This window comes from Pristiophorus japonicus, chromosome 18 (assembly GCF_044704955.1).
Source record: "Pristiophorus japonicus isolate sPriJap1 chromosome 18, sPriJap1.hap1, whole genome shotgun sequence".
In the NCBI taxonomy this organism is placed as follows: domain Eukaryota; kingdom Metazoa; phylum Chordata; class Chondrichthyes; family Pristiophoridae; genus Pristiophorus; species Pristiophorus japonicus.
The window spans coordinates 88,087,629-88,375,986 of NC_091994.1; the positions used below are offsets into that span (position 1 = coordinate 88,087,629).

A 288,358-nucleotide genomic window follows, 5' to 3' on the forward strand; every position below is an offset into this window, starting at 1 on the left:
CTCGGTCCCCTAGTATTTCCGGAAGGTTATTTGCGTCTTCCTTCGTGAAGACAGAATCAAAGTATTTGTTCAACTGGTCTGCCATTTCTTTGTTCCCCATTATAAATTCACCTGATTCGGACTGCAAAGGACTTACGTTGATCTTCACTAATCTCTTTCTCTTCACATATCTATAGAAGCTTTTGCAGTTAGTTTTTATGTTCCCAGCAAGCTTCCTCTCATACTCTATTTTCCCCCTCCTAATTAAACCCTTTGTCCTCCTCTGTTGAATTCTAAATTTCTCCCAGAGCTCAGGTTTGCTGCTTTTTCTGGCCAATTTATACGCCTCTTCCTTGGATTTAACACTATCCTTAATTTCCCTTGTTAGCCACGGTTGAGCCACCTTCCCAGTTTTATTTTTACTCCAACCAGGGAAGTTCATCCATGTGATCTTTAAATGTTTGCCATTGCCTATTCACCGTCAACCCTTTAAGTATCATTTGCCGGGGAAGGTGGAGCTGAAGTAGACCTGAGATTGGTGGCATATGTAGCGGGGTAGAGATGAAAAGCAAAACTACAAATGTTGGATATTTGACACAGCAGGTCAATCAGCATCTTGGAGAAACACAGATTAAAGATTCAGGTGGGGTCCAATCATCAGAACTGCCAGAAGGATGGATGTCATCAATCCCATCATGTGGAAGACACATAGATTTAATCTCATTACTGCACTGCACTGCACTGATCACTCTCCCCTGGTGGGAAGTACTGGAGATTTTACCTGGTGGGGAAAGGTGGCATTTCTGGCCACAGATATTCTGATGACTTATCTTAACAGTGTAACTACTTGGACTGTACTTTTTTTGACGGACATGTGTCTGTCAAGCCCCGCCCCCTCTCGGCCCCAAATCATTCCCTCCACGTGGTGCTGAGAAGCAGGACCTGAGGCCCGAGACTCTGCTCAGGCCCTTTCCTCTCGCTCCCGGACTATCTTTCTCTCCCCTTGGACTCTCTTTTCCCACCCCCTCCCCCTCCCCCCAGACTCTTTCCCCGGACACTCGACTCTTTCTCTCTCTCTCTCCCCCCCCCCCCCCCCCCCCACTCCTGGGGCCGAGCGGAAAAGCGGCGGGGCGGGGAAGAGAGAGGGAGACTAGAATTGATAAATCAGTATTCACTGATAACAGCAGCAGACATTAAATCTGCCTCTACCTTGTGTGTTTTTCCAGAATCAGACAAACTAATCTCCGATGCCCTAAAGAGCACCCAATGTCAGTATTTTTTTAAAAAATTGGCCACTGCTATCTCTTACTCCCAGGATGCGCTAACATGCATGAACTGTATAAGATCTCTGCTTGCCTATGTTTCAGTCTAGTACGCACCCTGGTCACCACTGAACCCCCCACTCATTATCCTACCAGTCTGTTCAACAATGCAGTGTGCGGGATCACAAGCCAAACCACAGCCCCACTGCTCAGGAGAGCATTGTGTTAAGAAACCAAACCAGTGCAGCTCCCACAACTATCTACACTTGGTAGGGATCAGGATAATGGGCACAATGGTTACTGCCTATTTACTATTATAATGCAGAGCTTTTAAAGATTAGAGCAAAACTGATTTGATTTAATCAGAGTTTAGAGCAGGACCTGGATCCAACCAAATTAATCTGGACCCAAATTAATCTGATGGTTGGTGCTGTAGGTTTGTTTGAGCTAATAGGAACACACCCAACTCACCAAATTGTTCATTATAGTAATAGTTTTGTTTGGTTCTTTATGAATCATCTTGTAATTTTCAAAAAGTTATTTCCTCTAACACTTCCCACCCCATGACTCTGGGTAAAAGTGTGTTGTGATACGCAGTTTTGCAGATCAGGAAGGTCAGTAGTTCACTGTAAAGCTCAATGCTGTTAGCTGTTCCTTAAGGTAACATGAGAAGTGGTAAAATTGGTCTCTGTACCTCCAGACCAGGATTCCTGTTCCTGATCACTATCAAGTGAACTATAAGCGTGAGGGGTCATGAAGGCAGCATATGGTTTGATTGAAATGGTGTCTGTTGAATTGCAGTATTCACGCTCAGTACACATGAAGACTGGCCAGTTAGATAAGGTTACAAAGGACTACTGCCACACATGGAGCAATGTGCTAGCATATTTCTGCCTTTAGAAAACAAGCAGGTAAGGGGAGGAATTAAGTGGATTGGAGGAGCTGAAAATGCCCTTTTTGCCTATTTTAAATCCTGGTCTCTGTGCCTGTGGGCTCTGGATCATTACCGTGGACAGTCACTAGATCAACAGAAAATGCTGCAAATACTCAGCAGATCAGGCAGCATCTGTGGAGAGAAACAGTTAATGTTTCAGGTCAATGATTGTCAGAACTGGAAAAAAGTTCATGATGTAACAGATTTTTAGGTAAGTGTAGGGGCAGGGAAAGGGGGAGTCTGTGACAGGGTGGAAGGCAGAAGAGATTAATAGACAAAAGAGATTATGGTGCAAGGCAAAAAGAGATGGTAATGGGGCAAGATAAGAAACAAAAGATGTGTCTAGATGAGGTGTAAATGGAATGGCAGAATCATCAACAGCTGCCTGGGGGAAAAAAATAGGGGCAGAGGTTATGGTCTGAAATTGTTGAACTCGCTGTTGAGTCCAGAAGGCTGTAAAATGCCTAATCGAAAAATGAGGTGTTGTTCCTTGAGCTTATGTTGAACTTCGTTGGAACAGTGCAAGAGGCCGAGATCAGTGTGGAAGTGGAGCAGAGAATTAAAGTGACAGGTGACCAGAAGCTTGGGGTCACGCTTACAGATTGAACGGGGGTGTTCCGCAAAGCGATCACCCAATCTGCATTCGGTCTCCCCAATGCAATTGCTGCCCTTTGACCTCCTCCCTCCCCACTGTCCAGGGCCCCAAATACTCATTCCAGGTGAAACAGCGATTTACTTTTACTTCTTTCAATTTAGTATACTATATTTGTAGTATGCGGTCTCCTCTACATCCCAAGCTTCCGGTCACCTAACACTTTAATTCTCTGAGGCACTCCCCCTCTGATCTCTCCATCCTTGGCCTCTTACACTGTTCCAACGAAGCTCGCGGATCAGCACCTCATCTTTCGGTTAAGCAGTTTATTGCCTTCCGGACTCAACATCGAGTTCAACAATTTCAGATCAGAATGTCTGGCTCTATTTTTTTTCCCCATGGCAGCTGTTGATGATTCTGCCATTTCCATTTAAACCTCATCTAGACACATCTTTTGTTTCTTGCCCCATTACCACCACCTTTTACAAAAGCAAAATACTACGGCTGCTGGAATCTGAAATATAAATAGAAAATGCTGGAAATACTCAGTAGGTCAGGCAGCATCTGTGGAGAGAGAAACCGAGTTAACGCTTAAGTAGATGACACTTCGTCAGAACTGGAAAAAGTTACAGCTGTAACAGGTTTTTAAGCAAGTGTCCTCCAATTTGGTCTCCCCAATGCAGAGGAGCACATCGTGATCATCTCCTTTTGCCTCGCACTATGTCTTAATCTCTTCTGCCTTCCACTCTATCACAGACCTCCCTTTCTGTACTTCACCCCCCTCCCCTGCACTTGCTTAATCATAGAATCATAATCACAGAAGGAGGCCATTTTGATCCATCGTGTCCGTGCCGGCCAACAAGAGGCTATCCAGCCTAATCCCACTTTCCAGCTCTAGATCCGTAACCCTGAAGGTTATGGCACTTCAAGTGCACATCCAAGTACTTTTTAAATGTGATGAGGGTTTCTGCCTCTACCACTCTTTCAGGAAGTGAGTTCCAGACCCCCACAACCCACTGCGTGAAGAAATTTCCCCTCAAATCCCCTCTAAATCTTCTACCAATTACTTTAAATTTATGCTCCTGGTTGTTGACCCCTCTGCTAAGAGAAATAGACCCTTTCTATCCACTATATCTAGGTCCCTCATAATTTTATACACCTCAATGAGGTCTCCCCTCAACCTCCTCTGTTCCAAGGAAAACAAATCTATTACTGTGGTCAAAATCACTTTTTTCCAGTTCTTTCAAAGGGTCATCGACCTGAAACATTAACTCTGTTTCTCCACGGATGCTGCCTGACCTTCTGAGTATTTCATAGAAAATAGGTGCAGGAGTAGGCCATTCAGCCCTTCGAGCCTTCACCACCATTCAATAAGATCATGGCTGATTATTCACCTCAGTACCCCTTTCCTGCTTTCTCGCCATACCCCTTGATCCCTTTAGCCGCAAGGGCCATATCTAACTCCTTTTGAATATATCTAATGAACTGGCATCAACAACTCTCAGCGGTAGGGAATTCCTCAGGTTAACAACGCTTTGAGTGAAGAAGTTTCTCATTTTCTGTTTTTATTTCAGATTTCCAGCATCCGCAGTATTTCGCTTTTGTGTTTGAGGCACTAGATCAAATACATTTGGACCTAGAGATAAAGTTCTTCCTATCCTGCCCAAGCTGGAGTGATTTGCCACTGTGAATGGTAGAACATTTACCAGGTCAGCTGAAGCTATCATTTAATATAAAGCATAGACCTGACTAGCCTGCTCCTTTTATAGACTATGCACAATTTACCCCAGCAGGGAATCGATCGTACAATTATTTTCCTGAAGGAAAGTTCTGCAAAAGTAATCACAAAAATATATCCAGATTTTTTTTGGGTTGGGGGGGTGGTGGTTGGGGGTGAGGGAGGTACAATCTAGCTCATTCTTCCATTAAAGTCTGAGACCATTCTATAGATTGGTTATTCTTTGTATGAAGTACTAACATCAATCCTGAACTTGCTCTTTAGCAGTGTGTACCTTTATCCTCCTGTCCTAGTTTTACTTGAAATATTGCCATGGCCAATATTTATTTCTCAATCAACATAACAAAAAACAGTTTATCTGGTCATTACCACATTGCTGTTTGTGGGAGCTTGCTGTGTGCAAGTTGGCTGCCACCTTTCCCACATTACAACAGTGACTACACTTCAAAAAGTACTTCAGTGGCTGTAAAACGCTTTGAGAAGTCTGGTGGTTGTGAAAGGCACGATATGAATGCGAATCTTTCTTTCTTTGATATAATGCCCAAGATTAACTTGTTCTATTCCACTTATCATACACATCTGCAAGGGGCCCTCTCATTCAAGGGTGACGAGGTCAAGCCTCACAGTCCTTTGACATAAAGGATCAGCTTGTGGCCTTTCTCTGCACTGCTGCCAGGGCTCAGATGTTTACCTGAACCAAACTCCATCTCGTCTACATAATCATGGTCCTGTGTTTGTCAGAGGGTGCTTTAGCACAAAACCCCATGCACTGTGCTATTTGATTATGATGCTGATATTTATCCCTATAACTTTAATCCCATTCTTCAACAGATATTTAGCCAGTTCTAGTCTGAAGTTCATTGACATGGTATTAAGTACTTTTGCCCACAGTCTGTTTCACAGACACTGTTCATTTGAGGTTCATTAATTTTATACTTAACATAGAAACATAGAAAATAGGTGCCGGAGTAGACCATTCGGCCCTTCGAGCCTGCACCATCATTCAATATGATCATGGCTGATCATTCACCTCAGTACCCCTTTCCTGCTTTCTCTCCATACCCCTTGATCCCTTTAGCCATAAGGGCCATATCTAACTCCCTCTTGAATATATCCAATGAACTGGCATTAACAACTCTCAGTGGTAGGGAATTCCACAGGTTAACAACTCTCTGAGTGAAGAAGTTTCTCATCTCAGTCCTAAATGGTTACTCCTTATTCTTAGACTGTGTCCTCTGGTTCTGAACTTCCCCAACATCGGGAACATTCTTCCTGCATCTAACCTGTTCAATCCCGTCAGAATTTTATATGTTTCTATGAGATCCCCTCTCATCCTTCTAAACTCCAGTAAATACAGGCCCAGTCGATCCAGTCTCTCCTCATATGTCAGTCCTGCCATCCCGGGAATCAGTATGGTGAACCTTCGCTGCACTCCCTCAATAGCAAGAACATCCTTCCTCAGATTAAGAGACCAAAACTGAACACAATGCTCATGTTCACTCATCTCGCATAGCTGAGTTAAATAACCTACTTGTATTCACATTATCCGTTCCTTTCAGCATTTAAACACCTAAATTATGTTGCCCTCATTTCTGTTGTCCAGTAAAAATAAAACCAGATTTGCCAGTGTCTCCTCTCCTAGAGGCTCACTCCCAGTTAAGGAACTGCAATGCACCAAGCTTTTGAAGGTCATATGACCAAAACTGCCCACATAGGGTCCAATATAAAATGACCTCAATTCATGTTTCTAATTACAGAATTATAGCTGCAACTTCCTCATGCAGTGAAATGTTGATCCTGGCTGCAGCATCAAGAGGAGCTGCCACACAAAGAGGTCACCTTCCCAAGGATTGGAGAGGGGGATCCGGGAAGAGAAGGGATTTTTTTTAATGTTATAAAATCACTGCTCTACTCTTCTGAAGCAATGGGACGAACTGTTTCAATGGGCTCCTCATGGTATCATGGGCGCCACTGTGGTGTTTTAGTTTCTCGTCTGGCCAGGCACATAGTTAAAATCACAATTTAGTCGTTAAGGTCAGGAAAATAAGCTTAGTGAGCATTCTTGTTTAGAGATAAGAATTGTGTTTTTGTTGCTACCTTTCTCCTCATGGTGCTGACTCTTGCTCCTAATTCTTATGTTCTTAAAACTTTATGTTGATGAGCACCTCACCCAAGCGACCATTCTTCATACCCAAGCCTTGATAATGGTGGCGGCAGGTTATGTAAGTGTAGAAGCATCACAGACGAGCCTGATCCTGACGTCCATAATCATGAACTTTCTAGAAGGCGTCATTGGATAGTGATCAAGAGGAGGAACACTATCTATTTCTTTCCTTCCCCGCTTCCCAAGCCCAAGGACACAGAGGTCAACTGGAGCACCTCAGTTGAAAGCAGGTACCAGCATAAGAATGGATCAAAACTTAGTCTTTCCTGGTCCGTATGGCTCAGTACACACTAGTCCGTGTCTTTACCTAATGACCTGGTAAGGGAGCTCTTAAAACAAGATCATATCTGTGTATCATGATGGTGATATGCAGATATCACCCATCACCCCAGTGTTTGCTGACCTACATTGGCCCCAAGTCCACCAAAGCCTTGATTTTAAAATTGCCATCCTCATGTTCAAATCCCTTCATGGCCTCACCTCTCCCTAACTCTGTAACCTCCTCCAATCTTACAACCCTCCAAAAACTCTGCATTCCTCCAACTCTGGCCTCTTGTGCATCCAATGTCGTATGCCCTACCATTGGTGGTCATGCCTTCATCCATCTAGACCCTATGCTCTGAAATTACCTCCCTACCCTCCTTTAAAACCTAACTCTGTCACATGTCCTAATGTCTCCTTCTTTGACAGTGTCAATTTTTGGCTGATTACACTCCTATGAAGCACCTTGGCATATTTTAATACATTAAAGGCACTATATAAATGCAAGTTGTTGTAGTTGATAATGTGATAGTTGAGAAAGGGAACCTGGATTTCCACAAGTAGCAAAGGAACGTTACAGTGTATATTCAAACCCTTTGTGCATCCTAAAAAAACCTAAACAATTCTTTCACAGGAAAATTTAGGAAATATTTTGCTCTGTTGGCCTTGTTGACAGACACACTCAGCGAATGCCTGAGCCTCTGAAATGCAGAACCCTCTGTAGTTCAGAGTTCCAGCTCCTAGGCTGTTTGTGCAACGTCTGAGTGACTGAAAGCACAGTGTGCGCATTGTCTTCAGTCCACTCACGGGCATTCTGCCAAGAACCCTAGCTACACAGCATTCTTTGTACCAAAATGATTCCAGAGTGGATCCAGCTGTGGCATACAGTTCAACTGCCTTAAAGAGTCATTGTCATCCCGTGAGGGAGGGTGAGGGAACAGGAAAACATGGTAACAGCTCAGAAAGCAAATCAGCACAAGCCAAACAAGATGGTAGAAATAGCAGCAATTCTGCTGGGACCTTCTCAATGAAACACCTTGAAGTCCTGTTACAAATTAAAGGACTGCACTGTTCAGAAAATTCCACATATTGTGCAATTGATAGACCCAGTTGGACACTATACCAACTGCCATATTGAACAGCAGGAAGCTGACTAGAAATTCCTGAATTTAAACAATAAAACAATCCCCTATAACAATAATGCTCCCATTATCCAGCTATTCCTGCATAAAACTTCATACTGTTCCAGACAGATGGTAATATAGCCTGAAACCATTGGCCCACCTAGAATAGCACGGTTGCATTGAGGAATAAAGCGTTTTAAAATGAGCCCATTGAGTTCCTTGGAACCAGATCTATTGTATAGTAAGTCAGGTGCTAATTGATGACAAGATTCAACACCGCCTCCAATGTGCTAGTGCAGCCTTTGGCCGCCTGAGGAAGTGTGTTCGAAGACCAGGCCCTCAAATCTACCACCAAGCTCATGGTCTACAGGGCTGGAGTAATACCCACCTTCCTGTATGGCTGAGACACAGACTGGATACAGATTCAACAGTAGCCTTCAAAAGGGTATTGGATAAATATTTGAAGGAGAAAAAATTGCAGGGATATGGGGAAAGGGTGGAGAAGTGGGACTAACTGGATTGCTCTTCAAAAGAGCTGGTGCAGACTTAATGGGACAAATTACCTCCTTCTGTGATGTACTATTCTATGATTAAGTACTCATTGGTTGGTGGTTTGTAATTGTCGAGCTGATACACCAGTAGAGGACGTTCTATTAATTTCATCATTATCTGAATGCGTAATTGATGTTCATGCCCAGGCAGGCCTTCCTACCCAGCACAGGTTGTATTGTTGTGTTATTGATGAGCTTATAGTCCAGCTTCGTTGGTGGTATTTCTCCAGCGACTTGAGGTGTCTACTCAAGTCGCTGGAGAAATACCACCAACGATGTCTCCGCAAGATCCTACAAATCCCCTGGGAGGACAGACGCACCAACATTAGCGTCCTCGACCAGGGCAACATCTCCAGCATTGAAGCTCTGACCACACTTGATCAGCTCCGCTGGGCAGGCTACATAGTCCACATGCCAGACACGAGATTCCCAAAGCAAGCACTCTACTCGGAACTCCTTCACGGCAAACGAGCCAAAGGTGGGCAGAGGAAACGTTACAAGGACACCCTCAAAGCCTCCCTGATAAAGTGCAACATCCCCACTGACACCCGGGATTCCCTGGCCAAAGACCGCCCTAGGTGGAGGAAGTGCATCCGGGAGGGCGCTGAGCACCTCGAGTCTCATCGCCAACAGCATGCAGAAATCAAGCACAGGCAGCGGAAAGAGCATGCAGCAAATCTGTCCCACCCTCCCTTACCCTCAACGACTATCTGTCCCACCTGTGACAGGGACTGTTGCTCTCGTATTGGACTGTTCAGCCACCTAAGGACTCATTTTAAGAATGGAAGCAAGTCTTCCTCGATTCCGAGGGATTGCCTATGATGATTGGTGAACTAACCCAGGTCATACCATCTGTTTCATAACCTTTTGCAAAGCTTAATGTAAATTTTCCTTACAAAGGGTCCAAGCACTCAAATAAAAATACATTAATGAGATTGATAATGCATTTCATTTATGGTGATTCTAATCCAATCTCCACGCTGGTCAACATTAAAGCCGAAAACCAACAATTCTATTTTTCATCCCGAGGGTGCTGACTCCTTGTGGGGTACAAATCCACAGGCATTCGAGACTTCTGATACCTCATTTAAATGGCCAATCTTTACACTGGGTGTTGCTGAGCTATTTGGCATTGCGGAGTGGGTATCAGTACTAAGTCCAAACCTGATCTCACATGACATCTACACACACACTTTCCAGATATTTCTATTTTTCAATGTTACTGCACACATTCTAACCTCTGCCTGCTCAATCTGCAATAGTTACCGTTCATTTCCACATGTTAAATGATGAAACAAATTACGAACCATAACAGACAGGAAAAGACCTTTTGGTCCAGCCAGCCATACAATATATACACGCGCCCCAGCCCACCCAAAACCACGTAATCTCCTGAAAGAGGCAAAAAAAACAGATAAAACCCCAGGCCAATTTGGAGGGGGGGGAGAAATCTGTGAAATTTCTCTCTAAGTCCCTTATGCGATTGAAAAAGAGTCCAGAAGATCACGGTGGTCCTTATAATTCTATACAGTACCTACCTTTTGTTAAGATTGATCTCCGCCCAGCCAGAAATGGGTCCATCTTGAAGAAATTCAGCAAATCGGCATCCACTGCACAAGCTGGCCTGTTCTAGAGGTTCCCTATTTTCTGGAAAAGAACCACTTCTTGACAGCGAACCTAGATTTGTCCTTATACAACTTAAAATTGTGACCCCTGGTCCTCCCTATCCTATTGGAACAAACTGTCGATTCAAACACAATCTATTCCCTTTTTCTTCTTATAAACCTTGATTATATCATCCCTAAGTCTACACTTCTCAAGTTTAGAGTCCCTGCTCTTTTAGCCTGCCTTGGTAACTCAGCTGCTTCAAACTGGGAATTTATCTGGTGGCCCTCCTCTGCACCTTTCCAAAGTCTCACTATCACCATCATGTGAGGAGACCAAAACTGACACAGTATTCTAACTGAGGCCTGACCAAGGTCTTTTACAAGGACAAAATAGTGTGATTTACCTTGTAGTCAATTGTCCTATAAGTGCACCCCAACACCTTATTTGCTCCAGCTATTGCTTCACGGCATTGCTCATGAACCTTTCGAGATCTATGCACGAGAACATAAGATCTTTCTTTCTCTACCTGCTTTACTGCTTTTCCCTGATTTCCCTGAAGGATGTATGCATATTCAGCATTCGCCCTACCCACATGCATAACACTGCAATTTTTCAAGTTACACATCATTTGCCAGTCACGAGCCTAATCCACAAATGCATCAAGATCCACCTGACGCTGTAGAGCATCATCTACAGTCCCGACATTCACAGATGTTAGCATCATCTGTAAACTTGCAGATCGTGCCCCAACACCTACATATAGATCATTCATAAAAATTGTAAAAAGCAACGGTCCCAGCACCGATCCTTGTGGGCAACACAGATGAACTCCAAACAGATCCAAATCCATCTACAACTACTTTCTGCTTATGTCCTTCCAGCCAGTTCTCAATCCAGATCACTATATTACCACTAATACCAGAGACTTGGACCTTGTGGAGAAACATCTTGCATGCTATCTTGTCAAAGACTTCCCTCATCACCATCTTGGTAACATCTTCAAAAATTATCAAATTTGTAAAACATTACTTTTTTGAGCCATGTTGGGTGTCCAATAGGTCTCTCTAAGTAATCATATACTGTATCCCTAATGACTCCCTCAAGCATCTTTCCTATTACTGATGTCAAACTAATGGGCCTATAGTTACCTGTGTCCATCTTGTCTCCCTTTTTAAAAAAAAGAGGTGGGGACATTAGCCACCTTCCAGTCTAAGGGAATCATCCCAGAGTGCAGTGAGCTATTAAAAATACAGGCAGGGGGCTTGCACAGCACATGTCTCAGCTCCCCGAGGACTCTCAGGTGGATATCATCTGTCCCAGCTGCCCTATCTATTTGCAGGTTCTTAATTCTATCTAAAACAATATGTTGATTTATGTTAATATTATCGGTTTTATTAACATTAACAGTCGAGCATTGTCTCCAAGTGTGAAGTCCAAGACTGGCAGTAACAGTAGCTACACTGTAGGACAGAGTATAAATCAAGAAATAATGAGGGCTTGTAAGAGAGGCACTGCAATAATCGTGGGCGACTTTAATCTTCATATAGATTGGACAAATCAAATTAGCAAAGGTAGCCTTGAGGACGAGTTCATAGAGTGTATTTGGGACAGTTTCTTAGAACACTACGTTGTGGAACCAAGCACAGAACAGGCTATTTTAGATCTGATAATGTGTAAGTGTAATGAGACAGGATTAATGAATAATCATTTGGTAAAGGATCCTCTAGGGAAGAGTGATCATAACATTCTGAGTGTGAGAAACTTGGGTCTGAAACTAATGTCTTAAACCTAAATAAAGGCAATTACAAAGATATGAAGACCGAGTTGACTAAAGTGGACTGGGAAAATAGATTAAAAAGATGGTAGATAAGCAGTGGCAGATATTTAGAGGTATCTCATAATTCTCAACAAAGATATATTCTATTGAGAAAGAAAGACTCTACAAGAAGGATGAACCATGCGTGGCTAACGAAGGAAGTTATGGATGGCATCAAATTGAAAGAAAAGGCATACAATGTTGCAAAGATTAGTGGTAGGCCAGAAGATTGGGAACATTTTAGAAACCAGCAAAGGATGACTAAAAAGTAATAAAGAGGGAGAAAATAGATGGAGAGTAAACTTGCAAGAAATATAAAAATAGACAGTAAGAGCTTCTATAAGTATTTAAAAAGGAAGAGTAGCTAAAATAAATGTTGGTCCCTTAGAGAATGAGACTGGGGAATTAATAACGTGAAACAAGGAAATGGCAGAGAATTTGAACAAATATTCTGTATCTGTCTTCACTATAGCATCCCAATAATAGTAGAAAATCAGGGGGCAAAAGGGAAGGAGGAAATTAAAACAATCACTACCAGAGAAAAGCACTAGGCAAACTAATGGGACTAAAGGCTGACAAGTCCCTTGGACCCGATGGCCTGCGTACTAGAGTCTTAAAAGTGGCTGCAGAGATAGTGGATGCATTGGTTGCAATCCAGCAAAATTCCCTAGATTCTGAAAAGGTCCTAGCAGATTGGAAAACCACAAAAGTAACGCTGCTTTTAAGGAGGGAGACAGAAAGCAGGAAACTATAGGCCAGTTAGCCTAACATCTGTCATTCGAAAAATGCTGGAATCCATTAAGTAGTAGCAGGACATTTAGAAAATCATTATAATCAAGCAAAGTCAACATGGTTTTATGAAAGGGAAATTATGTTTGACAAATTTATTAGAGTTCTTTGAGGATATAACGAACAGGGTGGATAAAGAGGAACCAGTAGATGTAGTGTATTTGGATTTCCAAGACATTCGATAGAGTGCCACATAAAAGGTTACTACACAAGAGCTCATGGAGTTGGGGGTAATATATTAACATGGATAGAGGATTGGCTAACTAACAGAAATCAGAGAGTCGGGATAAATGGGTCATTTTCAGGTTGGCAAACTAACTAGTGGTGTGCCACAGGGATCATTGCTGGGGCCTCAACTATTTACAATCTCTATTAATGATTTAGATGAACTGTATTGTAGCCAAATTTGCTGATGATACAAAGATAGGTGAGAAAGCAAGTTGTGAGGAGGACACAAAGAATCTGCAGAGGGATATAGATAGGTTAAGTGGGCAAAAATTTGGCAGATGGAATATGTGGTAAAATGTGAGGTTATCCACTTTGATAGGAAGAATAGAAAAGCAAAATATTATTTAACTGGAGACTACAGAATGCTATGGTACGGAGGGATCTGGGTGTTCTCGTACATGAAACACAAAATGTCTTCATGCAGGTACAGTAAGTAATTAGGAAGACAAATGGAATGTTGGCTGTTATTGCAAGGGGGATGGAGTATAAAAGTAAGCAAGTCTTACTACAACTGTACAGGGCATTGGTGAGACTACATCTATAGTACTGCGTACAGTTTTGGTCTCCTTATTTAAGGAGGGATATACTTGCATTGGAGACAATTCAGAGAAGGTTGATGAGGTTAATTCCTGAGATGAAGGGGTTGTCATATGAAGAAATGTTGAGCAGGTTGGACCTATACTCATTGGAGTTTAGAAGACAGAGGTGATTTTATTAAAACATATAAAATTCTGAGGGGGCTTGATAGGGTGGAGGCTGAGAGGATGTTTCCCATCGTGGAGGAATCTAGAACTAGGGGACGTAGTTTCAGAATAAGGGGGCGCCCATTTAAGATGGAGATGAGGAAGAATTTCTTCTCTCAGCGGGTCACGAATCTTTGGAATTCTCTACCCCAGAGAGCTGTGGAAGCTAAGTCATTAAATATATTCAAGGCTGAGATAGACAGATTCTTGAACTATAGGAGAGTCAAGGGTTATGGGGAGGCCAGGCAGGAAAGTGGAGTTGAGGCCAAGATCAGATCAGCCATGATCTTATTGAATGGCGGAGCAGGCTCGAGGGACAGTATGGCCTACTCCTGCTCCTATTTCTTATGTTCTTTTCTTTAGCTGTTCCTTGTACCCAATTGTTTAGTTGAGTATTAGAAGCCTTTTGTTTGTGGAAACATTTTTGTTTACATCTTATTTGTCTCTCTAGATGACCAGTCAGCCACCTTGGACTTTACCACACTCCCTTCTTTTGACTTCGGGCACATTATTTGTCCTGCACATTTTTAATCTTGTTCTTAAAAACTTTCCATTTATATTCTACATCGGTCTCAACACCACCCAGAAGATTAGTGCTGGGGAGTGCTGGAGTATTTTTTGTGCGGAAGTCTTGTATGGACTGAAGTCTTGTATGTGCTATCCAATCTTCCAAATATACTCAATCATGTATAGCAGTCTTAGGTAATAAAGTTTCTTGTTTCTCAGGAACAAGTCCAGATACCCAAGGTCCAAGATGTGACAGAAGCCAATTGTACATTTGGGGAACAAAATCCTGCGATTTCCTAACCAAAGGAGCAAGTGTGTTGCGCCTCAGGAGTGCAGAAAAGTGACCACTTGTGAAAGATACCTGTAGTCCAACCAATAGCAGAAAACAATCTACTTGAAGGAACCATCTCCTTTTCAAAAAAGGGGAAAGGGATACACATTTGGTAATTACAGGCCCATCGGTCGAACATCAGTGGTGGGAAAACTACTACAGACCAACATTCCCTCTAAGCTGTGCGGCTGCATGGCTCTCAGCTGGTACCATGCAGCCCGTACTGGCTTTTCTAATGTTATATTTTGCACATGTGCGAAACTGTGAACTCAAAAAATAAATAGATGGAACATTGCAAGAGACCACTGTCAAGGACAAACTTAAGTCTCACCTGGAGAAGCATGAGTTAATATGGGATTTGTTAAAGGCAAATCATGTCTGATGGACAATAAATCACATTTCTTTAAAAAATCAGGTCTAAATGTAAAGATATCGCAGATACAGGAAGCAGTTGGAATTCATGGGAGATTTGGATACAGAAATAGAGACAACATCCTGATAAAATACATAGCAGTATAGGCGACAACAATACGTATTTATATAGTGCCTTTAACATAGTAAAACATCCCAAGGTGCTTCACAGGAGTGTTTTAAGAGAAAACAAATAAATTTGACACCGAGCCAGATAAGATGAAATTACGGCAGATGGCCAAAGGTCAAAGGTAGGTTTTGAGGAGCGTCTTAAAGGAGAGTGGTAGAGAGGTTTAGGGAGGGAGTTCCAGAGCTTGGGGCCAAGGCAGCTGACAGCACGGCCACCAATGGTTGAGCAGTTATAACCAGGAGGGCAGAATTTGAGGAGTGCAGACATCTTAGAGGGGGGGGGGGGAGTTTGTGAGGCTGAAGAAGATTACAAAGATAGGGAGGAGTGTGGCCATGGAGGGATTTGTAAACCAGGATGAGTTTTGAAATCGAGACATTGCTTAACCAGGCTTAACCAGTAACCAATGATTAGCACCTCTTTAAATGCATCTATTTTTATGTTTCCCTCTCACTCAGTATTAATCCTCCAAATTTTCTCCCTTCCTCATGTTGGGATTAAGTTCCAGAGATACTGGCACCCCTCCAGCACCTTGCTCCAGTGGCCATTCTTCACGTGAGCCTAATGAGTGTTGAGAGGCTATTCAAGAGTGGTGGACATCAGTTCAGCTGCAATCAGTTAACTCAGCACACAACAGGAATCTCCCCGATTTGTATTTCTCAGTGCCACACTGAGCAGTGCCTTTATCCATCAGAGAGCCTGAATGCTCATTACTTTCCGCAGTTAGACCCATGTTCTTTGGCTTTTGACTGTCACCACGCACACCTTATACTGTAACGCTGCTCAGCAGTCACCCATTATTTTTCTTCAATTTTCTATTCCTCTCCTGAAAATATGCGCCCTCCACTACATTGTCGAAGATGTATGAGCCTTGATATTGCGTGTCCACAGGCTATTTGGGGGCTGTCACAGCTGAGCCTCACCCAAAATCTGCATACATACACACTTCCAGCAGGAGTGGCTGAATAACAATCAGCAGCAGGAACTCTGGGAGCTTTTCCTCCTCCCCAACACAAAAATATTGAAGTCAATTGTATAGCCTCTACCACCGTCCCACTTGAGGTCAACTCAGCACAGATGAGAGCTTGAACCTGGGGGCATTCCTGCATTGTGCAACTCGGCTAATCACTGAAATACATCCACTGAGCTATCAGGGAAGCATGTCTCCAACTTGTGCTTTGTTTTTAAAGTCTCTTGCCTGGTCCAAGGTAGGTTTCATTTGCTAGCTGAGACCCTGATTTATGATATCTGTTAAGGATTTAAAACAGACTTTAACAGACTGCTAAGGATTACAGCCTCGAATCATGGTTTTGTCTCACTGTCGGAACTGCATGATCTGATCTTGATATCCATTTATAAATTTGAATCTCTCTTGTTTATGGCTGCTCCTAGTAACTGCCTGGTAAACAAAGATATATACAGTACAAAAGGTCTTAGTGTTACAGGAGTGTAATGTGCACAGGATCTGCTGTACCAGATCTGAAAAGATAAGATCTATCTCCAAACAGCAACTGTGTAAATTGTACAAGCACAACAGGTCTATAAACATCACATTTTTGTTGTTGTCTGAACAAAGATAACTAAGTGTTTCTAAAGCAGCTGTGATGACTCAGCCCAGTAATAAGATTACCAGAAATACCCGATTCTTTCAGTTAGAAAGATAAAGAGGCTTGACCTTCTCAGAACTGAAACCCTTTCAAGCTTTAACAATGATTTTATGACAATTGTAAAGATTATAACAAAGTAGAATTAGAAAAACACATAGAAAATACCTTAATTCAGAGAATTATTTAAATTAAATGCTAACATTCTGATCATGCTCCATTTTAGATTTTGGTGCTTCTACAGAGTTCAAAAATTCAAATCAACCATTTTAGTTAAAAAAAAATCTAGGAAACCTGAATTCTTGGTTTAGGAATATTACAGTAAACATATAGACTAACAGACTTCAATTACACACCAGATCAAACACCAAGAATGTCTGGAATTAATAAAATAGTTTAAAGGAATAGTGCTCTCTCAGGATATGCACAATATAAATTACTCCTCAAACTTTTCAAAATTTGACCAAAGCTCCAGTGCATTTTTTTTACTTCTGTTACAACATGTATTTATATAGTGTCTTTAATGTCGTAAAACGGCCCAAGGCACTTCACAGGAGCATTATAAAAAAAATCTGACACAGAGCCACAGAAGGAGATATTAGGGTAAATGTCCAAAAGCTTGGTCAAAGAGGTAGGTTTTAAGGCGTGTCTTAAAAGGAAGAAAGAGAGGGAGAGAGGTGGAGAGATTTAGGGAGGGAATACCAGACCTTAGGGCCTAGGCAGCTAAAGGCAGAGCCACCGATGGTAGAGCGATTAAAAAAGATTTTCCCTGTTAAATAGCATTTAAATTGTGGAATTATGTTAGACATGTACTAGGGCAGTTGCTGATAACTTGACATAATAAAGATAGCAGTCTACCAGGGAAGCACCAATTTGAGATGGCCCGGCTCCATCACCATATGTAAAAGGGAAGATATTCTTACCATCTGTTGCCTTGCCTATATGCCCAATCAGATAAACAGGGAAAGAGTTAAAATTAAAAAAAGGAACACACATTTCTTAGATTGAGCAAATTAGCTCTGCTTTCTCTAGTTGCTCTTAGTGCGTTAACAGTATCATTATATAACCACATCATACCTTATAGCCACGGTGTCTGAATTAACACATTCATTACTAGAGCTACTGCTTGAAATCACGTTAGTGGAGTCTATGGTCACAGGATGATTCCAGAAGGTGCAGTTGCCACAGTTGTGTAGAGTAGTGCAGGCTGAAACAAGCGATGTTGACGAATCATTCTGTGAGACATCTTAACGATTATCTACTCATCAAAAAGATGCAGCTATATCTTTGCAGACCACCTGAAAACGTTGGTTGTCACAGGACTAAATGATGCCAGCTGGCAGGCTATTTACATGATCAGTACAGAGAGAATGCTGCCATATCTTCTATAATGTGCTAAGATTTTTATTCTGTGTATCAAAATTATAAGTGCCTTCAACATTACCATGAAAGAATCGTTTTGAGTTTTACAAATATTTACAGCACTGTGTAACACGGTTCAAGTCTGGGGGGTGGGGGTTTCCTTTCTTTTTACACAAGTTAATCAGATCAGACCAAAGCACAGAATTCCAAAAGTACTATGTACAAACGCCATTAAAAAGTACAAGGAGACTGCTTGCTGTCGGTAGGTAGTTACAGCGTTCGTGGCTGGCTCAGACAGCGCAGCCCCTGTTTTCTTGGGAGTACCAGTCCCCTTGCGTCCCCTCTCCTATATCGATTAGGAGTAGGGGGCTTGTTTACTCAGTACCAGTTTTTGCTGCGTATTGGAGACCACTTTTCACCACATTGGCTTAAATCAGACTCGGATTGCTCCAAACAACAAAAGGATTAAAAAAAAACAAAGAAAGGACTGTGGAAAGAATTTATAAATTAATGAGACCGAACAGATGTCCTGACAAGCATAAAATACTCTCACATCTTGAAGGGCAGCGTTAAGGAGCAGTGAAGCGCACTTAAGAATGAATGAAAGTACAAAGTCCGCATATGAAAATAAGATTTCTCTGAAAATGCATTTTGGCACAGGTAAAATTGTATGTTTTTTTTCATCTCAGTAAAGTTTGAATTCATGGTTCCAAGGATTCAGCATTTCCCACCAGCTTTATTTCCCTTTTCGGCTTAAACTGTTCATCCCTCTTCTCTCAGCAATCAGCCCATTTGATTCCTTCTCGAAGAAAGGACATTTACAAAAGGAAAAAGTTGATCATTACAACTGATGGGGGGTTGAAAAGCATCCCAACTCTGGCCCTGCTGAAACAGGTAGGGATTCTGAGGTCCTGCCTTCAAGTCCATCAGATGGGGTCCAGGATGCTACCATGATAAGATCCATAGCAATCTACTGCCATACAGTCACCAAGTCACTAATATAGTGCAACGGTAATCCCAATTCACATAAACAGGAATCGCCGAGAGTGCAGGATTACATAGAGGGGTTCCCACTCTGCCACTGGAGCCCACCAGTTCGTCCAGGGCTGGAAACTTGTAAACACGTAGCTGCCCATTGTCCGAGTCGGGCCCTGCTTGGAAGAAGATTGGCAGTTGGCAGTGTAACGGAGTCCAAGATTAAAAAGGAGAGCAAACCAAATGCTCACACTGAAGCAATGACGATCATCAAATGAGGGGAGATGTTAGAGATGCTGGCAAGCAAATCTGGGGCTAGACGGGACAAGTGACTTTCAGAGAATTCACAGGGTGGGAATATCTGAAGAACATAAGCAGGCTGCAAAGAGAAAAAGCACAAGATCAGTGGGTGCAGCGTCCAAAACACCAGTTTTCTGTAGAATAACTATCACAAAAAGATTAACTTTCAACATGGCAAAATAATTCCCATGAATCTCAAACTATTTCATTTTGATACGTATAAAACAGGCTCACTTACAAGATTTCATTTTAATTAGTTGTGGTGCTGCAAAAATCAGCCTCATTCAAGCACTCCTGTTGGGAAGCTCAAAAATAAACCCCCTTTCCTTTGAATCTATCAATATCTACTGTTTTTAAACTGACTAGATTCTTCTTCTGAAATTCAGTCAACTGGGAATATAGGACGATGGGGAAGAGAGACCTGGACATCAAACTGATCAAGAGAAGATGGTAGACATTAACAGAAAAAGCATAGAAATGTCAATTTTGATGAAGAGGGGAGGTGGGGCCGGGGGAAGAGGAAACTAGAGTCAGGAAGGAAAGAGTCACCTGCCTTTCTGCTTTGGAATGTCTCTGCCTGAAGCACATGTTACTGTTTACAACATCCACAGCAAAATGGAAATAGCCTGTTTCTGCAGCCCACTGAAAAAGGTTTAAATTCCTATGATGCTGCTTGGCTGCATTCCAGAGTTCTCTTGGGCTGTTGGTGGCAGCAGGGTATTTCCAGTTGCTACAGTAAAGCTAATTCAAAATGACAGCATTGATACAGCACATCGTCAGAGAGCAACAATCGGTCACTCCTGGGAAGATGATGCTATCTGCACCCCACCCTGCATCCATCTTCTGTTCTGCTCCCCTGGTGAACAAAAGAACTTGCAACTGATTTCTGTTTGATCATATACCTGATTCGAGCCAGGATTTGGAACATTGATGATTCCAGCAGCTTGTTTGAGCTGTAAATAGCTGATAAAACCAGCCTTTAGTGACTCCGTCTGACTGACTACATCCTCCTGATCACGGCCACATGGTAATGCCAACAATAAGCAGTAATCAGTTTCCACCTAGACAACAAAAAAAAATTATCAGGTGATCTTCACTCCAACAGATATTTACTCCGCACCTGCCCAAATAACACGAGGTTTAAAGACACAGTTTTAAAAAGTTAAAACATTCGCTGCTTCAATAGCATTTGAGCATTTATATCCACAAACGTTATAACAAATATTGTGAATGCCCTTCCTAAGCCTTTTAAAGTCACTTACCGTCATTCTGCGTGCCACACCTTCCAGCTGTGTTGCCTCCAGCCGCATGCGCTGAGCAATTCTGAGAGGAGGCCCACCCTCAGGTGCTGGAAGTGACCGATGGGCCAGCACGTTGTTGCCAGACACAAAATGTAGTTGCACTGCGGCTGTGTCATTCTTCAGAGCTAGCAGACCCTGCCACACAATTGGGTATTTCTAAAGGGACAAACATTTTAAAATATAAATCACATTTGATGACCCTTTAAACGTGCAGCATTTCAGCACTATACTTGCAGGCTGTTTATGCAATGTCTTCCCTGAATTGATGTGAAAGCTCATGAATATGATGGCTTGGTACACTGTTGTATACAGTCAGCATGAGTGAGAGGAGCTATTGGTTAAGGGGATTTCTTTCAGCTAAAAATGGAAGATTACTCATCCTAGTTAGAATCTTCCTCAATGCTTCAAGGAAGTTTTCAATTAATAGCAGTTTATTCCTCTAATTCGGCCTTGAATTAGAGGAATAAAAGGATTTTTTAAAACATATTAAATTAAAAAAATGACTAGATGAAAGTATGAAACAAAGTAGAGCAGATAAGAAGCGAAAGGGTCATAAAAAATAAAGCCTAGTGATAGAGGTGGATAAGGGATCAGTTATGACCATGAAGAAACAGACCGACACCAACACAAACTTAACCAATTTCCGTATTCAAACTCAACATTTTACAAATGATTTGAAAACCTTGGGGTTATATAATTTAAAACTCACTTTTATGTTGGTTGATAAATCCAAGCTAGCCTTTTTAAACTGATGCAATATAATTGATGCTTACTGTGAGAAGCTGCACCATGTCCATAGGTCTCTGTGAGCCTGAGGGTGGTTGTGGTTCCTGCTTTCCAATGGTCTGAAGGTCCGGCCTAGACATCACAGGTGGTGGGGCTGCTCCTGGTGTTGAGGCTTGTGTTGAGATAAAAGATGGTTGTTTTGGGGTTAGGGGTTGGTGTGGTGAAGACAGTTCATGTTTGATTGGCATAGACACTCCAGTTGGAGAAGGATAGGATGTCGGATTTGCTTCTGGCTGTACCCTCTCTCTCTGTAGATGTTGCAGGTGAGGTGAGTGCAGTTCCACCTGCCCTGGTAGTCTGGTGATAGATACATGATGAGGATGCTCAGGAGCCGCAGATCCCTTGGAATCCTGGGATATTTGTGGAGTTTTACTTCTCTGGCCAGGGTGTACGTGTTCCCCTTCCGAAATACCCTATATTCAAGAATAGACGGTTTAACAAACATTGCACTGAAAATATTCCTGTATTCATTCCGCCACATCACTGGTTTTATTTACGCATTTAAGGCTGTCTGACTCCGTGACTAGGATCTCCAAATCAATGTTTCTATTCTCTACCACAGAAAGTTGTTGAGGCCAATTCACTAAATATATTCAAAAAGGAGTTAGATGAAGTCCTTACTACTAGGGGGATCAAGGGGTATGGCGAGAAAGCAGGAATGGGGTACTGAAGTTGCATGCTCAGCCATGAACTCATTGAATGGCGGTGCAGGCTAGAAGGGCCGAATGGCCTACTCCTGCACCTATTTTCTATGTTTCTAATCTGAAAGATGGTGTCAACAAAACTGCACGAGAATTTCCCTAATTCCATTGCCTCAACGACGTTGCCCAGACTGTCACCTGGAATTTGTCTTTTTACACTTACTTGTTTTGATTGTGTTATGTTGAGAATTAGCTACCATCCCACAGATTTTTTGGAACATTTGAGTTAAAGCCTTTGCTAGGAACAAAGTAATGGTTTAACACATTATGTGGAGAAACTAAAATCAGATCATTAATTGATAATTCCTCAAACAGATAATTCCTTGCAGTAACCCAGTTTGAGCTGATGCCATTCAGTTATGGAGGAAAACATTTCTACTAGCTCCCAATGCATCATTTCAAGTGGTGAAATAGTTGGGTGGGTGGGGGGGAGATTTGGAGAGAGAAATTTAGTTGATGGAGCCATCTAAGCTTAGAAAGGCTATTTATGTCGTTATGGGATCCATGCTGCACAACAATTCTTGCGTATCTATCTATAGCTGGAATATAAAAGCTCAAAGCTAAGAGAAAGTGTTGTGACCACCTGACTCAAGACAATATAAAACTCTGATGGAAATATTGTCTCTGCTCTTCCCTCCCCATCCTGGTTGAAATGACAGCCCTATCACCTTGGGCAAATGGAGAGTCAATCAATGAAGAAGATGCTCTATTTAGGCATTTAATTGGAGAACAATATTATACCATAATCTCCCCATTTAGGGACAATGACAGAGTATGACAATTTCTAACTTTATTGTGTATGTGTGTTCAGGGACAGAATTTAAAAACAGGATCTTCACCGTATCAGCCAAAAAACGCCCGGGAGTTGCAGATATTTTAAAGAATGCATAATAGGGTAAAAATATAAATTGAAACTATTTAGTCATCAAATCCATTTTCAAATAAATAATTTAAATCATCAAAACTCCTCTGATGGTGAATTATGTGGAACTATGAAAAGCTCGATCTCCTTACAATGTGACATTACTTAACAGAGATTTACAGTGTTGCCAGCACTTAGGCACCAGCTTTGGCTTAGTGGTAGCACTTGACTCGGAGTCAGAAGGTCGTGGGTTCAAGACCCACTCTAGAGACTTGAGCACGTAATCCAGGCTGACACTTAAGTGCAGAACTGAGTGCTGCACTGTCAAAGGTGCAGTCTTTTTGATGATTTGTTAAACCGAGGTCCCGTCTTCTCTCTCATGTGGACGTAAAAGATCCTATGGCACTATTTCGAAGAAGAGCAGGGGAGTTATCCCTCAATCAACATCATAAACAGATTATCTGGTCATTATCTCATTGATGTTTATGGGACCTTGCCGTGCGCAAATTGGTGGCCGCGTTTCCTACATTACAACAGTAACTACACTTCAATAGTATTGGGCAACTGGAGAGTCAATCAATGAAGATGCTTTATTTAGACATTTAATTGCAGAACAATACTATATCATAATCTCCCCACTTAGGGACAATGACAGAGTATGGCAATTTCTAACTTTATTGTGTATATATGTTCAGGGACAGAATTCAAAAACAGATGATACTAAAATCGGCTGTGTGAATGATAATGCAGAAGAAAGCTATAGACTGCAGGAAGATATCAAACAACTGGTCAGGTGGGCAGAATAGTGGCAAATGGAATTTAATCCGGAGAAGTAATGCATTTGGGGAGGGCTAACAAGGAAAGGGAATACACATTAAATGGTAGGACACCGAGAAGATTTGAGGAACAAAGGAGTGCATGTCCACAGATCTCTGAAAGTAGCAGGCCAGGTAGATAAGGTGGTTAAGAAGGCATACGGAATGCTTGCCTTTATTAGCTGAGGCATTGAATACAAGAGCAGGGGGAGGGGTTATGCTTGAACTGTATAAAACACTGGTTAGGCCACAGCTGGAGTACTGCGTGCACTTCTGGTCACCGCATTACAGGAAGGATGTGATTGCACTGGAGAGGGTACAGAGGTGATTTACAAGGATGTTGCCGGGAGTGGAGAATCTTAGCTACGAGGACAGATTGGATAGGCTGGGGTTGTTTTCCTTGGAACAGAAGAGGCTGAGGGGAGACCGCATTGAAGTGTATAAAATTATGAGAGGCCTAGACTTAGTGGCTAGAAAGGACCTATTTCCCTTAGTAGAGGGGTCAACAACTAGGGGACATAAATTTAAAGTAATTGGTAGAAGATTTAGAGGGGATTTGAGGGGAAATTTCTTCACCTAGAGGGTTGTGGGGATCTCAAACTCATAGCCTGAAAATATGGTAGAGGCAGAAACCCTCACATTTAAAAAGTACTTGGATGTGCACTTTAAGTGCTGTAACCTGCAAGGCTATGGACCAAGAACTGGAAAGTTTGTAATCTGCAAGGCTCCGGATCTAGAGCTGGAAAGTGGGATTAAGTTGGATAGCTTCTTGTTGGCCGGCACGGACACGATGGGCCGAAATGGCCTCCTTCCGTGCTGTAAATTTCTATGATTCTATGAATTGGCTATAAAGTGTCTTGTGACATCCTGAGGTTGTGAAAGGCACTATAGTTTGTTCTTTCTTTCATGCTTGGAAAAATGTGTGTACTCAGTATTTATGCACTAGAAAATTCTGAATTACAAGTGTGCAGCCAAATGGAGGCCAAATATTTCTCTAAAGGAAGGGAAACCTGAGAGTGTACGTACAAAATCTTTGAAGGTGACAGGACAGGTTGAGAAGGCTGTTAAAAAAGCATAAGGGATCATTGGTTTATAAACAACAACCTGCATTTATATAGCACCTTTAACGTAGTAAAATGTCCCAAGACGATTCACAGGAGCAATTAACAAAATTTGATTCGGAGCCACATAGAGATATTAGGACAGGTAACCAAAAGTTTGGCTAAAGAAATAGGTTTTAAGGAACGCCTTAAAGGAGGAGAGAAAGGTAAAGAGATAGAGGTTTAGGGAAGGAATTCCAGAGCTTAGGCTGCTAAAGGCATGGCCACTAATGGTGGAGCGATTAAAATCGGAGAAACACGAGGCCAGAATTGGAGGAGCGCAGCAATCTCAAGAGGGTTGTCGGGCTGGAGGTTGCAGTGATAAGGAGAGGCAAGGCCATGGAGGGATTGGAAAACAAGGATGAGAATTTTAAAATCGAGGCATTGCTGGACCGGGAACCAAGGTAGGTCAGCGAGCATAGGGGTGATGGGTGAACGGGACTTAAGGTGAGTTAGGATACGGGCAGCAGAGTTTCGGATGAGCAAAAGTTTATTTAGAGTGGAGGATGGGAGGCCAGCCAGGAGAACATTGGAATAGTTGAGTCTAGAGGTAATAAAAGCATAGATGAGCGGCAAATGAGCTAAGGCAGATGCGGAGACGGATTATGTTACAGAGGTGGAAGTAGACAGTCTTGGTGATGGAAGATATGGGCTACGAAGCTCAGTTCAGGGTCAACTGGGACGCCACAGTTGCTAACAGTCTGATTCAATGGCTAGGGAAATGGATGGAGTCAGTGGTGAGGCCCGAAGACAATGGTTTCAGTCTTCCCAATATTTAGTTGGAGGAAATTTCTGCTCATCGAATACTGGATGTCGGACAAGTAGCGTGACAAATCAGAGGCTGTAAAGGGGTCGAGAGAGGTGGTGTTGAGGTAGAGCTGCGTGTCGTCAGTGTACAAGTGGAACCAGACGTTGTGTGTTTGAATGATGTCGCAGAGAGGCAGCATGTTGAGAAAAGGATGGGGGGGGGGGGGCCAAGGATAGATCCTTGGGGACTCCAGAGATAAAGGTGCAGGAGTGGGAAGAGAGGCATAAAGTACAAAAACAAGGAAATTATGCTAAACCACTATAATCACTGGTTAGGTCCCAGCTGCAATAGTGTCCAATTCTGGGCATCGCACTTTAGGAAGGATGTCAAGGCCTTCGAGAGGTGAGAGCAGACTTACTAAAATGGTACCAGGGATGAGGGACTTCAGTTACGGGGAGAGACTAGAGAAGTGAGATTTTACTCCTTAGAGAAGAGAAAGCTATGAGAAGATTTAATAAAGGCATTGAAAATCAAAAGGCATTGAAAATCATGAAGGGGTATGAGAGAGTAAATAAGAAGAAACGGTTTCCACTGGCAGAAAAGTCGGTAACCAGAGGTCACAGGTTTAAGGTAATTGGCAAAAGAGCCAGAGGTGAGATGAAGAGAATTTCTTTTACATTGCGAGTTATGGATGACCTGGAATGCACTGCCTGAAAGGGTGGTGGAAGCAGATTCAATAGAGAATTGGATAAGAACTTGAAGCGAAGAAAATTTCAGGACTATGGGGAAAGAGCAGGGGAGTGGGACTAACTGGATCACTCTTTCAAGGAGCCGGCACAGGCACAATGGGCTGAATGGCTTCCTTCTGTGTTTTATGATTCCATAATTTAATGAATTCTTCGACAGTATCAGCTGTGGCTCAGTGGGTAGCACACTCGCTGAAGTCAGAAGGTTGTGGGTTCAAGTCCCACTACAGAGACTTGAGCACATAAATCTAGGCTGACATTTCAGTGCAATACTGAGGGAGTGCTGCACTGTCAGAGGTGCTTTATTTTGGATGAGACATTAAACCAAGGCCCCATTTACTCTCTCAGGTGGACGTAAAAGGTCCCATGGCACTATTTCCCTGGTGTCCTAGCCGATATTTATCCCTCAATCAATGTAACAAAAACAGAGTTATCTGGTCATTATCACCTTGCTGTTTGTGCGAGCTTGCTGTGCACAAATTGGCTGCCACGTTTCCCACATTACAACAGTGACTACACTCCAAAAGTACTTTATTGGCTATCCGGTGGTCATGAAAGGTGCTATATAAATACAAGTCTTTTTTAATGTAAATTAGGCACTGTAACTAATGCAGCTTCTAAAAACTGACAAAAAATGGCAGCAAGAATCCCAAAAGTTGGCTCACTTCATGACTTGCTAACAGGGAATAGTGAGCACCCAGAGAACTGCTGAATGTAGACATTTTCAGCACAGTTGTTATTGTTTATTTCAGAAGTTGCATTGCACTCCGTCATTCATTTCACTCACCGGCAAACGTACCGTAGATAAGAATAACTGTAAAACAAAAAAGGTTTCATGGAAGAAAGGTGTGAAAATTAGGGGAAAAAAATGCTGGAATTACCTGAGGAGTCATGCTGCGTGATGGCAAGTTTATTCCAGCAAATTGTGGATGACTGAGGTGAGAAGGATGGAAATTCCGCAGTTCTTGATACACACGTGGATAGTCATGGAAGGAACTAGGGACTTGATGCATGAGCTGAACGCCGTGGGAGACCATTACAGACTGAGACATGGGTAATCCAGGGGGGACATTGATCAATCGGGCTTCACTGTGAGGTGACTTTGCCATTTTCACTTCAGATGTTTTAGGGGCCTCTTTTGCTGGCTGGGGGGTTTTACTAGCAGGAGGAGTTTTAACGGGTCCTTCAGGCGTCCTGGCTTGTCTGGCCTCACTGTGGACATCGCCTACAGCCGTCATAGGTGGGTACATCATCCGAACATCACGCAGGAGCATCTCCTGGGGCACATTGTATTGGTCCAATCGCAAACCTCCAGGATGGATTCTGTAGTCTGGCTGCATTACAAGGACATCAGGCTGTAAAGGACCTGACCCTCTTCTAAGTGGATGATAATGTAGTAATTCTTCATCAGTTTGATGTTGATTGGATATCTGAGGCATACACAAGTCCCTGATAACTGTTGACTGCGGCGTGTTTGATCGTGGCGAACGTAGTTCCATCTGAGGTTGCAGGACAGCCCTAGGGGAGGGATGGTGAGTCTCGGGCCGTATGCCATAGGGAATACCTGGTACTGAAGGAGCATTCATTCTTGCATCACCCTGAGAAAGATGTCCTAAGGAGACCACCTGAGTCTGCGTCACACTGTGAGGAGGCATAATGACCGACTGCTCTGGCAAATGGACACCAGGAACAAACTGTGTCATAGTGAGACCAGCATTCAGAACCATGTTAGCATTCATTGACTGGGAAGCAGATGAGGTGCTACTAGGCTGGCATACTTTAGGAAATGGAGAGGGGGAATGAACTGACGTACGTGGGGAATGGGGTTCCTGTTTAATGGAAACAGGCAGGGGCAGAGCTCGTTCTGTTGGGGTGCCACGCCCAGAACTGATGTGGTTAGTGTCTGATTGCATTTTACTTGGCATAGCAGCATGGTGAGGGCTGATTCCTGGGCTCAGGTTTGACTGCTGTGTTACTTTCACGCCTTCAATTTTGGGAATGACTGGTTCGCCACCTTTTTTATTAGTAGATACGATGTTCGGCAGAAGATTGTAGACAATCTTAACTGTTCCTGGTTGAGAGGCCGTTAGTGTACCAGAATGGATAGTAGATTCAGATTTTTCTGGGATCTGATGCTCCTGTTTAACACTTGAAATCACAGGCGATGTGTTATAAGGCTGAGAGCCACCATGTCCTGCAAGTATGCTTGAGGAATGAGTGCCAATCACATTGCTGTAGCCTGTTGGATTTTGTGACCCCTTTGTCAAAGGCTGAGATTGTGAAACTGGCTCCTGTTTGGCTTGTGACTTGGATACAGATTGCTGAAATTCTATATCTACTGCACTAGCAGGTGGAATCTGACTGATTGGAGCACTTATTCGTTGAGGACCTTCTGTCTTCTGGCCTGAGTAACTCAGTACCACAACCCCTTCCGAGGTATTTACTCTCAGACCTGGACTTGAGCCCTGGTTTAATGGGATATTATCCACTGGCCTAGATTCATCCCCAATAAATGCCACTGTCCCAAGCTTGTACCTGCTATTTTCAGTCAAGTTCGATCTATATTTCTGTTTGGTCAGTGACACAGTTGGGAGACTCGGTGACTGAGATGGAAGGTTGGCTGGGCCTCGGCTGTTTACTGTCACTTTTGCCATTTCCTCTTGGTCTAAACTTGGCGGCATTCTGCTTATCACAGAAGTAACTTTGGGTGAGATCAAAGAACTTGCAAATTTTTCTTTTTCATTAAACGTTGGCACCTCTGCCAATTGTTGCCCTCCAATACTGCTTGGTGGAATTGCAGGCTTCTCATCCAAGACCAGCTTGTTAACTTCACTTGCAGTGAAAGTGTCTTCTGTCCGAACTGAAGTCAGTGGCTCATTTATAGCTGTAGTAACAAATGTGGTAGATGCATCTTTAGCCGACACATATTTCGGCTCCATGAGAATTTTCCTCAATGTACTGGAGTTGGTGTCAAGGTCAGAAGCTTTGGTGTCTGGGGGAGGAGCAGCAGGAGGGGGCGTGGAACAAGCACGGGATGCCTCATGCCTTGACATCCACTCTGGCACAGCCCCAGAACTAGCATGTGTAGTTCCTAAGACAGGTGCTGGAGTTACTGAAATCTTTGCAGTAGTCGTGGTAGGGAGAGCATTAATAGCTACTCTTGACATGCTTTGTTTTGGTTGAGCTTCAGGTGTATAGTCAGTGAGTTGCTTTAGTTTAAAATATGGAGGACTTTTGTTATCTTCATTACATGCTGAAGAATGCAGTGGATCCTGAGGTGAAATAGCTTCAGTTGCTGACTCCTTATCTGATTCAGAGACTTTCATACATTCAGGTTTACTCTCTTCTAATCTAGTCAGGTTGTCTATATCACTCTTGGGAACACAAAGTGGTTCCACCACTGTTTTTGTTGTACATTTTTCAAAAATGGTTTCTGCTGTAACACTGTTTTGCTTTATGTCTGTAGAAACAGGCACTGGTTCAGGTTCAGAGCTATTACCATCCGCTAGTTCCCCCTTCCTGCTAGTGCTTCCTCGCCTAATACGTCTCGACATTCTTGGTTTTGAACGTCCTCTACGACTTGGAGTCCGTGGGACTTCAGCAGGTTCTGGCAATGGAACGTTCTCAGTTTTCTGAGACATAGTTCCAGATGGCTGGAGACACACGTCAGCATCTTTTGCCTCGGCCACTGTAGTCAATAAAGCAGATCTGGAAACTGAACCAATTGAAACTGCAGATTGACTGTCCACAGCTTGACTTTTAGAAGACAAACTGTCTGAGGACAGAGCTGGGGAAACAACACTGTCTGTTGAGATGGGAGTTTTAGAAACCACACACTCTGCTGAGATGGGAGCTTTAGAAATCACACTCTCCACTGAGACAGGGGCTTTAGATATCACACTTTCCACGGAGATGGGAGCTTTAGATATCACATTCTCCACGGAGATGGGAGCTTTAGATATTACACTCTCCACGGAGGTGGGAGCTTTAGATATCACACTCTCCACGGAGATGGGAGCTTTAGAAAGCTTGCTCTCCAATGAGACAGGAGCTTTAGATATCACACTCTCCACTGAGACAGGAACTTTAGAAAGCTTGCTCTCCACTGAGACAGGAACTTTAGAAAGCTTGCTCTCCACTGAGACAGGAACTTTAGAAACCTTGCTCTCCACTGAGACTGGAGCTTTAGAAATCACACTGTCTGTTGAGGCGGTGTCTACTGGAGCAGTAGCTTTAGAAACTGCACTGTTTGCTGAGGTAGGAGCTTTAGAAATCATGCTGTCTGTTGAGGTGGGAACTTCAGAAACTAGGCTTTCGACTGAAGAGGAAACTTCTGGAGCTGTACTCTCGGCTGAAGCAGGAGATTTAGAAACGGAGCGGCTTGAGGCAGGGACTTTAGATACCATACGGCCCGAAGCTGGGATCTTTGATACCAAGCGGTTTGAGGACGGAGCCTTTGCCAACAAACGGCCTGAGGCACCAGCTTCTGTATTGGACTCCAATATGTTCACAATTGCCTGATCAGTTTCGGGTTGCAACGTGTCTGGGGGTGTAGGGAGCACTATTTGATCTTCAGAGACACCTGCCACAGTTTGTTCAGCAGGGTATCTTGGAGCAGATGGGAAGCTATCTGGTTCTGCTGATTCGTCTGCAATAATGGAGTCAATGGCTGCTGCAAGCTCAGTTTCACTAGCCTGATGAGCAGGCTTTTCCACTTCTTCCTCTGGTCTAACATCTGGCTCATCTGTACTTTCTTTGTAAGGATGTACGGTTGGGATTTCTGTTAATTTTGCAATGTTCTCCACAGCTCTTTCAAGTTCTATCTGCTTAGCACGTTGCACAGCTTCTGGCGAACACTCAAGTTTTGGGATTTCTTTTTCTGGTGATTTGGGTGGTTCTGAAAATGGATTACCTGTTTCTTCTTTAATGAGCTCAGGCGACTGATTATCATTTTTTAATTGGTCTTTCTTTGTTGTCCCAGTCACCTCGCCATCACTTGGCTCAAGAACACCTTTTACTTCTTCAGTGCTAAGTCTTATTTCCAAATTTCGTAGACACATTTTATCTTCACTGATCTTTGCATTCCTCCCTCTCCCAGACTTTGATTTTGATCCTTTTTCTAAAGATCTTTTTTCTACCAGCTCACCTGGACTGTTATCTGAAGGACACTTCTCTAATGCACCATCATTTTTGTCAGATTTTTGGTCACTTACTATTTCATTTCCCTCAAGCGAGGTTTTGATAATATTCTCACTTGTTGAACTTTGCTCAACTAAGGACTCTGCAACATCATCTGTATGTTCAACAGAAACATCAGCTGTTCTTGGTTCTGTTTTTACTCCTTTCTTTCCTATGTGGCTGCTAGGAACAGCTGAAGCTGGTGAAGAATGACTCTGTTGAACTTTCTGTGATCGAGGTGACTTCCACCCTTCGACAGGTTTTGCACTTTCAGTACTGTCTTTAGTTTCTGTTTCCTCAACTTCTTGTTTCACCTGCTCAGCTTTAAAACATGGCATCTCTTCACCTGGTCTACGGCGGGATTTGGGAGGTCTTCCCCGGCGTGCTGGAGTTTGTACATTTGATGATTCTTGAACTTCTTTTTCGCCCCTTTTCCTGGTTGACCGGGATGTATCTGTTGAGTCTTTTATTAGAGATGGACCATCATCAACCGTGGCATAAACTGACCGCACATTTCTGCGTCTTGTTCTACCTAAAGGTAGACTTGGCTCAGAAGTTTCTGACTCAGGGGCAGAACTTGGAGACTTTGCTGTGTTTTTGGAGACCTTTTCTATGTCCAATTTCTGTTCCTGAAGTTTCTGAGCATCACCACGAGGCGAGGACGACCGCTTAAGCTTTTCACGATCTATCCTCTCACTTTTTCTTGTGACAGGCTTTTCTGTAATGGTTGTAGTGATTGCTTGAAGTGGCGTCTTTGTTCTTTTACTTTTGGAAGTCTTTTTCTTATCTACTTCATTGTCAGAAATCTGTGGACGGACCTCCGAATGCTCTTCTTTCTGGCTGATATGCAGCTCAACAGTGATAGGAGGACTCTTGTCATCTTTGTGCTCATTTGGTACAACCTCTCTTTGGATAGGTTTGGAGGAGTCTGCATTGAACTCTAGCACTTCAGGTTCTGTATTTGTGCAGATTTCTTGTAGATCAGCTCCCCCTGGAGTTGGTGGTTTGGTATCCAAATAAGAGGGATGTTCTCTAACCGCTGATTCCTGCTCAGTAGCCACTAGATCTGAAGTAACATTTGCATCTAATTGCTTGTTTACAACAGGTTCCATTTCTTCACAGGGGCTTACACTAACAATGACAGGTTTCGCTGCATCAGCTGCAGGGGCAGGTTCTGTACGATTCTCCACTGAGCTGGAAACTATGTTTTCCGCCACCAATGCTTCATTCGCTGCTTTATTCTGAACTGTTTCTTGCTTTTCAGGAGGTACAGCCTGGGAATTTGTGGTAGGAGGTGGTGGTGGTATTATTAAAGACCTCAAAGGAGGCATTGTATTCTTTAAATCTGATTCTTTCAATTCAGACACAGGCTCCGGTGTTTTAGGCTGAACTTCTTTCTCAATTTCTCGTCGCTCAAGTTCCTTTGGTTTCTGATCCTTTTCCTTTTCTTTCTGTTGCATACGTGTCAATTCAATGAATCGACTGTGAAACAAGACTACAGGTTCCTGTATCAATTCTAGAGTGTTATTGGAGCCATCTACAGATCCCTGCCTTCCAAACAATCTACCAGAAATTACATCCAGATCATCTTCCTTCCTTTCAAGGTGTTGTAAGCGTTTTGAATCCTGCTCAAAAATTGAGCTATGCAGGAAACGGGAAGCAAATAGTTCCTGTCTCTCCTGTTCATCTTCTTTATGGTCTTCTTTCTTTTCATCTATTTTGCCTTCAGAATCTGTTCTAATTTTTTTCTTTTTCATGTACCAAGAGGGAATTGGCCTTGGTGCTGATTCAACCTTTTCCTTATCTTTGTCTTTCCTAAAGCTGGCAAACCTAGAATCTCGATCCAGGAACGACCAATTTTCTTCTCTGGATGAAGAGAGAGATTTTGCCCTTTCAAGTAAAGCCTTGGTGTCAGGAGTAATTGTCTTGTCAAGTGCAAATGAGTAGAATTTATTCCTTTCTAGAGAGCTAGACAGCTTTATGTCTGATAGCCTATCCTCCTTATTCCGCAGAAATAAAGGTAATCTAGAACTTTCAAAAGATGTTGAAGCTTTAGGTGAATGAGATTTATGTTCATTATCCTCATCAGAATCAGATGGTACCTCACCTGGTTCCAGCTCACGCACAGAACGTTTTCGAATACCGTCTCGCTTTATAATGCTACTCGGAAAGCTAACGTCAGGTCTACTTGCATCTGGTTTTAGACGCATTTCCCAACGAGGTGTCTCTTCTTCTGAGCTCTGAGACATTATTTTATTTCTAGCCAAGTCTAGAATTTGTTCTCGCTTATTTGGCTCATAAGCATTGCATTTTAAAGGCTCCTCTCTAACAGGAACTTGAATGGTGGAGTCCAGTTTTGGAGAATCTTTAGATTCTTTTGGTAGCAATGTCTGATGTGAGGAGTCAGAGTTATCATCCTCATCTTGATAAGACAGAATATGACGAAATCCAGGGGAAAGGACAGTTTTTTCGGAATCTTCACTTAGCTGACGAGAACTCCTGTAATTTCTTTCTCGTTTCATGCTAATTTCAAAGTCAAACTGATCAGTTTTTCTCCGTTTAACTGGAGGAGAGTCATCTGTGACATCCTGAGGTGGCTTCCCCACTTCATGAACCAAACTTCTTCTCTCAAATTCATCTGCATTTTCTTTCCTGGGGCTGTTGTATTTTTCAGATTTTGCCATCTCCATTTCCTGTTGCTGTTTAAGCCTGCGGTTCTGCTCCATCTGTTTCCTATAACTTTGAGTGTAATCAATATCAATCCCAAGTTTCTCTTCTGCATCGGCGGTCTGTAATTTCTCATGGGTGGACTTGTGATCATTTGTGTCCTCAGAGTTACCACTGTACTTTCTCTTCCGTTCCTCTCTTTTAATCTCCCCTTCCCCTGGCATCTCATCAAGATGTGGAGGCAATGGCTGAAGAATTCCCTTATTCAGAGGCTTTGCTGTGTTCAGTTTCTTCAATCCAATTTCTTGAATTTCCACTGGTTCTTCAGATGCCTCGCTTAATCTGGATTGTGCTTCTATGCTGGGCCGCAAGCCAATCCCTATAGAAACACTGGCAGACTCCTGGCCTTCTCTGGGGCTGAATACTGGAATTAGTTTTTCTTGTTTGACTTTTCTGTGCTCCCTTTTGAGTAATTCTTTCCGCACAGGCCTTCGGTCCAAATCTCCTTCTTTACCCACTGTAGGCACTTCTCTCCAGGCTGCCAGATCAGGTTGCTTTTTTAGGCCTAGTCGCAGTTCCTCTTCCTCTTGACTGCCTCGCTTAACCTCTAACTTCTGCCTGTCTGTTCTTAAAGTTGGATCTGCAAAACGCCTCTTCCTAGCCTCCAGTTTGTCGATATCCATTGCATTAGGTGCTTCAGGACACGGTTCTGGTTTGAGGTTCTTTTTATGCTTGATTTTCACTTCCTTATCCACAACCTCTATTTGGCTGGCAAGCAGTTTCTCTTTTGGCATTTTTGGCCTGGTAGGTTCCAATTTTGACAGCTCTGTTTTTGTCTGATCGAGTCGAGTTAACTGTACTTTATTCTGTTCTGCAGACGGAGATTTGACAGCGTCATTCTCTGGCTTGCCTCTTGGTTTCTCTACAACAGAGGGCTCAATCAATTTTGCCTCTCTCTCCTTTACACGAGTTAACACTACACAAGGAATTAAATCCAAACGATTTTTTGAAGCTCCGTCTTTCTCTGCTTTTTCTTTCCCTTGTTTTATTTTACCCCTCTGTCCATCAGGATTTAGATCCCTATCTATTTCTTGGTCTGTTTCAGAAGACGGGGAACTTGGAGATGGAGGTTTCACCTTCCGTATTTTGAGCTTCTCGACTTTCTCTTTCTTATCCAGTTTCTCCACTTCAGATTTTTCAATTTTTTTTGTTCTTTCCAGTTTCTCGGTCTTTTCTTTCCTTTGGGTCCGTTTGTCAGCTCTTTCAGGTTCAAACGGACGATCTTTTTCCTTTTCATTTTTGTCATAACGGTCTAGTCGGATTTTGTCTGGTTTATCAGCTTTATCGTATCGAGGGGGTGACAGTGAGCTGCAGCTACCACTACGGTCTGAGGATCGACTGTATATTCTGCGTTCAGAGTCCATGCTGTCACTCTGATGCCTCTCAGACTGCGCTGGTGATGCACTGCAACTCTGGGCTCTTCTTGAGTGTGTTGGACTTTGGCTTCGTTCACAAGTTCGCCTTTCATGATCTCGTTCTCTATCAGATTCGTAACGTTCTCTCTCTCGTTCCCTTTCTCGCTGTCTGTAACTGTACTCCCTTATGTCCTGTTCGTATGGATCTCTATAGTCTCTATATTCCCGTGGATCTTCATAATAGCGAGGATCATAATAATCACCCTGGTAAGGATCCCATTCAGCATAAAAATCTCTACTTCTTGCACGATAGTCCCTACGAGGGTCTTCAGGAAATACAGCAGCTGGTCCCCTAACCGCATCAAAGTAAGCACGATCTGCAGGATACTCGTGGTATGATCCCCTCCGATCCTCCCTACTAATGAAAGAAATATACATTAATTCAAATGTCATTTAAAAAAAAAAATCAATGGCTGTATAAAATTAATGTGTCTGTAAGAGAAAGCGAGAAATGAATGTGGGAAGAGGATTCTTTCAACTTCTATGATGGCTTAGTGGGGAACTGTACTGCCTTAGCTAGTACCGAAACTAAAGGTCCCAGATTTGATCCCTGGTCTGTTGGCTAATCTCAACTGAAGCATTGCTTGATGCTGCACGATTGAATCTCTTCAGTAGGTTGTGGGGAGGGGGGGGGGCGGGGGCAGTGGATCTGTCAGTTTTCCTACCCTTGGATCCCAATTGTAAAGTGCCTACGTGTGGATGATGGTTGAAGGGAGACTTAGGCTCAAATGTGATGTCCCACTTTCTACCAGGTTGATTAATCTGACAGCACTCACTATTTGAGCTCACACATGAATTGCCACTTGGGGTGCATACAGGAGAGGAGTAAATTGTGGAGACATGGGGTTTGGCAGGGGGGCGGGGGGGGGGGAAGAGAGAGAATTGAAATAATTTGTTTTTCTACATAAATACAATTCTGTTACGCAGCTTTCTTCCACAGGACTAGAGGGAAACATTTAAAATGGGACTAGAACTTGTAAAATAATTTTGAGGCTTTGTTAATTTGTAAATTTCTGTTCCTTTCTGTAAGTATTAGATGTACTTTAGGTCCCACACATGGAAAACAAACCAATTCTACTAAAAATGGATCAACTCCCTGATAAGGTTTCCTTCATTCTTTGAATGGTATATATTCTCCACCCACCATAGGAGTCAAATGTAGCTGGACACCTTTCTGGGTGTTATCAAGATGTACTGCTAAATAGACTGGTCCCCCTTGGAGGGATCATATTTATTTTGATTTTGCCTAAATACACAACTCAGCACTAAGTCAGATGCTTTGCATAGGTGAGTCATGGAGACAGCCAACGGCAAGCAGTCACGTATATTGAGATGGACGACTCCAGACTGGTTGTAAACGGTCTTTCTTTTGCTTTTGCTGTTTCTCAATTTTGTCTTGAATAATGTGAGATATACTGTTTAGTTGCTCTTTACGGGGTTTAGTTTGAGAACTCAAGACAAACGTGACGGGCAGTGGTGATATGTTTCACAACAAACATTTTATGCTTCAGGAATGCTCATCAACAATGGTAAATGGGCTAACACATTTTACATTTATTTAAAACTCTTGGCAGAAGTTGGTGTTGATATACTCTCCCAACCTTGTTTTTTTATGATGTAGGCAATACATTTCATGGGTTACTGCTGATAGACGTACCAAATGATAGCTCAGCTTGAAGAAGACTTCTGCTGAGAGTTAGAATTCCAATTTTCTACCTCAAGCCAATTAAGTTTGTTTTGCTTGTGCTCATTTGTTTTGCCTGGTCTTATAGCTCTCTATATGGCTACCTAGAGAGCTAACAGCTGTTACCATATAATTTGGAAAGACTACTGCTTGCAGCTAAACATGTAAACCTGTTAACTGTGTCAAGTTTTATTTGCTTTTTTCTATAGTTTGAAAGGGCAGCATTGCTTTGGTGATATTTGCTCTTGAGAATTGGTAAATTCAGAATTCCAGGGAAATAAAATCTGAAATGGATGAAAACAGACTTCTGGCTCTGGAAACAGAATACACTTGCAAACTGTGTAAAAACTATAAGGACTATCCCTAATGTAACCTATGTAGCCCAAGGAACAAAGAACACAACCTCTTTAGCTGGGGAAAAGTGACTTGGCTCAATGCTGAAGCTCTGGGTCCTTATATGACATGGGAGACAGAGACTGCATGGAGCACTACCCATCTACATCATATTTCACGTGAGTGATAAGCACAAGGTTTCCCCAGAACCAATAAAGATAGCCATAACTCCTCAAATGACAAACTCTCATCATTTTATGTTCGTGTTAATAAAACACGGTTTACAGCCTAATCCAAAATCACTGGGGGTTAATTTTCTAATTGTTTGTGCATAACTGGCCCACCCATTACCATTCTAGTCTCAACAGTGCAAACTCATGAATAAACCAATCCCGAGGTAGTCCGCGTCCTGCTGACCATCCCGTGAGCAGCCAAGCAAGCAAAGTAATCACCTAATGATCCACAGAACTTGCACTGTTGTGAGAAGTCTCAATCAGTCCTTGCTGACTGAGGAAAGGGTCTAGGAATAATTAATCTACAAATCAAACTGGTCACTTTGAAGTTGTGTAATCATTTAACAACTTTTAATACATGCAATTTCTAAATAACTGTTGAGAAATTACATTTATTTTACACAGCTGTGGTTTAAGATTCGAGTCCCATAACTGGGCAATTTAAAGTTTCTGTCCTGACAATCGAAGACTCTCAGATTGATGGATACTGGAGTGATTGTTTTGTTTTTAAAAACTCATTTGGTCTTAACTGCATTATCCCAAGTATACTTATGAATGGAGTTTAAAATGTTAGTAGTGTATGAGTAGGGCCAGTTAGACACCCAGCTGAAAAAGGCTCGAGTTTTTAGTTTTAAATAATGCTATTAGACAAAAGCAACAATTATATTATGCAGAAAGCCATTTCCTTTCCTCAAGACGGTATGTCTTCATTAATTTACAAGTCACGATTGTTCATATGTTTGTCTGCCAAAGTTAACTGAAATTCCTGGATTAAATAGCTGTAACAAATGAATCAAAAATTTCAAACATCGTCCATGCATTTAGTAATTCTACAGTGAAAGACCAACACTTTGACACGACAGTTCTTCTTATCAGTCAAAAAAACTTAAAAAAAAACATTTTCACTTGCCTTCTCTCAGCAAAAATTTCATATAAATCTCTGATATCCTGTCCTGAGACTTCCATAGAACGATAAAATGCCAACTGACTCTCACGGTTTGCAAAATCCACCTACAAGGAAGAAGTCTCATTGTTAGACATTAAAAGCTGATGCAACACTTACTAAACAAGGAAAAAAAACATACAATAACAACTGGATATTTGATTGCAAAGTTGAACTGGCAGCAAATGGTGTTGTTTTACATGCTTCTGGTCCTTGCAAGGCATTAAACTGTTTTTCCAGTTTGCTTGCCAACTACAATACCACTTTGAACTGCAGGATGCCAATAGTGTGTGCTTTTTAACATTGCAAAATGCCAATTTGAACTTGCTGTTTTTTTTCTTCAGATTTTAACCTTACAATCCCCTTCGATACTTGCTAGTACTTCATGCTCTGGTTTTGCACAGAATGCATCTTGCCCTTTGTCTCATGCAATGCCATGGAATGGGGGAGGGGTGGGAAGGGATGTGTGTGCATGTGTCTGTGAAAAGATAGGGAACACTGCTGTATACATGTACCTTTGCAGAGAGAGAGAGAAAGAGAGGATATATAAGAGTGAAGAGAACAAGAAGTGCACTGTTAGTATCCCCATGAACTCTCTCATACTAACCTTTATTCTATTTCCTCCAATCTTCCTGCCCTTGGTCTCCTGCACCGCTGTTTGTGCACATTCAATTTCATCGTACAACACCAGAGCCATTCCTTTCTGACGATCCAACACAATCTGTCCCAGGAGGTAAAGAAAGAAGTCAGCTAGTTCCCTGAACAGGAATGGCAAGTAACTGATTGATATACAGCAGAACCCCTTTAGAACACTGTCTTGGAGATCCACACAAATGTGTATCAGGAGAAGGGGCAAGTTATAGAGATGGTGTTTGACATAATTTGCCTGCAAGTAAGAGCGCCATAAATAGAGTGGGCTATCAGAGGTCTTACCAATGGAGATTAAAGTGAAAGATGTACTTTAAAAAGCAGGTTTTATATAGCTTGTCCATAATGAGGAACCTGTAACAAAATCTGTTATTAGAGAGGAAGTGTATCAGAGAGTGATGTAACGAATGGCAGATTGATAGATGGGTCATAGATATAGAGTATGCTATATTGAGGAGATAGTGTACCATGTTAGTGCTTTCACTTATCTTTTCAAACCTTTAAAAGACCAGCTGAAGTGAAGAATAGAATTTCTGAATAAGACGCAAACATACTAGTTGTTTGATTCAATGTCCTTTTTATAAAACTATTTAGAACCATTTGGTGATTATTATTGTTCCAACAGTCAGTTTTAAAACTTACAATGCTGATAGCCAAGACCATGGCTCTCTGACATCACCCAAGATAGATTATAGCACAAACAGTGGCTCTTTATTGCCAATATTGACGTTCAGCTCCACGTACCCACTTCAAACTATGAAATGGATCGATGGCTAGCAGCCTAATGCTGCACAGGAGGACCTGGATTACTTTTTGGCACAAAACAAAATTGTTGGAAAGAAGGCCAATCTGCTTTCAGCATTCTAATGTTTAAACTGACCAAGGAAGCAAATATAATCTGATAATGGAACAAAACTGTTTAAAAACAGGAATTGCAATCTCAAACAAAAAGATCATATTTAAGTCTTATGATTAAAATGTTATTTTTCACTGTTGGTTCTTTAAAGGCAGTATATAACATTGAAAGCTAACTAGATCACTATGCCCTCAGCTATGCACTGAATGTCATTTGCACTTATCAGAACATGAAATGTATAGAAGGAATATTTTGAAGGGGAAAATTGAAAATCAAAAATTTGCTCAATATCCTCTTGCTGCCAGCTGTTAACAAGTTGCTAAATGTAAATGAATGGCTGCAACAAGGCACTTACTTTGAGCACAGGTCCATAACGACAGAAATGTCTGGACAAGTATTGTTCAGTAATGTTTGAAGACAGACCATCCAGCCATACACAGTTAGTTGGCATGCTCTTTCCAAATCCCAGCTGGAGAAAGAGAGAAAGAGAGAACAGATGTATTTTAACTGTAACAAAACTCATTGACCTGAATGCAATAAAACTAAGCTATATTACAGATTTTCACATATGTTAACATAATCTACTTAACTGGCTCACCCCAAAATTTACAACTACTACTACTAGTCATCATTGTAACACAGAATACACTACATGAAAATCTTCACTGGAGATAATTGGTATAGAAACATGAGGCAAATCTATACATAATTTATATTGTTCTGCGAACATTTTATTCATCTCACTTTCTTTCAAGTACCTTTGGATCATTCATTATTTAACAGCTGAAACAGAGCCTCAGCATTTCAATGTTCTTCTGAAACTGGCCTTTAGGAAGTGCATGAGTAGATTGGGGTGACGATCCAAATTTCCCTCATTCCATTTGGGGATGTGCTATTCCTTTTCAACAGAGTTGAAATAATTGCTCAAAGTATTGACACAAATCTATGCCTATAACGCCAGGACATAATGTCCTGAAGCATTAACATGGTGCTTACAATATGTTCTGAAGAACATGCAACAGTGTAATCTGAAAACATTTTTACATTTGTACAGAAAATCAATGCAGGTCTAATAGGATAAATGGCGGTCATTTATGTAAATACAGTGACACTAAGGGGGTCACTCAAAATGTTTATGTAGTTGCAGTCAATTCTACTTCAGGAAATACTTGATTCCCCTTTCTATTAAGTGAATAACAATTGAAACATCAATTAAATATTTTTGGTCTATGCCTATTGTATTCATTTGGACTAACTGGATTTTAAGTGAACATTCTTATTAAGTAATTTCTCGATCCAGATTCCACATTGGCATAATTATAGGCCAACTTGCAGTTACCTTCTGTGTAATACATTGCAATGACTAGATAGTCTTACAAATCTACCCAGGTTCACCAGTTAAAGTATTGCAAAATGCGCATCACATTGATGAGCCTTTGCTTTCAATTGCAATTACAAAATGCAAGAAAGAGCACTGCGCCATGTTATAGGACATGAATTCTTCCTCTATGATTCTACACATAGTGAGCTCCCAGTCTCAGCCAAACCACCAGTCAGGAAAAGAAAAGCAATTTTCCAAATGGAAGTGGGAGAAATTGACCGGGATCACTCTAGTACATTATGAATTGGATGCTTCAACTGGAGAGGTCTGGGAGAAATTCATCTACCAGTTCACTTAGTCAAGGATGGCGCATGAGCTGCAGGGTGACATATGGGAGAAAAATAATTTGCAGGGGAAGGGAAAATAGAGCAGACAAATCCTACAACCTAGATCAATGGATTCTCAATCAGGAGAGGCCAGTCTCAGGTGACATTTGCACTTGGGCTTTCCCAGAGCTCAGCTCAACTTTGCTTGTCTCAACCCCGTCTGAGAGAGGAACAGTGATGTTTGCCTTCACACACTGCTCAATCACAGCCCAGGTAGGTCGACCAAAGGCGGTACCAATTACATCCACAGAAGCATCTGCAGGTTGGACACTCTACCTAACATGCCAAGGAGAACAATGTAAAACTTGGAGGGAGGAAAGAGAAAAGTAACTCAAGAAAACAGAGGGGAATATTACAAAAGTAAAGTTACAACAAAAAACAGTATACAAGAAATTGTTCAACAGAAAATTCTTACTAATATTTCACTGTGAATTCCTGATAAGTGAATATTCCTGATAAGCAAATGACTGTATTTCTCCTTCCTGACCTTGAGCCGATTATTTCCTAAGTACTCTCCGTCCATTTTCTTGATGGCTTTGCAGACACTTGCAATGTCACAGTACTGTAGGAAGGCGTATTGAGGAACCCCATTTACCTTCTTGATGTCAATATCCTGTCATTTTAAATAAAAAAAGACAATAGCATGGACTTTGAATTCTGTGTGACGATGTCATCACAAAAAAACATATTCTTGCCAATTTTTAAAGATTTCTATTTTAATTATTTTCTTTTTTGCTTTTACCATTAAAAACAAATAGGGCAGTGAAAGTATTTTTTCACTTTAGTTTAAACATTTTATATTTTACTTTATGTGAAAAATAGTGTACCACATTGTCCCATTGTCATTTGCGTTAGGGTCTGAGGGAGCAGAGAGGGGAAATTAGAAGGTTATTTGAGGAAATATGGTGCTCTACTTTATGGTAAGGAGGAAATCATATCCAAAAATATCGAGACACCTGCTTGGACAACATATTCACTATGTCATTCCAAGTTGGTTGTTGTTCTGTTCATTTGTGCAAGGTTCGGTCTCATTCTTCCTCATGGATGGTGGTGCTTGAACTTATGTCAAAGATTTGATACCAGTTAGGACTCAAACTCCAATTCTTTGACCCATGAACCATTTATACTACTATCTTTTGGAAACAGAGCATTTCACATTTCTGGTGCAATTCAGGTTGCAAACGATGCCCTAATTTTAATGAAGCAAACTGTACCAGGTCAATGGCCATTAGTATTTTGTAGAATTCATTTGGTGTGAAACAAGGATGAACTAGGAATCAACACAGGCTTTTCAAAATCTCTGCTGCCCATATCCTATCCCACACCAAGTTCCACTCACCCATTACTCCATCTCTCCCTCACCTAGATTAGCTCCCGGAACCCAAACGCCTCCAATTTAAAATTCTCAACCTCATGTTTAAATCCCTTCATTGCCTTACCCATCCTTTTCTACTCTTCTAGGTCCTATTAAATAATCTGGCTGCTTGGTCAATCCTCAACAGTACCCTGGAATACTACAGACCTGACCAGGTCAGGTATCTGAAGTCTGCCAGAGAGTTGACTCCGTTTCAATCTTCCATCATCAGGCACGTCGTCTTGGAATCAACTCGACCGTGCTTACCACTTTTGCCCACCCCCAGAGAGGAGTCACTAGGTGGTCATTAGATAATCGGAATGAAGACAAATACAAAACAAACAACAAATGTAGGTTATTCACCATGAAAAAACAGATGAAATACAAATCACAAAAGTTGTGCAATGAGGTAATGCCTTGCAAAAATTCTGAAAGATAATCAAGATGATGGATAATCAGAATGTGGATAATGGAAGTCTTAAAAAAAAAGTTTAAATCATTCACACTTCCAAGTTGAGGGGTTCCTAGAAAGGATGAAATCCTGTCATCTCACAATTGACTAACCCAAGCAGCATACATACCACAATCTCCCCAAAACGTTCAAAGATGTTTCGAAGATCTCCATAGGTTGTGGTTTTCTCCAGGTTCCCGATAAATAATGTTCTTGTGGCCTTGGGATGAAACTCATCTATTCGGTCATCCAGTGGTCGAAATTCATTCTCACTTTCCGTTTCTGCAAGGGGACCCAAACAAAAAAAAATTCGAAAACATATTATGTCACCAGCACCAGAACATTCTTCAAATTATCTTCAATTTGACAATGCAATATACATTACTTTGGTGTGGTCATGCAGTCTCTGCTAACTCGTTCTCCAATCCTCACATTCACTTCAGCAACAAATGTATAATTGGCTAGACAACTACTCTGTGCCATGCATTTATCAAATAGACGAACCTGGCCCTAGCTTTACAGTAGTTTTCAGGACGTTGAGATAAAGCTAACATTCACAGATGTCATCTAAATCACTGGTACTTGTAATATATCTCATGGACCATTTGTAGCCCTTTCCTCTTCATCTGTGGCCCATGGCAGACTTTTTGCTGTTGTACGTGTATCTGGAGCTCCATTAGCATCCTCCCCTGCCATGAAATTGCTGGAGCAAAGACTCAGCGCTGTTCCCTATACCTTTTTCTGTCCAGTATGAGAAAGCAAGGAAATGCTATCAAAAGCATACTTATCGCAGCATCCATAAGGCAAGTGAAAATCTTTCAGAACTATAGATTCTACAGTTTAATAGAACTATTAATCCTACATTTCTTCCACCCAGCCAGTCCAATTAATAATTTTCTTATAAAGCCAGAATTGAAACCGGGAGCACAATATATGGAGAAATCACACACACAAATCCACATCCCATCTCATCATGTAGCAGCATTTCTGAGAATGGTCCTTGAGCAAGATACTCCTTGGGACTGTAGCAGCCAATGGAAGTCATTGAGTAACATTAATCTAAGCCCATGCACCACTAGTCTTTTCAGCAAGATAACAGACAATGTACGACAGTTGCTATGTAAATCAAAAAGTAGTTTGAAGATATAATTATTTAAAACATGATATTCCTTATTTTCCTAATGCCTTTGCCATGATGTGCATTGTACCACCACACCCTTATTCTCTCAAACCTTGCCGCTGCTCAGTAAACACCTACCTGGGCCTGTCCAAGTAGTAACTTCAATCTGCATGCCAAAAAATAACTTCCCCTTTGACGCATTCATAGCCTTCTCCTGGTCTTCCTGTTGTCGAAAGAACACAAGGCCATAGCGCTCTTCAGATGCACCATGGATCTGCACAGATGTTACCTTCCCATACTTCTTAAATTCATGGAAAAGACCGTCTTTAAGGCTTGTGTCTAAATGCAAAAATGAAAGTTTTCAGTGCAGTATTGCTTATGTGATGCATGGTATTTTTTCTCCAATTTAGTTAGTAATCAACAAGTGAGTTCCAATTTCATAGCTGCTTACATCTAGAATACTCTGTTGATTTGGGATGGGAGACACTCCGGGCTTTCAGTGATTTTCAGCTAAGGTTGAGCATTAGACATTGCTGCAAGCAGCAGACAGACATTACAACCCCTGTAAAACCAATTGAAGGGGAAACTGGACTGAGCTCTCCAAGAGAGGATGTGACCAATAATTATAGCCATTGGGCTTTCCTTAATTTCAAGGCAGATCTCTACTATTCTCTTCAATAAGTGCTATTTACTGAAGTTGGAAACACATTCTAAGAAATACAAAGAGTTAAACTGCAGTGAGGATCCAGATCTCCAAATAGAGGAAAGCCTAAATCTATATTTGCAACATATACAAGTATCATTTAATTATGGCATACTGTGAGATTGTAAAAGATGCCATCCCTGGATTAAACAAAGTAGACAACTCCCATTAAATGCTCCTGTTGCAAAGAAGCTTTATACATGGCCGTGACCCAAATATTCACAATTTACAATTTCAATTTATTCAGGAAATATTTATCTCAACAATGAATGCACGACTTAAGCGTCTCACAGCCTAAAGTTTTTCCTAAAAAAAGTGAACCTGTAAGAAACCAATTAATTTTGGACTGGGAAATTAAAACACAGTATTCAGCTAAATAGTAACAGGGCTTTTAGCATTCACAGAAAAATCAAGTCTGATCGTTATATAATCTCAAATTCCCAAATTTTGGGTTTTAAATGTCCTTGTTCCACACCTGCTTTCAGTTTTGTAAAATCAGCTATAGTTAGTTCCACTGAAATGAAAGGAGACAGGAAACAGAAAGTAAACAAAGTGCAATTTTTCTAAAATGTGCTATGCCTAAAGTATATGTACTATTTTTTTAAGACTTTTCCTGCCAATTTTCTCTCCTCCACACCTGCAGGCATTCATTCCTCGGTGGGGTACAATTCTATGGGTGGCCTTCAGTACTTATGCAAATAGCCATTTTTCATGTGTACCTCAGACACAAAGTGCTTGCAGGTTATTCAATGATCGTGGGGTCACCACCTGATCCTGCCCTCACCCAATGTTCACACATGCATTTCCAACAGGGGTACTGGACAACGATCAGGAAAAGAAAATATGGCCCATTTTCCCTTCCCGAACCATGTGATTCTGGGACCAACTGTAGACCCCTACTGCCACTCTGAGATCAGCTAACTAAGCATAGAAGGGAATTAAATTTGGAACCTTTGTGGCTTGTATCATTCATCTACTCATTGCCTTAACTGGCTCTGCCATCAATGTGTTTCCTGCCTGAAGTATTCATCAGTACACGTTCGAATGTTCTGTTCTGGTATGAAAGAAACTTTGATGCCCAACAGTTCAAATCCCTTTTAAATGGCACATTTACTCACCAGTAGAGCGGACTGGCAAATTTTGGACCTTGATTCCATAGCTCTTGCGTGGTTCATCCTTTTCCACAGGTGTTGGGAGTTGGACTGGCGGTGCAGGGACTGCAGCAGACTGAACTGATCTCGCTGGAGATTCGTCACTGGAGCTGCTGCTAGAATCACTACTGCAAAAAAAAGCCACTGGTTAGAAGTTTGATTTGACTGACTGCACCCCACGTTATAGTCATAAACTTAGACAGTTCACTGTTTGATACATGGACGATAACTAAGTCATCGAGAACATTTCCACATGGCTGTGGAGTAAAGAATATTAAACCGATACCCTTCTTACAATCTCAACACTGCTGCTCTGAGGAGGCCTGATACTTCCCTGAAGGCACTTAGCTGTAAATAAAAACCAGCTCAGGGCCTCTTACAGTCAAGTTTAGAGAGTGGTGTCAACAATTATCGACAGGTAGGTCGGTGACCCTCAGTTACAAATGATGTCTTGTACAGGGAGACCACAGAAGGGGAAAAAATACATCATAAAACATTATTACACACACATACATGCACATCAATGTCTTGAAACGGGAGTTCCACTCTCAAAAATACACCTTTAAAATAGGGGTTGTATTCATTTTTCAATACATAATACTTTATCACGATAGATCAATAAACAATTCCATTGTAACAAAGCTTGTTGAGTTCCACATCAATGTTATTCAACCATTAGAATGGCTTTCCACAGTTAATACTCTCATAGTATGTAGCATTCTACAGCACAGTATGATGTCTCTTCACAAGTATGCAGCCATGTGTTTAAGGAACACAAACAATATATTGTGGCACCCTTACTTATGAATTTCCTTCATGCAAACCATATGTGCACTTAAGAACCACAGACACTGCACGTGACTCATACAATGGTAAGGGTTCCAGCATCAGAACTTTATAATGTATTCAAATTAATAATTCTTAATACCACTGTGACCAACTAGCATCCTTTTCTTTTAGCTGTACTTGGAGTGGACAATAAGAATGTTAACCCATATAGTCAAAAAAGGAAATAATTTGGAAGCAAATAATTTAGTTTCATATTTTCGTGGGGGAAATCTTTAAAATGCTGAAATGCACAGGCGATATAAATGTGCATGGACTGTTTGACTTACACTGCGCGTGCAGAACTCAAGGGCACAGGATAAAAATTAATAAACCTCAAACAATATTAGAGACCAGAAGAAACCCCCTGTCCCAAGTATTAGACATATACGATTGATTTCCAACAAAAGCTGTCGATGTTGAGTTAATCAGTTGCTTCAAAAAGGAGATGGATAAATATCTGATTGGTAATAGGACTATAGAGATAAGTATAGACTGAGATAATATTCCTGGTACAGAATTGTTAATGTGACACACAAGCTGTGGGAGGGTGGGGGTGAATCTTACTTGTGGGGGACAGCAGATCAGGGTTTAATAGTGAAGATGTGGGATTGGATGAATATTCAGGAGATTACCCTACAGGTTCAAGGAATATACATCTTTCACTCAGGACATAAACTGATAGGTTAGTGACCAAAAAATGTAGAATTTACTTAGTTTATGAAAGGAGCAAGTCCTTAAGGGCCAAAGAGCTTTTTCTTAACTTTTATGTTTTTTTTATATCCTAACTTTTGTGTTGATTGTTTTAAAACCACTAGCAAGAATCGGGGTAGAAAAGATAATTGGCTTAGTGGAACTATGAAGTCCAACAATGTAAGGGAGCTAAATATACACAGCTAGAACAGCCACTGAAGGACTGCATCAATGACAATGTACTGATGTTATTTCTCCTTCCAGGTAGCTCCCCAATGTCAGATATTGTAGTTTGAACAAATATATTCAGACACACACACACCAAATCAAAACTACAGTAATTATTGCATCTCTGAGTCTCACACACTGTAACAAACAATCTCTTTAGCTCTTGCTGTAAAAAAAACTAATTGCGCATATATTAATCCCCATTCCAACAGAATATTTGAGAGGTGACTTTGGGATTCATTCAAAGATAAGTATAAAGAAAAATTCATACAGTGCCATACTCAAGCATAAGTAATTACTAACACCATACAGAGTTGTAAAACACATTATCTGGCATTGATGTAAAGACAGAAATGTATATATATGATGTTTGAAGGGTCAACTACTTAAGACTTCTGAGGTTACTGGACGTGCTATTTAAAAATAACTCTGGAGTGAAGAGAAGATTTTCAATGTACCAGCAGGCAAGAAATGGAAACTAAAAGTCAACCACATTGCTGCCTGTGGAGCATATGCAAGGTGATCACAAAGTATGTTCCCCGTAAATATATATCTGGCAATATTTACTACAGGATGGACAGTCTCAAAATTTGAACATTTCAAATTGAAAGCCTGTTCTTGTTCAGTGGAAGCAAAATTAATTCAAATCAACCAAAAATGGATTTTCTGCTTTACTTCCATTTCAATTCTATTCACAAGGTTCCATCTAGGTGTGGTAACGAGTGGCATGTTTACAGAAAATACTGTGGGTGAGAACAAAATATTCTCACAATATTTACAAATATAAAACAAAGATCAGATAAAGGCAGAACAAATGAGAAAACCAACCCTGCAAATTCTGTAAATCTGAAGCAGAAACATAAAATGTTGGAAATACACAGTCGTTCAGCCAGCATCTGTAAAAAGAGAACACACTTATCATTTTGGGTATTTACCCTTTGCCAGAACTAAAAATGGACTAACCCGTCTTCTTTTTACAGATGCTGACTGTCCTGTTGTATATTTCCAGCATTTTGTGTTTTCGTTTCAGATATAGACAATCCTATGTAGTATATTATCTATAGTATGGCACCAACCTTTGAGAATTTTGATTCAAATTAATGACCGTTTTAACCTATATTTACAGTATTTACTATCAATTTAGAAAACTGTCTCTTGGGTGAATTTTTGATTGAGTATCATTCAGAATGTTCTAGAATGATGCTGTTCTCAACAGTGCTGCTTGACCAACATCAGTTAGGTCAGAGGTATACCAAATGAACAAGTCTCCCATAGGTCTAAAATAAAATGCCAAGCTACCTACTATGCATTCATAATGATCAGCCTACAATAGCATACAATTTAAAACAATATATCAAAACCAATATGCTACAGCAGTATGAGTACTCCGTTCAGATCAACTGTCTTCCCTTGTCTCACTGAGTGTCATCCGAGACTCTCACTGACTTCCAGCAGTGCTGTCATATTATACCCACTGCAGCAAGGTCAGATCATGTCAGGCTGCTGACACCCTAAACCAGCTGGAAGATTATTTCACAAGAGCTATAAAAGTTAACAGGCAACTGATTTTTTGTGTGCTAAGTTCACAGTGTGGTGTGCAGCCAGACATTTTGGAAAATGTCTACTATACGGTCATTCCATAATGAGCTTGAGGGCTACTGGGTAGAAATCATTCCACACTCTCCTTCTTTTAAGAATGTTCATTGCAATATTTATTTGTTCAGAAACTTTCAGAATCCATTTTTACTCATTTAATCTCGGTGTCAAATATTTGTCTCATAATACTCCTGAAGTGCCTTGGGACGTTTTACTACTTTACAGGTGCTATATAAATACAAGTTGTTGTTGTGTTGACCTGGCCAATATTATGTTAATCTGCAAACTTTTTTTTTTAATGCTCTGCATGAAACTTCAGCACATTGGCACATTAGAATATTGCGATATACAACCTCCAAACATACACATTATAGATTCCTGTTAAAAAAAAGAGAAACCATATACTATAGCTTGTCGATCTGCAACACTTTTGCATCCACACCTGCTGATGTAAGCCCATGTTCGTGATTCACAACAGAGAAACCATGTAAAAACTCACCCACCCAAGCAGAAACTCTCACTATAATAGTTATGAAATATATATAGTACAACTGCCTTAATAATAAATAATCCAGATAACAACCCCCCTCATCAGCATAAATATAGCTCTAGGATAACCACGGAGAGCTTCTGCACTCTAAGCAGTTAACCTTAAATGGACGTACAAAACCTACAAACGTTTCTTTTTCTGTTTTTACATTGGGATTGTTTCAAAACTAGATTGATTTCTTTCATAAGACTAGGGGTAGGGAACAACAGGTTTTCTTCATACATTATTTCACATAAAACTGTAAAACCTGTATATATGATGAAGTAAAGAGACAAAAGCTCTGTTTAAAACATTGGATCTCCAACAGTAAGTTCTGGCTAGAGGAAGGCTCCCCCTCCCTTTAAACAATACAAGCTTCACCAGTAGTCCTTATTAGGCAAGCACAATTTGCTTTTAGACCCAAATAAATGTAAAATCAAATTAGGAGTACTCAGCAGGAAGTGAGGCATTCAATATATCCTAAAACGACGATCAAAGTGTTCAAAGTAAACAGCCAAAGCAAGAGATGCCCGTCAATGGCCGCATGTTGAACTCTGCTGATTCAGGAATCTGGCATATCAGATCTGCAGTCTGGGATCAAGCTGCCCTTTTGAAAACCTCACACTTTAGAGTATCTCAGCAGCTGAATCAGGGAATTAATTTTGTTCCTGAATCAGCACTAAATGGAATGACAAATGGCTGCTGCAGTGCAATAGACTCCTGCTACACTCAATTCAGATAAACACATAGCTCATCCAAAATACTGAACTTCCCATTCATTTCCAATAAACAAAAAGTAGAATCCTGATGCAAGCAAAAATGTTCTTGGCACATTAGTTATATATTTATCAGTACTGCAGTATCACAGTGGCTGCTCAGCCTTTATTGTGACTCGCAGCAGCTAACCACTTAGTACTTGCAATGAGAATATTCTCTTGAAATCATATAATGAGAATACATTATGCTAAATTGCATTCAGCCACAGAGAAATGCCAACATTTCACAACCAATTCTTCCCAAAGAAACATTTATAAAAATAATTGAAATCCCTGGGTTCCTACAAAACATCTATGTAAACGAGGCAAGAAAACAGTCGGTCTACTTATCAAAAGGGGATTAAAACTAGACATCAACTTAATTTTAAAACTAGTGATGGTTGAAACTAGATGCAGATAGGCACAGCCAAATTCATTAATTAAATTCTAATAGAATCAAACCACTGGCAACTTTCCAATAGTGTGGAAGTCTCAGTTTTGCTCCTTACAGTACCAGTATTGCACACCTTTATTAAATCCAACTTCCTCATCTTACCCATCTGATAGTGTGGCCTATAAAATCCATGCTAAGAAACATGAAGATAGGTAACCCTTCACTAGAAGCAGGTAAACCTTCTCGGGGATCAATTTCTCTACCATCGCATTTACAATCTGCCACCCAACAAGAAACTATGTTTTGCTGCAAACACACAAGATGCCAAAGCGCGAGAGCGGGAGCCGAGATAAAGCGGTGAGAGCGGGAGCCGAGAACCAGTGTAGAGATAAAACTTATTTAAAAAGAGAGAGTAAGGGAAAATCTGAAAAAGGAGCTCTGAGGGTAAGTAAATCGGTTGAGTTGTTTTTTTTTAAACAAAAGATGTCTACCTCATTTTAGTTCAGCATAATTTTAATTCAAGAGATGGCAGGGTAGGCTATTTGTCAGGACTGCCGTACATGGGAGTTTGTGGACAGCCAGTCTCGCTGGTGTTCTCGAGACTGTCCCGGATTCCCACATCTGCAGGAAATTGCCTCAAGTCATTCCGGCTCAGAGTCATTGAGCTAGAGTGTGAGTTAGCGATACTCCAAAACATAAGGGGAAGGGAGGAATTTTTGGATAGTTTTATCCAGAACACAGTCACGCCCCAGAGGAAATCACAGATTCAGGAAGGGGAGGATGTCACTGTTTGAGAGCTGGATAGCGGGGATTTAAGAGAGGTTGAGAAGTCCCGCAGACACTGGTCCTGTCCAACAGGTACAATGTGCTCGCTACCTGTGAGGACAAGGAGAAGGTCTGGGGGGAGGACTGTTAGGGGATAGGAGATTCTACAATATTTGGGATAGCATCCTCTGCAGCCACAAACGAGAGTCCCAAAAGGTGTATTGCCTACACAGTCTCAAGTTAAAGGCTCTCTCAAGGCAGCTGGAGAGCTATTAGGAAAGGGATGGGGTAAAATCCAGTTGCCTTGGTCCATGTTGGATCAAACAATATAGGTAGGAACAGAGAGGAGGTTCTGCTGAGGGAATATCAGGAATTAGGAACTAAATTAAAAAGCAGGGCCTCAAGGGTAATAAGCTCTGGATTATTGTCCAAGCCATGTGCAAATTGGCATAGAGACAGACAGATCGGGTGAGTTAACATGTGGGCTAAAGGGCTTGTGTGGGAAGATGGGGTTCTTTTTCATGGGGCACTGGCACCAGTACAGGGACAGGAAGAAGCTGCGGACCGAGGTGGGGTGAGCTCCACCTGAATCGGATTGGGATCAGTATCTTAACGGAAAAGTAAATAGTGTGGTCACAAAGGCTTTAAGCTAGTAAGACAGGGGGAGTGATCTACAAGAAATGGAACAAGCTTAAATGTAAATGAAACAGGAAGAGAGAGCATGGGACAGACTAAACTGAGGGAGGACATAAATGCCCAGGGAATAACTGAAGTTATAGAGCAGAAGTGTAAAAAGATGGTCTAAAAATAAAGTGAGAAGAACTGCTATTAAAAATAGGAGTTAAACTGTACATCAATGCACACAGTGTCCATAACTAAACAGGGGAACTGGAGGTAATAATACGTTGCGAGGAACCAGATATAGTCAGGATTACTGAGACATTCCTACAGAAAAATCAGGACTAGGAATTAAACATTGCTGGGTGTAACATATTTTAAAAAGAGAGTGGGAAAAAGGAGAGATGGAGTAGCTGTACTTATTAGAGATAACATAATGGCAGTAGAAAAAAGTAACACAGCCATCAAGAAGACAGAAACAGAATCCGCGTGGATAGAGATAAGATTTTTTTTTAAAGGACTAATCACACTAATGGGGGTAGTCTAAAGACCACCTAATAGTGGAAGGGAGGTGGAAGAAGAAATATGCAAACAAATTAGGGAAATGAATAACAAATATAGACTAATAAATCATGGGGGATTTCAACTACCCCGAATTTAATTGGCCAGAAGAGGTGGGTAAAAGGGATAAGGGAATGGACTTCCAACATTCTGTACAGGACTCCTTTCTAACCCAGTATGCAAGAAGCCCAACAACAGCAGATTCGTTACTGGATCTGGTAACAGGGAATGAACCAGAGCAGATAAGAGAAGTAAAAGTAGGGAAACATCTAGGCAATAGTGACCACAATATAATATGGTTTAGGATAATAACTAAGAAAGACTTGCAGTTATATAGTGCCTTTCACAACCTCAGGACGTCCCAAAGTGCATTATAGCCAATTAAGTACTTCTGAAGTGTAATCATTGTTGTAATGTAGAAGGACATATGCATGACAAAGACCAAGGTAATAGATTGGAGAAAAGCTAATTTTGACGGGCTGAGACTAGAACTTGGGAAAATAAAATGAACAACAATATTGGCAAACAATGATACAGAACAGTAATGAGAAACATTTAAAACTGTGCTCTGCAGAGCCCTGGAAAAATGCATTCCGCTAAAAAAACAAGAACAACTTAAACACAAATGGATGAATAAAAACATATGGGAAAAATTGAGGGTAAGGAAAGAGACTTACACTAAGTACATGGCCAGCAGAGAAGAGCAAGACAAGGGAGAATACAAAGAGACTGGGAGAGAAATCAAAAAAAAATTAGGAAGGCAAAGAGGAATTATGAAATTAAATTATCAAGGAACATAAAACAAAATATTCTACAGACACAAATTTTAAAAAATAATAATGTTGGGATGAGAATAGGGCCATTAAGGGACGGTAAGGATAAAATCACAGGCAATCATAACGAAATGGCAGAAATATTAAATAATCATTTTGCTTCAGTATTTGCCAGGGCGATGAATCAAGTGGATATGACATGGGAAGATAAGATTAGAAATGATATAACCGCATTTAAAACAGAAAGAGGAAAAATATTAAATAAACTAATCAAACTCAGGATAAAACCCCTGGTCCAGATGGATTGCATCCACACATTCTAAAATAATCTAGGAAAGAGATAGCAGAGGCACGATTACACATATTTAATAATTCATTAAAAAAGGTGTAGTGCCAGAAGACTGGCGGATAGCTAACGGTATACCTATATTTAAGAAGGGAGATAGAACATGTCCAGTGAACTAATAGACCAGTCAGCTTAACATTGGTAGTAGGAAAAATAATGGAATCCCTACTAAAGGAGAAAGTAGAAAAACATCTAGGGCCCAAGTTTCCACAAGAAAAAAAACGGGCGTCCCTCCGAGCTGGGCGCCCGTTTTTCGCGCCTAAAACGGCGCCTAAAAAAATCCTCAGTATTCTCCACCGACTTACAGGTCCTGTGGCACTCGGCACAGCCGGCACGAGCTGTGGGGGGGGCGGAGTCAGGCCCCTGCGCTGAAAACAGTGCCGGGACCTCTGCACATGCGCGCTACAGTCGGCCACAAGTGCAGTAGCTCCAGGCGGCGAACGAAGCACGCAGCCCCTAGCCCAATGGCCTCACTGGGGCTGCGTGAATGAGGCTCCTCCCACGGCCAGCTCCTGCTCCCCGCCCGACCAGACCCGACACTCGCTTCCCCCCCCCCGACCAGACCCGACCCGAGACCCGCTGCCCCCCCCCCTCCCGCCCCAACCGAGACCCGCTCCCCCACCCCGACCCGACATCCGTTCCCCCGCCCCGACCCGACACCCGCTCTCCGCCCCCCCGCCCCGACCCGAGGCCCACTCCCCCCCCCCCCCGAGACCCGCTCCCCGCCCTGACAGCCGCTCTTCCCTCCCCCCCAACCCGACACCCGCTCCCCCCCCCACCTCCGACCCGACACCCGCTCTCTCCCCCCCCGACCCGACACCCGCTCTCCCCCCCTCCGACCTGACACCCGCTCCCCCTCCCCCCACCCCCACCCGACACCCGCTCCTGTTCCCCGACCCCCCCTCTCTCCACCCCCCCCCCCCTCCCTCTCTCCCTCCCTCTCCCTCCCTCTCTCGCTCAGCGGCACGAACGCTGCAGAATTCTCCCTGGCTGAAGCACTTTCACACAGGTAGGAAGATGGTTTATTTAATCTTTTCTTGGCTTATAAATGTTTATTCAGGTTGGATTTATTTGTATAATATTTGTAGAAGTATAAATAAGGATTTATTGTCAAATTTAATGAGTTCCCTTCCCCCCCACCTCGTTCTGGGCGTCTAATTTGTAACCTGCGCCTGATTTTTTAATGTGTAGAACAGGTTTTTTCAGTTCTACAAAAATCTTCACTGGCGCCATTCTACTTTAGTTTGGAGTACATTTTCACTGTGGAAACTTTCAAATCAGGCGTCAGTGGCCGGACACGTCCCCTTTTGAAGAAAAAATTCAGTTCTAAACTAGAACTGTTCTACCTGACTAGAACTGCAGAAAGAAAATGTGGAGAATTGCGATTTCTAAAATAGTCCGTTCTCCACCAGTTGCTCCTAAAAATCAGGCGCGAATCATGTGGAAACTTGGGCCCCTAGAAACCAAAAATATAATGAATAGTCAAAATGAGTTTCAAAGGGAAAAAGCCTTGCTCGACCAACTCATTGAATTCTTTGAAGAGGTAACAGAGAGTGTAGACAAGAAATTGCAGTGGAGGCAATATATTTCGATTTCCAAAAGGCCTTCGATAAGGTACCACATGATAGACGAATGAATAACATCAGAGTATGCGTAGTCAGGAGACAAGTAGCATAATGGATAGCTGGCTGGCTGAAAAGACAGAAAGCATAGAAATGGGGCAACGGGTGGCTATTCAGAGTGGCAGAAGGTGGGAAGGTGCTCCACAAGGATCAGTGCTGGGACCACTGTTGTTCACAATTTATATTAACAATTTAGAGTTTGACATCAGTAGTGGGAAAAATGTAGCCTGACATCAGTAGTGGGGAAGATGTTGGAATCAATCATTAAGGATGAAATAGCAGCACATTTGGAAAGCAGTGACAGGATCGGACCAAGTCAGCATGGATTTATGAAAGGGAAATCATGCTCAACGAATCTTCTGGAATTTTTTGAGGATGTAACGAGCAGAGTGGACAAGGGAGAACCAGTGGATGTGGTGTATTTGGACTTTCAAAAGACTTTTGACAAGGTCCTGCACAAGAGATTGGTGAGCAAAATCAAAGAGCATGGTATTGGGGGTAATGTACTGACGTGGATAGAAAACTAGTTGGTAGACAGCAAACAGAGAGTCGGGATAAACGGGTCCTTTTCAGAGTGGCAGGCAGTGACTAGTGGAGTGCCGCAGGGCTCAGTGCTGGGACCCCAGCTCTTTACAATATACATTAACGATTTAGATGAAGGAATTGAGTGTAATATCTCCAAGTTTGCGGATGACACTAAACTGGGTGGCGGTGTGAGCTGTGAGGAGGATGCTAAGAGGCTGCAGGGTGGCTTGGACAGGTTAGGTGAGTGGGCAAATGCATGGCAGATGCAGTATAATGTGGATAAATGTGAGGTTATCCATTTTGGGGTCAAAAACACGAAGACAGAATATTATCTGGATGGCGGCAGATTAGGAAAAGGAGGTGCAACGAGACCTAGGTGTCATGGTTCATCAGTCACTGAAAGTGGGCATGCAGGTACAGCAGGCGGTGAAGGCGGAAAATGGTATGCTGGCCTTCATAGCTAGGGGATTTGAGTATAGGAGCAGGGAGGTCTTACTGCAGTTGTACAGGGCTTTAGTGAGGCCTCACTTGGAATATTGTGTACAGTTTTGGTCTCCTAATCTGAGGATGTTCTTGTTTTGAGGGAGTGCAGCAAAGGTTCACCAAACTGATTCCAGGGATAGCTGGACTGTCATATGAGGAGAGACTGGATCAACTGGGCCTTTATTCATTGGAGTTTAGAAGGATGAGAGGGGATCTCAGAAACGTATAAGATTCTGATGGGACTGGACAAGTTAGATGCGGGAAGAATGTTCCCAATGTTGGGGAAGTCCAGAACCAGGCGACATAGTCTAAAGGTAAGGGGTAAGCCATTTAGGACTGAGATGAGGAGAAACCTCTTCACTCAGAGCGTTGTTAACCTGTGGAATTCCCTGCCGCAGAGAGTTGTTGATGCCAGTTCATTGGATATATTCAAGAGGGAGTTAGATATGGCCCTTACGGCTAAGGGGATCAAGGGGTATGGAGAGAAAGCACGAAAGGGGTACCGAGGGAATGATCAGCCATGATCTTATTGAATGGCGGTGCAGGCTCGAAGGGCCGAATGGCTTACTCCTGCACCTATTTTTTATGTTTTCTATGGAATCAAAAGCACCATTTCTAAATTTGCGGATGACACCAAATTGGGAGGGTAGTCAACATTGAGGAGGACTGCAACAAATTACAAGGCATTCGTAAACTTGCAGAATGGGCATATAATTGGCAAATTAATTTCAACATCATTAAGTGTGAGGTATTACACTTTGGCAAGAAAAATAAGGAGGTCACATATTACTTCAAAAATAAGAATCTAAATGGGGTAGAGGAGCAAAGGGATCTGGGAGCACAAATCACTAAAATTGTAACGCAGGTCAATAAGGCCATAAAAAAAAAGCAAAGCACTTATTTCAAGAGGGAAAGCAGTGAATAGTAGAGAAGTTATGCTAAACTTGTATCGAACCTTGGTTAGACAACATTTGGAGTACTGTGTACAGTTCTGGTTGCCATATTATAAAAAGGCACTGGAGAGGGTGCAAAAAAGATCTACAAGGATGATATCAGAACTCAAAGGTTATACCTATCAGGAAAGGATGAACAGACTGAGTCTTTTGAAAAGAGACGGCCGAGGCATGACCAAATAGAGGTCTTTAAAATTATGAAAGGTTTTGATAGATTAGACACAGTGAATGTAGGGAAGAGCAAAACTAGAGGCCATCAATATAAGATAGTCACCAAGAAATCAAATAGGGAATTCAGAAGAAACTTCTTTACCCAGAGAGTTAAGAATGTGGAACTACAGGGAGTAGTGGAGGTGAATAGCATTTAAGGGGAAGCGAGATAAGCATGAAGAAGGGAATAGAGGGCTATGCTGATAGAAACATAGAAAATAGGTGCAAGAGTAGGCCATTCGGCCCTTCTAGCCTGCACCGCCATTCAATGAGTTCATGGCTGAACATGCAACTTCAGTACCCCCTTCCTGCTTTCTCGCCATACCCCTTGATCCCCTTAGTAGTAAGGACTTCATCTAACTCCCTTTTGAATATATTTAGTGAATTGGCCTCAACAACTTTCTATGGTAGAGAATTCCACAGGTTCACCACTCCCTGGGTGAAGAAGTTTCTCCTCATCTCGGTCCTAAATGGCTTACCCCTTATCCTTAGACTGTGACCCCTGGTTCTGGACTTCCCCAACATTGGGAACATTCTTCCTGCATCTAACCTGTCTAAACCAGTCAGAATTTTAAACGTTTCTATGAGGTCCCCTCTCATTCTTCTGAACTCCAGTGAATACAAGCCCAGTTGATTTAGTCTTTCTTGATCGGTCAGTCCCACCATCCCAGGAATCAGTCTGGTGAACCTTCGCTGCACTCCCTCAATAGCAAGAATGTCCTTCCTCAAGTTAGGAGACCAAAACTGTACACAATACTCCAGGTGTGGCCTCACCAAGGCCCTGTACAACTGTAGCAACACCTCCCTGCCCCTGTACTCAAATCCCCTCGCTATGAAGGCCAACATGCCATTTGCTTTCTTAACCGCCTGCTGGACCTGCATGCCAACCTTCAATGACTGATGTACCATGACACCCAGGTCTCGTTGCACCTCCCCTTTTCCTAATCTGTCACCATTCAGATAATAGTCTGTCTCTCTGTTTTTACCACCAAGGTGGATAACCTCACATTTATCCACATTATACTTCATCTGCCATGCATTTGCCCACTCACCTAACCTATCCAAGTCACTCTGCAGCCTCATAGCTTCCTTCTCGCAGCTCACACTGCCACCCAACTTAGTGTCATCCGCAAATTTGGAGATATTACATTTAATCCCCTCGTCTAAATCATTAATGTACAATGTAAACAGCTGGGGCCCCAGCACAGAACCTTGTGGTACCCCACTAGTCACTGCCTGCCATTCTGAAAAGTACCCATTTACTCCTACTCTTTGCTTCCTGTCTGACAACCAGTTCTCAATCCATGTCAGCACACTACCCCCAATCCCATGTGCTTTAACTTTGCACATTAATCTCTTGTGTGGGACCTTGTCGAAAGCCTTCTGAAAGTCCAAATATACCACATCAACTGGTTCTCCCTTGTCCACTCTACTGGAAACATCCTCAAAAAATTCCAGAAGATTTGTCAAGCATGATTTCCCTTTCACAAATCCATGCTGACTTGGACCTATCATGTCACCTCTTTCCAAATGCGCTGCTATGAGATCCTTAATAATTGATTCCATCATTTTACCCACTACTGATAGTTACATGAATAAGGATGAGAGGAAAGATGAGAGGAAGAGTTAGTGGCCTGTTTCTGTGCTATGTTTTCTATGTAATTCTTTGTAATAATGCATTCCACAATCTTTCTACAGCATTTTAAATTATATTTTCTGATAAGCCTGGATTTTTTTTTAAATGGAGGATTTCAGCTTTAAGTGGAGTTATCTTTGAATAAACATGAGATACTTGAGAATAATCCCTTTGCTCTTACTATATTGTAATGCAGGAAGAATCTGTGGCTCTCACTGGGAAAGCCAATTATACCCCTTGTTGCAGTGAGCACAAACTCTCTTAGGAAATCAGAGATAAACATTTGACCTAACCCAGTGGTTACTGTGGTCATAAAGTATGCATTCTAGAGAATGTGGAAAGAATACAGAATGTTTCACTGCAACTTGTTTACAGAGTGATCCGGGGTGAAACTGGGTCAGAGAATTCCACAACAGAAACAAAACCAGGCGTGTTTAACATAGCATTTTCAATCTCTCTATGTTTAAAAATTAGAAGAAGCATGATGTTCATATACATCACACTTTCAGGAATTCCAGGTACAAGGTGGCACCCGAGGTAGTGATACAGTTCTACTGCAGATCAATGACATCTATTTATGGGCAAAATTCCGCAGTATTTGTGGGTAATGGTTTAGCTTCAGTAGTTTGACAGTAAGTTTTAATCAGTTTAAGAATAGTTTAGATGTGTGATTGAAGGAAAGAAGTAAAGAATGGGGACAGAGCAGGCATATGGGATTGGGACAACTGCTTATGTGGAGGATAAACACCAAAATGGACTAAGAATAAAAGAAATAGGAGCAGGAGGAGCTTTGCGCCTGCTCCGCCATTCAATAAGATCATGGCTGAACTTTTACATCAACACTTTCCCGCCCTATCCCCATATACGGAAGGCTTGCCTTTATTGGCCGGGGCATAGAATATAAGAGCAGGGAGGTTATGCTTTAATTGTATAATACTTTGGTTAGGCCACAGCTGGAGTACTGCATGCAGTTCTGGTCGCCGTATTATAGGAAGGACGTGATTGCACTAGATAGAGCGGGTGCAGCAGAGATTTACTAGGATGCTGCCTGGAATGGAGAATCTTAGTTATGAGGACAGATTGGATAGGCTGGATTTATTCTCATTGGAACAGAGGAGGTTGAGAGAAGACCTCATTGAGGTGTACAAAAATTGAGGGGCCTGGACATAGTGGCCTATTTCCATTGGTGGCAGGGTCTATTACGAGGGGCCATAGTTTTAAGGTGGTTAGTGGAAGGTTTAGAGGGGATTTGAGGGGGGGGGGGCTTCTTTACGCAGAGGGTTGTGGAGATCTGGAACTCGGGATGCAGAAACCCTCACCACTTTTAAGAGATGGTTGGATGGACACTTAAAAGTGCCGTAACCTGCAGGGTTACAGACCCAGAGCTGGTAATTGGGATTAGACTGGATGACCTTTTGTTGGACGGCGCAGATATAATGTTAAGTATTGCAGGGAAACTAATACGGCCAGGGTGATCTCCTGAACTAGTTTCGATCGCCTGGATGGGTCGGAGAGGAATTTTCCCAGATTTTTGAAATGATGTGGAATCTGTATGGGTGGAGCTGCGGAATACCAAAGGGCAGAAAACGCTAGTGGGAATTGTGTACAGACCACCAAACAGTAGTCATGAGGTTTGGGACAGCATCAAACAAGAAATTAGGGATGCGTGCAATAAAGATACAACAGTTATCATGGGCGACTTTAATCTACATATAGATTGGGCTAACCAAACTGGTAGCAATATGGTGGAGGAGGATTTCCTGGAGTGTATTAGGGATGGTTTTCTAGACCAATATGTCGAGGAACCAACTAGAGGGCTGGCCATCCTAGACTGGGTGATGTGTAATAAGAAAGAACTAATTAGCAATCTTGTTGTGTGAAGCCCCTTGGAGAAGAGTGACCATAATATGGTAGAATTCTTTATTAAGATGGAGAGTGACACAGTTAATTCAGAGACGAGGGTCCTGAACTTAAGGAAAGGTAACTTCGATGGTATGAGACGTGAATTGGCTAGAATAGACTGGCAAATGATACTTAAAGGGTTGACGGAGGATAGGCAATGGCAGACATTTAAAGATCACATGGATGAACTTCAAGAATTGTACATCCCTGTCTGGAGTAAAAATAAAACGGGGAAGGTGGCTCAACTGTGGCTAACAAGGGAAATTAAGGATAGTGTTAAATCCAAGGAAGAGGCATATAAATTGGCCAGAAAAAGCAGCAAACCTGAGGACTGGGAGAAATTTAGAATTCAGCAGAGGAGGACAAAGGGTTTAATTAGGAGGGGTAAAATAATGAGAGGAAGCTTGCTGGGAACATAAAAGCTGACTGCAAAAGCTTCAATAGATATGTGAAGAGAAAAAGATTAGTGAAGACAAACGTAGGTCTCTTGCAGTCAGATTCAGGTGAATTTATAATGGGGAACAAAGAAATGGCAGACCAGTTGAACAAATACTTCGGTTCTGTCTTCACGAAGGAAGACACAAATAACCTTCCGAAAGTACTAGGGGACCAAGGGTCTAGTGAGAAGGAGGAAGTGATGGAAATCCTTATTAGGCTGGAAATTGTGTTCGGGAAATTGATGGGATTGAAGGCCGATAAATCCCCGGGGCCTGATAGTCTGCATCCCAGAGTACTTAAAGAAGTGGCCCTAGAAATAGTGGATGCATTGGTGATCATTTGCCAACAGTCTATCGACTCTGGATCAGTTCCTATGGACTGGAGGGTAGCTAATGTAACACCACTTTTTTTTTAAAGGGAGGGAGAGAAAACAGGTACTTATACACCGTTTAGCTTGACATCAGTAGTGAGGAAAATGTTGGAATCAATTATTAAAGATGAAATAGCAGCGCAGATGGAAAGCAGTGACAGGATCGGTCCAAGTCAGCATGGAGTTATGAAAGGGAAATCATGCTTGACAAATCTTCTGGAATTTTTTGAGGATGTAACTAGTAGAGTGGACAAGGAAGAACCAATGAATGTGGTGTATTTGGACTTTCAAAAGGCTTTTGACAAGAGATTTGATGTGCAAAATTAAAGCACATGGTATTGGGGGTAATGTACCGACGTGGATAGAAAACTAGTTGGTAGACAGCAAACAGAGAGTCGGGATAAACGGGTCCTTTTCAGAATGGCACGCAGTGACTAGTAAGGTGCCGCAGAGTTCAGTGCTGGGACCCCAGCTATTTACAATATACATTAGTGATTTAGATGAAGGAATTGAGTGTAATATCTCCAAGTTTGCAGATGACACTAAGCTGGGAGGCGGTGTGAGCTGTGAGGAGGACGTTAAGAGGCTGCAGGGTGGCTTGGACAGGTTAGGTGAGTGGGCAAATGCATGGCAGATGCAGTATAATGTGGATAAATGTGAGGTTATCCACTTTGGTGGCAAAAACACGAAGGCAGAATATTATCTGAATGGCGGCAGATTAGGAAAAGGGGAGGTGCAATGAGACCTGGGTGTCATGGTACATCAGTCATTGAAAGTTGGCATGCAGGTACAGCAGGCGGTGAAGGCGGCAAATGGTATGCTGGCCTTCATAGCTAGGGGATTTGAGTATAGGAGCAGGGAGGTCTTACTGCAGTTGTACAGGGCCTTGGTGGGGCCTCACCTGGAATATTGTGTTCAGTTTTGGTCTCCTAATCTGAGGAAGGACGTTCTTGCTATTGAGGGAGTGCAGCGAAGGTTCACCAGACTGATTCCCGGGATAGCAGGACTGACATTTGAAGAGAGACTGGATCGACTGGGCCTGTATTCACTGGAGTTTAGAAGGATGAGAGGGGATCTCATAGAAACATATAAAATTCTGACGGGATTGGACAGGTTAGATGCAGGAAGAATGTTCCCGATGTTGGGGAAGTCCAGAACCAGAGGACACAGTCTAAGGATAAGGGGTAAGCCATTTAGGACTGAGATGAGGAGAAACTTCTTCACTCAGAGAGTTGTTAACCTGTGGAATTCCCTCCCGCAGAGAGTTGTTGATGCCAGTTCATTGGATATATTCAAGAGGGAGTTAGATATGGCCCTTACGGCTAAAGGGATCAAGGGGTATGGAGAGAAAGCAGGAAAGGGGTACCGAGGTGAATGATCATCCATGATCTTATTGAATGGTGGCGCAGGCTCGAAGGGCCAAATGGCCTACTCCTGTACCTATTTTCTATGTTTCTATGTTTTTCTCCCAAAATTGGCCTGGGTTTTTAATCTGTTTTTTGCCTCTCCCAGGAGATCACATGGCTCCAGTTGGGATGGAGTGTAGAATGTTTCAGTATAAGTGGTGTTGCAGTTGTGTGAGGCGGATTGGTTGGGCTGGGTGCTCTTTGCCTTTCCATCATTGTTCATAGGCTTATATTTATATACCTTTAGGGCTGCTGACCAAGTGCCTTGCGACTCTTTGTCGGCCGGCATGGACACAATGGGCCGAAATGGCCTCCTTCTGCGCTGTAAATTTCTATGTTTCTATACCTTAGTACCCAAAAATTTACCGATATCAGTCTTGGATATACTCAACGACTGAGCATCCATAGCCCTCTGGGATGGAGAATTTCTAAGATTCTCAACCCTCTTTTGAAGACATTTCTCTTCATCTCAGTGCTAAATGGCCGACCCCTTATCCTGAGACGACTACTGATGTCAGGTTAACTGGCCTATGTGGAAGAGTTCAGTAACAAACTTTAACCATTCCACTTTGAAATTGCAGAAGGTTTAACAATTGTGCAACCAATGTAAGTATCAATCACGCAATGAAATAAGTACAGATCCTAATTCAGCAAAAGTGCTACAGCTGTTTTTATTCTGTAGGCAGGTCTTCAGTTGATTGTTTCCTGGGACCAAAACATTTAGGAAAATATGCGGGGCCTATTACTACTTGCAGGCTAGAAACTTGCCTTTCATGGTTAACTATTTTATTTTTGTATATGCAGTGTTTATCTGCATTATTTCATGATATGCTTTGCCTTTATGCATTCACTTATTTGCTTCTGAGGTGACAATAATGGCTCAAACTTTAGTCATAATCAGACCCACCATATGAAACATTTGACCTCACGATCACACTCTTCCCTCTGTCAGTCCCTGTCATTTGAACATAAGAAATAGGAGTAGGCCATTTGGCCCCTCGAGCCTGCTCCGCCATTCAATAAGATCATGGCTGATCTGAAACACAATTGACTCACTGGCTAAACAGCTTCCCTGTTTTGTTAATCAAAATGTTTTGTTTATCTCATCTACCAACCATTTATTTAGCCACATCAATAACAAACATCTACAGTTCCATGTTCTACATGAACCTAATGTCTACACACAATGCCATGCTGTACTCTCAATTGCTCCTCCAACCATCAGCCATGCAGTTTGTGTCAGGACCAATTTGGAGGTAAAACAGTGATATGTGTTGCAGGAGTACACACCAAGATCTTAATTTGTATACCATAGCCTCCTTCAAACTAACTTTCAAAATGGAGGGACAGAATTGCTATCTCCACAGGAGGAAGAGGTACATTGTGCACACAGACCTTAAAGGAGCACTGAGTAATGAAATAACGTACAATGGCTCAGTGCTACAAAGACTGTGCTCAGGAATCCCACTGGGAAATAGAACCCAGTATAAAGAGTGCAAACAGCTGATGGGGAATGGGCAGGAATCTAAACATTACTAAAAAGGGCTGATTTTTTCTGCTCAAAAATAAACAGCGAAGTTATCAGATTTCATTCTTTATTAATTGATAGATTTATTACGGAGAGTTTTAAAAAAGTCTAAAATTGACTTTTCTATCGATCTAATACTGACAACATAGCCACTCTTATCGATATATACAAAATGCCACAAAGAATTAACTTTAAAAAGTTTTAATTGGAAAAGACAGAAGCTGATTAGCATTGGACTTGAGCATTCCCTATTCAGTCAGACATGTAAATCAACCACCTTCCACACTGACCCAGGACAGCTTGACCCAGGACAACTACAAGAGTACTTCAAATCAGATTTACTCCCTTCATCCAGAGCAGCACTGGAGGGAACTCCTAACTCCTAGCTATTATTAGTATGCAGTTTAACACAACTGTCCCTGCAGCTGATTCTGCTCGGAAACACACTGACCTGCATTATGAACTCCACTCATTTTCTGCAGAGCAGTATTTAAATTGAATTTAATTGGTGACATTTCTGTAATGCTCAACAAAAAAATTGTTGTTTAATCTAATATATAGTTAGAAAAAAGAATATAGTAATTTCATAAAATTAACTTCCAGTTGAATTAGATTCTCAGTTTATTCACGTGTGCATTATGCACACAATTGTATTAAACTTTTACAAACATACCATTACAGACTTCCTACACCCAGCAGTCTGAAGTTCCTGTATAGTCCGTACAAAGAGCAAGCCACAGTAAAATAAATAACTTGCATATACATGGCATGTTAAATTAGACAAACATCCCGTGCTTCACAGAGGCATAAGGAAAAACAGATGCCAAGCAAAAAAGGGAAGATTAGGAGGGATAACTAAAAGCTTGGTTAAAGACCTCAAAAAATAATTTCTTTGCTGGTCTCCACAAATTTGAAATGCAGCTATTTTTTTTACATTTTCTGGCACATACTATCAATAGGACAGGGTATTTTAAAGACAGTTCCCGCAGCTTATTTTCCATGAAACAACAGTCCATAACAATGGATGGACTCAAAATCCCTCCAGTCCAAGATAAAATCAAGTGGGGGTAGGGGGTGACCCTGCAAATAGCCATCAAAGATCAAACAGACCAGTGGTCAATAAGAAGTGATTGCAGTTTTGCAGTACCTGATTTTGTGCACTAAGAAAAAATAACTTCCATATATATTATATATATAGTGCCTTTCATGACCTCAGGACGTCAGGACGTCCCAAATCACTTAACAGCCAATTAAATACTTTTAAGTTAGTCACCGTTGCAACAATAGACGCAGGTGCCACATGCACAGAACAAGCATTTGCTACAAATAAGCACCAGGCTGAAATAACAGGGATAGCATGTCAAAAGAAAAGATAATTGCCCAAATGTATAAATTATGTGAATGACTGGTCATTTACCCAAAGAAAATACAAATAATTTCTTACTGCTACATAATGTGCCAAAGCTTCCTGGAAAAATATGTCAATTCATGACGCAGTTATTAATGCACAAATTGGCCAGCAAGATCAGGCAAAGAAGAAATTTGCTGTGAGTTGCGAATCTCCATAACTTTATGTTTGATTTACACCGATCCGCCATTTGCCTCACACAAATGGCAGCTCGCCCTCAACCTCCCCGTAATTTTTTAAGAACTTGCAGGATTTGCACACTAATTGCTCATTAAACTCATCACAGAAATATAGTGCACAAGAACCTTTTTACCAATGTGATCATTGTTGAAGCAATGCCAATCATCCTCTCCAACCCACAAAGCAAATAATTTAACTTTGGTGTCTCATTCCTACAGATAATGAATTCTTAAGAGATTTTTTAAAATTAAAATTTTAAAATGTTAAATTTTTTTAATTACTTTTCCTTTGTCTCTCTTTCCTCTTAATCCAATCTTTCTTTACCTGATTTGACTCTAATTTACCGACCTTCTCCATTATTCCTCTGTTTCTTTAGCAATCCTTAAACCTCATTAAGGAGACAGACTGTTGGTCCCATCGTTCACTAAGGTCCCAGATGCCCCATTTTCCTCGCCAAGCCGTTATGAGCTCGCACTTCCAGCAAGTTACAGCTCATATTATATTCGAGCTGAAAAGTGCAGGAAAAAGTCTAAATAACGACACGTGCCACTCCAGTAAGATTTGGCCTATTGTATTCAATGCATTTTGCCTGAATGATGGGAGTCTGGAAGTCCACTGCTCAACTTGTCAAACAACATTTCCCTGGACAGTCCAAACTGAATTAATGGTCGAGAGCTCTTTACGTTCTCAAACTGAAGCACAAGTTCTCCGAGAGTACAGTGCTCAAATCCACCCACTTCAAACAGTAGTAAGTACCTAAAAATGATCAACCCTGAGCACATTGGAAATGTAAGCCTATGAACTGGTGCAGTTAAGGGAAAGCTAGATAAACACATGAGGAAGAAGGGAATAGAAGGCATGGACCAGTTGAGCCGAATGGCCTGTTTCTGCAGTGTACATTCTATGTAATAACCTGGTATCCTCAGTGCACTGAAATGATTTCTGACACCACTTACTTGAGGGAAAATTCTTGGCAGTCATTTTATCTACTTTTGAATAAAAATACTGTGACTCATTAGAAGTAAGGTAAACATTCCTTATCTATGTCAAGAACAGATTTACTACACCAACGCACCCGACTGTAGGTGTCTCTGAAGAGGTTTGAATATAGCTTTGCATAACCAGCACCAAAAGTGGACTGCAGAGCTAGATGGTGCACCTAGACTGGAGACCAGTGCAGCTTATACTTCTTTTACCTGAGAAGCTGTACCTGAGCCAGCATAAAAAATGATTTGACAATACTAACTTTACACCTCAACAACAAAAACTTGCATTTATATTCCTTCTTTAGCATAGCAAAATATTCCAAGGTTTTTCACAAGAGCATTATCAATCAAAATTTGACATCGAGCCACAGAAGGAGATATTAGGCCAGATGAGGTCAAGGAGGTGGGTTTTAAGGAGCATCTTAAAGGAGGCGAGAGGTAGAAATGTGGAGAGGTTTGGGGAGTGAATTCCAGAGCTCAAGGCCAAGGCTAAAATCGGGTCTGCACAAGATACCAATATTAGAGGAGCGCAGAGATCTTGTAGGCTTGTAGGATTTGAGGAAGTTACAGAGATAGGCAGAAGCAAGGCCATGGAGAGTTTTGCAAACAAGAATGGGAATTTTAAAATTGAGGTGTTACCAGACTGGGAGTCAATGTCAGTTAGCAAGCACAAGAGTGATAGGTGAATGGGATTTGGTGTGAGTTAAGATACAGGCAGCAGAGTTTTGGATGGCACAATTTTATGTAGGGTGGAAGATGGGAGGGCAGCCAGAAAAGCATTGGAATAGTAATGATTGGAGTTGAGCAATGTTATGGAGGTGGAAGTAGGTGTTCTTGGTGATGGAGAGAATATGGGGTCGGATGCTCAGCTCAGGGTCACGGCAGCAAATGGCAACGTTCCCTGTAATTTGTTTTCCTGTGCACGGTCCCTTTAACTGGCTGCACGGCACATTCAAATTCTCGCGCATGCACGGTTATTTGCAATGAAAAGCCGGTGAGCGGCCCGCACTTGACCTCCAGACCATTGCGCAGCCGCACAGCTTTGCGGGAAATGTTGGTGAACAGTCTGGTTCATCTTCATCAGACAATGGCCAGATAACTCTTTGTACATGACAGGCACAAGCATGACATAGAAAATGAGCATATCTTATGGTAAAAGGGTGTGCATTTTACAAAGATGGTAACATTATACCATGTAAAATATAATGTATTTTTCGTCTGCTAACGTGTATCCCTTTAAGGCTACAAAGTCTAATGAATAAGTAAGCACGCGATAGGTTAATTCAAAGGTTAATTGCTATTCAGACCGGAGATCAGAACCTTGGCTTTGTGGGAGGATCAATTATGACAGAAGAACCTGCATTTATATAGTATCCTTCACAACTTCAGGTTAACCCAACTTCACAGCCAATTAATTATTTTTTGAAGTGTAGTTACTGTTGTAATAATAAAGTAATAATAACTTTTATTTATATAGCACCTTTAACGTAGTAAAATGTTCCACGGCGGCATATAATGTAGGGAAACATAGCAACTAATTTGCACACAGAAGTTCTGACAATAAGCAATGAAATAAATTACCAGATAACAATCTGTTTCAATGATAGTGGTGGAGGGATAAATATTGGTGGGCCATCACAGAGAATCCTCCACTGCTCTTCTTTGAATAATGCCACGGGATCTTTGACCTCCACCTGAGTGGGATGACGGGGTTTAACATCTTATTCGAAAGATAGCAAGATTGTGGCTCTGGTATTTTCTATTCCACAACTTTTTCTGTACATCACAAATGACTACTTTGTTTATTTTCTTATTAAAGTATGAAACAGAAGTTTGAATTAGATAGTGTGACAGAGAAGAGGTGTTTCTTTAACATAACTAGTTAGAAAGTCAAGACCAAGTACAGTCTTCAGATGAAGCAAGGTTAGAAGATGGGGGTATAATTCAAACAGGACATCCAGACATAATTCAGTCCCCATTTAAAATCATACATTCTGTCCTTATTTTTAAAATAATACTTAGACGATATTATTTGCATTAAAAAACAAAAATGCTGGAAATACTCAGCATGTGTAGAGAGAGAAAAACAGAGTTAACATTCCAGGCCGATGGCCTTTCGTCATTTATTATTTGCATTATTTGTTGTATGGCATTGGCTAAAGCATAGGAGTTTCTCTGCAATACATACAAAGGTGCTGGAAAATACAAAATTGGGGCGCTGTGCCAGAGGGTATGCTTTATGTAGGCAGTTTCCATTATAAATGAATACAATAGAATTTATAATGGAAAAGGAAAAGTGCGCAGATGATAGATTTTCAATATATTACCAGTTGTTGCAAATGGTAAACCGGAGAATATGGTATTTCCGTTATCTGTCCCTGCTGCCTTCATGTTGCTGTTTCTGTCCGTCTGTCAGCCTCTCACGTTCACCCCTTATCATTTTGCTTCTCTCCCTTTCACCTTTTCTTTCAAGTGAGAGGTGGTGATATGTGGGGGAAAGAGCCACTAAAGGTTGCAGGCTGCATTTGAGGTAGAGGTTTGGGGGTAACAGTGGCTCTCAGTGACTCCTGTCCAATCCCCATCCCCAATGACTTGTGCTTCTCCTTAACACCATGCTCTCATTGTGCCCTTACCACTACCCATTCCCATCCTTCACTATCCATAACCTCTTCCCCTTTGAACAACCTGCTCAATCCTTTTTATACTACTTTGCTCTTTGTCCCACTGTCACTCACCTCACCCATAACCTCTCATCCAGTCGTTGAGTGGCAAAGACCAGAGGCCTTCCTCGCCCTCTGCCTCCCTTCCCATCTCTTTTCTGCAATTATGTTTCCTCTGCTTTCAAAATTCAATTTTAAAAAAGCTATCAAATTAGAATGACTAAATAATTTACCTATCTATCTTTCTCAATCTCTCTCTCCTATCCGGTTTCAAAACTGCTAGAATTTAGAATCTTTGTCACAGGTGTAAACAATTAATACAAACCTTTACTGACTGTCATCAAAACACAGGTGAAGTGGTTAGCTGGTTTTTAAAGACTGAAGTAACATTACATAAAAAGAAACACACACTTTCTCCCCCCTCACCTCTCTTCTGTTCTCACCCCTCTTCCTGTCTCTGATACATTTCTTTCTGTCTCCCTTTTCACACACCCTCTCTTTTTTAAAAAAATGCAATGAATTTTACCTCAGTACAGGTTGAACCTCGCTTATCCGGAACCTTCGAGACCTGGCCTGTTCTGGATAAAGGATTTTTCCAGACGAGGGATGGTCATGTTAAATTGGATGGTACAGGTACTGAGCAAGAGGATATCGGGGCTGGCTGGCTTGGAGTTGGGAGTGTGGCAAAGAGATCATGGGGGGGGGGGGGGGGGGGCGGAGAGCGGTGGATCGTGGGGTCAGGCCAGCAATTGCGGGAGTCGGAAGCAAGGAAGAACTTCAATTTGTTCATGTCGGAGTTCTGCGCATGCGCCACCCGGGAATGGTTCTGTACGAAGGGAGTTCTGGATAAGGGAGGTACAACCTGTACTGCTTTTGGAATTTGACCACAAGCTAGTCTTCAAATAATTCTGCTAGAAACTCTAAAGGGAAAAAAAATTGACCAGTACAGATGTTTCCTGGGAATCTAAATACACAGCACACGCTCAAGACTGTGCAATTCCAATTCAACTCATTGCATCACAGCTCTGGCCCAAAATATCAGTTCCAAGACTAGGCTTTGGGAGAGGCCGAGTCCTTCTAATAAAATATTTATTGAAAGCATTAGAAGACACAAAAGACAATTCAATGGATAAATTTCACATTATTGTGAAATAGTTTTTTTTTAATGTTGGTGGCATTTTTCAATTACTGAGGGCGAAAAATGGTAGTTGAAAAATATATTTTAGAAAACATTATGGGAACCTAATGGTCAGATTGCTCAGCCCAGCAGCAAAATTGAGCAAACAGTGTGACAAGTTTATATAGGTACTTTCCATTATGCACGTGGACATAGGAATTTATAATGGAAAAAAGGTAACACATAAGTTAACAGGAAGTCAAATGATGCATACAAGTAGTGAATGCAGACATCAGATTTTTAAGTAATATTGATAAACAAAAATTAAATGACAGGATTTACACACCCCAGTTTACTATAATATAAAGTCACTTCAAGCAGCCACAAAGTACTTTTCTTAGGCTAAATAAAGAAAGGAAATAAGGCAATTTCCACAAACACATAGGACTTTTCAGTAACCATTTCTCTGGGAAGACATTTTCAGTTCTAACACTTGTGCAACTTTTGATTCTATCTCAATGTGGACTATTCTTTCCTATTGTTGTAGAAGAAAGGATATTCCAAGTAGACTGAAAGATCATTGTCAAGGAGCAAACCTGGAAGATTTGGGGGGGGGGGGGGGGGCAGGCGGAATTTACTATGATGCAAAAGAAAGTTTAAAAAAAAGTGAAAAACAAGACAGATAAAGGAAAGGACACAAGAACATAGGAAATAAGAGCAGGAGTAGGCCATACGGCCCCTCAAGCCTGCTCCGCCATTTAATACGATCATGGCCGATCCGATCATGGCCGATCCGATCATGGACTCAAGTCCACTTCCCTGCCCGCTCCTCATAACCCCTTATCGGTTAAGAAACTGTCTATTTCTGTCTTAAACTTATTCAATGTCCCAGCTTCCACACCTCTCTGAGGCAGCGAATTCCAGAGATTTACAACTATCTGAGAGAAGAAATTCCTCCTCACCTCAGTTTTAAATAGGCGGACCCTTATTCTAAGATTATGCCCTCTAGTTCTAGTCTCCCCTTTCAGTGGAAACATCCTCTCTGCATCCACCTTGTCAAGCCCCCTCATAATCTTATACATTTCGATAGGATCACCTCTCATTCTTCTGAATTCCAACGAGTACAAGGCAAACAAAGAGAGAGAAATTTGGCAACTTAAGACTTTTATGAAAGCAAAAATTATGAAAATTAATGAAGCAGGCATTTATTTATATTACTATTGGATTAGCTCACCAACTCTGAATCTGACCAATGCATTTTAAAATTGCTAATACAATTTGCACTTCCAACCGTGTTGAATATAGGTTAATGTGGTCCGGGGAGGCATTTAGTAGAAAGTTAGCAGAGCCCCTCTGCAAATTGTGCAATTACTGTAAATGGTTTCTGCAAAGCATTTTTCAGGGGGTCAAATTAACTCCATACTAAAACACCGTATCTACACAATGTACATGAAGTGCATGGTGTGGTGGAAGAGAGCAAGAATAGACAGGATCCCTTTGACGGCATTGTAAAGATTTCTGTAGATACAAGCAGTTTAACTGCCACGGCTGAGTGGATTTTTTTTTGTTGCAAAAACGTGGTAGTGGATCAAAAACATAGCAATGTACATGAAGATAAAAACAATTCATTGGAATTGCACAACAGTGACTCACAGGTGCTCTTTTCAAGTAATGATCGATGAGGAGAGTAACAAAAGGAGCTGTCTAGTAAAAATATAATCTAACTAATGGAATGAAACATAATTAGTTCGACAGAAATTTACCAGTATCTTTTACATCGTTTGATAAAAGTCACCAAAAGCCACAACTAAGATCTTAAACTGTAAGAAAAAATTTATATTCATTAGGCATTTTATATCAAAAATCTTTTGAGCCAAATGTAATGAAAATTCAAAAGAAATTCTCAAATTCAAAAATAACATGCAAGGTTTTTCTAAATTACAATATGCACAGCTGTTAGAAATCCCTCATAAAGGCATTTAATCTCTGAAGTCATTTACAAATAGCTCAGCCACTCTCCCCCACGTCTACTCCACTTCATTGGGGCGGCAGTAATATCTGCAAGTTAATTGACAGGCACTTCAGTCCACTGGCTGAGAATGTAACCCCTCCTCTCCCTGGGTTAACCGCAGACTCCTGCCAGTCACATGCCTCCTCCCCATTATCCTTTCCCCCTGCACCACAAGGACTCCATCAGAGAAGGAAGTGAGGCTCATATTACCACTGTGACATGGCCAGCTGCCAAGTCAAACTGGATATTTCCAGTTCAAACTAGCCGAGAAGCCAAACAAGCAGTTCTTGCTTTTGCTATATTCAGACGCAAGCTTTTCAACTCGTACAGCATGGAACAGTTTGCCAAAATAAGCCTGCTTAAGATGGTATCCAGTTACACAATGTTACTATTCTGTTCCTCAATTAGTGGTATTCCCTTTTCACTCACATAAACTTAATAAAAATCTAAAATATTGCGGCATTCTGTGTTACAGTCCACTTCACCAAAGTATAGCTCTTCACACGAACACAGACTAATTGTTTTTCAGAAATCAATCGCTTCCCTTTGTCTGTAGGTCACAAAGTCAACTCTGTACTTCCGACACTTTTTTAAAAGAATATTCATTCATAAACAATTAAAAAAACACTTTTGGTTCAATCAAAGCTACAATTTCAGCATGTCAATGAATATGGAGGAAACATAAAACTATGCTGAAACTATTTTGTGCCATCTGCAACAGCTTTATTTTGCACACAATTCATGTGACACAACAGCCTCAGACAATGATCCACATGGGCTTTTATGTACAATGTTTACCATGTTTAACTAAATTTCCAGGCATTTAAGCTTATTTAATCAGAAAGCCAGATGGGTTCTCTTTATTATGGAGTACTCATTCAGTGACATAATAAAACCTGTATGGATTCAGATATATTCCACTAAAAGGGACAAGGCACTTAATGCTCTGATCAGGTTACCCACATTTGTGTGGTTGAATTCAGAGCTTTATCGAACATTTCAATCTACCAACCACACAAGCTGGGTGAGTGTGCAGCCAGGGAATCAAGTAAGGCTGAGCTGACCAATCTGCACCATGCAATTTCTGGTGTTCTCCCAAAACATTTTCAGTCAAAACATCAGTCAAAAAGCATTCTAATGATAACATCTTCTTGAAATAAACATAAGATATAATCAGCTTTGATTTTTAAGGGTTAAATTATTAATAAACCCTCTCCATGTGCTTAGCAATCTTGGCATTTGCTGTAATCTTGTTTATTCTCGTCAAATCTTGTTTATTCTCGTCAGAATCCTATAGTTTTAAATAAGGAAATTAAGTATGAAGCGCACAAAAACTCTGCCTTACATATTCCCTGGGACTCCAAAACTGACGGGTGCATTAAATTATCAAATTTAATTTCCGTAGACGGTTTTGGAATATTGAATATTTTTGTACTCTTAAATCCAATACAAATTTGCACACATAAAATGCTTTAATACAGAAAATAGCTTATTTGCAATTCTCTGCAGTGTCCTTTTATACAGGTAAAGAACTCATTACTATCATTAAGGACATCAGCCATTATGGATCTGCATCCCACAGCTATTTGGGAAATTGAAGAGTTTGGAAGGATGTCGTTAAGCTACACAGCTCATCATCATGTACAATAGAAGCATAATTAGCCCATTCCTTTTTCCTGCTCCGTACTTTATATCCACATTATGTAACATGTCTTCCAAATGTTTATGGTAGGAAAATTTTATACAGTTTAAAACTCGAAACAAACAGGAAATCTATATTGCCAATGCAAGTTAGCCTTTAAAAACAAAGGAGTTTCACAGGAGTCGCGGGGCACAGTGAACAGAACCAGACTCTCCGTCATCAAAAGAATAAGTCTGCTCAGAGATAAAAAGGTCAGGTTACGTCCATTCTGCCACATATTTCATAGAATGCTGATTTATGCTGTAGGTTTCTACACGTCTGCATTTTAATTTCATTAGTTATAGTACAATTCCACTACCCAACTCTCGAGGGCACACCGGAGTGCTAAAGTTACTCATTTTTTGACATCTAATTGAGAAAGTGCCAGATGAAAAAGATACAGAAGGAAAGGGAAAAGGACTAAATTAGGAGAGATAATTACCGAAATGTATTATTAGCTGTCAAGGTTTTAAGTGCACTTTGCTGAAAAACTAAATGTCTGGTACAATAGGTAAAAATTCTGTAGTATCACAGAAATTTTGCTACAGAAGACAAGTCAACTTGTTCGCTCCAATGCTACAGCCATTTAAAATCCTCCCATCTCCCTTTTTTATCCTCATTTCTTTTGATAGCTTTCCTTTACACGTTCAAATTTAAGTCCTTATTAAAAGTACTGAAGGAGAACTGCATTGATCGAGATGACATCTGACAGATGAGATTAAATCGAGGCCCCAGCTACCTGCTGAGGTAGATGTAAAAGATCTCAAGAGCAGGGGAGTTCTCCAGGTGTTCTGGCCAACATTTATCCTTCAACCAACACCACCAAAACAGATGAATTGGTCTTTGATCGCATCGATGTTTGGGGGACCCTATTGTCAGCAAACTGGCTGCCACGTTAGCATACAGGAATGGGATAGAGACAGCCAACCTATTGAATAACGAAAGCATTTAGGGGTCCGGTGGTCTTTTATCATCCTTATTTTTTCATGACTCCAATATCCCTAAAATTTCATAAATATTCATAAAATAAGCCATATTTCCACTATACAAATGATGTGATTGGGATTACGGAGACGTGGCTCCAGGATGATCAGGGCTGCGAACTCAACATTCAGGGGTATTCAACATTCAGGAAGGATAGAATAAAAGGAAAAGGAGGTGGGGTAGCATTGTTGGTTAAAGAGGAGATTAATGCAATAGTTAGGAAAGACATTAGCTTGGATGATGTGGAATCTATATGGGTAGAGCTGCAGAACACCAAAGGGCAAAAAACATTATTGGGAGTTGTGTACTGACCTACAAACAGTAATAGGGATGTTGGGGAGGGCATCAAACAGGAAATTAGGGGTGCATGCAATAAAGGTGTAGCAGTTATAATGGGTGACTTTAATATGCACATAGATTGGGCTAGCCAAACTGGAAGCAATACGGTGGAGGAGGATTTCCTGGAGTGCATAAGGGATGGTTTTCTAGACCAATATGTTGAGGAACCAACTAGGGGGGAGGCCATCTTAGACTGGGGGTTGTGTAATGAGAGAGGATTAATTAGCAATCTCATTGTGCGAGGCCCCTTGGGGAAGAGTGACCATAATATGGCGGAATTCTGCATTAGGATGGAGAATGAAACAGTTAATTTAGAGACCATGGTCCAGAACTTAAAGAAGGGTAACTTTGAAGGTATGAGGCGTGAATTGGCTAGGATAGATTGGCGAATGATACTTAGGGGGTTGACTGTGGATGGGCAATGGCAGACATTTAGAGACCGCATGGATGAATTACAACAATTGTACATTCCTGTCTGGCGTAAAAATAAAAAAGGGAAAGTGGCTCAACCGTGGCTATCTAGGGAAATCAGGGATAGTATTAAAGCCAAGGAAGTGGCATACAAATTGGCCAGAAATAGCAGCGAACCTGGGGACTGGGAGAAATTTAGAACTCAGCAGAGGAGGACAAAGGGTTTGATTAGGGCAGGGAAAATGGAGTACGAGAAGAAGCTTACAGGGAACATTAAGGTGGATTGCAAAAGTTTCTATAGGTATGTAAAGAGAAAAAGGTTAGTAAAGACAAACGTAGGTCCCCTGCAGTCAGAATCAGGGGAAGTCATAACGGGGAACAAAGAAATGGCAGACCAATTGAACAAGTACTTTGGTTCGGTATTCACTAAGGAGGATACAAACAACCTTCCGGATATAAAAGGGGTCAGAGGGTCTAGTAAGGAGGGGGAACTGAGGGAAATCTTTATTAGTCGGGAAATTGTGTTGGGGAAATTGATGGGATTGAAGGCCAATAAATCCCCAGGGCCTGATGGACTGCATCCCAGAGTACTTAAGGAGGTGGCCTTGGAAATAGCGGATGCATTGACAGTCATTTTCCAACATTCCATTGACTCTGGATCAGTTCCTATGGAGTGGAGGGTAGCCAATGTAACCCCACTTTTTAAAAAAGGAGGGAGAGAGAAAACAGGGAATTATAGACTGGTCAGCCTGACCTCAGTAGTGGGTAAAATGATGGAATCAATTATTAAGGATGTCATAGCAGTGCATCTGGAAAATGGTGACATGATAGGTCCAAGTCAGCATGGATTTGTGAAAGGGAAATCATGCTTGACAAATCTTCTGGAATTTTTTGAGGATGTTTCCAGTAAAGTGGACAAAGGAGAACCAGTTGATGTGGTATATTTGGACTTTTAGAAGGCTTTCGACAAGGTCCCACACAAGAGATTAATGTGCAAAGTTAAAGCACATGGGATTGGGGGTAGTGTGCTGACGTGGATTGAGAACTGGTTGTCAGACAGGAAGCAAAGAGTAGGAGTAAACGGGTACTTTACAGAATGGCAGGCAGTGACTAGTGGGGTGCCGCAAGGTTCTGTGCTGGGGCCCCAGCTGTTTACATTGTACATTAATGATTTAGACGAGGGGATTAAATGCAGTATCTCCAAATTTGCGGATGACACTAAGTTGGGTGGCAGTGTGAGCTGCGAGGAGGATGCTATTAGGCTGCAGAGTGACTTGGATAGGTTAGGTGAGTGGGCAAATGCATGGCAGATGAAGTATAATGTGGATAAATGTGAGGTTATCCACTTTGGTGGTAAAAATAGAGAGACAGACTATTATCTGAATGGTGACAGATTAGGAAAAGGGAAGGTGCAACGAGACCTGGGTGTCATGGTACATCAGTCATTGAAGGTTATCATGCAGGTACAGCAGGTGGTTAAGAAAGCAAATGGCATGTTGGCCTTCATAGCGAGGGGATTTGAATACAGGGGCAGGGAGGTGTTGCTACAGTTGTACAGGGCCTTGGTGAGGCCACACCTGGAGTATTGTGTACAATTTTGGTCTCCTAACTTGAGGAAGGACATTCTTGCTATTGAGGGAGTGCAGCGAAGATTCACCAGACTGATTCCCGGGATGGCGGGACTGACCTATCAAGAAAGACTGGATCAACTGGGCTTGTATTCACTGGAGTTCAGAAGAATGAGAGGGGACCTCATAGAAACGTTTAAAATTCTGACGGGTTAAGACAGGTTAGATGCAGGAAGAATGTTCCCAATGTTGGGGAAGTTAAGAACCAGGGGTCACAGTCTGAGGATAAGGGGTAAGCCATTTAGGACCGAGATGAGGAGAAACTTCTTCACCCAGAGAGTGGTGAACCTGTGGAATTCTCTACCACAGAAAGTAGTTGAGGCCAATTCACTAAATATATTCAAAAGGGAGTTAGATGAAGTCCTTACTACTCGGGGGATCAAGGGTTATGGCGAGAAAGCAGGAAGGGGGTACTGAAGTTTCATGTTCAGCCATGAACTCATTGAATGGCGGTGCAGGCTAGAAGGGCTGAATGGCCTGCTCCTGCACCTATTTTCTATGTTTCTATGAAAGATAATTGAAAATGGATACTGCACTAGGAAGTTTCTCACAGGAGTATAACTATTAGCTATGCAGGGAGCTCAAGTCAGTAAACACATTCACATTTAAGTTGCATTTATATTGTTGCTATAATTCAGATTCTGGGAGGGTGGTATCCAGGAGCTGGCTCCCAGTATGTATGCTATGAAATAATTGTCCATAGCCCAGTGGTGGACCCAACATTTGAATTACAATAAAAGCAGTATACAAGCTGCTTTAGCTAACAAATAAATATTACATAAGATGAAGTCTTGCCAAACCACCTTGCTCTCCCAACCTTTTAAAAAAAAAAGTCAAAATATGCTTTCCCAACCAGCTATTAAGAAACCTGCTCTGTGACCTTTGCTGCCAATTAAACTCAGACTTTCAATTCCCCTTTCCAGTCCTATTCGTATGCATCGGCTATATTCAGTCAATGACTCCACAGCTCTGACTCAGACATGCTTTTAAAAAAGGAGGATACATTCAGACTTACTTACAGCTTCAGTTTCTACCAAAGCTTTAGTTAACAATTAACCACCAAAAATCACTGAGTTTATATTCTTGAACACTGGTCAATAATCAAAGGACAAGTGTTCAAAATAATGCTGCAATAAAATTAAAACTTAGGAATTTGCAACTTTAAGAACAACATAATCTTCCTTCAATATGCAAATTGTGCCAGGGCACTACGGTATAGCCAAGAAAATATGTTCAAGAAAGGAGCGATGGATAAACCGAGTAACTATAGGTTAGTTACTCTCAGCTGCAGGCAAATTCTTAGAATCTATGACTCAAGATAAAATTAGTGAGTATTTGGTATATTATATAAAATTAGTGAGTATTTAGTAAAGGAAAGGTTAAATCAAGGACAGTTAGAACAGATCTGTCAAAGGCATATTATGTTTGACAAATGTAATCATTTTTTGAAGAGGTGACTGACTAGATAAACAGAATGCAGTACGTATAATGTACAGAGATTTTCAGAAGGCATTTGATAAGGTATCCTACAGGTTTGTTACAAAAAATCAGGTGTATGGTACAAGAAGAAAAGTAGTGCACAGAAAATGTGTTGATGGGACAGAAAACCAAGGGTATGGAGTCATAGATGTGTTCAGATTGGAGATGGGTTGGAACACAATATTGAAATTTATAGATGCCACAAAAGTAGGGAGTTTGGCAAACAGCAAGAAAGACTGTAAAATACTTCAAGAAGACAAACAGGTTAGTGGAATAAGCAGACAGGTGGCAGATGCAAGTTAACATAGGTAATACATTTTGGGAGGACAAACAAGCAACGCAAGTATACACTCACTGCAGGAAGTGGATGAACAGGTGCACTTCCAGGTTCAAATACATCATTCAATGAAAGTACGAATGCGCAGGTAGACAAAGCCATATAAAAAGCCAGTATAATTTTGGATTTTATAAACATGGGCAGAGCACAAGAGTTTCACAGCAATGTTAAATTTGCACAAGGCAATGGTTATGTCACAGTTAGAAGCACTTTGGGCACCCTATTACAGAAGAAAGTAATTGAGAGCATATATTCACCAGAGAGGAGAGACTCAAGATACTGGAACTATTTCCACTGGAACAGTGATGCAAAGAGGAAATTTAATAGAGGGTTTTAAAATTATGAACGGTTTTGATAGAGTCAAAGAATTAGCAGCTTTGGAACTAAAAAAAAACACAAAAACTTGCTCGTTATATCTCCAATTCTATTTAAAAAGTTTGGCAGTTGACCACATACAAGCAACTTTTAATCCGTATCTGTACCTCAACTATAATCTCTGGACCTTTCCTGAATTGCAATACATTTTACATTTGGGTTGTTGGGCTAAAGTAATGAGTTATAAAGTGTCATGCTACCTTATAATTGGAATAAATAATGTAATCTGCTCACTTTGTAACTGAATTATGCCCAATCTAGTTCACAATACACATAATCACGATCGACCAATGTTTTCCACACAGACTGGAATAATTAGAGTGCTTGAAGCACTTAGACTGCTTACTTTTTTTGATGGTCACTATTCTTGAAAGGTTTTCACAGTAGCAAATGTATAAACACAATTCAGAAGACCTCACGTTAATGAAACAGAATGTGAATGTTGATTGATACAGCACCTACAAAAACACCAATCCATACAAAATATACTTTTACATCTTCAAAGGACATTTTTTTGCAACTATTAGTAGATAATAAATTTACAATGCATTTTCCTAAATTTGTTAAAACTTCTCCCAATTTTTGCAACAATTTCTAATTGATTCCTCTTTGGGTACAACTCCAGTACCTCACCAAAGTGGGCCATTCTTTACACATAAGTCTCAACAACGAACGTCAGACTATTTATTTTATCATGGAGAGCATCACAGCCAAGCCCAAACTTGTGCTCAGCCACTATCCACATGTACACTTACAGCAGAGGTCATGGGAAGTACATAAACTATCCTGGCAAAGATCAGCTAATTGATCACAGACCAGATCTGGGTCTTCCAGATCGGGATGGCTTATCTTAACCGGCTGCATCATTGGAGAAGCCACAGAATCCATTGTTCCGACCCAAAAATTTAAAATACATCTTCTAACAATGGGATCCAACACCAGTAAAATATTAAAATACAAAAATACTTTGGAGATTAAATCTGTCCATTAAATAGTTTAGGTCAACTCACATTTTTTTTTTAATGATTTATTGCTGTACTAGGTATTGGGTGAACATCTACGACTTAATTAACTGACAGCATGTAACTGCTATTATATTGGCCAATTTAACAGCAGGTACAATGACTCCCACAACATCTGCCTAAACAATAGCTAAGAGGAAATAAAGCACACAGGCAGCACCGACATTACTTGCCAATTCCTCAATCTGTGTGTTCAGTAATCAACCTGGCCAATCTTCCAAAATCTGGTTCCACTGATTAACTTCCCAACACCAAATCCTGCTTTACAATAATGCTTGAACAGAGGCTGCACATATCTGCAGTATGGATTCAAATTGAATGCATATTAATATCACAGATGTACCCTATAGCGTGAACAATATTGAATGGCACTTGCTCTTGGGCACTAATATGATACCAAAAAGATTGAGGATTACAATTCATCTAATTTATATCGGTCATGTTCAAATATCCTTTCGCTCAAAGTTGGTTTAAACCTCTGTCTAGGGAAAGTCAGGATAAAGGATATTCCCATTGCTTACTGGCTTCTGAAATTGGAAACTGTGGATGCCGAACAAAGGCCAACTACACACCAATACAAAAGCAAAATACTGTGGATGCTGGAAATCGGAAATAACAGAAAATGCTGAAAATACTCAGCACGTTATGACGAAAGGTCAGCGACCTGAAACTTTAACTCTGTTTCTCTCTCCACAGATGCTGCCTGACCTGACAACTACACACTGCAGAATAATGAGAGCTATATATGGCTACCTCATTAATGCAGCTCCATTTGTTTAAAAGGGAACATTTGTTCTGCTTTCTAAGGAGTTCGGTTACACATATGCAAGGCCTTCTCGCCTCTGTACTTTACAGCACAAGAATGTTCTCCTTGAATGTAGCAATTTCTTTTGTGAGCCAATAAAAAGCCACTCAAAATTGTGTCAGATTCTTGTAACAGTGAAGAATATTTAGTTTCACAAAACAGTAAAATATCTAGAGTTGCTGACGAAAGCAAGAGCAATAGGGGGTACAGGGTATAGCAACTTGTGTATAAAATTATAGGGGCCTAGATAGAGTGTATAGGAAGGACCTATTTCCCTCAGCAGAGGGGTCAACAACCAAGGGACATAGATGTAAAGTAATTGGTAGGAGGTTTAGAGGGGATTTGAGGGAACATTTCTTCACCCAGAGGGTGGTGGGGATCTGGTACTCACTGCCTGAAAGGGTGGTAGATACAGAAACCCTCACCACATTTAAAAAGTACATGGATATGCACTTGAAGTGCCGTAATCTACAGGACTACGGACCAAGAGCTCGAAAGTGAGATTAAGCTGGATTGCTCTTTGTCGGCCAACACAGACACGATGGGCCGAAATGGCCTCCTGTAAATTTCTAATATTATGATTCTATGATGTTATGAATATTTTGCATAGAGAGGAGGAGGGGGCTGGAGCTTGAATGCTGTTGCTAGAACGTGGCAAAACATCAGAAATTATTTTGACAGAGTAAGTTATGGAATGTGCCCGATTTTGACTGAATGCACGGTTAACAGGATATTTCAATATCTAAAATTCAGGTTTTATTTAATTCATCAACCAATAGTTTCCGTTCACTTAATTGATTAATGTGGTCGAACTTAGATGGCTGGTGGCCAGTGGTTTGGGTGAAACAACTCATTGTACCACAAAACTGCAGGATGGAGGATCTCCTAATTATTCTCCACAAGCTAGTTCCTGACTGGAAGCTAAGCATATCTCAAAGGGAAGAGAAGAAAAATGGTGAGCAAGTTATTTCCAGGTTGTTCATATAATTTTTCAACGCGGGGTATGCAGTGGAATAAGCAAAGCCTTGTGAGCAAGCCACCTGCCTATCCCCTGAAAAAGGCATATGACATGAGTGGACAAGCGACATATGTAAATAATATAAAAACAGTGTTAAAGCAGCCTTAACCTTTATTGGTAATCAAGCATTGTAGAGAACCTAGTATTATCAGGGAGGTTTGCATTGATCCCGGAACTTTACGAATAATTAGTGAGAGAACTGTACAATTCAGTTAACTATACCTGATCTAAATTTAACATTTCTTGACAAATCAGTCTCCCTTCACTCCACCTCTGGGGCTGTGCCTTCAGACACCTAGGAATTCCCCACCTAAACCTCTCTGCCCATGCATCTTTAAGATCTTTCTTAAAACCCATCTCTTTGACCAAGCTTTTGCTATCTTCTTCTTTGGTTTAGCATTCATACATTTCTTATGCACCTGTGAAGTGCCGTGGGATATTTTTCTACATTAAATATTATTTAAATACAAGTTGCTGTTGTTTATCAAGATTCAACTCCGCGAAGAAAAACTGCATGTTTTGTCAATCCAGAATTGTCAGTCATTAAAAATGGACAGTACATCAATGGATATTACAAATGATCATGGGTGCTTGACAGTTTAACCTTCTTTACCCTGTAAGACCAAAATCAGGACAGCCCCAATTAAGTGCAATATCATAGCATCTATGCTTACCTGTACTCCCTATTCAGATAATTTACTAGGCAGCATTAAAATTACCAGGCCAAAGAATGTACTGTGACTTTATTCACTGCAAAAATAAATATATATGCTGGAGATTCACACCTGTTTTTTTCTGCTGTAAATCTCCTGCTTTGCAATTTGAAGATTTGCAAAGATGGGACTGGGAGCAATTAACTGCACCACTTCCACTGCTCGTCTAAGTCGGAGTCAAATAAGAGTAGTAAGGTAAACAAGGTTAGCCAAGGATGGATTACGGTCAGAGTACTTTTTAATGAACTCACACATCGTTAACTCAGCAATACAACTAAACAGGACTACAAATTTAAATGATATTGTAGCTGTTTTAAGAATATCATGCAATGAATTAACAGTGATAAACATTGACTCTCGAAACATTATCCCAAATTCCAACTCTTAGTTTACAAAGGGTAAATGCATTTGCCAGACCTTTCCAGATGAAAAGTTTAATAATTGAGACAGTCAAACACCCCAACACATTGTCATTTATGCTGGAGTATTGGTTTAATGGGGTGGGGGGTTCAATCCTGTTTAGGAATGGAGTCAATTAAACAGTTAGCCGATAACTGTGACACTACACATCCAAATCTAACCCCAGGACTGGCGACAGCTGTCATGCACGCAATGTCATCGCCAACAAAATCCATAAATTCTGCTTTGCAGCTTATTCTTGGAAATCTGAAGGTCAGTCAGAAACATGCACTAAAAGGTATGATATTTGCATAATAAAGTAACATTTTTTCAGTTTCATATCTCAAGGGAATCAGGGCCATTTACTTTTATCTATTTTATATCTATAAAAAGAATGACAGACTGATTTCAATACTACCAGAAAATTCCCATGCAAAGAAATAGTGTTTTTGCATAAAACACATCAATGCAGCGAATGACTTATATAAAGCACCAAAATACAGGTTACTTATTCAGAATATATATTATTACCCATCACCCCTGTGCTCGCTGACCTACATTGGCTCCCAGTTAAACCACACCTCGGTTTCAAAATTTTCATCCTTGTTTTCAAATTCCTCTCTGGCCTCACCCTTCCCTAACTCTATAATTCCCTCCGGCCCCACAACTGCCATCCCCATCCTCCCCCCACCGAGAGATATCTGCACTCCTCAAATTCTGCCCTCTTGAGCATCCCTGATTATAATTGCTCAACCATTGGTGGCCGTGCCTTCTGTTGTCTAGGCCTCAAGCCCTGGAGTTCCCTCCCTAAACCTCTCCGCCTCTTTCCTCATTAAAACCAACCTCTTTGACAAAGTTTTTAGTCACCTAATTTCTCCTTATGTGGCTCGGTGTCAAATAAATTGTGTGACTTATAATACCCCTGTGTAATGCCATGGGACTTTTTTTTCCATTAAAAGTTGCTATTGTGTATAGATACATTTCCTAAAAACACTTTGAACGGCAGTGTGTCAGATAGTAAAAAGTATGGGTCTTGAATACACACTAGGTCTCTGACAAAAAATATACTCCACCTCAAAACCAAAGGCTATTTGGGCATTTTCTCAGAGGAACCCATTTTACTCACGGTTTCCCCGTACTTTCTCACAGAGATTCCCACTTCTGAAGAGGTTATGTCCCACACATGTTCCACGCATATTAAAGAAACTCAGGAAGTGATACAAGAGGCACTATTAAATATTTATAAAAATTAAATAGAAAAGGGAATAGTGCCAGAGGACTAGGGGACAGATAATGTTATTCCTATATTTAAAAAGGAAGATAGTACCAGGGAACTACAGACCAGTTAGCTTAACAGCAGTGTTAGGAAAGATGTAATAGAAAAACATCTAGAAACCGAAAATATAATAAAGAATAGTCAGCACAGATTTCAAAAGGGAAGGTCATGCTTGACCATTCTTTGAAGAAGTACCAGAAAGAGTAGATAAGGGTACTGAGTAGATATAATATACTTGGATTCTCAAAATGCCTTCAATAAGGTACTGCAGAGTGGACTCATGAATAAGGTCAGAGCATGTGGAGTCAGGGGACAAGTAGCAGAATGGATAGTAAGCTGTTTACAAAACAGAAAACAGAGAGATGGGGTTAAAGGTATTTACTCAGACTGATGGAAGGTGGGAAGTGGTGTTACACAGAGATCGGTACTGTTGTTCACAATTTACATAATTAGAACTACAATTACAAAATTTGGAAAGACACTAAATTGGGAGCTATAATTAATACTGAAGACCACTGCTTCAAAATACAAGATGTTAATAAACATCTTGTATGTTAATAAACATCTTGAATGGGGGTGTAAATTGCAAATGAATTTCAAAATAGAAACATGAGGAATAAGTTTGAGTAAGAAGTGTTATAATATTATAAGCACAAGATGTGCAATGGTACACAATAACTTCGCTCTTTAGGCAAATTGGTGCATTTAAAAATATTATATGTAACTGAAATAACCCAAATTTATTTTTCTAAGCACAAAACAACTGAATGGACAGTCAGATACAACAACTATCTCAGTGCAGTGCTCATCCTGAACTGAATATCAATCATCTGTGGTAAGGACCTACATTCAAATGTGAAAAACACTGTTGCCAAACTTATTGGCACCAAAATGTCATCTGGGGAAAAAATTATACTTAAGCCTGTGCAATTATCCGATCACCTCAAATTGCTCCCACCACAAGTACGTTACCCTAATGTTGTATAAAACATCCTTCTAGACGCAACTCATTTTTGGAAACACAACTGTACTGCTAGGTGTTTTCCACAGTTCAGTGGACATGGCATGAAAATGTCACAGACTGAACTTTATTGAAATCCTTGTGACAACAATGTTATTACTTTTGTATAACACAGGCACATCACAGGTTTTGTTAAAAGAGGATTTTGCACTCACTTTTCCTTTATATTAAATACTTAATTTTAATAAACTCTCAGGAAGAAAGATTAAAACAAGAAGTTGGCAGCATAAAGAACAGACAATAACAAGCAGAATCTTTTATGTGTTGAATTACCAACTTGTACACTTCACCTTTTCCGATGACTGATAAAAACAATAAGCAAATGATTCCCTTTGCTCTGATGTCAAATGGGATGTAGTCGGTGGAAACTATTGGTGGTATGCTCCTCTCCACCTACCTGTCACTGCTGGTACTACTGCTGCTGCTGACTGAATCACTGCTTGATGACCTACTCCTGGACCCACTGCCACTGGGAGATCGCCGTGACCTTGATGCTTGGCTAGATCGCTGTGGGGACTGGTTTCCTGACCGTGAGGAATGTGGGGATCGACTCCTGCTGTGCTGATAATTTTTTTCCTGTCGTCTCCCTCTTACTTCCCGAGTAATATCTTCCCTGTAGAGGTCTCGGTGCACTACACTTGATATTGCAAACTGTTCCCTCCCTCTTTGTTCATAACGTGGATCATGAGCTTCAAATCGAGTTGGACTTCGACTTCTTGACCCATAATAAACTCCGTGTTGTATAGTTCGATCCCGAGGATCTCTATAATAATCCTGTTCATAATGTCTGGGACGATCAAACCCTGCCGCTGTACGATCGTGGTGTCCATAGGCACTGTGATCATAAGTACGCTCCCTGTTATCAGAAGCCCTGTGTTTTGTTGGGGGAGGGGGAAGAGGAGGAAAAAATAAGAATCTGTCAAGCATCAGCAACATAGCAAAAAGTTCCCCAAATTGCCCCTTCTAAGTTCTGGGAAAATAAGCATTTGAATTTTAACTAGAGAGTATATGGAAACAATAGAGAAATTAGCAATAGCAATGTGTTCAGTAGCTGCTATCTATAATAGTTGGCATCAGGTTTCACATTAATTTGAATTAGGCATCTGTAGAGCTTCAACTTTTTCCATTTCCCAGGCACTATCGTACAAGTAATATTTGCAATACGCTAAGAGTTTATGATCTTTTCACAACAAGAATTCTCCCACTACCTCTTCCCTCTGCTCTATTAATCACATTAAAATTACACAACTGATTTTTTTTTTTGAACTACTCAGGAAGTTCTTACATTTTTAGATATTGTGTCATACACCAAATCAATTCTTAAGGGTTCTAACCATCACATCTCAAACTATGAGGAAAACCATTTTGTATCCAGTGTTTAACCAGAAAACTCATAAATGGAAGAAAGCAGGAATTAAGGAGCAGCAGCAGTTGTGTTGATTATCTGTACAAGATGATGGTGATTCATCTCCGATTATCACAATTGGCTAACTCTCTGTAACCACTTTGAAAAAGCCACAATCAGACTACACTTGCTGAAAGATGAACCTGTGCCCACACTTCCAAGTGAGATCCCCATGGCACATACTTGGCAGAACATTAAAAATTGTAACAAAAATTAAGTAACATTGTTTGCTTGCCCTGGGACTATGAGGTTCAAAAGATGACAAACAAGCTAGCCTGATTAACTGAGTGAAAAGTCATGGCCAGCATTCAGCTCCAGACACACAGACAAAAACACTGAATCCCACAAAACTACTAATATTTTTTTTTAAACTATATTCAAGAAAATGCACTGCTTTAAAAAAAAATCGCCTGCTTGCTTTCTTCCAATGTCCATCTGTTATAGTTAACCAGTTACTTCCCCATTTCCTAATGCAGTTGATATTTTACTAATTTTATTAAGCTTGTAACATTTCCTAATTATCAAACATTAAAGCGATAGAAATGATTATTGTAGAACCTGATTCATCATAGGCTGATTAATTTGCTAAATATTTTACCTCAGTAAAAATGTGCTAACTATATCCAGAAATGTGGTTATTTTCATTTCTGGATTTTACATTATTCTACCTTGCCCTCTTATGAAGTTACCTTATTTTCGTTCTGGTCATTTTTGTCCCTTTCCATTCTACATTTCTCCCACACAAGCTGTTAAAATGTTATTAGGTTTTTGTTGACATTCTACAGATTCAGGAAACACTGAGTAGCAAAGCCACTAAACTATTCATAGTGTCAACTTGACTTAATTTGTTAGCTACAGTTACGGAACTGAGCTTACGATGTACTGTAGAATCATTTTACACTGACCTTTCAGCAATCAGTAGAAGCAAGCTAATTCCAAAGCGTTACTGCCATCAGCTGACATACAAAAAATACAAACTCCTAATCCATGAAAGACACAGAGACAGGCAGAGGAGCTAACAGAGCTGCAAGGCAGTGAGATTCTATTGGCTAAAGTGCTCTTTGAATTTCTAGCAGTGCTAATGACTACTGGAGTTAGTGGAAAGGAAGGGTTGACTGGGTTAGGAGAGGGGCTAAGATACACATGGCAGGACATACCAACCTTTTTAGACTGCAGTAAACACGACCTAAATCCCAATTAAATCTAGGGAGAGAAAAGTGTACAAACATTCCCAATTTGGTCCCCTCTTAAAGGGGTAATCCAACTTCGGATAGTGCTAGTGCCGCATTGATTTGGGGATTGTATCAAGAAAACTGAACGCCCAAGAAAGATAAACTTCCATTGCCAGTGTTAAGTACATTCGCCTGTAAACAGATAGCTCCCAAAGTTAAAAAGTAACTCCTAAACCCCAAGACCTTTCTGAGATGGCGGAGTGCGTTCAATTGGATGTATGTCGGTAGATAGATGTATCCCAATTCTTGAGTCGATATTAAGCAACTATACCCGTTACTCCCAGAGCACAGTGCTTTCTTCTAGTAGAAGGCATTTATTATCCATTTTCTGGCAGTCAGTAGGCATTCTATGAGTGATAAAAATCTTTTCACATTTGATCTGAAAGTTAAAGTGTAACGTATCCACTAACAGTTTTCCTCTGTTTGATAGTCCACTGGTACAATAAAGTAGAATCAAGAAGTGTGTCAAACACAAACCAGGTAATCCACTCTGCCATACAACTACTTTAGGATGCATATAATCCCATGTTGAAGAGATAATGACCTCTATTCCATTATACGGGGAAAATGACATTCCAAATGTTTAAAAGTTTCTAATGTTTTATCTTTAGCCCATAAGATCCAATCAGGGAGAAACAAAATAAACAGTACAGATTTGTAGACCCATGATAACTGTATCTGTTACGTCCTCATTCTTCAGTTTTCCTTGCATGTATTCCTGTTGAAAATCATTGGCTGTAATATCCTTCCAGGAAAATAGTAGATCACAAGAGTACTCTATCTTCATAGAAATATTTCATATCCAAAGAATGTGCATCAATACTTTACGTTTAAACCAAAGCCAAATACAATACTGCAGAAAGTCTTCAATGCACTTCAGTATTGCCTCAAATAGTAGGTCTGGTAATCCCATAGTATTCCTCGGGTTAGCTGTACCAGACAGTAATATTATAGCCACTCGATCGAAGGGATACATCCAGAGGGAACTGCTTGCAATCCAGGGAGAAAAGGGAAGCTTATTACGAGGGTTAACTCCATATTAACTGACAGAAACCTTCCATCAAACTAACCAAACTTATCCCAGGAGTAGTCATCCAGCCAGCTGCAGGATAGATCCACTGCGAATCGGCCAGAGCTGCTACTGGTTTCAATTCTCTTCCATATCCAACAACGGCACGAATGTACAGATTTCCTCAATAAATCCATCTGGGGAACCTATACATGAGTTGCTGCTTCTCACCACACTATTTATCAAAACCCTGCCTAGAGAAACCTTGGAACTTACCCATCAAGTCTCCGTTCATAACGTCCTTCCCGTCCATGTAGTGATGGTGGTGGTCCATATGTTGGCCCCCCACCACCTCCCCTGAACCCTGAAACCTCTCTAGTACGAGTTCCTATAGGAACGGTATCATCTAATCCCCGAGCAGCACTCGGAATAGTGCCAGGCTCATTGTAATCCGTTCGCAGATCCCTGTCTCCCATTTTGTTGACAGAATTGTGCGCTTTCTGCGCACTTTTGATGTCCACAAAATCCACAAAGGCTGCCACTCCACCTTCCGAGCCCCTTTTGGGAAGAATTTTGACACTTTCCACACGGCCATATCTGAAAAAAAAGAGAAAAATAATTAGCATAACCAGTTTAAATAAGTTGTATTTAACTGTTCAAGGATACAACTATATATAAATACGCACAGTACAAATCTGACAAGACATGTTACAATTGAGGGTCTGTAAAATAATCTGAAATATTCGTATTGTATCAATTTTATCATTTGTTTTTAGTACTGGAAATACATTTAAATGCAGTTTTGCAGTGCATTCTATACTGTCAAGGTTTCTAATTGTTCAGGTGATATATACACTGTCTTCAATAAAATATACCCAACATCATAGAGTAAGCATCAAGTTTATAAATAGTTTGACAGGATGGGCCGGATGGGAGGGGGGTTGACTAAGTTGCTCTTAATGTCTGGTTCTTGAATACACAACATAAACTTCTATGTCTGATCACCAAAATCTAGACCATGGTACCAATAGATGTGCAACATCATGGATAAAAGAACATACACCATTTCCTATCAAAATATTTGCACCAAAGTGCCAGGAAATAACCATCTCCAACAAAAGAAAATCTAACCACCTCCGCTTGATGTTCAATGGCATTACCATTGTCAAATCCCCCACCATCAACATCCTAAGGGTCACCATTGACCAGAAACTTAACTGGATCCGCCTTATAAATAATTTATTTACAATATCAGGTCACAGGCTGGGGTATTCTGCAGAGAGTGACTCAACTCCCGACTCGCCAAAGCTTTCCACCATTTACAAGGTATAAGTCAACAGTGTGATGAGTGCAGCATCAACAACACTCAAGATGCTCAACACCACCCAAGACAAAACATTGATTGGCACCTTAAACATTCGCTCCCTCCATTGCCAGCACACTATCTCCAGTGTGTACCATCTACAACATGCCCTGCAGCAACACGCCACGGCTTGTTTGACAGCATCTGCCAAACCTGCGACCTTTAGCACCTAGAAAGACAAGGGCAGCAGGCGCTTGGAAACACCACCACCTCCACATTCCCCATCTCAAGTCACACACCATAGACTTGGAAATATATCGCCATTCCTTCATCGTCGTTGGGTCAAAATCCTGGAACTCCCTACCTAAACAGCACTGTGGGGTACCTTCACCACATGGACTGCAGCGGTTCAAGGCAGTAGCTCACCATCACCTTCTCAAGGATAATTAGGGATGGGAATAAATGCTGGCCTTGCCAGAAACACCAACATCCTGTGAATAATTTTTTTTTTAAGCCACCATAAAATGGTGATTTACATCATGCTGAGTAACCCCAGTTAGTTAAATTAATCTATGTATTGATTCTTCTACAGGGAGAAAATTGACCAATGATCAGATACCATACCCAACATTCACTGACGTGCATCACAGAATCTATTCATCAGTTTACTTTCTTTTTCTATTTCTGTTCCCACCCCAGAAAGCTCAGTCCCCGTTCCCCACCACCCCTACACCACCCCACCAACCCCCCACGGATCAGGCAACTATAATTCTTAGTCTTGCCACATAAGTAACCTAGAAGTCCCAAATGATTTCCATATTCACGTTCTTTGCTAATTTATCATCCACTGATACAGTATAATATGCATGAAGCATCACGGTCATTAACTGTGTCAATTAAATTGTGAAGGACACAGAATCAGTGTCCATTTATCACCAAACTCAGATCAATGTGCTTCAAATTGCCTACAGAAAAAGAACAATTAAATTCTCTAAATAATATTCCAAGTTTTCAGATTAAATTGATACCAGCCACTCGCCTAAAAAATGTAAGAATTGTGTATTCATTAAAGTAAATAAAACAACTAAAATATGGCATGCAATGCTCAACTGCTGATACATTCCTACAATAAACTTTTAAATCTGGTATGATAGATCAATGGAATAAAAACTGATTCTGCAGATTAAAAGCAGAGTTCAATCTCCCACCCTAGTACAGCAATCCACAGGTCCCCTTGTTTGAATCCTTGCTCCTTCAGCCTGTACAGTGTGCGGTCGGTACTTAGCATTTATTTTATTTTAATGCTGAATTTGGTCAAAAATGTACTTTTTTTTAAAAAAAGATACAAAAATGCAAGCATTGGTAAAGTAACAAATTTGTCATTAATGAACTGCTAAAAATAAACACAAATTCAAAACAGTGACCAAAAACCAGAAAACCTCATAATCTACATTTTTTAAGTCATAAATTGTAATTTTATCAATTCTCTACACAGTCTTTTTAATTATGGTAAATGTTCTCCCCTGAAGGCCTTGAATTCTTGTATTTTGTGTCAGACGTGGCTCGGTGGTAGCACTCTCATTTGAGTCAGAATGTTGTGAGTTCAAGCCCCAGTCCAGAGACCTGAGCACAAAATTGAGGCTGACACTCCAGTGCAGCACTGAGGCTGCACTGTCGAAGGTGCCGTCATTCAGATAAGATGTTAAAATGAGGCCCATCTGCCCTATAAGGTGGATATAAAAGATCCCATGGCACTATTTGAAAAGCAGGGGAGTTCTTCCCAGGGTCCGGTTCAATATTTATCCCTTAATCAGCATCACTAAAACAGAGTGTCTGGTCTTCATCATATTGCTGCTTGTGGGACTTTGCTGTGTGCAAACTGGCTGGCACATTTTCTAAATTACAACAGTGACTACACTTCAAAAGTACTTCATTGATTGTAAAGCGCTTTGGGATATCCTGAGGTTGTGAAAGGTGCTATATGAATGCAAGCCTTTCTTTCTTTGGGTGCTGATTGCACTTTGATGCCTGATCGAAGTAACCATTACTTATGAATCTTGATGAGGGATAGCACAGCGGAGCATGATCCTATTCTCACCTAATGCTCATAGACTATTTTTAAATTGGTATGCTACAGCCATTGGTTTTTGGAAGTATGAGTCTCGTGCAGCCAGTGGCAACTTAAAGTAAACTTGCTAGATTCACTAAAGCTGGCCACGGGGAATCTTGCAAGTTTCTTTTAGGATTGCGGCTGGTTCCACACATTGGGAGTCTTTGACAATGCCACATCACTAAACTAAACTAAAAGCACAGCTAAACACCACCTTAAACATTCACTCCCTGCACCACCGGCGCATCGTGGCTGCTGTGTGTACCATCTACAAGATGCACTGCAGCAACTCGCCAAGGCTTCTTCAGCATCACCTCCTAAACCCGCGACCTCTACCACCTAGAAGGACATGGGCAGCAGGCGCATGAAAATACCACCACCAAGTTCCACACCATCCTGACTTGAAAATTTATCGGCGTTCCTTCATCATCGCTGGGTCAAAATCCTGGAATTCCCTCCCTAATAGCACTATGGGAGTACCTTCACCACAAGGACTGCAGCGGTTCAAGAAGGTGGCTCACCACCACCTTCTCGAGGGCAATTAGGGATGGGCAATAAATGCTGGCCTTACCAGCAATGCCCACATCCCATGAACGAATAAACAAAGTACTTCCAGCAGAAGTCATTACACAGGGATCAGAAACAAAATGCAAGCCAATTTTGTCCTCCAAACCCAGATGGCTGACACCAATCGTAATACCCCAACTGCTCGCCACCCACCTTGGCTGAGATCAGCTAACTCAGCAGACTTGGGACGAACCTAAACTGTATGGTTCAGCTATTCACTGAATAAACTCACTGTGCTGTTGAGGTAGCCATTTTTGGTATGTTCTATTTTTAATGGAAGTTACTCAATTGCCGCAATTCCGTATCCAGCTAAAGTATTACAACTTAACACCACTGCCCTGTGTCAAGGTGATGCTGCAAAGGTTCCAAGTTTAGTACAGGAATCACCAATGTATAAATGCTAGCCTTGTTTTGTACATTTGCATTCAACTTCTGGTTGATAGCAGAATAGAACATTGAATTAGTGATATGGAAAAAAAGTATGACAGGGAACTACAGCTTATATGTCTACAATGTTTTGCAACACCACCATGAAACAATCCACTCTTACTTCATCTGGAAATTGTGGCTTGGTATTGCACTTTTAAGTTTTCAAAATATGCATTAAGCAATGTATTTGTAAATGGCAAGGGAAATTTTTAACCAGACACCAAATTCCAGAAACGTGTTTAAGTTTTGACTTCTACAACCCAAAGAAAAAGAGCAACATGTATAAACGTCTTGCATATAGCACACACTTCCTGTAACACCCAGCAACATTATTGATCTTTCCAGTCAGAATGAGTAATGCCATGGAAGAACCGAAATACATAGGCATGCTTTATTAGAGATGGTTTTGCAATTAAGTTATGAAATATTATTTTACGTTTGGTTGCAGCCAAGCATGACAACATGGAACATTTACCGATTTGAATTAATGTTTTTCATATCACTGATTGTGAAAACCGCAAACAGTAAAATATCATCCGTTTCACAAACATTTCAGTGAATGCTGCTATCTGATTTTTTTTTCTTATTTCAATCCACATTCAAATACGAATGTTGCTATCCGTTTACAGATTTGTGTGTACTTTGAAAAGTCAAAAGGCCGTTTAAACAAACGGCTGGACTTTGGGCAAATGCCGAGAGGAGCAACGTATGTGCTTTCTCTCAGTGACGAGCTGAACTGGCCGCATGGACACACCTTGTGGCTGCCTTCCAAGCTCTCTAGTTACTGCAGTCTCGCAGCCTGCTGGCGGTGCAATGCTGTAAAATGGCGGGACACATCACAGGGATCGAACGGACCCATATAATGGCGGGAGACAGAAAAATGCTTGAAACAGTGTTAATCTAGTAAATCAATGATGCTAACGAAAAACGACCTCAGATTTATAATGAATTCCACAATTCGGTGCTAAAATATAACGTAATTTCCCCCAAAGCAATCTCTAGTTAATGCTACACGATTTTCATTATTTCAAGGACATCGCTACGAGTAGTGTTTTCATTGGGTGCAGTCATCAATTAATCTACCTTTCAGAAATTGGGTGGTTCCAGCAGGGATATCACATGATCTGCTTGTATTGCAGCAGGATTTCAATGCGGTACGTCCTAATTTGTAGATTTCTTCCTACATAAATCCAAATCGTTCCTCCCGATTTCTGAAAATAGACAGGTATTTTCGGTTTCCTGTCGCTAGATAGGAATAACTTCTACAACGATCTCTAAATGCGATTTTATCTGTTTTTAAATAATTTCTAGTGGGATTAGCGTAGCGTTTGCCTGTGAAATGAGCTGCCTTGTTTCTTCTGGGCAAGTCTCTTGAGAGAAGTGAATGCCACACCGACATTTTTACACAATGCATGCACTGCGGAGCCAAAAACAGTTCTGCTTTTGTAGATGCCTGCGTTTCGGGCACCTCTCGCTTACTGCAAACGCAGCCCCAAAACCTTTTCTAACGCAGCAAAGTAGCCCTAACAATAAACGGTTCCATTTTTGTAACAACAAAAACATTTTAAAGGAAACCCTGCCCAAAGTATAGTGGAAATTATTTTCATGCTGTATTCAGGTTTCTGATCAACTGCCCACACAGCCGATCCAGACTCGAATACATCTCTGTGGTGGGAAGGAGGAAATGATGATGACAAAATGACAACAGCAACAGCCCCTGTATGGTAGCAACTTAATCTGTTTGAAATAGGGAAGGTTATACGCGGAAGACTCTCCACGACTTCAAAACTATAAACGATAAAAAAACATACAGATGCAAAATGGAGGCTGTTGCGATTACCCAGAAATATGATTTCGTGGCGTTGGGCCATTTAACCTACAAGCACAACCCTGGGGAGCTAATAGGTACAGCTCCAGAGTGATTACATTTGTCAACTCAAGCATCACTGTCAACAGTGCAGCGTTTAATTTCCAAGCCTCCAATGTTTTCTCCATTAAAACAGAAACGCCCAGTAATATTTTACTTCAAAATAGAAACCAGTAATACCTAACTTCAAAAAAAAAGCACAATTATAATCTCTGCATTTACTGCATACATGGTTGTGATCACATTCTTTACTCCAAATAAAAACTATTCTGACGCATAAGATTGGGTCAAAAAAACAAATGTAGTATACTGTTCAACTCTGGAAAGGTTGTAAACTGAAACTTTACAGCACATTTGTAAAACCACCTGCAGAATCGCTCAGTACGCAAAAGTAATATTCACAGAAATTGAAATGTTCACTTCTACTAAAGTATAATAATGGGCACCAGAGGTCTGCAAGCTTTGCATGAATTGCTGCATAAAGAATGATAGCAGAAGACTAGTGGTGGCCTGACTTCGAATGTTGTGGGTTCAAGTCCCACTCAGAAACTTGAGCACATAATTCAGGCTAACACTCCTGTGCAGTACTGAGGGACTGTTAGAGATGCTGTCTTTCAGATGAGACATCTGCCCTCCGAATGTAAAAGATCTCGATCGGAGAAGTTCTTTCAAGTATCCTGCCAATATTTGTCCCCCAATCATCACCTAAATGAGATAATCTGGTCATTATCACATTGCTATTTATGGACCGTGCAGCAGAGCAGGTCTCCAATCATCCTGATTCAACCCTCGCCACTGGATCTAGCTCTGTCAAGCCCGTCTGGTGGCTGATATGGAACTGTCACCACACGTTAAAAAAATCCACGCAAAGGCATCTTCCACCCCCTCAATTGGAGTTCAGGACTGGAACATCGGGTCCTTCATTGAAACATCTGTGAACTCTTGTGGAAGCAAGTCATCTTCATTCGAGGGACCGCCTACGATGATGATTTATGGACCATACTGTGCGAAAATTAGCTGCCGGGTTTCCTACATTACAACAGTGACTACACTTTAAAAACACTTATTTGGTTGTAAAGCACTTTGGGACGACCTGAGGCCCTGAACAACAACAAGCTGTATTTACATATCACCTTGAATGTAGTAAAACGGCCGAAGGCGCTTTACAGCAGTGTTATAGGACAAAAATTTGACACCGAGCCACATAAGAAATTATGGCAGATGACCAAAAGCTTGTTCAAAGAAGTAGGTTTTAAGTAGCGTCTTAAAAGAGGAAAAAGGCAGAGAGGTTTAGGGAGGGAGTTCCAGAGCTTAGGGCTTAGGCAACTGAAGGAACGTCCACCGATGGTTGAGCGATTATAATCAGGGATGCTCAAGGCGGCAGAATTTGAGGAGAACAGATATCTCGGGGGGGGGGGGGGCGTTATGAGGCTGAAGGAGATTACAGAGACAGGAAGAGGTGAGGCCATGGATGGATTTTTAAACAGGGATGAGAATTTTGAAATCGAGGCGTTGCTTAACCAGGAGCCAATGTAGGTCAGCAAGCACAGGGGTGATGGACGAACAGGACTTGATGTGAGTTAAGATACAGGCAGCAGAGTTTTGGATAGCACAAGTTTATGTAGGGTGGAAGATGGAAGGGCATCCAGGAGAGCATTGGAATAGTCAAGTCTAAAGGTAAGAGAGGCATGGATGAGAGTTTCAGCAGCAGATGAGCTGAAACAAGTGGTTTTAGTTATGTTACAGATAAGTGGTCAGATGCTCATTTCAGGGTCAAAAATGACACCAAGGTTGTGAACAGTCTAGCTCAGCCTCAGACAGATGCTAGGGAGAGAGATGGAGTTGGTGGCTAGGGAACGGAGTTTGTGACGGGGCCCAAAGACAGTGGTTTAGGTCTTCCCAATATTTAATTGGAGAGGCGCTATATAAATGCAAGTTCTTTTCTTCTTTTAGTTAAATACCGTGAACTGAATATTATCTGCTAAATATACATCTCCCCTTAAAGTTAGCCCCTGAAAACATACACCAAAATCAAAACTACATCATAGCAAACATTTGAAGTCTATGAAATGTGCCTAAAACTCATCCTATATTCAAAAAGGGAGCTAGAACCATTCCAAGTTACACAAGTTATACACAAGTTAACTTAGGAAAGATAATAAAAAAGATGCAATAAAAAAAATCTAGAAACAGAAAATAAGAATGGTCGATCAGCACGGATTCCAAAAGGAATCATAGGCAGTCCCTTGGAATCGAGGAAGACTTGCTTCCACTCTAAAAATTAGTCCTTAGGTGGCTGAACAGTCCAATACAAGAACCACAGTCCCCGTCAGTCATAGGCAGTCCCTCAAATCGAGGATGACTTGCTTCTACGTCAAAAAGTTCACAGGTGTTTCAATTAAGGACCTAATAGTCCAGGTCCCGAACTAAATCTTGAAGGGTGGAAGATGCCTGTGCGTGGATTTTTTTAACATGTGGTGGCCGGCACATGTGGGACAGATAGTCGTTGAGGGAAAGGGTGGGTGAGACAGGTTTGCCACGCGCTCTTTCCGCTGCCCGCGCTTGATTTTTGCATGCTCTTGGCAATGAGACTCGAGGTGCTCAGCGTCCTCCCGGATGCACTTCCTTTACTTCGGGCAGTCTTTGGCCAGGGACTCCCAGGTGTCAGTGGGGATGTTGCACTTTATTAGGGAGGCTTTGAAGGTGTCCTTGTAACGTTTCCTCTGCCCACCTTTGGCTCATTTGCCGTGAAGTAGTTCCGAGTAGAGCGCTTGCTTTGGGAGTCCCGTGTCTGGCATGCAAACAATGTGGTCTGCCCAGCGGAGCTGATCAAGTGTGGTCAGTGCTTCAATGCTGGGGATGTTGGCCTGGTCATGCTTGACTAACCTTATTGAATTCTTTGAAGAACTAACAGAAAGAGAAGACAAGGGTAATGCAGTGGATTTGATATACATGGACCTTCAAAATGTCTTCGATAAGACTGGTGACTAAAGTCCGAGCATGTGGAGTCAGGGGACAAGTAACAGAATGGATAGTAAACTGGCTACAAAATAAGCGAATAAAAGTTTAAAATGTTTTATTATATAAATATAAGTTGTTGTTAAAGGTAGGCGTGAATTCGGGGACCAGAAGAGGCGAGGGCCCAGGGGCAGCATGGGCCAGTCCACACTGCGATATGTATGTGCACTAGGTCCGTGCAGCAGAGCTGGTCTCCAGTCGTCTTGGTTAATCCTTACCACACATGGGAAGTGGTGTTAAAAAAGACTTGGATTTATATAGCGCATTTCACTACCACCGGACATCTCAACATGCTTTACAGCCAATGAGGTATTTTTGGAGTGTGGTCATCATCATCATAGGCAGTCCCTCAGAATCAAGGAAGACTTGCTTCCACTCCTAAAGTGAGTGCTTTGGTGGCTGAACAGTCCAATGAGAGAGCCACAGACCCTGTCACAGGTGGGACAGACATTCGTCGGGGGAAGTGGGGCTGATTTGCCGCCGCTCCTTCCGCTGCCTGCGCCTGACCTCTTCACGCTCGCGGCGTTGTAATGTAGTCACTGTTGTAATGTTGGAAACCTGGCAGCCAATTTGTGCACAAGCAAGCTCCCACAAATATCAATGTGATAATGACCAGATAATCTTTTTTTGTCATGTTGATTTAGGGATAAATATTGGCCAGGATAACTCCCCTGCTCTTCTTCAAAATAGTGCCATGGGATCTTTTACGTCCACTTGAGAGAGCAGATGGAGTCTCGGTTTAACGTCTCATCCGAAAGACGGATACTCTGACAGTGTCAGCCTAGATTTTTTTAGTGTTCAAGTCCCTGGAGTGGGACTTGAACCTACAACCTTCTGACTCAAGAGACTTTCAGAAGTGGGATGGCTGATTCACATGTGCTGCAGTCATCTTTCTTATACCTCATTGCTCAAGGCTAAATCAGCAAAGACAGATCACTGAAACTTGCAACAAAATCCCAACTTCAATGTCACATTCTGTTGCTTAGCAAACTACAAATATTTCAGTATTGCTATGTTCATTTTGCTCTTTATAAATCAATTTTTGGGGATGATTTGTTATCTACATATCTATAATATATTAAAAATGTTACATCTGTGCAAACTTCTCGTCAACTTTTTCCCGACATAAGGGCTTTGGGACATTCCGAGATGGTGAAAGGAATTATATAAATCCAAGTTCTATTTTCCATTATATATTCCTTTGTCCACATTTATAATGTAAATTGCCCATGTAAAGTTAGCACTTTGTAATTAGACCCTCCCACCAATGGAGACACTACATGTATATTTCATCTAATATTAAAAATGATTAGTAATCTCAAGATTCTACAGAGAATGCACCAGTAGGTGGGGCTGTCAACGTACCATTATTGAACACATCGTTATCAATGGAAACTGGCCTACATTGCCTGACAGTCCAAACTTGGTAAGTCCCATCTGTTCCCCCCTCAATAATCAGCGATAGTGGCAGAGGGACCATCAAAAGAAGCATGTCCCACTGTCAAACAGTATTAGTGACCATGCCTGACACAAGCCTCCCAAAGCAAGCGCTCTACTCGGAACTCCTGCACGGCAAGCGAGCCCAAGGTGGGCAGAGTAAACGTTTCAAGAACACCCTCAAAGCCTCCTTGATAAAATGCAACATCCCCACCGACACCTGGGAGTCCATGGCCAAAGACCGCCATAAGTGGAGGGAGTGCATCCGGGAGGGCGTTGAGCACCTCGAGTCTCATCGCTGAGAGCATGCAGAAACCAAGTGCAGGCAGCGGAAGGAGCGTGTGGCAAACCAGTCCCACCCAATCTTTCCTTCAACGACTCTCTGTCCCACCTGTGACAGACTGTAATTCCAGTATTGGACTGTTCCGTCACCTAAGACTCATTTTTAGAGTGGAAGAAAGTCTTCCTCGATTTCGAGGGACTGCCTATGATCATGATGATTAGTGGCCATAGTTCTGTTACGCATCCTTAAAAAAATCAAAAGCAGAAAGAGTTTTCAAAAAGAACCTAGCAGAAATGACAAAATCTGCCGCCAATAGAAAAATAATGTCAAACGGGAGTCACAGAATGGAAGCTGAAAATAGAAAGATTTTCCAGAAAAAAAACACTGAACATGAAAGGCATAGCAACAGTTGAGAGCCCGAAACAGAAATGGCAGAAACTGAAGAGCCAAGGTCATAGAATGTGTGATGAGCATGAGAGCCTGCCCCTCCCCTGCTAAGCAAGACAATGGGTCCCTTCAACCCCTCCTCCATCCCCGCTGAGCAAATTACGAGACTGCCCCATTTTACTGACCATTAACTCACCCTTCATCCATTTGGAATTTTTTTATTTGGCGTTAATGATAGAATTTCACCCTAATTTTTTGTTCCTCAATGCTCCTGCTAATCTGTAGACTGATGCCTAATAAATCCCAGTAAATTATATTTTATCCTTCCTCCCTTTTGAACATTGCCACTTGGCTAGTCTTTATCCTCAAATCAATACAAAGATGACCTTGAACCTGTTCAAATCGCCCACGTCTCTAAAAGGGCACCAGAATGAAGAAAAGATGCTGCACTATTGAACAATCTTGCCACTCCAGGATTTAAAACATGTCTCTCACCAAAAAGTTCCCTTCCTCTTTCTGCAATAAAATATTTGCAGGTGCCCATACTCACCTACAAAGCAGAGACAACTGGAGCATTCTTGCAACAATAGCAATTTAAACACCACAAATGAACACTCTTCCTGGCCCATTCCCACCCAAGTAGGTGCTTCTGCCAGCCAAACCTCTCCCCAAAAGAGATGGCAAACCTCGAGAGTGAAGCTCAAGCAGAATCCTTAGCAGTTTAATTAAATATACAAAAATTGTTTAGTCACTAATTTTATTTTCTCCTCTCCTTCATTATTGAAAATGCAGACAATGTTGCGGTATAATTCAATGTGCTCCTGTCACCCTTTATTATTTACCTCTCCCACAGTGGATATTCTTTGCGTGTAAACTCAGACACTGAGTGTTAGCACAGTACTCAATCACAAAGGCTGATGTACAATCTTGTCCTCACTGCACATTCATACACAAACACTTTCTAGATGATAGTTACTGGCTAGAAAGCAAACAGGAATTGGGGCACTGAGACCAATTGTAGCATCCCAACTGCTACTCAGGTTGAGATTAACGAATTCAACACAGACAGGAATAAAATCTCCTGAGTTCAATTACACCCTGATTAAGCCAAACGTACCATCACATGAACTTGTTACCATTTTTAAATAGCCTTAAGGTTGTGAAAACATATGCAATAACTGTGATATAGCAAACACATGTAACAAACTAAGTAGGGCAACAGTATCATCTCCCATCAGCCGGTCCAGGCAGCGGGCGGTCGAGGGGGTCGTTCAACCTGACTGCCTGCCTCTCTTCCGCTCTTACATCCGGTCCAGGGTGTCCTTGGAGATGGAGCACGCGGTGTCCACCGGTACGCTCGCGGCCTTCCGCGAGAGGTGGGCACCGGAGGGACTGGAGTGCATCATCACGCCCGGCAACCAAATTTTAATTTGATTTTACGTTTTAAAGTTTAATTTGTTTTCATTGCCGGTGCTTTTAGTGTCCCCCTCCCCTTTTATAGGGGGCACTGGAAAAATTTGATTTTAGCGCCCCAAAAAAAACCAAAAACCAAAAAAAAAAGGGGCCTTGAAAATGTCTGCTGTGTCACCCAGGTCGGGTGGCATGGTTTTAATGTTTATGTTTTTGCAGGTAAACTCAAAAGAGTTTCATGCACAAGGACCAATTGTGGAGCAGTGGAGGCGTGTCCTGCACAGTAGGAGCTGAGCTGCAGAGAGAGGAGCAGCTATCAACTTGAGCTCCTGCCTGGAGAGCCCTGAGACCAGCCCAGGAAGAGAAGGAAGGAAGGGGCTTCACCACCAACTTTCACCCAGAGGGAGAGGAGGAGAAAAGAAAACTTTTTAACAACTTTTACCACTTCTGCAAAGAGTTGGAGAGAGGGGGAAAAACCAATAGTATCATCTCACTCACTCAAAGGCGGTCCCTCAAAACAAGGATGACTTGCTTCCACGCCAAAAAAGGATGAGTTCACAGGTGTTTCGAATGAAGGACCAGAATGACATCCTCAAGGGTGGAAGATGCCTCTGCGTGAATTTTTTTTAATGTGTGATGGTCATTGCACACCAGCCACCACACGGGCTTGACAGAGCTAGGTCTTGGTCCCGTGGCAAGGACTTGACATGAGCAGCATGGAGGCCCCGACCTGCGAGAGACCATCAGCAGCAGGTTGGGGCCATAAAAAGGAGTGGAGGTGATCAGCGTGGAGGCCCTGACCTGCGAGAGACCATCAGCAGCAGGACAACAGTATACAAGGAGTTAATTACATGATCAAAAAAAAGTTCTAAACTTTATACACAGCAGCTCCTTAAAATAACCTATATTACTTGAAGGAGCTGCATATCATGGATTATGGTTATTTTTAAATAAAAAGGACTCCTGCAATATTTACACAAAGCATTTTCCAGCCTAGGATCATTTTTAATAAGTTTATAAATCAAGAAATACACATGACTTTGCAGTCCTTTGGTGTTATGGCAAATGTATCATGGGATACACAAGCTGTTTGGGGTTCTGATTCTAAAACAACAACCCATTACAATGCCAAGTAGTGGTCAGCTGAATAAATTGCAGAATCATAGAATATTCCATATACAGATACAACATCTACTTGATTGACAAAGTAACAGAGAGGGTTGATGAAGGTAAAAAAAACTTTATCAGGTTAGTCAGACACGATTTGTTGGCTGTCCCTTATTAACCCATGCTTCGCCAAGTGAGAATTAATTTTGTGAGCTATTGGAGGTAAAATTAACCAGAGATATTCAGATCCAGAATGAACAAATAACGAAAGTTTCAGTGATTCTAATTGTGATATAGCTCCATTTTCATCACATTTATTCATAGCAAATGCTTCAAAGTTGGTTTATCTTAACTATACTGAAACATGCTCTGAATATTGTCACATTGTAGTTGTGTTTGCACGATATGTTATTTACAGTACATTCAGGTGGTTACATTCACGAAGGCATATTTATCGAATTTTAGAATGCGCTTATTTGTACTGCAAAATTGGCCAACGTGCTCCACCCTTTGTTTCTGATTGGTCCCCTTGGAGGATAAGCCACACCCTGAAGTTTCACAGGAATGTGTAACCAAAGCAGCCCATCCCAGGATTTCACTGACTTTGCAAATTGTAACTCGCTCCACTCTGACTTCCTGAAGCGCCAGAGGTCAGAGCTCCCCAGAAGACAGTAAGGGTCAGCCAAATGGCTTACCCCAGTCCAAATATATCCCTCCCCCAGCCGAAGTGCCTTATCTCAGCGCAAGTGCATCCTCCCACCCCACCACCATAGATGGGGCAGGCATTGTATACGGAATGTTAACAGATTTATTGGGTTGGAAGTGAATAGTAGTGTCGTGACTTATGGATACCATCGACTCCAACGGAGGTTCCACCCCCCCCTCCCCCAACCCGTGTCTGTCTCTCTCTCTCTCTCCCTCTCCCTCCCTCCCTACCCCCAGCCCCTCTCTCACCCCTCCGCCACTCTCTCACCCCTCCATCTCGCTCTTCTCCCCCTCCCCGTCTGTCTCTCTCTTTCCCCCCCCTCTCCTCCCACTCCCCATGTCTCTCTCTCTCCCCCCCCCCCACCCCCGTCTCTCTCTCCCCCCCCCACCCCCGTCTCTCTCTCTCCCCCCCCCCACCCCCGTCTCACCCCCATCTCTCTCTCTCTCCCCCCCACCCCCGTCTCTCTCTCTCTTCTCCCTCCGTTCTGCTGCCCCCCCTCCCAAGCCATTCTCTCTCTCACCCCCTCCCCTCAGCCACTCTCTCTCTCTCTCCCTCCCTCCCTCCCCCAGCCACTCTCTCTCTCTCTCCCCCAGCCACTCTCTCTCTCCCCCCCCAGCCACTCTTTCTCTCGCTCTCTCTCCCCCCCCAGCCACTCTCTCTCTCGCTCTCTCTGCCCCCCCACCCACTCTCTCTCTCTCCCCCCCACCCCCAGCTATTCTCTCTCTCTACCCCCCCAGCCACTCTCTCTCTCTTCACGCCCCCCAGCCATTCGCTCTCTCTTCACCCCCCCCCCCCAGCCATTCTCTCTCTCTCTCTCCCCTCCCCAGCCACTCTGTCTCTCCCCCCCCACAGCCATTCTCTTTCTCCCCCCCGCCAGTCATTCTCTCTCTCCTCTCCCCCCCAGCCACTCTCCCTCTCCCCGCCCCCCCAGCCACTCTCTCTTCCCCGCCCCCCCCCCCAGCCACTCTCTCTCTCCTCCCTGCACCCCCAGCCACTCTCTCTTCCCCCCCTCTCTCCTCACCGCCCCTCCAGCCACTCTCTCTCCCCCCGCCCCAGCCACTCTCTCCCCCCGCCCCAGCCACTCTCTCCCCTGCCCCCCCCCAGCCACTCTCTCTCCCCCCGCCCCAGCCACTCTCTCCCCCCGCCCCAGCCACTCTCTCCCCTGCCCCCCCCAGCCACTCTCTCTCCCCCCCCAGCCACTCTCTCCCCCCCCCCCAGCCACTCTCTCTCCCCCCCCCAGCCACTCTCTCTCCCCCCCCCCAGCCACTCTCTCTTCCCCCCCCCCCAGCCACTCTCTCTCCCCGCCCCCCCAGCCACTCTCTCTCCCCGCCCCCCCAGCCACTCTCTCTCCCCGCCCCCCCAGCCACTCTCTCTCCCCCACCCCCCACTCTCCCCCACCCCCCCAGCCACTCTCTCTCCCCCCCCCAGCCACTTTCTCTCCCCCCCCCAGCCACTCTCTCTCCCCCCCCCCCAGCCACTCTCTCTCCCCCCCCCCAGCCACTCTCTCTCCCCCCCCCAGCCACTCTCTCTCCCCCCCCCCAGCCACTCTCTCTCTCCCCCCTCCCCCCCAGCCACTCTCTCTCTCCCCCCTCCCCCCCAGCCACTCTCTCTCTCCCCCCTCCCCCCCAGCCACTCTCTCTCTCCCCCCTCCCCCCAGCCACTCTCTCTCTCCCCCCTCCCCCCCAGCCACTCTCTCTCTCCCCCCTCCCCCCCAGCCACTCTCTCTCTCCCCCCTCCCCCCCAGCCACTCTCACTCTCCCCCCCCCCCCAGCCACTCTCTCTCCTTCCCCCCCCGCCACTCTCTTCCCCCCACCCCAGCCACTCTCTCTCCCCCCCCCCCCCCAGCCACTCTCTTTCCCCCCCCTCAGCCACTCTCTTTCCCCCCCCACCCCCCAAGCCACTCTCTCTCTCTTTCTCCATCCTCCCACCCCAGCCACTCTCTCTCCTTCCCCCCCGCCCCACCACACTCTCTCCTTCCCCCCGCCGCCACTCTCTCTCTCTCCTCTCCTCACCCCTCCCCCCCCCCCCGGCCATTGGGCCCAGGACCGCAACCATTGTGCACCCCCCCCCAGATCCACGCCGGCCGGGGGTGGGGGGTTGCGAAGAGAGTCGGAGCCTCAGGTCCTGTTTCTTGGCACCATGTTCATGGAATGATTCGGCCGGGAGGGGGGAAGGGGGGGGGGGAGCTTGACAGGAGCGGGGATTGTCGCCTATCGGTCAAAAAAGTGCAGTATGGGCATGGTGGGGCGGCTGTCAAAAAAGTGCAGTACAAATAGTTACATCGCGTATTTTACAGCACTAATGATTTTTAATGTCGTATAGATATGCTGATGAGCAAAACCGATCCAATGAAATAATATAAATCTACTAAAGGCTATCTAGCTAAGATATCTGCAGGATAAAGTTACACAAATGCTAACCTACAAAACATTTTTTTTTAATTGCAGATTAAATTGTTTTTTTATGCAGCCATTTTGCCTCTACAGTGATGATCCAGAAACTGTACGTTTCACATAATCCACCCATAAAGTTGTGAGACCCAAAGAGGCTAATGACTCCTTTGTGCAGCAATCTGCTTGCTGGATTGGGTGGGGTGGATTGACCCATCCACCTCCACGGTGGTGTGTGGGGGCCTGACCCATCCACCTCCATGGCACAAACCTGGTATTGCAGTACTTCCAGGAACGGTGCAGTGGCTCTAGGCCTTTTGGCTAAGAGCATTGGCGCAGAGTGATCCTTGATGTGTGCAAGGTGACCTCTGGCGTTTGTGATTTGACAAAGAATTGGAAAGATTGGCAACGAAAAATAAAAAAATAAAAAAATCTGCTTGCTGGATTATATGCGATCTAATACTAGAGATTGGACCTCCCTTATCCGGGACTTCCTTATCCGGCACCACCCCTCGTCCGACATGAGTCTGATGGACGGGGGCACATGCGCAGAACGCGGCCGGCCAACCACCCTAAATTTGGGGCCCGCCAACAGTCGGCCCGCTGGGGCCTGCCGACACGTGGCCCAGCCGGGGCACCAACCTCCGCCCCCCCCCCCGAGGTTTAATCTGTATAATGCTACATGCACCTTAGAATAGCACTTTTTTTTTTAAATAGTCTGTTTGAGTTTATTAGTTTCAATAAAAAATTTTAAACAGGCAGAAAAGTCAGTTTACGAACAGCACAATAGAAACATGAATACAATGAGAAAAGTTGGTAATACATTAATTACCCTTCATAAGGCCTACCCCACAAGGCATCAGTTGATGGGATGGTGGGACTGACCTATCAAGAAAGACTGGATCAACTGGGCTTGTATTCACTGGAGTTCAGAAGAGTGAGAGGGGACCTCATAGAAACGTTTAAAATTCTGACGGGTTTGGACAGGTTGGATGCAGGAAGAATGTTCCCAATGTTGGGGAAGTCCAGAACCAGGGGTCACAGTCTAAGGATAAGGGGTAAGCCATTTAGGACCGAGATGAGGAGAAACTTCTTCACCCAGAGAGTGGTGAACCTGTGGAATTCTCTACCACAGAAAGTAGTTGAGGCCAATTCACTAAATATATTCAAAAGGGAGTTAGCTGAAGTCCTTACTACTCGGGGGATCAAGGGGTATGGCGAGAAAGCAGGAATGGGGTACTGAAGTTTCACGTTCAGCCATGAACTCATTGAATGGCGGTGCAGGCTAGAAGGGCTGAATGGCCTGCTCCTGCACCTATTTTCTATGTTTCTATGTTTCTATGATCAAAAAGAGTCAGCATGGATTTGTGATCGGCAGGTCATGTCTGACTAATCTAGCTGAACTTTATGAGACAGCAACTAGCATGGTGGATAGGAGCATGTCTATGAATGTTGTTTATATGGATTTCCAGAAGGCATTTGAAAAGGTTCCACACAAGAGATTAGCAAATTGGAGGTAACCTTGTAATATGGGTTGGTAATTGGTTGGGTTCAGAAAATAGGGATAAAGGGTTTGTTCTCTGATTGGCAGGATGTAACAAGTGGTATTCCCCAGGGATCTGTACTGGTGCCTCAGCTTTTCATTTTATATATTAATGACTTGACTAGAAGAATAGAGAGCTGTATATCTAAGTTTGAAAATTAGACTAAATTAGGAGCCACAGTAAGATGTGTAGATGGGAGCGGGAAGTCGCAATGACACGAAGACAGTCGAAGTGAGTGGGCAAAGCTATGGCAGATGGAGTTCAATATGGAGAAGTGTGATGTCATCTACTTTGGATCCGAGAAAGACAAATCAGAATATTTTTTTTAATGGTGAGAGATTGGGAGCTCTGGAGCAGCAATGGGATTCAGATATCCACGTACACAAATCACTAAAAGACAGCACACAGGAAATCAAAAAGGCTCAAGGAATGTTGCCCTTTATCTCAAACGGGTTGGAATTGTACAGAGCGTCAGTCATGCCCCATCTGGAGTACTGCGTTCAGTTTTGGGCTCCGCACCTCAGGAAAGATATGAGCCTTGGAAGAGATATGACACAACAACCTGTATTTATATCGTGCTTCTTAACCTTTAATATGGCGCTTCACATAAGCGTTATGAAACAAAATTTGACACCGAGCCACAGGGCAGATGACCAAAAGCTTACATAATAAGAAATAGGAGCAGGAGTAGACCATTTGACCTCTCGAGCCTGCTCCGCCATTCAATAAGATCATGGCTGATCTGATCCTGGTCCCAACTCCACTTCCCCGCCTGCTCCCCATAATCCTTGACTCCCTTATTGTTCAAAAATCTGTCTATCTCCACCTTAAATATATTCATTGACCCAGCCTCCACAGCTCTCTGGGGCAGAGAATTCCAAAGATTCACGACCCTCAGAGAAGAAATGTCTCCTAATTTCCGTTTTAAATGGGCGGCCCCTTATTCTGAAACTGTGTCCCCTAGTTCCACAAGGGGAAACATCCACTCTGCATCTACCCTGTCAGCCCCCTCAGAATCCTATATGTTTCAATAAGATCACCTCAGTCTTCTAAACTCCAATGAGTGTAGGCCCAACCTGCTCAACCTTTCTTCCTATGATAACCCCATCATCTCAGGAATCAACCTCGTGAACCTTCTCAGAACTGTCTCCAATGCAAGTATATCATCCTTCCTTAAATAAGGAGACCAAAACTGTACACAGTGCTCCAGGTGTGGTCTTACCAACGCCCTGTACAGTTGTAGCAGGACTTCCCTACTTTTATACTCAATCCCCCTTGCAATAAAAGCCAACATTCCATTTGCCTTCCTGATTATTTGTTGTACCTGCATGCTAACTTGTTGCGTTTCATGTACAAGAAATCCAAATACATGACAACTACTGGTTCCCCTTTACCTACCCTGTTCGTTATTCTCAAAGAACTCCAGCAAGTTTGTCAAACATGATTTCCCGTTCATAAAAACATGCTGACTCTGCTTGACTGCATTATGATTTTCTAAGTGTCGTACTACTACTTCGTTAATGATGGACGCCAGCATTTTCCCAACGACAGAGGTAGGTTTTAAAGAATGTCTTAAAGGAGGAAAGAGAAGTAGAAAGATGGAGAGGTTTAGGGGAGGGAATTCCAGAGCTTAGAGCTCAACAGCTGATGGCACAGTCGCCAATGGTGGAGCAATTAAAATCGGGGATGCGCAAGAAGCCACAGTTGGAGGAGCGCAGAGATCTGAGGGTCGTAGGCGCAGATTCACCAAAATTATACGAGTGATCAAAGGATTAAATTAGTGACAGGTTGCATAAACCTGGCTTGTATTCCCTTGAGTTTAGAAGCATGCAAGGTGATCTAATCGAGATGTTTAACATGATAAACTGATTTGATAGGGTAGATACAGAGAAATCACCTGAGCCAACAGTACTGCTTTTGTGCTAAATGCTTTTGAAATCAAGTTCCCAGACAACTTAGTAACTTCAAAAGCCATAATAATTTAAATATACAAGTGAAGCACAGCCAGATTACTACAATCCAGTTAGCAGAAAACTACATTGGCGTCTGCTGGGAATTGCTCAATACGCACAATACCAGACATTCGCTATAGATATACCATTATCGTTTTCAGAATACAGGAAATTCTGTTATTTACACTGTGCAGCCATTAACAAATTAGATTTAATGTTCAAAAGACACTTGTGTTATTTAAAATAACACAGCCATCTGAACTCTGAGTATCATGGAATGAGTAAATCCACAAATTCACAACACTATACTTCTTTTCCATAGATACCTTTATTTCTCTACTTTCAACATTTTAAAATGTTGTTTCACATTTGTACGCATGACGTAGTCGGAAAAGTTACCAAGCACACATTGAATGCAATTATTCAATAGGCAGACCCAACATCAAAACACACTCATGGCTGCATTGTTCAATCAGATAAGTATTGTATACAACATCTTAATTATTTACATACTCTATAAAAGGATCCGAGAAAAACAGTGCTTTAATAAAACAAAGGTGTTTCAGTTACAAAGAGCACGGTCTGATTTGCTCAGGTAGAATTCATAGCAATTCTTGTTCTTGCCCTGTTTAGAATCTAATCGTATTTCTAATAGAAGAGAATGTCAGATCCATTAACATGTCAATTGGCTAACATCAAAAGGACACATTAAAAAAAGACTCAAATCAATTTGCAATGCGTGAAACTAGCCAACTGTATTTACTTTACCTATTGTAAGTGTAGGATTCAACACACTAAATTCACACATCATTGTTGTTAGTTACTCCACATAAACAGTAGGACAACAGAGTACTTATATTAAAAATAGACAGAGGTTGCATGAATTTTCTATGAAGAGAAATACAATTTGTATTTGAAAAATCATAATACAGGTTGAACTTCCCTTATCCGGAACCCTCAGGATCTGTCCTGTTCCAGATAAGGGATTTTTTCGGACGAGGGGTGGTCATGTTAAATTGGATGGTACAGGTCAGCATCATCATCATAGGCGGTCCCTCGAACGAGGATGACTTGCTTTCACGAGTTCAAGGTGTTTGGATGAAGGACCCGATGTTCCAGTTCTGAACTCCAACTGAGGGGGTGGAAGATGCCTGTGCATGAATTTTTTTAATGTGTGGTACAGGTACTGAGCAAGGGGATATCGGGGCTGGCTGACTTGGGGCTGGGAGTGCGGCAGAGAGATCATGAGGAGGGTAGGGGCGGTGGATCGCGGGGTCAGGCCAGCGATTGCGGAGTCGGCAGCGAGGAAGAACTTCAATTTGTTCATGTCGGAGTTCTGCGCATGTGCCACCCGGTGGCCGGGAACGGTTCCCGATAAGGGAGGTTCAACCTGTACAGTCATGCAGAATCAGCGTGGTTTTATGAAGGGGAAATCATGTTTGACAAATTTGCTGGAGTTCTTTGAGGATGTAACGAGCAGTGTGGATAAGGGGGAAACCAGTGGGTGAGGTGTACCAACAGGCCGGGGCCTTTAGAGGGAGCAGCATGCGGCGGTATACCACTGCAGGGAGCAGTGTATGCTGCTGGAGAAGGACGGCGGCTGCGAAGCCAGGTCATAGAAACATAGAAACATAGAAAATAGGTGCAGGAGCAGGCCATTCAGCCCTTCTAGCCTGCACCGCCATTCAATGAGTTCATGGCTGAACATGAAACTTCAGTACCCCCTTCCTGCTTTCACGCCATACCCCTTGATCCCCCGAGTAGTAAGGACTTCATCTAACTCCCTTTTGAATATATTTAGTGAATTGGCCTCAACTACTTTCTGTGGTAGAGAATTCCACAGGTTCACCACTCTCTGGGTGAAGAAGTTTCTCCTCATCTCGGTCCTAAATGGCTTACCCCTTATCCTCAGACTGTGACCCCTGGTTCTGGACTTCCCCAACATTGGGAACATTCTTCCTGCATCCAACCTGTCGAACCCGTCAGAATTTTAAACGTTTCTATGAGATCCCCTCTCACTCTTCTGAACTCCAGTGAATACAAGCCCAGTTGATCCAGTCTTTCTTGATAGGTCAGTCCCACCATCCCGGGAATCAGTCTGGTGAATCTTCGCTGCACTCCCTCAATAGCAAGAATGTCCTTCCTCAAGTTAGGAGACCAAAACTGTACACAATACTCCAGGTGTGGCCTCACCAAGGCCCTGTACAACTGTAGCAACACCTCCCTGCCCCTGTACTCAAATCCCCTCGCTATGAAGGCCAACATGCCATTTGTTTTCTTAACCGCCTGCTGTACCTGCATGCCAACCTTCAATGACTGATGTACCATGACACCCAGGTCTCGTTGCACCTTCCCTTTTCCTAATCTGTCACCATTCAGATAATAGTCTGTCTCTCTGTTTTTACCACCAAAGTGGATAACCTCACATTTATCCACATTATACTTCATCTGCCACACATTTGCCCACTCACCTAACCTATCCAAGTCGCTCTGCAGCCTCATAGCATCCTCCTCGCAGCTCACACTGCCACCCAACTTAGTGTCATCCGCAAATTTGGAGATACTACATTTAATCCCCTCGTCTAAATCATTAATGTACAATGTAAACAGCTGGGGCCCCAGCACAGAACCCTGCGGTACCCCACTAGTCATTGCCTGCCATTCTGAAAAGTACCCATTTACTCCTACTCTTTGCTTCCTGTCTGACAACCAGTTCTCAATCCACGTCAGCACACTACCCCCAATCCCATGTGCTTTAACTTTGCACATTAATCTCCTGTGTGGGACCTTGTCGAAAGCCTTCTGAAAGTCCAAATATACCACATCAACTGGTACTCCTTTGTCCACTTTATTGGAAACATCCTCAAAAAATTCCAGAAGATTTGTCAAGCATGATCTCCCTTTCACAAATCCATGCTGACTTGGACCTATCATGTCACCATTTTCCAAATGCGCTGCTATGACATCCTTAATAATTGATTCCATCATTTTACCCACTACTGAGGTCAGGCTGACCGGTCTATAATTCCCTGCTTTCTCTCTCCCTCCTTTTTTAAAAAGTGGGGTTACATTGGCTACCCTCCACTCGATAGGAACTGATCCAGAGTCAATGGAATGTTGGAAAATGACTGTCAATGCATCCGCTATTTCCAAGGCCACCTCCTTAAGTACTCTGGGATGCAGTCCATCAGGCCCTGGGGATTTATCGGCCTTCAATCCCATCAATTTCCCCAACACAATTTCCCGACTAATAAAGATTTCCCTCAGTTCCTCCTCCTTACTAGACCCTCTGACCCCTTTTATATCCGGAAGATTGTTTGTGTCCTCCTTAGTGAATACTGAACCAAAGTACTTGTTCAATTGGTCTGCCATTTCTTTGTTCCCCGTTATGACTTACCCTGATTCTGACTGCAGGGGACCTAAGTTTGTCTTTACTAACCTTTTTCTCTTTACATACCTATAGAAACTTTTGCAATCCGCCTTAATCTTCTCGTACTCCATTTTCCCTGCCCTAATCAAACCCTTTGTCCTCCTCTGCTGAGTTCTAAATTTCTCCCAGTCCCCAGGTTCGCTGCTATTTCTGGCCAATTTGTATGCCATTTCCTTGGCTTTAATACTATCCCTGATTTCCCTAGATAGCCACGGTTGAGCCACCTTCCCTTTTTTATTTTTACGCCAGACAGGAATGTACAATTGTTATAATTCATCCATGCGGTCTCTAAATGTCTGCCATTGCCCATCCACAGTCAACCCCTTAAGTATCATTAGCCAATCTATCTTAGCCAATTCACGCCTCATACCTTCAAAGATACCCTTCTTTAAGTTCTGGACCATGGTCTCTGAATTAACTGTTTCATTCTCCATCCTAATGCAGAATTCCGCCATATTATGGTCACTCTTCCCCAAGGGGCCTCGCACAATGAGATTGCTAATTAATCCTCTCTCATTACACAACACCCAGTCTAAGATGGCCTCCCCCCTAGTTGGTTCCTCGACATATTGGTCTAGAAAACCATCCCTTATGCACTCCAGGAAATCCTCCTCCAGTTTGGCTAGCCCAATCTATGTGCATATTAAAGTCACCCATTATAACTGCTGCACCTTTATTGCATGCACTCCTAATTTCCTGTTTGATGCCCTCCCCAACATCACTATTACTGTTTGGAGGTCTGTACACAACTCCCACTAACGATTTTTGCCCTTTAGTGTTCTGCATCTCTACCCATATAGATTCCACATCATCCAAGCTAATGTCTTTCCTAACTATTGCATTAATCTCCTCTTTAACCAGCAATGCTACCCCACCTCCTTTTCCTTTTATTCTATCCTTTCTGAATGTTGAATACCCCTGGATGTTGAGTTCCCAGCCCTGATCATCCTGGAGCCACGTCTCCATAATCCCAATCACATCATATTTGTTAACATCTATTTGCACAGTTAATTCATCCACCTTATTGCGGATACTCCTTGCATTAAGACACAAAGCCTTCAGGCTTGCTTTTTTTAACACCCTTTGTCCTTTTAGAATTTTGCTGTACAGTGGCCCTTTTTGTTCTTTGCCTTGGGTTTCTCTGCCCTCCACTTTTCCTCATCTCCTTTCTGTCTTTTGCTTTTGCCTCATTTTTGTCTCCCTCTGTCTCCCTGCATAGGTTCCCATCCCCCTGCAATATTAGTTTAACTCCTCCCCAACAGCACGAGCAAACACTCCCCCTAGGACATTGGTTCCGGTCCTGCCCAGGTGCAGACCGTCCGGTTTGTTCTGGTCCCACCTCCCCCAGAACCGGTTCCAATGCCCCAAGAATTTGAATCCCTCCCTGCTGCACCACTGCTCAAGCCATGTATTCATCTGCGCTATCCTGCGATTCCTACTCTGACTAGCACGTGGCACTGGTAGCAATCCCGAGATTACTACTTTTGAGGTCCTACTTTTTAAATTTAGCTCCTAGCTCCTTAAATTCTTTTCGTAGGACCTCATCCCTTTTTTTACCTATGTCGTTGGTACCAATGTGCACCACGACAACTGGCTGAACTCCCTCCCATTTCAGAATGTCCTGCACCCGCTCCGAGACATCCTTGACCCTTGCACCAGGGAGGCAACATACCATCCTGGAGTCTCGGTTGCGTCCGCAGAAACGCCTATCTATTCCCCTCACCATCGAATCCCCTATCACTATCGCGCTCCCAATCTTTTTCCTGCCCTCCTTTGCAGCAGAGCCACCTACGGTGCCATGAACTTGGCTGCTGCTGCCCTCCCCTGATGAGTCATCCTCCCCAACAGTACTCAAAGCAGTGTATCTGTTTTGCAGGGGGATGACCAGATTACAGTGTGGACAGGCACACCAGGAGGGGCGAAGGAGCGGCAAGGGTTTGTAGAGGGAAGTGATCGGGTCCCAGGAGAGGCGTGAGTTTGGGGCCCAGGAGAGGCGAGGGCCCAGGGGCAGCATGAGCCAGCCCACACTGCGATATGTGTGCGCGCTAGGTCCGTGCAGCAGAACTGGTCTCCAGTCGTCTTGATTAATCCTTGCCTCTGTCAAGCCCATGTGGTGCAACGGCCACCACATGTTAAAAAAATCCACGCACAGGCATCTTCCATCCTTTAACATGTAGTTCGGGATCTGGAATATTAGGTCCTTCATTGAAACATCTGTGAACTCATCCCTTTTTGGCGTGTAAGCAAGTCATCCTTACTTCGAGGGACCGCCTATGATGATGATATATTTTGGATTTCCAGAAGGCATTCGATAAGTTGCCAAATAAAAGGTTACTGTACAAAATAAGAGCTCACGGGGTTGGGGGTAATATTTTAGCATGGATAACAGATTAGCTAACTAGCAGTAAACAGAGTCAGGATAAATGGGTCGTTTTCCGGTTGGCACAGGGATCGGTGCTGGAGCCTCAACTATGTACAATCTATATTATCATCATCATAGGCAGTCCCTCAAAATCGAGGAAGACTTGCTTCCACTCCAAAAGTGAGTTCTCAAGTGACTGTACAGTCCAATACGGGAATTACAGTCCGTCACAGGTGGGACAGATAGTCTTTGAAGGAAAGGGTGGGTGGGGAGTCTGGTTTGCCACACGCTCCTTCCGCTGTCTGCGCTTGTTTTCTGCATGCCCTCGGCAACGAGACTCAAGGTGCTCAGCGCCCTTCCTGATGCTTTTCCTCCACTTAGGGCGGTCTTTGGCCAGGGATTCCCAGGTGCCGATGGGGATGTTGCACTTTATCAAGGAGCTTTGAGGGTGTTCTTGAAACGTTTCCTCTGCCCGCCTGGGGATCGCATGCTGGGTAGGAGTTCCAAGTAGAGCGCTTGCAGTGCAGGGAACAGCACCAACCCTTGGTACATGGCCTTCTTTGACATCACAAATACCTTTGACACTGTTAACCGTGAGGGACTATGGAGCATCCTCCCCCATTTCGGCTGCCCCCAAAAGTTTGTCGCCATCCTCCGGCTGCTCCACGGCGACATGCAAGCCGTGATACTGACCAACAGATCCACCACAGACCCAATCCACGTCCTGACCGGGGTCAAGCAGGGCTGCGTCATCACGCCAACCCTCTTCTCGATCTTCCTTGCTGCAATGAATCTATATTAATGACTTGGATGAAGGGGCTGAGTGTAATGTAGCCAAATTTGCTGATAATACAAAGATGGGTGGGAAAGCAAGTTGTGAGGAGGACACAAAGAATCTGCGAAGGGATAAAGACAGAGGGCAAACAGTTGGCAGATGGAGTATAATGTGGGAAAATATGAGTTTATCCACCTTGGCAGGAAAAATAAAAAAGCAAATTATTATTTAAATGAAGAGATTACAAAATGCTACAGTACAGAGGGACCTGGGGGTCTTTGTGCATGAAATACAGAAAATTAGTATGCAGGTACAGCAAGTAATCAGGAAGGTAAATGGAATGTCGGCCTTTATTGCGAGGGGGATGCAGTATAAAAGCAGGGAAGTCCTGTTACAACTGTGCAGGGTATTAGTGAGACCACACCTAGAATACTGCGCACAGTTTTGGTCTCATTTAAGGAGGGATATACTTGCATTTGAGGCAGTTCAGAGAAGGTTCACTAGGTTGATTCTTGAGATGAAGGGGTTGACTTATGAAGAAAGATTAAGCAGGTTGTGCCTATACTCATTGGAGTTTAGAAGGATGAGAGGTGATCTTATTGAAACATACAAGATACTGCGGGGGCTCGACAAGGTAGATGCAGAGAGGATGTTTCCCCTCGTGGGGGAATCTAGAACTAGGGGGCATAGTTTCAGAATAAGTGGTCGCCCATGTAGAACTAAGATGAGGAGGAATTTCTTCTATCAGAGGGTCATAAATCTGTGAAATTCTCTGCCCCAGAGAGCTGTGGAGATTGGGTCATTGAATATATTTAAGGTGGTAATGGTCAGATTTTTGAATGATAAGGGAGTGAAGGGTTATGGGGAACGGACAGGGAAGTGGAACTGAGCCCAAGATCAGATCAGCCATGATCTTATTAAATAGGGTCGAGAGGCCAAATGGCCTACTCCTGCTCATCTTTCTTATTGTATCAAAGTGTATGCTTGCCTCTTAGACATCCACAATTTTAATCACTCCACCATTGGCAGCTGTGCCTTCAGCTGCCTAGGCCCCGAGATCTCTAGCTCTCGGTCCTTCTTTAAGACACTCCTTAAAACGCACCTCTTTGACCAGGTTTTTGGTCACCTGTCTTAATATCTCATGTCGCACGATGTCAAATTTTGTTTGCTAGTGCTCCTGCAAAGTGCTTTGGGATGTTTTACTATGTTAAAGGAGCTAGATAAATGCAAGTTATTGTATTCCCCGAGCACCTCATTGCACTAGGATATTGGATGTGTCAATGATAACTAGGCCCTTTGTCATTAATGTAACGTAAGATGTTTTCTTGTTCTGAGATTCCCAATACATTGACAGATGTGTCCAAATTTGTCCTAAAAGGTTAGATAGCAAGAAAATCATCTATGCTTCTCCAATACTTCAGTTAATAAATACACTGCTCAATGTGAAACTTAGCCAAAAAATCCCAAGTTCATTCCCTGGGCGAGGGGGGAGGGAGAAACGGGGAGGAAGGAAGGTGAAACTTACAAGAACCCCGATCCTATCTGTCATAGATTCTATCCTGCTGTAAAGAGCACATGTGTGGACATTCGACAAGGGCAGAATTTGACTAACTTATGATGTCATCCAAGATAAAATAGCCTGCCTAACTTAATGTCTAAGCTCAAAAATAAAGAGTGTCAGCTTGGATGAGGTAGCTAAATCCATCTGTGTAAGCAGAGGAGTAAGCAAATTAAGGGTAAAATCCCTGAAGAAATTTTTCAGCATACATTCCTTTATCCTAAATTTCACAGTATTCACAGTTCTAATCCTTTCTAGATTAGGGAGGGCCGTTTTAGTACACAACAAAAAAAATTATAATGTACATAAAATGATTATAAACCTGCTCCTTAGAGATTAAGATGTGACAAATACTTGGTGTATATTTCATTTTTACTATTTAAGAAAAATACTCCAGAAACTTAACTTTAAAAAAAATCATTTCAACCACACAACAGCTGGAAACATTTTTCACCTAATAATAGTAGTTTGCCGAGATCATTAACAGGATGTTATCAAATAAAGAACTTGCATTTTGACAGTGTCTTTGATGCCCCTGGATGCCCTAAAGTGCTTCACAGCCAATGAATTACTACTGAAATGTAATCAAACACACCAGTGAGTCTGTGCACAGCAATGTCCCACAAGCAGCAATACCATAAATGACCAGTTAATCTGTTTGGTGATATTGGCCAGGACACCAAGAACACCCCCTTTTCTTTAATGGGATATTTTACATCAATTTGAACAGGCAGGCAGGCCTTCAGTTTAACATAACATTCAAAATATAACAGCACTCCCTCAGTAGTGCACTGAAATGCCAGCCCAAGTTATTGTCTCAGGTCTTGAATCCAATGACCTTCTGACTCAGAGGTCAAAGTGCTACCACTAAGACAGGAACTTAGATGCCAAGGATACATGGTAAATAATAATATAAATTTTTAAATGTCTTAATTATTTTTAATTGTAACTGAGAATAAATAGTTCGATATGAGCACCAGTGGTACTCTTGCATTCTGCTGGGAGATATTTCCCGCGTATGTGAAACCAGCAGTTCTGTCACTCAGACATAGTAGCCAGGAGCAGCTGGCACCTTTGTTGGCTATTATGCCAATAAACCTCAACTGGTGGTTTGGAGCCAGCACGTTTAGACAAAAGGGTAAGGGTTCATTATTCATCTTTTGACTGTTATCCATGCAATGTCAAAGCCAAATTTGTCATTTCACTATCCTGTGGATAGTTTCCTTGATTGTAGCACACTGAAATGTGCACAGGGATTACAAATACATATAAAATGACAGTGGATGCCAAATTAATTTTTATTGGCTCACATCTGGTGACCAAATGTTGCTAACGATCGCTCTAAAGAAGTTAATGGCCACCATCACAGAGATGGAAAATGTCCAATTTGAATCTGGCTCAAACTTCAGTCAGGGAGTTGCTATGTAGATGAAACGATTAAGACGACAAAAATGTCATTACATTATAATGAAACTACTTCCACAATCGGTGTATGAACATAACTGTGTGGGATTACTCCATTTATACTGCTGGATCTCAGAAAGGCTGCCCCAATCATAATATTTTTTTTACAGAGCATGCAACTTTCTTGGGGAAAGGGGGAGGAGAGGGGAAGGGAAGGGAAGGGAAGGTTTTGCAGCAGAGGGTATAGGAAAGACATAACAGCTGCATTCCTAGCACCGTTTGTATCAATCTACCTCTGAACTGATCCCAACAAGAAGTCCAGCTCCACTAGACCAATTTGGAAGGCAGAATTCAGTTTACAGATGTCAAATTTGGCAGATTTCTGGTCCGATCTAATTTTCCCATGTCAACATAAACAAGTAGTGTTAATAACTAGAATGGACAGTTAATCTAGGTATCAAGAACAAGTTGTTGGCCTTTTCCTTTGATAGGAGAAAACTAGTCGCATCAAAACCTACATCAACTTATTAGCAAAATAATAGTTTTGTATGCAAAATAGGTATTCAGTATCATCTATTTATTACAGGATGTGTTTTGTCACGGATGCAAAGTTACCAAAATTCATCCCCTGACCATGAAATAGTGATTTCTGCTGTTCGATTAGCAACATTTTTCAGTATAGTTTGAAAATCTCCTGAAACCTGAATAATTGGTCCTATTAGACTGTTAGTAAAATTGAGTTATATTTAAGTATTTTCATTTAAGCAGGCTTACTTGGGCAAAATAAAATACAGACCACATGGAAGACACGTCCTACTCATAGTCTCCGACTACTGTTTTCATGCACACACAAAATGACAGTACTGCGTGGGTAAACAAATTTAAGCGATTTGAAACGCCAACGCCATATCTCTCCTTTCTTCTGCCCAAGAGAAGGAACCCGACTCTTACTGCTGACGTCGCCCGTTTTAACAACGCCTCGAGTTACAATGTCCTAACTCTGGACAGTAAAAAGCATACACAACAAAAGAAAAAGCGCATCGATCTAACGCCATTTAACATAAAGCATAAAGATATATGCCAATGATTTCCTAACAACCCTCTCTCAATGTTAAAAAATAGCCCAACCTAAACATACAGTGAAAAGCAATAAATACACTCTTTGAATATTGCAGCACCAGATGAATTAGCCACGACGTTTGTTTCACAATCTATTCGTTTATTTGGACTTTTCCCCTGAAGTATAACACTGTTCCAGATCATTTCTATCTGAAACCTTTTGCACCCTCCCCCTTGCGTGTTTCTCTCGTTCTCTGGTGGGGGAGGGGTGGGAACTGGTTTATTTGCATTTCAAACTGGTATAACAGAAATACAGCCATCTTCTATAATTAAATATAGCAATTGACACTAGATTCTACCAACCGCAATTACTCTCAATAATTTTTGTAGCCACTATGACAATAATAAAATATATTAAAATGTTTTAACAACGCAATTTTTCTAACTAGCCGCAGTCCAGTGTAAGAAATTGGCAATGGTGGCAAATATTTTCCTCTGTCCCTTAAAGAACCATAAACGAATGATTCTAATATTATCTGGTTGGATTTTTTTTAACTATCTTAAAGCATTTCCAGATGTGCTCCTGTTTTTCTCCCTTATACATCGGATAAATTTGCCATTGAGACAATGTTAAGATTGTTATCATATATGCGTTTAAATATGAACATATTGATGTCATGTAAATTATTGGGTAAACTTTGCAATACGAGTAAAAACAATTTAGAACATTTTGACATAAAGGATGTCTTGATCATAAGCAAAGGATGCTTGCAAGTGGGATACAAACACTGAAGTTTTTCTTAATTGTGAACAAGCGCTGTCACTAAATGCACGATCTGTTGCATTATACAGGACTTTCACCAACTGTAAACGAGATCTTACTTAAGACGCTGACAATTTCAGCATTTTTACAAATCACTAAGCAACCGTAACTAAGCAACTCTATCACCAACCTGAAAGATAGGAGTCCCTTACTAAAACAAACTTTATCTAGACATGGAAGACTGCCAAAGTATACTCGATTTCCACGTTACCGTTTGTTTGTCATCGAACAAATTACTATGACTTTCAAATACCGGATCCACTATCAACGTTATCTACTCCTGTAATGCAATTTTAAATAAGATGCAAAAGACCCAAGGCAGAGATATTACAACAAAGCATCTTGTGTCTTTTTACGAACGCATTTTTTAATGTTTACAACTTAAAAGATCAAGAAACATAATGATGTTTTAATAAAGTGACATTTTAAACACGATGCAGAAACGTTACTGTAATCCCGAGTTTAGGTCAATTGTGGCTAGGTATTCTGGCCACTTCCTTTGATTTTAAATTATCCGTTTACATATGCCGTTATCCAACATATGCCGTTCAAAACCAGGTATATTCAATATGGTAAAAGAAATCAGGGTCAAATTCCTAACACGTCTGGGAATCCATAAAGATCTTTCTGTGTGCTTGTCCTAAGAAACAATTCATGAGTTTTCTTCCCATTATTTAAAAGTATCCCCAATATATCGTGCTTCTGTACTTCAAAAGTTACGATAAATCGTCCATCAGTTCTGGCTTGCCTTTGTATTTAAAAAATGCAATGTTGATTAAAAACGTAAAATAAAGCATTCAAAAAGTATATTTTTCAAAACAAGTTATTGAGCAGCATTTTGCAATCACAAGAATCCGTGGAATACTTAATGCTGTTTTAAGCCTTTAGCAATACGTGAGATGGCAAATCAGGTTTTGGTACACATCCTCTGACGGTTAGGTACAAGTACATGTTTCAAATGGCAAACGTGAGGCTTGATGCTGAGAATGGGATCCGCCATTTTACTCACGCTAAGCACCACACGCTACGCTCAGTATCCCGATTTTATCATTTCCTTTTTACATCAATTCAACCTCATTTTTTTAAACTCTGCTCATCTTCCACTATAATAATGAAAGTTAGAAATAAACATTTTGCAAACTCATTATCTTGCTTTCACCAATTATGTTGTATACAGTAAATCTGATACATTTTCCAAATTTCAACCGTTCACTACACGAGAAGCAAATTCGATGCTTTGACTGCACCTCGGATCGCTGCTTCCTGTCTAGGAGATATAAATAAACTGTGCAACATTCAACAGCTATACCTGAAAATCAGAATCTCTCAGGGAAATTGCAACTATTTTTAAAAGCATGGTACCTATAACTTCGTATCAAATTGTTTTCTAAAATTAATTGATTTCAACGACATAATATATAAATTTCCCTGTGAACAGAAGTCTCTCTTGTGCTTATAGGTTTTTCTGCTGTACAGGACCAAGCAGTTTCTGATCGCAGATGAGCGCCAGTTTGGACCTTTGCTATCAGTGAATGTGTTGTGTTGTGCTCCCCTCCCCCAGCCCTGTTTCCCACAGACAGCCCTGTCCTCCATTACAGCTCCCATGTGTCTAAAACACAGTCAGACCTTCACATCCTTCTCTCTCCTGGGGCTGGAACTTGCAAAACCAGCAATATTTACAACATGAACAATTAAATAGTTGCAAACTTTACGTTTTAAAGGGCAGAAGATACAATAGTTTTTAATACCTATGAAAGATTCCCACAATCAATTTAGCCAAGTCACGGGCAAAAATCAGAAAACGTGTTTCATTTCACTTTTTAAATAAACGATCTTCCTTCTCCCTGAGCGACTAAAAGCGGCTGGGTGGCATAAGAAAGGACGTTTGAGCAGATCGGCCCGAGATTGTAGCAATGGCACACAACAATAGGAATACTGTTAGGCAGCCAGTGACCCCTTTTACCGGAGTGAGGGATGTGAACTTAACCAGCAGCCTGTGTATGTGTATGTGTGTGTGTTCGATCTCTCTCACACAGCTGCAGCAAGAAGCCGGCACTTTCTCCGGTTTCAGTTTACCCTGGCGGGCCTCGAGGACGGGCCCACACAATAATGCACTCCAGAGTGTTTACCACACACGGCGCGGTCCAAACTTACCGTTTAAAATGCTCGATAATCTTATCTTCGCGCACATTTTCCGGCAAATTCCCCACCCAGAGGTGCCTGGTTTCTCGTACCATCCTTAGCGATTCATAGGGCTCCTTTTCTGTGCGAGTGAAAGTCCGGGTTTGCCTTGGCTCCTGTCAGCCCGGGCCGGGTTAATCCTTGAGGTAAAATCCCACCATTAGGCTAACGCACACACACACACTCTCGCTCGCGCCGCCCGACCTGACGCGGTTTTTTTTTCCTCGAGACGCTAACAGTTCGTCCCCAGACCCGAAATTGAACTGCACTGCGCGTGCGCGGAATCCACCAGCGCGGGCGCGCAAGCTCCACGAAATCCCGGGTCGCTTTTGCTCCACGCTGCAACACGCACGCGTGGCGAAATCCTCGCCTTTCCCCCTCCCCCAACACCCAGCCGAGGGGACCAACATTAACCGCGCCTGCGTGGCACCACATTAAAAAAAATTTCCACACCCCAGGCAAATTGCGGGAACTACGCATGCGTGGAAACTGCGGCATGGTGTAATGCGCAAGAGTTCAGACCGCAGCATTGCTGGGAGTAGAAATACGCCTGCGTAGAGTGAGGCTGGGAGTGTTTTCTGCGCAAACGTACAGAGTTGGTGTTTAGCTTACTACAGTGACTGGGAGGAAAGTTCTGGAAAAGCTGCTGTCGGTGCAGGAGCACGATGAATAGAGAGGAATCTGAGAAAGCGCAAATCCAGGGATATTCCACTATTTTATTTAAAGAATAGACCTGTTTAACCAGTGTATAAGTGCTTCCTTCGACTAATACTAAATTTTGGCGATTATGAACGATATGGGAAGATTTTTAGATGGCTTGAACGCCGAAATGACCGATATGAGGAAATACAACTTTCAAAAAAACTTGTTACCAATAACTTTATCAGAAAACTGCTGTGTGTTCGTACAGAATGGGGTTTTCTTACAGGAATATCGTCATTCCACCATTCTCAGCCCTCTTTGTCCCTGTCTCTGCTCCCCTCCCCCTCCTTTTCCACTCGGGCGCCATTTTAAGGTGATGGAAAGTTCTGGAGAGTCCGCCATTTTGTGGCAGGCAGTACTCTGCCCTAACAGGGAGTGCTGCGTACTGCTGGAATGCCAGAGATGTAGACTACCTTGTGGCTTAAAAATAGTGGAATAACAAGCAGTTATACCCCATGCGATCTAAAAATCTGTTCTTTCTTGGAAGATGCTATTTCGTTTAGTCATAGCGCTAAATAAAACTGGCTTTGCGTGCAACCTATACAGATCAACTGATACAAGCTCGCTAAAATATTAGGATATGTTAAATTTATATCAGATTGGAGAGAAGGAAAGAATTCTCTGGGGAAAGAACAACAGTTTGGGTAGTGATACCACTGTACAGTAAGTGTTTCAGAAAGGAGAGAAATTAATTTTTATTAAATCTTGTTAAGTATCTACGTCACCAAACATACATCTGCAGACATAAGTACCCACATAGCCTGGTGGGTCACATGTTTCTCGTTCTTGTTGTAAATTTGAGTCTTTTAATACACAAAGGATTCCAGAAATTTATGTAACAATCTAATGTTCGTATGGCTGTGTTTCTGGTGAGCAGCTGTGTACTTGGACTGGGGCCATATATTTCTTAAGTGCTGACTGAAACTGCAAACTACGATTTGAATCCAGTTTGTCAGTTTATGGTCGTGAATGTGATGCAATAACAAATTCTGGTATTTGCGAAAAATCAAGCATTTCAGCAGACCCAATCTTAATAGAATTGTGTGGATTCTAAGGATATAATGTATTTTGGTATGCTGGAAATTATCAGCAAATCACGAAAAAAGGTTAATCCTTGATCAGATGGATTATGTTTATCAAAATTTTATGGTTTTATCTGTTACGGGTTTACTAAAAGAGGAGGGGATTAAACTCTCATTGTGAAACCCAAGGCCAACACCCATGGTGCAGGATACCAAAGTTGAGAAGTCCTGCTGAGAATGGATGACTCTTCAGCTTGGCTTTTAAAAGCCTGTAATTATGTAATGAGTTATGAAATCAGCACACTCGTGATGTGGATATATTCTCAAGATTGTTCTTTGTCTCTTGGTATCCACCCAGTATATTTATTCAATGATTATATGAATGCTGCGCTGATAACTAGGGTAATTCTGCATACTGATTAGTGTAGAAGTCTCCATTAAAGTCCTTTTATTCTTAGAACTTTGAATTGAATGTGTTCTATTTAATGACTCATGAAGAATTCTTCTTGAACTGTTACAAATGGAGGATCTTGATCTATGCTTAAGTGGCCATGATATTGCACTGAGTTTTAAAAAAAAAATTAAAGTCTCGGGTATTTTGAGAAAAAATATCCCATTGAAGGCAGGGCTGCCGCATAGAACACTAGGTTGATGTGATCCCTTTTGAAATGCATTTGCTTCTCAGCATTATCTACAGTAGATTTGTTTTGGACGTGGGAAAAAGAAACCGTTCTTGTATGCCTAGGCAAATATTCTGAGCTGAAGGAATAATGGTTCTCATTAAACGTATTTTCTTAAACCATTTGGCGATAGCTTGATTATAATCTTGTAATGTGAGCTATTCCACTGAAGTAAATGGCAATGTGAAATTGAAAGCGAGCATTGAGGAATTTCCTGTTGTGTGGCATGCCTGTTGCTTTTAAGTTATTTTTGTGTCTACAATTCTAACCTGTAGAGTCCCTGTAGCTTGCAGATCCTTGTACTTTTGCACCTCTTGGTTAGACAGCATTTCTGTTGCACCTTTGGCATTGTCGATCATTCACTATTAATGTATTTTGCTCTGCACACAATTTTGACGGTATTATGCTGGTTGTCTTTCAGAAACCAAAAGAAAAGTAGCTTGTGCACACTGCATCATTTGAAGAGCAGTAGTGTACATGTATGAGCTCTTGGATTGTAGGCTTGTGATTATGCTATTCATACATGTAACTGCAGTTTAGCTTCATATTCTGTTCGGGTGTACACTTAATGCTTTGTAATAGATCCAGTGTTTCCCAGCAACTATTTTTGTGTTGTGGAAACTGTGTATTTGGTCATAACTGGCTTTCAATTTGCTGTTCACTACAGTTGTGTGCAATATGTAAACATTTAGTTGCTATACAAAGCTCTGTTGCATTGTATTTTGTATATATGTATAAAATTCTTTATATCCTGTTGAAAATTATTCATGCCTCATTCTGAGATTTCTCTTTTTTTTTGGTGTGCCCCAAAAGTAGTGTCTCATTACCTCAAGTCACTGAGCAGCTGAGGTATCTGAGATCATGCCGCTCTCTTCCAGGTTGCATAAGATTGTTAAAATCATCGCCAGAAGAACCTAATTATAAAGTGGAACAATGTTCCTCGGTCTTCAGAAATCATATTTTCAAAGATGGACCATGTGTCTCAGTAGCATTGTGCTGCTTAATTAACCGATGCTCTTCAGGTTTTTAAGTAAACATCATCAGATTCTTCCTTGAGAATGCCAATTCAGGGTGGGAGGCAGAAGAAAAGATTGCAAGACGGACTTCTGAACCACAAATGGGACAAAATGGGTTTAATTCTTGCTTAGTTTCTGATCCGAGTGAGGTCCGATTGAACATGTTTAAAGGTTCTTGGAATCTGGCACACATTGAAGCGAGACTGGAAGCAGTCAACTGCCCCAGTCCCTTGGCAGCAGGGTTATCTGGCATGTTGGATTAAAGATTGAGAATGATTATGGAAATCTTTTATATGCTGCAGTCTTATAAGCACTTATCCTAGCATAAACATAAAAGAAGCAGTATGTAGCACTGCAATATGTTGTGTCTAACTGGGTTGCTTCCTATACATCATTTGCATATTTGTGCATTTCCTCTGATATTCTCTGCCTTTTAATTTTCAGTCTACTACTTCTACAGTTTTGTCAGTTATAATTAAGTTTATTCAAAATAAAATGTAAAATGTAGTCTATAAATAAAATAGTCGAATGGGAGCAGTCAGATAAACTAGATAACCTCCAGATTAAGTGCATCAGCCTGTTTTATTCATATGGCAGGATGAAAATTATTTTAACAAACTTTGATTTTTCACTTCTTACTCTAGTGGCATGTGAAATTTATGAAACTACTGTTTATCTGTTTGAAAACTATCATCCTAGGAACTTAAATGCTTCGAGGTTTTTGTACCTTTTCCTCCTGAAAGTACTGACTTTTGCAATTGCGCTTTTAAAGTAATGACCACTGAATACTCCTGAAAGTGGCCATTTTTTTGAGTGTCAGTATGCTATTTAGTACTGGAGTGCTTCATGAGTGAGCTTGATCTTGACATCTATATTCATGCAGTTTCCAGCAGGAGTCATTGGATAGCAAACAGGTGCTCAGGCTGCTATTTTCCCCCAAATTCAAGCATGCCGAGGCTAATTATAGTACTTCAACTGCTGCCCTGCTTTCTGAACTAACTTTGCATTTTCCTCTTGAACCAAGTGCCAAAGTACTTTCAAAATGGATGTGCTTTGTTTGTACATCAAGTGGTATTGCTTTTATCTTAAATCTGCACCTACTTTGAGAGGTTCTTCTGGTCTAGGATGAAAATGGGCAAGAGAGAAATTAATTTTATAATCTATATTAACATTAGTCTCCAATTTAAAGCAGCTGAGTTCAGATGAGATTTCCATGTGGATACATAGGATCCTCTCAAACACATGGGTGTTTGGAACCATCTGTGCTCTGTAGTATTCATGTGAATGTCTTTATCAATAACTTGAAAGTGGTAACTTCGTTGGGGATTTCCATCAGACTCTTTTGAAAGGTGGAAGAAAGATAATACTGAGAGCTTTGTTTTATGTAAGATCCTATTTCCCTTAAAATGGCCATTTTGTAAACTGGAAAATGCTAAATGGCAAATTTTACAAGATGGATGTAACCATGGGTTGTCAGGAATCCAAGATTATTTCTGAAGATGTGCCTTTTTGATGTGTATTTGTTTTCCATGTCATTTTGGCTGTACTGTTTGCAATTTTTAAAAAAAATGTAAGTAGTGTTATGCCTGAATATCTGTGCACTTAATTGTAAAATGTACAATAGAGTAGGACTATGCAAAATAGTTTGACTTGTGTCCTTGTTTGTTTATGCAAAAGTATTTCTCATATGATGGCTAGTTGTGGGTTGTAATTCTGGATAGGCAATAGTGCATTCTAAAATCTCAACTGAAAAATGCACCACATGGTATGACACTGGAGTACAAATATTGAAAGACCCTGGGTTACATCTACTGTCAATGCTGAGTTGACTGATCTCTGCTTAAATAGCAGTTTGGAGCAACAATAAACATTAGTGCTAGGCTAGAATGGTCACTTGGGGGGGGGGGGAAGCCCATTGCTTCTGGAGCACTATCAACATGAGGGGTCACGAAGTCCTGCAGGGGGGGGCAGGAATTGGACATGGAAATTTTGGGTATTTCAAAGTTGTCCAAAATCGCTCTTTAGTAACCCTTGGAGATTCTTGAGATTTTTTGTATCTGTCAAAAGATCAATTCTTCCTGTTGGGATCACTGCTGCAAATTATTAGGATAAATGGCACAAACAGGCCATTTGGCCCAACCAGTCCATGCTGGCATTTATGCGCCACTCAAGCTGCCTCCCATCTTTCCTCAACTAACTCTCAGCATAATCCTCTCTTCCATTCTCCCTCATGCTTATCTAGCCTCCCCTTTTGTGGCTTGGTGTCAAATTTGATCATTTTTCTTGTAACACTGCTGTGAAGTGCCTTGGGATGTCTTGCTCCATTAAAGATGGTAAATAAAAGTTATCAATACTATTTACTTCAGCCACTCCCTGTGGTAACGAGTTCCACATTCTCCCCACTCTCTCTGGATAAAGAACTTCTGAATTCCCAATTTGATTTCTTGGGGTCTATCTTTTATATTGATGGCCTCTAGTTATGCTCTTCTCCCCACAAGTGGAAACACTCCATATACTCATCAAAACCTTTCATAATTTTAAAGACCTCTATTAGGTCACCTCTCTGCCTTTTTTCAAGAGAAGAGTCCCAGCCTGTTCACCCTTTCCTGATGGGTAAACCCTCGTATTTCTGGTGTCATCCTTGTAAATCTTCTCTACGCCCTCTAGTGCCTCTATCCTTTTTTATAATATGGCAACCAGAATGGTACGCAGGACTCCCAAGTGTGATCCAACCAAGGTTCAGACAAGTTTAGCATAACTCAAAAGTGGTGACTGTCGTAATATTGGTTTGCTTTGTTGATGTGTTGCAGTGAAATTTGGGTGAAGAGAATTTTCAAAGGAGTGAGACATCTATGATTTGTTTGAAACTAATAAGTAACATTTACATTATTGTGCTTTTATTATTAGAATTCTCATTACAGAAGGGGTCTTGATGCTGTCCTTGCTTTATGCAGTTTATATTGTATGCTTGTGCTTTGGTTTGGTTGGGTTCCTCATAATATATCCTCTGCAGATTTTATATTTAACCAAGTTCTAAAAATGCTTTGAAGCTGATTTTGTTTCTACCATTTTCTTAATATTCACACTTGCCCCTCCCCCAATCATCATCTCCCCTCTGCTGAACATGCTGTCTCTTGCTGGTATGCAGTTCTGAGTGGTGCCAGGCCATTCAATTGTGGAAGTTATCCTTACCGAACACAATTCTGTTGCAAACATCCACACAAGTTTGGTTTCCAGTAAACTGCTGATTTGTATTTCTCTCCTCCTCCCTCCTCCTCTTTCCACCCCCCCCCCCCCAAGGAGCACTGAAGTCAATTGTAACAACATCCCAACTACCCATACGAAGAACAACTAACTCACCTCAACTTTGAGGATTGAACTTGTTACCTATTACACAGTATACTACACAAGAATAAACTTTCATGACTGTGTGTAATCATTTAATTTGTTGTATATACTACATTATATAGTATGTATAATGTAAAGCAGTGTCTTATAGAACCTTATCACATGAGAGATCAAATAACTTTGGCACGGCCCCTCAAGTATGGGATAAATTTAATTTACCGTATAGTATTCAGGTTGCACTACATTCTATTTTGGGAAGAATTTGTTTTTGTATATAGTTCCAATATGAGTGGATGTCAGAAGGCTATTTGAGATTTTGGGTGGGTAATGGGATAAGCAAGAAAGAAAACTTGCATTTATATATTGCCTTTCGAATCTCTAGATGTCCCAAAGCACGTTACAGCCAATGAATTACTTCTGAAGGGTAGGGTAGTCACTTTTTTAATGTAGGGAAACGCAGCTCATTTGTACAGTTTAGTGAAAACTGGCAGTACAAATCTGTTCACTTTCCTTTATTCACCCCCACCTTCTCCCCCCCCCCTTCCTCGCTCTCGATGCTGGAGGATAGCAGCAGCCTTCTAAGTGTGAATTCTTCATGTATGGCAAAGTGTTGGCCAAGCCCAATACTATCCTCAGCAATTGTGAACTTGGGGATATGGTAGCCTAATAGTTATGATGCTGGACTAGTAATCCAGAGGGCTGGACTAATAATCTGGAGAGGAGTGTTCAAATCCCATCAAGGCAACTGAGGGAATTTAAATTCAGTTAATTTTAAAAGCTAGTATCAAACTACCGGATTGTTGTAAAAACCCAATTGACTCCAGACACACAGCAATGTGTTTGACTCTCAACTAGTAAACCACTCAGTTGTATCAAACTGCAATGACAAAGTCTGCAAGCACTGTTGGGAGTACCTTCACCACAAGGACTGCATCGGTTCCAGAAGGCGGTTCACCACCACCACCACCACCTTGAGGGCAATTACGGATGGGCAATAAATGCTTGCCAGCAAAGCCCACGAATTTAAAAAAAAATCTAGCATCTTGCAGCTAGGATTGCTGGGTAGCATTCAGGAATGCTGACTTTTTCTTTGTCTCAGAAACAAATATTCTATTGCCACCCCAGCTCTGATTTAACCTATTTGGCATAAACGGGGATTGAATTTTAGATCTTCCTGGTCTGTATGATTCAGTACCATGTACTGGTTTCCCTTTTTCTGTTTCACTGGGTCACATAGTATGTTTCATTTAGAATTGAGATTAAACTGCTAGTGCTTTCAAGGACATACTTGTATCAAGTGACACATGATTGGATTTGTAATCTAATACAAATGTTATGTTGGGTCATTGTTTCTAATCCAAATTTCTGCCAGCTCTGAAATATAATCCAACCTAAAGCATAGTTATGGTGAGAAGTAGTTTTGTTTAATTCCTTAAAATATATTTTGAGGTGGGTCTGTATGATTGAATCAGAAGTTGTACACAATGTAATTTTTGGGAATTGGAAAAGTCAGTTGCAAAGATTTGTCAATTTTAATACATAACATCAAAAAAATCATACACTACTGCACAGTAGAAGATCATATTGTTTGTGCTCAGAATTTGTAACCAAGGGAAGGGAATAGGTGCAAAACACAGACTACTGAATGCACTTGCATTTCATAGAATTATACAGCACAGAAGGAGGCTATTTGGCCTATCGTGCCTGTTTTGTTCCACTTCCCTACTCTTTCCCCATAGCCCTGCAAATTGTTTCCCTTCAGGTATTTATCCAATTCCCTTTTTGAAAGTAGAATCTGCTTCCATCCTTTCAGGCTGTGCTTTCCAGATCATAGCTTGCTGTAATTTACCCCCCCTGCATGTCACCTGTTCTCCTGCCAACTATCTTTAAGTCTGTGTCCTCTGGTGACCAACTCTTCTGCCATTGGAAACAGTTGCTTCTTATTTATTATATCAAAACCCTTCATGATTTTGAACATCTATTAAATTTCCCCTTATTCTTTGCTCTAGGGAGAGCAACCCAGTTTCTCTAATCTCCACATAACTAAAGTCTTTCATCCCTGACACCATTCTAGTAAATCTTCTCCCCACTCTCTAAGGCTTTGACATCCTTCCTAAAGTGTGGTGCCCAGAATTGGCCACAATACTCTAGCTGAGGCCTAACTCGTGTTTTATCAAGTTTTAATATATGTATATAGTATTTGAAGTGTCAAAGTATTTCATGTAGTTCCTCAAAGTGGAGTAAGTGTCATGTAGGCAACTTCTGTTGACAATCAGGTGACCAGTTTAAAAAAAATGTTTGGTGTATGTCAAGGGAGGAATGTTGAGCTGCAATCCTAATAAGGCAGTACAATACAGCAATGGGTGCAGGTTTGTACAACACTTCTCAGCTATACAGCTCAGTAACACTCACTGGCTAGAAGCAACTGAACCAGAAGCATAACTGGGAAGAAGGGAATTTACACAGCTAAAGTTATGCAGTTGAAACACAGGGCAATGTTAAAGCCCCCACCAGGTGGGGAGGCAGTTAAAATGGAGCAGAGGACTTTCCCAAACTATTCCTGCCCCAATCTGGTTGAGTGCAATTTTAAATTGCAGGTAACGAGGATGCCCACCTGAACCCTAAACATATACTTGGCTTATATTCCATTTAAGGAGATTGAGGGGTGATCTGATTAGTGTTTAAACGGATTTGATAGGTTCGATACAGAGAAGGGGAATGGGACATAATCTTAAACTTAGAGCTAGGCTGTTCAGGAGCTAAATCAGAGGCACTTTTTCCACAGTGTTGCAGAAATCTGGAGCCCCCCCCCCAAAAAAAAAAAGGGCTGTGGATGCTGGGTCAGTTGGAGCTTTCAATACTGAGATTTTTGTTGAGGTGCAGATTAGCCATGAACTAATTGAATGATGGAGCAGGCTCGAGGGGCTGAATGGCCTACTCCTGTTCCTAAGCTGGCGAGGTCCATTTTAATCTGATATTTAACCCGCAACCTGAGCAGGGAAGCAGCGGTGATTTCCACGCCAGGCCAAATCAAACAGGATCCTGGGCCAGAAAGGTTACTTTTTTTAATTGAGTATCCTTGTGGGCCATGAGGAGCAGAGTGCTCCTCTAGACCTTACACGGAAACCTTGGGCTTCCCCTGTCCTTGTTTTCCTGAAGGTTGAAGTAGTCTGGTACCAGTGTGTTTTTTTTAATCTGTTTGTACAGCAACAAATTATAAAGCATTTGTGCCATGCTCCCATCAAAGGAAATTTGATTCATGGAAAGCAACTGGAATCAGGCAGCACTGGAGAGAGTGCTGAGCATAATAATGGAGTTTGAAGCTTGTATTAGAATCACTAGATCAGTCCATAAGCTAATTTTATATTGCCGCTTGAGAAAGTGGGCTAACTGTTCTACTCATCCATATTTATATTTGTAATGTGTAGGCAGTTAACCAGTTACCTTCTGCTGCCTTCGATTCTTTGCATGCACAGACTGGAGATGGTATTTTAGTAACACACATGCATGGAATAGTGATGTCATACTGTCACAATGGAGCGAATGTGGTTCTGTGTGTCATTACATTACCACAACCCTACAGTGCTGCTACTGGAGAGCATTTCTAACTGGTGCCAAGAAGACACAATAAAATTGTTTTCTTGGCCACTACTTTTGTTTCTTCCAAGGCAACCACAAAACTGATACTATGGGAGCCAACGCCCAAAGACCAACATTATAAACAGCTTTAAATAGATTGTCCTTTGCATTAAGGTGGGGGTGATGTCATTGAAAGACAATTTGGTCTGCTGTCAAAGATTCTCTAATTTGTTTCTTGTGCTATAGAAGAATTTTTAAAGAACTTTAAAACACAATCAGTTTGTATAAAACTATTAATAAATGCATGAGAATCGGAATCGTTTTTCAACTTGTGAAGATCAACATAATTGTCGTCATAGGCAGTCCCTCGGAATCGAGTGAGTCCTTTGGTGGCTGAACAGTCCAATACGAGAGCCACAGACTGTCACAGGTGGGGCAGCTAGTCGTTGAGGGAAGGGGTGGATGGGACTAGTTTGCCGCACGCTTTTTCCGCTGACTCCGCTTGCTTTCTGCACGCTCTCAGCGTTGAGACTCGGAAGTGCTCAGCGCCCTCCTGGATGCACTTTCTCCACTTGGGGCGGTCTTTGGCCAGGGACTCCTAGGGGTCAGTGGGGATGTCGCACTTTATCAGGGAGGCTTTGTGGGTGTTCTTGTAACGTTTCCGTTGCCCACCTTTGGCTGATTTGCTGTGAAGGAGCTCCACATAGAGCACTTGCTTTGGGAGTGCCAGACACCTGTGGCCTACCTAGCGGAGCTGATCAAGTGTGGTCAGTGTTTCAATGCTGTGGATGTTTGTCTCCGCAAGATCCTACAAAGGCTTTGTTGGTGATATATCTCCAGCGACTTGAGGTGTCTACATGGTCCATGCCTCTGAGCCATACAGGAGGAGCGGGTATTACTACAGCCCTGTAGAACATGAGCTTGGTGGTAGATTTGAGGGCCTGGTCTTCGAACACACTTTTTCTCCGGTGGCCGAAGGCTGCACTGGAGGCGGTGTTGAATCTCCTCATCCAATGTCTGCTTTTGTTAGGCTTCTGAGGTAGAGCAGTAATATCTACTCTAGGCTAAATGTTGAACTGAGTCCTTTTGTCTCTGATTTCTGGCAGATTTGACCAGTTTTTCCTCTTGAAAGCACTTGCATCTTCTCTTGGGGCACAGTTACATGGGTACCAGTTGCTTTTAGTACCTTGCCAAGATGGTGTGTGGAAGCAGGCTAATCAGTGGAAGGCATTACCATCAAACTCACTAATAGCCTCACCTGTTGTCACTGCATTTTCAGTAGAAATCATTGGGTAGAGTTCAGGAATGGGAACCTTGGTTAATTTTTACACTTCACTTTCCCTAACCTAGGGGTACTAAGGCCAATTATACAGCCCCTACTGATGTTCCAGGTGAGATCATTGCATAGTACTAATCAAACCTGGAACCTTCAAGTTTTTATGGCTCAATACCAATTGACCATAGGGGGAGCTTCAACTGTAAACTGAGGAATGATCTTTCAGAGGTTTGATATGGTCCATTGGCAGCAGAGATTTGCAACAATAGTGAGACATTATGCAGCAGTTCACAGGCTGATTTCAGCTCTGCTCAGATTTGGAATCTTCAAAGAGTGGAGCTGGTACTCAGGCACATATGGCACTTTTTGCAAAGGATGTGTTTGTTCAGTGGGAAGCACCCTTCCTCGATTGGGTCAGGTGATAGGAGAATTCCACATTTCTGTAACACAAGGCAGCATGAACCACTTAATTCAGAGAGTGAGTAACCAAAACATTCTGAAATGTTCACTTAGTCATAATATGGTAACCTGAGCAACCAGCATCATAATCCCATCCCAACGCTATTCTGTTATCAAACACTTTTGGCAAAGGGGAGAATTGGATGGATAAGAACACTGACCTTTCACCTCCTAGAACCTGGTTTATATCCAGCCCAACAGCTGTGATGAAAGTCAGCCTGTCTTTTGATTTATAAAGGCCCTATGTCAAATGAGTTTGGGCAGTCTCAATCCAGTTCCGATAACACACAACTCCCTAATTCAGCACTAACTGGCAGTATTAATTAGAGACGCCATAGAATAGCTGAATGGGAAATGGAAAAAATGTCTCACTGGTGCAGTGGGTGCTCTTCTGAGGTTGCTCTTCTGTTGGTGTAGATTCAAAAGAGCTTTACTCTACATATGGCTATGCTATACCAGACCTGGGGGTGGTGATGTTGGCGTTGGGTGTCTGAAATGGGAACAGTTTCATTTCTGAGCACCAACATCCCTCTCTTTGAGCACAAAGAAAGTGCACGGGTAATACCATTCCTCTCTCCATTAAATACTCCCAATATAGCACTACCCCATCCTAAATACTCCAATCTATTCCTGCTCCCTCACAAAAACATATTCTGATAGTATCAACAAAAGAAATAGGAGCAGGAAAAGGCCATACAGCCCCTCGAGCCTGCTCCGCCGTTTTAAAAAGATCATGGCTGATCCAATCATGGACTCGGGTCCACTTCCCTGCCTGCTCTCCATAACCCCTTATTCCCTTATCATTTAAGAAACTCACTTTCTGTCTTAAATTTATTCAATGTCCCAGCTTCCACAGTTCTCTGAGGCAGCGAATTCCACAGATCCACAACACTCTGAGAGAAGAACTTTCTCCTCGTATCCGTTTTAAATGGGCGGCCCCTTATTCTAAGATCAAGCCCTCTAGTTCTAGTCTCCTCCATCAGTGGAAACATCCTATCTGCATCCACCTTGTCAAGCCCCCTCATAATCTTATACGTTTCAATAAGATCACCTCTCATTCTTCTGAATTCCAATGAGTAGAGGCTCAACCTACTCAACCTTTCCTCATAAGTCAACCCCCTCATCTCTGGAATCAACCTAGTGAACCTTCACTGAACTGCCTCCAAAGCAAGTATATCCTTTCGTAAATATGGAAACCAAAACTGCACGCAGTATTCCAATACTCTGTACAACTGTAGCATGACTTCCCTGCTTTTATACTCCATCCCCTTTTGCACTAAAGGCCAAGATTCCATTGGCCTTCCTGATCACTTGCTGTACCTGCATACTAACTTTTTGTGTTTCCTGTACAAGTACCCCCAGGTCCTGCTTTTCTCCATTTAAATAATAACTTATTCTTTGATTGCAGTGCATCATCTTGTTGTGAAGCTCTACTAATGTTAGGAACTTAATCTCCCAATTTCACAATGACACGATACATGTCAGCTATCATATAATAGTTCACAATTGAAATAGTGCAGACAACGCTCCCATCTATTACAGTTTATGCACATTTCACACCTTGCCTCCTCCAGATAGCAGTTTGCTGTAAGTCCTGCAGTATCCAGACTTCATCTCCATCTGCTATTATAATAGCATTACATTTGGAATGATGGGTTTAAATGTGCTGCCATTGCCTTTGTATGAATGACAAAGCCTAGCACTAATACTGTGTATCCAGTTTATTTGTTACTGTGTACAATATACAATCATAGCAACCTATCCAGATGAGGTCATGCAGAGGAAAGCAGCAAAGATCCTATCATTTGCCAAAGCCACTTGCATGAGAACCTGGATTAAGCAATTGGTATGCATCATTGTACTTTACACCTATAGCATCAAAGTAGTTAGCACATCAGAACTATCCTGCATAGCTCTTCCAACATGCTCAAAGTAGATGTCCATCATAGCTGACATGTGGCATGAGATGGCAGCTTCTGGTAATCAGGAGGACAGGTATAAGCATGTGGTCCTATATCAAGGATTCAGTATCTACTATGATTGGATTTCAGAGAAGCAAACAGTTGCTGCTGCTGCTCTGCACTTCCAACTGGTGGAACCATTATTCGGTGAGTATGGTGGCAATGCACTCACATTTTATGCTGCTCAGGAGGAATCCCAATATCTTGGGTATCTCGTAACTGTAGTTTCCTATCCCTGACATCATCCTGTACTGTAACTATACTGTACACTCACTGGCTTTCTATAATGGGGTACCTAAACCTGCACAAAGTATTCTATCTGGTCTATCCAATATTTTATACAAATTTATCATTACTTCTTTACTCTTATACTGTTCCTATTTCTAAAACCTAAATGCGGCTGGCCTTTTTAATGACTTTATCTACTTGTATTTTGTACTTTCAAGGAATTAGGTATTTAATACAAGTTTCTCTCTTCATCCACATGTCAGTATATACTCCAATTCCTTGGTATTTCCTTCGAAAATCTATTATCTTACACTTGTCCACATTAAATTGCATTTCTGCCAAATGTTCATTCTCTAACCTGCCAATGTCTTCCTGAAGTTCTCCCCACTGTCTGTCTTCCAATCCTTTTTATCATAAGAAAATTTTGAGATTGCATTTCCTATGCCCAAGTCCAAATTATTTATCTATATGTAGATACCAAAAACAAAAGTGGATCCAGCACTGACCCCTGGGGTACACCAGCAACTTTGTTTCCTGTCTGTCAATCAATTTTCTATCCATCCTGTTACATTTTCCCTTGTCTCATACGCTTGAATTTTTCTAACAAGCCTGTGTGTGACACCTTTATCAAACAAATTCTAAAAATCTATGACCGTGATTACACTCCATTTTATCTGTTCAATGACCTGATCAAAAAATCTATTACATTTGAAAAACACAACTTCTGAGGGAAGATTTGAACCATGTCATTTCGCTGGCAGATTCAGTAATCCGATACCCAAGCCAGACAGATATGTAGTATACACAGTACTGTTGATGATTGACCAGCCGGCCTGGTTCATTGATGGAACATGGAATGTTACTGTGGGGCTGGTATTCTTACTATTCAGATCTATATAATCCTGTAAACCAATGGCTTAATGGATAGAATGGTCCCAACTAGATGAGCAACATGCTGTTAAAGTGCTTGGTTTTAGCTGGTTAAACTCCAGCAATATTCTTCTACACACCTTGGCTTTTAACAACCTGCATTGAGGTCTGTGAGCGAAGGGTAACTGGTGTTTCCCTACAGGAAGAGAGTGCATTCAACATCGGGTGAAAATAAACTACATGTATGAATTTCTCAGTAGTTTGATTGTCAGACTCTTAAAACACATCACAGCCACAAGAGGTATCAGTCACTGGAGTTGGACAGTTACTGACATATAATTGAAAGTTATGTGTGCAGTTTACAGGAATAAACTTAAGATAATGAGCCTGAATTTGCTGTCAAACTAACGATGAGGTTAATAGCGCTGTTATTATGCATAAATAATATAGCAACTTCAGGCGAAGAGCAGATGCGTGGTTAAATGCCAATATCCAAAAGTTGCCGTCCGAGTTACGCCACTCCACCGTTAGCTTTGCGAAAACTGCATTTTGCTGTCTGCCTCACCAAAGACCTGCATTGAATGTCATGAAGTTACTGTATTTGCGCCGTAGATATGAACTAAACTTGCCACAGAAAGTTAAGTCTTGTCATTACAAGCGTAAGTACCTTTTTAACAATATAATAATTACTGCCAATCAACCTCTGACACTGCAAATTAACTCTTACAAGTGTGATGTCTCATTCCTTCAGGTATTATTTGTTGGAGATTTTAAAAATGTTAAAAATTACTTTTCTGTCTCCATTTCTTTTCCTTATTTATTTTTTCTGTATTTGATTTGCTATTGAATTCACTCACTCTAATTTATACTTCCTTCTCCATCTTTCCTGTTTATTTCTTAATCCTTCAATCTGGTTAAGGAGATACGCAGTTGTTTGTCCTGTTTCCCTCCCTGTGCTGTTATCAGCTCACACTTCCAGCCACTGGCGATGCAAAAAATAAAAAACCTAAACGTGGCACAAATAAGTCTAACTAACGATAGACGCCGTTAGATGCCCTGCTACAGCAACATCTGTGCCAAAGTTAACACTATCAATAATCAAAAAGATGGATGGAATGGCCGAATGGAACTTTCTCAGACATCGGAAAATTGGTGAGCAGAACCATAGTACTGCACAGCACACGTGCCTTTACAGCAACTGTGCATGTATGGGTATTATGGTTTTGCTACCACCCAGCATATCTGGGTCAAAATTAGAACAAAGGAACCGATTCCAGTGAAAGCAATTCTATTATATAAAAGGAATTTGAGATGTGGTTGGCTGTTTGTGTTTCCTTGTAAGAGCTGTCTTCCTGCTTAAACGTGAAACACTAGTTCTTGAACAATGGATGATTAATCAGCAGTCATCCAAAAGCGTATGCAGTGTTCGAACTATCTAAAGCTTTACCTTACCAACTGTGACAACGGTGTAATTGTCAAGTTTAAACGGTAGCATTATGTTGTTTCAATTCTGTTTACCGACATTTTCAAACCGTTTGTTCGTAATTATTAGAATTTAAAGGCTTTATCTTCTCAGAAATTATGTCAACATATTGATAGGATGAAACTTAACAGCAAAGTAAGACGGTCTAATGGATGGACTGACTGCTGTATACCAAAGCCTACTTTGCTATATTTAACCATCAGTTAAATGTATTGATTTTAGTATTTCAGTCCTTTTGCCATTAACGCAATGTAAAATATGATTGAATTTTAAAAAGTGAGTTTTTTTCCCTTGGGGTATAGGTGTCGCTAGCAAGGCTAACATTTATTGCCTATCCCTAGTTGCCCTTGAGAAGGTGGTGGTGAGTAATGTTCCCTTTAAAGGGCGGCGCGGCCCATTCAAAATATCGCACTTGGGTGGTTTTTCCTATTTAAAAATTGGCTGCACGGGAGAGCACTGCGCGATTGCGCAGCTTAAAAGGAACATTGTTGGTGAAATGAAACGCTGAAGTCCATGTAATGAAAGTTCTCTCACAGTGCTGTTAGGTAGGGTGTTGCAGCAACAATGAAGGAATGGCGATGTATGTTCAAGTCAGAATGGTTTGTGACTTAGATGATGGTGTTCCCATGCACATGCTCGTGTCCTGATTGGTGGTGGAGGTTGCAGGTTTGGGAAGTGCTGTTGAAGAGCTTAAAGCACATCCAGTTTAAGTGCAAAGGTTTTCACAGTTTATGATAGGCCAGTCACTGACCTAAGTGCACAGATTGTTGCTTCATTAGCCCATTGCTCAAAGAATAGCTTCCACTAACACCTAGCTGTGTTTCACTTACCAATGTTTCATCAAACTTGCTCCAGTCTGGCACTAAAGCAATAATAAAGCAATTCCTGTTTCTACGGGAAGTGATTGCATAGCCTGAAGAAATTTTAAAAAAGGAGCTTTGACATTTCAGCGTTGATTTTTGGTACAGTAATACCATACCAGTCTCTGGTGAATCTGATAGTTTCTAAGACCCACAAAGAAATGAATCTTCTGCCATCACTGGAAAAAGGTGGGTTGAGTAGATTATATTTGCAGCTGAAGCTGATTAAGAACCACACATTGCAGTTTTGCAATTTAAAAGTAGCAAAAGACTCATTCATGTTGTTTGAGTGCATTTTGAACTCTTGTGTATTCATCGCTCATAATTAGCAAGCTATCCTACACTGTACACATTTTCTTCTAATATATATGTTGGGGCACCTTTTCTGCAAAGTCTGCTGTCCCTCTTCTGAGCAAGACTAGGGTGAATGTTGTGAATGTAAAGTAACCAGTTCATGTTATATCAAGCTCATCCCATTCACTATCACTTTGAACACCTTGGGACTGAATTTTCCTCCACTATATCCCATTGCTGCATTTAAATGATGGTGAGGCGGTGGGGCAAGGGTAACAGGCTAGTAAATAGACTGATCATCTCAAAAGCCATCTAACTCCGCTACACTCGGACAATGGTAGGAATCCTGCTATGAATTTTGTTGGAGGGAAATGCCCCAGTAATTACTTCCTCTCCCTTTTCAGTCTCCTTTACTGTCACTTGAGGGCTCGTATATCTGTAAAACCCTCTTTATTTTTTTAAACTCTTGTTTCTGATTTCATTTAAAGCTTTCTGCTCCTATGAAAGACATTACATTGCAGCAGCAGTGGGTTCCCTCTGACGAGGATTCCACCAGGAGTCTGCTCTGCATATCTAATAAGCACTGTCCCAGTAAAATGGCTCGGGGTCGAGTCCATGGGTAGAAGTTCTATCCCGACCTTCTCCAATAGCAAAACTGTCCTGGAGAAAAATGTAACCCGGAGAATTTAATTTAGAACTCTCCAGGTTATGGGAGCGCATGCAATTCTAATCACATTTTTCATAAGAGTTCAAAATGAAGGGCTGCCCTAATGGTTCAAGTTTATCCTGTAAATCTTAGACGAGAGACGTCTCCAGTTACATCCTTGGTCTGTGCTGAGTTTAACAGACTTGTTGATAGAAATTCTACAATTGTCCTCGACACCTTATGGTTAGTGAAAGGAAAATAAGCCAAGGTTCTTCCTCCTGGAGAATGACATTGCTGCTCTTGTTGCTGATGCTTCTTAGTGGCAAAAGATGCAGGGGAGTTAAATCTGGCATTCAGCTCTGTGTGCTGTTGCAGTTAGTGTTCGAGAGGCCAGGTCTATGTTGAGCCAATGGAATCTTGGCCTTTTATTGCAAAGGGGATGGAGGAGAAAAGCAGGAAGTCTTGCTACAGTTATACAGGGTATTGGTGGGGCCACACCTAGAATACTGTGAGCAGTTTTGGTTTCCATATTTAAGAAAGGATATACTTGCTTTGGAGGCAGTTCAGAGAAGGTACACTAGGTTGATTTCTAGAGATGAGGGGGTTGACTTATGAGGAAAGGTTGAGTAGGTTGGGCCTCTACTCATTGGAATTCAGAAGAATGAGAGGTGATCTTATTGAAACGTATAAGATTATGAGGGAGCTTGACAAGGTGGATGCAGAGAGGATGTTTCCACTGATGGAGACAACTAGAACTAGGGGGCATAATCTTAGAATAAGGGGCCGCCCATTTAAAACTGAGATGAGGAGGAATTTCTTCTCTCGAGAGTTGTAAATCTGTGGAATTTGCTGCCTCAGAGCTGTGGAAGCTGGGACATTGAATAAATTTAAGACAGAGATAGATAGTTTCTTAACCGATAAGGGGTTATGGGGAGTGGACAGGGAAGTGGACCGAAGTCCATGATCAGATCAACCATGATCGTATTAAATGGTGGAGCAGGCTTGAGGGGCCGTAATGCTCCTATTTCTTATGTTCTTGTTCTTGTTCTTATGAGTCCTGACCCTTCAAAGCCTCTCCACCACCACCACCACCTATCTACAAGGCTTGTCAAGAGTGTGATGGAATACTCGCCCGAATGGGCACAGCCGCAACAACACTTAAGAAGCTCGGCACCATCCAGGACTGAGCAGTTCGCTTGATCGGTACCCCACTCGCTGGACTCAATATCAGTTCACTATGGCTGCAGAATGTATGATCTATAGAATGCACTGCAGCAACTCACCCAAGGTTACTTTGACTGCACCTCCCTCTCCTGCATCTTATACCACTAAGAAGCACAAGAGCAGCAATGTCATGGGAATACCATCATTTTTAAGTTGCCCTCCAAGTCACACTCCATCCTGATTTGGACATATATTGCCATTTCTTCATAGCTGAGCCAATATCCTGGAATTTGTTACTTAACATTGTTGGATCATCATTACCACAAGGTCTGCAGCGGTTCAAGGAGAAGGCCAACCACCACCCTTGCAGGACAACTAAGATGTCAATAAATGTGGTCTTGCCAGCATCACCCATATATCTCAAACCAATTTTTTAAAACTGAATTTCCCCACTAAGCAATTTTGGGAGCTCTTCAATCACTTAAAAGGTGAATACGTTTTACTGAACTACTAAAGGCAGTTTGATTGTAAAATATAAAACACAGAAAGACACTGTGCATGGACTGGAATCAATGTGTTTAACAATTTAATTTCATAATGAATTTAGATAATTGTAATTGTTGAGGTTGTTTTGATAGTCAAAAACTAATAAGAAATAGTAGATTACGAAGAGCAGAGTGGCATTATTCTGAGCAGAAAGAAAGTCTTAATCTGTATAGCATCTTCTGTAACCTCGGGACGTCCCAAAGTGCTTTACAGCCAAATAAGTATTTTTGATGCATGTTCACTGTTGTAATGTAGGAAACCGGGTCGTCGTCATCATAGGCAGTCCCTCGGAATCGAGGAAGACTTGCTTCCACTCTTAGAATGAGTCCTTGGGTGGCTGAACAGTCCAATACAAGAGCCACAGTCCCTGCTACAGGTGGGACAGACAGTCGTTGAGGGTAAGGGAGGGTGGGACAAGTTTGCCGCAAGTTCTTTCTGCTGCCTGCGCTTGTTTTCTGCATGCACTCGGCGATGAGACTCGAGGTGCTCAGCACCCTCTTGGATGCACTTCCTCCACTTAGGGTGGTCTTTGGCCAGGGACTCCCAGGTGTTGGTGGGGATGTTGCACTTTATCAGGGAGGCTTTGAGGGTGTCTTTAACGTTTCCTCTGTCCACCTTTGGCTCGTTTTCCATGAAGGAATTCTGAGTAGAGCGTTTGCTTTGGGAGTCTTGTGTCTGGTGTGCGGACAATGTGGCCTGCCCAGCAGAGCTGATCAAGTGTGGTCAGTGCTTCAATGCTGGGGATGTTGGCCTGGTCGAGGACGCTAATGTTAGTGCATCTCTCCTCCCAGGGGATTTGTAGGATCTTGCGGAGGCATCGTTGGTGGTATTTCTCCAGCGACTTGAGGTGTCTATTGTACATGGTCCATGTCTCTGAGCCATACAGGAGGACGGATATTACTACAGCCCTATAGACCATGAGCTTGGTGGTAGATTTGAGGGCCTGGTCTTCGAACACTCTTCCTCTGGCGCACTGGAGGCAGTGTTGAATCTCATCAATATCTGCTTTTGTTGATAAAAGGCTCCCGAGTTATGGGAAATGGTCCACGTTGTCATGGACTGCGCCGTGGATCTTAATGACTGGGGGGCAGTGATGTACAGCCGAAGACAGGCTGGTGGAGGACCTTTGTCTTACAGATGTTTAGCGTAAGGCCCATGCTTTCATACGCCTCAGTAAGTATGTCGACTATGTCCTGGAGTTCAGCCTCTGAATGTGCACAGACGCAGGCATTTTCCGCGTACTGTAGCTCGACAACAGAGGGTTGGGGTGGTCTTGGACCTGGCCTGGAGACGGCGAAGGTTGAACAGCTTCCCACTGGTTCTGTAGTTTAGTTCCACTCCAGCAGGGAGCTTGTTGACTGTGAGGTGAAGCATGGCAGCGAGGAAGTTTGAGAAGAGGGTTGGGGCGATGACTCAGCCCTGTTTGACCCCATTCTGGACGTGGATTGGGTCTGTAATGGACCCGTTGATAAGGATCATGGCCTGCATGTCGTTGTGGAGCAGGCGGAGGAGGTTGACGAACTTTTGGGGGCATCCGAAATGGAGGAGGGCACTCCGTGAACCCTCGTGGTTGACGGTGTCAAAGGAAACGGGGTAACCAATTTGTAGGCAGCAAGGTTCCACAAACATCAATGTGATAACCAGATAATCTGTTTCAGTGAAGTTGTTGGAGGGATAACTATTGGCCAGGGCAGTGGGGAGAACGCCCCTGCTCTTCTTTGAAATAGTGCCATGGAACATAAGAACAGGAGTAGGCTATTTAGCCCCTCAAGCCTGTTCTGCCAGTCAATCAGATCATGGCTGATCTGTGAATATCTTCATATACCCGCCTTTGCCCCATATCCCTTAATACCTTAGGTTGACACACAATCTATCAGTCTCCAATTTTAAATTAACAATTGACCTACTGTCAACTGTCATTTGTGGAAGTGTTCCAAACTTCTCTCACCCTTTGTGTGTAGAAGTATTTTCTAACTTCATTCCTGAAAGATCTGGCTCTAATTTTTTGGCTATGTTCCCTCGTTCTAGACTCCGCAACCATGGGATCTTTTACATCCACCTGAGAGGACAGACTTGATTTAATGTCTCATCCAAAATCCAGCACTTCCTCAGTACTACACTAAAATGGGAGCCTAGATTTTGTGCTCAAAACTCTTGAGTGGGACTTGAAACCACAATCTTCTGACTCTGAGGGGAGAGTGAAACCAACTAAGCCAAGACTGACGGTCCATGTTGAACTATGAGGTATTACAGTGGGTTGTACTCAGTGTGGGTGTTATGGGCAGTTATTTTCCCTTCCCCTGCCCCGCTAGCATTTTCCCAAACAACCACAATCTATACTTTTTTAATATGCTCCAATTTTTCTCCTTGATTTGTTTCCCCTTTACCGCTTCTCTCTTGAGGGTAAAGTTTCATCCTGGGATACACTTCCACAGGCACCAGCAATCTTCTGATATATCATAATTTTTCACATGTAAGCCTCCATTTCATATGTTGATGGGGTTGGGGAAGCCATCACGGCTAAACCCATTCCAGCAGGAGGTGCTAGAAAGTGCTCTGGAGCAGAAATTCATGGTTGTTTTTTTTTTCTTACTGAACCCAGAAGCTCCGAGGTTAAATTGTAGAGTCCTAACAGCACATCACCTAACACAGCACAGTCTGGGGATGGAACTGAGACTTTCCTGTTCTGTATGACGCAGTACCACGTGAGCTGTGTATTCATTGGAACTTTTGCAATTTTTTGTACTTTGAGCCCTAGATGTTTAGCTGAAACTGCACCTCATCATGTGACATTGACTTGAGTCCAAGGGTTTTGATGCACTCATTTCAATTGATTAATCCGTGCAGGCTGAGCAAAGACTACAAATGCGTTACAGATTACACAAGCAAAGTTTTAGCAACGTATAAATGCTGCTAGAGTTGCAACCACCTCCAAGCTTTTCTTTATTTAAAAAAAAAATCCTATTTATATCGAGCTTTCTCACATTGAAATGTCTCATCCTGCTTCACATATAATGAATTACTTTGGAGTGCAGTGATTATTGTTTAGGAGGCGAATGTAACAGCCATTCTGCACCAGCAACGTTCCTCAAACATTGCGAGTTGAGTGACCTGTTAATCTGTTTCTGGTGGTTGTCGAGAGTGGAATTTTGGCCAGAACACCGAGAATTCTCTGTCCCTCTTCAAATAGCGTCATGGGATCGATAAAGTCCATTTCAATGGGCAGTTTAGTTACTCATCTGAAGGACACCACTTTCAACAAAGCAGCAATCTGTACCTGTCAGCCTACATTACAGGGATGATTTTCCAGAAGGGTTCCCCAGATTGTCCGCTGTCAATTTGACAGAAGAACTAGGGAAACCCTAAAAAAAGACATGAATACAGTCTGCATCATTTTTATGGGGTTTTTGTAGCTCCTCTGCCGAAGTTAAAGTGAATGAGCAAGAGAATCCCCGCAAAAAAAATCACCCCTACATGCTTAAGCTCCAATATGGTTCAAACCCACAATTTTTTTTGACTTGGAGGCAAGAGTGATACCAACTGAGCCAGGCTAGCATCTGTTTAGGCCAACCTGTCACAAACGTCCCACTCCCGTGGAAAGATAAATTTACCGATCTGCTTCCAAACCACTGCTATTGCTGCTTTGGCCAAGGGAGGATAGGACAAGGAACTATATGTACTTGGATATTTCCTCCCCCATGAAGCAATACCAGACTCTGCTCAATCCCAACTTCTCCGCCCCATAGCATGATTGTGATTGGAAACTGGCTGCATGGGGACCATCAGATTAAAATGTCAGTCTCCACACCTCAGAAGATAGAATGGAGTAACGTATGTACTACTGCCATTTATTGTATTTTCTTCTAGCATTCCAGAATTCTACAGCTGGCAAATTTTGACATGCAGCTTTTCCTCACTCAATAGTAAAACTGATGCTACCCAGGGATTACACGAAGCTCAATTCCTGGGCACGGTGTTGCCTGAGATACCACCTGCCAGTATTAACTTTTCCCTCCTCCCCAGATCTTTCCACCTCCTCTGTAGTGATGACACTTTTAATGATGAGGTGTCACTCCTAAGGTATCTCAGGCTGCCTCGGAAACAGAAACTGTCACTTGAGATTAGGGGACTAAATGCATGGACTTTTAGACTATCTTTTACTTTTGTGTCCTCTCTTCTATCAGGAGCCATTCCTTTTGCTACACTAACCCCTATCCCCGAAATCCAATACTCAGACTGTGCACGTTTCTTTCTAGACTGCAGTTGAGGCAGTTTTATTGTTGACACCAAGATTGCACAGCCCCATTATGAGTGTGGACATTAAATTGTACTGAAGCAACCTCCTCTCCAATATGTAGCACAGACAAATACAAATGCATGATGGACCAGAACCATGTGGACTACAAAGAAAACACCAGAGTGTCTGTCATACTAATACGAGCAAGCAGAGAATTTGACCCACCTAGAATTAAGGCTGGCCTTGGCTGGTAAATTTGAAGAGACAGAAGGCAGTGCCACAAGGATCATTTTGTCAGTGGTTGCACCACTGTGTATGAGCCTATAAGAATGTCAGCAGGCTATTCAACTTAGTTGGGTCATCACAGCTGAGCTTCATCCAATCCACATACATGTGCTTTGTGGCAAGAGACACTGAATAGTGATTAGAGTGGGAACCCTGACTGATTTTTCCCATCCTAACTCAAGGGTCCTGAGGCCAATTATTGTGTTCCCTATCACCGCTCCAGTTGAGATTAACTAACTTACCCTAGAGGAAATCAAACCTGGGACCTTCATGATCTGTACAGCTCAGTTACACATTGACTAAATATTTAACATGACAGGAAACCATTGTTTTCAGTGCAGTGAAGTAATGACAATGAGCATTCTGACCCAGAATCTCTCTGCCTGTGTACAGGACCTCACCTCACATCTGTAGCAGTTAACATGAAAGTGGAGCCCAAACAGTTCAATGTTGAGGCACTCCTCCTTTGTAGTTTCTGGTATAATTGGCATTTTACAGACACAGCACTGTGGGGCATATCTCCTGTGGACACAAGCATCAAACATCAGATAGGCATTTAAAAAAAATCATTGTTTACAGAAAAAAATTAGCAAGTTTTAAAGCAGTCAATTTGTTTCATCCCACTAATTTTCTCCCATCCTCCCCTGAAGGTGCTGACTTGGGAAACACTTCCATGGCACTGGGATCTTACACACATATTCATTCTTCAGAACCTAGTTAGTGCGCATCAGCAGATTCTCTAACTCTTGAGAGCCAAACCTGATGCTGCCTTCACTAATGTCTATAAACACCAACTTTCCAGTGGGGATCTCTGATCATGAGCTGTTGCCCTGGTTAGTATTTCCCCTTCCTGCGAGAGAGCTGAGTCCATTTGCAGCATCTCCCTTCCACCCCTGGGAACGTGTAGTCTGCATGGCTCAGCTCCACATATGACAGATAATTTATCATGATAGATAATTTGAGCCATCAGTAAGAGAAAACACTTTTTTAATAACTTTCCCATTTTAGTTGCTGGGCATGAGGGACCGAGGAAAGATTGAATTATCCACATGTGAGAACTGGTTTCAACATGAATGTGGAAATATGACCGCTAGCTACAGTCTCCTGGCCAAACATGTGATGTAGTCTTCAATATACTATGTGACTCCTGGTGGAAGTCTCTTTACAGTGTCACCTGTTTGCTTTTGAAAAATACCTGGATATTGAAAAGCACATGCACCTCCTACCTGGCACTAATGTGTTCCTGATATTTTTGTGGATTCTAGGCAATTATTGAATGACATGCAGTAAGAGTCATTCAATAATTGGGCAAGTTTTGGAAGTAAAACGCTACATGTTTTTATTAATAATATGCAGCCAGTAAGCCTGACTTAGACTTTGAGGAACCCAATTTGTGATTGGCCGCACAGCAGTTCCAAAATACAACAGTGCCATATGCTGATGGAAAATGGTGTTGCAGTCTTGTACAAGATTCCTGATGAAAATGGCAACATATTGAGTCACCTTGAATGGCAGAAGCAACACTGCAATTATGAAGCATAGAGATTTTTCAATATTTACTTCTGACTTTTCCTGAACACCTTCAACAACATTGTGCAAGTTTGTTTGTCAGAAATTCTTTGGAATTCTCTATCCCAAAGGGCTGTGGATGTTGAATCGTTGAGTACCTGTATATTCAAGGCTGAGAATTTTGGACTCTAGATGAATCAAGTGATATAGAGATCCTGTGGAACAATGGAGCTAAGGCTGAGGATCAGCCATGATCTTACTGAATGGCGGAGCAGGCTCGAGGGACTGTATGGCCTGCTCCTGCTCCGAATTCTTATGTTCTTAAATGGCAAGTACAGGAGATTTCTTCAGTTTTCCCTCTGACTTTAAGACTGATATCAGTAAGTTCTTCTTCACAAAGAGAGCAATCATGAGGAAAAACATTTTAACACAGTGAGTGGTTAGGATCTGGAATCCGCTGCCTGAAAGGGTGGTGGAGATAGATTCAATAGTGGCTTTCAAAAGGGAATTGGATCAGTATTGGAAGGAAAAAAAATTGCAGGTCTACGGGGAAAGGAAAGGGGGAGTGGGAAGAGCTGAAGTGTTCTTGCAGAGAGCAGGCACAGGCTCAATGGGCCGAATGGCATTCTTCCGTGTTGTAATGATTCTACGGCTGGTTGGTTGGTTGGGCGGGAGGCTTGGCTCTGCTCTGGCGACGTGGGACTTTCCGCGGACCAAGATGGTGGACAGCTGACTTTGGACACGTAGGCTCTAAATGGCTGTGAGTCAACAGCTGCAGAGGATGTTCACATTGGGCCTGGAGAGGGCATACCACAGGGAACAGCGTGAGCTGGTGCAGGAGGGCGACGGCAGCGAAGAGTGGCGTCATCAAGGTCCAGGTTAGTGATTGAAATGTGGGCAGATACAGCAGGAGCAGCGAGATCGGGGCAAAGGAGCGGTGAGAGACTGTGGAGGAATGTGATCGGGGCCCAGGGGAGATGTGAGTTCGGGGCCCAGGGGCAGTATGGGCCAGCCCACACTGCGATATGTGTGCGCACTAGGTCCGTGCAGCAGAGTTGGTCTCCAATCGTCTTGGGTAATCCTTGCCACTGGACCAAGCCCTAGCTCTGTCAAGCCCGTGTGGTGGCTGGTGTGCAACGGCCATCACACTTTTTTAAAAAAAAAATCCACGCACAGGCATCTTCCATCCTTGAGGATGTAGTTCGGGACCTTCATTCGAAATACCTGTGAACTCATCCTTTTTTGGCAAGGAAGCAAGTCATCCTCATTTCGAGGGGCTGCCTACGATGATGATGATTGATTCTACGTGCCCAAGTTTTGGGCCGCGCCTAGAATGGTGCAGCCCCGACCTGGACGCCCATTTTTTGCGCTAGAAAGTGCGGCAAAAAAATACTTGCATATTCTGCGGCTCCCTGCAGGTCTTCAGCAGCTTGGTGTGCATAGAACATCGGGGGGCGGAGCAACAGACTCGTGCCGATTCAACAAGTAGTGGGGGGCAGGGCTAATTTAAATAAGGCAACGTAGTGCCGGCAACACTGCGCGTGCGCGTTGGAGCATGCGCAGTGGCACATAAACATTGGCACTCTGCCATTTTTAAAGGGACTAAAGGAAAATTGAAGATTTGTCTCGTGGACCCCTGGAAAGACTTGTGATTTAATTTTAGTGATGTTGAGAATTCTGCAAATTTAAGTTTAAAAGTGTCTATCTGGCTGCCTCGCCCTGTCCCTTGCCGAATGGCCTCAGTCCCTTTCGCAGCTCGAAAGCTGCTTGATGTTTCTTCGGCTGCCGTCCAGCCACTGATGGAAGGAAGGCCTGCCTGAAGCACCGCAGCTCGAAGGCTGCTGCTGCTTCATGCAGGTAGGAACATGGAATATTTAATCTTTGCTTTCTTTATAAATTTTTATTCAGGTTGGATCTTTATTTGTATAAGTATGACTTGAATGATTGTAGAATTTAATTACTTCCCTTCACCCCCCCCATCCCTCCCTCGTTCCCTACGCCTAATTTGTAACCTATGCCTGATTTGTAAAGTGTAGGCAAGATTTTTCTGAGCGTACAAAAATCTTCACTTACTTCACTCTAAGTTAGTTTGGAGTAAGTTTTCACTACCTAAACTTTCAAAACGGTTGTAAGTGGCCAGACACTTCCCCTTTGGAAAAAAAAATTCTGTTCCAAAGTGAAACTGTTCCAACTGCCTAGAACTGGAGCAAACTAAATGCCGAGAATTGCAATTTCTAAGATACTCCATTCTAAACCAGTTGCTCCAAAAAAATAGGAGCAACTCAGGCTGAAACTTGTGCCCTACGATTCACACCTGGAATGGACTTCTAGGCAGTGTTGGAGGTGGAAATCCTGGATGCAATTATGAAACAACTAGACGCAGTAATGGGCTGACTAGGTTTCTTCTGGATAAATGAACTAATATGAGGTGAATGGAAGCATCACAGCACAGCTTGGACCAGCCCTCATTGGACATCCTTGCCTGTACACTTTCAAGGGTGCTGAGGCCAACTAAAGCACCCAAGCTGCTATCCTGGCTGAGATCAGCTAACCCAGCTCAGGGCAGGACTTGAGATCAGCACCATACCACATAGTGCACTTATTCACTGAGCCAGTGGGTGTACAAGAGATTTTAAATGATTTTGCACTACCTCAGGTAAGGCATGGGTAAGTCCGTGTCTAATTTGGAGCTGCGAATCAGCACACAAACCAGCCTGTGCTGAAACATGATTATTTCAGCACTGCTCTGCACTGAACAGGAATGGTGGAGTGTTACCTCTGGAAGTCTTCGAGGCAGTGAATCTCATTAGCCTGGTTCACTCCAAAACGCTCACTTCCAATGAGCCGGTGACAGACAACACATGTGAAGCACTGAGGATGGAAAGCCTTGTCCATGGCTCTTATTATCTGATCCATTAATGCTTTTCCACACTTCCCACATTTCTCCATGGTATTCTGCAATTTAAAGAGGCACAAAAAACACAGTAAACACCCTCACTCAGGCAACTTTGCTGAGTCTTTTTATTAATTTATTATTTTCCTGTCCAGAAGTATTACACTGGGTGAGATGAGTGCAGAAGGAAGGGTTTTGTCATGGGAAAGGCACTCACCACTTCTGCATAATGCATATCCCAGCCTGACCTCTTCATGTGCCATGTGCCCCACACTGCAACTAACCTAAGCCCTTCACCCTGCTGAGGCTACTTAAATAATATTTGTAAGATGTGTGGGAGGAAAGATTTGACTTTGGGATGATAAAGAAAGGGTGAAAAACTAGGATATGCCACCTCCAGTCCCTCTTCTATAGGGTATCTAATATGGATGAACAGCACAGACAATCATCATGTTGCACTGAGAGACTGGCTATGCTTCTCATAGCCTACTGTCATTTCTTTTATTCACATCCCAGTGTGGGCTAATGTGTCCCAAATGTTCCTTTAGCAATGTTTTATCTGGGGAGCGGAGAAGATGCAAAGCAAAATCTTTACTATTAATTAATTCAAGATTCTCAGAACTTCATGATTTGGGCTTCCTCCTGGTTAATCAGACAGGGTTCCTGCTTCTGACCTCTGGCCAATGTCCACTGATGGAAAGTCATCAAATGTACAGGTACTGGGTGAGGAGAGGATTGGGCTTGGCAGTGACATTCTGACACTGTCTTAAGTGAGATAACTATCACAAGAATCAGTGCCTCCCGGAAAGGAATGGAGGAAAACAGGAACCTTATAAAAAGAAAAGAAATAGCTTCTGTACCTGGTAACAGGAGTCACAGTGAGGGTTGCCATCTAGATTGTAATAGGTTTTTCCCACCAGTCTGCACTGGCATTTTCTGCACTTCAAGCAATCCTCATGGAATATTTTGTTCATGGTATTTATGGCAGGGATGGTTGGTGGAATCAGCTGGTTGCAAACCGCACAGATATCTAGGAGAGGAAAAAAGCCATGAACTTGACTCTCAGAGACTAGCATATCCCAGCCAGACTAGGATTCATAGACAGGTGTGTCCCAGTCTGACTAGGACTCCGAGACTAGCATATCAAAACCAGGCCTGGACTCTGAGGCTAACACATTCCACCCAGGCCAGGACACAAAGAAACTAACACATCCCACCTGGTCTAGGGCTCATGAGATGAATGCAACTCACTCTTACTAGGAATCAGCGACTAGCATATCAGAGCCAGGCCAGGACTCTGACTCTAACACATTCCACCCAGGCCAGGACTCACTGAAACTAGCAGATCCCAGCCAGGTCAGGACTCAGGAATACACCCAAATAATCCAGTTGAGATAAAGCACTTAGTGTATGGGAAACCACAGCTGTAAATCCAAGTTGTATATATTATGTGGTTTTACCGTTGCCTTTAGTTCCCATGCTCTGGAATTCTTCCCTCTACCTTTCTACCTCCCTCTACTCTTTTAAAGCCCTTCTTAAATCTGCAATATATATAGCTCCACTTGTGGACTACTGTGGCACTGCAGCCAGGTGCTGTGTACAAGTAGAGGAAACAGGTCACCTGACTAGAGTTCCGGAGTGTTCTGCCATCGCAAGGTTGTGTGTGTGTTTGTGAGTTGTACTGAAGATATAACGGTGACGAGGATGCGATAATCGGGGAAAAAAGCTGCAATTTTTGTTGGTGGAGGATTCAGCCAACCAACAGAGAGACTTGGAGAACTTCTCTGTTTTGATTAACAGCTACAAGCACACTTATCTGAACTGCCAGAGTCCAGATGGCCATGCCTATGGGAATAATAGGGCATTTGGGGGAGTTTCAACGCAACCATGAAAGTTTTGGAGCGTATGTGGAGTGGCTAGAAAGTATTTGCGGTGAAAAACATATCATCGAAGTCCCCAATGATGAAAACCATAACCGGGTGGTGTTGGAACGACAAAGGGCTATTTTCTTAACTGAAGCAGGGCCCGAGGTATATGAAACCCTGAAAAATGCACTTGTGCCTATCAAGCCAAAGGACACAACTCTTAAGCAGAGAACAGCACTACAGTCTTGAGTCCCTGGAAATTGCTGAAAGTTATCGTTTCAGAATACGAGATCAGTTAACTGAAGAAAATATCAGCGAGTATATTGTAGCATTAAAAAAGCTATCTATTCACTGTAATTTTGGAAACTTTCAGGACCGAGCATTGTGCGACTGCTTTGTTTGTGGGATGAAAAATTATGCGATCAGAAGAAAGTTATTGACCACTCCTAATTTGACTTTTGATTTAGCTTGTCAGATAGCTATGTCAATGAACATGGCTGACCAATATTCCCAAGAATTTCATACTATTTCCAGTCATCAGACAACCGAGGTGAATTGGCTGCAGGTTAAAAGTAAAAGCCAGTTGGTCCCCAAGGTCTCAGAAACTGGCAATTGTAACAGAGCACTGAAGTCCTGCTATCAGTGCCTGGGACAACACATTGCTCAAAGTTGTCCATATGTGAAGACCGAGTGTTTCATCTGCAGGAAAACTGGGCATCTTGCGAAGGCATGCTGACTGAAGGGTAACCCAGCTTTCAGAGCTATAAGTAGAAATCCCTAGAGACTACATAGCATGGAAGAAAAACAACAGGACGAGGAGGTTTTGGAGCTACACATCATCAGGAGCATGAGGTTAACTAACAGCGATTCGAAATGTATCATCATCCACATAGATGTTGCAGGAACCAAGATACCCATGGAAATCAACATTGATGCATCCGTGAATGTAGCGCCGGAGTTGCTATACTTCGACAAATTGCGTGATTTTCCACTGGAGAAATCCAAGATAGAGCTGCAAGGCTACTTGGGAGAGAACATTCCTGTGGTAGGTCGTATCACCATACCCGGTGAAATACAAGGATCAATTTCAGAGCTTGCCTCTATTAGTAGTGGCAGGAGACAAGCCTGCCTTACTAGGAAGAAATTGGTTGTGATCACTGAAGCTGGATTGGAGTGAGATTTTTCGTGTTGAAACGAGATTTGTATCAAAGGATGATGTCATCAAGAATTATCCAAAGCTGTTCTGTGAAACAGGCAGTCCGATCCAAGGCTTCAAGGCGAGTGTCAGGGTACAGAAGGACGCAAGATCGGTTTACTGCAAGCCACGTCCCGTACCATATGCACTCAAGGAGAAAGTTGAGTAAGAACTCAAAGACTAGAGACTGGGAACATTATTTCTAAGATAGATCGATGTAATTGGGCTACACTCATTGTTGTTGTACCTAAGTCCGGTGGTAAGATAAGATTGTGTGGTGATTATAAAGTAACCGTAAACGAGGTTCTAGAGGATAATGTCCCCAATACATTGCCGAATATAGAAGATTTGTTCACAACGCTGACAGGTGGTCAGATCTTCTCAAAGTTGGATCTTACAAATGCCTACTTACAATTTGAACTAGATGAGGAGTCCAAGTCCTGCTTGACTATAAATACTAATCTAGGCCTTTATCAATTTAATAGGCTACCATTTGGAGTGTCTTCTGTCCCTGCCATATTCCAAGGGGTGATGAACAAGATTTTGCAAGGTATTGAAGGGGTAGTATGTTATTTAGATGACATACTAATTTCGGCACCAAATAAACAAATTCATAATAACGTATTGAATGAAGTCCTCAAACGGCTAGAGAAGCACAGAGTACGAGTATATGCTCGCAAGTGTGAGTTATTTCAAAACTCCGTGGAGTACTTGGGGTACAGAGTAGACAAAGATGGTTTATATCCAACCAAGGGAAAGCTGGATGCAATCAGAAATGCACCCACTCCCAAGAATGTCACTGAACTTCGATCATTTTTGGGTCTTTTGAACTATTATGGGAAGTTCCTACCAAATTTACATCCACTGAATGAACTATTGAAAAAACAGGTCCATTGGAAGTGGTCAGAAGAATGCGATACAGCATTCAAGGGGTGTAAAAGCAAATTGGTAGAGAGCACCGTGTTAGTTCATTATGACGTATCTAAGGAGATCAAGCTAGCATGTGATGCCTCTCCATATGGAGTTGGGGCAGTGATCTCTCATGTGCTACATAGTGGGGAGGAGAGACCAATTGCTTTTGCTTCACGCACTCTCTGCCAGTGAGCGTAATTATGCGCAAATTGAAAGGGAAGCTTTGGCATTAATTTTTGGGGTCAAGAAGTTCCACAAATACTTGTATGATCGTAAGTTTACCATCATTACAGACCATAAGCCCCTGACAGCAATCCTCCATCCAAAGTCCCCAGTTCCAACATTAGCTGCAGCTCGAATGCAGAGATGTACTTTAATTTTGTCAGCATATACATATGATATTAAATACAGACGATCAGCTGATCACAGTAATGCTGATGCTATGTCTAGATTGCCTTCCCCATCATAAGTTACACCCAATAGGGAAGAAGTGTTCTATTTTTCATACATTGATGAACTGCCAGTCACAGCTGAAGAGATTGGTAGAGCAACCAAACGTGACTCAGTGATGTCAAAGATGTATGATTATATTGCACATGGCTGGCCAAACCAGGTAACAGACAAAAATATTAATTCATTCCTACGAATGACGAATGGATGATCAGTCAATAAAGATTGTATCATGTGGGCTGCAAGAGTGATTATACCAAATAAATTCGGGTCCAAATTATTAGGAGACCTCCATGACCAGCACCTGGGAATGTGCTTGACCAAGAGTTTTGTGCGCAGTTACTTTGATAGAGGTAGAGTAAAAAAGAGAGAGAGAGTTCAAATGGAAATCAAGGGCATCCCTTGGAGGAAAACTTTCCTCAGGATCAGCCTCGAATGAGTTTAAATTCGACACCATGTTTAGAAGTTTCTGTTTGAGAGCGAAGGTATCCTCTTCGAAACAGAAAACAAGTGGTTAAGCTTGATTTGTAAATATGGCAAAATAAGTCCATATCTTTTGATTTGTATAACCATGCAAGTTATGTATGATGATTATTTCTTCATTAAGGAGGAAGAAGTATAATATATATATAGCTCCACCTGTGGACTACTATGGCACTGCAGCCAATGCTGTGTACAAATAAAGAGGGAACAGGTCAGCTGACTAGAGTTCCGGCGTATTCTGCCATCTTAAGGTTTGTGTGTGTGTGTGTGTGTGTGTGTGTGTGTTTGTGAGTTGTACTGAAGATATAACAAAAACCTACCTCTTTGACTAAGCTTTTGGTTATCCTCCCTAACATCTTGCCTTGGCATCTATTTTTTTTCTTACACCTCCTATAAAGTGCATTAAAGAGGGCATATTAATGTTAGTTGTTGTATTTGCTACCAACTTACTGTGCCACTAGCCAAAGAGGAGTGATTTTCACCACAAACTTTGAGCATCCTTTTGAAGCCCACAATTCAAAATGAGGTTTACATAAGAACATAAGAAATAAGAGCAGGAGTAGGCCATATGGCCCCTTGAGCCTGCTCCGCCATTTAATACGATCATGGCTGATCCAATCATGGACTCAGGTCCACTTCCCTGCCCGCTCCCCATAACCCCTTATTCCCTTATCGGTTAAGAAACTGTCTATCTTTGTCTTAAATTTATTCAATGACCCAGTTTCCACAGCTCTCTGAGGCAGTGAATTCCACAGATTTATAACCCTCAGAGAAGAAATTCCTCCTCATCTCAGTTTTAAATGGGCGGCCCCTTATTCTAAGATTATGCCCCCTAGTTCTAGTCTCCCCTATCAGTGGAAACATCCCCTCTGCATCCATCTTGTCAAGCCCCCTCATAATCTTATACGTTTCAATAAGATCACCTCTCATTCTTCTGAATTCCAATGAGTAGAGGCCCAACCTATTCAACCTTTCCTCATAAATCAACCCCCTCATCTCCAGAATCAATCTAGTGAACCTTCTCTGAACTGCCTCCAAAGCAAGTATATCCTTTCTTAAATATGGAAACCAAAACTATATGCAGTATTCCAGGTATGGCCTCACCAATAACCTGTACAACTGCAGCAAGACTTCCTCTCTTTTATACTCCATCCCCTTTGCAATAAAGGCCAAGATTCCATTGGCCTTCCTGATCACTTGCTGTACCTGCATACTAATCTTTTGTGTTTCATGCACCAGGACCCCCCAGGTCCCACTCTACTGTAGCACTTTGCAATTTTTCTCCATTTAAATAATAACTTGCTCTTCAATTTTTTTCTCCCAAAGTGTATAACCTCACACTTTCCAACATTATATTCCATCTGCCAAATTTTTGCCCACTTACTTAGCCTGTCTTGTGTCCTTTTGCAGGATTTTTGTCCTCCTCACACATTGCTTTTCCCCCCATCTTTGTATCATCAGCAAACTTGGCTACGTTACACTCGGTCCCTTCATCCAAGTCGTTAACATAGATTGTAAATAGTTAGGGTCCCCGCACTGATCCCTGCGGCACCCTACTAGTTACTGATTGCCAACCCGAGAATGAACCATTTATCCCGATCTGTTTTCTGTTAATTAGCCAATCCTTTATCCATGTTAATATATTACCCCCAACCCCGTGAACTTTTATCTTGTGCAGTAACCTTTTATGTGGCACCTTGTCAAATGCCTTCTGGAAATCCAAATACACCACATCCACTGGTTCCCCTTTATCCACCCTGTTCGTTACATCCTCAAAGAATTCCAGCAAATTTGTCAAACATGACTTCCCCTTCATAAATCTATGCTGACTCTGCCTGACCTGAATTATGCTTTTCCAAATGTCCTGCTACTGCTTCTTTAATAATGGACTCCAACATTTTCCCAATCACAGATGTTAGGTTAACTGGTCTATAGTTTCCTGCTTTTTGCCTGCCTCCTTTTTTAAATAGGGGCACTACATTTGCGGTTTTCCAATCTGCTGGGAACTCAGTCTTCACAGTGGAAGGCACAAAAATCATGCCAAAAATTGCTGGTCATGGGAATGTGGGAAGGGAGGACCTTGAGACACTAGGGAGGTAGTGTGGACAGGCTAATGGGACTCGAGGACATGTCCTGATGAAATGCATCCCAGGGTATTAAAAGAGATGGCGGAAGTTATAGCAGATGTATTCGTTATAATCTACCAAAATTCTCTGGACTTTGGGGAGGTACCATTGGATTGGAAAGCAGCTAATGTAACGCCTCTGTTTAAAAAGGAGGGCAGACAAAAGGCAGGTAACTATAGGCCGGTTAGTTTAACATCTGTAGTGGGGAAAATGCTTGAAGCTATCATTAAGAAAGAAATAGCGGGACATCTAGATAGAAATAGTACAATCAAGCAGACGCAACATGGATTCATGAAGGGGAAATCATGTTTAACTAATTTATTGGAATTCTTTGAGGGTATAACGGGCATGGTGGATAGAGGTGTATCGATGGATGTGGTGTATTTAGATTTCCAAAAGGCATTCGATAAGGTTGCCACACAAAAGGTTACTGCAGAAGATAAAGGTACGCGGAGTCAGAGGAAATGTCTTAGCCAGCCAATTCTCTATCCATGCTAACAGAAAGCAAAGAGTCGGGATAAATGGGTCCTTTTCGTGTTGGAAATCGGTGGTTAGTGGTGTGCCACAGGGATCGGTGCTGGGACCACAACTGTTTGCAATATACATAGATGACCTGGAAGAGGGGACAGAGTGTAGTGTAACAAAATTTGCAGATGACACAAAGATTAGTGGGAAAGCGGGTTGTGTAGAGGACACAGAGAGGCTGCAAAGAGATTTAGATAGGTTAAGCGAATGGGCTAAGGTTTGGCAAATGGAATACAATGTCGGAAAATGTGAGGTCATCCACCTTGGGGGGGGAAAAAAAACAGTAAAAGGGAATATTATTTGAATGGGGAGAAATTACAACATGCTGCGGTGCAGAGGGACCTGGGGGTCCTTGTGCATGAAACTCTTTTTGGCAAGAAATCGCCCAACGTTGGTCTCGAACCCACGACCCTGAGATTAAGAGTCTCATGCTTTACCGACTGAGCTAGCCAGGCTTCCAAAACTTGATCAAGTTGTAAGCCAACGACGACGAGAATGGGATAATGCTAAAAAGTTAGTTTGCAGGTGCAGCAGGTAATCAGGAAGGCGAATGGAATGTTGGCCTTCATTGCAAGAGGGATGGAGTATAAAAGCAGGGAGGTCCTGCTGCAACTGTACAGGGTATTGGTGAGGCCGCACCTGGAGTACTGCGTGCAATTTTGGTCACCTTACTTAAGGAAGGATATACTAGCTTTGGAGGGGGTACAGAGACGATTCACGAGGCTGATTCCGGAGATGAGGGGGTTACCTTATGATGATAAATTGAATAGACTGGGTCTTTACTCGTTGGAGTTCAGAAGGATGAGGGGTGATCTTATAGAAACATTTTAAAATAATGAAAGGGATAGACAAGATAGAGGCAGAGAGGTTGTTTCCACTGGTTGGGGAGACTAGAACTAGGGGGCACAGCCTCAAAATACGGGGGAGCCAATTTAAAACCGAGTTGAGAAGGAATTTCTTCTCCCAGAGGGTTGTGAATCTGTGGAATTCTCTGCCCAGGGAAGCAGTTGAGGCTAGCTCATTGAATGTATTCAAGTCACAGATAGATTTTTAACCAATAAGGGAATTAAGGGTTATGGGGAGCGGGCAGGTAAGTGGAGCTGAGTCCACGGCCAGATCAGCCATGATCTTGTTGAGGGGCGGAGCAGGCTCGAGGGGCTAGATGGCCTTCTTATGTTCTCTGCAGAATCCAGGCAATTTTGATAAATTACAACCAATGCATCCACTATCCCTGCCGCTACTTCTCTTGCTTGCTGTGCGGCGCTTTTAGTTGAGAAGAAAAAACGTGTGCAATGTTGCTGCATTGTTCTGCAATAGTTTTAATAAATCAACCAATCACTGCAAAAATCAATGGTAGCCTGCTCCAGAAACTGAACCATCCACTGCAGGACAAATGTTTCAATTAGCTTTTTTTGTCATCATTAAGGAGCGATGTTAGTGTTGGGGAATGAAATATTTTCTGTTTCAAGCACCGAGTGCCCATATCGAGCACTCCCAGATCTGGTAAAGCAGGAGTTAAATGCAACGTAAAGCTCCCTTTACACTGTTCCAACAATGTGCTTCTACTTCTGCATCAAAAAAGCAACCCTCCCATATACCATTCTTCCATTTACCAGCCAATGAGTGCTGTGGTAGAGGCAGTTTAATGCTGTGGGTGTATATTCTCTAGTGCTCCAGCTAATTTTATGTAGTACAGGCACATCAAAGACTTTCATCCTATTAGGCTAAGGTGGCACAGCCTCTAACTGAACATTGTCAAATAGAAATCAGGACTAGCCAAAGATGTGGCAACGGCGACACAGTTTTAGCCAAAAGCACTAATTTTAGTAGAAAACGCCTTGCATACACTCACCCAATACAGGTAAACATAATTTAGGTGTATATTTATTTAACAAACACCAACCTCTGTTCAATAACCAAGGAAGTAAATGACTCTCAACGATCAAAAACCACTAGCCCACTCTGCTTTTTGTGTTACCATTTTACCAACAAACTCACAAAAAGGTTAAAATTCACATGCATATACCTGTGCGACTATGAGTATTAAGATCACATGCCCAACAACGGTGTCTATTACTCATGTTTTATTTAAAATCAGTAATGAAATTTGCCACATCTGGCTAGTGGTAATGTATTGGACAATGCTGGTCTAACCCACTGCATCGTCTAGTCCTCCCATGCAAAGTGATATTTACAAATTCACTGCAGTGGTGCTTCGAGATGCCTTTTTCTCCGCATTTCCCAGAACTTTCATCACAATTTTTACCTAATCCAAGCACCCAATTAGTAATTGATTTTGAGGGGTTGACGGAAAGCTTGCTGATTATTCAAATAAAACGTGTGACATTAGGTGACAAATAATACAACAGAGGTAACATGTAAGTCAGTGGGGTGTCCGCACTAGGGTATTACTCCCAGTAATACCCTAGAACCAGGGAGCGGGTGAATGCACTCATTACTATATTCAGTAACAGCCACCTACCTGACCCCGAATCTGGTAACCCATTCGGCTTCTTGTTCTCTGTTTGGGCCAGGGAATCTTCCAGTTTGAATCCCACAGATGGAATACAATGTCTCTCGGATTCAGAGGGTGCAGAGAATTCCTGGTACAAAGAAAGGAATGCATCAAAAAACAGTACAAGTCAAATAATTTATTTGAATATGTTTTTTTTAAAGTTTTCCTCTCATCTTCTGAAGATTGGAAATCAAGGTTGTGCGTGGCCCTACAGTTAAACATTCCCGCTCACTATATGGGTTCACACATCAAAGGCTTGTAGGCTTCCAAGGATCCATATCCCATTGAGAGTCAACACTTTCAAGATAGGGGGGATGAAAAATAAAAAATGAAGTGTCCTTGCACTGCCTACCTGCTGTTTTGGGGCCCCTCCAACATATGGTCTCTGCAGCCTGGTTAGTTTGGAATCAATTGAGGATGGGACTGGTCTCTCATAGGGATGCAGAAGTGGTGGAGGAGGAAGTGGCATCTCGCTGGGGTGAAAAGCATCTCTTCCGTTCGCTGGAGCGGGAGGAGGAGGTGGGGGGAAATCTGCAAAGAAAAGCACATAAGCGTTGTGATGGGCCACGTTGCACAGTTCCAGGACACCTCCATCTCAAGCTGCTGTGACACAATATGTCTCCCTCTCTACTGCTGTATAAGCAGTGTCCACACACACGGCCTGGTGATAAAAAATAATGTTTCACAGCCAGTGACCTGATTTGACAGAACATATGTGTTTGGTTGTGAAAAAAGTGAAAGAAATTTAAAAATGTCAAAAATTGTTTTGAAGTAATTTCTGAGATTTTAAGTTTGATATTTGTCCTCACTCAGTAAACACAGTTTTGAACTGTTTGAAAAAGAACTGGTTTGGTTTTTTCCAATGTTCTCCCCTCCTCTGCTGGAGGTTTGTTAGGGTACCCCCGCTGGCTCACCCTCTGATTCTTCACCAAAGTGCCAATTCTTCATGTGAGCTGACAGTGAGCGATGGCGGGATATATGATCATGAAGCTATCATAGTCTCGCCCGCTCCTGACTTCACCTGATATCCCACATAGATGCATGATACAGCAGGAGTCACTGGATAATGATCAGGGGAGGTTGACTTTTCCTGTGCATAACGCAGGGGCACTGAGGGTGATGTAGCACTCCCACCACTTGGCTGAGGTCAGCTAATTCAACATTGACAAGGGATTGAACTGGGACTTTCCTTGTCTGCATTTCTCCTCTAGGTCATCGGAGCAGCCTTACAATCAAATCTATTCAATGTACTGCCTCTTTTGTGTTTATTTTCCCCTGCAGCTCCACTGCACTGCATCCCAGCAATTCCAATAAGGACAGTTGTCATGGCAACACTGTTCCCAGCTGCGCGCCTAGAGAGCCTTGCAGTAACTTACAGCATTTGAATCTGTCGCTGTTGAGAAGCTGACAGGAACTGAAACAGACAGACAGTGCTCTCCTTACCTTCATCAGCAGAACTGAAGGCCGATGGGATAGTTCCTACCGTTCCCTTCGTCCCCCTGTTTCCATATCTGTTTGGGTAGCTCCCAGACTTGGGTGCTGATGGCACTAGTTTTTGATGCACACGACTGTCCTCCCTTGAGGACTTTGGGGTGTTGATTGTCCCGGGAGTAGCGAGCCGAATGTAAACTGAGGAGACCTTCTTTATCTGAGACATCCTTCATATATAATATCTAAAAACACAAATAGCACAAAAAACACATCAGTGGCAGCTTGGCCCAGAGTGCATCCATCTTTCTGCAGTGTGCTAGGTATCGTAGAGATGTTAAAGATAAATGTCAGCTGCGACTGGGTGCCACTGGAACACAAGAGTCCAGAGAGGAGCTCAGGACAAGCCCAGATATTTTTTTTAGAACAAGTTCCTGTGATAGTGCATTGTGTGTTGAATGATCACTGTGCCATGCCCCAGAATAGAGGAGTGCAGGATTGTTTCCCCAATTCACCCAATTCACCCAATTCCCAATCTCAGCCAGGCAGCTGTCAGGAGGTCCTGAGAAGGGCTAGACCCTGCCTGTGGGGGAGGGCCAATAAGAGGCCGCTTCTCCCCAGGTCACACTTGCACACCTTCTGGTGGCTAATTTCACAGTGTTGTCAGCAGAAGACTGAGAGTGAGTTACCAATCTTTGATCTTTGATAAACTGTACTGATATAACAAGTGAAATAACTTGTCTCCTTGGCAACTGCAGAAAGAAAAAGAACGACACACCTTGGCGCGAATTGCAAACAATAATTCCACTCAGGAGTTCAAAGAGGGACCTTTAAACACAGTGACTGCCTGTAATTGACCTAATGGTGGTGCATTTGCGTTTACGATTTTGCAGCAAATACCAACCAGAGGAAATCCTTGTGAACGCATGTACTATGCCTGTACACAGAGTGACCAGATCTAGCCTTCCCCTCATTGTGTCATTTATGTTTTTATTGAATGATAAATCCAAATCAGTAGAAGTGTTTTAGCGGAAGTTGCTGAATGTAGGAGCTGAAGATAACGAGGCCGCTGGGGAGGGTGTGTCCTTTTATACTCAACTGTTACTTATTAATGAACTGTGTCAAGGAAACTTTCAAATTTAGCAAGACTCAACTAGCATAATCAAAGTGAATGTAAACCAGATTCCCGCAGAACCGTAAACTGCACCAGGCTTTTGTGGCACTTGTTGAGAGATATTTTGGTTTAAGGGTTTAACAGTGTCACATTGTAGGGGAAAGAAAGAAAGACTTGCAATTATATAATGCCTTTCATGACCACCAGGTGTCCCAAAGCACTTTACAGCCAATGAAGTATTTTTGAAGTGTAGTCACTGGTTGTAATGTAGGAAATGCAGCAGCCAATTTGCACACAGCAAGCTCCCACAAACAGCAATGTGATAATGACCAGATAATGTGTTTTTCAGTGATGTTGACTGAGGGATAAATATTGGCCAAGACACTGGGGAATAACTCCCCTGCTTTCCTTCGAAATTGTGACATGGGATCTTTTACGTCCACCTGAGAGAGCAGGCAGGGCCTTGGTTTAACGTCTTATCTGACAATGCAGCACTCCCTCAGCACTGCACTGTAGTGCTATAATCAAACACCATACGAGTACCCGGACTATCCTGTTCTCTCTACAAGATTTGCTCAGTTTGTTGATCAAAACACTGGTTCAGTCTCAACTGGAGTATTGGCCTTGAAATCCCGGCCTCCCTAGGTCCGTACTGAAAGCCGGCTTCTCCGATCTGTCAAGTTTCTGGCTTGACAGATGGCATGCAACATGTGCTATTTGCCCATCTCTTGCCCTGTGAATGGCCCTCAAACTCTTGTGCCTGGTAAAAGCAGGCGCATAGCCTACTTTTACCAGTGTAAGAGTTTTAAAACATACAGAAACATAAAAATAAAATTTAAAAAACACAATTTAATGTTAAAAACCCTGCCCAATAAGGTAAGTTTATTTTAAACCATAATTTAAACTTTTTTAAAAAATCGGCCAGTTTTTTTCAAAAACATTTCTATCAACTTTAATTTCTATAATGTATTTATGTAAGGTGTTTTAAAAATGTTTAATGCAGTGTTTCTCATTCATAGTAATAGGAGTTTCGGACTTACAAAACTCCTATTACTATGAATGAGAAAATACTTTACTGTGATTGGGTCTCCAGGCCCATGTGACTCCTATGGACGTCCCAGTGTGAACGCGATCCATTGCGCAAGAAGAGTAGGCCTCAGGACCAGGATCGCTGGTGGGCGCAGCAGGACAAAGTAGGTGCGGATCATTTTAGCTACTTTCTGGCAAGCGCCCGCGGGAAGCAGAGGACCGGGATTTCAAGGCCAAAGTATCCAATTCTGAGCACTGCACTTTAGGAAGGATGTGAAGGCCTTAGAGAGGGTGCAGAAAGATTTACAAAAATGATTCCAGGGATGAGGAACTTCAGTTACGTGGATAGACTAGAGCAGCTGGGGTTGTTCTCCTTAGAGCAGAGAAAAGTGAGAGGAGAGTTGATTGAGGTATTCAAGATCATGAGGGGTCTGGACAGAGTAGATAGAGAGAAACTGTTCCCATTGGCAGAAGGGTCAAGAACCAGAGGACACAGATTTAAGGTGATTGGCAAAAGAACCAAAGGCGACATAAGAAAATACTTTTTACGCAGCAAGTGGTTAGGACCTGGAATGCACTGCCTCAGACTCAATCACGGCTTTCAAAAGGGAATTGGATAAGTACATGAAGGAAAAAAAATTGCAGAGCTACGGGGAAAGGGCGGGGGAGTGGGACTAGGTGAGGTGCTCTTGCAGAGAGCTGGCACGGGCTCGATGGACTGAATGGCATTCTTCCGTGCTGTAATTATTATTCCATGATTGTAATGGTAATTGCAGCCATTGATACAGGATATAAACCCATGGACACATATCCAGCATTTCAGACCTTATGGGATTCAGGGTCAGTAGAAATGGACCAAGGGATTATGGCGGATATGTGGTCTATATGGACCTTCCTGAAACTGTTACGATGTAAGGTAACCACAGACATCAAACATCTACTAAATCGCTCGGTATAATGCCCCGTCCAGTATAGCACTGAGTCATAAAGATCAGGTAGGTCCCAGGCTTGAATCCAGGTTTGCGCTGTGTTAGCTGATCACAGCTGGAGTGGTAATGGGAGGCTGATATTGGGCTGGTGTCCCAGAGGTAGGTAGGGAAAATAAATCAGCCAGTATTCCTGCTTTTGATCACTGTCCAGTGACTTCTGCTGCAACATACATGTGTGTGGCTATCAGCTGAGGAGGGGTGTGGTCAAAGAGCCTAGCGACACTCACTGTTTGGGCTCATACATGAAGAATAACCATATGAGTGAGGTACCAGAGGGTGGCCGGGGCCTGTGAATCTATACCCCAGCAAGTGTCAGCACATTTAGGAAAGGAGGGGAGAACATTACAGGAACAAAAGTAAAACACACATGTTTATTTGGTGCTGCCTACAGTACTATACAGATGCCCAAGTCTGTCTGAAAGTAACCCAGTATACAACTAAGGTACCCTACAGGCTACAGGTTGAGACCTAGAAACCCATTCCATTCACAGTTCTCAGGAGCACTTACCAAAGCAGTAGTTTTACTGTATGAGGGTGAATCTGTCCACAGCCCTGCAAGTTTGTTCCACAAGCATACCTCCTTCAGAGTCTGGAGACTCAACCGCAGTGGGAGCCTGGGCTGCTTCGAATTGTCTCACTCCCTCATTTAGGGATAGTCTGTCCGCCTCCCTCTGCTTCACTTTACCATAAAAGGAAAATGAATTCCTGGGGCATTAGTACAGCAAACAGGAAGCTGCTGCCTAGCCTGCCCACTCCGCACAGGCTCCTTATCCATCCAGTCATAAATGCATTCATTATATGATGATTCTGAGATAAGCTTGATTTTGTTGGAAGTTGCTTGGCAGATGACGTGTCACTGACAAGAAATAGCCTGTTCTGCTGTTCAGTTTTGCATTAAACTCCTTCGACTGAAGCATTTATTTGGTTATTAGCTGAGAATTATTCCTGTCTCAGCTCGAACCTGTATGGTTAATTTTACTTAAAGGGGAAGAAATATCTGAAATGAACAATTTGAACAGAAAATAACCTCCCACCACGCTTTAGAATCCCATTTCCTTTTAATTAATTACCTGCTGGGGTGTGGAAGCGCAATTCACTTCATCCTTTGAGTACTGGAAGCCCTGGTCAGCTCTTTGTTTTAAGGGAGGCTTTCCTGTTGAGGCAAAGTCTTCAAAGAGTTTCCGCAGAGTCCAGACTCCTAAAGCGCAAAGCACCAAACTGGGATCTAAAGTACTGTACCAGACAGGAAAAGATTTTTCATCCATTTTGTTTTGTGAACTTTTTTCCCATTAAATTGGGGGTGTTAATCCAGGGAAATAAAACACATTCCATTTCAGACATCCAGCTACCCATTAGACACTCCGAAGTCGGGTGCAGCAAGTGCTATATGCAATGTAAAGCTCCCTCTACATTGCCCCATTAAACACTACAATGTCAGCTAAAGCACAGATTACATACAGAACTGCAGCTGCTTCTGCACTGCCCCATCAAGTGCTCCCAGGTCAGGTAAACACAAGATTAGATACAGAGTGAAGATCATTCTACACTGCCTCAACAATGTATCTCACACCCCAAGCTTAGAAGACAGCATCAGTGTGACATTGTCCCATTTCCCACACCAGCTTCCCTTTGGGCTCTCTACCTGAAGTATATCAGCCTTAGTTCAGTGGTAGCACTCTTAACTCTGAGTCAGCAGATCATGGGTTCAAGCCTCACTCCAGAGACCTGAGGACATAATCTTGCTGATACCATTGCAGTACTGAGGGAATGCTGTACTGTCTTTTGGATGAGACATTAAACCGAGGCCCAATTCGCCCTCTAAGGTGGATGTAAAAGATCCCAGGGCACTATTTGAAGAAGAGCTGGGGAGTTCACCTGGTGTCCTGACCAACATTTATCCCTCCACCAACACCAATACCAGATGATTTGGTCATTTATCTCATTGTTGTTCATGACACATTGCTGTCTGCAAATTGGCTTCCACATTTTCCTACATTATAACAGTGATTACACTTCAAAAGTACTTAATTGGCTGTAAAGTACTTTGGGATGTCCTGTGGTCGTGAAAGGCGCTATATAAAGTCGGAGCCATAAAAGGAGCGGTGAGCGGAGGCCCTGGGAGCAGTGTGGAGGCATACCACTTCAGGGAGTAGCACGAGCTGCGACGGCAGCGAAGAGTGATGTCATCAAGGTCTAGGTCAGTGATTGGAGCATGGGCAGATACAGCAGGAGCGGTGAGGTCGGGGCGAAGGAGTGGCGAGAGATTGTGGAGGGATGTGATTGGGGCCTAGGAGAGGCGTGAGTTCAAGGCCAGGGGCCCAGGGGCAGCACGAGCCAGCCCAAACTGCGATATGTGTGCGCACTAGGTCCGTGCAGCAGAACTGGTCTCCAGTCGTCTTGGGTAATCTTTGCCACTGGACCAAGACCTAGCTATATCAAGCCCGTATGATGGCTAGTGTGCAACAGCCACCACATGTTAAAAAAAATCCATGCACAGGCATCTTCCACCCTTCAGGATGTAGCTTAGGACCTGGAATTTTAGGTCCTTCATTGGAACACCTGTGAACTTATCCTTTTTTGGCGTGGAAGCAAGTCATCCTTGTTTCGAGGGACTGCTTATAATATAAATGCAAGTCTTTCCTTCTCTCTAAGTGAGATTTCCAATTTAGTTTTGAATTTAGAGTTGTTTTATGCTGTAGCCTAGGAACTGGAATCTGAGTGGCCCAATCCCATGCCAACAGAAGAGTGACGGTTTGTGTACTGGGTAATTTGGAAAAGTTAAATATATAATCAGCTGCTTAATGTAACTATTACATTTGTAAGAATCACTTCAGGTCAGGCAGCATCTGTGGAGAGAGAAATAGAGTTAACGTTTCAGGTTGATGACCTTTCATCAGATCCCTGTAGACCAACCCCTCGCTTTTGCCTCATGTTGTACATCCTTTCCTTCACAAAATCTCTCCCAGAAAGCAGTTACAGGGACATTTTTAATTTGTCACAGTACTGGCCTAGCTGTACATTCTGATTAAAAATGGCAACACTTTTGATCTGATACAAACAGATCCTTAAGGTCGTCGCAGTATTATTATTTTCCTTCAGCACTACACTGCTGGCTGCAGTGGGTAATCATACCCTTGTCTCAGACAGAATTCTACACAGTAACAGGTGCTGATCAGGAACATTCGACGGAAATATCCTCACCTACTTTCTTCATACTCAGCAGAATGGCTGGTTTGAAACTGGCTGTCTCAGTGATGTCCGCCCAATGGTCTGTCCTTTTGTTCATGTCTGTTCCAATCTTGTGCCTCTCAATGGTGTCATTCTCAGTAGCAATAGCCCCTGGCCCCATCTGCTTGATTGTGCTCACTCGTGGTATCTATTCTTGTCTGTTTCTGACCTCGGTGCTATCTGTTAGGTGCTGCCTGCTCTCAGTGGTGCCCACCCTCAGAAGTGTCTGCCCTGAGTCTGTCTGCTTGGTTGTTGGACTGTATACACCTGTGAGTATGCTCACAGGTTTGTAGAGCTGTTGATACCAAGCACTGAAACCTTCCATGGGAGCCGGCGCCTCACAACTTGAGTTGCCCCGGAGGGGATTCCTGTATGGGCTGCTCTTGGACATCCTCCATTTTTCCATCCTCGTCTGCCTTCCAGACACGCCATGGCACACCATCTTGCGGTCCGGAGGAGACAAGGGTCCCCAATGGAAGGCTCTCTATGCGGGAGTCCTCCCTTTCTTTATTGGGGACTTGGACTGGAGGGTGTTGCATGGGGCAGTCCCCTGCAATAATTTTTTAAGTTAGTTCACGGGCTCCCAGGCCGCCTGCAATTTCTGCGGTCTGGAGGAGTCTGTGTTCCATGTTTTTATGGAATGTGCGAGGTTGCAGCCCCTATTCCATTATTTAAAGGGGCTGCTCCTCAAATTCTGGTTGCACTTCAGTCCCATACTCCTGATCTTTGGGTACCCTGTGCGGAGGGGAATGGGTAGGTCCAAGGGACACCTTGTAGGACTGCTCCTGGGCACGGCCAAGGAGGCCATCAGCCGGTCCAGGCAGCGGGCGGTTGAGGGGGTCGTTCAGCCCGACTGCCTGCCTCTCTTCCGCACTTACATCCGAGCCAGGGTGTCCCTGGAGATGGAGCACGCGGTGTCCACCGGTATGCTCGCGGCCTTCCGCAAGAGGTAGGCGCCGGAGGGACTGGAGTGCATCACCAGCCCCGGCAACCAAATTTAAATTTGATTATTAGTATTTAAAGTTTAATTTGTTTTATTGTCGGGTTTTAGTGCCCCCCCCCCCTTTTAGCCAGGGGGCACTTGTAAAATTTGTGTTTTTTAGTGCCCTAAAAAAAAAGGCACTTGAAAAGTGTTTGGAGTGTTCCCCCCCACTTAATCAGGGGACACTTGATTTTATATTTATTTTGTTTTGTTCAAAAATTGTTGTAGAGCTGTTGATGCCAAGCCCTGAAACCTCCCACGGGAGCTGGCGTATCACAACTTGAGCTGCCCCGGAAGGGATTCCTGTATGGGCTGCTCTTGCACACCCTCCATTTTTCCATCCTCGTCTGCCTTCCGGACACGCCATGGTGCACCATCTTGTGGTCCCGAGGAGGCAGGGGTCCCCAATGGAAGGCTCTCTACGCGGGAGTCCTCCCTTTATTTATTGGGGACTTGGCCTGGTGGGTGTTGCATGGGGCAGGCCCCTGCAATAAGTTTTTAAGTCGGTTCACTGGCTCCCAAAGCGCCTGCAATTTCTGCTGTCTTGAGGAGTCCATGTTCCACGTATATATACAATGTGTGAGGTTGCAGCCCCTCTTCCATTATTTGAAGTGGCTGTTCCTCAATTTTTGGTTGCACTTCAGTCCTACGCTCCTGATCTTTGGGCACCCAGTGCGGAAGAGAGCGGGCAGTCAGAGAGCCTCCTTGTAGGACTGGTCCTGGGCCTGGCCAAGGTGGCCATTAACCGGTCCAGGAAGCGAGCGGTCGAGGGGCTTGTTCAGCCCGATTGCCTGTGTCTCTTCTGCGGCTACGTTCACACCGGGGTGTTCCGGGAGATGGAGCAAGTGGTGTCCATAAATACGTTCGCAGCCTTCCGCGAGAAGTGGGCACTGGAGGGACTGGAGTGCATCATCACCCCCGACAGCAAATTTTAATTTAATCATTTAAGGTTTACTTAAAGTTTTATTGCTAATTAATGTGTTCTAGTGTCCCTTTAATAAGGGGGTACTCAGCTTTATCTGTTTACCCAAAATAGTTGTAGAGCTGTTGAGTTGTGAGTGGCTTAGTCAGCCACGTGATGTTCACAAGACTCAATAAAACCCCAGCCAGCTGGGTTCAGGGGATCCACGATGAGGCAGGTGGTTGTTAGCCTGGTGGATGAACTGGTAATGTGTAGTGTGATTGTTTAACCTTTGCTAATAAACCAACTAGTTCTTAATAGCAATGTGTTGCTATGAATTCTTAAGCAAAGAACCCCTGAAGCAAATACATTACAGTTGTGTTCATTCTCGGTGGTACAGTATTTGTTCAGGTTACTGTCTGCCCTCAATTCTTTCTCTAACTCTGGGCTGTGTTGATTCACTGATTTGCAGTGATGTGTGAGACGTCCTTATATCAACAGCTTGTCCAAAGTCTGTCTCATCAGCAATTGGCCGTATACCCCAGCGCCCGGGGTGAACTGATCTCTACAATTCCAGTTGGTGCTCACTGGGCCAATGACATGTTATTTCTGCCTTTCTGTTACAGTGACAATGTGTTCAACCGGGAAAAAACACAAAATCTAGCACTGCCCCAGGAGACAGGCAACTCCTCTAGAGTCTAGTTTATACTTGCAGTGTCTTTATTGCACAGCCACAGCAGCTGGGCCCTGTTTGTGGTAAAAAAAATATAATTTAATTTGAACTATGTCAGGCATGCACAAACAAAGCAACAGCAGAGAGATTTCACAAGATAATTAGTGATGAAGAATGCCATTCGGCCCATCTGAATTTATCCCACAAGTCTCCCATTCCGCATCTAATTGTTTCTTAAATTATTCCAGGATATTTGCCTCCACTACTCTATCTGGAAGTCTATTTCATGAGTCAGCTTAGCTCAATGGTAGTACTGTCACTTCTACGTCAGAGGTTCATGGGTTTGAGTTCCACTCCTGGGACTTGAGCATATGATCTAGGTTGATGCTTCACTGCAGTACTGAGGGAATGTTGCATTGTTGTAGATGCTGTCTTTCAAATGAAACATTAAGCCAAAGCTCTAGCTACCTGTTTAGGTGGATCTAAAAGATCACATGGCACTACTTGAATAGGGGAGTTGTCCTGGTTGATATTTATCCCTCAACCAAAACCACTAGATCAGATTAAATAGTCAATTATCTCATTGCTCTTCGAAGGACCAAGCTGATACCTGATACATGAAGCTGATATTGATCTGACAATCTAACCCTGTCTATCTGCATTCCACAAGTGCCATGCCCACGTTTCCAACAGAATTGAAAACATTCACTTCATAAGGCATTTCATCATCTGTGTCAACACTTCTTTTCTCCCTTTCTATCTTTTCCTTATTCTCATCTTTATTTTCAAATCTCTCCATGGTCTCGCCCCTCCCTATCTCCGTAATCTCCTCCAGCCCCACAACCCCCCCCCCCCCCCCCCCGAGATGTCTGCGCTTCTCTAATTCTGCCTTCCTGAGCATCCCTGATTATAATCGCTCAACCATTGGTGGCTGTGCCTTCTGTTGCCTGGGCCCCAAGCTCTGGAACTCCCTGCCTAAACATCTCCGCCTTTCTACTTCTCTTTCCTCCTTCAAAACGCTTCTTAAAACCTACCTCTTTGACCCCTGCGCTAATTTCTACTTATGCGGCTCAGTGTCAAATTTTTATCACATAATACTCCTGTGAAGCACCTTGGGACGTTTCACTATGTTAAAGGTGCTATATAAATACAAGTTGTTGTTGTTCTACCCTGAAGATGTTGACTCAGGCTGAGATCGGCTCCACAGACACTGGGCGCCTCCCAGTACCTCAACCGAGTGGCCATTCTTCACGGGTGAGCCTAGACAGGGAACGTCAGCAGAATATGTAACTATAGAGGGTATTACAGCCAAGTCCGATCCTTTCACTTGATATACACACTCGTGCACATGCCAGAAGGGGTTACTGAGGTGAGTGGTGGGGGTAGGGGGAGTGTAAGGTTTAAAAGATCCAAGATAGGCCTCTTATTGGTGTTGCGGAGTTTTAATTTTGCTCAGTTCACCGCTATGCAGATTTCTTCAACCTTACCCTCATGGTAACAGTAATACACTTGACTACAATCAGTGCAGTAGCTTGATTCTTTTGAATTTCCTGTCACCAATGATATTTTTCTCGCAGTATTTCTGAATATAAGCACTGATACTTTGCCAGGATATTTTCCTAGCCTGGTCACCCTTATGCTGTCCCAGTTATTTTTAGATGCTATAAGCTGACTCCTGATATTTGAGAATCTAATTCCACCACGACAGCACAGAACAACTCAATAACTAAACACATTTCGCGGACCGCGGCTGCTTCAAATGACGACGGAACGGAGCGATGATCATGTGGTGAAGGAGGCCTATGTAATGGCGCAGGATTACATCAGGTACGTGACTGGTAGGACATCCAAACCAGCTCCCAGCACGGCTGCAGCAGCCCTGAGACATGCAGGCGATGACCTTCTGGAGAAATACCCCATCTTCTTCAAGCGATGGCCCCGGGTATTCCGGGAAGTTTGTCCCGACAATGCCTGTGACTATTTACTCAAGATCCTGGATGAACATTTCCAACCAGAGAAACCCTGGCAGAAGAAGGAGCTGACCTGGAGTGGGATCCTTTCCATTTATGTCCTGACAGGGCAGCTGGCTGCATACTGCCAGAAGAATGGCATGGAGTCAGTGCTCGAGGAGCTGGAATTCAGAGTGGGACAGTATGTGGAGAGAAAAGTGTGTCCGAACATTAGAGATAAGGGAGGATGGGTGAGTATCACTGAAATAAGCATAGCCTTGCACTTTGACTCTAAGGCAATGCAATCAAAATAGTTTCAATCGACTAACCGGCCTGTAGCTCACTGCCCAGCAACAATGATATTCCGAGGAGCTGCACCAATCAGTGTGATAGTGGCTTGGCTAGCCTCCAGGCTGGAGTTTTCACAGTGATTCTGTCTGACTCCCAACAATGTGACATCCCACAGTCTGCATGACCTAGAATTATCTGCATCAAAGCCGACACAAACCACTATTTTCACATTGTGTGTTCACTAATTGTGCTCTTTTTCGGTAACAGAACCAACTAGATACCCTAATCTTTATAACAGTTCTTGTGTCTGGCATGACTATCAAGCCATTGGTCAATTTTATTCTTTCTCATTCATCAAGTATTTTAGTCTTTGTGTTTTCCTCTTTTCTAATTGGTTATTTTACACTTTGCTTGTTCACCAATTGTGTTATGTCAAAACTTTCTGCCCAATCATATTCCATCAAAACTTGATTCTCCCAGATATGTAACTGTTATGTATGTAAACATTACCAATTTGTAAGACTTGCCACCAGGGGGCGCACCTGTGGGAGACCCAAGGGTCACCTGCACACCCTGGGCAAGCAGGTACAAAAGGCAGTCTACCATGCTGCCTCCTCACTCTGGAGTTACAATAAAGAGACCAAGGTCACAACAGTTTGAACTTAAGATATACAGTCTTGTGGAGTTATCCTAAATGTAACAATTGGCGACAAGTAACAGATCTCGAACTTTCACGCAGTTATGGCTGTCGTTGGTATTCTTGAGAGATTTGTTGAGGGTGATGATTGGGAAGCCTTCATAGAGTGTCTTGACCAATACTTCGTGGCCAACGAGCTGGAAAAGGCAGAAACCGCGATCAAGCGCAGGGCGATTCTCCTCACCGTTTGCGGGTCCACGATATATGGCCTCATCAAAAATCTGCTAGCACCAATGAAACCAACGGACAAGACATATGAAGAGCTGTGCATGCTGGTTCGGGAACACCTCAAGCCGAAGGAGAGCACCTTGATGGCCAGGTATTGCTTTTATACGCACCACTGCTCCGAGGGCCAGGACGTGACGAGCTATGTCGCCGACCTAAGACGCCTTGCAGGACCGTGCATATTTGCTGGATTTTTGGGGGAAGTGTTGCGGGACTTTTTCGTGCTTGGAATCAGCCATGAGGTCGTTCTTCGCAAACTGCTGTCTGCCAAATCCCTAGATCTGAGCAAGGCCATCACGATAGCCCAGGCTTTTATGTCCATGAACGATAACACTAAACAGATATCATTGTAGCATCGGAACTCACCGGCAAGTACTGTGCATAAAATAACGCCTTCAGCAGGCAGAACTGAACATGGCAGGGCCTACACGCCTGCAGAGGCCAGACTTAGGATGACTCAGAGTCCGCCGTGGGGCATGAATGCGAATCCATTGGCACCGTGTTGGCGCTGTGGGGGTAATCATTAAGCCCATCAATGTCGATTCAAGCACTACGTGTGCAAGGGCTGTGGAACAATGGGGCACCTCCAGCGAATGTGCAGACATGCTGCGACTCACCATGTGGCAGAGTCGGCAGAAGATGACTGATCCGGCGTGAATCACGCTGAACGAGTAAGAGAGGCAACTCAACCCGAAGCTGAAGAAGTGTATGGGGTACACACCTTTACCACCAAAAGCCCTCCAATAATGTTAATAGTCAAATTAAACGGCATTCCAGTTTCCATGGAATTGGACACGGGGGCGAGCCAGTCAATTATGAGCCAGGAGGCTTTTGAGAAACTGTGGAGCAACAAGGCACAAAGGCCAAAACTAAGTCCGATCCACACCAAGCTGAGCACTTACACCAAAGAGCTCATACCAGTCATTGGCAGTGCAGCAGTGAAGGTATCGTATGATGGAACTGTGCATGATTTACCACTATGGATTGTACCAGGCAATGGCCCAACGCTGTTCGGCAGAAGCTGGCTAGGAAAGATCCGATGGAACTTGGACGCCATCAAAGCACTGTCTTTGGAGGATGACGCCTCGTGCGCCCAAGTGCTAAACAAATTCCTGTCATTATTCGAGCCAGGCATCGGCAACTTCACAGGCGCTAAAGTGCAAATCCATCTAGTCCCTGATGCATGACCCATTGATCACAAGGCCCGAGCGGTTCCATACATGATGAGAGAAAGTCGAGATCGAGTTGGACAGACTTCAACGAGAGGGGATCATATTGCCAGTCGAGTTCAAAAAGTGGGCCAGTCCAATTGTTCGGGTGTTGAAGAGCGATGGGGCGGTCAGAATCTGCGGGGACTACAAGGTAACGATCAACCGAGTCTCGTTACAGGATCGGTACCCACTACCCAAAGCAGGTGACCTGATTGCAACGCTAGCAGGGGCAAAGTCGTTCACCAATCTGGATCTAACCTTTGATTACATGACACAGACGCTGGCTGAACCTTCGAAAAAGTTGACGTGCATCAGCATGCACAAAGGACTGTTCATATAACACAGATGCCCCTTTGGGATTCGTTCAGCAGCGGCCATCTTCCAGAGGAACATGGAGAGTCTGCTGAAATCGGTTCCGCACACCGTGGTGTTCCAAGACGACATCTTGATCACTGGCCGCAACACCACTGAACACTTGCACAACCTGGAAGAGGTTCTCAAGCGACTGGACAAAGTGGGACTCAGGTTAAAACGCTCCAAGTGTGTTTTCCTGGTGCCAGAGGTTGAATTTCTGGGGAGAAAGATTGCGGCGGATGGCATCAGACCCACGGACTCCAAGACGGAGGCCATCAAGAATGCACCCAGACCACAGAATGTGACGGAGCTGCGTTTGTTCCTGGGACTCCTCAACTATTTTGGTAACTTTCTACCGGAATTGAGCACTTTGCTGGAACCATTGCATTTATTGCTATGCAAGGGTGACGACTGGGTTTGGGGAAAAGCTCAAGAGACAGCCTTTAACAAGGCCAAAAACCTGCCATGTTCCAACAAGTTACTTGTATTTTATGACCCATGTAAACGTTTAGTATTAGCTTGTGAGGCATCTTCGTACGGGGTCGGTTCTGTGTTACAGCAAGCCAATGGGTCAGGCAAACTGCAACCAGTTGCATATGCATCCAGAAGCTTATCTAAGGCTGAAAGAGCCTACAGTATGGTTGAGAAAGAAACATTAGCATGCGTATACGGGGTTAAGAAAATGCACCAATACCTATTTGGGCTCCGGTTCGAGCTCGAAACCGACCACAAGCCGCTCATTTCGTTGTTCTCAGAAAGCAAAGGTATTAGCACCAATGCTTTGTCCCACATTCAAAGATGGGCACTAACGTTATCTGCGTATGATTATGTAATCCGCCATAGACTAGGCACGGAGAACTGTGCGGATGCCCTCAGTTGGCTACCATTGCCCACCACCGGGGTGAAAATGGCGCAACCCACAGACTTGCTCCTTGTAATGGATGCTTTTGAGAGCGAGGGGTCACCCGTCACAGCTCGCCAGATCAGGATCTGGACTAGCCAGGACCCGGTGCTATCACTAGTAAAAAGCTGTGTCCTCAATAGGAGCTGGTCGGCAGTCCCAGGGGAAATGCAAGACGAAATTAAGCCATTCCACCGACTCAAGGACGAAATGTCCATCCATTCGGACTGCCTCCTATGGGGGAATCGTGTAATTTTGCCAAAAAAAGGCAGGGAAATGTTTATATGCTACCTTCACAGTACCCACCCAGGCATAGTCATGATGAAGGCTATCGCCAGGTCGCACGTTTGGTGGCCTGGCATTGACTTGGAATTGGAGTCATGCGTACACCAATGCAACACTTGCTCACAGTTGAGCAATGCACCAAGGGAGGCCCCACTGAGTCTGTGGCCATGGCCCTTCAAACTGTGGTCAAGGGTCCACGTAGATTTTGCTGGCCCCTTTCTAGAAAAGATGTTCCTAGTAGCAGTGGACGCTTACTCTAAATGGATTGAATGTACAATAATGTCATCATGTACACCCACTGCCACCATTGAAAGCCTCCAGGCCATGTTTTCCACCCATGGTTTGCCCGACGTCCTTGTTAGTGACAATGGACCATGCTTCATCAGCTCAGAATTCAACGAGTTCATGACCCGCAATGGCATCAAGCATGTCAGGTCTGCACCATTTAAGCCCGCATCCAGTGGTCAAGTGGAACAGGCAGACTAAACCATTAAGCAGAGCTTGAAACGCGTGACGGACGGTTCCCTGCAGACCCGGCTATCTTGGATTCTGCTCAGCTACCGCACATGACCCCACTCGCTTACCGGGATTCCCCCTGCAGAATTACTAATGAAGACAGCATTCAAAACCAGGCTCTCCTTAGTCCACCCGGATCACAATGATCACGTTGAAACCCGGCGTCACCAGCATAACATGTACCACAATCGCGCGGCTGTATCACGCGACATTGAAGTTAATGACCCTGTGTTTGTTCTTAGTTATGGTCATGGTCCCAAATGGGTTGCTGGCACTGTGTAAGCCAAGGAGGGGAATAGAGTATTTGTTGTCAAACTTTTGAACGGACAAACGTGCAGAAAGCACTTGGATCAGACCAAACTGTGGTTCATTGACAACCAAGAACAGTTTGAAGAGGACATTACCATCATTGATCCACCCACACACACCCAACCAACAATCGACCTCACAGTCAACCACGAGGATGAACCCACCATGCCCGACAGTCCGATCAGACCAGCCACACCGCAGTGCAGCAATGATCCGACCGACTCACCCATGCCAGGACTTCAACTCAGGCGATCAACCCAGGAACACAGAGCCCCGGATCGCCTCAACGTGTAAATAACTTGTAAATAAGACTTTGGGGGGGGGGGGGAATGATGTTATGTATGTAAACATTACCAATGTGTAAGACTTGCCACCAGGGGGCGCATCTGTGGGAGACCCAAGAGTCACCTGCACACCCTGGGCAAGCAGGTATAAAAGGCAGTCTACCATGCTGCCTCCTCACTCTGGAGTTACAATAAAGAGACCAAGGTCACAACAGTTTGAGCTTAAGATATACAGTCTTGTGGAGTTATTCTAAACGTAACTGTAACCATGACAGTTCCTCATTCATGCCTCCCAAACATGCCTAAAAATAAAATTTGTCACAAAGCAGATAAAAAGTTGATAAAATAATCACAATCTGATTCATCAACTTGACTTCAACAACTATATCCTCTACCAAAAACAGTAAGATCCACCAGCTCCACCCCCACCCCCCGCACCCCGCTTGACTTCTCAACACTCTGGATTCTCGAGTACACCCTTCCCTCATACTCACACCAACAAAAAAACAAATACAAGGTGGGGAAGGATTACCATGCCCAGGAGCCAGTCACTGACAAAAAGGGAAGGTGACGAGGTTAAGAGAAAAGTAAGGACGCGCAGAGGAGAAGAATGGACACCCCTCACTGTAACACTCTCTGACAAACCCCACATCCCTCACTGTAGCACTCTCTGACATACCCCATACCCCTGACTTTAACACTCCCTGATATACTCCATACCCCTCACTGTAACAGTCTCTGACAAACCCCACTTCCCTCACTGTAACACTCTCTGACAAACCCCACATCCCTCACTGTAACACTCTCTGACATACCTCATTCCCCTCACTGTAACACTCCCTGACATACCCCACACCCCTCACTGTAACACTCCCTGACATACCCCAAACCCCTCACTGTAACACTCTCTGATATACTCTACACCCCTCACTGTGACACTCTCTGATATACTCTACACCCCTCACTGTAACACTCCCTGACATACCCCACACCCCTCACTGTAACACTCTGATATACCCCACACCCTTCACTGTAATATTCCCTGATATATCCACACCTCTTCTTATAACACTTGAATATATCCTACACCCTCACTGTAACAGTCTCTGATATATCGCATACCCCTCAATGTAACACTTTCTGATATGTTACACCCTCACTGTAACACTCCGACATATTTCACACCCTTCACTAACACTCCCTGCTATACCCACACACCTCACTGTAACACTCCCTGATATACCCCACCCCTCACTGTAATACATCTTGATATTTCCATCACCTCTCACTGTAACACTCCCTAATATAACCCATTCCCATGACTGTAATATTCTCTTATATATCCCACCATCCTCACTGAAACATTCCATGATATACCCTACACCCTCACTGTAACACTCCCTGATGTACACCACACCTCTCACTGTAACACTCCCTGACATATCCTAGTTTTCTCTCCTACCCTCTTGAAACCACTGGCTCCCTCACTGGGACTCAGTTCCACAAGTGCCATTTGCCCTATGGTCATATGAAAAGTGACAGCCAGGAATAGACCGGCTGACCTATCCAGCTGACCCTACACAGTTGTGATGTCTGTGAATCACAATACGCACATTCCCCACCCACAAGGAGCCATGTTATCTTTTGGAAAAAGGTAAAAAACAGATAAGAACCCAAGCCAACTTGGAGGGAAAACATCGGAAAGTTGCCTCTCCGAACCCCTTAGGCAATCAAAACTAGTCTAGGAGATCACCCTGGTCCTAATTAATGCTTCAATGAAACTACCTCTTGCAATGAGGTGATCTCTGCCCCAGCCAGAAATAGATCTAGCTCTCACTTGAAGGAATTCATTTAGCTAGCCACCTGTTTCATAGGCCCACTATTCTTTGGGAGAGGAACAACCTCCCAATATCTAACCTTATTTTGCCTTACATAACTTGTTTGAGTAACCCCTGTTCCTGCCTATTCAGTTGAAACAACTGGTCTACACAAATACAATTTGGTTCGTTCATCACCTTATAAACCTTGATCAAATGAACTCTAAGTCTATGCTTCTCTAAAATATAGAAACCCAGCTATGAGCCTATCTGGGTAACTAAGATGCTTTAAACCGGGAATTAGTCTAGTGACCTTCCTCTGCACCCTTTCCAAAGCCTCAATATCACCCACCATGTAAGAAGACCAAAACTGGACACAGTATTCTATGAGGCCAAACCAAGGGATTGTACAAAGACAAAATTATATGCTTTGTTTTGTAGTGAATTGTTCTGTAAATGCACCCTAGCATTCTCTGGTACTTCACAGAAGTGGACATTATTCAGATGTCAGTCCTCACACTGAAAGTCACAATATATTTAACTTTCATGCACACTTCTAGCAGGGATTGCTACATGGTGACCAGGAACAGGAACCCTTTCTGATTATTCCCCTCCCTAGCCAGCAGTACTTCTGCCAATTGCTCCCACCCAGCTGAGATCATCTAACTCAACAGAGACTAGCATCGAACGTTGGAACAACTTGGTCTGTTTGGCTCGGAGACAGAAACCTCAGAGCAATTGGGATGACTTGGTGGAGGAGTTAGGGCAAGTGGGAAAAGGCTGTTGCAACCAGGACATAATGCATGTGTTCCAGTTGTGCCCCACATCCAGCTTTTGTGAGCGATGGTCTGAGATGTCCCAAAGACCATAACGGGCCTCAAAATCTCTGCGAATCCAGCTATTTGCACGTGTGACCTGCTCACCAAAGAACGCATTCCCTCTTCCCCACACCATAGGCTGGCTCAACTCCGTTAACTGCAAACAGTTACATTCTTCTCACTGGCGAACTGCCACCTTCCCTACACGAAACAGGTGGGTAAATTTCATATTGTAAGCAAGAGGCATATACCACATTGAATGGGTGATATGTAAACTTTGCCAGGAGCTCAGAGAGAACTGAGGAGTCTAGGCACATATGCAAGGCCCCTCCCCACAACCATCCAAACCCAACCCAACCATCACCAAGTTGGGAGACATCGACCCAATATGCGAAGGGATATTTTACTGTAAGAACCACGGACAAGGTAAGCTGTTAATGCTGAAGGACCCAGATCCCAAAGAAACCAGCTGGATGTTAAAGATCCCAGGCCACTATTTGGAAAGGACAGAGTTTTCTCCTGGTTAACATTCTTCCTGAACCAACAGCATCAAAAACTGATAAACTAGTCATTCATCTCTTTGTTGCTTTTGAGATCTTGCTGTGCACTTTTAAGATGTTTTTGTGACACGTGATAAGGCATTATATAATGCAAATATTTCTTCACATTTCAAACTGCTGTTTTCTTTCTTTTTCAGTCTGGTTTCATAGAGCGCTATGCTGAGAAGGAGAAACCTGAACACACTATAATCCGAGCTTGTTGTGGAGTGCTACTCCTGCTGGGCTCGGTGTCCCTGACTTACTATATTTACAGGAGGAGGTTATGCTGATGGAATTGGCCACACACCCTGTGGGACATTCATCATGGATCAGTTTGGCTCCAGGCCCTGTACAGCACCCCCCAGAGCAGATCAACGTCAGTCGCCATCTACTACCAATTTAACGATTCCTGTCTGTGGTGAGCTCTCCCAGCACGGCACACAAGTACTCCAGCACAACATAGACAGTTCATGGCCCAGACCAAACACATGTGTGATTTGTTCATTGGTTACATTCTCTGCTTGGTCCTGAGAGGCCATGGGTGTCAATGGATAATTTAACATCTGCTTTCAGGATATCCCTTTTACTAGATTGTGGGGTAGTAACTTGAAGTCCCTCCAGGTCTGATAGTTATCTCCACCATTTATTTGTGTACGATTTGACTTGGGGTGAATTCCCACCTGTTCATATACAGAGTGCAATGCTGTTGGGTCTGTAGCAGATTATAAAGAAAAAGAATGTACTCTTGAGAATTTAATATAAAAACAGAAAATGCTGGCGATACACAGCAGGTTTGTCAGCAGCTGAAGGGTTAAGGACAGGTCAGCGTTTCACCGATGGAGGGTCCCATAGAATCAGTAAACTCTGTTTTTCTTTTAGGTACGGACCTGTTATGCTTCTTCAGCATTTTCTGTTCTTATTTCATTGGGGTTGGAGATGTGACTTTGGTCACTTGTGTGTTACTCTGTGTCATACATCACAGGCAGGACTACAGGACACGTAGCAACAGTACATGTCTGTGAATAAATAATGCCTCTTTTTCAACTTCTGTCTTTTCCCAACATTTCTGTACTTTAGCATACTCAGGGGGAGCGGGGAAGCGAAGGAAATGGGGGAAAAAATGACAAATAAAACGAACAAATCAAACTGGAAGCGATCAGCCCCGCCACCCAGTGGACACAAGGCATCATTGCTGGTGATTCCCGCAAGCTCTGATCATTACAAACCCGCAATCGTGGAACACATTTGCTCTCACGTTAGTCCTGACTTCCTGAAAAATCCAGTCAGGAGTTGCCCAACATCAATCTGCAGAACTATTTGATGCAGCGCAGCAAAGACCGAGTGACGGACACAGACTGAGCTCCCACAGAATAAAACAAAAATGACCATTTACACGTCTGCCAAATTCTTGAGATTTTACAATTTTCTCTCTCCAAATGTTCTCCCCTGAAGACACTGACTTGTACGGTACTGGGTTCCAGGGGCACAGCACCACACAACCTCTGCGACCTCCCTCAAGTGAGTAGAATCATAGAAATTTACAGCACAGAAGGAGGCCATTCGGCCCATCGTGTCTGTGCCGGACGACAAAGAGCTACCCAGCCTAAACCCACTTTCCAGCTCTTGGTCCGTAGCCCAGTAGTGGCCATTCTTAATTTGTGAACTTTGACACTGAGCATCCACAGAGTATGTCCTGGCAGCGTCACAACTGTGATTCAAGTCTGCCCTCATCTGACCTCCACACATACTTCCAGCAGGGGTCACTGGATAGTGATCAGGAGTGGGAACCCTGACAGATTTGTCCTCTCTAGATCCAGGCACTGAGGCCAACTTTAGCACCCCTACTGCCACCTCACCTGAGAGCAGAGAGCAGTGCTAAGCCCATCTCCCAGTGGCTCCTCCATTGATGCCAGCATGCTCTGTGTGCTGGGATAATTACACTGAAGATGCAGATTTTTTTCCCGACAATATTTATTGACTGAAACATTTTCAATCAATTTCACACAGAATGTGACAAAAACAAATCGGGGATAGGTCACCAAGAAATGACAGACAGATAGACAGACTTTAAATCATTCACAGGTCCTGCGTAACTGAGTTCACAATAGACTGTGACACACCGACTCAACATTTTTTAATGATTCTGGAATATTTTCCCCATCATTTCCTCGCTGTCGCAATGTCAGATTGTGCACACTGAAAGTTTCCCTGAGCAGCACAAATTATAAACCTGAAAACATTTTCCATCCAATTTTCTCCCTCTCCTGGATGTGCCAACTTTTGCCGGGTTAAGAGTTCCACAGATGCCAGGCACCTTCCAGTATCCCTCCTTGGTGCCACTCTTCACCTGGAGGCAGAATATTTGATTCTGGGGAGGCATCAAAGCCGAGCCCAATCCCGTCCCTCACCCAATATTCACTTCGAGCAGTGATCACTGATCGGCAGTAGGATCTCGGACTAATTTCTTCCCTTCCCTAACTCCAGGATGCTTACTCTAATTTGCAGCACCCCCAGCTCCACCCCAACTGAGATCAGCAATTATGGCACAGACCAGGGAATCAAACCTGGGATCTGCCTGCCTCAGTACCACAGTTTGTGGTGCCGTCAGTCACTGAGCACAGAGGTGGGGGGGGGGTCAACTTTAAACCTTACCTTGAGGAAGAAATGGGAAGCTGCAGAGTCAGTGTGGGGGTGTTCCCTGTCCCCGAGAAACATGGACACAGTTTACTATGAGATATGCCCCCCCCCCAGTGCAATTACCCACATTATTAATTACCTCCCTACCATGATAATGAGCCCATGGTAACCCCAAAATGCACAGATCCCACAATGTTTTAAGTGCCTATTTACAACTACCATCAAACCCTGGTTTTGAGAGAAATGTAGTTTCAGAGTCTGGCTGCCTGCAACTTTTACCCATCCCTCCGAGTCTCTACAGTGTACTAATGGCAAATCAGAAATGAGTTGAAAGCAGTTGGAGCTCAGGACTGCCCAAGCTGCGTCAGGCTGCTGGGTCTGAGTACAGGCTCCGGATCCACTCTCCATTCAGCTGCTGGCTTCTTGGTGATCCAGGGTTCGTGTGTGGGATACTCGCGATCTCCTCTCTACACTTATCTGGGATTGTCTTACTGCCCCCCTGGGATCGACTCCTAAGGAATCCTGTAAAACAGAAAGAGAATTCTGTTCTAAAAACATCATTTATTATTTAAATTTAATGAAGACATAAAATGTCATTCCATCCCCCCCACCCAGCTCCTCCTCTGCTGAAGGTGCTGACTCGTGCTGGGATTCAGTACCTCAGGCACCAGCTGCCCACCAGGAACTCACACAATTCTTAATGGGTAAGCCTGAACATTATTTCCCAGACATTCTTCCTGTTTAATTCAGTAAACAGGTTGGGAAACTTTCAAATACAACGTTTTTCATAGGTAAACCTGGAAAAAACATTTAAGACCAGAGAAGACCATCAGTCCAAATAAATGCATTGAGCTTATAAACATGGAACGAAGTGTGTATGCGCACAGATGAATGTGAACACAAAGTGTGTGGGTGTGTGTAGAGGCAAATGTGAACATGGAGGGAGTGTGTCTCCATATTGAGCTGAGTGTGCAAGCAGTGAATAGTATAGTAGTATAGTATTAGGCAGTCCCTCGTGTCGAGGATGACCCGTTTCCACACCAAAAAAAGATGAGTTCACAGGTGTTTCAATGAGCTACATCTTGAAGGGTGGAAGTTGCCGGTGCATGAATTCTCTTAAAGTAGGATGGCCGTTGCACACCAGCCACCACACGGGCTTGACAGAGCAAGGCCTGGGTCCAGTAGCAAACCCCCTGGGGCCCGACCCCACTGTTGATATATGCTGCGCCGCTCCTGGGCCATGACCCCACCGCTCCTCGCCTCCAATACTGCTGCTCCTGGGCCAGAACCCTCGACTCCAACGCTCCTGGGCACTGAACTCTCACTTCAGCTTGGCCCTGACCTCGTCGTTCCTCTGCTGCTCTCCGCCTCTCCTCCTGCACCTGGCTTCCGACCCCACCGATGGTCCTGCCTACGCTCCAATCGGCGACCTGGATTTTGGTGACGTCAGTGATGTTCCTTCGCAGGTCAGGGGGCGCCGCAGTGAATACTCCACTGGTAAGTGCGCTATTAATGTTTCTATTTTCTTAATTATATTTCGATTTTAGGAAACATACATGAATGTCATTACAGAAATATAGACACAGCATCAACTTTAAAACCATCAAACCAAACAATGGTAGAATTCATTAAAAACAGACATGGAATTATATACAGTGAGGGGGGCCGAGTGTTCACATGGATCTCTGAAACTTGTGTACAGAATCAGCTTTTGGCCACAGTACTTCCTGTCAATCAGCATCTGTGCATCACTGTCTGGAAGGGGTTTTACCTCACTCTAGAGGATGGCCTGATCCAGTCTACTCTGGTATAAAGGTGAGGCAGAGAGACTGCTTGGCTTACTTACCTGTTGTCTGCAGGTCTCCAGCATTGCTCCTGCTCGAATCAGGCACCACATCTCTCCGACCAGTGATAAGAGCACATGGAACACGTCCATCCACCTCCCAACAGTCAGGGTCAAAATCAGCAGCCCCCCGATCCTCACAGCCACCGTCTGGTAGGTACTCTGCTCACTTGGATTCTGCTTCTGCTCCTCTGAAACATGAAAATGAGATCATTTATACCGGCACATAAATGGAAGAGATTTGCACCATCTAACCCGCTTACTATTACAGCTTGCCTTTATGTAGCATCTTTAACACAAAAACATCCCAAGGTGCTTCACAAATCCAGGAATCTAGGGGTACAGATTCACAAATCATTAAAAGTAGCGATGCAAGTTAAGAAAGCCATAAAAAGTGCAAACAATGCTATTTTCTAGAGGAATAGAATTCAAAAGCAGAGAAGTTATGTTAAACTTATAAAGAACCTTGGTTAAACCACACTTCGAGTACTGTCCACACTTCTGGTCTCCATATTACAAAAATGATGTAGAAGTACTGGAGTTAGTGCAAATATGACTTACAAGGATGATCCCAGAACTGAGAGATTATTTTTAAATCAGGAAAGACTGAACAGGCTCGGGCTCATTTCTCTGGAAAAGAGACAGAGAGATGACCTGATCGAGGTCTTTAAAGTTATGAAGGGGTTTGATAGGGTAGACATAGAGTAGATGCTTCCAATTGTCAGGCAGTCCAAAACTAGGGGCCTTAAATATAAGATAGTCACTCATAAATTCAATAAAGAGTTCAGGAGAAACCCAGAGAACGGTGAGAATATGGAACTTGCGACCACAGGGAGTAGTTGAGGCGAATAGCAGTGATGCATTTAAGGAGGCACTAGATAAGTACATGAGGGAGAAAGGAATAGAAGGATATGTTGATAGAGTGAGATAAAGCAAGATGGGAGGAAGCTCGTGAAGTATAAACACTGGCATAGACCCGTTGGGCCGAATGGCCTATTTCTTCTGTGATGTAAAATTCTATGTAATAGAGATAGAGAAAACACATATTGAATCAGGAAGGAAGAGACTGGCACATGAAGGCGAGATCAAAGAGATAGGTTTGAAGAGTTTTAAAAAGCGGAAACATGGGAATGTTTAGGGAGGAGTTCCAAAGAGCAGGACTGAGGCAGCCAATGGTGTGATGAAGGAAGGAAGAAAGGGCACACAGAGGAACTGGACATTCAAGAGATGCATCCCTGGACCTGGTTGAGGACTCGGTCTCATCTTACACCAAGTTCCTGGTTCTTATCATTTCTTTCCAATGGATACAGAGACTCTATGTCCCTTTTGCTGATTAGAATTCATATTACACCTGTCTCTCCCAATTTACAATTATTTTGAAACTGCTGCATTTCCACCTTTCCGCAGAAACAGCAGCGGCCATACAACACTGTACGCAAAAGGGCACGGAGTGCCTTTGGCAAAATAAACAGCGAACAAGATTAATGTCGACAGAATTACCCAGTCGCAGGAGAGAGGAGAAACAGTGAAGCTTTCAGAGTTTACACATTTTGTCCCAAATTTCTCCCTTCCTCTCCTGCGGACACTGACTCCTTCCTGGGATACAGGATCCACAGCTGCTGGCTCCCATCCAGTACCCTGTCCCTCCTTTACAAGTGACCCTACACAACGTGTGTTGGGAGAACATTTTTCCATGGGTACTTTCACAGCTGACTTCATCCTACCCTCACCCCTCATCCACATCTGCACAATTTCCAACAAAGATCACTGGATAGCGATCAGGATCAGAACCTTGGTTGATTTTTTTTTTCTCCTCATTAATGTCGGGATTCCGAAGTCCCAACTACTGCCCTGGTTTAGCTCAGTTAACTCAGCACAGACTCTGTGTAGAACCTGGAGCCTTGCTGGTCTGTGAGTCCCACTCACCCATCACCCGTGGGTTTCCGGTTTGGCAATGCCTCGATGTCTAAGTTCTCATCCTTATTTTCAAATCCCTCCAAGGCCATGCTACTCCCTATCTCTGTAATCTCCTCCAGCCCCACAAACACCCCGAGATGTCTGTGCTCCTCTAATTCTGCCCTCATGAGCATCCCTGATTATAATCGCTCAACGATTGGCGGCCGTGCCTTCTGTTGCCTAGGCCCCAAGCTCTGGAACTCCCTGCCTAAACTTCCCTGTCTCTCTACCTCTCTTTCCTCCTCCAAGACACTCCTTAAAACCTACCTCTGTGACCAAGCTTTTGGTCACCTGCACTAATTTCTACTTATGCGGCTCGGTGTCAAATGTTTTAAATCTCATAATACTCCTGTGAAGTGCCTTGGGACGTTTCACTACATTAAAGGCGCTATATAAATACAAGTTGTTGTTGTACGGCATCGTACCACACTGGATGATACATTTAGCCACTGAGCCAATGAGGAGGGTGGTGGAGGGTGTCATGTATTCAACCAGCATTGTAACCCATGTATAATCTGACCTAAGTTGTACACTGTGAGAACAATGACCACTAGGTGGGAGACACTCCTAACCTGGGCCTTCAGGTACAAAAGGGGAAGCTCCACCCACCTTCATCACTTGGAGTGCTAAGGAATAAAGGACAGGTCACAGACTGACCTTCTCTCAAGCATGGGCCTCGTGTGCATTTATACTGTATAGTAAGGACCTATCAATGGCGACGAGAAACTGGGATTTAAACCACGCGAGCATGGCCACTAGCAGAACAGACAAGAGGTACTGTGTTAAGGAATGGTTAGGACAGAGATTCAACATTGTTAAAGCAGCACATAGTTCTCCAGGCAGACAAGGGCAATCGGGCATGCCCCAACATGTAGTCGAACCCAGAGGGGGAGTTTGACAGAGACAATGGCAAGCTGAACGGCGATTCACGCCATTGCAAGGAACAATGCGGCCAGTAATGGGGCCATCAACACCTGTTAATGGTGCACTCAAGGACAATAACAGGGGCAGTCAGGGACGATCGACTGGCAAGGGATCTTTTGCTTCCAACAACAGCTCATGTTGGAGGCGTGGAGGCACACACTCAGCCGGAGTTTGCAGAGATGAGCAAAATACCTGCAGAAATTGCAGAAATGAACGCTGGGGGAAATCGCTGGAAGCTGAAGTTCAGCGAGTTCATGTGGACCATGTATACAGTTCATACACCAGGACGCCACCGATAATGATGAAAGTGCTCCTCAATGGCATCCCAGTATCAATGGAGCTAGACACGGGGGCCAGCCAGTCTCTGATGGGTATCAAACAGTTCGAAAAGTTGTGGGCATCCAAGGCCAGGATGCCAAAATTATCGCCGATTGACGCACAGCTACGGACTTACACAAAGCAGATCATTCCGGTGCTAGGCAGCGCCACGGTAGTCGTGACCCACAAAGATTCGGAGAGCAGGTTGCCACTCTGGATTGTCCCAGGGGACGGTCCCACATTACTGGAGAGGAGTTGGCTTGCTGTCATGAACTGAAAATGGGGCGATGTCAATGCAATTTCCTCTGTGGAGCGGGTATCATGCTCACAGATCCTGAACAAATTTAACTCACTATTTCAACCCGGCATCGGCACTTTCATGGGGGCCAAGGTAGTGATTCACATAAACCCGGACACCAGACCAGTACACCACAAGGCCAGAGCGGTGCCGTACGTGATGCGGGAAAAGATAGAAGGCGAATTGGACCGCCTGTTGAGGGAAGGCATCATTTCGCCAGTCGAATTCAGTGACTGGGCGAGCCCGATTGTGCAGGCGGATGGGTCGGTCAGGATACGTGGCGATTACAAGGCCACCATCAATCGGGTGTCACTCCAAGACCAGTACCCGCTACCGAGAGTGGAGGACCTCTTTGTGACACTATCCAGTGGCAAACTTTTTTCAAAATTGGACCTGACCTCAGCTTACATGACCCAGGAGCTGGCGAGTGAGTCGAAGAAGCTGACCACCATCATGACACACAAGGGGTTGTTTGAGTACAACAGATGTCCGTTCAGGATTCGCTCGGCCGCCGCGATCTTCCAATGAAATATGGAAAGCCTCCTCAAATCGATTCCAGGGACGGTGGTTTTTCAGGACGACATCCTCATCACGGGTTACGATACTGAAGAACACCTCCACAACCTGGAGGAGGTGCTACGCAGACTGGACCGGGTAGGGCTGCGACTGAAAAAGGTGAATTGCGTCTTCCTAGCTCCAGAGATAGAATTCCTGGGGATGAGGGTAGCAGCAGACGGGATCAGCCCTACTGCGTCCAAGACGGAAGCGATCCATAGAGCACCCAGACCCCGTAACTCGACGGAGTTGCGTTCGTTCCTGGGGCTCCTGAACTATTTTGGTAACTTTCTTCCCAAATTGAGCAAGCTGCTAGAGCCGCTACACGTGCTCCTACGCAAAGGTCGCAAATGGGTCTGGGGGGACAGCCAGGAAAGGGCTTTTAATAGAGCACACAATTTGTTATATTCCAATACTCTGTTAACACTATACGACCCATGTAAGAAACTTGTTTAAAAAGTGCGATGCGTCATCTTATGGTGTCGGGTGTGTGTTGCAACATGTCAATGTCAAGGGTCAGTTACAGCCGGTAGCTTGTGCCTCCAGGAGTCTGTCCCAGGCAGAAAGGGGTTACGGAATGGTAGAAAAGGAGGCGCTCGCATGTGTATATGCGGTAAAGAAAATGCACCAGTACCTGTTTGGCAGGAAATTTGAGCTGGAGACAGATCACAAACCCCTAACGTCCCTTTTGGCCAACAACAAGGCCATAAATGCAAACGCATCGGCCCGCATACAGAGGTGGCCACTCACGTTCGCCGCCTATGACTATACAATTTGGCACAGACCGGGCACCGAAAACTGCGCCGATGCACTTAGCAGGCTCCCACTAGCCATCACTGAAGGGGCTACCGAGCATGCTGCTGAGATGGTCATGGCTGTTGAAGCTTTCGGAAGCGAAGGCTCACCCGAGACAGCCCATCAGATTACAGTCTGGACAAATAGAGACCCGCTACTGTATATAGTCAAGAAATGTGTCCTGAATGGGGACTGGGCAGCCACGTACAAGGCATGCCCTGAGGAATTTAAACCATTTCACAGGCGCAGGGATGAACTCTCAATTCAGGCCGATTGCCTACTGTGGGGAAACCGCGTAGTCATGCCCCAGATGGGCAGAGAGGTGTTCATCAGAGAACTCCACAATGAGCACCCGGGCATTGTCATGATGAAGGCAATTGCCAGGTCACACGTTTGGTGGCCAGGGATAGACACAGATCTGGAACTTTGTGTTCGCAGGTGCAACACGTGTGCCCAGCTGGGCAATGCGCCCAGGAAAGCCCCCCTTAGCCCCTGGCCATGGCCCGCCAAGCCTTGGTCATGCATCCATGTGGACTACGCAGGTCCTTTCATGGGAAAAATGTTTTTGGTTGTAGTAGACGCCTACTCCAAATGGATCGAGTGTGACATTTTAAATTCAAGCACATCCTCTGCCACGGTAGAAAGTCTACGGGCAATGTTTGCCGCCCACGGTCTACCGGACGTCTTGGTCAGCGACAATGGCCTGTGCTTCACAAGCACTGAATTCCAGGACTTCATGGTAGGCAATGGAATTAACCATGTCAGAACGGCACCATTCAAGCCGGCCTCAAACGGCCAGGAGCAGTGCAGATAATCAAACAGGGGATGCTCAGAATCCAAGGGGGTTCCCTACAAAGACGCTTATCATGCCTCCTGTTGGCCTATAGATCCCGACCACACTCGCTCACAGGGGTTCCATCCGCAGAGTTGCTAATGAAAAGGACGCTCAAAACCAGGTTATCTCTTATACACCCAACCATGAAAGAAACTGTCGAGCGCAGGCACCAGCCACAATATGACTAACATGACAGGAATACGAGGGCGCGATGTATTGATGTAAATTATCCTGTTTTTGTCCTCAACTACGCTGCAGGGCCCAAATGGCTCGCAGGCACTGTGATTGCCAAAGAGGGAAATAGGATTCTGGTAGTTAAACTTGCCAATTGTCAAATCTGCCGCAAACACGTGGATCAAACCCCATAGAAGAAGTAGAGGAAAAACACGATGTAGAGTTCACTCCACCACAGGTGACCGAATACCGGAACCAAAGGGAGGAGAGCCCAATCACTGTGGGCAGTCTGGATAGACCTGAGGCACCGCAAACAGCAGACACTCAGGCCAGTGCCCAACAACCGGAGCCCCAACTCAGGCGCTCTTCAAGGGAGGGGATGACCTTGGCTTTTCCCTTTCACTGCAGAGCTATCAGATATGGTGGATTACTCTGTCCTGTGTCACAACACAGTCATATCTCACCTTGCATGTAAATCACTAGCAGGGTGTAGCAGATGGTCAAGGGCGTCCAGAATCTTATTGCCTCCGAGGTGGTGATGAAGTCTCTGTTGATGAGGAAGAAGGCAGCCACATCCGCCACGAGGAACACAATCTTCAAGGCATTGCACAGCAGCTTAGGGATCCGGTGCCAGGTGGTCAGGAGGAGGATGCACACCCCACAGTAACGCTCCTTACTGTGTAATTCATACATCGTGCTGACGTGCTTTGCCAGTTTCCAAATGTACCACATGATGAGGCCAGCGAGACCTGTGCTCAGCACCAAGCTTAATGTCGAGTGAGGAGCCCCCTCGTTCAGGTAGCTCAGGCTGGCTGTCATGCCACATCCCAGAGAGAACTGGCACAGTAGGAAGATCTGTAGGGAGGTTCCCTAAAAACCAGTTAGAAAGTTCAGTCTTAATCCTCCTCACATCTACCAATCAGATGGACAAACAGCAAATTCACTTTACACAATTATACAACAGTTGCCTGTCACTCTGTGCTCCAATAACTGCTTGTCGTTCTGTACCCTGATAAGTGCTAGTTGCTCTGTGCCCCAATGAGTGCTAGTTGCTCTGTGCCCCCTTAGCTACTCACAGACCTGTACCCATTTCCCAGCTCGTGCCTCTGTGCCCTCTTAGCTACTAGCAATTAACTGCCTCCAGTGTTCCAGATTTAAGGTTTCTATACTGATCATTTATCTCCGTGAAGGCTCCCCTCAGTTGCCCCCTCTCAGGGTCTTCAAAGCCCATCTTTCTCGGCTCTTTCCTCACAGTGCAGGCCTCAGATTATACTCTGGAAACTTTTACCTCCACCATCTCCCAGGTCTTGACTGTCTAGGTGTCCAGCAAGATCCCAGGTTTGATGACTGCTCCGCACTGCACAGCTGGGGCAACAGCAGGGGCTACAACTGATCTAAGCACCTCTGGGATTGATTGGCATTCAGTGACTCCTGCAGGAAATGGGCACATGTGTCGACCAGGGGTGGGGAAAGAACGGCTCAGCTGCAATACCCCCCTTCGATGAGGGAAGGGCTCACCGAGACACACAGTCTGGGGCTCACACGTTATGAATAGTCACTTGACCGAGGTATGGGATGGCGACGAATGCCTGGGGAACCGTACCACAGCAGAGAAAAATTGCAGATGGCAAAAGAAAATCTGATAAAGAATCCGAGCAAGTGTGGGCTTCACATGGGTGAAAATTCTGCCGACTGAAGTGAAACTACGCCAGCGAGAGAGGGAATTTGCATCTGGCAGGCTGGTCAATGCCAGCAGCTCCATTCAAGATGAAACGCCTCAGACCTCCTGCAAGATCCTCTGCTAAGCGGCCCTCTCCAAGACCAGTAAGTCACCCAACTGAGGCACGTGGGGCAGAGTAACAACCACCATCCCCCTAGCCCGGAATTCACCACATGCTCTTATCTCCCATTCCAGAGTAGGAATCTCCCGCATTTGCACCACTATCACTTTGCCTGCTTACATAAGAACATAAGAAATAGCAGGAGTAGGCCATTGGCCCCTCAAGCCTGCTCCGCTATTCAATAAGATCGTGGCTGATCTGATCATGGACTCAGCTACACTTCCCTGCCTGCTCCCCATAACCCTTTACTTCCTTATCGCTCAAAAATCTGTCTATCACCGCCTTAAATATATTCAATGACCCAGCCTCCACAGCTCTCTGGGACAGAGAATTCCATAGATTTACAACCCTCATAGAAGAAATTTCTCCTCATCTCAGTTTTAAATGGGTGGCCCCTTATTCTAAGACTATGTCCCCTAGTTTTAGTTTCCCCTATGAGTGGAAATATTCTCTCCACATCCACCTTGTCAAGCCTCCTCATTATCTTATAAGTTTCAATAAGATCACCTTCTTCTGAACTCCAATGAGTAGAGGCCCAACCTACTCAACCTATCTTCATAAGTCAACCCCCTCATCTCCGGAATCAACCTAGTGAACAGCCTCCAATGCAAGTATATCCTTCCTTAAATACGCAGTACTCCAGGTGTGGCCTCACCAATACCCTGTACAGTTATAGCAGGACTTCTCTGTTTTTATACTCTATCCCCCTTACCGAATGTGACCTTCAAACCCTGTCTATCTGGATGGGCAGGGTTCTGTATGGATCTCATTTGCTGACACTGTGCGTCATTCTGTCAAAAGTAATAAGGACCATTGAAACTTACGTGATTGTTGGAAAGCAACGTGGAAATTGTTCGAAGTGAGAATTCCAACACCACCAGAGAGGACACTCTCGATCCCACGATGGAGAATAGGATGGTCAGGATGCATAAGTGCAGAGAATCCACAAATTGGCGCTGGGAGTGCAATTTGGCAGCTTCAGCCCCAACTCGGGCAGGATCACTGAAACAAGAAGATTGTGGGCTTTCCTCATCATTGACTCAGATTCTTCATTTTTCTCCAACTTTCCTTGTATCCTCTAGTGAGGCGGAGAGGCTTAGAGAGGGAATTCCAGTACTTTGGGTCAACAGTTGAAGACACGGCCACCAATGGTGGGGCAAAGGAAGTCGGAAATGCACAAGTGGCCAGAATTGGAGGCAAACAGAGTTGAAATGGGGTTGGAGTTTGAATTCCTCAGTCTGTGGATATTGTTACTGGATGGATTTGGAAAGGTGAAACAATCTCTCTTCATTTGAATACACTAGGTATAGTTAGATCCTGTTCTCAGCAAACAGAAAGGGAAATTACTGCATTCCCTTATCACATGATGGGGGGGATTGTAACATGTAGTGCATGGGATTGGGTGCAGGTAGGGGGGTTAAATTGTATAAAATTCTGAGTGAATCAGGAAGCCGGCTCGAACCTGCCAATTACCGGGTTTTACTGAGGCGGGCAGCCAATCCACTCCTATGTTGGCATTTTTAATATTTAATGAGGCTAAAAGCCTCTGATTTAACCTGCTCTGAGGGTGTGGGGTGAGTGTTACAGTGAGGGGTGTGGGGTATATCAGAGAGTGTTACAGTGAGGGGTGCGGGGTATATCAGAGAATGTTACAGTGAGGGGTGTAGCGTATATTAAAGAGTGTTACAGTGAGGGATGTGGGGTATAGCATAGTGTTACATTGAGAGGTGTGGGGTATATCAGAGAGAGTTATAGCGAAGGGTGTGGGGTATAGCAGTGTTAATTGAGGGGTGTGGGGTATATCTGAGAGAGTTACAATGAGGGGTGTGGGGTATATCAGAGATTGTTACAGTGAGGGATGAGGGTTCATGATTGTATCAGAATGTTACAGGTAGGATGTAGGGTATATTAGAGAGTGTTGCAGTGAGGGTTGTGGGTATATCAGAAAGTGTTACAGTGAGGGGTGTGGAGTATATCAGTTAAAGTGAGGGGTGTGGGATATATCAGAGAATGTTACAGAGGGGTGTTGGGTGTATCAGTGAGAGTTACAGTGAGGGATGTGGGATGTATCAGGGAGTGTTACATTGAGGGGTGTGGGGATATCAGAGAGAGTTACAGCGAGGAGTGAGGGGTGTAGGAGAGCGTTACAGAGAGGGGTGAGGGGTGTAGGAGAGTGTTACAGCAAGGGGTATAGCATAGTATTACGTTGAGGGTTGAGGGTGTGGGGTATATCAGAGAGTTACAGTGAAGGGTGTGTGGTATAGCATAGTGTTACATTGAAGGGTGTGGGGTGTATCCGAGAGAGTTACAATGAGTGGTGTGGGCTACATCAGCGAGTGTTATAGTGAAGATGTGGGGTATAGCATAGTGTTACATTGAGGGGTATGGTGCATATCAGAGAGAGTGACAGTGAAGGGTATGGGTTTATCAGAGACTGTTACAGTGAGGGATGTGGGGTGTATCAGAGTGTTTCAGATAGGGTGTGGGGTATATCAGAGAGTGTTACAATGAGCGGTGTAGGGTATATCAGAAAATGTTACAGTGAGGGGTGTGGCCTATAGCAGAGAGTGTTACAATGAGCGGTGTGGGGTATATCAGACGGTTACAGTGAGGGAAGGGTGGCATATCTAGGAATGTTATATTCCTAGAGGGTGTAGGGTGCATTAAAGAACGTTAGAGTGAGATGTGTGTAGTACCCGATCTCCGAGTGCCACAAGATAATTATTGGGGAGGAACACCAGTAATTCAGAGACACCCTGAGTGATCAATGTGGGGAATGTCAGAGTGGTACAATGAGGTATATCAGAGTGTTGCCCCACACACCTCACAGTAAAAGTCTGATAGATCTCATTGTAACACTTTCTGGCATACCCCACACAACTCAAAGTATGTCAGAAAGTGTAACAATGAGTTATATCATTGTGTTACATTGAGGGGTGTGGGGTATGTCAGAGAGTATTACAATGAGAGCTTATCAGGGATTGTGAGGTATATTGCGAAGGGTTATAGCAAGGGTGTGAGTGTATTAAAGAGTGTTACAGCCAGGGTTATAGTGTTTTAACAGCTATATTAACATAGGAAACATTCCCATAAGATATTGTTTAAATGTTGGCACAGCATTTGTTGCCAAAATAACGGCGATTATGAAGGCATGGCAGTTATTCATGTGTACAGCATCCAGCAACTTGTGGCGAGGAAGAGATGCTCCATGAATTGCGATACGCCACAAGATGCTGATCGATTTGCGCTGTTCCGCCATCAGCCTTGTGTGAGCAGCAGCTCGCCTGCAAACTCCCCGGGATTTTTTTAGAACTTGCTAGATTTGCACATTAAACTCTAATTAAACTCGCTGCAAAAAGTTAGAGCTGGTATTAACTATTTAAAGTGTCCTTTTAACAACGGGTTAATGTAATGTCAAACTACCTCTCCGGCTCAGAAAGGGAACTATTTAAACTGGTGCCAGGTATCAGCTCGCACTTCCAGCAACTTACAGGGCAAAACATTATTGAGCTGAGTCAAACTAACGGGGCATGCCACGAGATACCCAGCTCCAGCAAAATCTGGCCCATAGATACCTTACAGCACATCGGTCTATGCCCCCCCATGAACACCATCCTGTGCCCCCCCCATGAACACCATCCTGTGCCCCCCCCATGAACACCATCCTGTGCCCCCCCCCATGAACACCATCCTGTGCCCCCCCCATGAACACCATCCTGTGCCCCCCCCCATGAACACCATCCTGTGCCCCCCCCCATGAAGACCATTCTGTGCACCCCCCCCCCCCCCCATGAACACCATCCTGTGCCCCCCCATGAAACCACCACAAGAACATGAGGGATTGGACACCACCCCACCAGGAGGCGGCACACACACCAATGATTGGATAAAAACCTATAGAGTCCCCAGGGAAAACCTAACAAAATATGGAGATGAGCTCAGGAGATTAAACAAAAACTTACTTCAAATACTGGATGTGGAGGTGGATCCGTAGCAAATGATTGAGAATGGAGACAGCACAAGCCGCGGTCACACCTGAGGGGAGAAAGAGAACAATGTTTAAAACCAGCCCGGGCTCCCCCGCACCGCCTCCCCCAGCCCGGGCTCCCCCGCACCGCCTCTCCCAGCCCGGGCTCCCTCAACCCGCCTCTCCCAGCCCAGGCTCCCCCGCACCGCCTCCCCCAGCCCAGGCTCCCTCAACCCGCCTCTCCCAGCCCGGGCTCCCCCGCACCCCGGGCTCCCTCACCCTGCAGCAGGCTGTCGATGGGATTCGAACTCAGGGAAATCCACCCAAAGTTTGGGAGGAACCTTCGGAAAAAGCCCCACATTTCCCGGCTCAGTCCCGTTCTGTTAATCTTGGTTTCAGGATCAAAGTCTGACCCGTGTCAGACTTGCCCTGAATGGTTAATCCAGCTCCGCCCGGCGGTAGCTCCAGAGAAATGTTGGAGCCAGACATTGAACCCCGCAAATATCCCCCAAAATCTGTAACCCCAACCCGCAAGTAACTGCAAAACGCCTCACAAGCCTGCAACGAGCACTAAACCACAAATAACCCAGCAACTACCACTCAAACTTGAAAGTATTCCCAGACATTGCAAATACACACTAAGCAGTGCAAATAATTTCTTAATCCTGTAAATAACCACTAACTCACAAATACTCCCAAACACTGCTCATATCCCTACCTTTGTTAATATCCCCAACATCCACCAGTATCTTCTAAATGCATTAATACATCCAAGCCCTGCTAATATTGCCCAACAACCCCAGCCATCATTACCTCAAACTGATCCCATCCAACTGTCCACAAATTCCCATTCATACCAATAAACCACCCCAACTCCCAACGTCACCCACAATAACCCTCCAACTCCCTGATATCACCACCCAATCACCCCAAAAACTCATTATCCCTGCCCAAAACACCTCAACCAATATGGATGCATGTTCTGGGTACATTCATTCATAGGAGTGGAAGATGCCTGTGTGTGAGTTCTTTTAACATGGGGTGGCCGTTGCACACCGGCCACCACACGGGCTTAGCAGAGCAAGGTCTTGGTCCAGTGGCAAGGGGGTCCAAGGTGACTGGAGACCAGGCACTGCTGTATGAGCTTAGTTGCCTACGGCGAGATGTTGGCTGCAAGCTCGGCGCTGAGTAGCGCCCTTGATGGTGGGTGGTCCGAGGCTTGGTTGGGGCCAGGCATTGTGAGGGTCAGTGGCCCACTGGAGTTAAGAGTGGAAGGCCACAGCCATGATGCTCACCAGTCAGAATAGACCAGGTCACCAGTGGGGTATAGGCAAATGGTTGGACAGCCAGCCGACAATCATTTTCTAAGCTCCCACATAATCATTGGGCAAGGTACTGTGGGGCACCCATGAGACCATACTCAAGCAAAAATCACTGCATTTAGGACAGGAGGGAAGAAAACTCTCCTGCTGTAGATTCGTATGGGTAGAGATTAAACTCAGCGTTGCGCGAACAGAGTGCCCAAAGCAGAAAGACTCAAGGCCATCCTGAAATTGGGTCATGGGCCCCATTCATATCTTCAGGGTGAGCTGTTGGCACTTGCAGCGCCTCATGAGAAAAAAGACAAAGGGTGGTTGTAAATGGAGCTTTATCAATGTGCCAAGGGGATTACTAACAGGGTGCCACAGGGATCAGGTGCTGGGGCCATTGTGAAAGAAGACTTGCATTTTTGTAAAGCCCCTTTCATGACCTCAGGATGCCCCAATGCGCTTCACAGCCAATGCAGTTCTTTTTGAAGTGTGGTCACTGTTATAATGTAGGAAACACATCAGCCAGTTTGCTCGCCACAAGGTCCCACAAACAGCAATGAGATTTTTTTTCCAAAAATATACTTTATTCATATAAAATTTTCACAACACACTGGAAAATACCTCAGTACCTTGCGGTCAGCAATTCCATACAATTCGTTTGGATGCTGACAGCAGTTCCATACAATGCACTAGGTTGCATTTCATTTCAAGGTGCAGTTTAGTACAATCCGTAAATCACATTACATGTAGTACTGTGCAAATGAGGGTATTACATGGAGCAGATGAGAACAGGTTTACATTAGATTCCAGGATACACTTCAATACCGATCACGAATCACGTTACACGTAGCACTATACAGATGAATGCAGTACACGGACCGGATGGGGATATATTTACATTTCTTTACAAGTTACTAAACAGTGCAGAGACTTTCATTCTACATGGCACAACACAGGTGTTTTTCAGTATATGGTGCTCTATGTATACAAGCAGATTAACAAGTACAGCCCGAGGGGTGTCTGATTCCATCCCCTGGGTTTACCGTGGCGGAAGGGCCTTAAACTGTGGCTCTTCCCCATCGTGCCTTTGCAATGACTGCACCAACCTTCAGTGTGTCCCTCAGCACGTACTCCTGGACCTTGGATTGCACCAGTCTGCAACACTCGGCCGTGGATATCTCCTTGCTCTGGAAGATCAGCAAGTTTCGGGAAGACCAAAGTGAGTCTTTCACCGAGTTGATTGTTCTCCAGCAGCAGATGATGTCTGTCTCGGTGTGCGTCCCTGGGAACAGTCCGTAGAGCACAGAGTCCTGTGTTACAGAGCTGCTTGGGATGAACCTCGACAGCAACCACTGCATCGCCTTCCAGACCTGCCTTGCAAAGAGGCAGTCTCAAAGGAGATGGATGACAGTCTCGTCCGCACCACAGCCAACTCGGGGGCAGAGTGCTGTGTCTCTGAGATCCCGGCTGTGCATTAAGGATCTGACAGGTAGGGCCCTTCTCACCGCCAACCAAGCTACGTCTTGGTGCTTGTGTGAAAGCTCTGGCGATGAGACATTCTGCCAAATGAGTTCGACAGTCTGCTCGGGGAACCGTCCAACAGGATCCATCATCTCCTTCTTTTGTAGGGCGTCCAGGACCTTACGTTCTGACCGCTGCTTTATGGCCGTGTGGTCAAAGGTGTTTTTCTTGAAAAACTTTTCCATGAAGGACAGGTGTTGAGGCATGGTCCAACTGATTGGAATGTTCCACGGCACCCTGGCCAGACCCATCCTTCGCAACACCAGGGACAGATAGAATCTCAGCACGTACTGACATTTGGTGTTTGCGTATGAAGGGTCTATGCACAGCTTGATGCAGCCGCACACAAAGGTGGCCGTCAGGATGAGGGCCACGTTCGGAACGTCCTTTCCCCCCTTGTCCACAGATTTGTACATCGTGTCTCTGCGGACACGGTTCATTTTCGATCTCCAGACAAAGTGGAAGATGGCCCGGGTGACTGCCTTAGCACAGGAGTGGGGTATGGGCCAGACCTGCGCCACGTACAACAACACCGAGAGCACCTCACTCCTGATGACCAGGTTCTTTCCTGCAATGGAGAATGAGCGCAGCTTCCACCATCCCAGTTTATGTTTCGCTTTAGCGATACGCTCCTTCCAGTTTTTGACGCCTGCCCTGTCCGCTCCGAACCATATTCCCAAAACCTTCAGGTAATCTGACTTCACGCTGAAGGGAATAAAGGATCGGTCGGACCAGCTTCCAAAGAACATGGCCTTGCTTTTGCTGCGATTTATCTTCGCCCCCGAGGCCAGTTCAAACTGGTCACAGATTGTGAGCAATCCGCGGACCGACTGCGGATCCGAGCAAAAGACGGTGACGTCGTCCATGTACAGGGAGGTCTTGACCTGAGCGCCTCTGCTGCCTGGGATTGTCACCCCCCTAATGCCCGCATCCGTCCTAATGGACTCGGCAAAGGGCTCGATACAGCACACAAACAAGAAAAGGGAGTGCTGAGTGTTTCGAAGTGTTGCTGCTCAATGGCACTCTCTGCTGGTGAGTCTACAGGGCTGTAGTAATACCTGCCCTCCTGTATCGCTTCCCGGTCTTTTGGCTAAGATCAAGTGTTGATTGGCATTCATATGCTAATTGACGAATCGTCTTTCCAGTTTGGCTGGGTCTGGCCCTTTGGCTCGGGCCAAGCATCGATTGGAGAGAAGAAGAAATCTGCATGTCGACCAACCATTGGGCGGACCAGGAGGTCCGCCAAGGTGCCAGACTGGCACCACAAAAGATTGAAGGCTTTGGCCAAAACACAAGCCGAAAGGAGGAATCTGCAAACCGGATGGTGGCCAACCGAGTGGCGAACCATGGTGTCCGAAACACCATCCGAGTGACTGCAAAGAAAGTGGAAGGACAGACGATGATGCACCGGGACATCTTTGTGAAGAAAATTCTGCTTGAAATCTGTGGCATGAAAATCACGGATGTCTTCGCCTTGCAGGACATCCCTAAGTGAGGTTACTTTGATGTAACCTTCAGAAACGTCACCCATTGCCTGAAATTCCTGAAAGGATTGAAGGAGGTGAGTGAACCACTGCGGTCAATGCTGACTTTGGAACCACTGTTCACCCTCCCATCGCAGAGGAAGAGCACTATCACAGTACACATGTACAACCCCCACATACCAGTCATTGATGTGCTGACATTCCTCGCCAGGCAGGAAACAGCATGGACCTGAAGGATTTCCATGGGATTTAGACCAGCAAGCGCCAGATCCAGGTCACCTTGAAAGTGGACCCCAGCGGAACCATCCTGCACTCCCCCCTCCAGCTTCGCCATCGGAGGAAGTCGGGGCTACATGGTGTACGCCGGACAACCCAATGTGTGCCAAACCTGCGGGAAAGCAGGTCACTTGGCAGCAAGCTGCAAAGCAATCATTTGCCGCAACTGCAAGCAGGAAGGACACCAGACAAAGGACTGCAAAGAGAGCAAGTGCTGCAACCTTTGTGGTCAGGCTGGACATCTGCACAAGGCCTGCCCCAAGCGCAATTTCAGCTATGCGCAGGCGGCAAAGAATATGGTGATGTGAGGAGAAAGCTGAGGAGTGCAACGCCCCAGAGGAGACCAACACCTCCCTCCCCTCCAAGACACCGTGCGAACAAACCACCGACCTAATCGACACTGACCGAGAGGAGGAAGGGAAGTCTGCCACAGCAAGCCGCCAGACACTAACACCCAGCAGTGAAACTCCCCCCGAGACACCGAGTCCATGGAAGAGGAGGGAGCAGAAGCAGAAGAGCAACAGGAATGGCAACGTGTCACCAAGAAGAAGAAGGCCCGCAAGTCAAAGGAAAAGAGGCCTCCTGCAGAAATGAGAGGCAAAAGACGGCTACCGTCAACGACGGACAGCAGTGTTTGCAGCTCTTCTGATGACAAAGGGCGAGGCAAAAGCCCCAACTACAACCAGCAGAAGAAGAAGCAAAATGCCAATGCGACCAGCCCAGTCCAACCCCGGGACCTCAGGAGCAGTGATGTCACCGATGCACCCCCGCTCCGGATCTCCAGGAGCGACGAAGCGACAGATGCACCCTAATCCAAAACGCTGTGAGTGACGACACCACAGGGGATGCACACAAGGAACAACCAACACCAGGCGAGGGCAGTCCAATTGACATGGAGGACCCCCCGTCCACACTGCTGGCGTCCCCTGATCGAAGTATCCCCAAGGCAGAGGACAACCCATACCTCAGCCAAGGTGCAGTAGAAGAGTTTAAAGCTAACCTATGTATACTGGAACAGGCCACAGGGCCAAAGGACTGCATGTTCGAAATGTAATGTTTGGATTGTAATCACCAATTTAAAAATGGGTTTAAAGATTAACATGCGTAGCATTAAGTCGTCTACGTGATGTGCTTCACCTTGGGGTACCTCGCCAAGGTGAAGGCAGACCTGCTATTCTTGCAAGAGTGCCGCACTTCAGCAGTTACTGGCAGTGGTCGCAATGGTGGTCCCACGGACCATCCGTCTGGTCAGGAGGCAACGATTGCCGTTCCTCTGGCCTGGGCATTCTGCTGCGGGGAGGCCACTTCACCATCACCGAAGTTAAGGAGGTGGTGGGCGGCCGCCTCCTCGTAGCAGATGTATTGTATAAAAATGTTCCTCGAAGGCTAATTAACGTGTATGCCTCGCCTCTCAGAAGCGAGCGGCTGGCCCTCCTCCAGCAGCTCCCACTGCTGCTGGCGACATCCAGACCGGTCGTTCTGGGCGGTGATTTCAACTGCATCATCAATGCGGCTGGACGATCCAGCAGAGCCGACAGCAAACTGGACACCACATCCAAACTTCTGATGGACGTGGTAAAAGATGCCAAGCTGTGCGACGTCTTCAGCAACCCTGCAGATGGAGCACCGCGCAGATACACCTGGTCGAGACCAGACGGGTCCATCCGTTCCAGAATAGACTTCCTGTTTGTGTCCCACACGCTCAAGGTCAGATCCACCGACGTCACGCCGGTGTTCTTCTCTGACCACTGCCTCCTGCTGGCTGACTGCCTCCCACAGGAAGACCTGAAAGTTGGTAGGGGGATATGGAAGCTCAAGGTGAAACTGTTGACCCCGGAAAACGTTGAGGAACTCGAAGAGGGATTACAAAGGTTGGAGAACCATAAAACCCCTCTGTGATTCCCCGATGTACTGGTGGGAAACAATCAAGACAAACATCAAGAGGTTCTTCATCCTCAAAGGTGTTCAGGAGGTGAGAAGGAGACAGAATGAATTGTCCCAACTCCAGAAGAGTATGCAAAACCTGCTCCTGCTGCAGTCGATGGGGGTCGATGTCGCGGAGGAACTCCAAGAGGTGAAGGACCAGCAAGCCTCGCTCTTTGCCTCCAAAATCATCTTCCGCTCCAGAGTCCGCTCCATCAAGCAGGTTGAGACATGCTCGCGTTTCTTCTTCAAAAAGGTACACAGGGGGAGCTCTGTGATCACTAGCCTAAAGGATGAAGATGATTCTGTGACGTCTTCGCAGCCCGACATGCTGAGGATCAGCAAATCCTTCTATGCTGGGCTGTATGACGTCAAGCCCACAGATCGCGCGGCCTTCCTGTCTTTCCTGTCGTCTATCTCAGAGGTCTTAGACAACAGCGAGTGGGAAAGTCTGGACCACCCGCTAACTCTGGACGAGCTGACAAAGGCCGTCCGTTCCCTCGCGACGAGTAAAACTCCCGGAAGCGACGGCTTACCGGTCGAGTTGTATTTGGCTCTGTGGGACTGGATGGGCCCAGACCTGCTGGAAGTGTACGGGGGTATGCTTCTGGCCGGCAGCATGTCAGAATCAATGAGGAAAGGCATCATCACCCTCATCTACAAGCAGAAGGGGGAGAAAGAGGAAATCAAAAACTGGCAGCCCAGTTCGCTGCTCAATGTGAACTACAAGATCATGTCGAAGGTCATCGCAAATGGGGTCAAGTCTGCTCTGGAGCTGGTGATCCACCTGGACCAGACCTGCGCTGTCCCCGGCAGGAAGATCTCTGATAGCCTCACACTACTCAGGGATGCGATTGCCTACGTGCGGGACAGGAGGGTGGACACCTGTTTAATCAGCTTGGACCAGGAGAAGGCCTTTGACAGGATATCGCACACGTACCTGATGGACATGCTCCCCAAGATGGGGTTTGGGGAGGGTATCCGCAATTGGATCCAGCTGCTCTACACAGACATCAGTAGCACAGTTCTAATCAACGGGTGGGAAACTGAAAGCTTTCCGATCAGGTCTGGAGTCAGGCAAGGCTGTCCCCTCTCCTCTGCCTTGTTTGTGTGCTGTATCGAGCACAAACAGCAATGAGATAATCACCAGATGAGCTGTTTCAGTGATGTTGGCTGAGGGATAAATATTTGCAAGTACACCGGGGAGGACTCCCCTGCTCTTCTTTGATATAGTGCCATGCAATGTTCAGTTTCATTTTTTTTTGGCCTATTCAAATTTCTGCACATGTGCGGTTTTCCCCACTTAAAAGCCGCTGAGCGTCCTGCATGGGACCTCCAGACCGCTGTGCGACTACGCAGTTTAATGGGAACATTGGTCCCATGGGATCTTTTACACTCACCTGAACGGACAGACACGCGCTGGGTTAACATCTCATTCAAAGGAGTTTGTTGGAGACACTGTTTACAATCTACATAATGATGTGGTGCTGTGGACCAGAAACAAGCCTAAGTTTGCAGTTGATACCAAATTGGGGTGGGGTGGTTTCAAACAAAGGGAACAGAAAAAACAGATAGAAAAGGATTTGATAGGTTGAGAAGGTGGGCTAGTGAATGTCATATTACATTTAATATGGAAAAATGCAAGGTCATAGGACTAGTGAAAGGCAATTAACGGTGGGAATATAAATGAAATGGCTCTAGGCTATGGAACAGGTGCAGACCGTCCGCTTTGTACTGGTCCCACCTCCCCCAGAACCGGTTCCAATGCCCCACGAATTTAAATACCTCCCTGCTGCACCACTGTTCAAGCCATGTATTCATCTGCGCTATCCTGCGATTCCTACTCTGACTAGCACGTGGCACTGGTAGCAATCCAGAGATTACCACTTTTGACGTCCTACTTTTTAATTTAGCTCCTAGCTCCTTAAATTCGTTTCGTAGGACCTCATCCCTTTTTTTACCTATGTCGTTGGTACCAATGTGCACCACGACAACTGGCTGTTCTCCCTCCCTTTTTAGAATGTCCTGCACCCGCTCAGAGACATCCTTGACCCTTGCACCAGGGAGGCAACATACCATCCTGGAGTCTCGGTTGCGGCTGCAGAAACGCCTATCTATTCCCCTTACAATTGAATCCCCTATCACTATCGCTCTCCCACTCTTTTTCCTGCCCTCCTGTGCAACAGAGCCAGCCATGGTGCCATGAACTTGGCTGCTGCTGCCCTCCCCTAATGAGTCATCCCCCTCAACAGTACTCAAAGCAGTGTATCTGTTTTGCAGGGGGATGACCACAGGGGACCCCTGCACTACCTTCCTTGCACTGCTCTTTTTGCTGGTCTTCCATTCCCTATCTGGCCTGTGGATCCTTCACCTGCGGTGAGACCAGGAGAGGGAACTGAGGGTTTTGGTCGATGGATCACTGAAACCAGCAGAACAACAGAGATAAGTATAGCTAACTGGACCTTCGGACATATAGGTAAAAGAATAGAGTACAAATCCCAGGTGATCATGCAAAAGGTACAGGTACTGGTGAAACCATCCCTAGAGCACTGTGCCGGACTACAGTAAGGATATCCAGGCATTTGAGGCAATGTAGAAAAATACAACAAAACTGATACCTGGCTTAAGGCATCTGGGTTATGGGGAGAAGATGAAGAACCTGGGAATGTTTGTTGGGAGAAGAGAAGGCTGAAGAGAGATATTCAAAATCCTTAAGGAAATGGACAAATTGCTCAGGATTGTCACAAATTCACGCAGATAGGTTAAATGTCACTACTTTATGAAAAGATTGCTGAATATCTGGAATGGACCGTCCAGGGAGACATGGAGAAGTTGGTACATATTTGAAGGAGTGGAGGGGTACTAGTTTGTGGGAACAGTTAACTGGAGTTTTCCTGGTCCTGCGCTTTGCTACATTTCTATATTTTGTGTCATTTAATTGGAAATAAACTTAATTGGATATTTAGTCTGTTTAGTGTCACGTATGTACTTTTGGGATCACTAGCCACTAGATGGTGTCGCTGTTGGAGGCCATTGGGCCCAAGCATAAAAGGCCAGACATTTTGTATAGTTGTCACTTTGGGCCTTAATAAAGCAGAGACAAGGTCATACCTCTTGGAGTTAAATAGTACTCAGTCTAACAGTTATTACATACACAACATTTGGCGACGAGACAACAAGAACCTTTGCATGCAAAAATGAGCACATTTGGATTGTTGGAGCGATTTGTGGAAGGTGAAGATTGGGCAGACTGTGTGAGCCATTTGAGCCAGTTCTTCATGGCCAACAAAATGGAGGAGATCGGTGAAGCAGATCAACGCCGGGCGGTGTTTCTCACGGTTTGCGGTCCAAAAATTTATGGTCTGATAAAGAATCTACTCCTGCCTGTAGGTCCAACAGAGAAGACATATGAAGAATTGTGTGCACTGGTACAGGACCACCTTAAGCCAGACGAAGGCATCACCATCTCGAGATACAGATTTTACACACACGTTCGCTCAGAGGGCCAGAATGCGGCAGAATTCATTGCTGACTTGAGATGTCTAGCGGGACCATGTAAGTTCGGGGCTGTGTTGGCAGACATGCTGCGGGACTTCTTTGTAATCGGCATCAATCACGAGGTCATCCTGCGTAAACTACTGGTGGTGGAGACGTTGGACTTGAACAAGGCCATCACGATCGCTCAGTCATGCATGACGACGGATAGAAGTCTAAAGCAGATATTAGTGAAAAATTGAAACTCAGCAAGTGTAAATATGATTGATTCAGCATAGCGGCATATGACAGGGCCTACTCGACTGAGTACGTTAAACCTGTGGCTGCCCAAAGTCTGCCAGCGGGAATGCATCCGATTTCTCCGTGTTGGCATTGTGGGGGAAATCACCGGCACCAGCAATGCCGATTTAAGCAATATAGTTGCAAAGGCTGTGGGGCATCTCCTGCGCAAGTGTCCGCAGATGAGCAAGCGTGCTGCGACACACCACGTGAAGGATGATGGGTCAGACTAGCGCGGATCTGGATACGCAATACGAGATACCAGAGGAGGAAGTGTATGGGCTGTACTTGTTCCTAACCAAGAGCAAACCGATAATGATGAACGTGTAATTTAATGAGGTGCCGGTATCGATAGAACTGGACACGGGGGCGAGTCAATCAATAATGAGCCAGAGGGCATTCGACAAGCTGGGGGATACTAAGACTGTGAGGCCCAGGCTGAGTCCAGTCAATGCCAAGTTGCACACGTACACCAAAGAACTCATAACGGTGATTAAAGTGTCGTATGATGTTGCGGTTCATGAGTTACTGCTATGGATTGTCCCAGGCAATGGCCCAATGCTGTTTGGCAGGAACTGGCTTGTAAAAATCAGATGTGATTGGAACGACATCAAAGTGTTATCGTTGGAGAAAGATACATGTGCCCAAGTACTGAGCAAGTTCCCCTCGCTGTTTGAACCAGGCATCGGCAACTTCACAGGAGCCAAGGTGCAGATCCACGTGGACTCGGATGCAAGACCTGTCCATCATAAAACTCGGGCAGTTCCGTAGATGATGAGGGAGAAGGTTGAAATCAAACTGGACAGACTCCAGCGTGAAGGGATCATATCACCGGTCGAATTTAATGAATGGGCCAGCTCCATTGTTCCTGTGCTGAAAAGTGATGGCACAATCAGAATCTGTGGAGACTACAAGGCTACGATCAACAGCGTTTCGAAACAGGATCAATACCCGTTACTGAAGGCTGATGACTTGTTTGCAATGCTAGCTGGGTGGAAGTCGTTCACCAAACTGGACTTGACGTTGGCCTGCATGACACAGGAGCTGGTCAAGACATTGAAGAGACTTACATACATTAACACGCATAAAGGACTGTTTATTTATCACAGGTGCCCTTTTGGAATTCACTCGGCTGCAGCAATATTTCAGACGAACATGGAGAGTCTACTGAAGTCCGTTTCCAGAACCGTCGTGTTCCAAGATGAATTCCTGATCACAGGTCGTGACTCCGAGGAACATCTGAACAACCTGGAAGAGGTTCTACATGATTTGGACAAAGTGGGACTCAGATTGAAACGCTCAAAGTGCGTCTTCATGGCACCAGAGGTCGAATTCCTGGGGAGGAAAATTGCTGCTGACAACATCAGGCCCACGGATGCGAAAACCAAGGCCATCAAGAATGCACCCAAGCTGCAGAATGTGACGGAGCTGCGTTCGTTCCTGGGTCTACTCAACTACTTCGGTAACTTCCTACCTAAATTGAGCACCTTATTAGAACCAGTGCACATGCTGCTAAGAAAAGGTGACAACTGGTTGTTGGGTGCGTCTCGACAGAGCTTTTGAGAAAGCCACTAATCTGCTTTGTTGTAACAATCTGCTGGTACATTATGACCCATGTAAACGTTTAGAATTGGCCTGTGATGCTTCATCATATGGAATTGTTTGCGTACTCCAACAAGGTAATGAGTCGGGTAACCAGTTGCATATGCTTCAAAAAGTTTGTCTAAAGCGGAAAGAGCCTACAGCATGATAGAGAAAGAAGCACTAGCCTGTGTGTATGGGGTTAAAAAGATGCATCAGTACCTGTTTGGTCTTCGGTATGAACTGAAGACAGATCACAAGCCGTTCATTTCACTGTTCTCTGAAAACAAAGATATCAATACCAATGCTTCATCCCGCATCCAGAGGTGGGCGCTGGCATTATCCACTTATGATTATGACATTCGCCATAGACCTGACACCGAGAATTGTGCTGATGCTTTGAGCCGTCTGTCATTGCCCACACCGGAGGTGGAAACGCCACAACCGGTGGACCTATTGTTAGTTATGGATGCTATTGAGAGTGAAGGAACCCCTATCGTGGCTCAACAAGCTAAGACCTGGACCAGCCAGGACCCGATTTTATCGGTGGTGAAGAGTTGCATCCTCAAAGTTGATTGACCTGCCATACTCAAGCAAATGTACGAGGAGACCAAACCCTACATTCGTCACAAAGACGAACTGTCTATTCAGTTGGATTGTACACTGTGAGGCAATCGTGTTGTTATGCCCAAGAAAGGGAGAGAGAAATTTGTACATGAGCTACATAGCACACATCCCGGCATTGTAATGATGTAAGCCATCGCCAGGTCTCATGTATGGTGGCCGGGAATTGACGCTGAGCTGGAATCATGTGTGCATCAGTGCAACACTTGCATGCAGCTTAGCAAAGCACCAGCGGAATCGCTGCTGAGTCTGTGGTCGTGGCCATCCAAACCATGGTCCAGGATCCACATAGATTTTACAGGTCCCTTCCTGGGGAAGATGTTTTTAGTTGTGGTGGATGCATATTTGAAGTGGATAGAGTGTATAATCATGTCATCCAGCACATCCACAGCTACCATTGAGAATCTCAGTGTCATATTCGCGACACATGGTCTGCCTGACATTGTTGTTAGCGACAACGGCTCATGCTTCACCAGTCAGGAGTTTCAAGAGTTCATGAAACTCAATGGTATCAAACATGTAAGGTCAGCACTGTTCAAACCTGCATCCAATGGGCTGTGTAAATGTACTCTTAAAGTTGCATACTCTGTTTTTTGTATCCTTTTGCAATAAAACAAAATGGAGTCCCGGTCCTGCCAGAAGTTTCTGCAGCAAACAGTCTGTTTGCATAAACATGCTAACCTTGACTGAAAGTGCTGACAGCTGATTAATAGCCACCAGACAATGCGAGGAGTATTCAGAATAAGGTGGATGAATTAACTGCGCAGATAGCAGTTAACGGATATGATGTGATTGGCATCACGGAGACATGGCTCCAGGGTGACCAAGGCTGGGAACTCAACAGCCAAGGGTATTCAGCATTTAGGAAGGATAGACAGAAAGGAAAAGGAGGCCGGGTGGCGTTGCTGGTTAAAGAGGAAATTAATGCAATTGTAAGGAAGGACATTAGCTTGGATGATGTGGAATCGGTATGGGTAGAGCTATGGAATACCAAAGGGCAGAAAACGCTAGTGGAAGTTGTGTATAGATCACCAAATGGTAGTCGTGAGGTTGGGGACAGCATCAAACAAGAAATAAGGGATGTGTGCAATAAAGGTACAGCAGTAATCATGGGCGACTTTAATCTACATATTGATTGGACTAACCAAACTGGTAGCAATGCGGTGGAGGAGGATTTCCTGGAGTGTATTAGGGATGGTTTTATGGACCAATATGTCGAGGAACCAACCAGAGAGCTGTCCATCCTAGACTGGGTGATGTGTAATGAGAAGGGACTAATTAGCAATCTTGTTGTGCGAGGCCCCTTGGGGAAGAGTGACCATAATATGGTAGAATTCTTTATTAAGATGGAGAGTGACAAAGTTAATTCAGAAACTAGGGTCCCGAACTTAAGGAAAGGTGACTTTGATGGTATGAGGCGCGAATTGGTTAGATTAGACTGGCAAATGATACTTAAAAGGTTGATGGTGGATAGGCAATGGCAAACCTTTAAAGATCATATGGATGAACTTCAACAATTGTACATCCCTGTCTGGAGTAAAAATAAAACGGGGAACGTGGCTCAACCGTGGCTAACAAGGGAAATTAAGGATAGTGTTAAATCCAAGGAAGAGGCATACAAATTAGCCAGAAAAAGTAGCAAGCCGGAGGACTGGGAGAAATATAGAATACAACAGAGGAGGACAAAGGGTTTAATTAGGAGGGGGAAAATAGAGTACGAGAGGAAGCTTGCCGGAAACATAAAAAATGACTGCAAAAGCTTCTATAGATATGTGAAGAGAAAAAGATTAATGAAGACAAACGTAGGTCCCTTGCAGTTGGATTTGGGTGAATTTATAATGGGGAGCAAAGAAATGGCAGACCAATTGAACAAGTACTTTGGTTCTGTCTTCACAAAGGAAGACACAAATAACCTTCCTGATGTACTAGGGGTCCGAAGGTCCAGTGAGAAGGAGGAACTGAAGGATATCCTTATTAGGTGGGAAATTGTGTTAGGGAAATTGACGGGATTGAAGGCCGATAAATCCCCGGGGCCTGATAGTCTGCATCCCAGAGTACGTAAGGAAGTGGCCCTAGAAATAGTGGATGCATTGTGATCATTTGCCAATAGTGTATCGACTCTGGATCAGTTCCTACGGACTGGAGGGTAGCTAATGTAACACCACTTTTTAAAAAGGGAGGGAGAGAGAAAACGGGTAATTATAGACCAGTTAGCCTGACATCAGTAGTGGGGAAAATGTTGGAATCAATTATTAAGGATGAAATAGCAGCGCATTTGTAAAGCAGTGACAGGATCGGACCAAGTCAGCATGGATTTATGAAGGGGAAATCATGCTTGACAAATCTTCAGGAATTTTTGAGGATGTAACTAGTAGAGTGGACAAGAGAGAACCAGTGGATATGGTGTATTTGGACTTTGAAAAGGCTTTTGACAAGGTCCCACACAAGAGATTGGTGTGCAAAATCAAAGCACATGGTATTGGGGGTAATGTACTGGCATGGATAGAGAACTGCTTGGCAGACAGGAAGCAGAGAGTCGGGATAAACGGGTCCTTTTCAGAATGGCAGGCAGTGACTAGTGGAGTGCCGCAGGGCTGTGCTGGGACCCCAGCTCTTTACACTATACATCAATGACTTGGATGAAGGAATTGAGTGTAATATCTCCAAGTTTGCAGATGACACTAAACTGGGTGGCAGTGTGAGCTGTGAGGTGGACGCGAGGAGGCTGCAAGGTGACTTGGACAGGTTATGTGAATGGGCAAATGCATGGCAGATGCAGTATAATGTGAATAAATGTGAGGTTATCCACTTTGGGGGCAAAAACGCGAAGACAGAATAGTATCTGAATTGCGGCAGATTAGGAAAAGGGGAGGTGCAACGAGACCTGGGTGTCATGGTTCATTAGTCATTGAAAGTTGGCATACAGGTACAGCAGGCGGTGAAGAAGGCAAATGGTATGTTGGCCTTCATAGCTGTGGGATTTGAGTATAGGAGCAGGGAGGTCTTTATTTCAGTTGTACAGGGCCTTGTTGAGGCCTCACCTGAAATATTGTGTTCAGTTTTGGTATCCTAATCTGAGGAAGGACGTTCTTGCTATTGATGGTGCAGCGAAGGTTCATCAGACTGATTCCCAGGATGGCAGGACTGACATATGAGGAGAGACTGGATCAACTGGGCCTTTATACATTGGAGTTTAGAAGGATGAGAGGGGATCTCATAGAAACATCTAAGATTCTGACGGGACGGGACAGGTTAGATGCGGGTAGAATGTTCCCGATGTTGGGGAAGTCCAGAACCAGGGGACACAATCTTAGGATAAGGGGTAGGCCATTTAGGACTGAGATGAGGAAAAACTTCTTTACTCAGAGAGTTGTTAACATGTGGAATTCCCTGCCGCAGAGAGTTGTTGATGCCAGTTCATTGGATATATTCAAGAGGGAGTTAGATATGGCCCTTACAGCTAAGTGGATCAAGGGGTATAGAGGGAAAGCAGGAAAGGGGTACTGAGGGAATGATCAGCCATGATCTTATTGAATGGTGGTGCAGGTTCAAAGGGCCGAATGGCCTTCTCCTGCACCTATTTTTCTATGTTTCTTTCTATGTTTCTATCTGCTTCGTGCTTTTCTGTGTGGACATGCAAGCTTGGGCGATGGTGATGCCCTTGCTGAGGTCCGACGTCTCCGCAGCCAGCAGCTTACTTAAGATCGCTTCATGGTTGACCACGATCACGAAAAGGTCACGCAGTATGTCTTCCAATGCAGGCCCAAATTTGCAAGGCCCTGCAAGATGTCTCAGGTCAGCAACAAATGCTGCTACGTCCTGGCTTCAGAACAAACGTGCGTAGAGAAGCGATATCTGGATATGAGTATTACTTCAGTGGGATTAAGGTATTCCCGAACTAGAGCACACAGTTCTTTGTAATCCTTTTCTGTAGGAAGAGTGGGTGAGAGCAGATTCTTAATGAGTGCATAGATCGTGGTGAGAAGAACTGCCCTGCGCTTCTCTGCATCCTCGTCTTTGTTTAGGGCATTTGCCACGAAATACTGGCCAAGACGATCCGTGAAATCTCCTCAATCCTCTCCCTCATTGAATCTCTCAAGAATTCCAACAATACTCGATCATGCTGTGCTTGCCATACTTTTGCGTGGGTTTGTATTTGCCTTGTCGCCAGTTGTAGTGTATGAAATTATACAGTGAACTCCGTACTGTGAGCCAGTGACTAGGTGTAACCTGGTCAGTCTTTAATGGCTTGCAGAAGTGAATATACAAAGGTGAAGTTCAGGTTATATACTGGGCCCAGCACGAGTGTACCTATGACCTTGGACCTCCGACGGTAGTGCCCCCTGGTGGTGGGCAGACCTTATGTACATACATTACACCCAGGAGAGGCATGAGTTCAGGGACAGGGGCCCAGGAGCAGCACGGACCAGCCCACACAGCGATATGTGTGCGCACTAGGTCCTTGCAGCAGAACAGGTCTCCAGTCGTCTTGGATAACCCTTGCTACTGGACCAAGACCTAGCTCTGTCAAGCTCGTGTGGTGGTTGGTGTGCAATGGCCACCACACATTAAAAAAATCCATGCACAGGCATCTTGCACCCTTCAGGATGTAGTTCGGGTCCTTCATTGAAACACCTGTGAACTCATCCTTTTTTGGCGTGGAAGCAAGTCATCCTCATTTCGAGGGACTGCCTATGATGATGGTAATACATTCCCAGAGTGCAAAGGTGCAGGAACAGCTCCCTGGATTTATTTTGCTGGCACAGGTGCCCTTAACCCGACAGCAAATTCCTAAGCTGCTCTTATATTCTGTTTGTGCTGTGCTAGTGCCCTTGGCTTTTACTGTGTGGTTGGTGGTATAGCCAGCGACAACCTAAAGTAAACCTGTCAGATTCGCTAAGATCAACTGTGGGGAAGATGTGACAAAAAAATATCAGAGTGAGAAAAGTGGTTTTGCCATCAGTTGCACTCCTGTAACGTAAAACGGCCGCAAATATTATTAAACATACCCACGCTGCATTTTGTTCCTGAATAATTCAAAAGGGGCTCCCCGAGTTAAAACCCTATACTAATCACCAATGTATCTATCTTTCTCTCCTATTAATATACATTGTGTAACACTATTAATTACAAACATGGCCCTATGTTTGGTTGAACCAGTCCCTTGATTCCTTGTGAGCCTCATCGATTTGGCTCAATTTAAAATTTGCTGATAATGATTTTAAAAATTAAGATAATTCAACTCTGCTCACAATGTTTATTTTATTTAATTTTTTTTTGCAGTGTTACAGAAACACAATGAAAGGCACACAGGGTTAGATTGATCCACAGGCACTCAGTGATCTACAGGGCACAGTGACCCACTGTTTAGGCAGGGTTAGTGATCCACAGTGTACGGAGTGATCCACAGTGCAGGCAGTGATCCATAGGATACACAGAGACCCACAGTGTAGGCAGGGTTAGTGATTCACAGTGTAGGCAGGGTTAGAGTGATCCTCTAGGCCAGTTCAGCCTGTCCAGGTGTGACAAGATTCAGTGTTGAGACACTGGGATCACAATGAAAGGCACTTTCACCAGGACATCAAATGATCTAGATGCTAGCACACAATTCAAATCAACTATCTATGCATGGTTTGGAACAGGAGACTCGGGAGCATTGTACTTGTATTATAGATTCCATTCCATGGTTTGGATTGATACAGTCTTGGTCAAACTCATTGATTTCCATTATTGAGAGTCAGGAGCCCATGCTCTAACATTGCAGCTGTGAAGTATTCATCACTTGACTTCAGCAAGCAACCGACACTTTAACTCAAAGATTGTTAATGGATAAATGTGCAAAGCCATTGCTATACAGCTCTTTCTAATGGTATACTGCTTTGAGTACTGTTGAGGGGGATGACTCATCAGGGGAGGGCAGCAGCAACCAAGTTCATGGCACCATGGCTGACTCTGTTGCACAGGAGGGCAGGAAAAAGAGTGGGAGAGCGATAGTGATAGGGGATTCAATCGTAAGGGGAATAGATAGGCGTTTCTGCGGCCGCAACCGAGACTCCAGGATGGTATATTGCCTCCCTGGTGCAAGGGTCAAGGATGACTCTGAGCGGGTGCAGGACATTCTAAAAAGGGAGGGAGAACAGCCAGTGTCGTGGTGCACATTGGTACCAACGACATAGGTAAAAAAAGGGATGAGGTCCTACGAAACGAATTTAAGGAGCTAGGAGCTAAATTAAAAAGTAGGACCTCAAAAGTAGTAATCTCGGGATTGCTACCAGTGCCACGTGCTAGTCAGAGTAGGAATCGCAGGATAGCGCAGATGAATACGTGGCTTGAACAGTGATGCATCAGGGAGGGATTCAAATTCGTGGGGCATTGGACCGGTTCTGGGGGAGGTGGGACCAGTACAAAGCGGACGGTCTGCACCTGGGCAGGACTGGAACCAATGTCCTAGGGGGAGTGTTTGCTAGTGCTGTTGGGGAGGAGTTAAACTAATATGGCAGGAGGATGGGAACCAATGCAGGGAGACAGGGGGAAACAAAAAGGAGACAAAAGCAAAAGACAGAAAGGAGATGAGGAAAAGTGGAGGGCAGAGAAACCCAAGACAAAAAACAAAAAGGGCCACTGTACAGCAAAATTCTAAAAGGACAAAGGGTGTTAAAAAAACAAGCCTGAAGGCTTTGTGTCTTAATGCAAGGAGTATCCGTAATAAGGTGGATGACAGATGTGCAATAGATGTTAACAAATATGATGTGATTGGGATTACGGAGACGTGGCTCCAGGATGATCAGGGCTGGGAACTCACCATCCTGGAGTATTCAACATTCAGGAAGGATAGAATAAAAGGAAAAGGAGGTGAGGTAGCATTGCTGGTTAAAGAGGAGATTAATGCTATAGTTAGAATGGACATTAGCTTGGATTATGTGGAATCTATATGGGTAGAGCTACAGAACACCAAAGGGCAAAAAACGTTAATGGTAGTTGTGTACAGACCTCCAAACAGTAGTAGTGATGTTGGGGAGGGCATCAAACATGAAATTAGGGGTGCATGCAATAAGGGTACAGCAGTTATAATGGGTGACTTTAATATGCACATAGATTGGGCTAACCAAACTGGAAACAATACGGTGGAGGAGGATTTCCTGGAGTGCATAAGGGATGGTTTTCTAGACCAATATGTCGAGGAACCAACTAGGGGGGAGGCCATCTTGGACTGGGTGTTGTGTAATGAGAGAGGATTAACCATGGTCCAGAACTTAAAGAAGGGTAACTTTGAAGGTATGAGGCATGAATTGGCTAGGATTGATTGGCGAATGATACTTAAGGGGTTGACTGTGGATGGGCAATGGCAGACATTTAGAGACCGCATGGATGAACTACAACAATTGTACATTCCTATCTGTCGTAAAAATAAAAAAGGGAAGGTGGCTCGACCGTGGCTATCAAGGGAAATCAGGGATAGTATTAAAGCCGAGGAAGTGGCATACAAATTGGGCAGAAATAGCAGTGAACCCGGAGACTGGGAGAAATTTAGAACTCAGCAGAGGGTTTGATTAGGGCAGGGAAAATGGAGTACGAGAAGAAGCTTGCAGGGAACATTAAGATGGATTGCAAAAGTTTCTATAGATATGTAAAGAGAAAAAGGTTAGTAAAGACAAATGTAGGTCCCCTGCAGTCAGAATCAGGGGAAGTCATAATGGGGAACAAAGAAATGGCGGACCAATTGAACAAGTACTTTGGTTCGGTATTTACTAAGGAGGACACTAACAACCTTCCGGATATAAGAGGGGTCAGAGGGTCTAGTAAGGAGAAGGAACTGAGGGAAATCCTTATTAGTCGGGAAATTGTGTTGGGGAAATTAATGGGATTGAAGGCCGATAAATCCCCAGGGCCTGATGGATTGCATCCCAGAGTACTTAAGGAGGTGGCCTTGGAAATAGCGGATGCATTGACAGTCATTTTCCAACATTCCATTGACTCTGGATCAGTTCCTATCGAGTGGAGGGTAGCCAATGCAAGCCCACTTTTTAAAAAAGGAGGGAGAGAGAAAACAGGGAATTATAGACCGGTCAGCCTGACATCGGTAGTGGATAAGATGATGGAATCAATTATTAAGGATGTCATAGCAGTGCATTTGGAAAGAGGTGATATGATAGGTCCAAGTCAGCATGGATTTGTGAAAGGTAAATCATACTTGACAAATCTTTTGGAATTTTTTGAGAATGTTTCCAGTAGAGTGGACAAGGGAGAACCAGTTGATGTTGTATATTTGGACTTTCAGAAGGCTTTCGACAAGGTCCCACACAAGAGATTAATGTGCAAAGTTAAAGCACATGGGATTGGGGGTAGTGTGCTGACATGGATTGAGAACTGGTTGTTAGACAGGAAGCAAAGAGTAGGAGTAAATGGGTACTTTTCAGAATGGCAGGCGGTGACTAGTGGGGTACCGCAAGGTTCTGTGCTGGGGCCCCAGCTGTTTACATTGTACATTAATGATTTAGACGAGGGGATTAAATGTAGTATCTCCAAATTTGCGGATGACACTAAGTTGGGTGGCAGTGTGAGCTGCGAGGAGGATGCTATGAGGCTGCAGAGCGACTTGGATAGGTTAGGTGAGTGGGCAAATGCATGGCAGATGAAGTATAATGTGGATAAATGTGAGGTTATCCACTTTGGTGGTAAAAACGGAGAGACAGACTATTATCTGAATGGTGACAGATTAGGAAAAAGGGAGGTGCAATGAGACCTGGGTGTCATGGTACATCATTGAAGGTTGGCATGCAGCTACAGCAGGCGGTTAAGAAAGCAAATGGCATGTTAGCCTTCATAGCGAGGGGATTTGAGTACAGGGGCAGGGAGGTGTTGCTACAGTTGTACAGGGCATTGGTGAGGCCACACCTGGAGTATTGTGTACAGTTTTGGTCTCCTAACCTGAGGAAGGACATTCTTGCTATTGAGGGAGTGCAGCGAAGGTTCACCAGGCTGATTCCCGGGATGGTGGGACTGACCTATCAAGAAAGACTGGATCAACTGGGCTTGTATTCACTGGAGTTCAGAAGAATGAGAGGGGACTTAATAGAAACGTTTAAAATTCTGATGGGTTCAGACAGGTTAGATGAAGGAAGAATGTTCCCAATGTTGGGGAAGTCCAGAACCAGGGGTCACAGTCTAAGGATAAGGGGTAAGCCATTTAGGACCGAGATGAGGAGAAACTTCTTCACCCAGAGAGTGGTGAACCTGTGGAATTCTCTACCACAGAAAGTTGTTGAGGCCAATTCACTAAATATATTCAAAAATGAGTTAGATGTAGTCCTTACTACTAGGGGGATCAAGGGGTATGGTGAGAAAGCAGGAGTGGGGTACTGAGGTTGCATGTTCAGTCATGAACTCATTGAATGGCGGTGCAGGCTAGAAGGGCCGAATGGCCTACTCCTGCACCTATTTTCTATGTTTCTATGTTTCTATATTTGAGTCAGTGCATGAGGACCCTTCACAGGCAGGTGCAGATCCTATTCTGTGAGCACAGCCACAACGTAATTTAACCACAGAACACTCGGGAGTCTGATTTTAATCCATTTCCACTAATTTTTCCCCCATCTCCCCAGAAGGTGCCAACTCGCTGTGATGATGGTTCCACAGGTGCCAGTCACCCTCCAGGACCACACCCAAGTGACCATTCTTCATGCAGGAAGCTAGACAGTTGATATCAGTATTCAATTGTGGGGAGTATTACAACCAAGCTTAATTCTGTCGTCACCCAATGTGCACACACCAGTACTTTCCATCAAGAGTCACTGAATACTAATCAGGAGTGGGAACCTGGGCAGATATTTCCTCCCCTCCCTAACCCAGGGGTACTGAGGCTAACTGTAGTACCCAACTGCTAACCCAAAGTAAATCAGCTGTCTCAACACAGACAGGGAATTGAACCAGAGACCTTCTGGTCTGTAAGACTAGTATCACACTGGGCAGGGAGTCTGACCCATTAATACAACAAAATAGTGATGAAGGAAAATCAACACATGTGGGTGACACATGCTGCTGGTACTGTGTCTGAACAGGAGAATCACATCACATCCATCCTGAGCAGACTCTTCAATAACTGACCAACAACAACTTTCAGCGAGTGATTCTGTGCTGAAAGGGTTAAATTACGTGAACAGGTTGCATGGACTAGGCTTGTATTCCCTTGAGTATAGAAGATTGAGGGGTGATCTAATTAAAGGAGTTGACAAGGTAGATAGAGAGAAACTATTTCCTCTTGTGGGAGAGTCCAACAAAAGGTGGCATAAACTTAAAATTAGAGCTAGGCCGTTCAGGGGTGATGTCAGGAAGCACTTCTTCACTCAAAGGGAAATCTGGAACTCTCTCCCTCAAAAAGCTGTGAGGCTGGGAGCCAATTGAAAATGTCAAAACTGAGATTGATATGTTTTTGTTCGGTATGGATATTGAGGGATATGGAGTTAAGGCACAAATCAGCCATGATCTAATTAAATGGCGGGACAGGCTCGAGGGGCTGAATGGCCTACTCCTGTTCCTATGATTCTCAATATGCTCCTACAACTTTCCCAATACCTGGAGTACTGGCGGTCACTGTTTTAATTTAGCAGTTGCCCCGAGTTATTCAAATGTTTCACAATACAGACAGCATCTTTTCACAAGTGTTACCACTGACTGACCCTCTTGGTTGTAGCTGATTAAAACTTGGTTGGGGGAAGCTGCAATCATGGCCCTGTATGAAATTAGTGAAAGGTAATGATGTGCAGGCTCTGAGGATATGAGTGCACTGCATTTATCTTTAGGGAGCAGAGGTTTAATAGTGGTACAATCAGCTGGACTCCACAGGCTCCACCAGTGTCCCAGCCATCAGAAATGGTGGGCTGGCTGTGCTGTTTTACTCGCTGGTGGAGTAACATTAGATGGGCTGGCCACAGATAGGATTGCTCCTGTATTCTGCACCTCCAGCACTTTAAAAAAAAGATTAACAGCAACATTTAAAAAAATCCAAAAGGAATCAAAAACCAGAAGTTACCACAGCTTCAGATCCCCGGTCGGTGCAGAGCTCACCAGATGCTGAGGGCCGCATAATTTATATATTCTTCCTCGCTCATTCATAAATCTTTGTACTTTTACCCTCAAACTGAATTTTATTTCATTACAGTAAGCGTTGAATGTGGAAACAATCGCTATACAAAACTTGATTTATGATTTCTGTTTGAGGTCCCACCCGTGCAACATGCATTGAGGGTGCTGTTCACCATGCAAATAATATTGTTTCCATTCATATCCAGTCCGAGACTGCTAGTTACATGGGGTCCTACAGGAAATGAGATCCAGTCCTTGATGAGTTTGGCCTACAGAACAAAACCGCCTCTAGTTCAGCACTTAATTGGCAATCCCATTCAGACAGGGCACAGGAGGAGAGTGTAAGAAATGTGTAAATATCACACTAGTGCTCTTCTGAATTTGTAACAGAGACAAATTGTTGGGATGTGTAAAGCGGCTTTACTCTACATTTAACCTGTGCTGCTAATGTTTTACAGAGGGCTTTACTCTGCACCTAATCTGCACTCTCGATAACCTGGCAATGTTTGATGGGACAGTGTAGAGAGATCGGACCCAGGAGTGCTTGATGTGGATACTGGGTGCTTGCAATGAAAATTGTTCCATTCCTCAGTCACTAACATCCCTCAAATTGATGAATACAAACAAATTAAAACATTTTTTAAAAGCTAGACAGCTAAGGAGTGAGCTGAGGGGCAGTGAAAAGCTCCAGGGTGGGTTGTGTATTCACAGCTATATAAGGTCAGCAACAATTGCATTATTTTTTACATTGGAATTATAAAATGTGTAATCCGAGGCGGCACAGTTAGAGTCAGAGAGGCTTGGACCCTGCAGCAGGCAGGAGGTAGACAAGATGGCCACAGCGAGGCCTCAACATGGACCTGAATGGCGGAGACAGTGAGGTTCAGATCTACGAATAAACACAGGCTGATGCTTTACGATTTAGTCCCTAATTTATTTCTGATGTTGTCCCAGACCAGTGTATGGACTAGTCTAGCCACGTAATAATGCTCTTCCAATTGGCTCAGTGTTGCTGTTGTCGTAGCTTCCTTATTACCACAGGATGAAAATGGTGCACAGGCCTGGGGCCATCGCTGAGTTTCAGAACTGTCTGTAGCAATCACTCACTCCACCAAATTGTTGCTGAGGCAGTTGAAGTGAGAGGACCATCAGTAGAATGGAGTGGAGCTATACTCAGGCTGTTCCAGTGTAGTTTGAGGAATAACAGACTCTTCTATTAACCTGAGGGATTGGAACACCCTCTTCTTGGTCACCATCAGAGACCCAACAGGCAGGTTTAGCAACTCCTTTGGCTCAAAGTTGATGGAGACCAACTACTTGCTCTGTTTCTACTGGAGGTTTCACCCCAGTACGTAAACACTCAGTACTGTAGCGGGGTGACTCAGATCTTGTCTCGGTAGTCAGGGTAGGCTAGTTTCTTGAGTTCGTCCCAGAATAGCAGACTGAAAACTGTGTGTGGGCCCAAGCGGAAGTAGGCAGGTCCGATTCCCTTGTAGAGACCCAGAAAGCCCTCCTTACACGAGACCTTCAGCAAACAATCCCAGAATCCTTTGTAAAGCTTCCCCTACAAGGAATGAAAGTGTTTAAAATCAGACAGATCCTTCTTAATGAGACACTGCACTCACTATAGCAACACATGCATTCGTGCTCACTGACCAGCATCACTTAAATAAAATGGGGTAGATAATGACCTTTGGGCAATGCTCTGATTGGCCGCCCGTTCCAGTGGCGGAGACCCACGTCATTTTGAGGCTCCAGCCTCATTTAAATTCAGCAAGTGAACCACCAGGGCACCAAAGAGGCGTTCCAATGCAGCTCACTGGATTGAAGCCGCCAACACGATAAATTGCAGAGGGGGGATCCACAAAAATAATTGAAGACTGACTTTAGAGGGTCCCTTCTCTTCCATGGTATGCACCGTGCAGGCTCCGACCAGTTCCCACCTGAAATGGCAATCGGGGTCCTATTTAGGTAATAGGACCCCAATTTACAAATTAAAAGGGGCTGATCCCTGAAGCAGGCGGGCCTTTGGACACCTGGTGGTATCCCCCTTTTAAAATGGAGCCAGCCGCATTAGCAGTGGCTACCGATCCCATTTTGAGGCCATTCTCGTGCTGTTAATGCCAGGCAAGGGCACTTAAAATCGACCCCAATATCTCCTACCAGTATAGGGGGAGGGTTGTTTGGCACACAGGAGAAGAATCAACTGCATATTTTAAAAACTAGTTGAATTTGACACTGAGAATGGCTGGAGGTTAGGGTAATGTTGTGTAAACTGTTTAGCCAGACTAGGGGTATGGTTTCATAGGCACCAGCCAGTCTCTGCTACCTTGCCCAAGTAACCATTCATCGTGGATCAACTAACCAGCGAATGCCAGTAGACTATTTGACTGTGGATAGAGCCAAGCCCCGTCCTACCTTCACCTGAGATTCATACCCAGACACTTAGCAGCGAGGGCACTGGACAGCGATTAAAAGTTGGAACGCAGGCTGAATTTATTCTCCTCCCTAGCCCAGGCTAAATGTAACTCTCTTATTGCAATCAGCTAACTCAGCAGAGACTAGGGATTAGACCTGGGACTGTGCTAGTCTGTTCCCACTGGGAGCATACTCACCAACTGAGCCATCAGGGCAGAGGAATGGCTAAATATTATCAAAGTGTCTTAAGCTGTTCATAGTGTGTATGGACAAACTACTTAGTTAGCCTCTCCACCCCTTCAGCGACAATACTGAGACAGATTTTCAGTTTCCCATCCTCCTTTGGTTCCACTGGGAGAGGCAGGACTGCTGCTCAACACTCCCTCCGTTTGCCGTGGGAATCTGGTTTGCTTCACCTTCGCACCCTATTCTCCACCTGCCACACCACCGCCCCCCCCAACCCCCAACCTCCCATAAATCAAGCAAGAGGCCACCTTACCACATCTAGTTCAGCAAGAGCAAATCTACGTGCTACCACTCACTGGCTCCCAACATTCACAGTGAACACTGCCCCTAGCGTTGTCAACCCTCCTGGATTGTCCTGGAATCTCCAGGAATTGAAGATTAATATCCAGGACTCTGCTGTGAGCAAAACCCGGGAGAAAAATCATAGGGGGAATAAAAAAAAGTTTTTTTTTCATTTTCATTGAAGATTTTAATTTATTAATTATAAAAAGATTGGAGCTGGTGGGTGGGGGGGGAAGGGACGTTTGACCGATAGTCGAGAATCATCCAATCATGATCGCTTTCCAATTGGCATGAGAAGGCAGTGCACCCCGAGGATGGAGGTGTTGGGTAAGGGGGCAGGTAGAGGTCATGTGATGAAACCTCCAGGAATACACCCAACCAGAGTTGGCAACCCCAACCAGAGTTGGCAACCCCAACTGCCCTGTATAGTCACAGCTAAACAAAGAGATTTAAACACTCCCTCTGCTCTACTCGATGTTGCAATTATGAGTTGAATTTCACCAAGTTTGGTTTTACTGGGTAAGTGGATTTAGAGATACCACTGGAATTCTGGCTGGTCCAGCTCTCCCTATAAGCAGTTCTGATGCCGGAAAGAATTATGAATTCTATAGGCTACATAACAGTTTCCTGAGTGGTTTGATTGTGTGGCGGGGACCTACCTTGCCAACATCATCTACTGGTTGGTTGTAGAGTCTCGTACTGATGACATCGAAAGGAGTCATGGTGATCACCACGGCAACGCTGCTCATCATTCCTCCCGTCAAACCGACCAGCCAGCTGTCATCTCTGAACCACTGATTGCATTTAAAAAATGCACAAAATGCACAAATTGAAATACATTAATTTTCTTTTATTTAATTTGATTCTCAAATGGACACCACAGAAACCTGAGCTGTGACACCCGATGTTCCATGAGGGAAGTAAAAGAGTTAGGATTCAGCATCATAGGATCCAACATTACTGACCTCGCTTTAACCCAGGCCCACACCATCCTGGCTGCCCCCTGGAACAATAGTGATGTCTTGGAACAGAACTAAAGTTAGGACAATGCCAAGCCTGCTGGCTGAAGAGTCTGAACAGTTGGGGCCAAATTAAAACTCTCCATATGGTTCTAGGTTTAGATTATCGCCGTAACTTTCATCAACCCTCCGAGATCTGGTCTCTGGTGCATGCCCCACTCCCTTCACCACACATCTGGCAGCCGTGCCTTCAACTGTCTTGGCCCTAAACACTGGAATTCCCTCCCTAACCACACTGCCTTTCCCTCTCTCTCTCCTTTGATCCTCCTTAAAACCCTCCTCCTTGACCAAGCTTTTAGTCAACCCTCCAAGTATTTCCTTCTTTGGCTCGGCAATGATTTTTGTCAGATTAGTGTTGTTGAAGCATTTTGGGACATTTTTCTCTGCTATAAGCATTTTGTAAGTGCAAGTTATTGTTGATTTTCTAATTAGATTCATTCTAAAATATAATCGTCACCAAGAATGTAAGCAGCAAATCTGAGGTTACATACTTCTTCCAAATGCTGCACCAATCCAACTTGCAGTGACAACCATCTCCCCATTCAGCCAAAGGATCCAATTAATGCTGGCCCTGGCTCCTACCAGTCCCGGCTCCAATCTTTCAGTGAGTAATGCTGTCGCCTCTGAATCAGTAGGATGTGGGCTCAAGTCCCACTCCAGAGACTTGAACACATAATCCAGGCTGACACTCCAGTGCAGTACTGAGGGAGTGCTGCACTGTCGGAGGTGCCCACCTTCAGATGAGGCGTTAAATCAAGGCCCCATCTGTCCTCACAGGTGGACTTAAAAGATCCCATGGCACTATTTCGAAGAAGAGCAGGGGGGTTCTAGCCAACATTTATCTCTCAACCAACATGGGACGTCCTGAGGTCGTGAAAGGCAATATATAAATGCAAAATCTTTCTTTAATTCCTACTGGTCCTGGCTGCATTATCCAGGAGGAGTTGATGAGTGAGCTGTGCTTGGTGTGGGATAGGATGCGAGCAACAGAGTTTTGTATGAGTTGAAGTTTAGGAAGAGTGAAAGATTGAGGCCAGCTAGGAGAGCATTAGAATAATCAAGTTTGGAGGTAACAAAGACATATACAAGGGCTTCAGTAGCAGATGAGCACAGGTGGGATGGAGGCAGGAATGTTATGTAGGCTGCCTTTATGATGGTGAGAATGTGGAGTTACATAAGAACATAAGAAATAGGAGCAGGAGTAGGCCATACGGCCCCTCGAGCCTGCTCCACCATTTAATAAGATCATGGCTGATCTGATCACGGACTCAGCTCCACTTCCCCGCCTGCTCCCCATAACCCCTTATCCCCTTATTGTTTAAGAAACTGTCTATTTCTGTCTTAAATTTATTTAATGTCCCAGCTTCCACAGCTCTCTGAGGCAGCGAATTCCACAGATTTACAATCCTCTGAGAGAAGAAATTTCTCCTCATTTGAGTTTTAAATGGGCGATCCCTTATTCTAAGATCATATCCTCTAGTTCTAGTCTCCCCCATCAGTGGAAACATCCTCTCTGCATCCACTTTGTCAAGCCCCCTCATAATCTTATACGTTTCGATAAAATCACCTCTCATTCTTCTGAATTCCAATGATTAGAGGCCCGACCTACTCAACCTTTCCTCATAAGTCAACCTCCTCATCCCCAGAATCAACCTAGTGAACCTTCTCTGAACTGCCTCCAAAGCAAGTATATCCTTTTGTAAATATGGAAACCAAAAGTGCACGCAGTATTCCTGGTGTAGCCTCACCAATATCTTATATAGCTGTAGCAAGACTTCCCTGCTTTTATACTCCATCCTCTTTGCAATAAAGGTCAAGATACCATTGGCCTTCCTGATCACTTGCTGTACCTACATACTATCCTTCTGTGTTTCATGCACAAGTACTCCCAGGTCCCACTCTACTGCAGTATTTTGCAATCTTTTTCCATTTAAATAATAACTTGCTCTTTGATTTTTTCTGCCAAAGTGCATGACCTCACACTTTCCAACATTATACTCACCTCAAGGTTGAACAGGAAGCAGAGGTCACAAATAGTCTAGTTCAGTCCTCATAATTTTAAAACTCTCTATTAAATCCCTTCTTGGCCTTCTCTGCTCCAGTGGAAATAGTCCTAATATCTTCTCACAAGTATGGTTTCTCATCCCTGGTATCATCCTGGCGAACGTCTATGGCTTGTAACGTCCATTCTATAATAGGGCTGATGTCCACACATGCACATTTTGGAACAGGGGTCAGGAGCAGGATCCTTGGCAGATTTTCCCTCCCTAGCCCAGGTCACTGAGCCTCTGCTGCCACCTCAACTGAAATCAGTTAACTCAGCTCAGGCTGGGAACCAAGCCTAAGAGTTTCTGGATAAACTCATTAAGCCATTGGGGAGAGGGGGAAAGAACCTGGATCATGAAATATTGAACAAGCAAAGTCACTGAGCCCTCCGCCTCCAACAGCCAATGAGAGGTCTGTATCATCAGGGAGGCTATGAGATCGTGAGGCTCACATTGCGTACTATGAATTCCATGTAGGGAGAGGTCCTGTGGGAAGGAGGAAGGAAGGAGGACAGTAGGAGTATGTTTGAGTTTGTGTGTATGTATTGGCACATGTGGCAGAGCCTGGTCTCCAGTCATCTTGGATCCCCTTGCCACTGGACCAGGACCTTGCTCCGTCAAGCCTGTGGGGTGGCTGGTGTGCAACGGCCACCCCACGTTAAAAGAATTCACGCAAGGGCATCTTCCCCCGTTTAAAATGAGTTCATCAGTCACCTGAGTACTCATTTTTAGTGTGGAAGCAAGTCATCCTCGAGCCTGAGGGACTGCCTATGATGGCGATCATCATCAGGGACACTCCTGAGGTCTGATGAGTTGCTGCACTGTGATCCTGTCAACTTGCTACCAAATCAACAAAACTGGAATTGTAACCAGATTGTACAGAATCTGAATGAAAGACTGAAGTTGTTAATCATCATCCCTCTCAGTGATTTGTAACATTCCACACCCTGACATGCCGCTCACCTGCTGGTCCTTGACTAGTTGCTTGGCAGAGGCAAATGTTGCGAGCTGCGCTGCAGATCCAACCATCACCCGAGGAACGGCACCACTGACCCCTCGCCACAGGCCCAGAATCCCTTGTTGTCTGTAAATTGTCAAGAAGGCGGTCGTCACTCCCTGGGGTTGAAGATACAACAAAATCACAGTCGAACAAAAATCAGTCCGCATCCAAGCAAATGGAAATGGCCATCACACAAGGATAGGTTCATGGACTGGAATGTATAGTACCAACAACCTGCATTTATATAGCACTCTCATGTAGGGGAATATGAGGACGCCAAGCAAGGGACAGGAAAGATTACGGGTGAGTGGGGCTGACAGTACAGTTGAAGAGATGTTTTGAATAAAGGGGGAGAGGTAACAAGGTAAAGTGTTTTAAGGAGAGAAGTTCAAAGAGCTGGAGCACACTGAGCCTCTGATAGTGGAGCAGAGGGTGAGGGGAGCAATGATCCCAGAGTCAGAGTGTGGAGAGTCTGTGCGAGGAACAGTGAAGGTTGTTGCGGCCATCAGTGAGATAATGAGGAATGAGATTGTGAAGGGATTGGAACACAAGATAAAGAACTTGAAGTCAATGCACTAGGAAGTCAGTCACATGGGGGATATATGTGAGGAAGACATTAGGTGTTCACACTAGCCCGTCACTGGTCTGTTGTAGTTTAACTCAATAGCATTAATCTCCAGCAAACCGGGACTGCTTTTGCACAGCTCCCAGAGGCTGATTCCAGAGTGGCGTAAACCAGTGTCCAACTCTCCTGCTTGTTCCCTAGGTCAGAGAACGACTGGCAAGGAAAACAAGTTGAAATAGTTAGCCAGGGTGATGCGATTAAGCTTCAGAATGGAAAATGTAAATTGTGGTCCCATGGGGTTAACCCAGCTCTGGCTACCCCTCCCTCAAATCACTAAAACCTTTACTGATATAGAGACACTGGCAGCTTCAGCTTCAGTTAATAACTGACTGTATCAGGATTGCAGCATCATTAGTGACCTTTACTGCAGTGAAACACTGGCCAACTCTTAACAGAACAACAAGCTATCGGTGACAGCAGGAACACAGAGTCAGCGCATTAACCTCACTTAACACCAATTACTGCATTAACACAAGGGACTTTCAGAGATCCAGACGGTGCCTGATTCTGTCAAAATCTGTCCTGTTGGTATTATTCCAATCTCTTTAGATTCTCTCATTTCATTCAGGCAGTGAGCATCTGGACCACAAGGTCTGGGCAGTGCCGATCTCTGCGATCCTGGCAGTCTGGGGTGCCCCTGGGCTTGGAGGAGAATACGAATCCTCCAGGCTTCTTAAATCTGATTACTATCCAGCCACTCATGCTGAAAAATGCATATGTGCGGATGAGAGTAGGAATGGGCCTGTCTGTGATGTCTCGTTTGGGTGGAATATGTGTGAGGAAGGCATTAGGTGTTAACACTAGCCCGTCGTCACTGGTCTGTTGTAGTTTAACCTAATAGCATTAACCTCCAGTAAACCGGGACTGCTGTTGCACAGCTCCAGAGTGATTCCAGAGTGGCGTAAACCGGTGTCCAACTCCCCTGCTTGTTCCTTCGGTCAGACAACGACTGGCAAGGAAAACAAACTTACTGTCTGGGATGCAACCAGGAGTCAGTACCTTCAGAGAGGAGGGGACTGGTGAGAAATAAAAAGATTTCTCCCCCAGGTTCAGGTTCACTCAATGCTGAACAATCTCTGTCAACGGGTCCCAATTTTATACGATTTAACCTGCATTCCATATACATTGTCCCCTGAAGGTAATGACTCTAGCTGGGGTATTGCCCCCTGGCTGCTCTCCAGTACCTTCCTCGATGGATCAGGGGGCAGGCATCCTGGCTGATTTTGCCCTCCCGAAGCTGGGATCAGAGAGGCCCATTGACGCACTCCCACTGCTGTTCCAGCTGAGACTGACTGATTCAGGGATAGAATCTGCTTCCCGGTCTGTGTGACTCAGTACTTCACTAGGCCACCGTGGGATGCTGTTCTTTGTCATTAAAATATATTTCACTGGATTTATAAATACAGCTGCACCTCGCCCAGAGTAAACCCGAAGAGGATGGCAGTTGTGTTTGCAGCTCCTCAATGAAAAAGTGATCTGCAGAAAGACCAAAGCAATGGGGAGGGGTTGAAGAAAGGTGCTGTGCAAGTCTCAGATTTGGTGTCAGCTGTGGCTCAGTGGGTAGCATAATTGCCTATGAGTCAGACGGGTGTGGGTTCAAGTCCCACTCTAAGGACCTGAGCACAAGAATCTAGGCTGACACTCCAGTGGAGTGCTCAGGGAGTGCTGAACTGTTGGAGGTGTCGTCTTTCTGATGAGATGTTAAACTGAGGCCCCATCTGCTCTCTCAGGTGGATGTAAAAGATACCATGACACTATTCCAAAGAAGAGCAGAGGGGTTATCCACGGTGTCCTGGCCAATATTTATCCCTCAATCAACATCACTAAAACTGATTATCCAGTCATTATCACATTGCTGCTTATGGGACCTTGATGTGTGCAAATTGGCCGTGTTTCCTAAATTGCAACAATGACTACACTCCAAAAAGTTGGCTGTAAAGTGCTTTGGGGTGTCCGGTGGTCGTGAAAGATGCTTTTAAATGCAAGTCTTTCTTTCTTGCAAAAAGTGTCAAATAAGACTTTAAACTGAGAGCCCGCCTGCCTGTTTCAATGGTTTAGGTGATCTCATGGCAGTATATGAAATACGGCACAACGTTCACCCACTGTCCTGGCCAACATTCCTCCCTCACCCAACAAGACCAAAAAGAGATTGATTCGTCTTTCAGCTCATTGCTGTTTGTGGGATCTCACCGTGTGCATAGTTACTGCCATGTTTGCCCAATACAACAATGACTACTGCACTTCAAAGTCATTTATGTTGTTTGAAATTATTTTTGAGAGATCTGATAAGATGTTGTATAAATGTAAGCCTTTCTTTCCAAATAGTTTGTGTTATGTATGTAAACATTGTAACTGTGTAAAACTTGCCACCAGAGGGCGCAACTGTTGGAGGCTCAAGGGTAACCTGCACACATAGAAATATAGAAACATAGAAAATAGGTGCAGGAGTAGGCCATTCGGCCCTTCTAGCCTGCACCGCCATTCAATGAGTTCATGGCTGAACATGCAACTTCAGTACTCCATTCCTGCTTTCTCACCATACCCCTTGATTCCCCTAGTAGTAAGGACTTCATCTAACTCCTTTTTGAATATATTCAGTGAACTGGCCTCAACAACTTTCTGTGGTAGAGAATTCCACAGGTTCACCACTCTCTGGGTGAAGAAATTCCTCCTCATCTCAGTCCTAAATGGCTTACCCCTTATCCTTAGACTGTGTCCCCTGGTTCTGGACTTCACCAACATTGGGAACATTCTTCCTGCATCTAACCTGTCTAACCCCATCAGAATTTTAAATGTTTCTATGAGGTCCCCTCTCATTCTTCTGAACTCCAGTGAATACAAGCCCAGTTGATCCAGTCTTTCTTGATATGTCAGTCCCGCCATCCCGGGAATCAGTCTGGTGAACCTTCGCTGCACTCCCTCAATAGCAAGAATGTCCTTCCTCAGGTTAGGAGATCAAAACTGTACACAATACTCCAGGTGTGGCCTCACCAAGGCCCTGTACAACTGTAGCAACACCTCCCTGCCCCTGTACTCAAATCCCCTCGCTATGAAGGCCAACATGCCATTTGCTTTCTTAACCGCCTGCTGTACCTGCATGCCAACCTTCAATGACTGATGTACCATGACACCCAGGTCTCTTTGCACCTCCCCTTTTCCTAATCTGTCACCATTCAGATAATAGTCTGTTTCTCTGTTTTTACCACCAAAGTGGATAACCTCACATTTATCCACATTATACTTCATCTGCCATGCATTTGCCCACTCACCTAACCTATCCAAGTCGCTCTGCAGCCTCATAGCATCCTCCTCGCAGCTCACACTGCCACCCAACTTAGTGTCATCCGCAAATTTGGAGATACTACATTTAATCCCCTCGTCTAAATCATTAATATACAGTGTAAACAGCTGGGGCCCCAGCACAGAACCTTGCGGTACCCCACTAGTCACTGCCTGCCATTCTAAAAAGTCCCCATTTACTCCTACTCTTTGCTTCCTGTCTGACAACCAGTTCTCAATCCATGTCAGCACACTACCCCCAATCCCATGTGCTTTAACTTTGCACATTAATCTCTTGTGTGGGACCTTGTCGAAAGCCTTCTGAAAGTCCAAATATACCACATCAACTGGTTCTCCCTTGTCCACTCTACTGGAAACATCCTCAAAAAATTCCAGAAGATTTGTCAAGCATGATTTCCCTTTCACAAATCCATGCTGACTTGGACCTTTCATATCACCTCTTTCCAAATGCACTGCTATGACATCCTTAATAATTGATTCCATCATTTTACCCACTACCGATGTCAGGCTGACCGGTCTATAATTCCCTGTTTTCTCTCTCCCTCCTTTTTTAAAAAGTGGGGTTACATTGGCTACCCTCCACTCCATAGGAACTGATCCAGAGTCAATGGAATGTTGGAAAATGACTGTCAATGCATCCACTATTTCCAAGGCCACTTCCTTAAGTACTCTGGGATGCAGTCCATCAGGCCCTGGGGATTTATCGGCCTTCAATCCCATCAGTTTCCCCAACACAATTTCCCGACTAATAAGGATTTCCCTCAGTTCCTTCTCCTTACTAGACCCTCCAACCCCTTTTATATCCGGAAGGTTGTTTGTGTCCTCCTCAGTGAATACCGAACCAAAGTACTTGTTCAATTGGTCCGCCATTTCTTTGTTCCCCGTTATAACTTCCCCTGATTCTGACTGCAGGGGACCTACGTTTGTCTTTGCTAACCTTTTTCTCTTTACATATCTATAGAAACTTTTGCAATCCGTCTTAATGTTCCCTGCAAGCTTCTTCTCGTACTCCATTTTCCCTGCCCTAATCAAACCCTTTGTCCTCCTCTGCTGAGTTCTAAATTTCTCCCAGTCCCCGGGTTCGCTGCTATTTCTGGCCAATTTGTATGCCACTTCCTTGGCTTTAATACTATCCCTGATTTCCCTTGATAGCCACGGTTGAGCCACCTTCCCTTTTTTATTTTTACGCCAGACAGGAATGTACAATTGTTGTAGTTCATCCATGCTGTCTCTAAATGTCTGCCATTGCCCATCCACAGTCAACCCCTTCAGTATCATTTGCCAATCTATCCTAGCCAATTCACGCCTCATACCTTCAAAGTTACCCTTCTTTAAGTTCTGGACCATGGTCTCTGAATTAACTGTTTCATTCTCCATCCTAATGCAGAATTCCACCATATTATGGTCACTCTTCCCCAAGGGGCCTCGCACAACGAGATTGCCAATTAATCCTCTCTCATTACACAACACCCAGTCTAAGATGGCCTCCCCCCTAGTTGGTTCCTCGACATATTGGTCTAGAAAACCATCCCTTATGCACTCCAGGAAATCCTCCTCCACCGTATTGCTTCCAGTTTGGTTAACCCAATCTATGTGCATATTAAAGTCACCCATGATAACTGCTGCACCTTTATTGCACGCACCCCTAATTTCATGTTTGATGCCCTCCCCAACATCACTACTACTGTTTGGAGGTCTGTACACAACTCCCACTAACGTTTTTTGCCCTTTTGTATTCTGCAGCTCTACCCATATAGATTCCACATCGTCCAAGCTAATGTCCTTCTGAACTATTGCCTTAATTTCCTCCTTAACCAGCAATGCCACCTCCTTTTCCTTTTATTCTATCTTTCCTGAATGTTGAATACCCCGGATGTTGAGTTCCCAGCCCTGATCATCCTGGAGCCACGTCTCCGTAATCCCAATCACATCATATTTGTTAACATCTATTTGCACAGTTAATTCATCCACCTTATTGCGGATACTCCTTGCATTAAGACACAAAGCCTTCAGGCTTGTTTTTTTAACACCCTTTGTCCTTTTAGAATTTTGCTGTACAGTGGCCCTTTTTGTTCTTTGCCTTGGGTTTCTCTGCCCTCCACTTTTCCTCATCTCCTTTCTGTCTTTTGCTTTTGCCTCCTTTTTGTTTCCCTCTGTCTCCCTGCCTTGGTACCCATCCCCCTGCCATATTAGTTTAAATCCTCCCCAACAGCACTAGCAAACACTCCCCCTAGGACATTGGTTCCGGTCCTGCCCAGGTGCAGACCGTCCGGTTTGTACTGGTCCCCCAGAACCGGTACCAATGCCCCAGGAATTTGAATCCCTCCCTGCTGCACCACTGCTCAAGCCACGTATTCATCTGCGCTATCCTGCGATTCCTACTCTGACTAGCAACTAGCACGTGGCACTGGTAGCAATCCCGAGATTACTACTTTTGAGGTCCTACTTTTTAATTTAGCTCCTAGCTCCTTAAATTCGTTTCGTAGGACCTTGTCCCTTTTTTTACCTATGTCGTTGGTACCAATGTGCACCACGACAACTGGCTGATCTCCCTCCCTTTTTAGAATGTCCTGCACCCGCTCCGAGACATCCTTGACCCTTGCACCAGGGAGGCAACATACCATCCTGGAGTCTCGGTTGCGGCCGCAGAAACGCCTATCTATTCGCTTTACAATTGAATCCCCTATCACTACCGCTCTCCCACTCTTTTTTCTGCCCTCCTGTGCAACAGAGTCAGCCATGGTGCCATGAACTTGGCTGCTGCTGCCCTCCCCTGATGAGTCATCCCCCTCAACAGTACCCAAAGCAGTGTATCTGTGTTGCAGGGGGATGACCACAGGGGACTCCTGCACTACCTTCCTTGCACTGCTCTTCCTGTTGGTCTTCCATTCCCTATCTGGCTGTGGACCCTTTCCCTGCGGTACGACCAACTCGCTACACGTGATACTCACGTCATTCTCAGCATCGTGGATGCTCCAGAGTGAATCCACCCTCAGCTCCAACTCCGCAACGCGGACCGTCAGGAGCTGGAGGTGGATACACTTCCTGCACACATAGTCGACAGGGACACTGGAATCATCCCCGAGTTCCCACATGGTACAGGAGGAGCATAACACCCGACCGAGCTCTCCTGCCATGACTTAACCCTTAGATACACTTAAATTGGCAACAACAATGTTAAAAGTTACTCACTGATATAGAAGAGAAAAAAGAAAAACTACTCATCAATCACCAGCCAATCACTTACCCTCTTGGCTGTGACGTCACCTTTTGATTTCTTTCTACTTCTTTTTGCCTTCTCCCTGTAGCTGCACAAGTACGCCTTTTATAGGCCTCACCAACGGACCTCCTCGACGCTGCACCCAACTGCCGCTGACGCTGGGCCCCAGACTCCCTGCTGTGCCTTTTATAGGCCTCACCAACGGACCTCCGATGCTGCTCCCGACTGCCACCTCGTGCAGGAGAGTATAAAAGGTTGCCTGCCATGCTGTTTAGGCACTCTGGAGTTGTATTAAAGAGACTAAGATCACATCAGTTTTCGCTCACAGTATTCAGTCTTGTGGAGTTCTTCCATACTTAACAATTGGCGATGAGTAACAGATTATGAACTTTCACATGGTCATGGCTGCCGTTGGTATTTTAGAGAGATTAGTAGAGTGTGATGATTGGGAAGCCTTCGTTGAGCGTCTCGACCAGTGCTTCATGGCCAACGAGCTGGATAGGGATGATAAAGCGATCAAGCGCAGGGTGATTCTCCTCACCATGTGTGGGTCCACATATGCGGCCTCATCAAGAATCTGCTAGCACCGGAGAAACCATTGGAGAAGATATATACAGAGTTGTGTACGCTGGTTCTGAACCACCTCAAGCCGAAGGAGAGAGTCTTAATGACCAGGTATCGCTTCTACACGCACCACCGCTCCGAGGGCCAGGACGTGGCGAGTTATGTCACCGACCTGAGATGCCTTGTGGGAACTTGTGAATTTGCTGGATTTTTGGGGGAAATGCTGCGGGACTTTTTTGTGCTTGGCATCGGCCACGAGGTCATCCTTCGATGTCCGCCTAATCCCTAGACCCGAGTGTGCCATCATGATAGCCCAGGCATTCATATCCACGAGCGATAATACCAGACAGATATCTTCCTAGCATCGAAGCTCACCGGCAAGTACTGTGCATAAAATAACGTCGCTAGCAGGCAGAACTTCATATGGCAGGTTCTACACATCTGCAGCTGCAAGACCTAGGATGACTCAGAGTTCACTATCGGGCGTGAATGCAAATCCATTAGCACCATGTTGGTGCTGCGGGGGTAATCATCGAACCCATCAATGTCGATTCAAGCACTACGTGTGCAAAGGCTGTGAAACAATGGGGCACCTCCAGCGAATGTGCAAGAGTGCTGCGACTCACCAAGTGGCAGAGTCGGCAGAGGATGATTGATCCGGCGCGGATCACGCAGAACAAACAAGAGAGGCAACTTAACCCGCGGAAGAGGTGTATGGGGTACACACCTTCACCACCAAGAGCCCTCCTATTATGCTGAAAGTCAAATTGAACGGTATTCCGGTATCAATGGAGTTGGACACGGGGGGAGTCAGTCAATTATGAGTCAGAAGGCTTTTGAGAAACTGTGGGGCAACAAGGCACAAAGGTCCAAACTGAGCCCAATTCAGACAAAGCTGCGCACCTACACCAAAGAGCTCATACCACTCATTGGCAGTGCGGCAGTTAAGGTATCGTACAATGGAGCTGTGCATGATTTATCACTGTGGATTGTACCAGACGATGGCCCAACGCTATTCAGCAGAAGCTGGCTGAGAAAGATTCGATGGAACTGGGACGACATCAAAGCACTTTCTTCAATGGATGATGCTCCGTGTGCCCAAGTGCTGAGCAAGTTTCCGTTGCTATTTGAACCAGGCATCAGCAACTTAACAGGCGCCAAGGTGCAGATCTATCTAGTCCCCGATGGAAGGCCCATTCATCACAAGGCTCAAGCGGTTCCATATATGATGAGGGAGAAAGTCGAGATCGAACTGGACAAGACTTCAATGAGAGGGAATTATATCGCCAGTCGAGTTCAACGAGTGGGCCAGTTCAATTGTTCCGGTGTTGAAAAGCGATGGCACAATCAGAATCTGCCGAGACTACAAGGTAACGATCAACAGAGTCTCGTTACAGGACCAGTACCCGCTACCCAAGGCGGATGACCTGTTCGCAACGTTAGCAGGAGGGAAGTCGTTAAACAAGTTGGACCTAACCTCCGCTTACATGACACAGGAGTTGGCTGAATCTTCGAAAAGATTGACGTGCATCAACACGCGCAAAGGACTGTTTATATACCACAGGTGCCCTTTTGGGATTCGCTTGGCTGCTGCCATCTTCCAGAGGAACATGGAGAGTCTGCTGAAATCGGTTCCGTGCACCGTTGTGTTTCAAGATGACATCCTGATCACCGGTCGTGACACCACCGAACACCTGCACAACCTGGAAGAGGTTCTAAGTTGACTAGACAGAGTGGGACTCAGGCTGAAACACTCCAAGTGTGTTTTCCTGGTGTCAGAGGTCGAATTTTTGGGGAGAAAGATTGCAGCAGACAATATTAAACACACGGACTCAAAGACAGAGCCCATTAAGAATGCACCCAGACCACAGAATGTGACGGAACTGCATTCATTCCTGGGACTCCTCAACTATTTTGGTAACTTTCTACCTGGGTTAAGCACTTTGCTGGAACCATTGCATATGTTGCTACGTAAGGGTGATGACTGGGTTTGGGGTAAATCTCAAGAGACAGCCTTTGAGAAGGCCAGAAACCTACTTTGTTCTAATAAGTTACTTGTACTGTATGACCCATGTAAATGATTAGTGCTAGCTTGTGTTGCATCTTCGTACGGGGTCGGCTGTGTGTTACAGCAAACCAATGTATCGGGCAAACTTCAACCGGTTGCATATGCGTCTAGAAGTCTGTCTAAGGCTGAAAGAATCTACAGTATGGTCGAGAAAGAGGCGTTAGCATGTATATATGGGGTTAAGAAAATGCACCAAAAACTTTTGGACTTCGGTTTGAGCTTGAAACCGACCACAAACTGCTCATTTCGCTGTTTTCAGAAAGCAAAGGTATAAACACCAATGCTTAGTCCCGTATCCAAAGATGGGCACTAACATTGTCCGCCTATGACTATGTTATCCGCCACAGACCAGGCACGGAGAACTGTGCTGATGGCTACTATTGCCCATTACCGGGGGTGGAAATGGCGCAGCCTGCATACTTGCTTCTGGTCATGGATGCTTTTGAGAGCGTGGGGTCACCTGTCACTGCTCGCCAGATCAGGACCTGGACCAGCCAGGATCTTGTGCTATCGCTTGTAAAATGTTGCGTCCTCAATGGGAGCTGGTTGGCCATTCCCGGGGAGATGCAAGATGAAATTAAGCCGTTTCACCGACGCAAAGATGAAATGTCCATCTAGTCGGATTGTCTCTTATAGGGTAATTGCGTGGTTTTGCCAAAAAAAGGCAGGAAAACGTTTATATGTGACCTACACAGTACCCACTCAGGCATAGTCATGATGAAGGTTATAGTCAGGTCGCATGTTTGGTTGTCCGGCATCAACTCGGACTTAGAGTCATGTGTACACCAGTGCAACACGTGTTCACAACTGAGCAATGCACCAAGGGAGGCTCCATTGAGTCTGTGGTCATGGCCCTCCAAACCGTGGTCCAGGATCCACGTAGATTTTGCTGGCCCCTTTCTCGGAAAGATGTTTTTAGTTGTAGTAGACGCTTACTCTAAATGGATTGAATGCGTAATCATGTCATCCAGCACATCCACAGCCACCATTGAAAGCCTCCGGGCTATGTTTGCCACCCATGGCTTGCCCGACGTCCTTGTCAGTGACAATGGACCATGTTTCACCAGCTCGGAATTCAACGAGTTTATGACCTGCAATGGCATCAAGCATGTCAGGTCTGCCCCGTTTAAGCACATATCCAACGGTCAAGCAGAATGGGCAGTCCAAACTATCAAGCAGAGCTTGAAACGCGTGACTGAAGGCTCCTTGCAGACCCGCTTATCTTGGGTTCTGCTCTGCTCACTCGCTCACTGGGGTTCCCCCCTGCAGAATTGCTAATGAAGAGAGCACTCAAAACCAGGCTCTCCCTAGTCCACCTGGATCTAAATGATCATGTGGAAACCCGACGTCACCGGCAAAACATGTACCACGATCGTGCGGCTGTATCGCGTGACATTGATGTTAACGACCCTGTGTCTGTCCTGAATTATGGTCATGGTCCTAAATGGGTTGCTGGCACTGTCTTCGCCAAGGAGGGGAATAGAGTGTTTATAGGCAAACTACTGAATGGACAAACCTACAGAAAGCATTTGGATCAGACCAAACTGCGGTTCACCGACAACCAGGAACAAATGAAGAGGACATCACCATCATCGATCCACCAATACACAACCAACCAGCAATCAACCTCGCTGTCAATCAAGAGGATGAACCCACCATTCCCAACAGTCCTGTCAGACCAGCCGCGCCGCAGTGCAGCAATGGTCCGACCAACTCACCCATGCTAGAGTTTGAACTCAGACGATCAACCAGGGAGCGTAGGGCCCCGGATTGTCTCAACTTGTAAATAATTTGTATCAAAGACTTTTGGGGGGGGGAGTGATGTTATGTATGTAAACATTGTGACTGTGTAAGACTTGCCACCAGAGGGCACAATTGTTGGAGGCTCAAGGGTCACCTGCACACCTTGTGCAGGAGAGTATAAAAGGTTGTCTGCCATGCTGCTTAGGCACTCTGGAGTTGTATTAAAGAGACTAAGGTCACATCAATTTTAGCTCACAGTACTCAGTCTTGTGGCGTTCTTCCATACTTAACAATTTGTACCTGATGATTATGCTGGTGTCCCACGGCGATGACAGCTGCAGACTGGGCCTGTAGATGAGTCTTTACCTATGAGGAAGCAAAGCACAAAACAGTCACAAGTGGTTTATGGACTATGCAGAAGAGGATTCAGGCACCAGCTGGGAAGTTACAAAATCAGTAAACAAACTCTCAATAAAGTTAAAATAATTGCTGAAATCTTGATATTCTGCAACATTTCTAAGTTCGGATTTATTAAAACCATGAGTTTTAAAGTGATTGGTGAATGACTAATGCTGTCTGACCAAAGGATTGTTTGACTGCTGCATCATCTGCTCAGTTTAAATGATCTAGATGAGCATTTGATTGCATTCTATTATTTCACAACTAACATTAAGAAAATTACAATATAATTCCTTACCAATTAGATCATCAGACACCATAGAGCCCAGTCTCATACGCAGTGAGTGGTTTCTTTATTCATACACGGGATGTGGGCGTCGCTAGCAAGGCCAACATTTATTGTCCATTCCTAATTGCCCTTGAGAAGATGGTGGGTGGTGAGCCACCTTCTTGAACCGCTGCAATCCGAGTGGTGAAGGTACTCCCACAGTGCTGTTAGATAGGGAGTTCCAGGATTTTGACCCAGCGACATTGAAGGAACAACGATATATTTCCAAATCAGAGTGGTGTGGGACTTGAGGGGAACTTGGAGGTGGTGTTCCCATGTGCTTGCTGCCCTTGACCTTCTAGTTGGTAGAGGTCACGGGTTTGGGTGGTTCTGTCGAAGAAACCTTGGCGAGTTGCTGCAGTACATCTTGTAGATGGCACACACTGCAACCATGGTGTGCCTACTCCTGCTCCTATTTCTTATGTTCTTATCACACTCCTGACTTGTGCCTTGTAGATGGTGAAAAGGCTTTGGGGAGTCAGGAGGTGAATCACTCGCCACAGAATACCCAGCCTCTGACCTGCTCTTGTAGCCACAGTATTTATGTGGCTGGTTCAGTTAAGTTTCTGATCAATGGTGACCCCCAGGATTTTTGGATACCAAGGGAATCAAATGATATGGGGATAGTGCAGGAAAGTGGAGTTATGGTAGAAGATCAGTCATGATCTTACTGAATGGCAGAGCAGGCTCGAAGGGCCGAAAGGCCGATTCTTCTCCTGTTTCTTATGTTTTAAACATTAAATGCTACATATAGGAAGGCAACATGCATATTCAATGAATAATCTTAAAATAACTAAAGGTGAAACTGAAAGATCGCGCCCAGAAGCTACACAATGAGCCGCAAATACATAATAAGCCAACGCCGAGCAAGCCAGCCACAGCTCCTGATTTGAAGAGCAGCAGCTGTTGTTTTCCTCTGCTTCATAAATGTGCAAATTCATTGGAACAGATTCAGCTGTCCATGTGACCCGAGGACTATTTAAATCTCAGCCGTATGGACGTAAACTAGAGGTGATCCAAAACTCAGCTGCCCGTGTCCTAACTCGCACCAAGTCTGGCTCATCCATCACCCCTGTGCTCGCTGACCTACATTGGCTCCCGGTTAAGCAACGCCTCGATTTCAAAATTCTCATCCTTATTTTTAAATCCCTTCATGGCTTTGCCCTCCCTACCTCTGCATTGTCCTCCAGCCCCACAACCCCTTGAAATGTCTACGCTCCTCTAATTCTGCCCTCTTGAGCATCCCTGATTATAATCGCTCAACCATTAGTGGCTGTGCCTTCTGTTGCCTTGGCCCCAAGCTCTGGAACTCCCTGCCTAAATCGCTCCACCTCTCTATCCCTCTTTTCTCCTTTAAGACACTCCTTAAAATCTACCTCTTTGACCAAGCTTTTGGTTACCTGCGCTAATTTCTACTTATGTGGCTCGGTGTCAAATTTTTAAAATCTCTTAATACTCCTGTGAAGCGCCTTGGGACGTTTCACTATGTTCTAGGTGCTATATAAATACAAGTTGTTGTTTCTATTTAAATAGGGTGCTAAGAACTTGCACACAGGGGCTACAGGAACAATTGCCACGGCTATGTTTATATAGCATGAAAACGGGGTCACTGCACCTTCCCTGTCTAGTTCATCCGTGACCAGTGGACAGAACAAAAGGGAGTTTTACAGGGCACATGTGGACTGTTACTTTAAATTACTCTGCATTGAAACCATCTACCTCAAACTGATTAGCAAAACCATTTTGAACACAATTTCACCAAAATTTCAGATAATTGACATCAGTGAATCACGCACACGAGGTCTGACAGCATCATCAACCGCAAACAACCAAGTGCAAAACAACCTGACACCACGCTTTAAAACAGCAGCAAAAGGCGGAACTGTGCTGCTGGCATTCAGTCCAAGGTTAGACTGAGGCACTGAATCCCATGGATATTAATGCAGTCAAGATGCCCATGGGCTTCTCCTATAAACAATGGCACTGGAGCAACTTAAGTAGAAACCTGCGTGGACAGGGGTTCCTCCAACATCTCCCACCCACCCACCCAAATTTGTTCCACCCTCTCTTTGAAGTGTTGACATCTTGTTCCACTGGCGCAGACCACCCTCTGCTATCTCACCCAAGGGACCGCTCTTCTTGCGTGGTCCTAGTGATCAGCCATGCCTCAGTGGGTAGCACTCTCGCCTCTGAGTCAAAAGGTTGTGGGTCCAAATCCCACTCAAGATTTGAGCACAAAGTCAAGGCTGGCACTTTGGTGCACGACTGAGTGAGTGCTGCACTGTCGGAGGTGCCGTCTCTTGGATGAGATTTTAAACCGAGGCCCAATCTGCCCTTTCAGGTGGATGCAAAAGATACTATGGCACCATTTTGAAGAAGAGCAGGGCAATTCAACATGGTCAATACTAATCCCTCAACCAACATCACTAAAACAAATTATCTGGTCATTATCACATTGCTGTTTGTGGGTCCTTTCTCTGCACAAATTGGCTGCCATGATTCATACATTACAACAGTGACTATACTTCAAAAAGTAGTTCAGTGGCTGTAGAGAGCTTTGGGACATCCTGAGGTCCGGAAAGGCATATATAAATGCGTTTCTTCTTTCTTTGGAACATCAGTTTTCTGACACAGTGCAAGCTGCACCTTCATAGAAATATAGAAAATAGGCGCAGGAGCAGGCCATTTGGCCCTTCGAGCCTGCACCGCCATTCAATATGATCATGGCTGATCATTCAACCTCAGTACCCCACCCCAGCCATCTCTCCATACTCCCTGATCCCTTTAGCCTTAAGGGCCACATCTAACTCCCTTTTGAATATGTCCAACGAACTGGACTCAACAACTTTCTGAGGCAGAGAATTCCATAGGTTCACAACTCTTTGGGTGAAAAAGTTTCTCCTCATCTCGGTCCTATATGGCTTACTCCTTATCCTTAGACTGTCTCCCCTGGTTCTGGACTTCCCCAACATCAGGAACATTCTTCCTGCATCTAACCTGTCCAGTCCTGTCAAAATTTTATACGCTTCTATGAGATCCCCTCTCATTCTTCTAAATTCCAGTGAGTATAAGCCTAGCCGATCCAGTCTTTCCTCATATGTCAATCCTGCCATCCCGGGAATCAGTCTGGTGAACCTTCGCTGCACTCCCTCAATAGCAAGCACGTCCTTCCTCAGATTAGGAGACCAAAACTGCACACAATACTCAAGGTGTGGTCTCACCAAGGACCTGCAGCAAGACCTCCCTGCTCCTATACTCAAATCCCCTCGCTATGAAGGCCAACGTGGCATTTGCTTTCTTTACTGCCTGCTGTACCTGCATGCCTACCTTCAACGACTGATGTACCATGACACCCAGGTCTCGTTGCACTTCCCCTTTTACTAATCTGTCACCATTCAGATAATAATCTACCTTCCTGTTTTTGCCACCAAAGTGGATAACCTCACATTTATCCACATTATACTGCATCTGCCATGCATTTGCCCATTCACCTAACCTGTCCAAGTCCCCCTGCAGCCTCTTAGCATCCTCCTCACAGCTCACACTGCCACCCAGCTTAGTGTCATCTGCAAACTTGGAGATATTACATTCAATTCCTTCGTCTAAATCATTAATGTATATTGTAAATAGCTAGGGGCCCAGCACTGAATCCTGCGATGTCCCACTAGTCGCTGACTGCTATTCTGAAAATACCTGTTTATTCCCACTCTTTGCTTCCTGTCTGCCAACCATTTCTCTATCCACGTCAATACATTACCCCCAATACCATGTGCCTTAATTTTGCGCACTAATCTCTTGTGTGGGACCTTGTCAAAAGCCTTTTGACAGTCCAAAAACACCACATCTACTGGTTCTCCCTTATCCACTCTACTAGTTACATCCTCAAAAAAATCTAGAAGATTTGTCAAGCAGGTTTCTCTTTCATAAATCCATGCTGACTTGGACCGATCCTGTCACTGCTTTCCAAATGCGCTGCTATTACATCTTTAATAATTGACTCCAGCATTTTCCCCACCACTGATGTCAGGCCGACCGGTCTATAATTCCCTGTTTTCTCTCTCTCACCTTTTTTAAAAAGTGGGGTTACATTAGCTACCCTCCAATCCATAGGAACTGATCCAGAGTCCATGGAATGTTGGAAAATGACCACCAATGCATCCACTATTTCTAGGGCCACTTCCTTAAGTACTCTGGGATGCAGACTATCAGGCCCTGGGGATTTATCGGCCTTCAGTCCCTTCAATTTCCCTAACGCAATTTCCTGACTAATAAGGATTTCCCTTCTCGCTAGACCCTCGGTCCCCTATTATTTTCGGAAGGTTATTCGTGTATTCCTTAGTGAAGACAGAACCAAAGTATTTGTTCAATTGGTCTGCCATTTCCTTGTTCCCCATTATGAATTCACCTGATTCTGACTGCAAGGGACCTGCATTAGTCTTTACTAATCTTTTTCTGTACACATATCTATAGAAGCTTTTACAGTCAGTTTTTATGTTCCCTGCAAGTTTACTCTCATACTCTATTTTTCCCCTCCTAATTAAACTCTTAGTCCTCCTCTGCTGAATTCTAAATTTCTCCCAGTCCTCAGGTTTGCTGCTTTTTCTGGGAATTTATATGCCTCTTTCTTATATTTAACACTTTCCCTAATTTCCCTTGTTAGCCACGGTTGAGCCACCTTCCCTTTTTTATTTTTACGCCACACAGGGATGTACAATTGTTGTAGTTCATCCATGTGATCTTTAAATGTCTGCCATTGCCTATCCACCGTCAACCCTTTAAGTATCATTCGCCAGTCTATCCTAGCCAATTCATGTCTCATACCGTCGAAGTTTCCTTGCTTTAAGTTCAGGACCTTAGTCTCTGAATTAACTGTGTCACTCTCCATCTTAATGAAGAATTCTACCATATTATGGTCACTCTTCCCCAAGGGGCCTCGCACGACCAGATTGCTAATTAATCCTCTCTCGTTACACAAGACATTGTCTAGGATGGCTTGCTGTCTAGTTAATTCCTCGACATATTGGTCTAGAAAACCATCCCTTATGCACTTCAGGAACTCCTCCTCCACAGTATTGCTACCAGTTTGGTTGGCCCAATAAATATGTAGATTAAAGTCACCCATGATAACTGCTGTACCCTTATTGCACGCATCCCTAATTTCCTGTTTGATGCCGTCCCCAACCTCCCTACTACTGTTTGGTGGTCTGTACACAACTCCCGCTAACGTTTTCTGCTCTTTGGTGTTTCGAAGCTCTACCCATATAGATTCCACATCATCCACACTAATGTCCTTCCTTACTATTGCGTTAATCTCCTCTTTAACCATCCCCACCTCCTTTGCCTTTCTGTCTATCCTTCCTGAATATTGAATACCCCTGGATGTTGAGTTCCCAGCCTTGGTTACCCTGGAGCCATGTCTCCGTAATCCCAATTACATCATATGCGTTAACAGCTATCTGCGCAGTTAATTCATCCACCTTATTACGAATGCTCCTCGCATTGAGACTCAGAGCCTTCCGGCTTGTATTTTTTAACACTCTTTGTCCTTTTAGAATTCCTTCCAATCATGCTTAAAGAAAATATAAAAAACTTACATATCTCACAATAACATGATTACTGATATCATTTTTTGTGTCTTTGACTACCTTCATGAACATTTGACACAGAGGCCTCAGCCTCTCAAAATCCTAGCGTTAGGGTTGAAATTCTCTCAGAACTTTCATTGTCAGCTGAAGAGCTGTAACAATTACAGCTGTGTTTGCATTTCCCAGAATATTAGTGTGAGCATGTGAGGATCTCTCATTCTCTCACTGCAACAACTCAAAGCATGTATTTCCTCAGACGACAGCAATATTTATGAGTTTGTTTTCCCAAATGAACTGAGAGAGATAGACAGAGGAAGATGATACCACCTACTTTTGTTGTTCATACTGAGAATTTGAAAACATTGTTCACCAAGATTTAATTATGCAGCTGTAGAACACATTTAATTATCTAGCTGCAATGGGTAAGGAAAATATTGTGCTTGAAATTGAGGTCGGAGACTTCCTTCGTACGAATGCCTCTGACCTGAAAAAATTCTACGCATCTACGTGTTGGTCTTGGAGAAACGTAAGATCCTGGTCAGAGGCCTAGATTTGCTGCGCAGCGCATGGAGACCTGTCTTCGAGGTACGCAAGTCCAAGCTGGAGTCACGTGAGCCTGGACAACCAATCACGGTGCAGTATTATTATTGATAATAATGGGAACTCCGTTTGTATGAGTTCCCATTATTATAGAAACATAGAAAATAGATGCAGGAGTAGGCCATTCGGCCCTTCGAGCCTACACCACCATTCAATAAGGTCATGGCTGATCATTCCCTCAGTACCCCTTTGTCATTGATAATGAGAAAACCCTCTAAAACACCCAAATACAGCATATTGAATAATAAATAAAAAACCTCACATATTTGAAATTAAATGTAATTAAATGTTTTAGAAAAAATATATATTGGAGGATTTTTTTTAAATGTGTTTTAATAGTGTTAAAAATAAACTTAGTTTAATGGACAGGGTTTTTAAACCATAAAAATGTGTATTTAAATTTAATTTTTATATGTTTTAAAACTGCTAAGCTGGTAAAAGTAAGCTATGCGCCTGCTTTCACCAGGCGCAAAAGTTTGAAGGACATTCGTTGGGCATGAGTTGGGCAAATAGCCCAATCTCTTCCGCGCAGATGTCCTTCTCCCAGGGATACGGAGGATCTGTCAAGAGAAATCTTGACAGACTGGAAAAAACGCTTTTTGGCGCACGCGCACCGCGCCCCGAAAACTGGATTTTGCGAGGCCTCACCGGGTCCGTGTGCACTTCTTATGGACGTGGTGAGGCCGGAATTTTAGCCCCATTAAATTATTTACTTTCCAAGTACCGATCAAAAAAATATTTCTTTCATTGACTCTGGGCAGATTTCTGAGAACATTTATTTCAAATTCTCTCATTCGAGATGTGCAACCCTTCACCACCCCCACCATCCTACAGCCTGAAATTGTCAAGCAATCAGCAAAAGTTCTTGACTAAACAACAATGTAACTCTGAGTGACCTGAGCTCATTTTTACTCATCAGCAATCTGACATGGTGGACCTTAAGGGACACTACTGCACCATGGAAGAATGATACATTGTGCATTATATGCTATAATACTCTTGTCATTCTAAAAAGGTGCATCATCCAACTTAGCATGAACAAAGTCATGGTTGAGCGACAATATTTTTATATATTAAAAAACCATGTGCATGCTATGATAAAAATAGCTCCAAGAAAGAAAGCCAGTCACTTCCAATTCACAGACAAACGGCTCCACACACAGAAATACCTTCCAATTGACTTCAGGAGCCACACTTTAAGTCAGTGGTTCTCAAATTTTTTTGGGTGCAGGGCCCCTTTTCAAATGAATCAACAACAACAACTTGTATTTGTTATGTATTGAATAAAGTGTCTGACCAGATACTGTGAGCTCAAAGTAACATGTGACCGTAGTCCTTTAATACAGGTCTCCAGAATGCCTCTCCAGCCTGTGAGGCCTCCTTATGTACAGGTGCTCCCAAAGGATTGTGGGATCCCTTGGGACTCCAGGGGATGAGCCCTCTGGTGGTTAAACAGGTATTTACAGGTTTACATATATAACAACACTCCCCCCCCCCCCCTCAAAGTCAGTAGTGTAACTATTTACAATGTGAGTCGATCTGGGGCCTTCCTTTCCCTGGTTGATCATCTCGGTGCAAATGCTGGTTTTGGTGAGTCGTTTGTTGGGTCCTCGCTGGGCTGTTGTGCAGCTGGCCTTGCTGGGCTGCCTGCGTAGTGAGTTCTGCTGGGCTGCTGTGGGTGATGGGTTCTGCTTCGTGGTCAACCGCTGGGTCGGTTGCCACTGGTGTGTGTGTTGGAGGGTCAAAAAAGGTAGAGTCTATTGTGGGTTGCTCTGGATAGTCCGTAAATCTGAGTTTGGTTTGGTCCAAGTGTTTCCTGCAGGTGAGTCCATTTGAAAGTTTGACCAGAAACACCCTACTCCCTTCTTTGGCCATGACAGTGCCGGGAAGCCACTTGGGACTTTGTCCATAGTTCAACACAAATACAGGATCATTAATCTCAATTTCGCGTGACACATTTGCGCGATCATGATATGCACTTTGTTGGAGCTGCCTGCTCTCTACCTGTTCATGTAGATCAGGGTAGACTAAAGTGAGCCTTGTCTTAAGTGCCCTTTTCATGAACAGTTCAGCAGGGGGAACCCCTGTGATCGAGTGGGGTCTTGTGCGGTAGCTAAGCATGACTCGGGATAGGCGAATCTGCAGTGAGCCTTCAGTTATCCTCTTCAAGCTCTGCTTGATTGTTTGCACTGCTCTCTCTGCCTGACTATTGGATGCTGGTTTAAACGGGGCAGATGTGACATGTTTGATCCCATTACGGGTCATGAACTCTTTGAACTCGGCACTGGTGAAGCACGGCCCATTGTCACTCACAAGGACATCAGGCAGGCCATGCGTGGCGAACATGGCCCTCAGGCTTTTAGTGGTGGCAGTGGGCGTGCTTGCCGACATTATCTCAAATTCAATCCTTTTGGAGTACGCATCTATAACCACTAGGAACATTTTTCCCAAGAATGGGCCTGCATAGTTGGCATGGACCCTAGACCACGGTTTGGAGGGCCAAGACCATAAACTTAGTGGCACCTCCCTGGGTGCATTGCTTAACTGTGAACATGTATTACATTTGTGCACGCAGGACTCTAAGTCTGCATCGATTCCGGGCCACCACACGTGGGATCTGGCTATCGCTTTCATCATTACAATGCCTGGGTGGGTACTGTGGAGATCACTAATGAAAGTGTCCCTGCCCTTTTTGGATACCACTACCCGATTACCCCATAGGAGGCAGTCTGCCTGTATAGACATTTCATCTTTGCGCCGCTGGTACGGCTTTATTTCTTCCTGTATTTCTAACGTGACACTGGTCCAGCTCCCGTGAAGCATACAGTTTTTACTAAGGACAGTAAGGGGTCCTGGCTCATCCAGGTTCTAATCTGTCGGGCGGTAACAGGTGATTGCTCACTCTCGAATGCTTCCATTACTATGACTAAATCTGCGGGCTGTGCCATCTACACCCCTGTGGTGGGCAATCGCAGCCTACTGAGAGCATCGGCGCAGTTTTCTGTGCCTGGCCTGTGGCGGATGGCGTAGTTGTATGCGAACAACGTGGGCGCCCATCTCTGGATGTGGGCTGATGCATTCGTATTTATCCTCTTACTTTCAGAAAAAAGGGCCATCAGTGGCTTATGGTTGGTTTCCAATTCAAATTTGAGCCCAAACAGATATTGATGCATTTTCTTTACCCCATAAACACACGCTAACATTTCTTTTTCGATCATACTGTAGGCCTTCTCAGCCTTAGACAGACTTCTGGATGCATAAGCAACCGGTTGCAATTTCCCCGATTCATTAGCTTGTTGCAATACACATCCGACCCCGTATGACGACGCATCACATGCTAGTACCAAACGTTTACATGGATCATACAACACAAGCAATTTGTTTGAGCATAACAGTTTTCTAGCTTTTACAAAGGCATTTTCTTGGCTGTTACCCCATACCCATTCGTCTCCCTTATGCAGTAAAGCGTGTAGTGGTTCTAACAGTGTGCTAAGACCGGTAAGAAGTTACCAAAGTAGTTCAGGAGTCCCAGAAACAACCCCAGCTCCGTCATGTTCTGTGGTCTCAGTGCGTTTTCGATTCTCTCCGTCTTCGAATCGGTGGGCCTGATGCCGTCCGGCGTGATTCTTCTCACCAAGAACTCCACTTCATGCGCCAGGAAAATGCATTTTGTGCGTTTTAACCTGAGCCCCACGTGATTAAGCCAACTAAGAACCTCCTCCAAGTTCTGCAGGTGCTCGACGGTGTCCCGACCTGTAACCAAGGTATTGTCCTGGAAGACCACGGTGAGCGGGATCGATTTCAGTAAAGTTTCCATGTTTCTCTGGAATATCACCGCAGCTGATCAAATCCCAAACGGGCATCTGTTGTAAATGAAGAGACCTTTGTGCGTGTTGATGCAGGTGAGGCCCTTCGATGATTCCGCCAGCTCCTGCGTCATGTAGGCTGAGGTCAAGTCCAGCTTCGTGAACGTTTTTCCTCCCGCCAGCGTTGCAAATAGGTCATCTGCCTTTGGTAGCGGGTATTGATCCTGCAGGGAGAAACGATTGATAGTTACTTTGTAATCACCACAGATTCTGACGGTGCCGTCTCCCTTGAGGACTGGAACAATCGAATTGGCCCACTCGTTGAATTCGATCGGCGAAATGATGCCCTCTCGTTGCAGTCAGTCCAGCTCGATCTCCACCCTCTCTCTCATCATGTACGGTACCGCTCTCGCCTTGTGATGGATGGGTCGCGCCCCCGGAATCAGGTGGGTCTGCATTTTTGCTCCTTGGAACTTCCCGATGCCTGGTTCGGACAGCGAGGGGAACTTGTTTAGGACCTGGGCACATGAAGTGTCGTCGACGAACAAGAGCGCTCCGACGTCATCCCAGTTCCAGCATATGTTCCCCAGCCAGCTCCTGTTGAGCAGCATGGGGCCATCGCCCGGTACCACCCAGAGTGGTAACTTATGCACCACTCCATTGTAGGAGACTTTTATGGTAGCACTGCCGATTATGGGAATCAGTTCCTTTGTGTAAGTTCTCAGTTTCATGCGAATGGGAGTCAGGACTGGCCTTGAAGCCTTGCTGCACCACAATTTATCGAAAGTCTTTTTTCTCATAATGGACTGGCTCGCGCCCGTGTCCAGCTCCATTGACACCGGGAGTCCATTTAATTCAACCTTCAGTATTATTGGGGGACACTTTGTGGTAAATGTGTGCACCCCATATACCTCTGCCTCCTCGGTCTGAGGCTCTGGTTCATCGTGATCCACCGTGGATCTGTCCTCCTCTGCAACATGGTGGTTTGCAGGATTAGCAGGGTTTGTAGCTCGTCTGCACATACATTGGAGATGTCCCATTGTTGCACAGCCCTTGCAAACGTATCCTTTGAAGCGGCATGAATGGAAATGATGATCACCTCCGCAGCGCCAACAAGGTGTTAATGGCCTTGCATTCACACCCTTGATGGTGGATTCTGAGACAACTGCGGACGTGCAGCTGCAGGCATGTGAGGCCTGCCCTGTACATTACGATTCAAAAACAACATTACTTTGTTCACAATACTTGTAGCAGCACTTGTGTGCTGAGAGATTTGTTTGGTATTGTCACTGGTGGCAATGAACGCCTGGGCTATCGCTATGGCTTTACTCAAGATTGGGGTCTCTACAGTCCAAAGTTTGCGAAGTATTACATCATGGCCAACGCCAAGTACAAAGAAGTCCCTGAGCATGTGCTCCAAGTGCCCTTCAAATTTGCAATGTCCTGCAAGGCGTCTTAGCTCGGCAATGTAGCTCGCCACTTCCTGGCCTTCAGACCTCTTGCACGTGTAGAACCGGTACCGCGCCATCAGAACGCTTTCCTTCGGGATTAGATGCTCCTGGACCAGTGTACACAAATCATCAACGATTTCCCTGTGGGTTTCACTGGAGCAAGCAGATTTTTCATGAGGCCATACGTTGGTACCTCGCAAACAGCGAGGAGAATCGGCCTTCGTTTGGCAGCGTTCGCTTCTCCTTCCAGCTCGTTGGCTATGAAGTATTGGTCGAGTCGCCCCACGAAGGTTTCCCAATCATCTCCCTCGGAAAATTTCTCCAGGATGCCCACTGTTCTCTGCATCGTTGCGGTGGAGTTCGTCATCTGTATCTCGTCACCAGTTATTATGTATTGAATAAAGAGTCTGACCAGATATTGTGAGCTCAAAGTAGTCCTTTATTACAGGTCTCCAGAGTGCCTCTCCAGCCTATGAGGCCTCCTTATGTACAGGTGCTCCCAAGGAATTGTGGGATCCCTTGGTACTCCAGGGGATGAGCCCTCTGGTGGTAAAACAAGATATTTACAGGTTTACATATATAACAGTATTTATATAGCGCCTTTAACGTAGTGAAACGTCCCAAGACGCTTCGCAGGAGTATTATGCAATAAAAAATTTAACACCGAGTCGCATAAGTGGAAATTAGCACAGGTAAGATGTATGTTTTAAGGAGTGTCTTGAAGGAGGAAAGAGAGGTAAAAAGGTGGTTTAGGTAGGGAGCTCCAGAACTTGGGGCCTAGGCAACAGAAGGCATGGTCACCAATGGGTGAGCAATTATAATCAGGGATGCTCAGGAGGACAGAATTAGAGGAGTGCAGGCATCTGGGGGGGTTGTTGGACTGGAGGAGATTACAGTGATAGGGAGGGGCAAGGCCATTGAGAGATTTGAAAATAAGGATGAGAATTTTGAAATGTCATGCCCTCCCCATCTAAATTATAATGCTATAAACTCCTTGCACATTTACATTTCTGAATGTAAAGTTCATCAGTGTCCTGTTAAAAGGACTTGCATGAGATTTTGCTCGCGCTGTCCGATATAACGCACATTGATGTGATTGGTGATGTGAAAACGTTTATCTTCCCTTCAGCTGAAAGGTAACCCACAGAACCAGCAACATGCCCGTTGAATACTTCACTGCATGAGAGCTCCCTGCTCTTCCTGGAGTGGCATTAGACTCGATGCCTCCTGTTGGAAATATTGGCACCGTTTCAGGTGTAACCCTCCACCGCCCACCTTCTCACTGCACCGCTGCGGAGTGTTTCAGCGCTTTTTTTCCCGGCCCCTTTGCTATTTTCTGGCCTGTTGGCATTGGAATATCGCTGAGTCACTGCCTGGTGTGCAGCATTTCTGCCATCGGGACCCCTGGCAGTAACTGGGACTGGGGCTTTAGTCCGGGTCCACTCGCAGGCCCAGCTGCTGTACTCGGTGAATGAAGCTCGGCTTGATCGTCATTCCAGGCCCTTGGACAAGGCTGGCATGGCAGCTCCTTCCCACCTCTGCGAATCCATTCCCGGGGTCCCTGGGGCCTCTCGGGATTCTCAGTCAGTCCGAGACCCCGCTAATCCGGCCAAGTATCCATTTCCAGAGCTGCCTCGGCCCCGGTGCCCGCACCGGTGATCGCTTACCAGTGCACCCGGGGCCTGAGGTCAACATCCCCGGGGCGCGAGCTCTCGGCTGTGCCGCTCGAGCGGATGAAGCAAATCAAAATAACGGCCAATAGCGCCCGCGCCCGACCCGCGCCATCGTAGCAACGGCTTCCCATTCACACCTCCCCCCCGCCCCACCCCGACTCCCAGATGTCCGCGGACACCAGTTTGAGAACCACTGCTGTAAGTGTTTTTTTTAAGCCAAGTGACCTCGAAGGCTGTACCTTCCTCGCAGTGGCGTAACTAGAGGATGTGGGCCCCAATGCAAACATAGATTTAAAAAATCACAGGACGACAGGGAAAAGTGCAGCCAGCCAGGGAAGCCCCCGCGCAGCCGCCCCTTGAGTGAGGGGGTCCGGAGGGCCGAAGAGGGAGTTTGGGGTCTGGGGAGCTGGTGTGAGAGGGTGGATTTACGGGGTGGGAGATTACCGCGGAGTCCGGGAGCGGAGCTGAGCCGGCTGCGGATGGCGGGTCGATGGCGCTCCAGGCTCGGCCTCTGTAGGATTTCCAGAGCGAGAATGTGGGCGAGATCTCGGTGCGGGAGGACGAGGTGCTGACCGTGTAAAGCGAGCACGACATCGAGGGCTGGCTGGAGGGGGCCAACAGCCGCGGCCAGAGGGGCCTCTTCCTGGCCTCGTACATGCAGCTCCTGCGGGCTGGGAGCGGGAGCGACGCTGTGCCCGGTGCCGGTGCTGCCGAGCCTCCCGCTATGCCAATGTGCCATCTGGCGGCTACGACAGCCCGGCTCAGCCTCAGCCCCCCAGCGGTTTCCCCCTGCCGGCCTGCCCCGCCGCCAGCACCTTTTGTCCCCCGCGCCTTTCCCAAACAGGCGGCAGTGGCGGCGGCCTCGGGGGGCTGGTTCTGGCGGGGCTGCAGCACCAGGCATCGGGCAACGACGACGACTCGATGGTGGCGGACAAGCGCTGTCCGGGGGTGGCGAGAGCGGGTGAGGCGGTGGCAGCGGGTTCTCGGATTTCGACGGAACGGGCCGCTAGCCGGAATGTCCGGGGGGTCGGTGTCCTCTTCCTCCTTGGCCGCCGCCTCCTCCTCCAAGAGCACGGCCTCAGTCAGCGGGAATCTCAACCGCTTCTCCACCTTCATCAAGTCGGGCGGCGAGGCGTTCATCCTGGGCAAGGCGGCCGGCTTCGCCAAGGCCGGCGACAAGATCTGCGTGGCGGGCGGCCTGCATGGCCCCGAGTGGCAGGAGAACTCTTACCTGTTTGCCTGCTCCATCAACGAGCCCACCAAGCAGACCGAGTTCGAGGGCATCCAGAGCTACATCTCGTACCACCTGGTGCCCAGCCACAGCCAGTGCCCGGTCAACCGGTGCTACAAGCACTTCGACAGGCTGTACGGCCGGCTGGTGGAGAAGTTCCCCATCATCTTGGTGCCCCACATCCCCGAGAAGCAAGTCACCGGCCACTTCGAGGAGCACTTCCATCGCCAAGCGGAAGAAAGGGCTGACCCTGTGGATGCACCACATGACGAGCCGCCCGGCGCTGGCCTGCTGCGACGCCTTCTAGCACTTCCTCACCAGCAACGACGAGGAGGCTTGGAAGCAGGGCAAGAGGAAAGCTGAGAAGGACGACATGGTGGGGGGCAAATTCTGCCTGACGCTCAGCACCCTGCAGAGCCCCCTCGACCTGCAGGAGATGGAGAGTAGGGTCGACAGGTTCAAAACTTTCACCAAGAGGATGGACGAAAGCGTTTTCCAGCTGAGCCACACCGCCAACAAGTTCGCGAGGAAGCAGGTGGTGGGCCCCCCTTCAGGCGAGGGCCTCAGTGCCACTGCATTGGCTGCACTGGCAGAGTTACGCCACTGCTTCCTCGTATTAACCCAGGAAGGTACAGCAACTCTTGAACTATCGGGGAGTCAAGGGTTATGGGGAACAGGCAGGAAAGTGGAGTTGAGGCCAAGATCAGAGCAGCCATTACTGAACGGCGGAGAAGGCTTGAGGGGCCATATGGCCAATCCTGCTCCTATTTCTTATGTTCTTAACTACACCTCATAGGCTTAAAGGGATGCATTAAGTTGCACACCGCAGCACTTTATCAGCAGATTAATAGTTTGTGCAAACACATTTTTTTAAAGTTCAAATCTGTGTTATATTAAAAACCTGTGTCATATTTTACCCAGTTTTCTCCTCTCCTGAAGGCACTGATTCTTGCTGCGACACATGTCTGAGTGCCTGCCACTCCCAGCATCTCAATCCGGTCATTCTTCATATGTAAACCCAGCCAGTGATTGCTATCATGCAGTTATCCAGCTGAGGGCATCACAGCTGAGCCTGATCCTGGCCTCCCCTCATACATGTACTTTTCAGCAGGGGTAGTTGGATAGCGATCAGAAGCAGGAACCCTGGCTGATTTCCTGCTCCCCAACCCAGGGCACTGAACCCAATTATTAGGGCCCCTACTGCCATTCCAGGGCAGATGGTCTATCTCAGTACACTCTGTAACTTCCCTAGTCTGTACGACTGAGTACTACACTAGTGGAATCTACGGCGCGGCCTCGGACAACGTGGATCACTTTCCACACCTCGGGAGCCTACTATCAGCAAGGGCAGACATTGACGATGAGGTTCAACACCAGTGCAGCAGTGCAGCCTTCGGTCGTCTGAGGAAGAGAGTGTTCGAAGGCCAGGACCTCAAATCTGGCACCAAGCTTAGGGTCTACAAGGCTGTAATGATATCCGCCCTCCAATATGGCTGAGGGACGTGGACCATATACAGTAAACACCTCAAATCGCTGGAGAAATACCACCAACGCTGTTTCCACAAGATCCTACAAATCCTCTGGGAGGATAGACGCACCAACACCAGTGTTCTTCATCAGGCCAGCATCCCCAGCATCGAAGCACTGACCACACTTGACCTGCTCTATTGGGTGGGCCACATTGTTCGCATGCCCGACACAAGACTCCCAAAGCAAGCGTTCTACTTGGAACTCCTACACGGCAAGTGATCCCCAGGTGGGCAGAGGAAACATTTCCAGGACGCCCTCAAAGTCTCCTTGATAAAGTGCAACATCCCCACCGACACCTGGGAGTCCCTGACCAAAGACCGCCCTAAGTGGAGGAAGAGCATCCGGGAGGGCGCTGAGCACCTCGAGTCTCATCGCCGAGAGCATGCAGAAAACAAGCGCAGGTAGCGGAAGGAGCGTGCGGCAAACCAGACTCCCCACCCACCCTTCAACGACTATGTGTTTCACCTGTGACAGAGACTGTAATTCTCGTATTGCACTGTACGGTCACCTGAGAACTCACTTTGAGTTGAAGCACGTCTTCCTCGATTTTGAGGAACTGCCTATGATGATGATGACTACACTAGTTGCAATGCGATTGGCACTTGGCTGTCTTACTTTTTACCAAGTGATCCATTGAGAGAGTTCAGTGTATTTAACTTGAATCTACAGAATTGTAATCCTTTTACCGGCTGAGGTTCTGGAAAATCTATTTGAATCCACAGTAGGAATGTGTGGCGAGCAGGCTAAGGCTCAACAGCTTGGAGTTATTTTTTACCACATATCAAAATTCTGCTCTATTACCGGACCAACAACTCTCCACGTCATCTGACAAGGAATTCCCTAGCCCTATCAGTCAGGTGCCAACACAGAACCAAACAACAAGATTTTGGAGAGATGAAAACAAATATTCTGATCACGTTACAGATGGACTTTGTTATCAGATGTTTTTAACCTTGACACTTGGGGGAAGTAGAAATGGTGTAGGATGAATTTTGCAGCCACGTTTATTTAAATTTATACAGAATTAAGGACTCAGCTTTTTTATTTAGTCAGCCGGGTTTATGACAGATGCATAAATCCATCTCCAATGTTTGAGTCACAAAACCAAAAGACTGAGAATCCTGTTATGTCTTTAGATGTCCTGATAATGACTCTATGAGGCAAAGTATTGCACTTGAACTATAGTGACCTTAGTCCATTTAATATAACTCCAGAGTGAGGATACCACACGGTGGACTCCCTTTTATACCTGGGTACCTGTGGTGTACAGGTGACCCCTGGGCCTCCAGCAGTTGCACCCTTTGGTGCCAGCATAATGTATACAGTGTGAACCTTGTTGATGGTACCTCCGGTAAACAAGTCTCCATCTTATGCAACCGTGCAGTGACTACACAGAGAGTATATCTATAGTGAACATATATCACATCACTACCCCCCCCCCCCCCAAGTCTTTTGTGCCAATACTTTTGCACTATGTGCTCTGGCTTGGCTCTCCCCAGACTTAAGTGCCAATAGCCCTTGCACCTTGGCTGTGCTTTGGCTTGGCTCTCTCCCTGTTAACCCCCAAGTCCTTATTGCCACAACGTTGGGTAGTGGTTACCAGTTGGGATGGTTCGATGATGCATGGGACTTCAGTGGGCTCTGGGTGTGATCCATGTGTATGCTCATGGCTACATACATTCATTTTCCCCCCCCCCACATGTAGATCATGCCGGTGGCTCATCACATTCATATACATTCAAGTCCAGAAAAGGAAATTTGCATTTACATCATTGCATTTGTGGTACAGTTGTGAAGCAAATACAGTGACTGGTGAGATACATTTCTGGTACATCTTTGGGATCAGTGCTGGGGTCAGCACCGGTGCGTGAGGACAAGCTAGTTCCAGAGCTGCTGGATGGTGTCCAGGCAGCCTGGTGGCAGCGCGTTGCCCGGTACTGGCAGTGGGAACCCGGTTGGCTCGAGTTGCCTCTCTCGGGGCCTTTGCCGTTGCTCCTAGCGTTGGGCAGGTTCACAGATGCCTGTGACTTCCCTGTCCTCCTTGCGTCCTGGGTCACTGCTGCTCCCAGAGGAGCAGTCGTCTAGCAGTGCACAGGGAACTGCTAACTCGCTTGCCTGGCCGTTATTTGGTTTGGGATCCTGGCTGGTCCCAGTCCCAATTGGCAGAACCGCTGTGGGTGATCACTCGTTCCCGGCCGTAGCCTTGACGACGATGGGGTCTGGGGGCTGCGCCTTAGTGCAATTTGCTCTTTCAGGCTAGTAGTGCCATTGGGTGCCTGAGAGGTGAAGCCGATCAGGGGCAGGGTATCGATACATAGAAACATAGAAAATAGGTGCAGGAGTAGGCCATTCGGCCCTTCTAGCCTGCACCACCATTCAATGAGTTCATGGCTGAACATGTAACTTCAGTACCCCATTCCTGCTTTCTTGCCATACCCCTTGATCCCCCTAGTAGTAAGGACTACATCTAACTCCTTTTTGAATATATTTAGTGAATTGGCCTCAACAACTTTCTGTGGTAGAGAATTCCACAGGTTCACCACTCTCTGGGTGAAGAAGTTTCTCCTCATCTCGGTCCTAAATGGCTTACCCCTTATCCTTAGACTGTGACCCCTGGTTCTGGACTTCCCCAACATTGGGAACATTCTTCCTGCATCTAACCTGTCTAAACCCATCAGAATTTTAAACGTTTCTATAAGGTCCCCTCTCATTCTTCTGAACTCCAGTGAATATAAGCCCAGTTGATTTAGTCTTTCTTGAAAGGTCAGTCCCGCCATCCCGGGAATCAGTCTGGTGAACCTTCGCTGCACTCCCTCAATAGCAAGAATGTCCTTCCTCAGGTTAGGAGACCAAAACTGTACACAATACTCCAGGTGTGGCCTCACCAAGGCCCTGTACAACTGTAGCAACACCTCCCTGCCCCTGTACTCAAATCCCCTCGCTATGAAGGCCAACATGCCATTTGCTTTCTTAACCGCCTGCTGTACCTGCATGCCAACCTTCAATGACTGATGTACCATGACACCCAGGTCTCGTTGCACCTCCCCTTTTCCTAATCTGTCACCATTCAGATAATAGTCTGTCTCTCTGTTTTTACCACCAAAGTGGACAACCTCACATTTATCCACATTATACTTCATCTGCCATGCATTTGCCCACTCACCTAACCTATCCAAGTCGCTCTGCAGCCTCATAGCATCCTCCTCGCAGCTCACACTGCCACCTAACTTAGTGTCATCCGCAATTTGGAGATACTACATTTAATCCCCTCGTCTAAATCATTAATATACAGTGTAAACAGCTGGGGCCCCAGCACAGAACCTTGCGGTACCCCACTACTCACCGCCTGCCATTCTGGAAAGTACCCATTTACTCCTACTCTTTGCTTCCTGTCTGACAACCATTTCTCAATCCATGTCAGCACACTACCCCCAATCCCATGTGCTTTAACTTTGCACATTAATCTCTTGTGTGGAACCTTGTCGAAAGCCTTCTGAAAGTCCAAATATACCACATCAAATGGTTCTCCCTTGTCCACTCTACTGGAAACATCCTCAAAAAATTCCAGAAGATTTATCAAGCAAGATTTCCCTTTCACAAATCCATGCTGACTTGGACCTATCATGTCACCTCTTTCCAAATGCGCTGCTATGACATCCTTAATAATTGATTCCATCATCTTACCCACTACCGATGTCAGGCTGACCGGTCTATAATTCCCTGCTTTCTCTCTCCCTCCTTTTTTAAAAAGTGGGGTTACATTGGCTACCCTCCACTCGATAGGAACTGATCCAGAGTCAATGGAATGTTGAAAAATGACTCTCAATGCATCCGCTATTTCCAAGGCCACCTCCTTAAGTACTCTGGGATGCAGTCAATCAGGCCCTGGAGATTTATCGGCCTTCAATCCCATCAATTTCCCCAACACAATTTCCCGACTAATAAGGATTTCCCTCAGTTCCTTCTCCTTACTAGACCCTCTGACCCTTCTTATATCCGGAATATTGTTAGTGTCCTCCTTAGTGAATACCGAAACAAAGTACTTGTTCAATTGGTCCGCCATTTCTTTGTTCCCCGTTATGACTTCCCCTGATTCTGACTGACATTTGTCTTTACTAACCTTTTTCTCTTTACATATCTATCGAAACTTTTGCAATCCGTCTTAATGTTCCCTGCAAGCTTCTTCTCGTACTCCATTTTCCCTATCCTAATCAAACCCTTAGTCCTCCTCTGCTGAGTTCTAAATTTCTCCCAGTCTCCGGGTTCGCTGCTATTTCTGGCCAATTTGTATGCCACTTCCTTGGCTTTAATACTACCAACACCGTTGCCCTCCTGAGATTGCTTGCTCTGCAGCTTGTCTATTTTAGCTGCTGTGGCCACACTCCGTGGTGCATCACCCTAGTCCCAGGAGCGCAGACTACAGCATCGGCTAGCCCGCTGGACCTGTGTGCTTCAGATGGGTGTTTGCCCGCTACATAATCAGAATACAGTTGAAATCCTGCATCGCACAACGTTTCATTGCTTATTGTAGATAAACTGTAGCTCCGATCGCAATCGCCCGACTTTTCTTTGCTTATTACATGTATAAAACTCTGATCATCAATTACAAGCTTTACATTTAGCTCACAGTTGTTATTACTTTGAGTGAGAATGTGTGATTGTCCCTTTCAGTGTGGTGGATTGCTGGCCTCCTTTAAGAAAGCCTTGCTATCTTTACCCCACTCCTCTTCTTCGTTTGGTATCACGGGTTGCTCCATCAGCGCTGCACCTCGTGGTCTGGCCGCCTCCATCTTTTCCTTCAGCGCTTCACCTCGTGGTTTGGGCGGCATCTTTCTTCCATCCACGATGTCGACTGCTGTGATCCTCTTCTCCCCTAGTTCTGCCACCGAAGCCGTGAAGTCGCCTTTGGATCCTATTTTCTTCCTCCGGAGTCCTGCTACTGGAGCCTGGAAGGTGCGTTCATGTCGTCTCAGCTGGATCATCTCCACACAGTCGTGCTGAGCGGTCGGTGCCTCGGGTGCTGTGCTGATCTGCTCTCTGGTGCCGGATCCAACCTCAGGTGGGGGCTTGCTTTGCCTCTGAGCACAGGGGACGTCGATCACTGGAGGGATGAAATCTTCCCAGCTCCAATGGAGCTTCTCCATCCACCTTCTTCTGAGTAGTGTTGGTCCATCACCTGCAACAATCCACAGTGGTAACTTGTGCACCGCGCCATCATGGAGTACCTTAACATTTGCACTACCAATGACTGGGATAAGTCCATTGTTGTAGGTGCGCAGCTTTGCCTGAACCGGGACCAACTTGGGTCGTTCAGTTTGATTGTCCCATAGCCTCTCAAAGTCTTCTTGATTCATTACTGACTGGCTCGCTCCCGTGTCCACCTCCATGAAGACTGGAGCGCCGTTTATCTCGACTTCCATTCTCAACGGGGAACATTCTGTGGTGCAGGTGAACATCCCGTACACCTCATCGTGGGACTGAGCTGCCTCTCTAACCACTTCTTCATAATCCGCGCTGGATTCATGGCCCTCTGCAGACTCTTCATCAACACAGTGAGTCCTATTTCTTTTACACATTCGCTGGAGGTGGCCCTTTGTGCTGCACCCTTTGCACACATAGTCCTTAAAACGGCACTGGTGAGCCTGGTGATTTCCTCCGCAACGCCAGCATGGTGCTAACCGATTAGCCCCCCTCGGCGGACTCAGAGTTAAGGGACTCGGGGGGCCTGTTCTCTCTCCCCTGAGGAGATTCAAGTTCTACAGTCCAGCATCTAAAAGGCACCAGTCTGTGTACAGTACTTGCCGGGTTTGAGTCCTGAGAATGAGTCATCCGCCTAGAGCCGCAGGTCGAGGTCATGAATGCCTGGCCCATGGTGATGGCCCTCTGCAGTGTGACTGTGGTATCCGCAGATAGTAGCCTGTGAAGGGGGCCCTCGTGGCTGATTCCGATGACAAAGATATCCCGCATCGCTTCGGTGAGGTGTTCGCTGAAATCACACGGTGCTGCCAGCCTCCTGAAGGTCTGCAGCTTTTTTCACAATTTCCTGGCCTTCGGGCCCTCGGTGGGTGTAAAACCGGTCTCTGGCTGTGAGGATGCTCCCTTTCGGTTGAGTTGCTCTTGGATCAGCGTTACAAGCTCTTTGTACGTCTTGGTCGTTGCCTTCGCTGATGCCAGCAAGTCCCTGACAAGGCCATAGACAGTGGGCCCACAATTGGTGAGCAGGATAACTCTGCGCTTATCAGCCAATGTGGCCGGATCATCGCCTGCCAGGTCATTTGCTGTGAAGAAATGGTCGAGCCTCTCCACAAAGGCGTCCCAATCATCCCCATCGGTGAATTGCTGCAACGTACCAAAGTTAGCCATTTTCACATGAAAGTCCGTAATCTCGTCGCCAATTGTTATGTCTATAGATGCTCTGATAATGACTCCACGAGGCAAAGTATTGTACTTTAACTGTAGTGACCTTAGTCCATTTAATATAACTCCAGAGTGAGGATACCACATGGTGGACTCCCTTTTATACCTGGGTACCTGTGGTGTACAGGTGACCTCTGGGCCTCAACCAGTTGCACCCTCTGGTGGTGCCAGCATAGTGTATACAGTGTGAACCTTGTTGATGGTACCTCCGGTAAGCAAGTCTCCATCTTATGCAACTATACAGTGACTACACAGAGAGTATATCTATAGTCTGCATATATAACAAAACCCACACAGACAGAGCTTGCGTTTGGCTGATATGGAGTGCAACTTTTACCCCTATTGGAAAATTCCCTTCTACCTAAGCCCAGAGTGCTCAGGGCCAGGTTGACAAAAGTCAAAGCCTAGGGACCCCCAAATGTGTGCAGCAGTGCTGGACTTAAACCAGATAAAATTGCATTGTCTTCCAGTACCGAGCACCGGTAAGTTTCCACTTCTTGTCTATCTGATTCCTGTTATATCATTGGAGGATTACTAGGAACTGAGTAGGAAGAATCCTAGACCCCAGAGACAGGTTCTGTCAATCAGCCAGGCTGGTTGTCTGTCAGCAGTGATCAGGAGTTACGTGGACCTGCCTAATTTGAAGAATAATGCGCTGTGCCAATATCCTGGCTATCATTCCGCTCTCATCTAACACCACCCAAAAACAGATTAACTGGTTGATTATCTCATAGTTTGTAGGCTCTTACTATGCACAAGATGCCTGCCATGTTACCTACTTAGTAACAGAGACTGCACTTTAAAAGCATTCAAAGATTATGAAGCGCTTTGGGAGATGTGATGTGGTGCAATATAAATACAAGTCTATTAACTATAGGTTTATTTGTGCATAGTGTAAATAGCACAAATGGACCCAGTTCCATTCTCTTTGTCGATGTAAAGGTCACAGAACAAAGTGTTGTAGCATTTACAAAGGATACAAAGGAAGCAAAGGTAGAAATAGCAGAATCCTTGATCACAATCTTTCAATCCTCATTGGATACAGGAGTAGTGCCGGAGAACTGGAGGGTTGCTAATGTTATACCTCTATTCAAGAAAGGGGAGAGAGATAAACCAGGAAACTACAGGGTAGTCAGCCTAACATTGGTACTGGGAAAGTTATTGGAAACCATTATCAGGGACAAAATAATCTTCCATTTGGAAAGGCATAGGTTAACCAAGAAGAGCCAGCATGGATTGTTAAAGGTAAATCGTGTCTGACTAACTTTATTGAATTATTTGATGAGGTAACAGAAGATTGATCAAGGTAGTGCAGCAGATATATGTATGTACTTTCGGAAGGCATTCGACAATGTGCCACACAAAAGACTTATTAAGATGGAAGCTCTGGTATTTAGGGGAAAGTGGCAGTATGGATACAAAATTGGCTCAGTGACAGGAAGCAAAGGATGGTGGTGGATGGATGTTTCTCAGACTGGGAGGTGGTGCAATGGTGTTCCCCAAGGGTCAGTTTTTGATCCATTACTCTTTGCAATTTTTATAAACGACCTAGGTTCGGGTGTTGGGAGCAGCATTATAAAGTTTGCAGATGATATGGAACTTGGCAAAGTAGTAGATCATGATAAACATAGAAACATAGAAAATAAGTGCAGGAGTAGGCCCTTCGAGCCTGCACCACCATTCAATAAGATAATGGCTAAACATTCACCTCAGTACCCCTTTCCTGCTTTCTCTCCATACCCCTTGATCTCTTTAGCCGTAAGGGCCATATCTAACTCCCTCTTGAATATATCCAATGAACTGGCATCAACAACTTTCTGCGGTAGGGAATTCCACAGGTTAACAACTCTCAGTGAAGAAGTTTCTCCTCATCTCAATCCTAAATGGCTTATCCCTTATCCTTAGACTGTGTCCCCTGGTTCTGGACTTCCCCAACATTGGGAACATTCTTCCTGCATCTAACCTGTCCAGTCCTGTCAGAATTTTTTATGTTTCTATGAGATCCCCTCTCATCCTTCTAAATTCCAGTGAATACAGGCCCAGTCGATCCAGTCTCTCCTCATATATCAGTTCTGCCAACCGGGAATCAGTCTGGCGAACCTTCGCTGCACTCCCTCAATAGCAAGAACGTCCTTCCTCAGATTAGGAGACCAAAACTGAACACAATATTCCAGGTGAGGCCTCACCAAGGCCCTGCACAACTCCAGTAAGACCTCCTTGCTCCAATACTCAAATTCCCTAGCTATGAAGGCCAACATACCATTTGCCTTTTTCACCGCCTGCTGTACCTGCATGCCAACTTTCAATGACTGATGTACCATGACACCCAGGTCTCGTTGCAACTCCCCTTTTCCTAATCTGCCGCCATTCAGATAATCTGCCTTTGTGTTTTTGCCACCAAAGTGGATAACCTCACATTTATCCACATTATACTGCATCTGCTATGCATTTGCCCACTCACTTAACCCGTTCACGTTACCCTGCAGCCTCTTAGTGTCCTCCTCACAGCTCACACCGCGACCCAGCTTAGTGTCATCTGCAAACTTGGAGATATTACACTCAATTCCTTCATCTAAATCATTAATGTAAATTGTAAATAGCTAGGGTCCCTGCACTGAGCCCTGCGGCACCCCACTAGTCACTGCCTGCCATTCTGAAAAGGACCAGTTTACCACGACTCTCTGTTTCCTGTCTGCCAACCAGTTCTCTATCCACGTCAGTACATTACCCCCAATACCATGTGCTTTAATTTTGCACACCAATCTCTTATGTGGGACCTTGTCAAAAGCCTTTTGACAGTCCAAACAGACACATCCACTGGTTCTTCCTTGTCCACTCTACTAGTTACATCCTCAAAAAATTCTAGAAGATTTGTCAAACATGATTTCCCTTTCATAAATCCATGCTGACTTGGACCAATCCTGTCACTGCTTTCCAAATGCGCTGCTATTTCATCTTTAATAATTGATTCCAACATTTTCCCCACTACTGATGTCAGGCTAACCGGTCTATAATTACCCGTTTTCTCTCTCCCTCCTTTTTTAAAAAGTGGTGTTACATTAGCTACCCTCCAGTCCATAGGAACTGATCCAGAGTCGATAGACTGTTGGAAAATGATCACCAATGCATCCACTATTTCTAGGGCCACTTCCTTATGTACTCTGGGATGCAGACTATCAGGCCCCGGGGATTTATCAGCCTTCAATCCCATCAATTTCCCTAACACAATTTCCCGCTAATAAGGATTTCCTTCAGCTCCTCCTTCTCACTAGACCCTCGGTCCCCTAGTATTTCCGGAAGGTTATTTGTGTCTTCCTTCGTGAAGATAGAACCAAGTATTTGTTCAACTGGTCTGCCAATCTTTGTTCCCCATTATAAATTCACCTGAATCTGTCTGCAAGGGACCTACGTTTGTCTTCACTAATCTTTTTCTCTTCACATATCTAGAAAGCTTATGCAGTCAATTTTTATGTATCCAGCAAGCTTCCTCTCATACTCTATTTCCCCCCTCCTAATTAAACCCTTTGTCCTCCTCTGCTGAATTCTAAATTTCTCCCAGTCCTCAGGTTTGCTGCTTTTTCTGGACAATTTATATGCCAATTCACTAAATATATTCAAAAGGGAGTTAGATGACGTCCTTACTACTAGGGGATCAAGGGGTATGGCGAGAAAGCAGGAAGTTGCATGTTCAGCCATGAACTCATTGAATGGCGGTGCAGGCTAGAAGGGCCGAATGGCCTACTCCTGCACCTATTTTCTATGTTTCTATAGGCCCAAGTTTCCACACGATAAAAAACGGGCGCCCCTCCGAGCTGGGCGCCTAAAAAAAAAAATCGTGATTCTGGAGCGTTCTGCAGTTCCTTTTCTGCCTGGCGCAGCGCCCAGGGGGGCGGAGCCTACACTCGTGCCGATTTTGTAAGTGGGAGGGGGCGGGTACTATTTGAATTAGTTTTTTTCCTGCCGGCATCGCTGCGCGTGCATGTTGAAGCGTTCGCGCATGCTCAGTGTGAAAAAAACATTGGCACTCGGCCATTTTTGTAGTTCTTTGTAGCTGTTTAATTTTTGAACATTTTTTTAATAAAAGCACATTGCCATCAGCGCATCTCACTGCAGCCTTCTCACTGTCTCCTGCCCCCCCCCCCCGCCGCGGGAAGAACGGGCGCCTCCTCTCCCCCTGCGGGCAGAACGGGCGCCTCCTACCCCCCCCGCAGGAAGAACGGGCGCCTCCTACCACCCCCACGGGAAGAACGGGCGCCTCCTACCCCCCCCGCAGGAAGAACGGGCGCCTCCTACCACCACCCGCGGGAAAGAGCGGGCGCCTCCTCTCCCCTCCCCCCCGCGGGCAGAACGGGCGCCTCCCCCCCCCCCGCGGGAAAGAACGGGCGCCTCCCCCCCCCCCCGCGGGAAAGATCGGGCGCCTCCTCTCCCCTCCCACCCACCCCCCCGCGGGCATAACTGGCACCTCCCCCCTCCCCCGCGGGAAGAACGGGCGCCTCCCCCCCCCGCGGGAAGAACGGGCGCCTCAGGCTGACTGCAGCATTCTCCGTGCCTGAAGCACTTTCACACAAGTAGGAAGATGGTTTATTTAATCTTTTCTTTGCTTATAAATGTTTATTCAGGTTGGATTTATTTGTATAATATTTGTAGAAGTATAAATAAGGATTTATTGTCAAATTTAATGACTTCCCTTCCCCCCCCCCCCCCCCCCCACCCCACCACGTTCCGGACGCCTAATTTGTAACCTGCGCCTGATTTTTTAATGTGTAGAACAGGTTTTTTCAGTTCTACAAAAATCTTCACTTGCTCCATTCTACTTTAGTTTGGAGTACATTTTCACTGTGGAAACTTTGAAATCAGGCGTCAGTGGCCGGACACGCCCCCTTTTGAAGAAAAAATTCTGTTCCAAAGTAGAACTGTTCAACCTGACTAGAACTGCAGAAAAAAAAATGTGGAGAATTGCGATTTCTAAGATAGTCCGTTCTCCACCAGTTGCTCCTAAAAATCAGGCGCAAATCATGTGGAAACTTGGGCCCTATGTTTCTATGCCTCTTCCTTGGATTTAACACTATCCTTAATTTCCCTTGTTAGCCACGATTGAGCCACCTTCCCCGTTTTATTTTTACTCCAGACAGGGATGTACAATTGTTGAAGTTCAACCATGTGATCTTTAAATATTTGCCATTGCCTATCCACCGTCAACCCTTTAAGTATCATTCGCCAGTCTATTCTAGCCAATTCACGTCTCTTACCATCGAAGTTACCTTTCCTTACGTTCAGGATCCTAGTCTCTGAATTAACTGTGTCACTCTCCATCTTAATAAAGAATTCTATCATATTATGGTCACTCTTCCCCAAGGGGCCTCGCAGAACAAGATTGCTAATTAGTCCTTTCTCATTACTCATCACCCAGTCTAGGATGGCCAGCCCTCTAGTTGGTTCCTCGACATATTGGTCTAGAAAACCATCCCTAATACACTCCAGGAAATCCTCCTCCGCTGCATTGCTACCAGTTTGGTTAGCCCAGTCAGTATGTAGATTAAAGTCGCCCATGATAACTGCTATATCTTTATTGCACGCATCCCTAATTTCTTGGTTGATGCTGTCCCCAACCTCACTACTACTGTTTGGTGGTCTGTACACAACTCCCACTAGGGTTTTCTGCCCTTTGGTATTCTGCCGCTCCATCCATACTGATTCCACATCATCGAAGCTAATGTCCTTCCTTACTATTGCGTTAATTTCCTCTTTAACCAGCAACGCTATCCCACCTCCTTTTCCTTTCCGTCTATCCTTCCTGAATGTTGAATACCTCTGGATGTTGAGTTCCCAGTCTTGGTCACCCTGGAGCCATGTCTCCGTAATGCCAATTATATCATATTGGTTAATTGCTGCCCGCGCAGTTAATTCATCCACCTTATTATGAATACTCCTCGCATTGAGGCACAGAGCCTTCAGGCTTGTCTTTTTAACACACTTTACCCCTTTAGAATTTTGCTGTAATGTGGCCCTTTTTGATTTTTGCCTTGGGTTTCTCTGCCCTCCACTTTTACTATTCTTCTTTCTATCTTTTGCTTCTGCCCCCATTCTAATTCCCTCTGTCTCCCTGCATAGGTTCCCATCCCCCTGCCATATTAGTTTAACCCCTTCCCAATAGCACTAGCAAACACTCCCCCTAGGACATTGGTTCCGGTCCTGCCCAGGTGCAGACCGTCCGGTTTGTACTGGTCCGACCTCCCTCAGAAACAGTTCCAATGTCCCAGGAATTTGAATCCCTCCCTTCTGCTCCACTGCTCAAGCCACGTATCCATCTGAGGTATCCTGCGATTCCTACTCTGACTAGCACATGGCACTGGAAGCAATCCTGAGATTACTACCTTTGAGGTCCTACCTTTTAAGGATAGTTGTAGGCTTCAGGATAACTTGGACAGGATGGTGAAATAGGCAGAAGCATGGCAGATGGAGTTCAATGTGGAGAAGTGTGATGTGATGCATTTTGAGCGGACTAACATGGAAAGACAACACAATATAAATCGCACGATTTTGAAAAGTGTAGATGAGCAAAGAGACCTTGGTGTCCACATAAACAAATCCTTAAAGGTGGCAGGGCAAGTTGATAAGGTGGTTAAAAAAGCATCTGGAGTACTTGGGTTTATAAATAGAGAAATAGACTATAAAAGCAATGAGATCATGCCAGATCTTTATAAATCACTGGTTAGGCCTCAGTTGGTGTATTGTGGACAATTCTGGGCACCACACTTCAGGAAAGATGTAAAGGCCTTAGAAACGGTTATGAGGAGAGGTTGGAAAAGTTAGGTCTGTTCTCCTTGGAACAGAAAAGGTTAAGAGGTGACCAAATAGAGGTTTTCAAGATGATGAGAGGTTTTGATAGAGTAGATAGAGAAAAATTATTCCCTCTGGTGAGTGGGTCAATAACTAGAGGTTATGGATTCAAAATCATTGGAAAAAGAGGAGAGATGAGGAGATTTTTTTTCACTCAGAGTGTTATCGGTTTCTGGAATGCTCCACCTGAAAAGGTGGTGGAAGCTGATTTCATAAATAATTTTAAAAGGGAGTTGGACAGACACTATAAGATGAGGAACTTAAAGGTTACAGACAAAAAGCGAGGAGGTGGGACTAAGCATGACTGCTCTTTCAAAGAGCCAGCATGACAGGCTGAATGGCCTCCTTCTGTGCTGTAAGTTTCTATGAGTTTATGATAAATGCTGCAAATTCTTGTATAACTTGTTGTTCAGTCCCATCAGTAAGTGTGTGTGTAAGGACCAGCTCAACTTTGTCAGAGACAGTTCTCTATGGCAATGTTAAATGGAGGCACCTTGTGTGTACAGTGACAGAGGCGAGTGTGGAGATCTGCTGGGGCCACTGTAGTGATATAATAAAAATTTTCATGATGATTTCCACTGGTCAGTATTTCGAGCAAAATCGTTAATGCAGAACATGAAATGATGACCCACACATAGTGACCACAGCAAATTTCTCCCAAGAGCGATAAACTAACCCCTGCTACCGTGGCCCCTCACACCAACAGCTCCTACTGGGAATCCTTACACTGACCCCTGCTACTGGGACTCCTTACACTGACCCCTGCTCCTGGGACTCCTTACACTGACCCCTCCTACTGGGCCTCCTTACACTGACCCCTGCTACTGGGACTCCTTACACTGACCCCTCCTATTGGGACTCCTTACACTGACCCTTGCTACTGGGACTCCTTACACTGACCTTTACTACTGGGACTCCTTACACTGACCCTTGCTACTGGGACTCCTTACACTGACCTTTACTACTGGGACTCCTTACACCGACCCCTTGCTACTGGGACTCCTTACACCGACCCTTGCTACTGGGACTCCTTACACCGACCCCTTGCTACTGGGACTCCTTACACCGACCCTTGCTACTGGGACTCCTTACACCGACCCCTTGCTACTGGGACTCCTTACACCGACCCCTTGCTACTGGGACTCCTTACACCGAACCCCTGCTACTGGTACTCCTTACACCGACCCTTGCTACTGGGACTCCTTACACCGACCCCTTGCTACTGGGACTCCTTACACCGACCCTTGCTACTGGGACTCCTTACATCGACCTCTTGCTACTGGGACTCCGTACACCGACCCTTGCTACTGGGACTCCTTACACTGACCCCTTGCTACTGGGACTCCTTATACGGACCCCTTGCTACTGGGACACCTTACACCGACCCCTGCTACTGGGACTCTTTACACTGACCTCTCCTACTGGGACTCCTTACACTGACCCTTGCTCCTGGGACTCCTTACACCGACCCCTGCTAGTGGGACTCCTTACACTGACCCCTGCTACTGGGACTCCTTACACTGACCCGTGCTACTGGGCCTCTTTACACTGAGCCCTGCTACTGGGACTCCTTACACTGAGCCCTGCTACTGGGACTCCTTACACTGAGCCCTGCTACTGGGACTCCTTACACTGAGCCCTGCTACTGGGACTCCTTACACTGACCCCTGCTACTGGGACTCCTTACACTGACCCGTGCTACTGGGCCTCTTTACACTGACGCCTGCTACTGGGACTCCTTACACTGACCCCTGCTACTGGGACTCCTTACACTGACCCCTACTACTGGACTCCTTACACTGACCCCTGCTACTGGGACTCCTTACACCGACCCTTGCTACTGGGACTCCTTACACTGACCTCTCCAACTGGGACTCCTTACACTGACCCCTGCTACTGGGACTCCTTACACTGACCCCTGCTACTGGGACTCCTTATACTGACCCCTGCCACTGGGACTCCTTGCACTGGCCCCTCCTACTGGGCCTCCTTACACTGACCCCTGCTACTGGGACTCGTTACACTGAGCCCTGCTACTGGGACTCCTTACACTGAGCCCTGCTACTGGGACTCCTTACACTGACCCCTGCTACTGGGACTCCTTACACTGACCCCTGCTACTGGGCCTCTTTACACTGACGCCTGCTACTGGGACTCCTTACACTGACTCCTGCTACTGGGACTCCTTACACTGACTCCTGCTACTGGGACTCCTTACACTGACCCCTGCTACTGGGACTCCTTACACTGAGCCCTGCTACTGGGACTCCTTACACTGACCCCTACTACTGGGACTCCTTACACTGACCCCTACTACTGGACTCCTTACACTGACCCCTGCTACTGGGACTCCTTACACCGACCCTTGCTACTGGGACTCCTTACACTGACCTCTCCAACTGGGACTCCTTACACTGACCCCTGCTACTGGGACTCCTTACACTGACCCCTGCTACTGGGACTCCTTACATCGACCTCTGTTACCGTGGCCCCTGGCACTGAAAGCTTCTACTTGGGGGGGTCCTCGGTCCTCACATTGATTGTTGCTCACACCAATCGCTGCTACTTGGGACCACTGCACCGACCATTGCTACTGGGGCTGTCGGGTTCTATATAATTGAACAAAAGGAGCCAAACTAATAAAAATAAAAGAAGGTGATTCATGAAAATCCCGTCCCTCAGTCCTCCCTCCTCCTACATTCTTCAGACTTTTAAAAAAGCTTTGGCTTACTTCATCTGTCCTACTCAACAACTTAAATCTCATCACTGTTCATTGGTATTTGACATGTGATCACAAGAGTCAGATTAGATTTAAAACTCCCTGATTGAATTGTGTCACTAACTGCCCCTGCTAACCCTGAACCCCAAGGTAACGAGCAAAACAGCAGATGGGACAGGGTATGAGAATTGGGAACTCACTAGGAGGGGTGACCAATGGTGTGGTTAAAGAGTTAGGTGTTGAGGCTTTTGGAAGTGGGGAGAGATGGGGCAGCGAGGAGGGCGGTTTAGTGAGAAAGCTCCAGAATGCTTGCCATGAGATGGCCGATGGCTCTGGATGAAATGGAGAACTTGGGCTGGGGGAGACTGTTTGCTCTGATGGCATGGAGGGATTTGTAAAGTTTTGAAATCAATATATTGGAGGATGGTGAGGACGAGGTGTTGGAGTGGGACTTTGCTGGTCAGTTGGAATTTTTGGGAGGGATTTAATATTTTCCTTTCAGAGACCACTGAAACGAGGCATGAAGTAGTTTTGCTTTGCAAGTGCTCACGAACCCTTATAAAGTCATTACAAATTAAACAGCAGAGCAGCGGGCACAATTCACGTTGCTGCTATGTCATTTCAAAGGTTCTTTCGTGGAAGTCAAATGGTGCAAGATTAAATTGTGTGGAAGGGTGTGTTTTAAATGTGTCCCAGTTCAGATCATACCACCTGACTACAGTTAATAATGGGAGGCTGTGCAAAATCATCACTTACCCGGCCATAAACTGTAATTAAAGGTCAGCAAGTTTATAAAAAGCAAAGTTCAAGCTTTTGATAACAGGCCTTTATACACTGAGGCAAGATTACAGTCTGACGATCGTGGCAGACTCTGATACGGATTCTGTTGACATCGACAGTGCAGTTTTGTTGAATTTCGGCGCAGGGTCATTGCCAACAGCAGCTGCCAGGCGACATCGCCACGCGAAGTGAATATCAATTACATGAAAGCTTAACAATCGCAATCTAATCCCACTCTCGCAAAAACTGGTTTAAAATGTGACCTATTTTTGATACAATTCACTGCGAGGTGGGGATAAACAGGTTTATCTGGGGGTTATATTCTGAACTCTACGGGGGGGCGGGTTGTCTTTTATGGGATGGGTGGATTCTCCCAATGTTTCTATGACCCGGTATTAGAATCCTAGAAACCCATGTTGTAAATGGAGAATTCCACTTATTCAGTCACTAGTGAGCCCATCTGTTGATATTATTGAGCCGCTTCGCTGAGCGGTGACAACTCTGCAAGTTTATGCAGAAATAGCCACGAGCAAAATGGTAGGAAAAACAATTGCCAAGTGTGACAGCAACACAAGCCATTGCATGTAACACAAGCGGACAGGGACTCACTCACCAGATAAGCCGGGCTGCCCACCACAGCGCCCAGGGCTCCGGCAGCTGCCCCGGCCGCGATGCTGCAGGTGGTACTGACCCTGCCGCTCTGGTCGCGGGTGTAGCCCAGCGCCTCCAGCTGCGAGTAGGCACCGAGCCGGACCCCGTTCATCAGCGCCTGGTACAGGATGGCGGCCGCCAGTCCCTTCTGCAGCCCGAGCAGCCCGTCCTCCCGGCCGATCAGTGCCAGGGCATGGAAGGCGTTGCGGTAGAGCCGGGGGTACGAGCCCCGGGCGCGGAGCTCGCCCTGCAGCTGCATCCGAGTCTTCACCACCTCCAACGGGTTGGTCAACACGCAGGCACCGGCGGCCGCCGCGCCGCCCAGCGTGAAGTCCATCGCGTGCCTTTGCCCTTGCATCGCCCGGTGGTGGCTCCCCGGGGCCGGGGCTGCAGCGGAGTCGGCTGATCCGAGGACCAGAGGCGCCTCTCCGGGAGCTGGGACCCGGGAACACGTCCATCACCATTAGCCACGCCCATTGCATTCACAGCCCCCGCAGGTTAAACCAATGGGAACCCGCGGCTGCACCGCGCCTCCGTATCAGTCACGCCCACTGCTACTCCTCAATTACACAAGAGGGCGGGGTTATCATTTATTTCAACAGTTTGCATTTATATAGGAAGACTTGGCATTTTAAAAAATTCATTCACGGCAAGTTCAGCGTTTATTGCCCATGAGGTGGTGGTGAGCCAACTTGAACTGCTGCAGGTGTTCCTAGCAGACATCTGAGCAGCTTGCTAGCAACTGCCTTTTCAGAGGGCAGTTAAGAGTCAGCCACCAGGCTCATGGTCTACAGGGCTGTAGTAATATCCGCCCTCCCGTATGGATCAGAGGCATGGACGATGTACAGAAGACACCTCAAGCCACTGGAGCTATATCACCAACGATGTATCCGCAATATCCCACAAATCCCCTGGGAGGACAGATGCACCAACATCAGTGTCCTCGCCCAGGCTCACAGCCCCAGCATTGAAGCACTGACCACATTGATCAGCTTCGCTGGGCAGGCCACTTAGTTCACATGCCAGACATGAGACTCCGTAAGCAATTGCTCTATGCGGAACTCTTTCATGGCAACCGAGCCAAAGGTGGGCAGCTGAAACATAAGGACACCCTCAAAGCCTCCCTGATGAAGTGCGACATCACCACTGACACCTGGGAGACCCCGGCCGAAGACTGCCCTAGATGGAGAAAGTGCATCCGGGAGGGCGTTGAGCTCTTCGAATCTCAATGCTGCGAGCATGAAGAGGTCAGGCGCAGGCAACGGAAGGAGCGTGCGGCAAATCAGTCCCACCCACTCCCCCTTCCCCCGACGAATGCCTGTCCCACCTGTGACAGGGTCTGTGGCTGTCGTGTTGGACTGTTCAGCCACCAAAGAACTCACTTTAGTAGTGGAAGCAAGTCTTCATCATAGGTAGTCCCTCAGAATCGAGGATGACCTTGCTGTGGGTCGGGAGTTACATCTAGGCCAGACCTGGTAAGGGCAGCAGATTGCCTTCCCTAAAGGACATTTATATAGCGCCTTTAACACAAGTACAGGACAGTAATTAGACAAAAATTGACACCAAACCAAAGGAGATTTTTTAAGTAGGGTGACTAAAAGCTTGAAGAGGTAGGTTTAAAGGAAAAACCTAAAGGAGAGCAATGTGGAGGTTGATGAAGGGAATTCCAGCATCGGGCCTAGAAGGCAGAAAGTACATCTATCAATGATGGAGTCATCATCATCTTAGGCAGTCCCTCGAAATTGAGAAAGACTTGCTTCCACTCTAAAAGTGAGTTCTTAGGTGACTGAACATTCCAATATGGGAACCACAGTCACAGGTGGAACAGACAATCGTTGAAGGAAAGGGTGGGACTGGTTTGCCACATGCTCCTTCCGCTGCCTGCACTTGATTTCTACATGCTCTTGGCGTTGAGACTCGAGTTGCTCAGCGCCCTTCCGGATGCACTGCCTCCACCAAGGGCAGTCTTTGGCCAGGGACTCCCAGGTGTCGATGGGGATGTTGTATTTTATCAAGGAGACTTTGAGGGTATCCTTGAATAGTTTCCTCTGCCCACCTTGGGCTCGCTTGCCACATAGGAGTTCTGAGTAGAGCGCTTGTTTTGGGAGCCCAGTGTCAGGCATGCGAACAATGTGGCCCGCCCAACGGAGCTGGTTGAGTGTGGTCAGTGCTTCAATACTGGGGATGTTGGCCTGATTGAGGATGCTCCTTACCCTCGACTCCATCCCCAGCATGCTATCCGCCACCATCTCAGCTAAACCCCGGCCCTGCACAAGATAGAAAAGGCCATCCGCCAGCTCAAGAACAAGACAACGGGAGCGGATGGAATCCCCACTAAGGCACTAAAGTATTGGCAGAGAGGCACTATTGGCACAAATGCATGACTTCCCCTCTCTCATCTCAACAGCTGCAAGAAAAATGCAGGAACAGCACCAACCCTAATACATGACCTTCTTTGACCTTACAAAGGCCTTTGACACATTCAATGGTGGAGTAAAAGGAGTTGGAGGCCAGATTGGAAGAGATTACAGTGATAAAGATTACAAAAGGATTTGAACACTAAGTTGACAATTTTAAGTTTGTGTACATGGAGCAGGAGCCAGTGTATGTCATCAAGCACAGGGGTGATGGATAAATGGGATCTAGTGCATGTTAGGATATAGGCAGCAGAGATTTAGATAAGCTGAAGTTTATGGAGAGAGGTTGGAGACACAGCTCACGTCAAGTAGAACATCGAGGGTACAGAAGTCCACAGGTACAGATTCTTCTTTATGTGAAGTACAGTGTGTCTGTGCCCTGCCAAATCCTAGCAAAAGGGAGGCATCAAAGCATGTTATGGAGCAGGGACTCTGGGTTAGGAAGGGGGAAAACTTAGCCAGTGATACTGAGACTTATTGTAGACCCAATTGCTGCTCTTTGGAGATCAGAGAAAACACAGATCTAGGATTGAACCTCCATATTACAGTAGGGGAGAATATATCTGCTTATAAGCAGACGACCATCCGGAAACTAAATTTCACATTCATTTCTTTCATCCATATTTCAATAAGCCAGAACACAACACTGCCAAAATCCAAATTTTCAGCCAAAAGGCTTCATATCGCAACATCCATTATAGATTTAACAAGAAAATATATTTTTAGTTCTAAATCTTAAAACAAAAGAAAATATAAAATCAGAGACATCATGGTTTTGAAAGGGTGTGGTCTGAGTAACACACAGGAATAAAAACCTTCTGTGCTTGTTAAATGTTAATCCCTAGATGCCCAACGTCACCCTAACACATCTGCTCCTTTGAAACTGATGCACACAGGGCTCTTGGGGAACTGGAAATATGAAGGATTTAATTCCACAAACAGGGAGCAAAACAAGTTTCAACCAATTAGAGCTCCTACTCCTGCAACTTACTAGAACATCCCAAGGCACTTTACAGGACCGTTATAAAACAAAATTTGGCACCAAGCCACATAAGGAGATATTAGGGCAGATGACCAAAAGCTTGGTCAAAGAGGTAGGCTTTAAGGAGCATCTTAAGAGGAGGAAAAAGAGATAGGTTTAGAGAAGGAATTGCAGAGTTTATGGCCTAGGCAGCTGATGGCACAACTGCCAATGGTATAAAGATGACTGGAAGGCAGTATCCAGCGGGGTTCCGCAGGGCCTCAGTGCTGGGCCCCTTGCTTTTTGTGATATATATCAATGACTTGGACTTAAATGTTGGGGGTATTATTAAGAAGTTGGCAGATGACACAAAAATAGGCTGTGTGGTTGATAATGAAGAGAAAAGCTGCGGACTGCAGGAAGATATCAATGTACTGGTCAGGTGGGCAGAACAGTGGCAAATGGAATTGAATCCAGATAAGTGTGAGGTAATGCATCTGGGGAGGTCTAACAAGGCAAGAGAATACACATTAAATGGTACAACACTGAAAAGTGTGGAGGAACAAAGGGACCTTGGAGTGCAGATCCACAGATCCTTGAAGGTAGCAGGCCAGGTAGACAAGGTGGTTATGCTTGAACTGTATAAAACACTGGTTAGGCCGCAGAGGGAGTACTGTATGCAGTTCTGGTCACCACATTACAGGAAAGATGTGATTGCACTGGAAAGGTTGCCGAGGAGATTTACAAAAATGTTGCCTGGACTGGAGAATTTTGGCTATGAGGAAAGATTGGAGATGCTAGGTCTGTTTTCTTTGGAACAGAGAAGGCTAAGGGGAGATTTGATTGAGGTGTATAAAATTATGAGGGGCCTAGATAGAAAGGACCCGTTTCCTTTGGCAGATGGGTCAACAACCAAGGGGTATAGATTTAAAATAATTGGGGGTATGTTTAGAGAAGATATGAGGGGGTGGTGAGTGTCTAGAACTCACTGCCTGAAAGGCTAGTAGAGGCAGAAACCCTCACCGCATTAAAAAAAATACTTGGATGTGCACGTGAAGTGCTGTAACCTACAAGGCTACGGACCAAGAGCTGGAAAGTGGGATTAGGCTGGATAGCTCTAGGTCAGCCGGTGCGGACACGATGGGCCGAAATGGCCTCCTTCCATGCTGTAAATTTCTATGATTCTATGATTAAAATGGGGGATGCTCAAGAGCCAAGAACTAGAGGAGTGCAGATATCTCTGAGGGTTAAGAGTCTGGAGATTACAGATAGCGAGAGGCAAGGCCCAATCTATCCCCTAACCTCCCCACTCATCTTCAAGCTACCCCAGGCCACTCACAATCTAAATGCACAATTTTGAATGGGCTGCACATTGGGGAGGCAGGCCGCGCAACATTTCTTCTGACTTCCTCCTTTCTTCAGGTAATCCTGAATCCAAGTCCTCTTGTTACCCAATTCATTGAGTGGAAACAATCACATTATTTACCTTCATCACATCAGAATTTTTATAGCCTCTATTTGATTCCCTGGATCCCTAGAAAAATATCCCATCTTTTCTAGCCTTTCATAGCTACCCTTTTTGGTATTATTCTAGTGAATGTTCAGTCTTTTCTTTTTACTATTAGGCTTTTTAAAAACCCAAGCTTAATCACTGATTCTTCAGTTACCCCATCTCAATGTGCTGTCCATGGCAGTGATTCATTAATTTTGCAGATCTGTTCAAAATTTGTCAATACATTTTAAGACACATTAAATGTTAGTGATGGGGAATGGAACATTTGCAATTTCAGGCACCCATGTCAGCATCAAGTACTCCCCAATCAGGCATAGCTCAGCTAGGCGCAGAATAAAGTTTTCTCAATGCTGCACCAACATTTCCAACCCAACCAGAGAGGAATACCCCCTACTGCATCGTGACATTTTTCCATTTCCCACACCATTCAGCTCGCGGACTCCCTGAGATTGCCAGTTAGTGCAGAATTAAAGGGACCGTTGTCCCATAGGGCCAGAAGTACTAGGAATCAGATCGAGTGTTCTCAAACTCAGGGGTCCCTTACAGCCAGCAGAGACTTTCATCCCATTCGTTTGGGCTGGATTTGACCAAGTCCCATAGGTGAAAAAGTCAGTGTCTAACCCACTGCACCATCCAGTTACAGACAGTGGTATTTTCACCGCTTACAGGATTTTTGTATGTAAAGATTGGGGATGGAAATGGGCAGTAGTTCACACTACAGGAGTAAGTGTAGAAATTCACAGGATTTGTTGCAGAATGTCACTTCATAACAAACCACTAGTCCTAATGATAGGCCTAGGCCATATTTCTGTTATTAAAAAAAGTGCCCCAGAAACTTCCGTGTCAGAGTTAATTTGATTGTCAGTACATCAAGTCTAATGCATGGAGATTGTTTAATCTCTGAAAAAGAAAAAGAGCAGAACCAAACATTTTTCTGACTACACAAGACAAGAAAAAGGAGACCAATACCTTTTTATTAATCCCATTCTATTTACATAGTTATTATATACAATAAACACTGCATTTACATTGTGTAAACGCAAAACATGCATTGATGAGAATCATCAGTACTGGGGTTTCTAAAGGCTGCAACAACATTAATATACACGCCATTAGGTTAGAATACATTATACAAGTAGTGATATTTCTCCTTAAAAAACCTGTAGCATTATTTATGCCTCAACTAAGAATCAAGAGTTGTAACATTCATTAGTGATGTGTCAATAGACAATCAGCACTAGTCTCATCCAGTCTATTTCTGACAAACTTCACTACACACCAGTAATACAGCAACTGCAGGAAAACAAGTTGGAAAAATTAAAATCTGTAGAACAGCTGGAAAACGGAGCCATGTGAGCCTTGCTTGGCCAGTGCTTGCAGCCAATAATTGGTAAAATAAATATATATTGTTCACAATTGATTTTTTTTTTGGAGGGGGGGGGGGGGGGGGGGAGAAAAGAGAGGGTAGGGGCAATTTTGATATATTTATCTGTTCCAGTCAGAGAGATTAACCCAATCATTTCAATCAATTTCTATAAGAAAATGGTTAACTTATGATCAGGGCCACGGTTACGGTGACTGAATTTAAATGTTATTACTTAGAATTAGATTTTCAGATTTTTTTTGGGGGGGGGGGGGGATTACATTGTGATTCTCTACAATTTTGTGTAAAAAAAAAAAAAATCAATGGTTTTGATCACGACTTTAAATCAATCTTTCCCTGTCCTTCCCAGACTCGTTGATTCCATAGTGCAACATTTTCACACGGAGAAGACAGTGTTTCTCAAGTTACTGTAATTATACTGGGATTGATGACTCAGACTTTGAGGGGAATTTAGTAGCTACAACTCCCCACAATCCTACAGCTAAACCAGTAAGAATCTCAATATTTAAAGTTTCAGCAAATCCAGGATCATTCGATTGCTGATTTGAAGGAGGGATTAAAAAAAAATACAGATGTAGATAATGGATTGGATCCATGGCAGAGTTAAATAGTTTGTTTGATTAAATACAATGAGTAAATTTTCTATAACAATTGTTTTTTTTTGCTGTAAACTGAAGATTACATTGCACTCACCTGAAGGTATCACTATGTACCTTTCTTTTAGATTGCATTCTGAAGGATCCATTACCCAGGCAATGTAAAGTTTTAATTTCAACAAACTCAAGTCAGACACAAATGGAGAATTTGATAAGGACAATGGCAAAATATTTTAAATACTAGCTACACTGAAATATGAAGCCATATAGGTTCAACTTTGCAAGATTATGAACAGTCCCTGATCCAAACTTATAAAATACCCTCACATCAACTGATTAGCTGTGCACCTTAGCACAGAGCTACCATGAATAATGGTAACTATCCTGCTAATGAATCACAGTAATCAATAATCCAATGTGATCCCAACCAGAAACACTTGGGAACATGGTGACACCATCACTTCCTACAGGAAATCGACCACTCCCTTTTTGCAAAGCACTTGGAAATATTTTAACATTACTAGATTACCTTCATCTTCCCACTGTCTTTAAATAAAAAACCTTACTCTGTAATGCACTGATAATTCAACTTGTTTAACAGAACTACACAGTCCACATTGGTTGGTTGGATACTGTGGAGAATCAGTTAAATTCTGACCTCCAGATCTGAGTCACAAGAAAATCTTACAATGCAAATAAAATTAAATCTCATTAAAAAAATTAGGTGACGACTGGATTGCACATTTTACTCAATGAGCGCATTCAGCAACAAATGAACATGAGCCAAGTTGGTAGAGTGTTCATCATACACACACAAAATTACAACCAAGGCTGCACATGGACACTCCCAATGCTACAATGAAAAGCTTCACAGTGAAGGATTCGGCCAGCCTGCATTACATAAGTTTTTTTTACAAGGTGAAGAATCTTGTAAAGCAAAAGACTGGAAAAGACATTACAAATTCTCAAATACTGTACATTGCACAAGTAGTGGTTGGTTGTGTATGTATGGACAGAGTACAAACTGCACCCTTCATGACTATCTAACCCCAGCCCCATTGTAGATCTCAACCCAGCCACACAACCAGCCTTGTCCACAAGGATCCTAACCTGACTGCAGTCCCATGGGTATGCAAACCAACCCCAGACTTGGTGAACCTGGCACACTTTGGATCCAATATCAGTAACATTTTCCCTCTTATTTTTAGCTTTATAAAATAATTGCAGACTCCATTATGAGGTATGTGGTGCATTAATAAGACCAGTAATAGAATACTAGCCTCCTACCCTATTTATCAAGTTTCTTATCCAGGGGTCGCCACGCTTCAACAATTTGTGCCGTTCCCTCTTCCATTTTTATCTGCCAATCTTTCATCTCCCCTCCTAAAAGAAAAAAGGAGGAAAGAACTTCCATTTATGTCCTTAGCCTTAGGATGTCCCAAAAAGCTTCATGGCCAATAAAGTACTTTTTGAAGTGTAGTCACTGCTTTTATGCAGGCAAATACACAGCCAACTTGCACACAGTATGGTCCCACAAAACAGCAATGAGATAAATGACCAGTTAATTGGTTTTGGTGGCGTTTGTTAAGAATAAGCATTGTTCAGAACACCAGAAGTCTCTTGTTTTTCTTCGGAAAGTGTTATCCACCTAAACAGACATGTGGTTAGTGATTCAACATCTCATCAGAAAGACAGCACATCTTACAATGCAGCACTCCTTCAGTACTGCACTGTGATGTCCGTGTAGATGATGTTTTCAAGCCCTGGAGTAGGGCTTGAACCCATGACCTAAATCAGAAGTGAAAATGCTACCACTGCGCCAAGCTTAACGAAGGCATTAACTTGTTGCATCCAGTTCCAACGATACCAGTGTGGAGTCATGGCTGGGTATAGTTCCATGGATGCTGCATAGATTTATTGTCAGGTAGATTCCCATGGGTGCTGGTGTAGACTCGTTGCTGGGTACAGTTCTCTGGGCAGTGTTTATCCATTTCTGGGTACAACTGCATCGGCTGCGGCTGGCACCACACCCAAATAGACACGACAGTAAACACAAATAGGTCACTGGACTACAGCTCAGCCAGATTTTGTCTTCAACAGAGATCCGCACGTTTTCCAGCACTAATCAGGATCAATGTTCCCTCTAAGGTGCGCGGCTGTGCACCAAATCAGGAGGAGCCCTGAGGGAATCTAGTAATAAAACCTAAAAACATTGAGAAGCTGGGGTTTGCTAAAATTATAGCAAGTCCTGTATCCTGAATCAGACCCCAATCATATCAAGTATATGGCAAAAACAACCCCGCGCCACTGTCCCATCCTACTTTACTACTGTGTTCTTTTCTGATCACCAACGTCTTTCACTTCAATGAGTATGAAATGAACAGCTAAAAGTAAACTATAGCAACAGATTCAAGTTCCCATCTGTTTGAAAAATATACCAACAAGAATTTAGAATGAGCATTTTTGCAACTCTGTCGTCAAATGCAACATTTACAAAAGACATTGACTATTACAGCAGGTCATATTTTGGTCTCAACCCATCCTTGTTGAGTTCCTGCAGTGTAAGATAGGGTTTACAAAGATGGTGCAATCCACAGTTCCTTAAAACAAGGCAACGAGTGGTGTTTAATTTTACAAACCATCTGTGTGATGCACAGATTCATTACTTGCATCAGAGGCTTACTGGAATGCTGTAATATTTCTGCACTTGCAGGCTTCTGGAAGACTTGGGGAAGTGTTAACATGCAACTCAACAGTCTGCAGCCCCTTCCATACCTCAAGTGTTGGTGCATTCAAAACTACAACTGTGACTAGTCTCCGTGGAACACATCCAGTTATCAATCCAAAAGTTTTTTTTGCCTTTACTCTAAATTGTATTGGGGCTATTATACTCAACACCCATTTGCTATTGCTCTGTGGTATTTGGTGATTAGCTGGTGTGTACATCATGACTTTGTCTTTAAAATATAAACACAGCATCAGATAGAAAAGGCAACCCACATCCACGCACTGCACAGTTCAAAACCCTGCACAATAGGACACAGCTCTGTTTGTCATGGCCAAAGAAGGTTTATTGGGGTGAACTGGATCTGATCATGTACTATCAGCAGGATGTCAGTAAACTGTTAAGGTGGGTGTTGTAGTTTTTGTGCTGTGAATGGTGCACACCATCCAACAGTACAATTCTACATTCTGCCCTTCCAGACCTGGGGAGTGGCTGCAGAAAATGTTGAACTGTATAACACTAGCATGATGTACTGGTGGTCGTCAGTGGGAATAAGTTACGGTGATTAATTAATGGCGTTACACAAGAACAAATAGATACAATGAGGAAAGTCATTTAACCTATCCTACTTGTACATCCAAAAAAAACAGTCCCTCCATCACACAATCCAGGGATTTGCCCCTGCTATTCTACCCAGATGACCATTCCACATGTTCATGCATATTGGCTGAAGTGCTTGCATTTTAAATAACTCTGTTTTTGTTTAAAGGTAACCCAGCACTGTGCACTCCTTAGGATCTCTGATATTAGGTTATGTCATTCCCTCCCCCTCCCTCAACCACAACATGCAACTCTGCACTTTTATGGGCAGAAAACAATGGGATTATAGCCTCTGCAGTTTTACTGTGGCTGATCAGAGTTTAATCAGATGACCTTTCAATACACCAATAAATCAATAATCAGGTTTGAACTGTTCTGCAAAAAGCATTACAAGAGTTAAATATTTCTCAATTATCTTCAGAAGGGATCTCATTAATGCTTCATTTACATATTGGGGGAGGGGAAAGACAGACAAAGTTTGGAGAGAGGATTTAGTAACTTTTAAAAAAATGA

The 288,358-nt window shown here is 44.2% G+C and overlaps 5 protein-coding genes, 1 non-coding gene and 1 pseudogene across 14 annotated transcripts; 2 read left to right on the top strand and 5 right to left on the bottom strand.

Annotated features, from left to right (window-relative positions):
- Positions 1–18,152: 18,152 nt before the first annotated feature.
- Positions 18,153–125,963, bottom strand: spen (spen family transcriptional repressor). Of its 7 annotated transcripts, none has more exons than XM_070860271.1 (15): positions 125,696–125,963; positions 91,897–92,217; positions 88,372–88,845; positions 46,936–47,093; positions 45,253–45,453; positions 44,125–44,276; positions 42,677–42,802; positions 40,838–40,951; positions 39,586–39,699; positions 38,946–39,046; positions 27,347–36,143; positions 21,481–21,906; positions 20,669–20,863; positions 20,309–20,467; positions 18,153–19,485 (listed from the first exon to the last, which is right to left on the bottom strand). In XM_070860271.1, exons 1-15 carry the CDS (start codon positions 125,776–125,778, stop codon positions 19,354–19,356), a joined length of 11,553 nt encoding a protein of 3,850 aa, XP_070716372.1. In that variant the 5' UTR covers positions 125,779–125,963; the 3' UTR covers positions 18,153–19,353. The 7 variants fall into 7 exon arrangements, with proteins under 7 accessions (XP_070716372.1, XP_070716370.1, XP_070716371.1 ...); XM_070860269.1 differs by having other exon boundaries at positions 42,605–42,802; XM_070860270.1 differs by having other exon boundaries at positions 46,936–47,096.
- Positions 125,964–126,262: 299 nt separating this feature from the next.
- bcl2l16 (BCL2 like 16) lies at positions 126,263–186,435 on the top strand. 2 transcript variants are annotated; one of them, XR_011587630.1, is made up of 2 exons: positions 126,263–127,087; positions 185,550–185,630. XR_011587630.1 is itself a non-coding variant. In XM_070860277.1 (2 exons), the coding sequence occupies exons 1-2, from the start codon at positions 176,955–176,957 to the stop codon at positions 185,679–185,681; spliced, it is 573 nt and encodes a 190-aa protein (XP_070716378.1). In that variant the 5' UTR covers positions 176,915–176,954; the 3' UTR covers positions 185,682–186,435. The 2 variants fall into 2 exon arrangements, 1 of the variants encoding a protein (XP_070716378.1); XM_070860277.1 differs by lacking the exon at positions 126,263–127,087 and adding an exon at positions 176,915–177,395 and having other exon boundaries at positions 185,550–186,435.
- Positions 133,833–170,024, bottom strand: fblim1 (filamin binding LIM protein 1). 2 transcript variants are annotated; one of them, XM_070860275.1, is made up of 8 exons: positions 169,920–170,024; positions 166,295–166,524; positions 165,204–165,382; positions 164,819–164,939; positions 155,641–155,810; positions 154,664–154,842; positions 150,780–150,900; positions 133,833–137,785 (listed from the first exon to the last, which is right to left on the bottom strand). In XM_070860275.1, exons 2-8 carry the CDS (start codon positions 166,506–166,508, stop codon positions 137,672–137,674), a joined length of 1,098 nt encoding a protein of 365 aa, XP_070716376.1. In that variant the 5' UTR covers positions 166,509–166,524; positions 169,920–170,024; the 3' UTR covers positions 133,833–137,671. The 2 variants fall into 2 exon arrangements, with proteins under 2 accessions (XP_070716376.1, XP_070716377.1); XM_070860276.1 differs by lacking the exon at positions 150,780–150,900.
- trnak-cuu (transfer RNA lysine (anticodon CUU)) lies at positions 162,719–162,791 on the bottom strand. The gene has a single exon. It is a non-coding gene; the product is annotated as a tRNA-Lys (tRNA).
- A 1,106-nt stretch (positions 186,436–187,541) lies between the features above and the next one.
- tmem82 (transmembrane protein 82) lies at positions 187,542–201,895 on the bottom strand. Its single transcript, XM_070860938.1, has 6 exons — positions 201,814–201,895; positions 201,530–201,602; positions 198,392–198,569; positions 196,191–196,596; positions 189,875–190,062; positions 187,542–188,550 (listed from the first exon to the last, which is right to left on the bottom strand). The coding sequence occupies exons 1-6, from the start codon at positions 201,893–201,895 to the stop codon at positions 188,437–188,439; spliced, it is 1,041 nt and encodes a 346-aa protein (XP_070717039.1). The 3' UTR covers positions 187,542–188,436.
- A 24,127-nt stretch (positions 201,896–226,022) lies between these two features.
- Positions 226,023–278,079, bottom strand: LOC139228843 (solute carrier family 25 member 35-like). The gene is made up of 5 exons (XM_070860281.1): positions 277,612–278,079; positions 243,940–244,005; positions 232,083–232,235; positions 228,715–228,849; positions 226,023–226,673 (listed from the first exon to the last, which is right to left on the bottom strand). The coding sequence occupies exons 1-5, from the start codon at positions 278,005–278,007 to the stop codon at positions 226,491–226,493; spliced, it is 933 nt and encodes a 310-aa protein (XP_070716382.1). The 5' UTR covers positions 278,008–278,079; the 3' UTR covers positions 226,023–226,490.
- On the top strand, positions 257,972–259,728 carry LOC139229353 (sorting nexin-18-like; annotated as a pseudogene).
- Positions 278,080–288,358: the final 10,279 nt, after the last annotated feature.

Coding starts and splice junctions, on each gene's coding strand:
- spen (XM_070860267.1), bottom strand. CDS start 125,778: ATGGTACGAGAAACCAGGCACCTCTGGGTGGGGAATTTGCCGGAAAAT. Junction 39,700..40,837: donor GTTATGGACCTGTGCTCAAA/GTAAGTGCCTTG, acceptor CTCCTGGGACAG/ATTGTGTTGGATCGTCAGAA. Junction 36,144..38,945: donor GAAATTTTTGCTGAGAGAAG/GCAAGTGAAAAT, acceptor TTCTTTCATTAG/TAGGGAGGATCGGAGGGGAT.
- fblim1 (XM_070860275.1), bottom strand. CDS start 166,508: ATGTCTCAGATAAAGAAGGTCTCCTCAGTTTACATTCGGCTCGCTACT. Junction 164,940..165,203: donor GAGGGGCCCCAAAACAGCAG/GTAGGCAGTGCA, acceptor TCTTTGTACCAG/GAATTCTCTGCACCCTCTGA. Junction 154,843..155,640: donor ACTGTGACTCCTGTTACCAG/GTACAGAAGCTA, acceptor TTTAAATTGCAG/AATACCATGGAGAAATGTGG.
- tmem82 (XM_070860938.1), bottom strand. CDS start 201,895: ATGTGGGGCTTTTTCCGAAGGTTCCTCCCAAACTTTGGGTGGATTTCC. Junction 198,570..201,529: donor CTCCACATCCAGTATTTGAA/GTAAGTTTTTGT, acceptor TTCTTGTTTCAG/TGATCCTGCCCGAGTTGGGG. Junction 196,597..198,391: donor CGTTGCTTTCCAACAATCAC/GTAAGTTTCAAT, acceptor ACTGGTTTTTAG/GGAACCTCCCTACAGATCTT.
- LOC139228843 (XM_070860281.1), bottom strand. CDS start 278,007: ATGCAAGGGCAAAGGCACGCGATGGACTTCACGCTGGGCGGCGCGGCG. Junction 232,236..243,939: donor GACACCAGCATAATCATCAG/GTACAAATTGTT, acceptor CTTCAACCCCAG/GGAGTGACGACCGCCTTCTT. Junction 226,674..228,714: donor CAGTAGATGATGTTGGCAAG/GTAGGTCCCCGC, acceptor CATTCCTTGTAG/GGGAAGCTTTACAAAGGATT.
- bcl2l16 (XM_070860277.1), top strand. CDS start 176,955: ATGACGACGGAACGGAGCGATGATCATGTGGTGAAGGAGGCCTATGTA. Junction 177,396..185,549: donor TTAGAGATAAGGGAGGATGG/GTGAGTATCACT, acceptor TTTCTTTTTCAG/TCTGGTTTCATAGAGCGCTA.